This window comes from Myiozetetes cayanensis, unplaced genomic scaffold (genome assembly GCF_022539395.1).
Source record: "Myiozetetes cayanensis isolate MyiCay16 unplaced genomic scaffold, myiCay2020 scf6-25, whole genome shotgun sequence".
NCBI classification, from domain to species: Eukaryota; Metazoa; Chordata; class Aves; order Passeriformes; family Tyrannidae; genus Myiozetetes; species Myiozetetes cayanensis.
In genome coordinates, this window is record NW_026087853.1 from 18,840,791 (window position 1) to 19,129,148 (window position 288,358).

At 37.1% G+C, this 288,358-nt stretch overlaps 2 protein-coding genes and 1 long non-coding RNA gene across 12 annotated transcripts; 2 read left to right on the top strand and 1 right to left on the bottom strand.

Moving 5' to 3' along the window:
* The first annotated feature begins 9,160 nt into the window (after window positions 1–9,160).
* On the top strand, window positions 9,161–204,727 carry CEP128 (centrosomal protein 128). Of its 9 annotated transcripts, none has more exons than XM_050336008.1 (24): window positions 9,161–9,183; window positions 12,757–12,917; window positions 14,290–14,376; window positions 15,589–15,715; window positions 16,663–16,784; window positions 19,548–19,639; window positions 20,324–20,396; window positions 27,363–27,479; window positions 34,571–34,657; window positions 36,039–36,113; window positions 37,238–37,370; window positions 39,090–39,250; window positions 48,145–48,495; window positions 52,535–53,185; window positions 58,999–59,163; window positions 61,401–61,577; window positions 63,130–63,189; window positions 64,880–65,072; window positions 83,744–83,793; window positions 88,486–88,509; window positions 101,429–101,506; window positions 103,243–103,356; window positions 107,027–107,135; window positions 203,065–204,727. In XM_050336008.1, coding segments are annotated over exons 2-24 (3,195 nt in total). In that variant the 5' UTR covers window positions 9,161–9,183; window positions 12,757–12,770; the 3' UTR covers window positions 203,067–204,727. The 9 variants fall into 9 exon arrangements, with proteins under 9 accessions (XP_050191965.1, XP_050191964.1, XP_050191960.1 ...); XM_050336007.1 differs by lacking the exon at window positions 203,065–204,727 and adding an exon at window positions 201,016–201,858; XM_050336003.1 differs by lacking the exon at window positions 203,065–204,727 and adding an exon at window positions 111,401–120,406.
* LOC126650798 (uncharacterized) lies at window positions 191,232–192,408 on the bottom strand. Its single transcript, XR_007631502.1, has 3 exons — window positions 192,186–192,408; window positions 191,934–192,042; window positions 191,232–191,847 (listed from the first exon to the last, which is right to left on the bottom strand). It is a non-coding gene; the product is annotated as an uncharacterized LOC126650798 (long non-coding RNA).
* Window positions 204,728–222,360: 17,633 nt separating the features above from the next.
* On the top strand, window positions 222,361–239,536 carry DIO2 (iodothyronine deiodinase 2). 2 transcript variants are annotated; one of them, XM_050336026.1, is made up of 2 exons: window positions 222,361–223,079; window positions 234,258–239,536. In XM_050336026.1, exons 1-2 carry the CDS (start codon window positions 222,858–222,860, stop codon window positions 234,873–234,875), a joined length of 840 nt encoding a protein of 279 aa, XP_050191983.1. In that variant the 5' UTR covers window positions 222,361–222,857; the 3' UTR covers window positions 234,876–239,536. The 2 variants fall into 2 exon arrangements, with proteins under 2 accessions (XP_050191983.1, XP_050191984.1); XM_050336027.1 differs by having other exon boundaries at window positions 234,258–234,830.
* The last annotated feature ends 48,822 nt before the right edge of the window (window positions 239,537–288,358 follow it).

Below are 288,358 nucleotides of genomic sequence, written 5' to 3' on the forward strand. Positions count from 1 at the left end.
CTGGTACAGTGTAAGACAGACCAAGTTGCTGGAAGCTGCAATGTGTTCAGTGTTGCCACGTTTCAGCAATGGGACCATATTCTTTTCCAACCAAGGGCTAATGGCAAATGTCATGAAAAAGAAGGCCACAGAGCAGTACAGTTTTGAAGTGTGGAAGCACACCTGCTTCTGGGCTGCTATTCTATCCTGTCCTGTCCCATCCCATTCTGTCCTCCATGGAAGCTAAACACACTACATGCTGTTTGGCATAGTAATACAGAGTCAGGAAGTGCAACATTACCACAGTTGCTACAAGCCACAAAACAACCTACTCATTAGTCTACTCCCTCATTGTTGTCCAACACACCCAGGGTAATATCACCTGGCATTTATGAGGTATGGCCTGTCTTCTTGTTTTGGGGACCAAAGACAAGATACACATTCTTACTGATGTCTGAGGGCTAGGGGGCTGTGGTGCAAACTCAGGGTTCCTTACTGTGTGATCCATTCAATCCCACTGATCCTTCCCAGATCTGGAAACAACACCTCAATGTCCACCCATGCTGCAGGGAGGCCTTTGCCAGGATCTGCAGAATTTGCCTTCTTTTTTATTCTCGTGCTGTTGTGGTTTCCATGATTTATACCGCTGTAGTCACAAGGCCATACTTTTTAAAAACTCAAAGCAGCAGCATTAAAATTCTCTTCCAGTTTAATCTCTCTCTTCTCACAATCAATCTTGATGACCTAGCATGACTAGGAGCACAATAGAGGAGTCTTTACTTCTCATTACATGACCTAGTTTGCAGGAAGAGAGTAGGGATGTGTATCCCCTCTCTAATGACAGTATTGCTGGGGTGATTTGTTGTGATGTCTTGTAAGTACTCTCTTGAAACCCCTCTCTCCCCCATTTTTATTTCAGCTTCAGTGTAACTTTTTTATGTATCACTGTATATGGACAAAAAACCCCAGGTTTTTTTGGTGGGTAGATAAGTAATCCCAAGATTGGAGTAACTTCAGTAGGTTTTCACAAACCAAATCATATTAATTTAAAATAATTCATAATAATTCATCCTTGTGCTACTTACCTTTACTAACAGGGTATCCTGCATTAGTTACTTGATCATAATTGTGTTTTAGACTCTTAAACTAGAAGAAGGGTAATTTGTTTTATCACTCTTTCACTGGGAGATATTGTACATAGATATTAGCATTAGAAGTTTTGGCACGGCAACTGCTCTGTAGCAGTGCTGATAGTACAGAAAGTGTTAATGGAAGCACAGCTATTTCTAAGGGATCAAAAATGGAAACTATAAAGGACTGCATATCAAAGAAGTGGCAAGGCTGATGGAAGGTGTTCTGAGCAGGTTCTAAAATAAATAAGGACGGTTTAATATATGGTTTCTGGATTTGGATCATAAATGAGAGAAGCAAGGGACTCTTCTCATTCAAGGCCCAATAGCCTGAAGGAAACAGGACAGAACTTTAGCCTGGGAAGAGCTGCACGTCTGGATGCACCTCCTCCTGGGGTCCAAGACTTGGCTTGCACATTCTGAGCCAGGAACATGAACAGAGTTTGAGGAGAAAAAAGGACTGTTGCTAGCCACATGGTGTTTCTATGGGCATTGGCTTCGCTCTGAAAAGTTATAAACAAGAGGATGTTTACATTATGGTTTCTAGCACGTTTAAGCAATTTGCTGGATAGAAGTCTGCAATCACACTAAAATTCCCTCTATCAGGGCTCTGTCCTGGCCAACCTGCCCACCCCAGCAGTATGCACTCTTTGTGACAGCTCTGGGGCTTTGGGTCAGCTCAGGCCTGGGCACCCAAACCTGACCCAAGCTATTTAAAAGCTGAACCAATTCCCAGCCTCTTTCCTGTAGCCTTGTCTTGCTGCCTGGTTTTCCTGTGTATAATGTGGATCCAGGTGGAAGACAGCATTGTCCCTGGTCTTCTCTCCAGTCCTGTCTTATTGATAGACCTTAGACCTAGATTGGATTCTTGTCTCCAGGTGTCTCTTACTCTTCCTGTCTGGATCCTGGACATGTTTTCATTCCCTGCCTTGCTGTGACTGTCAATATCACTGTCCCAGTCCTGCTAAGATGCTGCAGGACTGTGTCCTGTTGGCAAGGTCACTGTGCTGTGGCCACGCTTGGCTCCCAGCCTGCAGTCCCCTCCTAGAGCAGCCTGGCAGGGCTGAGGACACCGATGGATCTGACTGTCCCTGCCTGGCCTCCTCTAGGACCTTCCCTCACCTTGCCCAAGCCCAGGACCACATTAGCCTCCGGGGCCATCAGTCCCTGCACCAGTGCCACCACACTGGGGCTGGTCTCCATCTGTCCTGCCTGGCCATGGGCCCTGCTATGCCAGTCCTGACACCAAGGCTGACACCCTGGCCCAGACTTGGCCTGGTGACCAGTGCCTGGGGTTGTGGCTGCCCCAGAAGCCATCACCAGCCTGGCCCATGGCTGGGTTGGTGGGATGGAATGGAATGAGCTACCAGGACCTGCCTCCTGCTCCAGGGGGATCCCCTGTGGTTCCTAGTGCCTGGCCCTGAGGGAGCCACTGGCCTTGCAGTGCCACGCTCTGGCTTCTCCTAGACAGCTTCTGGCCATTCTGTTCACCTTTTTCAAGAACAGGTCTGCAGATGGGGGAACTAAGAGTGCATTTATAAATCTACAGATAGCCCCAGGCTAGGGAGGTCTGTGAACTCTAGATCAGAATTTAAATTCAGAAGAAAAAAACACAGGTAGCTACATGCAAGAAGACACACCCTGCGTGGCAGAAAAATGGGAATATTGTGCAATTATTCAACTTTGCATTTATATAGTTGTCTGGAATACTTTATCTGTCAAGAAAAAAGTAGACAAACACAAATTATTTACAGGATAGTAAGGAAAATGTGAGGTTTAGAAACATGACCTGTATTGAAAGAATGATGGAACACAGTTGCTTATCTTAGTTAAGACCACAAGTGGTTTAAGATTTAAAAAAAGAACAATAATCAATAGTTCTGACCACATCACTATTGAAAAGCGATGGCATCTAGCAGCTTAGAGTGACTGGCAACTTTTCGCCCCTGGAGATAATTAATCAATGTTCCTTTTTTCTCATACTAAAACCAGTTAATGTATTAAAAGTATAATCAATATGTGTACATCCACAATTATAAACACAAGCCTAAGAACAGACATTCAAAATCCTGTATGCCCTGAGGCTAGAGAAATTGAGCAGTTTTAATCCATTAAAATGTCTTATGCTCTGATTCTAATAAACAAATAGGAAAGAAAAATCACTCTTACATCTGCAGTACATTGCAGATTTATTTTTCCTGGTGCTTTTTTCAAAGACCCCTGCAGGTTCCTAGTAATTTAAACATGGCAAAAATTGACAAGCATCTTTTTCCACTGTTACAGACACTCCCTCTAGTGACAGCCATGGTTGCTTATTTAAGACCTATCATCTCAAGCACTGCAAGGCTCAGAATTCCATTGTTTTTGTTGTGCTTTCTGAAAAAGTAACATTATTATCATCTGCCAGATTTGATAAGGTATCTTGGTTATCTTTGCACTGTTTATATGGTTTATACACAAATCAGATAAAACGCAACAGGTTCTAACAAAGAAGCAATTAGCTCTAATTGGTGTTTCACTTAGATTACCAGATATCAACAGCTACATCTTGTAATTTCTGCATGAAAAACTGTTCAGAGTAGGAAAATAAATCAGGAAGAGTAGAATAAAAGACTTGGTGGTTTGTTGTGGTTTTTTTCTGATTAATCAACATGTTTTACCATTCTAGATACTTGCAAGATATGCCTGTGCCTACCTTTTTCTATTTCAGTATCTCAAATAATTTCTGGACTGTCAGAAAAAAACACATTAGACACACTGCTTTGATACAGCATCATTCATCAGACCAAGTGTTTGAATAGATATAGGCAAGAATTTTATTCTAGGTTCTTGAAGATTCATGTCTGTATAAAAAAATTGTCTTCAGTGTCAAAACCAGGTAGTTATGGAGTTTTATGGTTATGGGATATTGAGGAACTCTTGTGCTTTTCCTTTTGCTTTATTTCATAAAAAAACCATGAAAAACTTCAAAAAATTGGAATACTCAGTTGGCTGAAGGCTAAAGAGGAGGTACTGCAATGTAAAGCCTTATAAAGCCTGCAGTTGTCAATTGTAAGAGTGCCCAGAGAGAAGGGCAAGATGAAACTATCTTAAGCCATTAGTTAAGGTAAGAACTGATGATAGCTGTTTTCAGGAAGGTGTATTTGTCTACAGAATCACAAAGTCACAGTGTCACAGAATCACTGAGTTTGGAAGAGCCCCTGGAGGTCAGCTGGCCCAAGACCCTGCTCTAGCAGGGTCATCTAGAGCTGATTGCCCAGAACTGTGTCCAGACAACTTTTGACTATTTCCAAGCATGTAGATTTCACAATTTCTTTGTGCCAGTATTTGGTCACCCTCACAACTGAAAAGTGTTTCCTGATGTTCAGATAGAAATTCTGGTTCCATTTGTGCTCATTGCTGCTTTCTTTGTCACTGGAGATCATTTTATTTACACCCTGCCTTCAGGTATTTATACACATTGATGCGATCCTCCAAGCCTTCTCTTCTCCAGGCTATATGCCCCCAGCTGTCTCAGCTTTTTCTCATGGGAGATGAAGCTCTTAATTATCTTAGTGGCCCTCAGCATATTAGTAGCTACCTCAGGATCCATGGGTGCAAAAGCACCAGAGCCTATGTACTTATCTCTCTTTTTTTTTTCCTTCAGGTTTACATTGCCTGTGCTTCTTCAGCTAAAGTCAGGTTTCTAGTCATCTTTTACTTCATTCTGCTCTGCCTGCATCTCTTGCATAGGCATCCATGCTCAGAAATTACTTCTTCCAGCAAAAATTTATTTGCCCTCATAATTCAGACTTCAGATTGATCTTGCACTTTTTTTGACTTGGGTCATGGCACATACCTGCTTTGATATGGAGGACAGGACGTTTAATAGAAGAGTTTGACTGTTTATTACAACAATCATAAATCAAAACTGGATTTTAAGCTCACTGACCTAGGTGACAATTCATCTATCAGAGTGCTTCTCTTTTGTGCATCTATGATACCTGTTCATAAAAGAACTCATTTTCTGAGACCACTAAATGATGAATCTGTAAGCCTTGTGAAAGAAAGAGCTAAACAATCTCCTGAAAGCTACATGAATAATGACTTGTCCTGGATAACAAGTAGCGTAGCATGAGAAGATACTACTAGTAACAAACACAAGAATTAAAAAATTTAAATTTAAGCCTAGAAAAATGAAATTGTTTTAGAAAAAGTTATAGTACTTCTGAATTTTTCACCCTTAAGGCCTATGTTCTCAGACTCACTACACATTTATTTAAATATATGCAGTAATGTAATGGCTCATAATGATCTTTCTTTTTTTAAAAAAATAAAAGGTCTTAGTCAAGATCTAGACTTGCATAAGTCAAGGGGTCCAACAGCATTAATCAAGAAGTACTAACCTTAAATAGTAAAACCATGCTGGTCTCTCTAAATGCAAGCACTGTCAAGTTACTGTCTCAACACAGCACTTCAGATAACAGAATGCTGGCATTTACATGTTTTTGACTTCAGATAATGAGAATCTTCTGTTCCTGTAAAATTAAACAACCTCTTTATAAGCCTGTCTAGTATAGTAGTTTGCTATGCACAGTTAAATAATTTCTCAAGCATACTCATTTCAAACTGGAGAGATGTTCTGTAGCAATGCTACAGAACGTACAGAATGTTCTTTATGCACTTATACTTAACATCCTTATGACAGAAATAAACAAACAAAAAATAGTTGTGGTACTGTTCAGCTTCAAAAAAGAGAATTAGAGAAATATGAAGATACTTGTTAAAATGCAAAAAGGGGCAGACAAGGAAGCTACTTTGTTTGTCCCATGGTTAAGGTCATGCCCCATCTTTAAGGTCACCAAACTTCAAGTGCATATTTACTAAATAATGCTTTAGGAAGGGCATAAGAAAGCCAGTGTTGTTAATACAGAGATAAGGTCAGTTAGCAAAAATCAAGAAATTATACTTCAAAAAGTTAATGTCATGTTTTAGAGGAGAATACAAAGTTTTCTTCCAAATGCTAGCAGGTTAAACGTAAAATACAGTAAAAAAAGCTCAAAAGCAGTAGAGGAACAACTTGTGTAAAACAGAAACTAACAATCCCATTTCAAATGCAACAAAACAAGGAATGCTACCAGAGTCTGTAAGGCTAGTAGATAAATCAGCATATACAAGGAGCATGTAGAGAAGATAAAGCCATAACCCCAGACTGAATGATGTTCTGTTTCTATGCTCTATTGCAGAAGAGCTTGGAGAGGTTCTCAGGTTTATATTCTTCATGGACAGATAAATCCAACTTGAGAAAAATAACCAGTCAAAATCTTACTTGCTTGTTGATTGCTATAGCAGAACTGATAATTATTGTGTACTTCTCAATTAACACTCTTTTGTATCAGAGGAGTAATTAATATTATGCTAATATTTAACAGATATTCTAGGGGGGAAAAAATAAGGAATTTTGGATAATACAGATTACAGAATCCAAAATAAAAGACTGCAGTTTCAGCTCTGATAACTGTAGCAGGTACATTAGTAGAAACTACTATAAAGAATAAAATTAATGAATGCATTCTCTTTGGAGGAAGAATCAAAACTGCTTTTTTGAAAGACAGATGTTCCTTATATGTTTTTGAAGTCTTCTGATGCTGTCAACAGAATTTAAATATAGTTTACTTGGGTTTTCAAACCAGCCTTTAGCACAGCCTTATTATGCAAAATCATAAAGTAGAAAGAGAGCAGGTTTTCACATATCCAGAAGGAAACTTCCAAAAATCATTGCCAGGAGGCTGGGGAGGCACACAGGATTATACTGATTTAGGGGCCAAATGCCTGTAAACATATATCAAAGGAAACAGTCCTCTTACAGATGTCCTCTGACATGACAAATGTGGGTGCCAGAGGAAACTACTGAGAGGGTTAGATCATAGAAGGTAGTAAGGTTCATGTGCTCTCTCTAAGTATCATCTTGTGCTCTCACTGATGAACACAGTATGCTGGGCCAAATGGACCATCAGGGTGGTTTTTTATGTTCCTATTTGGACATGGTGGCACATATGTGCATACGAATCTTAGGGTTCTCCCTACTCTAAATCAAGTTGTAGCAAAAACCCTAATGCACCGATCTAGTCTGGAAATCAAAATGCACAGGGAACAGATTTTACTGAGCTGACAGTTCATTGCACTGGTAAATTAGCAACCTTCTCGGTTGGGAGTGGTGGGATTTTGATGGTTTGGATCTTTTTCAGCAAAGACATACACTATACAGGAATCTTGGCACACATGCCTGCTTACATGTTCTCTGTAATAGTCTTTAGTATCTCACTTTTTATACCAAGCAAGTCTCAGCTTGATGAGGATGAGAAAGCTGCGTATTAATCATTGGCATAATCCTTTTTTTCATATGCATATGTGAAAGAGTTACAATATTTGTATAATGCTGCAGCTGACAATATAGCTGTGTGCAGACAGCTGCCTGAAGCACTGGAAGCATCTGCTTCCTTCTGTTACAACATTAAACCAATACAGACACAGACAGCATGTGCTGTTTGCTGGCTAGCTACTTTCTCAGTTGGTGTATACATGGTAAGCATGGTCTTTAGAACCAGGGGATGTGCCCAGTACATCCATATCAGGTGTTGGCATCAGTTTCCACTGGAACATTGTGTTAGTAGCAAGCCAGATGTGCTCATAGTCAGCACAGATGCAAATACACTTCTCATATACATACCAGTCACATCCAGGACCCATTCTTTACCCCCTCATCCACTCTGTGATGACCTTAGAGAGGCTACTAGGGCAGGAAAAGAAATTTCCTCATGGATCAATTCTGTTGAGTCTGTGGAGCACCAAGCCCACTGCCAGGGGCAAAACTGAGAGAAAATCCCTCAGAGAGCTCAGGAAAATTCAGAGCCTGTCTCCCAGAGACCACCATAAGCAGGAGACTTAAGCATAAGACTGAATAGAAGTCCTGACTCTCACCCTGTCAATATAAACTGACCATGCTGCAGAGGAAAGGCCAGGACAATGGCCAGGCATTGGAAGCCAGAGAAGACTTAATTCTTTGCCTCTTAAGCATGACCAGAAAGACACATAGGCCAGCAGCCTGGGCTGCTGACAGATGCTGCCAATGTAGAGGGCCTGGCTTACTCCTGAAGTGTGTTGTAATCATATGTCATTCAAGCATGCCTGATTATCTGTGAGTAAATGAAACAGTCCTGCAAGACAGGAGTGAAGGTGGACAGCATGGATTGTCATCCATGCCTTATTACTGTGCTCAAAGGCCAATGGTCACTGCCTGGAATGGATCCCAGATGCAATATGCACATACATGTATTAAAAAAACAACGCACTGCATTTACTTTCGGCTTGAGTGCGCACCTACAGGTGAATTGCAGTCAAATATTCCAGTGATTCTTGGACTACTGCAAGTTCTGCCCAAGTTTCAGAAGCCCGGGTGACATTTCCTGTGATCACTGACAGAACTCTATCCCTTTTCTCTCTTCAAGGTCAGCACTCCAATATTTGGTCGTTTTTACTGCACACAAGGGTAATGGATACAACATTTGGGAACAGGCAGATGCGTGGCCTAAGGAAACAAGAAAAACTCAAGAGGCAGGAACGGAGATGCCTCCCAAGTAAGAACAGGCTCACACGCCTCTTCCCAGCCAGTAAGCCAGGTGCCGTCTCCTCGGAAGAGGAAACAGCCTCGCTGCTTTGCCAGGGCAACAACTTTTGTTTCTGCTCTCCGCGATCGTTTATCTGACGTGTTTGTAAACACCAGTGCGTCTTTGGTAAAGGTTTAGAGTTTACCAACTTTAATAAACGCCACACCAGGTCCGCTACCACAGCCACCCATCGCCCGCCCAGGCCCTCCGGTCTACCCGCACGGCGGGGTCCGCCCTTCCCTCTCCGCTGCCGGGGCCGCCGCCGCAAAGCCTCTCGGGCGCTGGAGTCCAGTACCCCGCCTGTCCCACGGTGGGGCCGCGCCTTGTGGACTCCCTGTCCCACAGAGCCTTGCGGGGCACCCGGCGCCCGCACGGTGGCTGCGGCGGCGGGCGGCAGGGCGGCTAGTTCAAGTTGCCATAGCGGCGAGGTGAGGCGGGCGGGCGGTGCCCGGGGAACGGGGCGGCATCGCCCTGGGGTGCTGTGCGGTGAGGGCGGTGGGTGCGGGACGGGCAGAGTCGGGGCTGCGGCCGGGGCGGCTGTGCGGGACGCGGCTGTGCGGGACGCGGCTGTGCGGGACGCGGCTGTGCGGGACGCGGCTGTGCGGGTGCGGAGCGCCGCGGGAGTGCGGGCGCGGCTGGAGCGGCGCCGCGGCGAGAGGCACGGGGAGCGGGGCCGCGGGGCGCTCCTCGGGACAGCCCGGGACAGCCTGCGGGCCTGGCGGGGTCCCGGCTGCCGGCGTGCCCGGAGCCGTGCTGGGCTGCCCCGCGGCCCCAAGGCTTCCACGGTCCTGTCTGGGCAAAAGAACCATGAGGCACTCAGGTGTGAGCGAGGTTCCCGACGTGGCCGGCGGGAGGAGAATTTGCAGAGGGCATTAGTCGAGCTTGCTCATGAACAGTGTGAAGGAACAGTTTTCTGTGTCGTGGTGCTGAGGAGTGGAGTGTGGTGTCAAAATTTGATAATAAAATATGGTAGAGATGCCTAAAAGCAGGATGGCAAACTGTCACCATGGGGGATCACCTTCCCGGCTTTTTGAAAACTTCCCCTGGCTCAAATATAAGCATTGAAGGAAAGGGCCTTTCAGGTGTTATGTTGTCCCTCAATCTTAGCTATAAGGCTTCAAACATACCTTTAACAGTAAGTTAGTTACCTAGTGATATATTAGTGTGTGTAGAGGTGGACGAATAAAAACACTTGAGGAGTAATCAGTTGAGACTGTCAGGTCTGCTTCATGCTTGTTCTACCCTGCAGATCTCTTAACAAGAGAGTCCTCAGTGAAAATGACACAGGAAAGGAAAGTATCAAGTATTGATGCTTTTCATCAATTCAAGAAAAGTTATGATCTGTTTGTGTAGAACTAAAACACAGTAGGTTGTACGATTATGTGCTAAAATTAGTCAAGGTTTTTGGAAAAAGTGCTAAGTTGGTTTTGTTTTTTGTTTTGTTTGTTTAAATTAATAGGCAAATTTGCATATGGAACATTTGTACAAACTTCTATTTCTTTATGATTTTTTTTAAAAGTCTAAACCGAAACTTCTGTATTTCCTTTAAAAATGAGGATGTTTCTTTACATGAAACAGAACTTCGTCAATTTAGAAGTACTTGTAGTTCCTTTTAGATTGCTCATGAGAATAAAAAGGAATGCTACTTAATCACAAATAGTAAGTTTTCTTCAGACAAAATGTCCTCCCTGTTTAGTGCTTTCTTTTATGTTTACCTTGCCTACTGGCCTTTCTTCAGTGCTTTACCTAGTAAGTATCTTAATGAACCTATTTTTGGACAGCTGAAAATGAACCAAATAATCTTTCCTGTTGTAAATCTTAATTTCCCTTTCTTTTTTTCTCTAGTGTCTTTGCTTTTCAGTAGTTGCGGCTCTTATCATTGAGTCAACTTGTTTGTTTGTTTTTGTAATTTTTTTTTAACCAAATCATGGTAAAAATCAATAATACTCCAGGTTGTTATTTCTGTCAGTGTTTTATTTATTTTAGTTTTTTTTGTCTTTGAAAATATCCCATATTTCCTGTTTCCCTGTGTTTAGTGTTTATGCTTACTCAGCAGCATTAAGATTTCATTGCAGCTGACTAGAGTGAGAGGCACTGGAATAGTGAATTCTGATACTGTCAGTAAAAATGTGCTTTAGTGGCATAAGAAGATGGAAGATGAGATAAATTCACCACTTCAGAAAATGTAAGGAATACTGGTGTACTTGAGCATAGACTGAGCACATTGATTTACTCTTCTTTCATGTTTGAAAGGTTTCTATCCAAGTCCAGGGGGACAGAAATAAACAAACTTTTAAAAACTAAATATAAGGAGCTGGAAAAAGTTACCTCCATATAAAATACAACATAAAATTTGAATCCATCCATGGTTTCTTTTGGAAATTTCAGCTCTAATGGCTAGAAGAATGACTCCTTTACTTTCTTTTTGGTGATGTTGTTGAACAGTGGGACTAAAGACATTTCAGGAGTATGCCGGTCTGTTTCCTCTTCCCTCAAGTAACCCCAGACTGTCTCCCAACAGATGATATTAATGCAGATTTTGTGAATATGATTCCATGACCTTTAGACAAACTACTGCAGTGTGTAGTAGTCTAAGAAAATATTTCTATCTAACCTGCCTTTTGAGGTTTGTTATTTTAATCTGTTACTATGTGACTTTATTATACTAGGCATATGCTGTTTGCATTTCCCTCCTCTATCTTGCCATACTTGAGACTTATCCATCCCCATTCTTTCCTTACAAGTTGTGTTTCTATTGCCTCAAGTAATTTTTGAATTCTAGTCAAGTGAAGTGCCTCAGCATCAAGATAGTAATCTGCGTTATGTCAAATTAATATTGGAGAATAGAAATAATATTTCACAATTTACATTACCCTAATTTTTACAATTTGTGTGGTGTTAGCTTTTTCTTTCTAGAAGATGATGCTGTTGATGCGTATTCATTTAGAAGCCCTCCCCACCTCTATCTTTTACCAACTTCAGTTATTCTAGCTGTATTTGTCCAGTGCAGCTTTATTTGTGTCAGCTGCAGACATAATCAACTTATTAAGTGAGCTGATAATGTAATAATAAGTAAGTAAGTAAATAATGAAAAGATATAGTGGATTCACTCTAGGTTCTTGCTTGATACCTCTGCGATTTGACACTTAATTTTTGTTAATTGCTCTATGAGTTCTGATAATTATCCAGTTTTAGGAAGGCTTACTTTAGTTCATTTTTCTTTAGTTTACTTTTGTGATTGTCATATGTGTTCAAGACTTAAAAAAACAAACAAATGAAAACACAGCCTCTACTGCTTCTTCCTTGTTTAACAAACTTAGTTACTCATTATCAGACTGATTTATTTAATGTCAACACATACACTGTTGTTGTGGTTTTTTTGAGAACAGATCTTTTGTTGGAAACTTAAAGTAGCCCATTTTAATTTTTTCCACATATTTAAATTGATTAATCTGTAACTTCCTGGCCACAGTTTCCTTTCCCTTCTATTTAAAAACACTCTCTTCTCCCATAATATCTCCAGTTCTCCTTGAGTTATTAGGAAACTGATTCCTAGACTTGCTTAAGACAATTACTTGGGGTTATTTGTCTTAGCTAGCCCTGGGCAATCTGAATAGAGCTTAGCAATAGTGTGAGGTAATGGTTCTGCAGACTAGAACAATTGATAAAGCATTGATATCTCCACTGTACGTTCTGGGGGCAGAATTTGCTTGGGGCCACGATCTTGTCATGGGTACTGAACACTTGGAAGTGTTGAGAGTGCATCTTTTGATTTAATTTTCTCCTAAGAGGTTTTGCCTTTTGCTTCGTGATGTGAACGAAGATAATAACTAAGGAGCTGTTGGAAGATCTGCTTCAAAAATACATCCTGCTGACCCAGACTAGAAAGGGTAATGGAAGTGTAGTCTGAGTCTCTGAAGTTGCTTTGGAATTATTGTGCAAGACTGTTCAGTTACAATCAGGATTTAACATACATTACTTTTTCTGGTCTTCCTATCTAGATTGCAAGATACTAATGGCAAATTCATCCAGTGATTCAGACAACTTTCTTACGGGTCGAGCAGGAAGGCGACTGCCTTTGAGAGCATCCTACAAGAGAGCTCAGAACTATGGTGCTGAAGCAGTTACAGAGAAGATCCATACTTTAGCAAGCACTTTACAGGTTGTTTACAAAATACAGTTTTAAAGTATTTATAGAGTCTGCATTTCTATAACATAGGGTCAAAGTTTCATTTCTAAAGTTGTGGAGTATACCGTATGGATGAGAAACATTGCTTTCCGTGCAAACAAAAAAGGTTTTGGAACATTGATTGTATTGCTTTTGAGCTGAAAGTGTGTAGCTTGTTACACTTTTATACAGCTGTTATTTCAGACAGTAATAGTAATAACAATAATAATTGTTAGAAACAATTACATGTTGGATAATACCTTTATAAAGTTAGCAAACAGGATAAGCTTTTCAGATTCTCACAAAAGGCATTAAATTTTTAGCAGAAAGCTCCAGTCCTGTCTTAGTTGCTTTGTACTGTGTAAAATTTCCAAATTTCTGATAAAGTAAATATGTAGGCAGTCAATTCCTTCATCATAGAGCTTACATTTCAAATATTTTCCAGATGTGGAACAGCACAATTAGAAACATTATTTCTAAACTTGTAAGAGATACGTACTTGAACAAGAAAGAGTGTTCATCTAATTCGTTCTTCTTCAGTGCAGGCAGTGGAGGGAATATCTGAATCTGTTTTGCAGGTGGGAGGAGACACTTTCATTATTGCATTATTGCTTGAGAAGTCAATCCCATTCTTTTCTAGCTGACAGTTCTGAATACCCAGAGTGGGTGGGCATATGTTTTATCTCTTACTGCTTGGCCAGGAATATTTTTTTTCCCTTTAATATGTGGGAAGAGAAAAATCAACTAACTTCAAAACTTCTTAGTTGGAAAATAAACATCAATCTAGAAAAAAAGATGAGGTAATAAGAATGTAATCTGACTATTTTTAAAAGGGAGTCTTTGGTATTCTCCTGATTCTGTCTGACTTCTTTCTAGGTGCTTTTCTGAAATTCTGATTTTAAGCTAATTGTTTTTTGTTGACTGCTTTTCAGCAGATCTGCCATCTGATCCAGCAGTTCATCTGGTCAGAAAGTGCTCTTGCAAGCACCTTACCTAGTGTGTTCATCTTCAAAAACTTGTTATTTCTTAACTAATTTTGTTCTATAGGCAGGTAAAAGTAAGATATTTGGCTTAAAAAGGTTTTTCTACAAAGTGGCTGAAACTTGAAAAAGTTTTTATTTGAAGCTGAGGCCTTACTGTTGTACTGAAATTATAGTGTGGGTGGTTTTTTTTTTCTTCTTCCCTTTAGCCATGCTGTAGCACTTCAGATTGGGGTTACTTGAATAGGATTTTGAATGCATAGACCATTTAAAAAGCCCTCATGTTATCAATTTAATCTTAGAAACCAAGAATAATAAAGGCATCAGTAATGTTTGATTAGAGGTGGTTTCTGTTTTGACTTTTTTCTAAAACTTTTTTATTTAAGGATACCAACAGAAATCTGAGACATGTTGACCATTTGCTAGGACAGTACAGAGAATACAACAAGGAACAAACCGAAGCAATAACAACTGTGAGAAACTCAATTTATCTTAACTTCTTCAGTCTTTTTCATTAATAAAATTCATAGCTTAAAACTTGGCAGTAATGGGCAGAATATATAAGGAGTTAAGTAGCTGTAAACAGAACCTTTTCATCTTTATTTGATCAATCTAAATCAAAATATAGTAATGTGTTATATAATTGAAACTTGCTGACAGGTTTTGTAGCTTCAGTATTTTTCTGGTTTATAAGCACCCAATAGATTGTTATGTTATGGTACTATACCAAGTACAAGATGAGTAGCTAAAATAGAGTGTTGGTGGAGCAAGAGAAGTTTAAACCTTGTTTACAAACAAACCGTAGCAGGTTTGTATAGCAGTGCTTCCTTGAAACAGACACATATGAAATGTAGGAATATTTTACATATGAAGGTAGAGAGAGTGAAGAAGGAAATGTGTAGAAAAGAAGGCTTGTTTTCCTCAGAGAAAGAGATCCAACATGGTGTGTATAATTCTACAAGAGTAAAGCATCAATTTAACCATTGTATATAAGCTTCTCTTAGAAAGAGAACCTTCAGAAATTGATATATTTTGGATTGTCAAATAAAGGTGTGACAAAGCAAGTGGCTGAGAACCAAAGTTAGCAAATACAATTGTAGAAAATGAGATGCAAGTCTGAAAAATGAAGAATTCATTTACAACTGCAGTTGTAAATAAGTTTATTTACAACTTCTGTATTCTTAAGTTGGGAATGGCTGCCTTTTCCTGGAAGTGAAACTACTGAAAGTAGGGATTGCTGTAAAGCTGCTTAGGGAAATTTAATAGCCATATGTAAAATTGATTCCTGGTTTAGGACTGGTAAAAAATTCCAGTTAAAATTAATTTCTTTGAAGCTATTTTCTGGATTTTGCAGTGCTGTTATTGAGCATTGCTGGCAAATAGGTCTTATTTTGGTTACAGGAGACAGACTTTTGAGTTTTCATCATGGTTCAGTATGTGGTGCACCACAGGTTTAGGAAACCTGATATTTGAAGCTACTAATGTTGGAAACGTGTTTTGCTATAATTATGATATGGGAATATGATATATGAGATGTTGGAGAAAAGTTATTATTAGTTCATAGCTGTACTTGGCTTAAAAATAATTTTGATTCTCTTAATGACTTTTAAAATAAATACTATTTTCCAGTTTTTGTAAGAAATGAGTCTGTGTTCATATTTCAATAAATTATAACTTTTCTGCAGTTAAAAGAAACACTGGAACAATCTATAGGTCAATTAAGGAGTCAGCGACTAACACGAAACTCTGGAATGAGAAGTGCATCTCTCTCAAGCTTATATCCTAGTGATCTGGATGGAGAAGGACCATCAGGTAAAATACTTAAACTACTTGAATATATTTAAATTTTATGTCATATAGCTGTGGTATAGAAAGAAGAAATTAAGAAGAAAAATGTGTAAGAGATAGGGGCATGAAAAAGTCATCATTGATTACTTTAAAGAAATTAAGTTTAGAAATTTGGGAGACCTACATTAAGTTACAGAGTTGTTTATATGGTAAATTCTTCTAGCTTTCTGTTACTTAGTATTTTCTGATTACATCCCAAGATATCTAAATGAAACCTTAATTCTTTCAGCTGAGAAAATCCGTTGTCTGCTGCATGAGTTGTAGGTACATACAAGTTAAAGCTAAGTCCGAAAGATGTGGCAGCTTCCAAAGCTTGCTTCACAGCAAAAATGAGAATTTAGATTTTAAATGCATGAGATTATGGATGTATAGATGAAATTATGTAATACTCAGTGAAAAAGGAAAAAACAGAACCAATTTATCACCTACAGAAAAGTAGGTTTTTTTCTTGTTTGCCTCTGAAAATTCATTATATTTTAAGAATAGATGTGTCTGGGAGGAGTATTCCTCCCAGAACGAGTGTTTAATGTATTTTTATAGAAAGTTCTATCTTTCATTCCTGTGTAAAAGCTGTGAAGTACAATAGTTTGAAGCTGTAATAGATTCACATGGAGTTGCTAGAGCAAATAAAATTCGAGGAAAACTACTTACTCCTTGGAGAAATAAAGGAAACCTCTTCTGGAATACATGTATGTCATAGGCAAGAAATGTTTAAATTGAAGAAGAATCTTGGGAAGAGCTAAGAGTTGTATGCCTGTGCATATTATTTAATTTAATAGTTTTTTTTCTGTAATGTGGCCTATAAAGATATTTGCAAGATGAAACTCGCATTTTTCTTGAAGCAAAATGAAAAATTTCCAGTACAAAGTTTTGTCTTCCTACTTATGTTTTTTATCTCTTATCTCATAAAGGGAACCGCCACTTCCTGCCTACTTCTCCTCTCAGGGATTACGGAGACTCACAGGGCAATAAACATCGAAGGTCTAGATCTGCAAGTGTGCGATTTGTCAGTGAGGCAGATAACTGGGACCAGGTACAGAGCATGAATGGGAATTGCTTCCCCAAACAGGCAATCTGTGGTCACCAGGTTCTTTGGTTTTACATCAAATGAGATGATTCTGATGATGCAACTAAGAATGTTTCAGCTATGAAGTGTGCTTTCAATGTTACATGCCACTTTTCATTAGGCAGTCACCTCTTGTATCTGTCGGTGTCATGAAGTGTCATGGAAATTATTATAGAGAAAAAGATGCAGATGGTGGTAGTATCAAAAGTAGAATATGACAATCTGTGTATATTTTAGGCCATCTATAAGAAAGAATAATAATCTCTGAATAGCCTGTTTGGTCTGGAGAAGAAAAGACTGAGAAGGGATCTCGTTAATGCTTACAAATATCATAAAGGCCAGTGCCAAGAGGGTGGTGCCAGACTATTTTCAGTGGTGTCTAGTGACAGCACAAGGAACAATGGCCATAAACTCAAACACAAGATATTTCACCCAAACATGAGGAAGAACTTTACACCGAGGGTTGCAGAGCACTGGAACAGGCTGCCCATGGAGGCTATGGAGATTTCCTCTCTACGGACATTCAAAACCCACCTGGATGAGTTCCTGTGTAACCTGTTCCAGGTGATCCTGCCTTTGCAGGGGTGTTGGACTGGATGATCTCCAGAGGTCCCTTCCAACCCTGATGATTCTGTGGTTAACATTCACCTACCTACATGCTGGAGTTTCATGTGGCTGTAAAGCAGATTGTTCTGCTTTAGTTAATGGCACGGGGTCTTAGTGCTCTTGCTGTATACTTCAGTGTAGCTTGGATTGATTTTGAACCAGGTAGTTCTTCATCTTAGCTCTAGGTCTGATCTGTGAGTGGGATAATTTGACACTGTCCTTCAGGCAGATGGTGGAGGAGAGGATGTGTACACACACTGGTAATTTTCATATTTCATACATACTTCAACATGTGTCTGCTTGCAGACTTCAGAAAAAATAAATCAATTACTTTAATGGCTAAGATCACAGTATTTCTATATCCTACAGGTAGAGAGGATATCTCACTACCTGTTTTTACTCTTTCAGACACGGTGGATAGACTTTCTTGAGTGAATTTTCTCTGTATTGACTGATTTGTCCAGGAGAAATTGATTATGACTAATACTAAAGAAACTGATTGTAAGGTTGACTTTATTAAATCAGTATCAACTTCCAAATAATTTTAACTTGACTACAACACATTTTCTCAATTGACTTTTTTTTGGGATGGGAAGCTACAGTAATTCCTACACTTTTTTTTCCTGTTTCATGCTCCTCTCAGTCTAGTTTTCCTCTGATTCCTTCTTCCTCCAAGGTTGGTGTGTAACCTAATCTAATCTTTGGAAGGAAATAATGTTATATGGAAATCTTTCCTCCTAAGCTTCTAAAAACCTTAGTACTATTTTAGGTTATTTCTATATATTCTATAAATATCTTAGAAATTTTATTAAGGGAGTTCTTGCAATGCATGCAAACTCCCTCATTTCTATGAAGTAACTATGTAAGCAAGTAGGTTTTTTTCCCCATTTTGATAACTGCTGGTTTATTCCTTACTCTTTTCAGTGAGTGAATATGGCTTTACACTGTCATTAACTGTTTTGTAAAAGCGTATAGTATTGTGAGGAATCATGAACTAGAGGTAGTCATTGATCATAGGTAGAAATTAGGGAATAGATAAAGTAGTACTGCTTAACTGAAGTTGTGGCTTCTTTTTTTTTCTGTAACCATGGTCCCCCTTTATTTCCATTCTGACTCCTTCTAGCTAAGGTAATTTTGAAAATGTACTGTGTTTTTTCAAAGTCTCCTAGGTCAGGTTGAAATTTTTGGTTTATCACACAGGGGAGGTGGTAGAGCCTATGTCTGAATGTTCATGGTGGGCAGCTGGATTGTGGAAGATCCAGTTTTAAATCTTAGGCATAGAACAAATGGATATTATAAATCAGGGTTTTACATAACAGTGATCCTGGCCATGGAACTGTTGATGGCAATAGGTTGATTTATGATGGATTAACTGTCACTTTTTATCCTATGAAGAATGGATGACCTATTACTTTTTTTATTTGCTCCCTTAAAACTTTGACTATAAATTGGGAGCCTGCTGAATGAGGGAAATGGGAGGTTTTACAGAGGAAAATAGGCGTGTGTTTTGGGGTGTTTTATTTTTTTTTTCCAAGCTCTGAAAAAAAGGGTATGTAAAGTCTTGGGCAAGGTAAAGTACCTATTCTTGGTGTTTTGATAGTTTCTGAACATCATAGTGTTCTGCTTTTTCACTTCCAATTTCTTATGTCATCTATTTATAGTAACATATATAGCTGGGCAGAAGTTTGTTTCACCTATACTAGCATTTATTAGCATGAAATGTGTTTCTCCTACTTCTTTCTATTTGCTTTTCACTAGGTTTAAAAGTAGATGCATTGTCCAAGATCTGAACCACAGAAAAAACCCAAAGTTGTGAAACTTGGTTTAGCAAATAAGTTACTGAAAGTTAAACTTCACTGAGCATGTGTTGTGAAGGGTTGAAAATGAAGTATGCAAAGCTCATCCAGGCTAAGCTACAATTAATGGAATTTTATTATCTTGTGGTTTATTTTTATCTGTCTTATTTTAAAAAATGTGTGTGTATATATATATATACATACATATATATATGCATATATATGTATATATATGCATATATATGTATATATATGCAGATATTTTGGAATATCACAGGAAAAGAGGATTCCTAAGCCATTGGATTAATTTGTGTATTTTAATTTACAGCTGCATTCTTTCCACCAGTCTCTTCGAGATCTCAGCAGTGAACAAGTTCGCTTAGGAGATGACATCAGTCGGGAGCTTTCAAGGAGAAATCGGTATAAAGAGAATATAACTCCATGTGGAAAATAATTCTTAAACTCTTCTTTATTTCAAAGAATCATTTTGCGGAGAGTGAGGGATTGCACAATGTGTAGATGAAAGCAGTATTATCAACTGCTTAATTTATGTCACTTTTGCAGTATTTAGAAGTGTAAATATCACCTGTCAATTCCAGTTTGTAGAGTATATGTTGCTTTTCTCACCTTTTTTAATATATGGAAAGGTCAACTGGGACTTGGGAATTTATTTTATTACAACTTTGCTCCTTATTTGTTCTTGCTACTGGAGTCCCTTGAGGGCAAGCTCTCATGCAGCCCATAAAGTACATACTTTCTCAACATATGGTGCTTTATTGAATAGGAATAACAGGAATTAGACTGATAATTCCTAGTAGGAAACTACTGTTCAGAAGGACTGTGTAGATGTGCTCATAATTTTGTACTTGTTGACCTGATACCTAGCTAATACCTAGATGCGCTGTTGTTTCCCTTGAGGAATGGAAATGCTTTTTATCATGAATTTTCCACTTGAGGCTTGTTTCTAATTTTACTAAGAATTTAGAGGCTGTAGAACAAACTGAAGTAGCATAAAATTCCAGGAGGTTGTTGTTGCTTAAAATTATAATGGTTATTTAGTTTTTGTGATGTAGAATATTGTTTTACTTATACTTTTCTCCGAAGGACTGATGCTGAATTAAGAAAGACTCTAGAAGAATTGTCTGAAAAGCTCACTGAGTCCCAAAGACAAGAAACGGTGAGTGTGACTGACGTGAAAAGATTATTTTTATTTAGTATTCTAAGCAGGATGTGGACTTCTAGTTTAATGTGTGTGTTGGTAATTGGTATCACATATTGATATGTATATCTGAACATGATCTTATTTAGTCTACTATAGGTTGTTGCAATATTACCTTTCCATAATGAAATCAGCAAGACAACTTTTATATTTCAGGTACTTGTTTCAGTTAAAAGTGAGTGTATGTTGTGGATTTTTCTGTTTCAGAATTCACAGCCTTGGAGAGAGCTGCTTTTTAACTTTAAACTTTGGTTTGAATGCTATTATACTTGTTGAAGCTACCTTTGGAAAGATACAAGTTTTCCCATGTTATGATGGGAATTGTTTCTTCTTCCTCCCTACCTCCCTCCCTGTCCTTTTCAATCCTTACCATCTGTGTAGCAAAATGGAAGGAGTCTGTTTGGGCTGCATTCTTCTCTGAAGGCTTTGTGACAAAATGTAACAATGGAGGCAGGATGGCCATGACAGTCTTTTTGGTTTTTGTCTCCTGTATCTGCTGGAAGCAGACTAACTGCAGGTTATATTACTGCTGTTGAGATGGAAGTCAAACAGCATATTGCTCTAGGAACAAGAGAGGTTGAGAATCTCCCCAGTAATTAGTAGGTGAGAATCCTGTAGGTAGTTCTTCGTACATAAGACTTGAGTGTGTGCTTTATGTAAGTATTCAATGTGGTATCAATACCAATGCAGACTTTTCAGAAAAAAGTGTTGTGTGTCCTTATTTTCCCACTGGTGATTCGTCTTGCCCTAAAACAGCATGAGTTGGTACTAAATGCTCAGTCAAGGGCTTTAGTGATATGTTTGTCACTGATAACAATATTGTTGCCACTAACCACTTATTGATACCAGGAGACTTAATAAATGTACTTGTATAAATTCCTACCTCTAGATTAAGTTGGACAGTGATTCAAGAGACCCTGTCTGTACCAGTTATATTCTTGATGTGATAGAGTCCATCAGGGAATGAAGACTTACCTTGTCAACCTTTGTAGAAAAATATAATGGGTTGTCTTTGTTAAAATGTTAGTTTTGTTTTCTCCTAATAGTCTGGTAGGATAAAGTAAGTTTAGCTGATAAAGAACTCTTGGTACTTGTAAAATTCTTTTTCTTTTTTCTTGTTGCATCCTAATTATTTTTTTTTCTCTTTAATGTACCAGGAAATTAGCAAACTCAGTAAGCTTTAACTAAGGTGGTTCTCAAGAAAATAACTGCTACAACTTGCTACGCTGCAGCTGTTCAGTGCCTTTGAATGAGAGGAACAAACATTCCTCAATACTCTGGAATGCAGGAATCAACTGTCTTTTTATTAATAAAAGAAATAACTAGCTCTTTGACCTCCTATAGTAGGATTTCAAGATGTGAAACTGAATATTGCAGTTTTTGACGTAAGAGAAGCAAAAAATGAGTGATGTGAAATATAACAAGGAAGTCTTCTGTAGTTTGTCAATGGTAAGGGGAATACCGGAAGACAAAGTCTCTTAGGTGGGAGGGAACAATATCCTTCAATAAAGCTACAAAAATTGAAATGTTTACTGATACTCTTAGTGAAGACAAATGCTGCAGTAAGCTGCAGTGATATGGTTTGCATGTGTAGGACTAGTAAGAATTCAGCTGGAATATTCTGCTCATTGATGCTTATTAACTTTATGAAGAACATTGGCCAAATGGAAAGAGGAGAAGGAAATTAAAAATGGGAAAAATAAAAAAGGCCACTCATTCAGAGACTTCCTTGAAAAGATAAAACAATTTCTGGGGTTCAATTTGCAGGAGAAATATGTAGTTAGGAAAGATCTAGCCACGTATGTTGAATAGTCAAAAAGCAGAAGTTTTGTGAACAATATTAAAATAGAAGGGCCTCTAACAATAATTCTGCACAGTACTAGCCTAATCATCTGTGAAGTAGGAGCTTCTTGGTCTGGAATTAATCTCTGTACTTTCTGTACTGAGTAATCCCTCTGTGGATTTCTTTTTTGGATCTTGTCTTTGTTATAACTTGCTTATCTTTATCATCTTGTCCTATAGCAAAGAGTTCTCCAAATAGATTATGTATTTTGAGAAGATCTGCCACTTCTGTGGTGGTTTGGTTTTTTGGTTATTTTGGGTGTGTGTGTTTTGATTTTTATTTTGGGTTTTTGTTTGTTTGTTTGTGTTTTTGGTGGGTTTTTGTTTGTTTGTTGTTGTTGTTGTTGTAGGTTGTTTCTTGTTGGGTGTGTTTCGTTTTCCTTCCTAATTTTTATTGAAGGAGGTTGTTCAGTTTCTTTGGAGTCACTAGTTCAGAATTTATTTTTATTAGAGTTTATGATTCTTAGAGCCTTTTTAATGCTGAATTTGAATACTTTAAGACCCACAACACAATGAATGCATATTACCTTTAAAGAAAGCTTTTCCACCCAACATAAAAACCAGAGGGCATCTAGAGTGGTGACACAGGTATAGCTGGATACCTGTTTCATGTCAAGCACTCTCCATGGCCTTGTACTTGAGAATCTATGTGCAGCTTTAGTTTAAAGACTTGCAGGTTCTATAACTCTCTCTATATTAAAATCTCTTTCTTAACAAGACGTTTTGTTTGATTTCTTTTTTCTTGAAAAGGGTTTGAAAGTTTGCTAGAGGAACACCCATAAGCAATGAGACAAATACTTACTTAATTTATGGTTATATAAGATAACCCTCTTGGATATTTTGTCGTAAGCTCTAGTCATCATTATCATTCAGATGGTCTGTGTTGCTAAAATGCATGCTTGAAATCACATTCTAGTATATCTGAATGCAGTAATTTACTGCTAGTATTTCATGTCATTGTATAGAGCCTCCATATTCTTTGTACTGTTCTTCAGCGAATCACTTGTCTACACTAAGCTTTTTTATACGATTCAGAGGTCAAGATACATACTTTTGTGGTAGGAATCTTGTCCTGAGTCAGGGTCATCTGGGACAAAGGAAGACAAGCGAGTTTTAGAGTTTGCTCTGTATGTACTAATTAATGAGTTAACACTTAACTGTTTCTAATTTTTCTCATTTTAATCCCTCTTGTTGTATGTTACAGGCTCTGTGACAAACTGAGGAAGGTCAGAGAGGCTACAAAAACAGGGAACATAATTTTTGTGGGATGTAACGCCTTGCTAAAGTGCCCATATACCCAATCATGGTGTGGGAAACAGATTTAGAAATTTGTGTGCAGTCACAAGTCTTGAATGTCTTCGAAGTTACAGAGCTGCATGATTGGAATGTTGTCAGGAATAGCTAAGTGCTTTTGGGAAAGATGGACCAGAAAGGCAAGGTGATGGAGTAGCCCATTATGTAACAGAACATATGCAATTTGTGGAGCTGTGCCTCAGGGAGGATGATGAACAAGTTGAGGGTGTATGGGTTATTATAAAAGGGCAGACTAACAAGGAATGATACTGTTGTGGGTGTTTGTTACAGAGTGCCTGATCAAGAGGAGGTAGTAGATTGGTTCTTTTAGAGAGAGCTGGAAGTAGCCTCAGAATCACAGGCCCTGATTCTCATAGGAGACCTCAACCACACTGACATATGCTAGAGGAACAGCACAGCAAGGCACAAACAATCCAGTATGTTTTTGGAAAACATTGATGATAACTTTCTGATGCAGATGATGGAGGAACCAGCATGGAAAGGTGCGCTGTTGGACATTATGCTAACTAACAAAGAAGGTCTGGTTGGAGATGTGAAGGTTGGGGGCAGCCTCGGCTACCATGAGATTGTGGAGTTCAGTCCTCACTGCCAAGGCCAGCCCTCGGGAATCCTTGACCCAGGAGATGAGGGTGAAGGTCCAGAGAAAAGAAGTCTTTCCCTTGGTCAATGAGAAACAGTCAAACTTGACCTCAGCAAATCTGTGGACCCTGATGGGATGCATGTCCATGCACTCCCATGCGCACTCTTGCACTCCTATGAGAGCAGAGGGAACTGGCTGACATCATTGCTGGGCTACTCTCAGTCATCTCTGGGAGGTCACGGCTATCAAGAGTGTATGATACCTGAGGACTGGACGAAAGTCACTGACACTTCAGTCTTCACAAAGGGCTGAAAGGAGGACCTAGGGAACTACAGCTTCACCTCAATCCCTGGAAAGGTCATGGAACAGCTCTTCCTGGAGACTGACTCTAAGCATGTGGAAGATGCGAAGGGGTTCAGTGTAGTGAACATGGATTCCACCAAAAGGAAATCTGCTTAACAAACGCGTTTGCCTTCTACAGTGGGATGATCCAATGGGACAATCCCCAATGGATGAGGTGAGAGCAGTGGATATAGTCTACCCTGGACTTCAGCAAGGCTTTTGACACTGTCTCCTATGATATTTCTCAGGGAGACCAAAGCAATTTATCTGATCCCTTCAGAAGAGGGAAAAACTACTGACACAGTGTTCCAAGAAAGTTTGTTTAACACCTTTTTAACAATGATATTTACCAGCAAGTTAAACTGCCAGCAATGGGGATGTAAGATTTTTGTTGTATTTGCAGATGAACTTCAGGTATGTTGGGAAACAGAACTGAAATCCAGAATTCAGTCTTGGATGTGGCTTACAGGATAAAGCTTAATAGCTGTAAAATTCAACAAGGAAGACTAAAATTGTACTTTAAGAAGAACAGGTAATTTTAGAGGCAAGGGAATCAAAGTTGTTAAGATTTCTGTGAATGTTTTTGAGCAGGTTATATAGACTTGTAGAAGAATGGTATAGATATAAAAAGTCATGTGTTTAACCAGGCAGCAAGTTTGCTAACCTTTGAAGACCCTCCCAGCCTCTTCTTTCTGTGCTCTCTGCACAGAGAATATAAGCTAACAATATACTAGGTATACTAACTATAGTTTCTTAATAGAAGGGTTTTTTTCCCAATAAGTGGCATCAAGATGTTTGGTGGTTTGTTTTGGTTGTGTATTTTTGTGTGTGTAGTTTTTGTTTTGTTTGTTTGTTTGTTTTTGGGTTTTGTTGGTTTGTTTGTTTTGTTTTGTTTGTTTTTTTTGTTAAAGAGGATTATAGCTGTAATGCTGAAATTTCCATGCATCTGACAAATATGATATATAATACATATATTTCAGTATCGTGTTAGAAATAATACAACAATTTTAATCTGGAATTAAGTGAAGGAAGTCAAAAGCAAGACAAATCACTTGATAAAGTTGCTTTCTTGCTGTGATTTACTGAGAATTTGCAATGAAATCTGAAGTTTGCAGGAATCTAAAGCTTGTCTAGTGCTACCTCGTGTCATGTCATCTGTGCGTGCTGTGAACTAGACCCATGACAGTGAGGAAGGTACTGAACTCTCCTTTTGAGTGTCATCTTTGGGGGTGATGTTACTTTTGAATTTTTTGTCAAGTCAAAATTATACATTTTCTTCCTTGATATCTTTATTGTTTGCTTGCTTAACTTCACTTGAAAAAGATGCATGAGAGAACTGAGAAAGCTCCTGCCTTCAGAAACACATAGGCAAAATTTAAAAAAAGATGTAGAAACGTTACTGTTTCATTTCTTTATTTTAGGTGTACATGGGGAAAAGGATGACAGCTTATTTCCTGGTTTTCAACAAAGATACAAGTTTACTGACAGTGTTGTTTTCTGTTGCTACTACATACTGATATTGTTTCTGATAGCTGGAGTATTTTGTGACTTATTAAAAGTAACCCTAAGCAGTACTTGTCAAAACAAGTATCATGATGTGGTCTTTAGTTTTTATACGTTAGTATTTATTCTGGATTATGGCTGCAGAGCTTTCATAATGTACATGAAGGAGCGTGGTTTGATGCAGTACATTTCTAATGCATCTCCTGATGGTTTTAGGAAAAATACAACATTCCAAACTGTAAGCTGACTATTTATCTGACTGTGCAAACAAAAAATATTTTCCAAAGGATGTATTCTGTTGTAAAGAAAAATATTGTTTCCTTCTTTAAACCTCGTGAAGCCCAGAATATGTGTAACCTTACTTATGTTTCTGTTGCTGCACATGCGTGTTGCTCATGTTAAAATTTTTCTATGTACACATATGCCTAGTTCTAGTAGAAGTGTCCTTAATAGAGCAGGATGAGAACTTGTTCCCCTCCATGTACATCAGAAAATAGTAGTTTTATGCCTTTCTCTTTTTATCTAAATACCATTTGATAATAGATATATTGCTTTCTAGCAGTTGTTTAAAATAATGAGTTTTAGAGTAGGAGGGAAACGATACACAAATATTTTTCTTGCTAATTTTTAACAAAATAAATTTAATATGCTGCCTCAAGAGGGTGCTGTCTGCTAGCAACTTGAATTGCAAAAATTAAGTAATTCTGGTTATTGCAGTTTAAGACTGAGCTATTATGTTCATAATCCCAATTTCTTTAATAAATATCTACTGTTATTTGTATTAATTTCTACATGGATTCATAAAACATTGGGAAAAAGGCTTAAAGTGATGTAATTATTTTGTATTGTTATAGTCATTCTCTTGTACTTTGCTCTTGTTTACTACTTTTCACTCACAGATTTCAGAGCAGGAAAGAGGCAAACATTGGTGTGTTTTGCAAACTGGAGATGTGAAAGAAATATCCCTTGAGAGGTTAATCAGGCTTGTGACAGAGAAGCTAAGATTTTTATATTGCAGCTTCATGTTAGGCTGCACTAAACCTGATATTGAGATATTTAACACTGGAATAGAACAATCACTGTAGAGGAAAATATGCTTATACCTAAAGAAGGATATTGCTGACAAGATAATTGTTTGGTTCCCTGCTTGAGTGCTTCTGGAGTACTCACTGCTGTAACTAGTTATTTTCTCTATCATTCTAAATCTTTCTTAATAAAATAAAAATTCTTTTCTTTTTTCTTTCTGCCCCATACTCTATTTACCTTTTTGCCATTGTTACTTTCAGATGTAGTAAAAGGCACACTAATTGCCTACAGTGTGTTTTTTTTTTTTCCTTTTGAAGGTGTCGGAACGCGTAGAGAGAAGACTTCAGGAGATAGAACAAGAGATGCGTGCTGAAAGACAGCTTGTAGAAAGGCGCCAGGACCAATTGGGACATATGTCTCTTCAATTACAAGAGGTATGCAAATGAAAACTTCCCATGTATTTAGAATTTAATTGGGAATGTGTTGCATTCGCCAACCTGTACCTGTCAAACTGGCAAAAGTGCTCGTATCTGTGGCACATTTTTTTACTCTATCAGTCCAACTCAGCTTGTTTTGATGACTAGATGATACCAAGTACAGTCTCAGTTCTTAATTACACTGTCCTGGCTATGTTTCGACCTTTTTGGTAACTTTCACAGATGTTCTAAGAACCTACCCCCTATGCCCTTCCTGAAATCCCAAGCAAACAAAAGCAAGTCATTAGCTGGGTTTTCTCAATTAAAACATTTTGTTTTCTAAAATATGAACACTACTTGCAGTGAACAGTTTATTTTAAATTTATTTCAACAAGCAATCAAATGCACTGCAGTGGCCATGCAGCTTTTCATTGCTTTTCAGTTTCATTCAACAGTATCTGATGAAATATAAAATATCATTTAGGAGACAGAAATGTTTATAAAATAAATTAAAATTTGAGTCAGCTGCTGACTCTTTTTTCTGCTTGTTTTAGGAAATGTATGAAAAATCATTTCTCTGATTTTACTCCTATTTTGAAAAATCTGTCTTAACATGGTGTAACTTTTTATTTTACTTTGCCTAAGATATTTTTTGTGATGTTATCTCTAACTATGCAATAGAATATTATTGTTGAGAAGAAATGTACAATTCCTTGTTTTTCACTTTCAGTATTAGCAACAGTATACATGCTTTTTGGAAGGTGTTATACTGTGCAGTGATACTGAGGAACTTTATTTAGAATGATGCCATGTATTTCATGTAAAGCTAGACACTGTTCAAAGAGGTCATATTTTAGAAGGTAAGATTCTTTGTTAATATAGATAAAAAGTAATCAAAAAATTATCAAAAGGCTTGTAGTCCTTCTGCTACTATTTCAGAAAGACTTACTGTTTCATTTTTCCCCCAGTTGGTGTCTTAGTGGGTGAAAAAAACTGGAGTGCTGAATTTCAGTTTTCATTTCTCTTTAATATGCCCACGTCCATTTCTAGATTCTTTGGTTGTGCCTTCAGTCTGGTAAAGGAATGCTCACTGAAATGAACTGGTGTGATTTCATAGTGTTATCTACAGATTGGAGCAACCTTTTTTTATCATTTTAAAGGGATGATGACTTGTATGTCTAAAAATACACTGCCATGATTTCCTTAGAAGGAAAATTTGACTTCAAATGAATGAGTTCAAATGTAGTTCAAAGAATTTTCATATGGTCTTTCATAGATCATATGAATGATCATGGTCTATGTGATCATGAGCCTTCAGGCTAGGTACTTTTTCTTTAATTACTCATCTTTTGAATTTTATGCAAAATGAATATGAAATACTAAGCATATTCCAGACCTTCCATTCCCCTAAGCTGTCCAACTGTGAATTAAGATGGTTTAATCCTTTCTCCTGCAAATTCTATTTTATTCTGTACATATTTTTGGGAGTTATTTTTCCTGAGGAACCCTGTTAAAGTTGCTGTATTTTAGGAAGAATGTACTTGAATTGCTTTGTGTACTTTTGCCTAGCCTAGTTACAATAAAGTAAATATTTTGCTACAATTGTTATTTGAATGAAATATGTTTCTGCATGATTTTAAGAGTTTATTACTTTGTTGTTCTGTTTCTTGTCCTTTGTAGTTTGCATTGTGAGTTAGATGGACTCTCAGCTCTGTCAGTGGCCTCAGTCTTGTGGTGATCATTGGATGGGTGTGATGTTCTACTGAAGTCTATTTCTGTTTTATTTCTTCAAGATGCTTCCCAAGTAATATTAATGAAAAGGAGGGTAGTGTTTGGACTGAGTTTTGAAATCTTGTCATTTAATATAGCCTGGATGATTTGCAGATAAATGCTATTTAAAGCAGTTGTGGCTATTTAATGATACAATTTTTTCATTAGTTTGCCTGTTACACATTTCAAATCAGATAAAATCAAATTTAACTTCTGGATGTGACCAGTAGTTGCCTTAATTAAGAAACCTCGTGAAGTTTGTGTGAGGTTTAAGTGTTACTTTTTTAAGGAAAGTGCAGTGCCCATAACTGACCACTATTTGTCAGTGTTTTACCATCTTAAGAGAATCATCTTTCTAAATTGCAGTTATTATTGCAGGGTCTAACTGAACATAACACTACATTTGTTTTGGTCTTTCCCTTGTCTGTTTTTTCTTTCTGTCAGTGTTTTGTATAATGTGCAAACTTCTTGTTTGTATTGTAGTATTATTATAATTATAGACTGATTATTAACAAAGATGGTATCTAGTGATATCATCTATACTGATGGTAGCTCTATACTGACCATAAAGAAAGCTTTACATATAACATTTTACATCTTTCATTTCTAAATTTGCATTTTTATTTTTAATTTGTAGTCTGTCTGTGCTGTGTGTAGGTGGATAAAAATTATTTTCTCCATGTTTTTATGTATCTTTTAACTTTGTGTGTATTGATGCATTTAAACAGCAATTACTGCAAATTAGAAAATAGCAATTAGCAAAAAAATTCATGCAAATCTTACATCTTCAATTATTTCTAAATTCCTGATACAAACATGTGTCTGATTAGAAAAGAAAATGAACAAATATGCTCATCTTGCCAGTGCTATAACATGTATACATGGGTTGCTTTAACAATCTTATTTGTTGTGTAAACTAGAACTATTTTGAGACTCCTCAGTGCTTTTTTTTTTTTTAACATAAAGTCACCATCACCTCTTATTGTTTGTTTGCATTTATGCATCTATGTTCTAAAAGGAGATCAAGTATCATTCTGAAAAATGGGGTTTAAAGAGCTTTCATATACATTGGGTATCCTGGATAGCTTTACAAAATCCTGTACTTGGCTTCCTGGATTTTGGTGAAATGTGTCCATGTGTTCATGCTTTGCAAGCTTCAGATGAACAGAATAATCAGGACAGTTTGAAGCCACTGACTGTGGTGAGGCAATGACTATAGCAACTGGATAGGCCAGGAAGCATTTTATAACTTTTTCTTTGTGCAGCTATATGCTTAGATTCTGTTTGCCTCCCACTGCAAATACCGTGAAGGACAAGAACCTGGTGGACAGAGTGGGGTAAACTGATGGTCAAAAGTGTTATTGAAAATTCTTTCTTGCGTATGTTTTTCTCAGATCTTTTTAGACAAACATAAACTTGATCCGTTAAACTCTGAGCCATCTGGATGTTTTAGTGCATCGTTGATACTTGCTCTTTGGCTAATGTGGATAATGGTTTCTGTTTTGATTGTAGTTTGAATCTGACTCTTTCTTGGAACACGAGCAAGTCGCATACCTATCTGTCACTGAAATAGCTAGGTAGTCTGGAGATGCCTGGCTGATACATCTAGGTAGCATACTTGGACCCATGCTAGTCACTAATGTAGCAGGTTAGGGAAAGGATTTTCATTCAGATTAGGATGTGGTACGTTTTTGTCTTATTTTAAAATATAGTGTGAGATTAGTCTACTTGTGTATTTCTGATAGTATGAATAACTCACTGATCTGTTGCACTTTGAAAGAGCAAATTGCAGTTTGTGGTCTGTGCATTGCTTTCAAATAATCTGGTTTTATTTTAAAAAAAATAGGCAACACAGCAAAACCAAACTAAGACCAAACCCCAAACCCTTAGAAAAGTTAGCAGTCTTGAATTGCAGTGAAAGTTATGATTTGCTCTTGAAAGATTTTCCTAAGTTGGAAAGATTGAGAATTGTTGTTATAGAATCCTCCACATAATTTTCCTCAAATATAGGAAAAATTCATCTGTCTAGCAGGAACTAAATTATTTTATCTTATTGAAATTTTGGGGTTTGATATATTCTGTATTCATATGGATGAGGTATACCAAGTTGAGGTATACCAGTTAGGTTTGTATTCTAATACTGTCTTATGCTAGTGAGCTCTTCATAAAGACCTGTAAGAAATTTTCTCTTTGGTCAAATCAAAAATTCATTTTACCTGACCACCCAGGCAGGCAGTGGAATATCTAACTGGTTCATCCCAAAACCATACTATGAAAACCTTTTTACATTGAAGTTCTGTTTTCTTGTTTTCTCCTCTATACCTTCCCCCTCCAAGGCCTTGTCAACCTCCTCCTGACCAACCTGAATACTAATGCTTTCAAAAGAAGGATCTTGGTGGGCAAATCCTATTGACTGTGGACCTGTTGGCATTCCTTGGTACTTCAGCTCTTCTGTGCAATGTCTGCCTGTTTCTTGGGAGCCATCAGGGAGGAATGTGTGCTGGGACTGTTGTCCTTAGCATCCCCTTCCTAGTTTCCATTTTTGGCATTTGACTTCCCCAAACCCTTCTTTGGAGACAACAAAAGAAATCAAAGAATCAGTGGGGTCTTTACATGTTTTGTTTGTTTCTTTCTTTTTTCCGAAGAGAAAGCTTACATAGAGATATCTTTAGTGGATAAAAATAAGAATGGCGCAAATCAGAAAGAGAGAATTATTTAGAAAGGAGTACTGGAAGGAGGCAAAACATAGAATTAACTGTTACCTATGCAATTCCTAAATTGTCAGTAACAGCTGATGTTTGTCGGGTGCGGATGACCAGATTTTGACTGATTAATTGATTACCTAACACCTACCTAACACCTACCGGAACAATGCGTGTTCCTCAGCTGAAGCAGTGCATATGTAGTATGTTTAACTCCTTGTAACATCACATTTTTTTCGTAGTATTTTAACTCTGGTATATACATATGGGCTTAAAATGAAATAGCTGTGGGCTCATTTTACAATATACAGAAAACAAACTTGAATGTTATGTAGTATCAGTTACAGGAAAGACTGCCTTTTTATTTGAAATTATTGCTATTTAATAGCCTAAATATCAGTCAGGGATCCTGATAAGTTGAAACAGTATATTTATTTCTGTGGTTTCTTCTTGGAATTAGGAGGTACTACTGATGCAGAGACATACTTTTTGCCTTCAGCAGGAAAACCTTCAGAAATTTTAATAGTATTTCTAGTTTCAGCCCAGTGTTAATGTTTCCTTATCATACTCACATCTCCAGGCAAATCTGCACACAAAAACGTGCATTTTTAATACTATGTTAATTTAGTGCCAAAATATGTTTGGCATAAAGTTGACTGTATATAACAGCTTCCAATTTTGCTAGTAAAAATGGAGCTTAATTGGAGGTAGTACACATCATATATTCAAAGTAGGCTTTTCTGTGCTGGTGCTTCTGGTCATTAAAATAAACAATCCAAACCAAACCACTCAAAGAAACAAAAAGAAACCTAAAGAAAAATCCCAAACCAAAACCTAACCAACTTGTGCAATAATGGCATTGGTTGAAGTGATGCTCTGACTTTTTTTCATGTAGCTTTTTGGGACTTCTGCCAAGAGTATTTTTGAGTAAAATATTTGTGCAGTTTTGAGTTTTATAGTTTACTGGAATGATTGATTTAAATCTCTACTGAATACTTAGGGAAATACCTTAAATATGTGACAGTCTTCCAGTATCTGATTAGGGATCATATGAGTAGAACTGTAACTTTATGTAGCATAATATTTGCAGTGACATAGTTATGAGTATTATCTTCCACAGTCTCAATTTTTAATGTAAGCTGTTCAAGCAGCAGAGTAATCCAAACTATACTGAAACCCTTCTGTTTCCTGAGGTGAGGATATAAGAGTGAGATAAATATATAAATCCATTTATTTTCTCTAAAAAGCTACTTATAAACCCAAAACTTCTAAAGCTGAAAGTCCAGCTTCATTGAAGTTGATTAATATCTTGCACTGTTTTCATGCTGTGAAATCATTCTCCAGTATACAGTGGAGAGAAAATGTTCAAAAACTGAATGAAATTGCACTATCTATAGAGGCAAATTTCAGGGATATTTGTTAAAGGAGATATTCCTTTAAAATGTAAAATGAAAATGCTGCTTGGGAAGAGCAGACTGGGAAGAAGACATTTCTTTCTTGACGGGCTATGTTTTTTTTTTGTTCTGTTGTAGTTTTAGCAAGGAATTGTGAAAGGAATTGATGTACTTATGCTTCAGGATACAAGATGAAAGTAAAAGATTTGTGCTAAGGTCTCCAATTAATTGATTTGTGACTACTGTGAAAGACGGTTGGTCACGTTGTGCAGATAAAGAACATTATTTATTAACAGTTGGTCAAATTCATGGCAAACTATCAGTATATGGCTATTGATCTTTCTCAGCTGATATTTAAAATGAGCCAATGACATTGTTATGACTTGAGACATCCAGACTTGGGTTGTGTATGTTGCAAATTGTACATGTCATTAATGTCTGTCTTGTCTAATGCTTCCTTTGCCAGTGATTGTCCATGTTCTGCAACTAATGTTGGTTTGCAGAGGGAAAAGATTTTCAAATTGATATCCAAGGCATTATTATTTTTGTAAGATACTTTAGAAAATGTACATATGTGGTTTTAGATACCTCAGTCTGAGAGGGAACAGGAAAAATCCCCATGGATTTGTTTTGTTTGTTTTTTTGTTGTTGTTATTGTCAAAGTAGGGCACATCAATGTCAATAACTTTTGATCAGGAACATTTCAGCTGATTCAGTTGTAATACTGTGATTCTAAGCATCTGTCCAGATTCAGATAAAAATTACCTTTTCCTTTTTTTTTTTGAGTTCCAACACAACTTGTGGTAGAGTTTTCTTTACTACAGTGCACTGTATCATTGTATTTCATAACATGCACACTTTATATTAGAGAATATATCTATCTTCTCTGATATGTGCACAACTAATCTGTAGAGGATCTGCCTTTTAGACCTTCATTTCAAGGTGGTTGGGGTCAAGCTTAAGCGTCTGGAGCTCTATACGTCGGAAGGATGTTAGTGCTAGTTTAGACTTTGTATTTGTCCCTGTTCTCTGCATGGGTGTGTTTATATATGCATGGACTTATATTTATTTTTTCATAACAATATACATCGGCTCTACATGGAAATACTAGATGCAGACGTGCATAGAAAGCATTTGTCTAGATCTTAAATGTAGCAGCAGATTCTTTAATTTTAACAGCCTTAGAAAGACAGCTTCTGTAACCTTTGTAATGAAGTTTACAATGTGTCTTTCTCCTCTAAAGGCTTTAAGGAAGCAAGATGCTAAAGCAGATGAAACAGAAGAACTTATGAAAAGCAAACTTGTGAAATACGAAAGTGAAAAAAACCAAGTAAGACTTAATTTTTTCCTTTTGTTTGGTTTTAAATGAGTGTGTAGTGTCATATGTTACAGTATATGCTTCCTTTTCAGAAAAACCATCAGGACAAAACTTTCTTTACTCTTTAGGAATACAAGGTTTGGGTTTTTCTCTGCATCAGAGGCACTGTGCATATAGCTATGCTAAACTTGTGTCTCTCTTTCAAAGCTGTTTAGTTATAGTGTTTTACTTCTAGTGACTCTTCTATCCTGCTAGGCAGACAGATTTATATTTCTTTCTCTGATTTTTCTCTAAATTAATGTATAGTCTCCTGTTGCTTATTTGCAGCAGTTCAAAGTGCATCTTTCCTTCATCTCTGCAACTAACTGATGCTGGTTATTTTGTACCATAGTTATTATTAATTGCTCTTACTGAATTATGTTGCCATATTGCTCTCTTCCTGTTCATAGAAAACAAGATTTCTTGTATTTCTGTTCTAGCAGGATGGTAGGGCTGTTGTTATACTCCTTTATGCTAAACCTTTATGTAGTATTTTATATTACGTTGCTCTCTTCATACCCTTAATGCTGGTCTTGTTTACTTTGCCCATTTGCCAGCCTCTCAACATCCTCTTTGAGATTGCTATCTCAACAATAACAATTTCTGCTGTCAAAATCTATATTTATTTCCGTGTGGATCTTTGAACTATTTATGGTAGAACTCAGAAAATATTTTGTAGATTTTGCTTTCTGGTTTTTTTTCTAAATGGTCTTAAGTTTGATGACTATATCTGATTATCACAGTTTTAATATTATGTTTATAGGAAAACTGCTAATTTTATGCAATTTTTCAGTCATCTTGTTTCCAGAATAATTCAAATACATCATGTTGTACAACACAGAAAAAACAGATTTTACTAATTACCAGTTCTACCAATGCATATCATCTTTAACACTTCTATGAATAAACTATGTAACAAAGGTGACTTCAAATACTAAATGTTCATTTTGAGTTTAAAAGTATGTTTCAAGTCCAGAGACAATGTTTTTGAAACTTTGTTAAAATTTACCTTTCATTATTTTACTTTTAACTCAGTAAAAATTTGCTTTTGTACTTTTTTTGTTCTGGATAATACAAATGACTTTGTATCTTCATGTGATACAGAATATTGTGCAAAAATTATCGACTACAAGTTAAATTCTCTTAATGTAATTTAAATAAATATAGCAGGGATTTTGTAGAAATGAAAGTTTGCTTTAAGATTTTGGACAAATAAAAATATTGTGTATATTATACCTTGTTTAAAAAGATACTTATATAGATTAATTTGCATCAGAATTAAATAGTTAAAATACCTTTTTATGCTGTGATGCATATATTACTTTTCTATCTTCATCATCCTCTGAAATGAAAGCTTGAGCAGGAATTGGAGCAGTCACGGAAAAAGTTGAATGAATCTGAAGGCAGTAGAGAAGTTCTTTTGCATCAGGTAACTGCTTTGGTGTGGTAAAAATATTAAAGTTTTTGTATTAGGTTGTATCAGAGTCTTTTTGATTAATCTTCTTATTTTATACTCTGCTAACATTGTTTTGTGATGGGAAAAAAGGAGAGACAGGTTTAAGCGTCTAAAACATGTGGACTGAGCTCTTGTTATACTTCTGCTTTCCAAACTTTTATATATATATGTTCATATATAGTAATTATAGTAGTGGTAGCAATGGTACGATTCAGTACATAAACACATTATTTATAACTTCTTTTCATAGTGTGCTTTAGAAATACTTCTGTATTAGTAATTATTGTTATGCAAAGTGCATGCTATAATTGGTGAATTCGGATAAATCAATGACTTAGAAGTATTTGCTGTACTGCTGTATTTATAACACGTGATAAAAATATATAAGCAAATATCTGGAAAACTATCTAAAGCATCCTCTAAACAGTAGCTATTGATGCACATATGATAAAACTTAGAATAGGAAGGGGGCAATTGGTATACTTATCTTTTAGCATTAGTTGTTTGACTTGTGTATCTCGCAGAAGTTTGAGTTGATTGTATTGCTGTTTTCAATTTAACTCAGTGTGCGTGGAATACAGGGTAATATGAATTAGAGGTATTATTCTTCAATTCAATTTTAGCATATCATATTTTCTTTATTTTCCTGTACATGATGTCTTCTTTGTAAGTGCTATCCTGTATATGATAGAAAGAAAAATGTAAAAAGCCTCACTGCATCTTAAGACTAAATACATTCTATTTTTAAGGAGCACAATTTAAATAAAATATATTGTTTATTAAATTTGTGTAGCTATGTAAAAAGACAATTGTAACATACGCTATGGTAGCATTTTGTTTGTTTTAGAGAAATTAATGTGCAACTGTGATAAACATAACAAATTAAAATGTTTCCTTTAATTTTGAAAAATCACTTTGTGGCCTGTAATTAGGAAGTAGTTTGTCTTTTTTGTTTATGATCTACAGTACTCTCAAGATTTATTTATAAATATTATTTGTGTCTAGTATTATTTCTTTTAGTGCTTAATAAAAATATGGTGTTTGCTCTTTCATTCTGTTTTTTATTAAACCTTTGATACTTGTACCTACATTTTTAGATTGAGGATCTTCGTTCCCAACTTCTGAGAGCAGAAGAAGACCGTGTGGAATTACAACATCAAATTTCACAAGCTGCTATGCATCGCCAAAGCTACCAGGATGTACAAGATGATGACAGGAGAGTTAGAGCAGGTACAACTCATGTTTTGCACTAGAAGTCTACAAATTAGTTAGTAAGACTGGACATGAACTTTGTCTTAGAACTGCAGTCTAATTCTTCTGTTGTTTCAGCAAAAGCAGCCACTTAATTCCTCAGATTTAAATTAATAAGTATTGGCACCTGAATATTAACAGACAAATAGCAATCATGGTTAATTTAGGATAAAATATCTTGTTTTGCATGGTTAAAACAGATGAGACAATTTCAGCAAACTGGATAATGTTTTTACAGAAGATAAGCATTTGTATTATTTTTAAGTAATAATTTTTCAAAAACCTTGCATTTCAGTCCTTTTGTAGTTTGAATTCTGCCATCTTGAAAATCATAGCACGAGTCATTTACTAAGTAGTTAATAAGGCTGAGGACTTTCTGGTAGAATTTCTAAGGAACAACATGTTCCTGAGTGGTTAAGAAAATTTTCCTGCGTGGTGTAGTCAGGGCTTCTGTTTGTAGTATGTTGGAGTTTTAGAGCTGGAATAATTTTATTTAGAAGAAAAATACTTTAAACAATTTCAAGATATAATTGCATCTTAAATTACCACTTTAGCAATTTCTTAATTGATACTTCTCTATGTATATGTAAATTTTTGAAACATAATCAAAAAGGCATTAGAGAAAGTCTTTATCTTTCTCCTTATTAGCATGGAAATGTATTACTCATATACATACAGGAATAGTGACTCCAAGTCCAGTGTTTATGTGAATGTTTAATTGGTTTGGCTAATGACTTATTTTTTTATTTTTATACTTCAGCTACTGAATTATCTTGGTTTTTAAAATAGGACTCTGACTCCCTGTTTTACAAATGTTATAGAGAGCACTGGAAATTGGCTAGATCATGTATGTGGCTGAGCTTCAAAAATGTAACACAAAATAATAATTTCAATCATTTTTCTCCAGTCAAGTTAATGTTCTACTGAAAAGTCAATTTACTTGAAACAATACACCTTTCATGTTAATGAAAGCATGTTTTAATTTTTCCATTAATAATATAATAATAAATCAAGGTGGTTGTAAAAATACGAAGAAAATAAAAATGTTCTGGAGCTATTAAGATGTATGCATATATTTATATAATTTTTGCAATGATGTTTTACCTTGTTGTGTTATTTTTGTTTCTTCAAAGATACATGGGAAGAAGACAAATGGAGATACCTTTTTTTTATGCCTCTAGTAGTTGTCTATGAATAAAGACCTTTAAATTTCTGGTTGAAGGAATTTATAGCTTAGTCTTATCAAAAACTTTGGTTTTACTTGTAGGATTCAGACATAAAATTCACAGCTAATGTGACTTCCAAATCAAGAGGTATTACTCTGATGGAATAAAATCTTGGCCTTGAAGCTTATGGCCAGATTTCATTTACATCAGAACTTCCCCATTGTTTTTTGCATCCTATTTTATTTTTTTCAATTTTGTTGGGGTTTTGGGTGGGTTTGTTTTTTGCAGGGGGAAAAGTGTGTGTGTGTGTAAGAGTGGAATACCCCTGTAAAATGACTGAAAAATACTGACTCATTCAGTAAAAGGTTATGATACAGGTATAGCCATTTTTCAGATATTTTGGTCAAAATCAGTAGTTATAGAATAGTCTCAAGTAGAGAAGAAAATTGCCAAAAGAGAAATGAGATAAAATTAGTTTACCACAAATCGATGTTTCTACTGAGTCTTTTGTTCTGTTCTTGCTGTTTTACAGTAGCTGAAAGATACGAGAGAGAAAAGCAAGATCTGGAGAAACATATTTTGGAACTTAAAGCAAAGCTGAATCATAATGCTGTAATGTCAGAGGTAGAAGAACTGAAGAGATGCATAGAGCGTAAGGACAAGGAGAAAGCACAGCTTGTAATGCACATACAGGTAAGTTTGGTTTTGTTGCTTTTCATTTGGTGGTGGTTTGGTTTTTTTGAAATAGTTTTTCATCTGTTTAACATTAGATGATAGATTAGGGATTAATCTTTCAAAGTAGAAGTTATTGCCATGGTCTTCTTTATTATGTAAATAACTTTGAAAAGTCATTTGAGTTTGCAGGGTTTTTTTTCTCTTCCATCTTAATACCAAAAAAGGTATTTGCTATTGCCCATGATTTCGTGGTTTGGATTACTTTTTCCCATGTGCAAAGAAAAGGTGATCTGATTCTGTCAGCAGTTATCGTTAATAATGGGTTTTGGAATTACTTTTATAAGACTTACTTCCTTATTCCCCGTTCCATCATGCTTCAGAACTAAAGTTTAACTTCAAAAACTGAGATACCTTGTTGTACAAGATAGTGTAGTAGAGTAACAAAAGGAGGTCAGTGTTCTTATTTATGGTAAGCAATACTATTTAACATGATTCTCTGTGAAAAGAATAAAAGCAGCCTTTGGTACTGGAATTTTAGTTAGAAGACTTTTACCACAAAATTAGATCTAAGTAGGCAGTAGCCTTTTTTTTTAAGATGGGAGATTTCTGTATTTTTTGATCTTGTCTAGATTTGTCACTGGTAGTAAGGTGCCCGAACAGTAACTTCTCTCTCATGACTGTCAGAGAAATGAGATTGTTTTCATAAATGTGTGTATTATTTCAGTATTCAAGGACTTAACATTTTATTGTGCTTGTATTGGGCATTCTATAAGCAAGGGAGTTTGTAATTTGTATTTATTTTTCTAGTGAGGATACTTTGAACTGATGTCATATCACTTTGGAAATTCAAATGTAGGAATTTATTCTTTGGTGTTTTCATAGATTTACAGGACTATACTGTTCAGCTCACTTCTACTGCTCTTTTACCTTGTCAAGTCCTGAGGTGATCTGAATGAAACTAGTATATCAAATTATATTTGGAAAAAGTTACAATCTCAAAATAAGTTCCTACATGCTTTATGAAGTTTGGTCATTAAATAGGTTTAAAAAGACCTCAAGTGCTTCTATAGAGGGTAAAACAAGAAGAACTCATTTCCTGATGCCCATCAGCATTGGTATTATAGCTGGCCTATAAACTCCAGACTAATCCAAAACATTCTAGTTTTTTGTTTTGTGGGCCCTGAGAAATTCCAGTTGTTTTGGAGGCAGGAATTAACAGGATAAAAATCCACAGAAAACCAATAACTTTAAAATTCTGCTTGTAGAACATGCTTTCTTGAGAGTCAGAATGATTTTCTAATACTAATTTCCTGCTCTGAAAATACCCATGTGAGAGTGCTCAGTCGGGGTCGTTGTCATTGCTCTGAGTTAGAAATCTTTGACTTCCCTCATTTTCTCAGCAGAAAATACTTTGTTCTTCTTATCTGCTTCCCACTGCCTTTCTCCTACAGAGGCAGTAACAGGAAAATAGCTAGTGTGTTTTTCTTTTAATGAGACATCAAGGAGTGCAAGGATGTGAATTTCTAAACTTATGTTCTAACAAAGCATTTTGTCAAGCCTGTTCTAACAGCTGCTCCTCTTAGATAGTCTGATTCCCAGTTGGAAGTGATCAGTCATGTTTGACTTGAGTGTAAATTATCTTTGTTTAGTGGGGAGGATCTAACTGCTCTTGCCTCTGATGTACATGTGATACTAGAAATTTCTTTTGATTTATTTAAATGTCATTGTTTTCAACAATTCGAGTTGTGTGTTGTTCATTTAGTTCCCAATAGCTGCCATAAAATCACAGTGTGATGTAAAAGGAGAGGATGAAAAGGTTAAAACACATTCTTAAACTCATGTTTAGAAGTGAGTTCAATCTTAAATAATTTTTAAATTTAATAGAGAAACGTTTTATTTCAGTTGTTGTTTATATGAGCATGCTGCTATGAGATCTTGCAAATCATACTACTATCTTAAATACACTTTTCTCCATGAAACTATATAGATATGGGGCTGTTATGGTTGACTGTTATGATCATAATTTTTATGACTAAGAAATAAATGAAGTGCACAAATTATAAAGATGGAATACCCTACTTTCTCCATGAGTGGTTTTAGACTCTTATGCCTGGGAAATTGTTTGATTTACTGCCTCTTTGTTCTAGTAAGGTCTTAGTAGTCTTATAGTATTGTCCAGTACAGCATAACATCAGACAGTCAGTTTGTTAAAATATTTCAAATTTCTGAGGGAAAATTATTGATGTGTTTAGATAATATTAGAATTATTCAGTAATATAAGTCTTTCAGTCTTATGAATATTGATTTGTATTCTATTAAAATTAATTTTGTGACTTTTCTTCTACAGATGAAACTGTTAGCCAATTATTGTCATTATTTGAACCAGTTAAGATTTCTGAAAATCAATGAGTAACACTTTTCTAAGTTTAAAGAGATTCTTACAAAATAGGAGAAATCAGTAGTTCTGCAGACCAGCCTGTATTGCCATGTCAATGTTCAAATACTGAAATTGTGCTCCAGATAGATCTAAAATGTACAGATGCTATTTGCTTTGATAAACTTTCTCTCTAAAATCACATATCAACCTGGAGGGTGGGAAGATAGTTTTGTTGTATCTTGTATTTATATACAGTGTTATCTGTCAGAAAGATTAGCAGTTCAAGCTTTGGAAAAATATAGAGAAGGCATCACTTAAAGAAATTGATTTTGTGCAACATACTTTTTACTGAATTAGTATGCTTTTTGACTAATTGAATGTATCTCTTTGATTATTCAATTCACAGAATTTATGCTTGCATGAAAAATCTAAGTCCTCTGGATTAGTGGTTCCTAGTGGTTAGGTACATTATTTTTGGCAGGAGATGCAGATCAGATTGTGATAATAAAGTAGTATCTGGGGTCTGTATTTGGGAAAAATTAGTTAGAGAATAATTAGGTTCAATAATTAATTGTTGAAAACATTCCCAATGACAGTAGTATGATTCCATAGCATTAGAATCTGGTGGCTGTGCTGGTGAGGAACAAGGCATTAAAAAGGAATGAGGGAGAAAAAGACGTATGGATCCACTTTAGGTGACTGATCCAATTAGTGTGGTGGGTTGATATGTGACTTTCTGTATTCCTACCAGTATAGAATGTTTGCACATAGCTGTGATATGAGGCACTAGTTCTGTAAACTGTAGCAAATGAGTAGTCCTCACTTGCATTTTAAATGTTCACATGAGTTTTAAGGAATTTTATGCTGAACACTCTATATGTTGAGTTTTCTATACCTAGGATGAATTTTATTTTGTAGCTTGTAATGATTTTAATTTTAAATTGAGTGTCAAAAATAACAGGGCAATAGTATGATATGAGCACTCAAACTAGGGACTAGAAGTCCAAACTGCAGGAGTTTCTGGAATGGTAGTAGTCACATGTTTAGTGCCTGGTAGTGATTAGTTTACACTTCAGATAAATAACTAGTCTATAACTGGAAAAAGTTGTCCTCTTTCTCTGCCTCCAGTTTCTTATACAAGTTGAAAACTAGATTACATACAGGGATGTTGGATCTGTAGAAAATGAGATGCACATCTTTTTACTTGGGGCAAATGTTTCATCTGTTTCTGAGTTTGTTAATCACTTCTGTGTCAACCCTACCCAGAGCCTCTCAATTGAATTATTGTCTATGGTGGTGGTGTAGTCTCAGGGCTCATACAAACTTTGTAATCGGTTTTGAAAATAATACTTACATTTAGATCTCTGGAGCATTAATATGCTGTACCCCCAGGATTTATTAGCTAATCTTAATGACATTTTTAACTATTCCACAAAAATAATTATCTCTTATAAAAATCTTCAGATATTAAAGCCAGGAGGAGAGTATTTGGTGTTATATTGGGGGTGAATGAGTTGGCATGAATATTCTAATACCTTCCCTTGGTTCTGTTAGGAGTGGAACTATGAAAATAATATTAATCAGGTTAGAAAAACTGAGACCCAGAATCGTCTTGTGTAAAGATTGAATAGAGATAATATACCAAAATCAGATTTTTTCTGCAGCAATCGCAATGCAAAGTATGCTAACAATTGCTGTATATATACACAATATATTTTACCAGCGAAATGTCCAGAGTATCCTGGGTTGCTTCTGTCAGGAGAACCTCCATCCATACTGTTGTAATGGATGTCACATAATATTGTTATACTTCTGTTGCATTTAGAGAAGCTCACTGAGTTCTCTCTGTGACTAACCTTGAGCCACAGGAGACACTGGATACTCCTTGAAGTGTTCAATCTATAAGGGCAGCATTTGTCATCTGTATAGAATTTTTTTGGAATCACAGCTGCTTAGTAATTTGCCACATGGAAGAGAAACTCAAGTGTCCGAGGAATGTAGTTTTTCTCTTTTTTTCTGATGAGTGCAATCTGCTGAAATTGCTTGTCCTTTCTCTTAGGTTATCTCAGTCTTGTTAACTATAGTAACAAATGAGAAAGAGAAAATTGGATCAATATTAAAACAAACAAACAAAAGGCTCCAGCAAACAACTCCAAAACACCCTATATCTCTGTATTCTTGTCTTGTAGAAATCCTTAAAATATTTACATTCTGAATTGCCTAGAAGGGTAATTCCAAGATAGGACTGTGAAAATTAAGTTATATTCTGCAGGGTCTAAAGTAAGCATCACTCTGCCAAATTCTCCTGCCATAGTAAAAGAGCAGCCTGCAGGGCTAAGGGCACCACCGTCAATATGTGCACAGATCCAACTGTGACACTGAGCTCATTGTCCAAGCTTCAGTAATACAGAACTGAAAGGGATATCTTCAGACTCATTCTGCTGGACATAGGCCTGCTCACAACTTTAAGCACAAAGTTTAAAAATGTTCTCAAAACAAAGATGGAGACTGAGATCTTTGATAATTCCAATTTCTTTAGCACTAACACAGCTCTAGGCACTGTAAATCTAATGAGACCTGAGAGCTGAATTAAGGTGTAGTCTGTGGTAAGGACTGATGTTTCTCTTTGACCAGTTCCTTCAAATCCCACAACTCTGGAGGCTGAGAGCAAAATTATGTTTGTTGTGTTAGGTTTTTAATTTATATGTCATTTAGTGCTATGTACTTTCTCTTCTCCTTGCTATGACATCCTAATGAAGGGCAGCTCCTTTCTGACAGGTAACACAGTATTTCACCCTTAATGCAACCTCCCAAACAACCCAGCAAAGAAAAAAAAGAAAACCCTGGGGGCAACATTTGATTTTAATACCACAGTGAGTTCCTCACAGTCCCTGACCCAGCGTCTATCTGAGTTTCAGCCTGAGCTGAACTTGTATTCAGTGCTGCTCTGGCCATGGCTGCAATGGAATGTACATACAAACAACTTGGCAAAAGAAGCAGTCAAGCTATGTGTCTTACATTAATGATAACATTTTATGATGTATTGTCTGCATGCATTTTTAATTCACTTTACAACTGAGAGTCTGAGTTCTTGAAAGGAAAATGAGGACTAAAAGGTTGAAGGGAAACTGAAAATTGGAACTCTGGCAGATGTCTGTATACAAATGATATAATACATGATGGGGAAACAGAGTTGCCTACTTACTCCAGGTGTTATTCCAATATTCAAGACTGACCATATGTGCATCCATAGTAGGATGCAGATATAAACATTTTGTGCAAGATACTTTGTTATTTTAAGAGAAAATGGGTACCTTTCAAGACTGAAGGTCTTAACAAACTTAAAAGAGTAGGCACATAGCATTTACTTGATTAAAATTTTATATATTAAATCTAATTTTTTTTAAAATACACTAAAACTGAAAATGATGCTATGCATTAGCTTAATTTAATTTAAAAAAACAGGTTTTTTTAGTTGTAAAGATTGTTTAGAAAGAAAGTAAAAGCTGAAGTTTATAAGGTCATCATTATGAAATGAAACTTTCACAGCACACCACTGCCAAGTATAATGTTGTCCCAATCACAACAGCAATTTCCTTAACTATTTCTTCCTAACAAATCAATCTTAATTCTCATAAGGTCAAAATTAGGGACTAAAAATATGTAGTATGCTTAATGGAGTTTTATATGTTGTATTAACTACTTACTGATTGCTGATAATACAATTCCACAAAATCCAGTAATCAGTCATTTTCTGAGTAGTGTTTGTCTGAAAGGGATATCATATTTAGCAAGGTATGGTCTACTGACCCAATTGTTAAATGAAAACAATGTGCTTTAAAATGATTCTAATGATTTTCATTGTTGTAAAGGGTTGCTTCAAATCAACCACAACAAGGTTGATTTGCAGGCAGGTAATGACAAATAGTGAGATGATCACTTGTCTATAACTGTTCTGTTAGAAATGTTACTTTGAAAACTGTAAACAATCAGTCATCCTGCCTTTTTTTTTTTTTTTTTTTTTCTCACAACACGCCTAGAAACTGGGATTGTGTGTTGAGGCATGACCATAATCTCTGGGTTTTGTAGACACCTAAACTCTGTACATAGACAGTGAAGTTTGATGTATACTCATAAAGATAAGAATGTGGAGGCCCTCTGTTTCTCTATCCTCTGGCTTTGCAGAGAAGGCTGCATGAAATTTTGACTTGCTATGCTGCTGATTTCATCTGTTGGGTCTGTGCTGGCTTGACTTTTCTAAGGAAAGTGCAAACTATTTGCTAAGATCAATCGTATTTACACATACTATAAAAATAAAACAGTAAAACATTTATATTGGTACATCTGTGTCAAAGTTAATTTTTCCTCCTTATGCAAGTAGCTCATATTGATAAATTAGTTGTGCTTCACAGTAAATAACTAAAACAAATGTTCCTTTTTTTATTATACTGTAAATCAATAAATTGGAGATTGATGTGCTTCTACACAATGACATGAATGTTTACAGTTAATTGAACATTGTTTTCTGTGTTTAAGCTTAGACTCATTTCAGTAAACAGTCTACAGGGGCTGTACTTCTACTAATGAACTGTATTCTCTGAGGAAATTATATATAAATAACTAATTTTTAATGATGCAGAGCTGAGCAGTACATCAGTTTAGACTGATATCCTCTATGGTGCCTCCAGAAAGACATGAAATGGGAAGTGATAATGTTATTTATAATCACAATTGAAGAAATGATATCCCATTTTAGAAAATCTGTGGAAGGGTAAATGTAATATCTGACTGTATTTTATCAGGCTTTTTCTAACTTCTGCTACACTCAATTTACATCTTTATCTTTAAAGAAGTATTATAATCTCTATTTTCATTGGAAATTAAGGGTTCTTTTTTGGTTAGTTGTTTTGTCTTATGAATCAAGATTTTTTACAAGGTTAGACCTGGTAATTTTGCCTGACAAGCTCAAAAATGCAGTTTAAATAACAGTGAAGCAGAATACATGTGGTTTTTTCTAATGTATAGAACCATAAATCTAAAGAGACTTTCCTGTTTTATTTTACCACCTGTGTAACATTTACTCCCAACTATTCCATAAAATGTTTACCTATTGTTTTGTTTACCTATCTGTATCTAAGTTGTGTCTTAGAGTAGGAATGTTCATCCTTCAGATAAGCAAGTGATTGTGCAGTGGATAATCCTACTCCTGCTTTGCATCATGGGTACAGGTAGCAAGATGGATGAATTGTTCTTGGTTGTAGCATCAGTCCCTTCCTGTCTGTATTTTCTGACCACAATCTGTCACATGCAAGAGTGCACATGCAGTTGTCTTTTCAGCATAGCAAATACCATCCTGAAAAGATTGGTACAATTTGCTGCCTCTCAGGAGGTGATGGCCTGCCTTGGAAATATATACAAACCCAAGTACCCAACCAAGAGGGAGCCCCAACCAACAAACCCAAGTTGTCCTCCCTTCCCCAACCTTGTGGAAAGATCTTTGTCTAGATAGTTATTCTCTATGCATCTGTAAAGTTGCTTATTCTTTTCTTGGCAAAATACTTCTCCCTTGTCCCTTCTGAGTTGCAACCTGTTTATTTTAGTCTACATCTGCAATTTTATTCAGTCATTCTGAAATCTAATCCTTTTCTCTAAAGTATTCAGTCTCTTGAAGCTTGATAATATTTTCCACAACAGATCAGGTCCATCAAATTCATCTGTGTCATTAATGAAAATACTGAATGGTATGAAAGCAGTCTAAATAAACTCAAAATACAGAATACCAGTATGAATTTATACATGATGATCTTAGTAAAATACAGTTTTGCTAGTGTAGCTTCAATAGCTGATTTCTGAAAATGTCCTTGCAGAAGGTTTATGAAGAATATTTTCCTGAGTTAATTATGAGTCTTGAGAAATGCGATTTGAGAAAGGCTTCACTTGTTATTTTTAAAATGAATAGTTCAAACATTTTTGCACCTTGTTCTAGAAACACCTACCAAGCATCTTGATTCCCTTTGTATTCAGTGCTTTCGAGTACACCCTTATTCAGCACGTTGCTTTCATAAAAGCAGCCAGCATAAAACTGGGTAACAACTAGCTCATATACCATAGGTTACTTTGAGTGTGATGAATCCTATTGTTTCCTTGCCAATTTTCTTTTATCCTCTTGTCTGTTTACATTCATCTCCTTACATTTTAATCTTTGGTTTATTTCTTATTTGTGTATTGTGTAACATATGGCCAATGACTCCATCTAAAACCTATAATACAGAAAAATAACAAAAACAACCAGAAGAAGAACAAATGCAGGAAGGATAGAGTAATTATATATTTTACCTTGTCTTGAAATTCTTCACCGTTGCAGAGGGGGAGACTCTCTGGGCTAATAGGGCTTTCCTTGATAGTCAAGCAGATCTTTTATGCTATTCATATTTTAGATAGAAATGTGATTTAACATTGCTGTATGTTGTTTGATAAGATTGCATACTGCATATCTTTGGAGTCAGAATGTTTGTATTTTTTATGATGATTCCAGGTGTTAACATCAGACCTGGAAAACAGGGAGAAGCAGCAGGAAAAAATGCTGGAACAACTAAAGGAGATACAGAATTGCTACAAGGCTTGTGAAAATAGATGTAGGCAAACTGAACTCCAGTCTTCTGAGTTAGCTCAACAGGTTGAAGAAAGTACTAAAGAAGCAGAACGGTATCTCACTGAATTCAAGCATTCAGAGGCACTCAGGCTGGAGACTGAGAAAAAAAGAGAAGATTTGAAGGTTAGAGCACAGGAAGCCATCCGCCAATGGAAGCTGAAATGTAAGAAACTGAGTCGTGAGATGGAAAAACAAAATGAAACTATCAATGACCTGATGGAAAAGAATAGTCAGGTAAGATTGGTTGATTTTTGTGGGTTTTTTTGTACCCTTTCCATTTGTTTTAGAAATGAAGTTAAGGAGTTTATTTTTGCAAACTGTGACTTAAACTGCTTTCTACCTGGAGTTCTGGACCAAATTTTCTGGTAAACTGGAAGACAACTAATAGGTGGCAATATTTTTTAGCTATTATAGAGTTCCACATTCTCTTATTTTCCAGTATTTATTCCAGTCTTCTTGTAAAGAAGAAAATTTCTCTATGAATGCTACTCTTACTTTTTCTTTTTGGGTATTGATTAACATAGGTTAGCTTATTTTTTAGTTAATTTTTGAGGAAATAATGTGATGTTATTTTTTTAAAAAGCTTGGAATCCTACTATGTAATAACCCTCATTCAGTTTATGCTTTATCTTATGTTATGAACAGTGGTAAGATCTTTGAAAGAAGGTGTTTACTTTCACCATGTGTGTCAGATTGCTAACAGACCTTAATGCTGTGTGACCTTTGGCACAACTAGAGTACTTTCAGTTCATTTCTGTACTTAAGCTCTTCTCAGACTCTAGGCTTAGTAATGACATCTTTTATTGCCAGTAAAGACTACAGGTTGTGAAATATTATAAGGACTGAAACTCAGTTTGAATTTGATGTTTGGAGACAGAAAAGTAGATTTTTTTGTTTGAGAAAGTGCAGAGATTTTGTAGCAAAATGGAGATTTTAGCCAAAAAAGGCACCTAACCTGCATTTGGGATGAGCATGCTGCTGACACCTACCGTGCAGTTCCAAGGTTTTTCCGTTGATCTGGTTAGAGACTCTGTTCCTTATATTTTTGTAACTTCTTTTTTTTTTTTTTTTTTAATTGTTCTTCATGTGTATTAGATTTCAGCCTCTTTATTTTTCAGAACTTGTTATTTGAAAAGTCATTTTGTTAAAATTGATCACGTCACATTTCTGGGCCTTTAATTTACCTTTGTTCAGTATGGTAAACCACTTATTCATCTCTTTTTCGTCCTATAAAGTTTCTCAGGAAAAAAATATGTGTAGGGTTTTTTTTGTTTGTTTTTGACTTAGAGGAATTCCTTGATTTGTTCAGCTCCTGACACTGCTTTAAAGACAAGGACTCACATCAGTGCTAATGGTGATCATTCTGTCTTGGAATAGTAGTAGAAAGCATCATTCTGCTGGCAATGAGTCTATGGGTCTTGTATTTTCCAGTGGCTGGGTCAAAAGTTTTGCTCCTATAGTGGCTAGTACAGTGCTAAACTCCATGATGTGAGCTTTTACCTTAACTGACATGCTCTGCTGGTGCAGTTTATCATATTGTATGGCTTTTGTTTTTATAGCACTTCCCTCACCTCTTTTCATGTATTTTCTCATGGCATTCAGGCAATTTATTTTACTAAATCTGATGGGCTCGAGATGTCTTCATCCTCTGCTTTGTCCTGCTCCAAGATTGATGTTTTCAAGGGGTATATGGGGTGCAGTATTGGATATCTGTATTATTCCTCTGTTGTTTCTGATCCAGTAACCTATTTGGAGGCTTGTACATGAATGTACAAGCATGGTCAAAGCACAGGAGAAGCCACAATGGGGCTAGTACTGAGTTGAAATTAATAAACTCTAGCAGATCTAAACTGTGATTCCTGGGATTGCTGTTACTGTCCTGGATTGCCTATCATATTCCTTACTTTTTATTATTATTTACTCTGTCGATGCTTCAACAATTCATTCCATAGTAATCTTGTTGCATTTGTTAGCCTGAATGCTTGTTTGGGGAAATAAGGTTTGCAAACATTGAAGAAGCTGGTCATCTCTTGCCTAGGAAAATGGAGTTTTTAAGGAAAGGAAGAAAACATGAATCATTTAGAAATCTTATGTGTCTATCAAATGGAAAAATAAGAGGCAAAAAGTAGAAGCAAGTTATGAATAAGTAGCAGTAGATCTCCAAAAGTTCTGAAATCACTGTTCATGTAAATGCATAGACAGGTCTTTGTGGTGGCGCTTAATAGTGCTGTCCACATTGAAATTTCCTTTGTTACGTAAGACTCCTTGACATGGATTTTACCACTTCTTATATAACAAATACATTCAAATGCTAAATGCAGTCACTTTGTTTTAAGCTCCATTTAAGAAATGCTGTCTATATTAGTTCTTATTTTTAAAGTCATCACCATTTTGCCAACAAATTTGAGGTAACTGTCAGTGGTGAAGAAAGTTTCTTTATTTGAGGATATGTAATATAAAATGAACTGTGTGCCATTGTGGAGGTTACAAACAATATTTCATGTTCTCATTACAAAGCTGTAAACAGTTTCCATATGAGGATATAATCAATCTAGGTGCAGCATTTATTATAAGCCTCAGGGAACTAGATGAACATAATTTAGGGAGCTTTGAAATATACAGACAACTAGCAGCCGAGGCAAAATTCTGTAAAAATAAGTAATAAAGAAAAAGAAGAAATGGCAGTCTGTTGTCTTTGATTTCTGTAAGAGGACTCCAAAGGGTTGATGGCAAATTTTCAAAGTTGAGTTGCAATCATAGCTTGCAATTTTATGAGATATTCAAAATATTTGCAGGCAACGGGTGGGCTATAGAAAGATGGGTTAGGTTTCATTCTTTTGGGGTTACTGGGATAATTTGGATAAAGTTTTGCCCATGTGATTGGCCTTGATATTGGTTGACAGTGGAATTTCTAACATCTTGTGTCTTTTGGGTTGTGCTTTTAAGTATGGAATGTAGAAAACATACTTACACTCAAAGCAAGTTACTTACAGGTTTTATTTTGAAATGTTACTGGGTTTTGTTTTTGTTTGTTTTTATTGTGGTTTTTTTAGCCAAATCTTTCAATTAGAATTACAGTTTTAGGACAGTCTTTTTGTTTGGTTGGGTTTTTTTCAGAAAAATAGCATGATGGTCATGATCCCATGTCCTCAATTTATTATTTTTGAATTTTGGTGTGCATTTCTTATTTTTGATGTGATTGTGAATTGTTTTATTATTTTTAACCTGCACACTTTCAACCTGAATTGCCTTTTTATTCTTCATTATTTCAAGTAATTTTGCTATATCCATAAGAAATGGGCACTGATTGTAGATTTAGTGGAAACACTTAGTAAAATTCAGTATAAAATTTATTAGACCAGTTTAAATAATCCAGTATTTTGTGATATATCAGAACAGATTGCCCAAACAGGTTGCAGAGTTTCCCTCACTGGAGAAATTCAAGAACTGTCTGGACTCAATCCTGTACAATGTGCTCTAGGACGACCCTGCTTGAGCAGGGAGGTTGGACCAGATGACCCACTGTGGTCCCTTCCAACCTTACCCATTCTGTGATCCTGTGGTATTAGTAACATAAAATATATCAGTGTTGGAAAGAGCACCCAAACCCTTAAGCTCCTTAGGAAAACAGTAGGATTTTTATTACATTTGGCTGATTTTTATTTTGGAGATGACAACTTCATTTCTTGACTTTGATGCATGAGTGAACCAATCTTTAACTGCTATTAATTAATCTACTGATTAATTAATCGACTGTAGTTTAAAAAATAAGTTAAATTTGGTATACTTCATATGTAATATTTTAGAAAGTAAACAAAATAAATCAGCATATGGAATGGACCTATAAGTAAGATGTATGTGACCATTAGTTCTCCCTGTATTCTGCTGTGTTACTGTAATACCTCATTTCCTCCATCCTGATAATTAGAGGAATCAGTAAAGAAATTCTTTTTAGTCTGCAAAGAGAGAGTGTGAGAAGCAGGGAATTAACAAAAACTATCCCTGCTTACGAGGCTAGATAATTTAAAGCCAATTACAAGTTTGAGATCATACATGTTCTGTGTCTAAATTTAAAGAAACAGTGAATACAGTTGAACGGAGTTCATAGCAAGCAAAATTTTTGTATTTTCACAGAACAAAGTATGTTAATTGTTCTTTAGACATTCCTGATGTCTAATTGTTCCTTAGACATTCCTAATGTCTAAGGGCTTGTGTCCAGCAATTATATTTAAGGACTTTAGTTCACAATGGTTTTCTTTTTCTTATTTCCTAGGCCCTCAAAGAAAAGGATGATCTCAGAAGTCAGCTTCTCTCAGCTATACACCAAATAGAAAACCTCCGGAAAGAGCTTAATGATGTGCTTACAAAGAGAGCCCAGCAGGAAGAACTCCTCCACTGTAAAGAGGTAAAGCTGAATGAAATGAAGTCACATGAAGTATCTCTTGAAGAAGAGATCAAAGAAGTTCAAGGTACTGTAAAAAAACTGGAGAATGAGTTGAAAAAGCAAGTCTTTCTACAAAATCAAATGCAAGCTGAGAAGGAACACTTGAAGACAGAACTTGCAGCTATTAACTTGATCCATAAAGAAGACCAAGAACGACTCTTAGAAATGCAAGCAGATGTAAAAAAATTAAGCTCTGTACGTGTGGAACTAACAAACAAAATAGCAGAAGAGGAGAAAGTAAAAAAGGAATTACTTAAGAGCCTCTCAGATCTCCAGAAACAGCAGGAATCTAAGCATGAAGAGATGACTTCAGCTAACAGGCAGCTGAAGATGGAAAGAGAAGTTCACCAACAGGAGTTGGCAGATCTTAGATCAGAGTTACAAAATGTCAAAATCAAACATGAACAAAGTATTCAAGAACTCATGAAACTCCTTAAACAAGAAAAGGAGGATGCAGAGGCTCAAATTAGAATGCTAAAGGTACTTATTGTGAAGAATTCCAGTGTCAGACTTCCCCCCACCTTCATATACACCCACATGCCCCCTACCAATGAATGATGAAGATAATAAAATATGGGCTTTAAAGCACTTAACACACATTTTATTTCAGGCCATCATAAAAGCTTAAAGTTCAGGATAAAAAACATTACAGTATCAGTTTTAGGTCAAAATTTTAGGTCAACAGTAGTGAAATACTCTGTGATCACAATAAAAGGAAATACATGAGGCTGTGATGTTTTAATATGGTGGTCAGGTGAAGTGTCAGGTGACTGAGAAAAAAGGGAAACATACCCATTTTTAGAAAGGATAGAAAGGAGAACCCTGGGAACTACTGACCTGTCACTCTCACCTCTGTGTCTGGAAAAATCATGGAACAGGTCCTTCTAGAATCAATGCTAAGGCACATGGAAGATAGGATGATGATTTGGGACAGCCAGCATGGTTCCACCAAGGGCAGTTCCTACCTGACCAACCCAGTGGCCTTCTATGACTGAGTGACTTCATCAGTGCACAAGGGAAGGGCTGCAGATGTCATTTATCTGGACTTTTGTAAAGCCTTTGACATGGCCCCCCAACTGTAAGGCTTGATATGCACACAGGTAACCCCAGGCACCAGTTTTACAGAAAATTTATTTTTGCAGTTGAACACTGCAGTACAGCTGGCTGACAAGGCAAAGGTGGAAACCCATTTCGGTGCTTTTATAACAACACCTTTTGCATGCACAATAAAAACCCAGGCTGAATTCTTCTCCTGGGCTTTATGGCCCGCCTGGCAACCGTGCAGAGGCCTCCAGGCATGTCTGTGAGAATTTTATCACTTGTAGCAAGGGAGTTACCTCTCAGCAGACAGATAACGAGAACATCATAGCACCCGCCTGAGGATGAATTCCTTCCCGAGTAAAAGCTTTTCTCTGGGAGCAGAAGTTTCCTTGAATGAGTGCTAAGCATTCCCTTCTTGATTTTTCTTCCTAAGGTCTTCTGCTCCTACAGCCACATCCTTCTCTCTAAATTGGAGAGAGATGGATTCAGTGGGTGGACTGTTAGGTGGATGAGGAATTGGCTGAATGGTTGCATTCAGAGAGCAGTGGTCAGTGGCTTAGAGTCCCAATGGACATCAGTGACAAGTGGTGTCTTGTCTGTATTTGGACCACTGCTATTAAATATCTTCATTAATGACATAGGCGAAGGGACCAAATGCATCCTCAACAAATTTATATGTGTCACCAAGCTGAGTGGTGAAGGATGGGATACAATCCAGAGGGACCTGAATAAGCTCAAAATATGGACCCATGGGAACCTCCTGAGGTTTAATAAGACCAAGTGCAAGGTGCAGCACCTGGGTCAGGGCAGCCCCCGGTATCAGTACAGGCTGGGGAATGAACAGATGAAGAGCAGCCCTGCTGAGAAGGACGTCGGGGTGTTAGTGGGTGAGAGGCTGGACATGACCCAGCAATGTGCACTTGCAGCCCAGAAAGCCAACTGTGTCCTGTGCTGCATCAAAAGTAGTGTAGCCAGCAGGCCAAGGGGGTGACTCTGCACCTCTACTGTGTTCTTGTAACACCCCACTTGGAGTGCTGCATACATCTGTGGGTCCCCAGCACAGGAAGAGCAAGGACCTATTGGCACAAGTCCAGAGGAGGGTCTCCAAGTTGATTAGAGGGGTGGAGCACCTCTTTTGTAATGAAGTCTGATACAATTGGACCTAGGAAAGAGAAAGCTTTGGGGTGCCCTAATTGCAGCCTTCCAGTACCTGAAATGAGCCTACAAGAAAGATGGAGAGACACTTTTTACAAGGGTGTGTAGTGAAAGGACAAGGGGAAATGGTTTCAAACTGAGGGTAGGTTTAGATTAAATATTAGGAAAAAATTCTTTAGTGGGACTCTGCAGAGGCACTGGAACAGGTAACCCAGAGAAGTTGTGGATGCCCTATCCCTGCAAGTGTTCAAGGCCAGGTTGGATGGTACTCTGAGCAACATGGTCTAGTGGAAGATGTCCCTGCCCATGGTAGGGCAGTTGGAAGTAGATGATTGTTAATGTCCCTTCCAAACCCATTCTATGATTCTATGGTGTTTAAATTGCATGATGCAGAAATACTGTCATTATATCTGGAAATACTTTCAGAATGTGAATAGTAATGACATGTAACACTTGTTAACTTTAATTTTAATAGTTCTTTCTATTTCAAAAAGTTTTACAATTACCCATATCTGTACAATTTCTCAGAGAAGTATTTGTATAGTAAATGATGAAATATAGCATTTTATTAATGAAGGAGCAAACTAATGTCTTTAGTTTGTATCATTTGCTTCTGATATAAAGCTATTGCTTTGGAAAGAAAACAAGCATTTTAGTGGCTTTAAGTGCTCTGAATAAAATTGAAAAGTTAAGTTGAAGTGTTCTAAACTGTGCAGTTTAGTGTCAACAGCTGTGTAAGTTATACATTGCAATTCTATTGAAGCAGTTTTGATTACATAGTTAAATATATATGTAGATATTTATAATAATAATATTAAATTTTATAGTTATTTTAATGGAGGTGTTAGTTTTCCAGGTAAGTTGTAAATTACCAGCATATTACGAGTACACTTCTAAAGAACTGTAAATATAGTTTTCACCTTAGTCCCATTAAATTACAAATGTCAAAATTCTATCAATTTAATGATAAAAAAACTATAAAATCCTTAATCAAAGCTTAAGTAATTCACGATCTACTTCATCATAAGTAATGCAAGCATATTTTTTCCTTTATATTCTCACAAATATACTTGTTAAAAATGCAACTTTTCTACATATTTTGCAGTTCTGAATTGACATAACTTAGAGAGGATATTTAGTTATTTAATATAACATTCATGATGTAAGAATTGACAATGATTTTTAAGCAGTTGGTAACAAAGAAACCATTTAATGAAGATAGCAATAAAAAGAAAACTAGATGATTGTTAGTGGAAAGGTCATTAAAACCAAATATTTTGATAATAGTGTTTAACACAGAGGACTTAATTTTTCATGTGTAGAGTGTTGAAATATGTGTTTTGTCTTTGACAATGACTCTGAAATTAAGAGGGTACGTTTGACAGGGGAGAGAAGGAAAGTGTATTTTGGGTGCTAGAAAAAAAATTGGGTTGATTGTGACTGTGTTCTTCTATGAAATGGCAAATCTTACAGTAAGGACCTTGATATTTTACTGATTGTTAAACCTAAACAGAATATGAAAAAAATTAACTTCCTTATTTCATTTACAGTGCCATGACTTTCCCAGAATCCTAAATCTGCATTTATTTTTTTAAGAGCAGAGGGTTTGAGGGAGGTGAATTTTCTAAGATGTTAGGGTAGGCAACTTTTTTTGAAGTATACAAAATGATAATGCACAAGATTCTCTTGATTGAGAGAATCAAGATCGTTAAGTAAAACAACAAAAAAAATTGTATCCATCTGTAGGAAGATCTAATGAGAACGTATCCTGCAGGTGATTTGGTTACTTTTTGTCTGAACTCATCATTACATGACAATTGTATTTCAGTTTTATGGACACACTTTTCTTCCAAATTAAGGTACACTTAAGTGCATTTTATCTTTCTTTTTTCTTTGTATTTAAATGTTGTGGGGTTAGGGTAGAGTTTACGGAAATCCAGCAGAAAAGGTTGGGTTTTTTTTAACCTATTATCCTGGGGGGTTTTAAGGCTAGTGTGAGTTTTTGTGCCTAGCAGCCAATTGTCTTTTACAGTAATAATCTTGTTCTTATGCCTCAGCCTCATCCAACTTTTGTAACTGTTTTTGGAAAGGAATATACATTACCCTATACAAAGATAGTTAAAGCTTTAGAAAAAAAAGGTCAGGTGGGAGAGACTTGAGGAGTAAATGGAAATGTAAAATATTTATAGGACCCAAAGCCTTAAACTTAAAAGAGGATGCATTTATGAGTTACTTTCAGGAAATCAAAGTATAGAGCCCTATGTTTAGAGGACTAACTGCTGCATAGGTTGTAAAAAGAGGTGACTTCTGATCCTTACTGTTCTTCCCTCTCTTGCCTCCTCTAGTTTCTGCCTCACTTTTACTTGATTTTCTGTAGTGCTGCACTGGATTGAAAAAATATTAGGTAGTTAAGTATTTTTTGGGGTAGTAGGAAAGGTACCATAAGAATAATATGTGATGCAATAGAAGTGGAGAAGAACATAGAATTTTGTATGAGATGTCAGTGTTAAGAAGGATCTTACTGTTTCTTTACTGAGGTTCTGGTACTTTAGCTTTTAATTCTGTTTCTACTAGAACATCCTAAACGATTTTCAATCAGTGCCTCTATGATGTCTTATTTATTATTTAAAATGATAGGTACACTAGGCAAAGGGAAGTGGTTTGCTTAGTGGTCCCCATTTGGCTACGTGCTCAGAAGCTCTGAATCTATCCCCTAATTTTACAACATATGCTTTAAAAATACCCTTGTTTTCTTAGAATGATGACATGTAAAATGTCCTCATGCCTGACAGTATTAAGTATCTGAAATATTAATTTTTAAGGTTATATAGAGATGTGTATCTATACTTAATAAAATTCTGTATATGTATTTCTTTTTGAATTGTTTTCTATACATTTTCTAAGTGTGTAGTTTTTATTTTCCTGAAGATTGTCAGATGTGGAAATTGGATTCAATAAAGATCAATTAAATTATGGTCATATCCACCTTGTCCATACTGAAAATTAATAAAATTTAACTTTGTCCATTGTGTCTCAGAGATAATACAAGTGAGGAATTTTGTTCTTGGATTGTCTCCCTCTGCATTGAAAAGTTGATTTTGTAAGCATATTCACAGAAAATGTTTGGGGCACTGCAGGCTTGTCTTTGTGGTCATAAGTCTTTGTAGACCTTGAATGCCAAAGTTCTTTCTTGAATTTTCCTTCGGAAGAGTTTTTGTACTCTGTTAGCTTCAGCGTCTAAATTAACTCATAAAGCCTCTCTCCTTACCCTTCTTCCTCAGAGGAGTTCTATTTATAGTGTAATTGGGAAATAGAATTTTTACTTTTCCTCAGAAAGGAAATTATTTCAAAAGTTTATTTGTGTGTGTAACTGCATCCCACAACTCATCTAATATGAAATTAGTTTTGTGTAATATGCATGGTAATTTGCTTCTTTGTTTTGTGGTGGGGGATTTTTTTGTAGTTTTTTTTTTTACTTTAATTTATTTTCTAGATATTCTAGACAATTTCTCAAACCTGTCATTTTCAGTCAGTTATCTGTTGTACTGGAAACAAATATACTTTATTCACTCACTCTTAGGGCTTTCAAGGGCCTTAAATGTTTTCTTCATTTTTCTCTGCAGTTTTTTCATGAACAGCATTAAACCTGCACAACAATAGCATTAAACCAACACAATTTTAGAAATTAAAAATAGTAAATCTTTGCAGTTGTTTCCTTGCAGATATAAATTTAGTATTAGTTCCTGAAATAAAATTATAGGTTTAGACTTTCTGACTCCAAAGTATTTCAGTAATGGAAAAGTTGCATAAATATGAGGCTTGTCAAGGTGATGTAAGCTGATGAGTGTAGCAGAGTTGAAATGCAGAATCTGAGACTTCTGTTTACTACTTTTAAGACACTATATGGTTTTACAACTCTATGGTACGTATTTTCCATATTCAGATAAGTGATTGCACTTAATGTAACTTAAATGTAAAAAATTAAATAGAGTTATCATTCAGTAATAGTCTTCCACTGATTTAAAACTTTAGAATGTGGGTGTGTTTTCACATAACCCATAGAGTGTCTTTGTAATCTGTTTTCCCTTTACCATCAGATGGAACTTTTAGAAGAGAAAAACATAGTCAAGACTCAGTGTCGACAACTGGAGAAGATAAAAGTTGAGTGTGATAAATTGACAGAAGAATTAACCCAAAATGAAGAAGAAAATATAAAACTAAAACGGAAATGTGAATTTGTAAAGCAAGAACTGGAGAAAAAGGTAAAGTTAACTTTGGTTAAAAAAAGACCAAAACCTTTGGTCTCTCTACTGATAAATACCTAAACTAAGTGATGGATTATAGAAATAGGTGGTAAATTTAAATTTTAAAAAATACATGTATGTATTTAAGAATATACCTAGTCATAGTGTAGTACACAATTTCAATATAAGTGAAAGAAGACAAAACTGCTTTTCCTGGGTTATGAACTAAATCCTCCAAAGATTCACTAATACTATTTAGGACTTGAAATATAAATCCTGTTCCTGCCTGATCTCTGATATAGGTAACTAACAGATGTTTAACCAACCACTTCTTGTTTTCTTCACTTTTTCTTAAAGATGCAGTGCAGTTATGATTAATTTAGACCTAATTTGAAGTAAGTAAGCAATGTAAGCACAGTAAAAGAAATTCTAACTAATGTTGGAGTGGAGGATTTTTTGATTTTTGAAGTATGGAGATAGGAAAATCTTAAACCTGGCATTTCTTTAGCTTATTAAACTAATCGGAAGTGGTTTAAAAGCTCAACTTGTCAGACTAATTAAAAAAGTACCTCAAATGAAAGTTCAAAATATGTTTTTTCTAGGTTGGCATTCCAGTGCTAGAATATCTATTCAGGAAATAAGTTTGTAGGAGCGTACATAGACTTCTGTAGTCAGTTGTGAACTAGCTCCAACCTTACCTAATGTTGGGAAGATATAGTTTTTAGACCAAGTTTTTATCTCTGAATGGAAAAACTGAAAAAGAATGGAGAAGCTTTTGAGCACACAATCCTATTATGTCATCCTTTGAAGGTAAATGCAGATGGAGAGTTCTACTTGATTACATTAATTGGTTAACTTAAGAAAATATTTACTGTTGTGCTTTTCTTTCTGGTATTTTTGTATTAACTAAATGAAAAAATCGATCTGCTTATCAGGTATGTGTTTTTCACATTTGTAGGTCACCTATATTAAAAACACCTATTTTGCCGGTAGAAGTAACACCTGCACATAAATATGTATATACAACCTCCTGAAAGGAGGTAGAAAGGAGGGTATTGGTCTCTTCTCCCAAGTAGCAAGTGATAGGACAAGAGGAAATAGTCTCAAGATGTGCCAGAGGAGGTTTAGATTGGATATTAGGAAAAATTTATTCACACATTGGAGGAGGATTCCCAGGGAAGTGGTTGCGTCACCATCCCTGGAGGTATTTAAAAGATGCAGATGTACTCAGGGGTGGTTGACTTGGCAGTGCAGGGTTTACAGTGGACTAAATGGTCTTAGAGTTCTTTTCCAACCTAAATGATTCCATGATCCCAGATGCATCCCATTCACAGAACCTGTATGTTAGACATACCTAGCTCCATGCTGGTGTCTCTTAAGAGCAGAGTGTGAAGATTTCCAAAAAATACACTTTAAACAGTTGTGCTTTGTCATTGTGAAGGTACACAATTAATAAATTTTCATAATTAATTATTCTTGCTCTTCTCACCATTCTCCATGCACTTACATACACTGAAATATTCCTGTTAAAGTGTTTGCCCTTCACTACATTACATCCTCCTGATCTCTGCAGCAGACAGGTGTGTTTCAATTTCACTTTCTGTCACAAGATGAGTTTTTTTAATATTAATTACAATGCATAATTCAATGTTTTTTATAATATGCCAGAAGTTTTGTTCAGTTTTACATTGTGGCTCTATCACAGATATAAATGAAGTGAATCTGAATTTTAAAAACATATTTAATGAACTTTCTTACATCAGATAACTTAAAATGCTTTCCTTAGTGCTACTTACTGTCCTATGAGATATTCTTTGAGTAGTTTTCCTTTGAGAACACAATTACTGCCAATAAAATTTACCTTCAGGGATCTCTTTTTTCTGATGATAGAGATTAGATGCTTGTAACTGGTTCATGGCAAAAGATAAGAAGTATTTGTTATGGGCTCTCTTTCTACTTGTGAGAAGTAGATTTGTAATAGAATGTCTATTTTTGACTTTGAAAATAAGCTTTTTGATTGTTGAGTTTGGATTTGGTAGCAGTTTCTTCATAACTGGTTTACAAGAGAATAGGGAGAATCAAGAGAGGAAATTATGACTGCTGTTAGAAGGCATTGTTTTTCCATGGCAAGCAATTGACCTTTGCATGAGTGAGTATGTTGTGATTATAAGATTGAAAGATATATTACTAATTATGTATGTTATATTAGTAATGTGGTAATTTCTCTTTGTTTTGTTTTTCCTTTTTCACTCCAGGAAAAACAGATCAGCAATGAGGAAGATCATTTGAGAAAGATGAGTGAGGCCAGACTGCAGTTTAAGGATCAGCTGCGCCACTTAGAAATGGAACAGCAATCCATCCTCTCCATGATAGGAAGTGAAATTGATTCTGCTTGTGAAGTTTTTTCTCGGGACTCCGTGGAAAAATTCAAAGTAATATTAAGTTTTAAGTATGCTCCAGACTTTATTATTTTCTTAATGAAATTTGTAGTGGAACTTGTATTCATGGTTGTTACTTACCACTTCACTGTATGGATAATTTATGGACAATGGAATTATGGATATGTAGCTGGTTTGGAGTGACATTGCTAGGTATTAGAATGGGATTCTAGGAGGATCTGTTTATGTATTACTAGGCCTGCTTTCTTTTGCAATTTTTTTAAAAATAATTCTGCCTTTGCTTTTGTGAAAGGACCTTATATCAGCCGGAGTTTGGAGGCAGGTTTTCCAAGGCCATGTTCCTAGAGTTGGGAAGTCCCCAAGGAAAACCTAAAATACTTTTTAAATTGGGGGTAAATGAGAGAAAAGTTTTGTTAAAATTGATTTAGATGCTTCGTTTTTTAAGTAGAGAAGTAAATGGTGGAAATGAAAGAATTTATAATCTCCTCTTTTGGGGAGCAGGTCCTTGTATCCAGAAAACTGACTCAAATTTTCAGGAAACTGGTAGCTTGCTGTAACTTTTTCTTCACTATTTTATTACTTCTTCTGCAACCCCTGTCTCCCTCTAGCTTTTCTCCCGACCATTCTGGTTTGCTCCCCAGGTACAGAAACCGCTCTTCCTCCCTCTATATGATTCTACATGGCTAATCCTCTTAAATCAACATTGTACATTGCTGAGAATAAAGAAAACAGAGTGTGACTCAGACTGTCACCATACTCAGTAGCGCTTTGGACATTCACAAGCGCTTGACCTGGGGGCTTTTTCCAGAGTACTTGCTCAGATTACATCTTTTTCTGTCTTACTGTTTAAAGAGAGGATACTTTGTAGTTGCTGGTCACTTGACTGGGCTGGGCTGCTTTTCAAATAGGAATTTTTCACCATTGACACCATTTCTCCACTTACCTATGGAACTGGGATATTGCACCACAAAAAGAGATGAGAATTCTAAGAAAATGTATTTGATAAACAAGCTTTCTCTTCTGTATCCTTACAGATAAGCCTTTTTTTTATTAAATCTTTGTCATCTGCTTTACTTGCAAGATTCTTGATCATTGAACCGTGCCTTCTTGGACTTACTTCCCACCTCCTGCAGAGTCTTTGGCTTCTGGATAAAGTCTTGATACCATTCCCTTTAACTTTTGACCACTGGCAAACATAAGCTGGTTTTGAATCTGAATTTTTTACTAGACAGCTAATGTGAAAACAAATGTTAAACAGTTTTGAGGTTCCTGGTATGATTTTTTTTTTTAAGAAGGTAAGAAGCTTCCTTTGCTGTATTTTCCTCTGCCCAATACATTAGATATTGGCAAGGTTTCTAAAAGGTTTCACACAAGTTCTTTACTTCAAGAAATTGCCCCTGCAACTGAGGTAAGCAGTGAGGAATTTGATGGCTAAATACTTGTATTCAAAGAAGTTGAACACTAGCCTTAATCTTCCTTGACAAAAAATTATTTGTTTGGTTAATTTCAAGTAAGCAGAAAACACTCCTTTCTGTGTCTAATACTCATTTTTATGTCTATTTCTTTCTCTCATTCTTTTCCATAGGCAATATCACTTACACCAACAGTTCTGAATGATCCTCATCGCTGGTTAGCGGAAACAAAGGTAATAGTCAAACCTCCTGAAATTTTACCAAATAAGCTAATACCCAACAGTTGTGCAGCCTGAAGCAGTGGGAGATGTACCTGCACACGTCAGGGGGTTGGAACTAGATGATCTTTAAGGTTCTTTTCAACCATAACAACTGAGTGAGTGGATGAGTCTGTGAATGGATGGATCTGATTCAGTTGAAAGTGTGTTTGAAAAGGCACTTAAAGGGTAACAGGGAAAATACAAAATGTTTTGGCAATAATTCTGATGTTTCCAGACTGATATTTCAACTGATGGAATAATTTTCCAAATTTTTCTGTCAACAAGAAATAGCTGTCTCTATAGCAAAATAAATAACAATGTTGTTTTCACAAAAAAATGCATTGAAGTAACTGTAGTGATAGCCTTTAGATCTGGTTCAATTATTTTCAGACAAAGAAAACATGAGAGTGTATTCAGCAAGTTAAGTTTCTCTTGCAGTATTATCACAAGGCCAGAAATTTTTTTAAATAAGGCTGTTATTAATTAAACCTAAAAGATATTAGGTTGAATTCTTGGGAAATGAACTATTTTCCTTTCCTCTCTGTTTGAATCTTCTGAATCCTATAAGGTGTGCGCACATGCTTGAAAAGATCTTCAAGGTGATGACTGGTAACTCATAAATCTTGCCTTTCATTTTGCAGCTTTCCTCCAATTCCCCAACTCCCACATAAACATATTTCTTATCCAATGTCTTTTAAAAGAAATAGTGTTTCAAGATCAAAGTAGATCACAAGAAGCTGTGGAAGACAGCTTCAACTTGTTTTTTATTGCTTCATATAAGAAGGTCAAAGCCACAGGAGAATTGACCTAAGGAAAAAAATTGTAAATGTTTGCATGTAAGAGAATTTAAGGTTATTGTGTAAGACTTGTAGACCAAGAAAGATTACCACTAGATAGTAGACATAAGATTAGATTTGAAGGAGAAAGGTTATGCAAGAAGTATTTTCTTCATTTGAAAAAGTGACACTGACATATTATTAAAAAGAACTTTCAAAGAGTATCTAAAATCATTTGCATATGTTTCTCACCTAAGTTTCTTTAGCTGCTAGAGGGAAGTCTAGAATGAATGACTACTTAAAATTCTACTTTTATTTTCTTTTGGTTTTAAATAGGCGGTGTAAATGTATTCCATTTCATCACTTCTAGATTTACTATATATTGATCACAACCTTATCGATGAGCTCTTATTTTTCTCCTCTGTGTGAACCTCAAATATTAACTTTTGCTGACCAGAAAGGATTGATGTCACTTTTTTAGAATGGATGAATGCTTTAAATTCTGTCAACATGGAATAGAGAGAGAAAGGTATTCTGAAAGGAAGGAGTATCTGTCGGTGTCTATTTGTGCACTAGTTCAATCGGAATTTCCGTACCTACACTAGGACATTCATGCTTCTGATTTAAAAGAAATAAAATCATATAAAAGAAAATTGGTGTGTTGCTTTTTCACATACAATTATCAACCAAAATATGTCATTTAATACTATTGAAGGTCAGCGTATGTTCTCGCAATATATCTGAATGTCCCCTTCTGTTGTTGTTATTCAGTAACAGGTACAGATTACTATTCTTTGATTCTAAAGATAATTTGATCAGTGAACAGTTATGTCCTCTTATTTTCATTAGAATTCTTTAATTTTTATTGTCCCATTTTTTTAATGTAGACTAAGCTTCAGTGGCTGTGTGAGGAGGTAAAGGAGAGAGAAAGTAAGGAAAAAAAGCTGCGGTGCTACTTACTGCAAAGCCGAGAACAGCTCAAGCACTTTACACAGATGAAGGAGACTGAGCATCAGTCTCTCTTTAAACAGATAAAAAACCAAGAAAAACTTCTGGAAGAAGTTCACAGAGAAAAAAGAGGTATGTTGCTAGTTCCATTTTTGTTAATAAAAGGGAGAAAGAATTTAAAAATTGTAATTCCTATGGCACATTTAGATATATTTTATCAGTTAGTTATTACAAACTGTAATTTGATAATCTGCTAGTGGTAACCAAGAAAAAAGTTATGTTTTTTTTGTTTTCCCTTACTGACAAAAACCCAAATACAATCAACTCTGTTTCAACCCAGTACAATGGCTGAATAACGCAAGAGTTTGCATCATGTGCAGTGGATATAAAAAATGTTTTTCAACTATACCATCTGAGACATTTCACGGCCTGGGCAAAGAGGAGTTATACAGGAGTCTGGGGCAGTCTGAATTAGACTGCTATTTACATAACTCCCTGTGTCATGGCACAATCTTTGATTGTATTCTTTTACCTCAGTTTCCAAAGGAAGGTGTTACCTGTCAGGTTTTCTTCTTGTGTCTTCTTTAAAGGGCTTGCTCTGGCCTTTATTCAGGGCTCCATACTGATATGATGGGACAGAATAAGTACTCTTTTAATAATTTTGTTAGTTGTCATTTTATGTTGACTCTCAGATGAGAGTAAACTTTTAGTAAGTGTAGTTATAGCTTCTAGTAGCTGACTTATTATTGAAAATGTTTTATGAAATGTTGTAACAAAAATAAAACAACTACCTGGTTTTGAGTGGAACAGAGTTAATTCTCTTCCTAGGAACTGGAGCATGCAGTTTTTTGGATTTAGTATGAGAATAATGTTGTTAACACACTGATAGTTTAGTTGTTGCACCGTAAATCAAGGACTTTTCAGTTTCCCGTGCTCTGCCAGCGAGCAGGTTCACAAGCACTTGGGAGAGAGCATGGCCAGGACAGCTGACCCAAAACTGGCCAAAGGGATATTCCAAACCACAGAACACCATTCCTAGTATATAAACTCAGGAGAGTTGTCCAGGAGGAGCCAATCATTGCTGAGGAATGGGCTGGGCATCACTCAATGTTGAGCAGTGGTATAACGCATCGCTTGGATTATTTTTGTTTCTATTTCTAGCTTTGTTATTGTCTCCCTTTTCATTACAATTGTATTAATTTTATTTTATTTTTATTGTTTTAATTTATTTTATTATTTTATTTTATTGCAATTCTGTAACTTTTCTTATCTCATCCCAGGGCTTTTAGCTTCTTTCTTATCCTCTTCCCTATCCCACCAAGTATGTGTGTGTGTGACCAGTTGGCTGCATGGTACTTAGTTGCCATCTGGGGTTAAACCAACACCACAACAGCAATAACAAATGAAAACATTCTTGTAAGTGTTTTATAGAACAGTGCACGTTATTTGTTTTAAAAGACTAATAGTATTATTTCAAGATTTTCTTCCTCCAATTACAAAGAACTTAGAAAGAAAATGTTTTGATCTTTCAAGCTTGAATGTTTCTATTATTATCCTTCATTTGTTAAAAAAGATGGCACCCAAACCCTGATATGACATTAATGGTGCATTAGTGTTCTTATACTGGAATAATTATCTGCTAAGATGATATCCCTGAGGCCTTAATTGCCTTTTTTAATAAATAAAGCAAGCCTTATTTAGTTCTCAATTCTATTGAACCTTAATTAGTTTAGGCTTTGTGGAACAATTGACAGCCTGCATTTAAATTTCAAGCTATATGTAAAGTTATCATGGGAAGTTATTAAACTGAAAAGAGTGGTAAGAAGTAATACTATTCACTGAGCACAATAAATAGTATGTAGTGTCATACCTTCTATTTATAGGGGCCATGCCTTTTCTCCCTACAAGTATGCTCAGTTTGTTATTTCACGCACTACAGCTTCTGCAATTTGAAGTTCTGCTCTGTCTACTTCTAGATGTGGATGCTGGTTAAAAGTAGATAATAAAAAGGAAATAAGTTACATAGTTCAAGGGTTTTTTTATGTACCAGAAACCAGTAAACATTCTTTAAAATTCTACCCAATACAGGATGAGAAATAGGACTTAAAAAAGGAGAGCAGATGGCCAACAATACAGGCCAGTGTTAGGTTTAAAGCCTGGGGTCAGGGTACATGCACATGCTAAGGATCCAGAGCCCCATGGGTACAAAGACAGCAACAGAGGAAGATAGGTAACTGTGATTGCTGTTGGTGGATTTTCCCAAAATATCCATAAAAAATTCATAAAAGATTAATTTTTGTTTTGAATTTTATTTCTAATTTAAATAATGGTAATGCCATTTACTGTTTTATAGGAAAATGGAATCAGGAGTGTTCATAAGTAACTGTCAAGCACCTTATTTTCTCTTTACACACCATGGTTTTTTAATGAGATAATTTGAAACTTGGTCATGAAAGGTGGTAATTGGTTGGTTGTTTTTTGGTAGGTTATTTTGTTCTGTTTGGTTTTTCTTTTGGACACTACTATGAACATACTGTTGGAGGAGAGAAGCAAGTACTTCCAATTACAAAGCCAATTAATTATGTACATAATTAAGAACAGTCTTCATGTGTGCAAATTTATGATTCACTTTTTCACATTCTAGTTTGATTAGACCTGATAGTTAGCAGGTTTTGTGCATACAGATGAAGTTATGATTTGGCCCAATGCCAACGTATTTATTTAACTGTAGGCCTGGAGTGTCACAGGCCTTCCAGCAGTGGGTCCTCTACTCTTAGTAGTATCCAAGATTTTAGAATGCACGTGCACTGAATTAAATGACAGCATTATGTAACACTGTATGCAAGAATAATGGAGTTACAATCTCCACATGAATTTAATTGGTTTGTTTCACAGTCATGTTAACATAGATTGTTCTTTTTTATTTGAAAATTATGGCCTTCATTGAACCAAATCATGTTTTTTTTGTAAGTTATACAGGATAGAAGAAGACTAGAACATACATCTGTTAGTGTGAGTTCTGAGCACTATTGTTCATTAAGTGATACATTTAAATGCTTATAAAGGGGTTTTTATTTTACAAAAAAGAAGTTACAAGACAAAATGTGGCTGCTTTTTTTTCTTGAACAAATACTCTTACATACTGAATGAAAAGCTCAAGCTTAATTATGATGCAACTGTTAGAATGTAAACATATAAATCGTTTAATGGATAAATTACTTGGACATGAAAATTGGAAAAGCTACTTTCCCAGAGGGAAAAAAGAAAGCACAACTAATAACATAAAAAAGGTGTTAAGCCGAAAGGAGAAAGCCATTCATCAAAATGATAAAAAACTTAAATTAAGGATACAGAATGCTGGTTGGCTATTGTTACCTAAACATAAAAAATGGAAGAAGTACCTACACAATACTAAGGCACTCAGTAATGAAATTATGGGCAAATCCTAGGTGCAGGAGTAAAACAAATGAAGGCAGAATGTATTTAGTCTAATTGATAAAAAAAACCCTCACTTTTTTTTTTTTACATCAAAGTATACTTTACAATATTGCTCAATAAAATGGATATTCAGTCAAATTTGATCCAATGGATGAACATATTTTCTGATACACTTGGAATAATGCAGATTTTAGATGGAACATTTTATCAGATTCAATGAATATCCGTGAATATCCATGGATGTGGTTGACTGTCACCACTGACACAAACCACTTATCTGAGTACCTGAAAATACTCAACTAATTAAAGTTTGCATAAATCAAAACTTACAAAAATGAGTCAGAGAAATTGTATTCTTAAAAAATTAATTTCCTTTCAGTTATGATTCTGATAGTATAGTTTATTCATGCTTTTTAGGGAGAAAGAAATAAAAGTAGAGATTTTTGGCGGACATACCCAAAGTAAGTAGAATGAATATTTAAATTACTTGATTTATGAACACATTTAAGGAAGTTTTATAAGCTCAAATAGATCTACTAAAACTTAGCTGTGTAGGTTTTTGTCTTTTCACCAAAGCATTTGTAAACATCTAGGATATTGTAGACTTTTGCATCTTCCTTATGAGTTTCTGTAGAAGTGTTAACATTATCACAGTCCTACCTATGATGGTATAAACTGGCTGTCCATGTGGTATAATCCTTACAAATACAAGTAAGCTAGCATAAAGATTCATGAGTGAGGGAAAATAAAGTCCTGTAGCATAGAATTTCAAGATTGTTTATGGAGTAGCAGAAGTTTCGTAGTTATCTGGTGATGGTACAAGGTCAGCTACAGTTGTCTTCCTTCTTGATAAGCATACCATGCTGGAGAGTGTAGAAAATCGGAAGTCTAGCGATATTTATAGATTGAGAAGAACTGAAGAGGATGTGAGTTCTAATTTCTGGTTTGCAGATTTGTACTTGGGATATAGTTCACTATTTCACAAGATGCTTGTCTAACATGCTACACAGTAGGATGTTTCACTAAGTAACAACTTGGATAAAAATAGAAACTTATTAATTTTTCCTCCTAAAGTGATTTTGTTCTTACAATCAAAATTATTTCAGTAACATTGCACTACATATTCAATATTTTAACAAAATGGACAGAAGTCTGAATAAAAGGTATAAATTCCAGTTTCTTAACTAAGTTTCATTTGCATTCTGGAATCACTGAGCATGCCGAAGTGTTCTTACAGATCTGTTTAAAAATTAATTTTGGTAACAAGGATTTTATTTTTCTTATCTTTTTAATACCATACTCACAATTTTCACCCAAGAACTGCCCCAAATTTCTTTGATTTATTGCCTTTTATATGGTCTAGCCAGACTGGGTAGTCTGAAAAGCTTATCATTCAAATCAGTGAAAGTCCATATTTGATCTTGGGAGCGCCCATTGGTCATAGAGATTTAGATTTAATTTAGTTGCTTTTCCAAGAAAATCTTCTTGTTATATATTGACAAATATAGAAGGTGGACAGAATGTGTTATATAGTGGTGAGACATGGAGTGTGCACAGTTGTTTTGTTTCAGGATAATATACTGCTACTTCAGAATAGCAGTACTATCATGAATAGTCAGCAAAGAAATATTTTGCAAAATAAGACCTGATGTATTTGGCAAGGCCGTATCTATTCTTTTTTTTATAAAGCAATGTTAATAAGGCTGTAGTGATGTTAGAAGAGTGGGTGCATTGCTCTGACATACAGACCTTACACTGATTTAATTTAATTTGAAGATACAATATTCTGCAAATACTGTTTTACATGAAGTCCCAGGTGATGCAAGACGTATTCTGTACCAATTCTCAGTGTCTACTAAGGTAATACTCCATAATGACACTTAAATTATTACATATTTAGGATTTCTGTGGTGTAGATTATACTGCTAAGTAAGGCTTAAGAAGATAACATTTCTAGTCCTGAGATATGATAGACTAATGTTAGATGTTGTTGTTACAAGCACAAATCTGTATAAAGCAAGTCTATGATGTTTTATTTATGCATGAAGTTTATCATTCATGCATTCATCATTGTGTATTCCCTTAGATTTGAGGATACATAAGTCAAATATTAGAAGACTTACATTTTAACCAGTTTTACTGATGGTGTCATCTCTGTGAATCATGCAGGTACCTGCTAGTTTCATCATTTTTGAGGAAAACAAGTACAAAGGTATAGATAAGTGCTCTCTGAAGCAAGACATCAATTTATTTTAATTTTCTTCTTCTGTTATGCTCCGTAAGGATTATTTGTTATATAACTGCAGTGGAAAATGTAGACTCAAAAGAACCTGTTATATTAAAGTAGATTCAAAATGTAGGTAAAACTTTGACAAAACCTAGTCTATCAAATTATATTCCCTTTTTTCTATTTTATAGTCAGTAAGTCCAGTTTTTGTTTGAACCAGGAACACTAAAGCAGAAAGTGTAAAAATTTAAAACACAAAACCAGTGTAGTACACAGAGTGCAAATACACTGACAATGAGCAGTTTCTGTTGGTTACACTGGGGAAAAGTATGAAAATGGAAACCAGTGAAAATCAAAACATTATAAAATCTTTCTATTATGATGTATTATGTTTAATTTAGTAGTAAAGTACATATACTGTTTTGAAGATACCTTTAAACCTGCTTCTGCCCTTTCAGCTTTGTTTGTTTCTTTCCCATTCGTTTTCTTTTTCCCATATATTGCATCATATTACCCCTGTATGACAACACGGTCCTTTCTGTGGCAACAAGAAACATCACAAGGTATTTTCAGGCCATCTCTTATTGAACAGTGAATGGGAGCATCAAGTAGAGAAAACTCTTTTAGGCATGCATACATACAGGAAGGAATCTGAAGGATTTCAGAGAAACTCTCCATAATACCTGGTTTTCATGGTGAACTTCAAAATGCATAAAGTTGAAATATTTTTACTATTAAAATTATTAATTTCTTCTTAATAGTGCTCTTGCCCTTTAAGTAATGTTTGGTTTTTTTAATGTGATGGGGGAAGGAGGAGGGAGGACTTCTAAGTTATTTTAAACTTTGCCAAAATGAACCTGCGTTCAGAGTCTTAGAAGAATGGAAATAAGCCCAAATAATTTGGAAATCTTACCCTGTGGAGGTCTTTTTTTTGTACTGGGAAACTGGAAAAAGCATGGATTGCTGTAATTATCTAGTATTTTTCTGCAGCAGTTTTCATTTGCCATTATCTTTTTATGCACTCATAAAAACATGGCTGCCATTGTGAAAAAGAGAAGGTAAGAGATGGGATCAAACTGCAACTAAGATGTTTTTAAGACTTCCTTTGATTTCTTTTTTCTTTCTGAACCACATACTCTGGATGCTTATCTGAAACTTATGTATGATTTATAGTTTGGAAAGCAAGATGTGTCCTTTAAACATTAAATTGCTGAGTTTGTGGTGCTCAGTAACACTAAGAGACTAAATTTATTAGTTTTACCTCTTGGTTTACCTATAAATATTGGAAACTAAATCAAAATTAACAAAAGTAATTTGGGAGATAGGGATTTTGTGTATATTAAATAGTTAGAATTTATTATTTAATGTTTTCTTCCTTTTGTGAATTAATGACTTTCTTCTTTAAACCAAGCCAGAAGAGCTGGTGTTCTATGAACTACTGGGGTTTTGGGTTTTTTTACAGGTGTTGAAATGATGGCATAGGACTGTTTATAGTAACAGTTATAACTTAACAATGGTTTAACACTACATAATAAAGAAAATCTTGGAATCAACTGTACAACTTTATCAAGATTCCTTGAAATTAGTATGAAAAGTATTGTCATGATTTCAGGTTATGTCGTGTTTCTATATCAAATTGATATCACTGATTTACAGGTATTAAAGAAAAAAACCAACCAAACAGAAACCATCCCAACACAGGCACTTTCACTTGTCTTGAATTTAATATTTTCTTGAGAAGTATATAACAGAAACATACTCTTTGTCACTCAGTCTTCTTTAGGTAGAAATAACATCCCCAAGGAACTCTTTAGTGTCTGATAAGATGCCTGTTTAATTAAATAATATGCTGTTTTATAGGAAATGAAACTGAACCAAGGGCTCTGTGGTCCTCTCATCTACTGCCATAGTCAAAGTCATTTTAGTCAAAAATACAGATGAATCAAGTTGGAAATTTGAACAGGAATTTAAAAAAATTACTATCTCAGATTTTAATATAGTAAAACTCTTGAAATCACAAAAGTATTTTTAATATTGTATATTGCTATATTATAGATTAAATATCTTTCAAAATTAGAGCTTGTGTAATGGTTTTGCCAGGATTTGTCAGACTCTTCTAGAATATGTTTTTCGGTGTAGTTTATTGCTGTGTTAACAGCTTTTATATCCTTTCAGCTGACATGCTATTTAAAACCCTTTTTTTCCTAAGGTGAGTGCTAATGATAGTGCCCATTTGGAGAATAGAAGTTTGTCCTATGCCACTATTAAAAAAATCTCATTTTAAGAAGAGCTTCAGTCTTAAAGTTTGCTGTACACAAGAAAATAATTTTAATTACAGAATATACTTTATAAGTGAATCCTTTAAAAAAAGAAAACTAGTTGGTTTTGGATCTACTATATAAAGATTAAATTAAATAAGTGATATTTAATCTCTTAGCATATTTTTCCTTCTAGTGGTTTAAATATGACAGTTTTCTAGTTGAATATTTACTCTGATCAGCATGTTCAAGGTAACAGCTGTCTATAACTGAAATTATCTTTTATTTCCTTCTTGGTTTTGGTTTAACAAAATGGGAACTGTGATTGGTACCTTTAAATGCTTTACATATTTTGTAATTAAAAGGCAAAATCCTTAAAAATGTTTTAAAGTCACACAAGACAATCAAATTAACTGTATAGTTAATACAGTACCAGTGATTAGAACCATAAGCTACAGAGTGTTTTTATGAACTAACAAATCCTTCTCTATAACTTATTAAAAATCTACTTGTAATAATGGGCACATATATTTGAATCTTTTTCTTGTGGGCAGAGAGAGTCACAGTATTTTTCTTGTCTGCCAATATTATAATAGTCTTTAGGATAAGGTCATGCATGATTTGCATTTTTCTGCGTATTTTAAAGGTCTCCTGTTGCAGGTTGTCAGGTTTCTAAACACTGTTACTAAACATTGTTGCTGTAAAGTATTATTTTCTTGCTGAAACAGACACAGTATCTGAGTCATAGAGATAACATGCTTGCTCCTGGTTATGTAAAAAAATAAAAAGGAGAACTAAGGATAAAGCTTGGTCCCCTATTCTTCAGTCTAATTTCTTAATTCTACTCGGAGAACTATTTTTTAAAATAAGAATGTTCATATTGCAGTACTTATTTTCCAGTATTTGATCAGCACCTTTGTGCAACATGGTATAGTGCCACTGTGTAAATCTCTGTTTAATATTTAAACATAATAATAATCTCTGAAAATATTTAAACATAAAATTTATCACTTTAATTCTTGTTTCAAAATTCTAACACTTTCAAGTATGATTTTGTTGTGGATTTTTTATTTGTTTTAGTATATCTGGTAAATTGAGATACCTACCACTAGAGAAAGAAACCAACTGCAAAACCAAGAAAACATTCACTGAAATATATATGTACTTCATACACGTGTACATACCGCATCAATAAATGTTGTACATACTTCAACTGCCAGGATAGACATTTTGTCTTCCTGATATTGATTACAGTTGATGACTTGGCCATTACTTTCTTGATTAGTTTGAAGCTCCAGGAGCAGCATTTTCTGCAAAGAATGTTTGAATGTTGTCTCTATGGAAAAATGCTTCCATTTGCAAAGTCAAATGACCAGACAGGATGCCATTTCTTGCAAGTACAATAGCAGGATTGTCCCACCAAGGCATAAGCTCAAAACCTAATGACAGCTGAGAAAATTAGAAATAAGCATTCCTATTATGGCTTTCTTCATAATTACCAGCTTAGTTTCTTGCATCTTCCTCTAAAGTGGGTGTGGTGGATGGGGTGTTTTATAACTGCTAGTTGCATTATGTTTGGTTTCCATGAGCCATACTGGCCTCTGTGTGTATGTGCTTTGTTGCAGTAAATGTTTTCTTGGAAGCTGTTTGAGTCTTAGTGACACATAGGACCGTGTAGTAGAATTGAGCTTTCTTACACCGTTTATCAAGGAGAGAATCTGTGGAGCTATAACTTTTTTGTGTGCTTTACTCTTCTGATAGTTTATTAAAATGTCCAAGCTGCTAAAAGATCCCTTTTTTTCTGAGATTGGAAGGGAAACTTAATTTCAAGACCGGTATCTTTCAGCTTCCTATGTTATCTGCTCTCCTATGTTGCAGACATTGCAAATGGATTGTTTAGCTCTGATCTTCAAACAGCCCAATTAAGAAATGCACTTCTAAACTCCAAAGAATTACTCCTCTCAAGTAACAAGTGACCTTGGCTAGAAAAGCCTTCTGTCTTGCCTCCTTCAGTTTGCCCGGTTACTTCAATTCAAATGAGTTGTAGCTGCTTCAAAAACCTTGATACTCTTAGTCTGTTCCTTAGCTAATAGGTCCAAGATCAGTTCTCTCTATATTTGCATTAAGATATGCAGCTGCCTTTCAGATGTAGCCAAAAGGAAATTTGCTGATATGCATAAATATGGTTGGGATGATAAACATCAAAAAAAGAAAAGCCAAGGATATTAAGAGAGAGAACTCACTGAAGAAAGTGACATTCAATTTCCTGTTTTGTCATTTATATATGCCATAACATAATTTTTATGTAGCTGCTATACCCATAAACATATCGACATAATTTTCTAAAACAAGAAATGACAAATTAGCTTTTCAAGCTTGCTCTTGGTAAGTGAAAACAAATTAAGTTTCAATTTCTTTCTGTGTACTCCTGGAAAATTTTATTCATTATCAGAAAGGAAATGTTTCTCTATTCAGGAGAGAATTGTAACAATTATATATTATATGCGGTGACAGAACAGAATGTTCAACTGTATTTTCTTTTTAAAATGTCAACTATTCTGAGGACTTCACTTTGAGAGAATTTTCACTATATTTTTCTCTATATAGTAATGATTTTTTTGCTGTTGTTTTTCTTTCCAGGTTATTCAGTAGGGTTTCTAATCAAAACTGTGGGAGAAAAAACCATTGTTCAGTTATCTTGCATAGGTCTACTACAGACAGAGGTGTGATGACAGCTCACACATACAAACATAAAATAATCACGAGTTAGTGGGTCAAACTGCAGTTTCCCATTCACAGAGACACTGAATATCACTACAGACAAAAGGCTGAATTCATGCTTCTGTCGCACTACCCTCTGTTGTACTTTCTCCTTCCCTTGTTCCATGTCTCCTTCTCTTTGGACCCCTCTATAATCATATTTTACTCAATATTAGCCACATAGGACAGTTTGGGTTTTGCCATTATGGTCTGATCTTGTTGTAATGAACTAAGACCCTTGTGGAGGTCCAGGTTTGTCCGTTTTGCCAAACCAGGACAAAGTAAGCAAGAGCAATGCACAACCAGAGTCAAGGAGCAAAGAGACCTCCGTGCTTGTTGGAAAATGCAATCTGCAGATGCCATATCTGATGTGATCTGGCCACATCTGCTGGAACTGGAACACTTAGTGGTAGCACTGTGTCAGTGGCTTCTGTGGGACATGAAGGAGGAGTAATTACAGTCATTAGTACCCAAATTAGCTTATTTGAAGCTCTCTCCTTTAAGTAAAGAATTTCACTGTAGTATAAATGTGCTATTAGACTGTTAGGCTTAAAGTTTGCTGGCTCCTCAGCAAATTTGTTAAGTAAAATTTGAAGTGTTTATTCACTAGCATTGTTCGTTAGATTTTGTAAAAAAAGTCTGTTCTCAAGATTTATTTCTAATAGGAACATTTTTGCCTCCTTTCCAGCACTGGTTGGCAATGTTACTGCTGCACGAGTAATCAACACTTGATAACTATTTCATCTTGAAGTAGAATCAAGTAATTATCGAAACATTGTCATTTAAGGCCTTCTAAGCATTAGTAATCATCACACAATGCTTAGTGGCAGAAATTCAGCATGTCACTGTGACTTGTGTTTTGTTTGAGTTTCTACACTATCAAACTAGTTTCTAAATTCAGTAGATCTCAACCTTTATTTTTAGGTTTTTAAGTCTTATTTTTTTCCTCGTAAGAAACTGCATAGTTATAACTGAAAAGAGACTTCCGTGATTGAAGTTGGCTAATGATAGTCTGAAAGAAGAGTTGGAACCTTTTTATAGATATTTCAGTAAATAGTAGCCAAAAGTTCACTGCAGCATACTCCAAGTGTTTCTGTTCAAATACTATATGTATGTGTGTTAATGAATTCTCTTTGGCTTATGTATGTTTGATAATAAGCAAGATGGACTTTGAAACTGCTTTCCCTGGTACTGAAATTAAAATAATATTTTTTTTTACTATATTTAATGGTACTAAAAATGAGGAAAATTTGTATTTCACTTAAAAAAAATTCATTTTTTTTGCCTGCAAGTAGAAGGCATAACCCAGAAGCTGTAATGACTAGAAGGATTTCACTGTTGTTATTGTTTGAGGTTTGGATTTTGTGTTGAACATGTTAACGTGCATTTACAGGGCATTGTTCCCTAGCTCATGTAAGAGGAGGGCATAGACAGTAGAAATGGTGGGGCTTCCTGCTGTATTCTATCAGGTTTTTTATCCCTAAAGTGATACTTGCACTTGAACCTTCTGGTTTGTTTGATCACTGGCATCTTTGTTAAGATGGCTGTGATGATTGTTGATACAACTTTACACAGAACACAAAGAGATTTACACGGAACAAGTGAGATTGTTCCAAGGCTCTAAATATGGAACACTAGTCTCCAAACTTTATTGATTGTATGCCTTATCAGTAAAAAATTTTTGAGGACACCCCCCTAATATATGTATATTTACTAAAAATATATACACAGAAATATAAAACTTGATAATACCTATATATATACACACCTTTATAAGTGCAACCCTACTGAGCTACAAAAACATTATTCTGTGCCTTGATCACATTTTCATAATGGAACCATCTTTGATTCAGAATGAGATGTTTTTGTTTTATCACTGCAAGGTTAGTCTTCTGATTTGTCTGTGTCACTGACTGTTCATTAATGAAACTTACTAAAGCATCTAGGAAGTGGTGCTTGCTTGGGAAGCTGTTCTTCAGTGATTTTTTTTTTTTAACTAGACACCCTAAGGTCCCTCAGGAGTTTTTGGAATCCTCTACAGCGTGTTTGCTGGTACATAAGAGTCATTCAAAGGAAAACGACAGAATGCTTATAGCTGTTCTTCAAGATATGTTAAATACGTATATATTCACAACCCTTCCTCTTACTTGTCCTACAGTAGCTTTCAATTCAGAATCAATATGGTCCAACCAAACCAATATGGTTCTCCCAGGTAGTAAGTTAGGCAGTTGTTAAGACATAAAGAAATTTTGTGCTCTCATCACCTTTTGTATTCATAAGAATGTTCATAGGAATATTTCACATGGATTTCAGTACACTTTACTTAAACTTCATGTCAGCTCTGTGAAGATAGGGAAATATTTTCTTAAGCCATATTTAAATGAAGCGCACAAAAATCCCCAGGAAGAGTGGAGAGCCAGAAATAGAACTCAAAAGTCTCACGTAAGAATCAGGAAAAAAAATTCTCTCTTTTGACAAACGCCTCTTAAAAATATATAAGCAGCACATTAGAATAGAAAAATAGAAAATATTTTTTTGTTTGGTAACCTTGTAGTATAGTTTTTTGAGTAAATTTAATCTCATATTCAGACAAACTGTTCCAGTGCAGTCATATTTGGACTGTAGAAGAGGTTACAGCAATTCCACCTAATATCTTGTGTACTTAAACTGCGTATGTGAATATATCAATGCTTGAATTTTGAATTCACTATAAGGCAGACACTGTAATAGTTCAGGTAATGACAGGTACAGAGGAGTTATAGAACTGATGAGAATTTAGGACAGCTTCTTGGGACAAGAGAAATGTTGAGAGTCATTTTTTAAATGAAGTGTGGGAGATGGATCACTTATGAATGTTTATATTAAATACCAATCAAAGTGAAAAGAAAATAATAAAGAAAAATAGCAGGATGAAACATAAGGAAGAATTATCAAAGGAATTAAATTAGAAGCAAGATTTATACATGTAAAGAAGTTGTTGACAATCCAGACATCATGCCAGAAACAAAAGGAAACGTTTTTTTTCCTCATTGTCCCAAAATTTCTAGCATCCAAACAACAAATAGGTTAATATCCTGAGTTGTCAGGGACCCCCAAGGATCACTGAAGTCCTTATCATGCACAGGACAACCCTGAGAATTGCACCATGTGCCTGAGAGTATTCTCCAAATCCTTCTTGAACTCTGTCAGGCTTGGTGCTGTGACCACTTCCCTGGTGTCTTGGGTTTATTGATTGCAGTGATGGAAACTGAATAATTAAAATCTTTAAAGACTATGGAATATGCTCAATGTGAATATCACTATACTAATTTGCTAATGGACTAGAAAGCTCTAATCAGTATTGAAATCCCCTGAGACATATAGGTTTGGGTTCTTTTTTAAAATCTTGCTTGGGATTACATAAATGCATTCTGAAATGCTCATAACTTATTGAGCCTTGTTCTACACTAACAAAAATTAAGGTTCTAAAAAATACCTATCTCTCTGGAGCTCTTTAAAATAATAATACGATTATGTAGAAATTCCCTCAATGGCTTGCATGCATGACAAGTACTATTTTAATTAAAGTAGTTTGAAACACATGCCAGTACTGTTTTACATCTCAGTTATTTTAGTCCCAGGGTGATTTCTGGTGTCTGGCCTGACAGTACGGGGGTCCAGTCTCATTGAAACATCTTTTAGTATTGAATATTTTGGAACTGTGACAGTTGCCGTTCTTCACAACCTAACACAGGTACAAGGCAAAATTGCAGTTGTTCTGCCTCTACTAGTCATGAATATATGCATTCTGAAACACTTTATTTAAACTGGTTCAGTTAGAAACATCTTGATTCGCCCACCAAAACGGGACCTTCATGTCAGATTCAGTGTGTGAAGGGACAAACTTGTAAGTGGTATAATATGTCATTAAACTTGACTATGTACATGTGTGCAAGATAAGTAATTTCTAGCTGAGAGAAACTGGTTTATTTAGCTACTTGAAAATTCCTTCATACTTGATGGAAACCTACCTGGCTGCCTTGTGGATCTACAGGAATGCTGCAGTGTCTGTTCAGCAGTTTTGTGGGAAACATCCAAATGATGACTGAAACCCATGGGATGTGTATTGGAAGTGGAAATGATAGGAAATACTTGAAATAAGAAACCCTATGATTTTGAATCAAAGTAAATTTAAAGATAATATGATCAGGGTGTCTAATAAAGTGATTTCTCAGTGGTTTGTTATACACTTATGTAACTTAAAACCTCAATATCTAAGGTTACAAACTTTGGGAAATCCAAAATAGTTTTAATGTATAACTAAAAACCCTGACTTGTGTTTTGGAGAGGAGCTGTTCTTAGCTTGATGATGCAAAAAGGATGTTGACAATTTTCTCCCAACTGCAACTTTTTTTCTGATAATAACCTGGATTTCTTGCTTTAATGCTACATAGTAGCAGTATTTTCTGTGCTATATGAGTTTTATATTTTCCTGTATGATCTGCAACTACTTCACGGGGTGAGTCTTGTATCAGATCTACATGCAGCCTGCAGATATTGGGGTAGTTTACAGCATATTACCTGTGTATGCGAAACTGAACTGAAGGGTGAATGTCAACTTCAGAGTACTCTGAATCATGTTGTAGCATTTTTCACTAATTGAGTAGATATCTGTGACTATAAAAACTGTTTCTGTGTACAGTTCTGTATTTGTGCATTCCCCTTTGCTAGAACAATGTGAACATTAAAATGTCATACTGATCCAATTTGTAGACTATTCTCTGGCACGTTAGTGTTCTCTGAGAATGTGAAGCAGAACGTTGTCTATCATTATCTTCAGTTTCTTAAAATGGGAGGTCATGCAGTGTTTGAAATCAAGAAGTTGCTGCTCCAGGTAAAATAAAGTCCATATCCTGTTTTCCACCCTTGTTACACCCAGCAAAGAGGTAAAGAAGTCGAACATTCTAGTTCATGAGGGAATTTAACCATTCTAGTTAGTTATTGGCACATTAATGGATTACCTAGAATAAATAAGATAGTACTGTTGTATTTTACTCATTCCAATCAACAGATATCTGCTCCTAAATCTATTTTCTGATACTTTTCACCAGCAGTAAAAATTACAACTGGGGTATGTGCATGTGGAAAAAAAATCTGTCTGAATAACTGCATACCTTTTTTCCCTCACTTATCTGAATGTTATGATGGAATATAAAATCTTTATGTCCAGCTTAATATTTGCAGTATTTTGCAACATACTGTGTTGGCCCAGTGTCAGGCAAACTGCAAAAGATAATGACTCTTACAGACTGTTTTAAATCATAACGTATATTTTCCCTGGAAGTTTGATCAGGTAAATCTAAGCCACTGTAGTATAACTTGAAAGACACTTGGTGTTCACTGATACATAGCTCAAAGAGATATAATCCTTACATCTGGAATGTAACCACTGTAAATAAATTGTTTTTGTAAAACTACACAAAAGTATAGTCCCTAATTTTGCAGGCAATATTCTGAACTTTCTGGTGATTTTGAGTAGCATTAAACATGTAAAACATTTGATTTTTTAATAGTTTTAGCTTATAGTTCATTATACAGTTGCAAGCTTTGTATTTAGCTAGAAATAAAAAAGGGAATATGCTATGGATAATATCTTTATTTCAGTGTCTCATTTTTCTTGTTGTCTTTTTCCATGTATTATTCATCTTTTGGGAAGAGCCATCAATGCCTAAAGGTGCCTTTGTAATGCTTTTTCATTAATGCTGATTCTTCTAGACAATTTATAAATTGATGTGTTCTGCCCCTCATGAGAATAAGGATATATTGCTTAGAAACAAATCAACAAGAATCCTGTGGTTACATTAGGCCTTGAAAGATGACAGTAGCAGGATTGTTTTAGGAACCCATGCCACTGTGCAATCTCCTTTAGGAAAAAAGTTAGAATTAGGGAACCTCAGAGGCTGTTCACAGATGGATGAAAGGAGCCTCCACTAGGGTTAGTGACCATCTTTGCTCTGTTGCAGACACAATGCATTCTCTGTCTCAAATTTATTGCAACATTATTTTCTGGCACTGATGGCATAAAACATACTTGGAGAAGAAATTAAATATGGGAAGTGTTTTACAAATTATAAAACAAATAACAGAGCTTTTCAGATCAAGTAAGCAAAGTTGTTCTGTCATTATAAATAACAATGTCCAAAAGAATGGTGTAATATGCTGTATTTTTATGGGGCTTTTTTGTATGACTGTTTAATATATATTTCTTTAATATTTATTTTCTTGCTTTAGGTTTGGAGAAATCATGCTATTATTTTAGATAGAGTACTAAATGGAATCATCAGTTTAAATGCAGAACTTGATTATTAAACATATGTTCATAAATGATGACTGTATAGTAGGTGTATTTTGTCATTAAATATTTTTATTTAAATTACATTAAATACATTAAGTATTTTGTCATTAAATAACACTACTTCAATACCTACCTGCCCTTCTGGGGACAGAGTTTTTTTGAAGCATCCTGCAGGACAACTGATTTAGGCAGTGGTACAATTAAGTAAATGGATTCCAGATAACCCTAATTTCAGATGCAGAACTTTCAAATCTAGGGACTGTTTTCAACCCCAAATTCTCACACTAACTAATATTGATGGCAGCACATTTGGCTATGGTAATTTATAGGGCAGTTGAATCACCAGACTGAAATGCATACCAAAGATTAGTCCAGAAAAATATAAATTTACCAAAGGGAAGTGAAAATCAGTAATTTTATTAATTTTAAGAAAGGATATGAAAAAAAAATACGTGGAAACTAGGAAAAAAGAACAGCAAGTCAATCTCTGCTTGTGAAAGAATTAACTAAATTTTTTAAAGGACTGGTGTCTGGAAACAAGTATCAAAGAACCTTCATGCAGTCAGAAATGAATAATGAACTATGAGAAAAGAGATAACAGGTTGGGGTGCTTGCAGTGAGGCTTCATAATGAGAGAAGCAGAAAGAAAAGTAGACGATAAGAGACATAAAGGAAACGAGACAAATTAATGTCAGTGGAATATTTTGTCATTTCTATTGTAAATCATTGAAGTTTCTTTATGACTGAATTATTCAAGTATCAGTAATCTTTATTTCTTAAGGAACTAAGCACAGGTACTTTCAGTTAGCTGTTCTGTACTTGGGTGCTGAGGGACTTGACAGTCAGAATTCAGCCCTGTGAGGTTGTCAAGGCAGTTTCATAATCTCATAACTCTCCTAACTGCTAACAAACTGGAGCTTATCTGAATTCAGAGTCAGTCTCTGGGTTAGATAAAGCAGTGCTCTTCTCATGCAAACCTCATGAGCGAATTTCTGATACTTGAAATAGTAATAAGCCTGCAGCGTGTTTTTTTGTTTTTCTGCTCTTCATAAAGTTATAACTTCAAGGTTTCCCAGAATTCTAAACATGTTGCAATTTATCAAAAACATGATTTTAATCATAAAAATATGTGAATAAAATAAAGTAGAAAAGCAATTCGTGACATATCCCACAGAACTCAAACAAAATTAATTTATAATGTGAAGTGTTACATGTGTGCATGTATGTGCCAGTATCCATAATTCTCACACAAGTGACAATACAAAATATTAGGATTTTATGGTTTAAAGACTATAAAAGGCTTTTCTACTATTTTGTCACAGTGAACTATTTCCCTTATCAAAACTGTTCTGTTTTAGTGAGAAAAGGTTATTATTGTCATAACAGTCAAAATTGTCTGCAGTAACATACAGTAACTTTTCATATATAATTGCATAGCTTTGATGATCTGTTTTGGTCAATTTTCAGAGTGAGTCTCTGATTTTTTTCATTCAATTCTAAAAATACACCAGGATATTGATTTAAGCATAGAAAAGTTTCTCTGTGAATTTGAATGGTTTTTTCCCCCAGTCAGACTGTCATCTTTGTGTCCTTGTGGCTGTTTTTCAGCCACTTCAACATCCCATGTCTGGAAACAGTGATATCACTGCTACATTTAATCTTATAGTTTATTCCACTGAAAAGGAGTGTTGTGGAGGGTGTAAATTAAAAACCTCAGTGACTATTTTACTTTTCTATCAGGCCATGAGACAGGAAGTTGAATTGACAAGTTTTTTTCATTTTGCAGAGCTACTAGAGAAGACACACAGAAGAGAGGAAGAAATGGGAGCTCTCCAGGTATATTTTCTGCTCAATTAACTAGCTACATCTTTGTTCACCCTAAAAATTACCAAATTGTATTACAACATTGCGATTTTCTGAACTCCCTTGTAGCTTAAATTCGGATTTGGAAATATACGTAGACAAATAGAGACATAACAGCTAGTTATACTCACTGCTGAGTTTCTGCCCTCCAATTAAGTTGCATGTTGGCAAAGATTGAAGTAGTCAGCGTTCTCTTATGAGTCTATCAATGTAGTCCATCAGTGAATATAACGCTACTTTTAAGTCACACTATATACTGAAGTTGTTATGTTATACTGCTGGCTTCATTGAAATTCTGTTTGAATAGGGGCAGGCAGTGCTAATCTGCATTGCAACTGCAAAAATGCTGCATATTCCACTTCACTGCTTGAGTTAAATTCTCTGGGCTGTGTTACTTTCTTTTGTATCTCTGAATAAAACTGAAAGTAAAATATTTTAAGTAAGTATCTAAAGACTCTGAAACACTGTATGTCCATAATTACCCTCCTGAGGAAGAAGGGACCAGTCAATATATGCTAGGACTTAATACAGTATAATAAATTCTCATTGTATGTCATCTAGCAGTAAAGCTGTTTGTGCTAAGCACTTTAAATTTGTGCTTAGAAAGTCAGATTTACCCTAAGCTCGGCTTTGGAATAGTATTTAAGCATTACAGTCAAAGAAAACTTACTCCTTTCAAATTGAAGTGGCTAAGAAAGCAAAACCAGGCTGGAATGTCTGAATTGCTCAGAAGACTATTAGGGAGAGTAGTGTGTGTATTCTTCAGAATACAGAAGGAAAAAAAGAAATTTTTGACAACAAATTACTGCAAACAGTACCCAACACGGATCTAAAAAGAAGTTTATATACAATTTGAAGAGTGTGTCAATGAGGCAGCATTCTGTAAGTGTACTGAAAGGAGGACATTTGTGAGGGAATTGATGAAGGTAAGGCTCATAAGGAAAATGAACTTATGTATTGACCTGAGTTTTGATCATAGGAATTTGTTTGAAGATAACCCTTCTCATATAATAAATAGAAGGCATTTTGAGGGCTAAAGGTACAAAGAGTGAACATATAGTTTGATCCAGTAAGAGACAAGTTTCAAGGCCCAGAAGTTACACAACACACCAATCCAGCTGTTTCCTGTTCAAACAAAAATCTTGGCCTGGCTTTCTGGCAGCTCAAGTTCAACAAGGCTGAGAGCTTGTCTGCGCAAGCAGTTTACACAGGTGCACATCTAGTTACATCAATGTAAAAAGATCTACTTTCATGTGAAGCAATTTTGCATCTGCTTTCGTGTGAACCTTTATGGTTGACAAATTGTTCTAATGATAGTTCTGATTGAATGAGGAGTAATTTTATACTGCAGGAAGTTGCATCATAATAGCGTCTTGTATGGATATATGTGCCTGCCTGTATTTCTGATGGTCTGTAAAACTAAATTACCTTATGCCCTTCCCTAACTGGAAGTTCTGGTTAAGAGTGTGAACTGTAGTGCTCTGCCTGCTATTTTTGTATTCAAATGCTTCCTAGCAGTTTTTTCTTCCTTCAGATATCCATGCATTCACAAAGTACTCAGCAAAAACATTTATTATTCTTCTAGATAATATTACAGCCAGCTTAGTCAATATGTGTCAAAATATTTCCAGTCTGAGATCGTCTCTTCTTGTAATGATGTATTCTAAACTTGCAGTGGTCAAATATATACAACTTTGCTAGCAAATGGTTGTAAAAAACAACTTGTGTCATCAAGACTGAAACTCTCCAAACTATTGCATCTTCACATATAAAGGACAGGAACAAAGAGGAAAGTGAGAGGTTTTTTTAAATATGGCATTTCCAGGAGCTGAAACTGATTTTCTTATCCTTTTGTTAATCCAGATGACATGGAATATTTTTATTCTCTGAGCCCCACTTAAGCAAAGCATGTGTATAGTTGGTTAATGTATGAATGCTTTCATTGAAGTAGGTTGCTAGGAGGTACTTGTTTGTTAGATGAAGAGCTACTAGCAAATGAAATAGTACTCCTTCCCCCAAAGCCTCCAGTCCATGGATAGAATTCCCTTAATATGAGGTCCTACTCAGTTAGAGTCCTTGATTCAGTAGACAATTGGTCATGTTGATTGTTGTTGGGCTTTTTTCATCTGCAATTCCTAATTTGATAATTATCTTATAAATACATAGAAGTATATGAAGTAAGTCAGTCCTTGCTGTGTTCTGTTTGCAGTCCAAATAGACCATATGTGTAAAGCATGTTTGGGAAACAGACGGAAAGAGAGATTGTACATTTGAGACATTGTGGACAGACAATTCAAAGCATTCAAAGCAGGCTATCGTGGCTTAGGGAGTTTTTTCTTGTTACTTGACCCGTGAGCGTTGACCACAGAAAAGCTAGGGACATGAGGAAATCAGTCAGAAATCAATCAAGCTAGAGACATGAGGAAATCAGTCAGAAATCAGTCAGAAATCAATGTATTGCTGTGGGCAAATTATGACTGGGGATATCATGATGTTCTCTGCCATGTCTCAGCATCATATTCCCTAGAACTAAGGTTGTATGTTTTATTATTCTTTCAGTTTGCTTATTTTTGGAGAGGAGACAAAAAGCAGCTTTTGTTAAAAATAATTGGAATTCAGTACAATTAGTGCTACAATGCCATCAGCTGAAATCTGCAAAGGACTGAAAGAAAAAAGCACTTTTATGAGTCTTGTTCCTGGAAATATTTGGCTAGTAGCTTTTTCAGTTCTTTTGTACAGAGTATTTTGGATGTAGGAAGCTGACTCTTTTTGTGACTTTACTGTATTCTTGGATTTCAATTTTGAACTTACTGCATACTTTTGGCTAGAATTTCTACGTTATACACAAATTTATATTTGTATATGAGTTTACATAGTTGTATATGTCCAGCTAACGTCCATGTTCTCATTACACTTGTGTTTGCTCTCTGTGTTAGGAGAGCATGCACACTCATCATAATACACTTTTTAGTTTCTGAGAAATCACTTCTCACATTCTCAATCACTGCTTGCATTCTCTCTGATAACCACTCTAAGAATATAACCTATATAACTTATTTTCTTATTTTGTTGGAAGAAAAAGCACTTAAGGTTTTCACCTTCCTTTTTATCTAAGCTGTTCCATGGTACAAAAGATTGGATTCATGAAGATAATATACTATGCAGGACATGGTAATTGTGATATTCAACTGAATTGTACTCTCTGGGAAAATATTTACAAGCTATTTTCATTTGCTTTCAAATTAGTGACATGCTAATAGGAATTAAAAAAAATAGAGTCTTAATTGGAAAATATATTGATAGTGTATAAATGATCCGTGGTAAATTCCCTAATACATTAGATTAGATTGGTCTTCATAAAATTGTTTGCTGAGGTTGTAAGAGTTTATTATATTTTTAGAATTTGACAACTAGATCATGCACTTTATTTAATGTATGAGTCATTTTGAAAACACTATTTATTCTACCATTGTAATCATCCTACTGATACACTCACTCACCTAAGACTTTATTTTCAAAGTAGTCCTCTTTAGCTGAAGAAAGTTATATCTGAATTGCTGTTCATTATCACCACAAATTTATGAGATCTGTAAATAACATCTTTTTATAGTAATGAGTTTGGGTTTTGTTGCAGAATGTTTAAATAAATATGAGTGTCTGCAACAGCCACTGCAATTTTGTGGAAGAACAAACATCTCAAAATAAATATTTTTGAGTTTTTCGCATAAAATTTTTTGTTATAAGTTTGTTCTGATGTACAGAAATACTCAGTCTGTTTCTCAGATCTGCTTCTATGAAAGAGTAAAGACTCCAACATTTCATACACTACCTTTCATGAGAAAAATTTGAGTAATATTTGAGCAAGGTAAGAGTTCCTGTAATGGTTATACACTCTAAATGTGGAGTCACCTAAACACTTGAATGTGTGTTTTGTCAGATTGCTTAAAATACCATACCTAGTCAGTATATAGTGCCAGAATACACCATCTTGATTTTGTTAGCTTAATATTTTTCCTAAAGATACTTTTAAATGGAAAAAGAATATTAAAATATATACAGTAAATTTGCAACTTCTGGTTTCTCTGTATCCTGTGCTGGATTAAAATTGACACAAGCTTATTTTATTTGCAGTTTATTTTTGTCTGACATGAGACTATGACTAACGTCATCCTGTTATTAATAAAACATTATTCAGAGCTATTTCTGGATAAAAGAATAACAATATGGAATTTACTTTTTAGTTTTCTAAGGAAATGCCTAAAAGAAAACTAAACCAGATGCTAACGTGACATGAACTCCAAAACATGCTAGATTTACAGTCCAAGATGATAAAAAAAAGAATTCTTTCATATACATAAGAGTAAAATCAACAATATTGAAAACCTAATGTACTAGTTGAAGAAAATATATTTTGAAGTAATTTTTTTCAAATCCTTTCCTTGTTTCTAAGGAGTTCCTTTTTGTTGGAACAAATTTCTAAGTAAGATAGTATGATAAATAGATTAGTCATTCAGTTAAGTACAAAAGTTCCTATTCAATGAGATTATTACAAAAAACTATATATATGACCACTGAAAACCCAAAATTAATCCTATTCATCATTGTTTGACTTACATTGTGTTTATATTCTTTGCTTTCTAATGGCATTTTGTACTTTATTTTTAGGAACGTATTATGACCTTAGAAATGGTAAGTTTCTGAAATTAATTTCCAAACCTATCACAATGACATTGCTGATAATTTGTCTAAATTGTGAAAAATATTGGTTTTATATATTTTAAAAAAGAAAAGGTTGCAGTTCTGGGTTTTCAACTGTCATTTTACTTTTAAGAGAAGATGTGATAATTTTATACTGCAGCTTTCTCTGTAGGTTTTTACTAGAGTATTTTTGCATTCATTATATGAAATACAGTGTATTTCAGTGTTGTCATTTTTCTGTGCAGTTCGGTCCTCATCCCATTGCTGGGAAGAGAAATGTAGATTTGATCCATACAAAAGATGTTATTTTCCTAACACTTCTAATGGTTGAGGTGCCTATGATAGATCTAATTATTTCAGTGACTGTTACATGTACTTATTTCTTTACTTACTTCTTACCTGGAGTACTGTGTTCAGTTCTGAACTCCTCAGTTCAGGAAGGATATTGAGGTGCTGGTGCAGGTCCAGAGAAGAGCAACGAGGCTGGTGAAGGGACTTGAGCACAAGTCCTGTGAGGAGAGGCTGAGGGTGATGGGGTTGTTCAGTCTGGAGAAGAGGAGGCTCAGTGGTGACCTCATCACTCTACAGCTCCCTGAAAGGAGGTTGTAGCCAAGTGGGGGTTGGTCTCTTCTTCCAGGCAACTATCAGTAAGACAAGAGGGCATGATCTCAAGCTGTGCCAGGGGAGGTTTAGGCTGGATGTTAGGAAGAAATTCTTTACAGGGAGGGTAATCAGACATTGAAATGGGCTGCCCAGGGAAGTGGTGGATCCTCCGTCCCTGGGGGTTTTTAAGATGAGGCTGGATGTGGCACTTAGTGCCATGGCCTAGTAACCATGGTGGTAGTGGATCAAGGATTGGAATTGATGATCTCAGAGGTCCTTTCCAACCCAGCTGATTCTATGATTCTATGATTCTTTGGACTAGGAGGTACAGACAGAATCAGTTCATCTGCCCGTATCAACATTGCAACTCAAACTATAAAGGAATATAATTTTAATCATTAATTAATATAATTTAATAAGATCTTAAGTTTGAAGGACAAAACGTCATGCCTGTACATGCCATGAATGCAGCTGGATTATCGAGATGTCCCAAACTAGCAAGTCCATCAGGTGGACTAGCTGGAGTTGCCCTATAATTTCTGAACAAGGCTTTCCTCTTATGTAAGAATGCCCAGTAATACATCACAAATTGTATATATCAGGCCCATAGTTTCTTTTCATGAGAAATCCAGAAAATTTCATCTAAAGAAACCACTACTGAGACAATATCAATGCTGAAAATATAAACTTTTAAAATTTACCAGTGCAAATTATTATTTATTCTCTCTGATGGTTTGTGCATCTCTGAAAACAGTTTCCGATTTCAAAAATATATTTAAAATATATTCAATATCTTAAAAATATGCTTTCATTAACTCATAAAAGGCCCTTCGGAATTCAAAGTGCCATGCTGGTACTCCTGCCTTATGGAAGTAGGAAGCTGATGCTCGCATTCAATGTGCTGGCACTTCACATAGTGCTGTGTGAGTGTAAAGAGTGTCAACAGGACATTAATTCTGTTCAGGGTCATCTCTTATTCATGGTTTACTTACATGACAACCAGTCAGGCATGTATCCACTGTCAGGCATTTCTCACAAACTGTGAGTTAAACTGCCTGCAAATTCCTTGTCCTTTCTGCTCCCACAGCCATTTTGACACAGACAGAGGATACTTGCTTGCAAATAGCACAAGTCATACAAATTCAGTCCATATTTTGTGACAATGTTTGTTCCTATTTTTTATGGAGCTTTTCTCCTTTTTATACTTCCAGTTTCTCCAATTTTTAAAAGGAAGATTTATAAGTTACTTTTCAGATAGAAGAAAAGGATTATTATCAGTAAAATACAATTTTCTTTCTTAATGCAAGTTGGTAGGTAACACCTGAATACAAATTTGTGATACTAAATCCTGGAGCTTTTGTTATTGCTGACTTAAGAAGATATGTAGTGTTAAGCCCCGAGTTTGCTAACATGACAAATATGGTCATCACTGAGGCTGTTGAATACTCCCAAGACACTCATTTTACTTTTACCGTAAAGTTCCTCTATGATGTCAAGCAAATAACTTTAACTGAATTTTTCAAATATGTTTAATTACTTTGTGTTTCTCATTTTTTGGGTGTCTGATTTTGTGATTTTTGAGGCCTGATTTACAGAAATGCAATTCACTAAAAGCTAAATTCAGTGGGAGCTTTGGCTATCTGTAGTCGCTAAGTGTATTTAAAAGTCAGGTGTTAGATTGCTGATGTGAATACTTTGAAATAATAAGTGGGTTTAACCTTTATATCTCTGTTTCAGTTCTGAGGATGGCAGCATTCTCTCTCTCCCCCTTTCAGTGATCTAGAAAAGAGGAGTAATGCTTACGCAGTCTGAATGTGTCAGGATGAGCTATGATAGAAAAGCCCTTGAGCAAAAGAATGAATAAGGCTTGCTGTTTAAGGGATCCTTAAGAATCTTTAAATTTCTAGTGTGTATGTCTACATAGCTGTAAATCTGTGTAGCATTTATGAGTACATAATAGTTACGGTAATTATATATTTGTATAATTTTTATATCAGCTGTTATTTGAATGCTCAGAGCATGACATCAGAAAAAGTATCAGTTATTTTGTGATTCGATTCAGGTTACAGAAAGTGAAAATGGAATAGAGACGTAAGGTATTAAATTCAAATTCAAACAGAATCCTTAGTGAAAAATAATTTTTAAATTATGTAAAAAAGCGTTTTCTTAGAGCTTTGACAGCGATGGTTCCTGAGATTCACAAGATGCAAGATATAAAGAGGTGAAAAAGAAGGGAAGAGACACATACACACACATGCATACACTGTACAAGATGCATAGGAAAGCATCAGCACTCCAGAACTATTCTCCTACTCTTCTTCCTTTCTCTATAATCTGCTTGTTTCTAACTCCTGCACTTGGCAGTAAAATTGTTGTAGTAGCCATATGATGAACTTGCCAGCTTCGCTAATAAAAAAAATTGGGAAACAAATGTAACATGAACCTTTCAGATTCTTTTTAGAGCTCTGGGTGAATAAGCCTTGCTGGCCTAGCTTAATCAGTGATTTTGTGAGTTGCTGCAAACTATGAGGTCTCTTGCCTCATCTCTGAGCCCTGTCAGCTCCTTCTCCTCTCAGCAGTGTTTTTGATCTGGAAGCTCAATCTCTTGTCTACTGTGCCAGACAGTTTCTTGGGTCTTCTGTTTCCTTAGCCAACTCCTGATTCCCAAGGAAAGTGCTGTATTAGAACCCTCTTTTAAGATATGGCACATGATCTAAACACTCCCTTAAGGAACCTGAGAACAAATAGTACCCATTAAAGAAGCTTTTGGATTTTTTGGCTCTTTTTCTTCAATCAAATCAATTCTGCAATATGATTTAATCAATACACAGCTTCTTGCTTCAGCAGGTGGTGCAGGGCAGGAGCAGAAGCTGGAAGGTAAGAAGGAAGAACAGGGTTAATTAGACAGACTCACTAGTCTGTCTAATTATACTATCACTAGTGGATGTAAAAGGAGCTGAAGGATCAAGGTGTTTTCTGGAATAATCCTTCAACCCTTGAGAAGTGCCAGGGTAACAAGTACAGGCAAAACTGAGGTTTTGAGTACCTGGAGGTTATGTGTTTGGCTCTTTTTTTAGTTTAATGCTGTTTAATAAAGTGAATTTAATTATTTCATAGCAATTAAGTTTCTTTATTACTTTAGGAATCAATTATGTAGTCTGAGATTTTAAGAGAATGAGTATGACTTTGTCTTTAAATAAGGTGATTTACTTTATTCTTGAGTGTAGCTTAGTTCTGACATACAGGATTTGGATCTATGTTATTTATAGAAAAAGGTGTATGACTTTTTTTGGGAAAATCTGTTTTGTATTCTGAGATGTGGCTACAGTAGGAAGTGTATGTATTTCTCATAAAGAGGTCAGGATGCATTTTGTAGGTGTACACTGCTACTATGCCATGCTTGTGACTTCAGTGGGTTTCTGACATAAAAGACTGCAAAATTTAATTTGAAATCAACCACATACTGAAGTTATTCAGTGAATATATGCGTTCTATATCCTTTGATCAATAAAACAGCTTGCTGCTTTCTGTAGAGAACCCAGAAGTGAGGTTACAACTTTCTTAGAATACTTGGATCAGACTTTTCTGGACACAATTCAAATTTTTGTTACAATGTCCATAAATCTAGGTTAACTCCAGTAATGCTGTAAGTATCTGGCAAAATTGTTATTAAGTATGAGTTTCCTTTTAGAAGGAACATTTATGTATTTTGTTGTAACTCATTTTTATGTTGAAGAAAGGAAGGTTTTGAATACCAGTAAAACAAATTTCTGTCTGCATACACTCAGCTATTAGATTATTCTCTGTAGTAGCAGGCTCAAATTTGCATCAGTTTTCTGGTTTATCATCCAATTTAAAAGAAGAATTAGAAGGATGACAATACCCAGTGCATTTCACAGAGAGATTATGCAACTACCTGACACCATCCATTTTAAGGTGCTCACTCTCTCTGTATCTCTCAATGTGCCTTTCATCAATAAGCAAATCTTGCTGTTAGCTCTTGAGATTAATTCATTGTTTTCATACTTTGTATGTATGAATGTTTAGGAAATCTTGAATCTAAGGGCTAATACTTTCTTTTCCCCTTGTTTTGCTTCTGTAGTGTCTTGCCAAAACTAGCATTACATCAAAGGCCTTCTGGTCCTCCCAGAATGCAGCCATTCTTTGATCTTATAAAAATGACCAGGAGAGGAGTAGCAGTTTGAGATCCTCTGTCCTGCCTGCCTCGCCTTTTCCTTTCCTTTCATCAGCGAGCCAGTGTGCCACTTCCCTTCCTGGGGCTTCACTGAGTCCTTCCTCTGCTGACTCCCACCAAGTAAATTCTGCCTCCTGATGGTGCTGGCAGCCAGGTGTTTCTTTTCTTGTGATGCTCACCTTTCTCTTTCCTTCTTTCTAGATATTGTCTTCTTACTCTACAAATCTATGGCTCTTATTTAATACCCAACTACTTGTCCATCCTCTGCCATCTACTATTTGGTGCTTAACTTGTTCTTTCAGTTTTTTGCTTATACAGCACTTCTAGTTTTCTTCTGCTGATAGCTTGACTTTTTTTTCTGTAAAAGAATTTCTTTTGCTGCTAATGGTATACACTTTTCAGCAATTGCCTCTCTCTCTCATTCGTTCTTACTTCTTACTTTCTGCCTAATTCAGGGATTCAGGTTGGGAACCAAAAATGCAGAATAAATAGATTTATAAGGTTTTCTGATTTATGGATTTCATTTCAGGCTCCATACTTGCACAAAGTCCATAAGCTAAACATATATGTATATTTCTAAAATTGCCTTTCTAATCCTCCTTTCCTCAAAAAACTGATATATAACATGATTTTTAAATTATACTCTATTAAAAATGCTCTTCACTATTTTGTGAAAAATAATTACTAAATAATGCAAGAAATAAAATTTTTGAAAGTATTTATATAGTTGCATTGAGACTTTGACTACTAAATTTACAGTTAAGCATAATCAAGAATATCTGTCTGTGTATTGTTAAAGAATATTTAAAATTTTGACCTAGAAATTGAGTGCTAAATTGCTTGTAAGAGGCAGGTTACAAAATGTAGGTAACTAAATTTTATTAAACTACTCTTTGTTTGATGGTCAGGATGACAGTTTTATATTTATTTATTGACAAAAAAAATCACTGTGCATATCTAACAACTTGGTCTAATAACTTCATAGTTTCTCTAACAGTGATATCAGAAATGTAGTATATTATAGAATCACAAAATGATTGAGGTTGGAAGAGACTTCTACCAGTCATCTGGTCCAATCTCCCTGCTCAAATAGGGCCACCCTGAACCAGTTGCCCAGGACTATGTTCAGATGACTTTTGTGTATCTCCATATAAGGATGGAGATTTCACAGCTTCCCTGGACAACCTGTGCCAGTGCTGTGTTACCCTCGCGGTGAAAAACTGTTTCCTGTGTTCATATGGAATGTCATGTGCTTCAGTTTGTGCCCACTGCCTGTCACTGGGCAACACTGAAAGGAGCCTGGCTCCTTTTTTACACCCTCCTTCAGATACTTAAACTCATTGATGAGATCTCCCAGAGCCTTCTCTTCTTCACACTAAACAATCCCAGCTCTCTCACCCTTTCCTCACAGGAGAGACGCCCAGTCCCTCAAAAAATTAGTTGCCCTTTGCTGGACTGTCTCCAATATGTCTCTCTTGTACTGGAGAACTCAGAACTGGACCCAGCACTCCAAATGTGTCTCACCGGGGCTGACTGGAGAAGGATCACTTTGCTTGGCCTACTGGCAACACTTCTGCTAGTGCAACCCCTACATTCTCTATCTATGATCCTTTCAAAATTATGAAAATGTGTTCCACATGTTTTAAATATCAAACATTTTTTCCAGAGTTTAGTAAAGCAAAATCCTTCAGTTTTTAATTAGGGGAAGTCAAAATCTCAAGATAAATCTTCACTACAAAAGACATTATCTAAAGTTATTTTTATTAGTTGAACTAGGTGTAGCAGTATACAGTGTTCTTCACTTTTTAAAAATTTTTTTAGCAGCATATATATGTGTTTGTAAATGTAATTTTAAAGAGAGATCCTATCAGTTCCATCCACGGGTTTCTCTTTAGAAATCATAGAATTAATAAAGTTGGAAAAGGCCTCCAAGATTATTGAGTCCAACCTTTGACCGAACACCACCATGTCAACTAAACCATAGCACTAAGTTCCACATCCCATAGTTTCTTAAACGCTTCCAGGGATGGTGACTCTACCAACCTCCCTGGGCAACCCATTCCAAAGCCTGATAATCCTTTCAGCGAAGAAGTTCTTAATGACCAATTGAACCTTCACTGGAGCAGCTTGAGGCCATTTCCTCTTGTCCTGTCTCTAGTTGCCTGGGAGAAGAGGAGAATCCCAACCTCACTACAAGCTTCTTTCAGGTAGCTGTAGTGAGCGATAAGGTCTCCCCTGAGCCTCTTTTTCTTCAGATTAAACAACCCCAACTCCTTCAGCTGCTCCTCATATGAATTATGTTGCCCTTTCATCTGGGGAATATGTATCTATGAGTTCTTCCACATAATAGGAGGTTTATAACTTGCTAAGACATAGATATATGTGGTATAGCATGTTTGCTTTATTTTTCTTGTTTTGGTTTATATATCACAAAATAAGTTAAATTTTGTTTGATAACAGACTATTGACTGAATGTTTCTATGTCCTTAATTTTAGATTTAAATGTTTTATATTTGATCTAATTATAACCTTAGGAACACAGACATCAGAATTCTCTTTGTATTTCAGTTTTTTTCACCTGCAAAGTTGAACAATATTTCTTCTTTCCCCTGAAGTCTGTGTTAATTGAATTTTTTTAGTGCTTTTTGGAAGGCTTGATGAAATACTGTTAGCAGATAAAACTTTAACATAAATTACATGTAAAGATTTTTATCCTGAAGTGCTCCATAATGCTGAAGATGGCATTCATGAATAAGCAACAGGGAAGTCATACCTTTTAAGAATGTGTTCCCCATAACATTGCTTTGCTTTACACACTCTACCTCTTGTGTTATATTTCTCTAATTTCCAGGAATTATGTCTGGATGTCTCTGATCAAAATCTTAGTAAACAATAAAGAATAGATTCTCAAAAACTAGTCTTATGGATGCCCAGTAGTACTCGGAACACTAGCTGATGATTCACAGAAACCTGTCTTACCAAAAGACCACACTGTTTCCTCCATGTTTTCATCTGCTAGTATGCATCAAACAACTGAACATTCATAAACCCCTTTCCTAATATTTTCCCCAAGTGAACAGTTGTCCTAGTTAGCACAGGGAAGTCATGCGCTAATGAACAAGAGAAAAGGCAGTGGATACCATTGCAAACAGGAAACGAAACATCCACGAAGCTCCCTTAATTAAAATGTGGTCCAACCCATTCAAAAACATCTGGAGTCTAAATTAAATGTTCAATTAGTCTGACATTTGCAATGCTTTGTTAGCCAAGGTCATTTGTTTTTCATTAGCTGAAGTGTAGTTTTTGCTTAAAAAAAAATCTTACTTGTTAAAACTTTCATTAAGCAATGTATAGTATAGAAAAAAAGCTAATTGAACATGCCTGTTTTGTAACTTGATAAAGTTATATGTGTTGCCTATCTTTGTATGGGTAAATTGATTCTTGATGTGCTGAAATCATCAACACAATGGTACAATTGGAGTAATGGTATGCCTGGAATATAAAGATACAAAAGGTACAATTGGAGTAATGGTATGCCTGGAATATAAAGATACAAAAAATTTTTTGTTTTCTATGTTCCCTCTCTATATATGGTGTACTATGCACAGAATGTCCCAGCTATCATGGAGTTTGCCTGGCATTTGAAAGTCAGCAGAGCACCTCAGGCTTCCTAAGCAGACCCACACTGTGTAGAAGAAGAGCATATGATGTCTCAGTCTACAGCTGGAGACCAAAGATGACAGTTTTGCAGATCTTAACAGGGAAAGGAAAGGAAACCTTTATGCATGCTGGGTGCATCCTATTCTTGCTGTTTAAGTATCCAGTATGCTAAGGTCATTTAAAAATAAGTCATTGTAGGTCACCTCTAACATTATATCTTTCATCTGCTTTGTGAGTAACTGCCTGCTGACATGCATTGCAGTCAGTTAAAATTACATCTCATTTAATCTTTTTATGGCTAATCTTTGGGGATTAGGTAACTGGTACTTTAGTCAACTCTAATTTTAAAAAAATATCTGTGCAATACAGATAGCCATTTGTTTTTACCTACCTCAGAAAAGAAAGGAACACTGTACTTGAAAGTAAATGAAGTTTAGTTTATATTTATGTGTTTTCAATATATCGACTATAAAGGCAAACTTCAAGAGTACTATATACAAACATGCTTTGATTTATTTGCATTTAGCGTTGCAGCTTTGAGACTAAAAATAAAATGTGTCTGATTTTGATTTGGATCTGTCCCTTGAGACAGTGTGAAACCGTCTATCACCAAGAACACATCAATATAGGAGGATTAACTGTTCACATGCAGTTTAAACATCAAAGTGTTTGTATGAAGTCATGGAAAATAAGTAATTTGTTTTGTCATTCTCTGTGAAAACATAGAACGCCCCTTTTCAAAGTAAATAGTCTTTATTTTAAAAACAGAAAGATTAATAGCACTCAGTCTATGGAAGAGACTGCTGTTAAGTAAAATACCATTTATACTGCCTCAGTCAATACAACTGGCGTTTTTTCCTCTTATCAGTACCATCGGTGCATTGGGTCAGTCAGTATCTGCTGTTCCCTGTTAAACATAAGCAGACAGATGTGATTGCTGTCTTTAGGATTATTTGTATGCATTATGGCATAGGGCTTTCCAATTTCTGGGAAAAAATTTAACAGTACTTAATTGCCCTCTAAGTCAGGTGCTTCTAACATCCTTTTTCACATTTTATCTTTGTGGCTAAATCCATCTCTTTTAATAGAATAGAGTGCAGTCGTTAATGATGCAAGTATGGCATTTGAACCATGTTGAGGAGGTTGCTGTGCATTTCATTAATTACCAGAAAAACCATTAATTCTGTAGGCCAGCTAGAAGCTCTTTCATCGCTTTTCCTTCCCATTCATCAGTGTATTTTATTCCCTCCTTCTTTGTTGCATTTCACCTAACAAACTTGGCTTTTTTTCTTTTTCTGTTTTTATTTGCACATCACTACTTTTCTTTTCATCAGTTTTATGGAAAAGGCACACATTTCTGTCCCTGAAAATCTTAGCATATGACTTATTCAAGTCACTCCACAAACTCAGAAGACTGTGAGAATTTTAGAATATAGAAGGAACCATTTTGCTTAAGAGCAAAGGTCAGTCTAACCCAGCTATAGACTTTGCAACAATGGTCAAAATAAAATACTTAGGGAAGATTGTTATGATCAGGACTGATATATATTTTGTTTCCCACTCATTCATTCTGATTCCAGCTGTTCAAAGCTCAAAGACATGCAGGCTGAAATGAAGTTTCTATGAATTTGGAACTGCTCCATGGTCTTCCTCATTCATTAACTTGCCCAGTTTTCTTCTTAAAGCCATAATATCTTTATGTGACTTCTGATTTTGTGCAAATTCCCCTCATTCATCTGTCTTCCTGGCTGAAGAGTGCTGTTCTTTAGAGTAAGTGCATTTAATAATTTCTCACTTGGAAACAGCACTCCATGGCTTTGATCATTCTTGTTCTACTTCTCTGACCTTTCCCTGTTTCTCTTCTGAGATAAAAGTCCACCTCTGCACTCAGTAGTTAAGATGCAAGTGGACTCATACTCAGTAATAGTTAGTTTCTCTGTCTTTTTTTTTCCCTTCCTGATTAAATTGAGTGTTGATTTTGCTGTTCTGATTGATACAGAGCACTGAGTTAGCAGCTTCTTGGTAATATGTATCATTTCCCCATGGTCTACTTCCTGAGTAGTAATGGTTAGTTTAGAGCCCATCATTTTGAGTGTGAAGTTAGGTTTAAATTTTAGGAATCTAAAACACATTTCAGAAATCCATCCTTTATTCACATGATTCTCAACAAAACCAAAAACCAAGGACTGAGTATGCATATAACCCAAATTCTGATCTGCTTCCAAGATTACATTTAATAATGTAACTAATGATGACTAGTGGAGATTTAGCTAATTTATTTTTTTCTTCTACAACAAGTGCATGAAATAGAGGGGATATATTTAAGAGAGACTTTGGAAGAACAGATGATTAACATCTTCCTTAAATTTATTTCCAGGCAGTGTTGACATGATATCTTGGCATTGGAATTTAGGGAAAAAATTGAAAAACAGGATTGCTTAAGGCATGGGCTTATACCTAGGGCCTAAGTTCCTTTTTTGCCCAGAACAGATCACAGATCATCTTTATTAAAATAGGGTGTGGTGGTAGGAAAAGGAAAAATCTTTGTACTTGAAAAAAAATGCTATAAATTGAATATACAGTATATCATGATGAGAAACCACTCCATAAAGTATGTCCTCTTTCCCAGAAAACTTTATTTCAACTATGTGACATCTCAAATTTATATTTTTCTGCAGTTCATAATTAAAAGAGTTTAGCAAAATGTGTTAGGTAATACATACCATAAGTTTAAAATATTTATAGTTTAATTTGGTACTGGACTAAGGAGAGAGATTGCAGGGTATCGCAATTTTGGGTTATTTCCTTTGAGGAAGCATTGTATTTCTGACAGGGTAGGGAGTTGCTAGTGTTCAACGTAAAAAACTTTGTTGACATGTCTGCATCAGATCTGTGTGATACTAGGATCACTGCTGAACTAAAGGATTCAGTATTTTGTTTCACATATAGTTAAGTTCAGATTCCTTAGGGTCTGTTGTCTCAGCTTAGAAACCCACATACAGACCAGTACCAGGGGCTACTTTGGGAAGAAGCAGCAAACATTGCATCTCATCATAAGTTAATGGTGTGGAAAATCTCTGCTTTGATGAACATATGGCCACTGTAAAAGAAGAGCAGAATATGAATGAATACTGATTTGCTGTGGTAAAAGTGAAATGGTTGATTCTTATAAGAGGGAAACATTAAAGATTGATAGATACCTCTAGGCAATTTTATTTTCAAGTGGGGATGTTTAGAGGCATTTGAAAAATTAAAAGAAAAAAGAAGCTATTTTATAGCTATAAAAAGATTTCTACACGATAGTCTGTGAAAACCACTTCAAATGTGATGTGTAGGCCTCCTACCTGATTGTATCCAGAAATATGAAGAATACATTTTATGTATTCATTATTACTATATAACTGCAGATGATGTAATTATTTTCTGGTGAAGAACCATACATGTTACAGGAAAATTAATTTTTTTATCTTTTGTTTTTATAAAATCTTAAGTGAATTTTGCAAATAAAAAAATCTTATTACAAATTAAGTTACACATTAAAATAAAAGACTTCTTATGAAGATAATAAGTGATAGTTTTGGTCCAAACATAGCTAGATAAGTGTGAAATTCACTGAACTTCCTTTCACATGCAGCAGATGAGAAAACAAAAGGCACTGTTTTCTTGCTGGAAGAAATAACCTTTACTAATTCTAACTTTGAGTTTTGCAAAATTGATTTGCTCTACTTTATTTGCTGCAAGTCAGCACAAGTATGCACCTTTCTGTCCTTTCAGGCATTTTACATTTGTCATGGGCAGTATTCAATGTTGCCATTAGGGACTTTTTCATACTGTGCATCCTCAGTGCTGCCCATTTCAGGAAGTGACTTACCTGTCTTTCAGGCATAACTTCATATCTGTATTCTTCTGTTCTTTGCAGCTTGCAATAGACTAGATTTTTTGTGGTTTGTGTGTGGATGTGAAATCTTGTTGAGTCCAACCCTAACTCTCCCTAGAGTAGTAATTCATTTTTCAGCAGTACATACCATATATCTAAACCAAAAATAGAAAATTTGATTGTTCTATATCTAGCTAAGTGGTCTTTGCATATTTTTGTATTTGGGGGAGAAAAAAAAAAAAGGATGTTTTTACTATTTTAAATGTACTTTACTCCTTGAAGTACAATAAAAGAAAATTTCATTCTGAAGGCTACATAAACTCCAAAATTGTAGATAAGTAGTGTTCTACTCAATAAACTGGTAACCAATCATGGAGATTCAAATTAAGGAAACTGTGCTATGTGTTTTAATGTGACTGTTTTCCTTAACAACCTGTTTACTGTTGACCTGTTCAATTTACAGGCACATACATACCTATAAACCTGTTTTCATAGATTCAATAGGGCTTTAATGTTTGATATGGAGGAAAGAATTGATTATTTTTTAATGTTTTAACTTGTGTTCTGTTCTCTAGAGCACTCGAGCAGCTTTAGACCATCTGGAATCTGTTCCTGAGAAACTGAGCCTGTTAGAAGATTTGAAAGATACTGGAGTGAGAAGGACTTTTTTGACTCTTTCAGTAGTTCTAAAATATTTTAATTAATTAAGGTTCTCTCTAAATGTGTAGATCAATTGTTTAATAAGATATTTACAATTGTTTATGTACATATTATATAGACAAAAACATACAGAAATTTATTTTCATGTTCATACAGATTTATTTGAGGCTATAAATTTAGTTTTAAATAGTAACATTGCTGAGGTGATCCAAAATGTAAGCAAACATTGATAACAGGGCATAATGGGTCATGTGCTAGTTACTGGTTCAGAATATTTATGCTGAGTGGTAAATTCTGATATTACATGTTAAAAAATGAAATTTTTGTGATTGCATATATTATGCCAGTTATTTCAATATTTAACATGATGAGTGAAGATAGATGAACTTTATAGCTTTTTGGTTTGTTTTGACATAATGACAATAATTATAATTTATTTTCTCAGTTCCACTATCAAATCAAGGTGTGTTTGGACACAGTGGGACATATTGACAGTAGTGGTGACACACTGTCAAGAGTGATAAGCCTCAGATTAGATCTTCAGTAACTAAGTGGCTAACCTCTATACCATAATTACTTTCCATATATGAAGTTGGTTTGGAACCTCCTTGAAAAATATAAATTTTAAATCAGAGTTAAACCACGGATCAGCAAATGCACAATGATTTGCATTTGATTTACTCTATAGAATTTTTCATCCTGAGGTAGTAATAAAAATTTCAAAAGATAATTGCTTGGAGCATTACTGATTCTAAGTGTTCTTGCCTGAGGTCATCAACTAATAATTTTATTGCTGTCATCATTAGCAGAGTTAGGAATGGAAATGCAGGTTAAAATGCTTGGGTTATCTACAAAAAATATCATTGAGATGTATAGTTTTAATTTCACGTTGCAGATATCCCCAGAAGAGCTTTTTTGCTCTGACAGAGCTTTTTTGCTCTGTCTTCTGTTTCTGCTAAAGGAAAAATTCTGCTCTCAGCAGGCAAAACAAAGGCTTGAATGTGGGGTATCAACAATCTCCTTTACACTTGCCCTTTCTTGCTTAACATTGCTGTGAGAAGGATTGCTGTGACTGGAGTTTCATTACTGTTTCAATTCAAAAATAATACACTGGATTTTTTTGTCCAATAGCATGTTTCACTCTCAAATGGTATACATGAATGAAGTATTTCAAAGCCAGTCCTTGTCTTCCACTTCTAGCAAGTTCTTCCCTTAATGTTTTCATAGGAAGGGAGAAGGAAAGATAAAGGAAATCTTTGATAAACCTCACAGGTTGTCTCGGAGTTCTATTAAATCAAGTGAATAATTATCTTATTCAGTGAGAAACATTATGTTTTCTTATTGAAAATACTGTTTAGTCCATATCCTTAGAACCTTTTTGCCTTCAAGTGCTTGTTTCTACAGTACTGTAATTAATTTTTTGCCATTACAGAATTTCTTTGCTAAAAGGTATGATAATGCTGAGTTTTGGAAAGAGTTACAAGTAGTCATTCATGACTTAAGGATGAGACCATTGCCAATATATCTTATTTTTATTTTACCATTATTTTTCTGTACAGAATATTATGCTTTCATATGGCCCCTGTATTTCAGCCTCTGAAAGTTAATATTTAATTAATTCTTACTGTATTGAAAATCCTTGACAATACTTGTGTTTACAACAGCCAGACAACATTTACTAACTACTTTTCACATTGTGAAATCATCTAGATTTTTCAATCACTTCTAGGAGTCCCATTGCCGAATGGAGATGATTGAGGAAAGGTATATGAAGTATAAAGAGATAGTGAGTTCTTTACAACAACAGCTGGAAGATTCAAAGCAAAGAGACCAGCAAGTCAAGGTATGTGTTTGTGTGGCGCTTTTGTGTCCCAATTACTTTCAACCAGCAAGATAACCTTATTTGATATATAGTAACTCCTCATACAAACACAGAGTAAAATCACACATAAATGTTTTATTTAATATATTATTTAATATAATATAATTCCATCCGTGGCTGATGGAGTGGCAGCTATATTGGCATGGCATGAAATGTGATGACAGAAGTGTTGCCTTCATTGCAAAGTGTCATGGATACTTTGCAAAAATCTTTCAAATTTCACAGAAAAGTGTCTTACTGTGCCTTGATACTCTGAAGTGTTTACCTGCTTCATCAAATTTCTGTCTACAGCAATTTTTTAAATTGTTTTGTTCAATTTTCTCTTGTCCTTTCAAGTAAAAGATAGATATAGAAACCTGTTTCCTCCATGAAAAGGATGATTAATTTGTAGGTCACATATGGTAATTTTTCAGTAGTTGATCTTTACATTCTTTACAATGTAAAGATATTATGCCTCTTCATATACAAATGAAATCCAGGTAAATGGTAGAGAAGTGATTTGCTAAAGGTCACTTAGTGGACTGATAGCAGAGCTAAACATGAATAACTACCTCCCTGCATTGTAAATCCAGTGCTCTTGTTTAGAAACATCGCCTGTAATGAGTTCACTTTTCAAATTTTTAATGCACTTTCTTTCTCATCTTATTAGCTTGTTCACTGTCATATCACTCTTTGCTGCATGTCATTGTGATAGCAGCTTGCTTCAGCAGAACTACAATTTCTTACGGATGTGATTGAAATAAGTGATCAGAACTAGAAAATCTTACTAATATTTCTGCTACTTATCTCAATCAAATCAGATTCTTTGGCAATAACTCATACCTCTGTCTCTAAGCAGTTGAGCTCAAATCTAGGATCACACATTCTATCAAAACTTTAGTATGTTTGTGTTCCCCACCTCATCCGTAGCCATCTTCCTTCTGTAAAATGAGGACATTCTTACAAGTATGTCTTTGTAAAAGTGGAAAAGGTAAGATAAATACAGAATATTTTAGCTTAGTAAGTTGCTGTTGTAAGAAGGTGTTGATGGCTTGAAAAAAACATCTTGCTCCTCTGTAAGAAAGAATTGAAAGGAAGAAACAGGGCACGTTCACTTTCAGTCTGTTGCTGATGATAATCTTCAGTTTCTTGAATTTCTCTTGCCTCCACACAAGAGTTGCTAAATCAATAGCCACTGCAATTTGGAAAACATTGAAAAGCTAAGTGGAATGCAATTGGCTGATGGTAGAACATACTGTTGCAGTAAGCTGACTGAACTTACTGACCCTGTGTGATTTGAACTCTATATTCAGAATCCAGTATAAAGCTGATTCCAAAACAATATTTCTTCTTTCTTTGGACAACGGAAAGCATTTAATGGCTTCCATTAAGTCAGGCCTAATTGGGTTTTTGCATGACATAGAGTACTCTTTGCTGTCATGGCTGTTACAAATAGAACAGAATGTTCAAAACCAAGTAACAGACGGATGCTAATCTGATTTCAGTGATCAGGCTAGCTTAGACTAAAAAAACTCTTTCTAATGCTTGCCTTTCTTACCCTCCTTTGGAACTAACTCAAATGCATTGTTTAATTTTTTTTTTATTTTACTATTGGGTGTCAGTTGGGAGTCTCTAAAATTAATTGCTGGAAAGAGCATAGGTTTGAGGGCATCAAAGTTCATTCTTTCTGATATTTTTGATTCATGCTCTGTACACAGCACAGTGCTTCTGCATAACAAAGCAGACAGATATTTGGTAGGTGATAAGATAATGCATGTTCCTTGTAAAATTTTTACACTTACCATTTTAGATAAAATTACTTGTGGGATTAATCTTTTTCCTCTATTATGGTCTTTTTTCTAGCCTTTCTTATAATGCACTACTTTCAGCTTGCTTGCCAACGTCAATCTTAGACAGGCATTATCTAATCCTGTGTCTCAGCCTTTTTTCATTTCAGGGAGCAAGAGTTAAACCACAGTTGAATGTTTCTCTAAAGGCTTTTTTTTTTTCTTCTTTTCCTATGGTTTCATTTGTCCCCCACAATCTTTCTACTCTTCTGTAGTCTTGTCAGATGGCTATAAAATACCTGTTGCTTAGAAGCCCAGAAAAATCATAATTACTATTTGTATGTCTTGAAATGGAAGATTGCCAGTAATTAAAAGAGGCCGGAGGCTGGCAGAATACCATCAGGTATAACAATCTTGATTTTTCAATGAAGAAAAGGCCAGGTGATAGTAGATAAAGAAATTAGGAAAAAGAAAATGATAAAAATAACATATTAAAATAAAACAACTAAAACCAACAGACGCAAAATGAAAACAGAAAGCTAGAGGAAAACTAAAGATAAATATTATGATGGAGAGATACAAATATTTTAGGACAGTTTCCCAGCCACCATCTAGTCAAACACAGCATAAAGATGTAATTGTCCATGAAGCACATGAGAAAAGACACATTCTGTAAGCTAAAATTTCTGTAAAGATAAAGTCATTTTGTACACAGGTACTGGTAGAAGCACCTTGCTTGTTTAAAAGCTCTGTTCTAAGATAGCATTTCTGGAAGAGAGTGGAAGGACAAAAACTTTTTTGTATTCTTTAAAAGTTGTTATTGTGCTATGAACACCTTAGGTATTAAGTCTCTCATCAGCACATAAGGGGATTAATATGTGTAATTCCCATTAGTCTTAATAGGAGTAAATCTTTCTTCAGTGATGGGACAAAAGTTCATTGTATCTCTAAATTAATGTTGAATTTTATTTTGTTTTCTCTTTAGTTTTCAAATCTTAGTATCAGCATGAGTGATAAATTGCAAATGTTTTAACAAAATTCACTGAGACTGTTTATGATAATTCGGTAGCAAAATTGAGTGTTTTATGAACTGATGCATTTGTGCATTATTACCTCTTCTTATTTCAAGAAACTGAGTGATTTGAATACCAAGCCAAACTTTTAATCTTATTTTGGATGGTGTGTAACTGGAGACTACTTGCTGCTGAGCTAATAGAGATTTTTCAGGGATTTTGTTTAAATGACCTTTTTAAAATTATCTTTTCTTTTTAGGTTATAGACCAAGTGAGTTTCTTTTTCCTTTCCTATGCTGTATAGGTTTAGTCATAAACAGTAGCATTGTACTTCAGACTTTATTTAATGGTTTAACAAAAAAAATTAAAAAGCACCCTCAGGTATTTTTATATGAGAAATCAATGAAGTTTGAGTTTCCTCAGTGGCAGGGAAAATGCATTTAATATTTATTACCACTTGTGGAACTTCAGTGAACTGATGAAGTATTCATCATTCACTGATGTCTGCCCTGCTACTGTGATTTACCCTTAACTGTGGATGTGATGGGAACAGAAAAGAGAGCATTTTTAGAACTTACTGTAGTGGCAAAGACTTGCAATGCCACCAATGCTTTTCTCGAGGCAAAGCATTTTTTTGCAGACATTTTATAGTTATGAAATGAGAATGAAATTTGGATGCAAACTAGTTTGAACCTAACTCCAATACTGAGAATTCTGAGAATTCAAATCAGTATTTTCCAGCATGTGTGAAATCACAGCATGTGCCTGTATGTGTGTTACTGTGGTGGTTTTTTTTAAGTTTACAGCTGCTTGATAGTAACAGATAAAATTATTTTTATTTGGCTCCCATAGGATGTGAAAATGGATGCTGAGATTTCTGATATAGAAGTGGTTCCTCACTCTTCTATTTGGCAAACTCAAAACAACTTTTTGTCCAGCTCACTGCTCTCAGATTCAGGTTGTAAGTATTGTATCACAGAAAAGAATCGACAAGTAACATATTCTCCTCTTGTAAAAACTTTTATTTGAAAGAGTAAGGCACTCTACTTTTCAAAAAAGAAGTGCTAGAACCATCTTAAGCATCCTTCTGTGTTTTACCTTTAGATACTGGATGGATGCCTTCGTCTAGGAAGTACTTCATTATATCCTGCTGATAGTTGTTTGGGGTTTTTTTAACTGGGACCTACAATATATTCTGCTCATCACCTAAACTTGTGCCAAAGAATAGGGCTGCACTTGGATTCTGAATCTCTGCATGATGAATCTTACCTCTGTAAGCTGTGTATCTTTTCAGGCACCAGAAACATCCTAAAGCATGAATTCTTTCCCAGATCGTTCATAGGTACCAGTTAGGCTCATGCTTGTGTAGCATTTTCACAGTAAAAGCTGAATTCACTCTTTCCACTTCAATAGTGTTTGTTAACTGTTCTTTCTATCCCGTCGTGCATATACAACTTGTTGTCGTGTAAAGTTAAGGGATCTCTGATATCGTAGGAACTTGCTCAATAAAAGATAGGACATGGTAAGTCTTGATCTGGTACAGGCACATTTTTGCCTGTAGTGTCAAAAGTAACTTAGGTTTTTAAGTTGTTTTTTTTTTTGTTTTGAGCGTAACAGTACATTAGTATCAGAATACTTTTCTTCAAAAGAGTATCACCTTCCATTTCATTTCAATATAGCCAGTTTCTGTACTGGCCACCTATTCAGTAAAGTAGTATTCTATGTAATTACAGGCTTCATTGCCCTTTGAAACTGTTGCATCTTAGAATGAGTGCTGCAGTGCATTACTGCTCCCTAGTTAGTCCTGAGTTGATCTGATGAGGTTAAAGGTAATTGATTTCTTTTCCTTTCACAATCTGTGGGTTGTGGTTATGTATGCAGAGCATACTGAATAATGTTAGTGAGAATAAAGCATAAGAGCAAATGGCTCCATCCCATCTGTATTTCACGAATACCTTATGCTGTCTCAGAGTTGATTTTCCTTTTTCCCTAACCTCATCCCTGTCAAAGTCGTGCAAATCAAAGTGCAGTTCAGCCTGTTTTTGGTATAGAAAATAAGTAACCCATGCCTTGCAGGCATGATGGACTAGATGACCTCCAGCAGTCCCTTCCAGTCTCAACAATTGCAAAAGTGATTCCACTACAAAAACTTATTGACATTTAAAAATGCAGCATAAACGTTTCTAAAATATTACAATGTCTTTTTATTGCTTAACATGAATGGAACTTGCTAGAACTTTGTTCCTTTAATGCCTTTTAATAAATTTTAGGCAATTGTAAGAGAAATAGGATCCATGTGATCTGAATACCAATCTGATTAAATAGTTCTGTGTATTTATTCTCTTATTCGACTGTTTTTATCAGCACTAAGCACTAAGCTTTCTGGATCTAAAAAAAAGTGATGAATGAAAGACAAGTAGTGATTCAATTCACTGCTTAGTGGTTATGGCAGTAAGGTATGTGGATTACTTCACAGACTTTGATTAGTGACTGGTTATCACTTTATGCTGAACCTGATCTTCACCAGTAAAATGTGTATTTTGAAGTTTTTGCTATAGTTCTTGAGAACAGTGAAAATTCTTCAGTGGTATTAACACTAAGGGGATTTTCCAGTGAGTGGCAAATGATAAAGGCAGCTACTTCAGTCATGGTAGTTACATAAACACTGTGAACTTTCAATTTCAGTAGTGATCTTAATTAGTTTTGAGACTTTGACAGTGAAGTATAATTTGAGATCTTTGCTCCCAAGTCTCCTGTAGCTTTTAATAAATCTACCTATAAATGTCATCATCTATTTTCTGTGATTAATTATCTCCTTACTTCTTCAGAGAATGGACTGGGGTTTTTTTTCATTTATCTTTTGGTACTGTTTGCAAGCATTTGTGATTTATGTTTCCTCATTCCATCTCTTTTAAATTCATGAAACCTTACAAACTATATAGTCAATAAGTAGTACTAGAAACTTCCTTCCCGAAGTGGGTCTCCTTGTAGAGAGCACTAAGAAGGAGAGAAGACACGTTTAATATAATTTAAGTATCTGTGAGGGGGATCCTGGGATTGAAGCTTAGAATTGATTGAAGAAAGGATGAATAGTATGAGAAAATAAATAAGGGAACAACAATCTGCTTCCATATATATCTTTACTAAAACCTTGTCAATGCAGAAAGCAGTTAAAAGGAAAAGTAATTAACATTAACATTCTGTTTTGTTTCTGGTATAACTTCTGCAACTATAACAGCTTTTCTGTTACAAAGTATTTCAAAAGATTCTGTGGGAATGTACTTTTATTTCTATACCTATTTTCTTAGAAAAGAAGAAGTTTAACTGAGAAAATAATTTATTCAAGGAAACATTCATTAGACATAGTTTGTAGTCTGTATTATTATCAGACCAAAACGGTTGGTCCAAAAAGTCACTACTAGTTGTTATCCAAAGAATAACCCTCAGAAACTGTTTTTAATGGCTACTGTATTTTCCTGAAATTTTTATTACAAGGGTCTCTAAAGTTACATATGCTTTGCATTAGCTTTGTGAATTGAGTCCTGCCTTTCCGTTTGTACGTTTCATCACTTCGAGGTTTTAACCTGGATGGTTTCCCAGAAACTGTATGTGTCTTACAAGCTTTCTATTGTTGTTGGGAATTTATGTTCCAGGGCATCATAAGCTGTGACTTTACAGAGAAGAAAATAGCCACCAGTTTTCCAACTTCTGTAGCTGGGGTCACAGTGTTCTCTGACCTTTAGGCTCTGGTGATAGACAACACTCTTGTGTCAACATGTATATATAGCTAAGCTTAATATCACAGATATTTCACTTGATAATATATCAGGAATAAAATAAATTTAGTCTAGCGGTATTGGGAGAAACAAATACAAGAGAATAGAAAAATCCCAGAAAGCCTTGAATGATGATATCATGGTTGAATGAAAACAAGTTGTCCTGAATGTAGATTTTATTGTCATAACAATTAACTCTTGCAGTGTATTGCAGATGCCTGTCTTTATCCTTTATCCTTTAATGTACAGTTTTTCATAAGTTCTTAAGACTATTTCTTTTGGCATTTATAAATAAATAACATAATTAAAAGTAAAAAGACACTGCAACATCGTTATGCCATGGGACACCATTCTAGAACAAAACCTTCTAAGGCTGCTTAAGCATAAGACTCTGTAATGATTGGAAACCTGACATCATCACTTAGAAAAATGCAAATTGATTTAGTTTAGGAACAAACTTTATTGGTTTTCCCCTTACTTTGAATACTGTCTGCAGGAGGTACCACTGAAATAGCATACAGTAGCATAGTTTTGGACCAATACTGAAAACTTTATGCTGCAAACTCATAACTCATTGTTATACTAATGTCCCGAACAGAGTGATTTCATTCTCCTTCTGAAAGTGAAAACATATCACTCCTTCTAATCAAACTGAAGTCTTACTCCCTATTAAATAACTTTTGGTTATATACTGCTGCAACTTTACTGGATCATTAAAAATTGCACTCTGCAATTTATTACAAACAATCAGGAGGACCACTTTTCTTACTTGCTTATGGTGTAAGGAAGGCCATAAGAAGAAGGGTATGTTGTATAAGCTGATATCGACTTTCCTATGCTTAATTTCTACCTTTTGCCAAGTTTGGATTTTTTTCTGTTAGCATATCATGTTTTGTCAATTTAAATTGTCTAGATTTCGATGCAACATAATGTATCTAGAAATAAGCATTATACATGCAACCTGCTGTGAAGGTGTATACACAGTATGACAGCGTATGAACACCTATTCAGTGTCACTTGTTGACTTTAGTCCATGCTATTGGTAAAGATATTCCTTCTGAAATTTTTTGACTGGTTTGTTTTGTCTTATTTAAACAAAAATTCTGGATAACTAAATGGAAAATGTCTTAGTGAGATTAGAAAATGTTTTTAAAATGCAGTCTATGTTTCTTCTTGACCATGCCTGTATTTTAAAGTATTAAAATCTGTTTCTCCTGAAAAATAAGTCACTTTCTCAATTCATAGCCTTGTGAATATCAGATATGTATTAATACCATATTACTTGCTGAATAAATTATAATATTAAAAAATGAAATTGATATTTTAAATAAACATCAATGGTCAGTCAACAAAAATGGAGAATCATAGATTCAAAAATGCCTCTAAGGTCATTGACTGCATGTGTTTCTTTGAAGATGCTTAATCACTTTTTTGTGTGACTTATTTCTAGCACTTATGAAACGAATGGTTCCTTTTGACACAAGTACCACCAAGGAAGATTCTACCAATGTTGCCGGCAGTGAAATGAAGCTGCAAGCAGAAGGAGGAAAGCAGTAGAACATTTTACAAAACCACACCAGTTTTCTCTGTGGTAAATGCCATCCCACTCTTTTTTTGATTTTGAAAAGTAGTCATTCCGTCTGCAATAGGAGTGATACACCCTTAATGATTCATCAGTTGCCAAACACTGAAATGAAAGAGCACCAAGAGTGATCCTGATGAAGTCTTGTGAAAATTTACGTGACTCGTACACCAAAGGCTTTCTGGGATTTTTCTATTGTCTTGTATTTGTTTCTCCAATACTGCTAGACTAAATTTATTTTATTCCTGATATATTATCAAGTGAAATTAAGCTTAGTTATGAGCTTATTTACTCCTATACAGGAATATTTTTGACAGTTGTTTTTTATTGCATTTAATAACATTACTAATAATGAAAAAATATCCAGAAATTATCTATTATTATGGGAGTCCTTATACAGTGTTGTAAAGACACATTTGTGATTGTAGGTTCTTCAGTTTGCAAAAATCATTTAAGAAAGAAGTGATAAACGAAGCGAAATCTTCTCAAAGTTATTGAAAATTCATATCTTGGTTTCAGGTTTAGCATATATCTGTTATAAGCTGTCTAGAATTATTCTTCTGGCCAGAACAGTTTTATCAGATGGCCTCTGGTAAGGCACTTTAAAGCATCTGAATCTCACCCTTCTGTGTTAGGAGTGTGGAATGGCACTGCTATGTGGCTGTGAAAATTTTAATATCAGGGTTTAATGATAATTTATTTATTCTGTTTTGTTCTCTATTAGAGAAGATGTGGCATATTGATTGTAAAATGATATGGAAATACGATATTGCACATTTGTATTTGTTCAGATATCTATATTCTAAACAAATTGGATACAATTTTGCATTACATTGGTCTCAAATAGCATATCACAGAGGAATTTTCTGCTGTCAAAAGAAATGCAAGTGTTTCTGATGGTCCTTGTTTTATTCTCCTCTTGAGTGCTTCTGGCTCAATCACTACTAATGTGCTTTAAAAGATTTACCAAATCTGTCCACCATTGAAACCACTTTGTTTTGTAGACTTCTTTCTATTTAGGAAACCTATTTTTTCTCTGAAACACTGTCATTTATTAGCACTGTAGGTGTCTCAGGCATAATTCATAGGTCACCTCTAAACAGGGCCTTATTTTTAGTTTGTTTTTACTTGTTTTTAGTTTGTTTGTTTGTTTGTTTGTTTTTAATTTTCTAAGAAGTGTTTTGCAGTCCCAGTGGGTTCTCTGGACAGTGCACTTACTTGACAATCACCTTGTATTCATCCTGTTTCAAACAGAACATGCTGGTAAAATCAGAACCAGACAGGGAAATGAGAAAAAAATTGAGTTAATTCTCTTTTCATTTTCTCTGCATTTAAGTTGCTTAAAATTAAAAAAAAAAATGTTTTGATTAAAAAAAGCTTTCTTACCTTTTGTATGTGTATAATACTGTGCACAGCAGTGCTGGCATTGGCTTTTTGCAAACTTTGGCACATCTGTTTATTCAGAAGGTGAAGAAAGCAAAACAGGCACATCCATCTCTTCTGATCTCAATAGCAATGACAGGGACAAGAAGAAAAGACAACAAATAAACTTCTATTCTCTACAAAGACCGTGGATGTTATGAAGCAGTGTTTAGCTCAAGCCACAGTTACCATAAACTAAACTTACTTTTAGTGGGTCCAACATTTGTAATTTATTTTTTTAATTAGATCAGAGTAGAGCTGGAAATAGAGTATTCAAAATATTTTAGCTTATTTTTCTGCTAAAACATTAAAAAATTGCAAAATGAAATGTCACCAGCTTGCAGACTTTATGGTACCTACAAATTATGGCCAAAATATAGGAAGGACACTTTAAAATATATTATGAAACAGTAAATCGTGCTCTCAAAACACATTATGTTGTAATAGGGTCTGGTACATGGATTGCTGATGGATAGATGTATACTCAACCCATTTTACTGAAATTTAAATGATTTTTGAAGTATAAGTGCTTGTTGTTAAATGAATGGACCTTTAAGAATGGAGCTTCTCAGATGAGAAGTAATACACAGAAAAATATTGTCCTCTCTTTTTCCTAGGGAATTTGTAAAAATCTTCCAGTTTTATGTTTTTATACATTTTTTCCTCAACTGTAACCTAGAAATCTGAAGTATGTTTTCTTAAAACAGGATCACTTCTGCTTTAGAGTGTTAGAAAACTAAGGATAAGCAATCTGATCTCCCTTACTATTACATCAAGTATTGAATTGATTTTTGTCCTACACAGGACAGAAATTACTACTAGCTGAATAATTTTAGCTTTAAGACTTTAAATATACTCAGTGCTTAGTATATTTGCCTTTGGCTGTGTGACTGGGTTTTCTGCAGAGTTTTATATCCTTTTATGAAATTTTCTAAAAGGGCTGGAATAACAGAATTCAAACCACATTATAAAAAAAAAAAAAAAAAAAAAGAGGAGTTTTTACTGAGTAGGCTTATGGACTCCAAAGCCAGGAAATTCTTTCTTAAATTTACCCTCTTGGCATGGCAGTCTAGATAGCATGTAATATTTGTCTCTCTTCCACCTTTGATAGAGGTTCGTATTACAAAGTGAATTTTGTTTCCTCTTTACTGAAGGCTAAAATTCGCTCATGACATTATGTGAAATTGTCCCTTTGTGGTTTAAGAAATAATATTTTTTCCATATTGGCCTGAAATAGTACTCTACTGACCAGTTTCAGTTTTTAAAGTAAAAAAACCATAATTTTTAAATAAAACCAATGTATATTTCAGATCTTAAAAATTGCTGTCCCTTGTGGTACCTAGTTATTTTTTATACTTTAACCCTTTAATTACCTGTTCCTCAATTCTTGCCCAAAGCAACCATTTTCAATAATCAACAAATGTGGTATCATACAAAAAAAAATGGTGATTTGTGTCTTGGTTCTGTTTAGCATTTGATAAATCAGGAACCTTTTTATATATGTACTAAGTACATACAAATCTGACAAGCTAATAACAGACATTCTTTTTTCTTTTTTAAATGCTGTCCTGCAATACAGTTGTTCATTATTGTGCTTTTAGAAATGCACTGGCCTTCTATTTCAACATCAAATAGTTGTCATTTGAATAAGCTATAAATTTTATACCCTTTAATTTCTTAATATTTTACAGCAAACTTGAGAGTACTTCATTACTTTTGAGGTTATATTTAGTCAATAGCCAAAATAATTTATTTTTTATTATATAATTATGTCATCCTAACAAGAAATATCAAAAATAAAGCTTAGTCCAGGATTAAAAAATAAAATTTTACAGTGTTTTCTTACATTTACTTCTCAAATTTTTTATGGAAGCCAGTCTTCAGTGATGGTGAAAGTACTCCTTGGATATTCAAAACTCAGCTGCGTTTTTACTAGCTACTCTGACAAAGTAAATAAAGAAGATACATGAAAATCTCATACAACAAAGAAACTACTGTTCTAAAATCAATTTTTGAGCTAAGAAATCTGCATATCAGTTAATCTCCTGCTTACAAGGCATAGTCTCTGCACTGCTTAGCACTGAATGCTTTTTCTTGAATGAAAATACCAGCATTACCCTGGTATAATTTTTGTCGTTAAAATGTATGCAACCTGAAGACATTATCATATCAACAACACTCAGAAAAATTTATTCATTAATTTATGTGGGACTGCTTGTTTCAGTCAAATTTTACTATGACTATGTTAAACTCATGTTTGTAGTGTTAGTACCATATTCATTTCTCTCTAAGCCTTGTCTTCACCCCACAGAAGCAATTAATAGTGAAGTTAATGTGAGCTGCAGCCCAATATCTGGGGATACAGCCTTGTCAAAAATGGGTGTGCAGGAGGACAGCACGCAAATTCCTATGGTTTTGATCTAATTGCAGAATTTAGAATCAGATGTAGAGAAAAAGTAGTAGCAGAAGGAGTGAAAAGCAGTTCGTGACTAAATGAAAGTTTCAGAACACTTTTATTCTTGGTGCCTTAATTTAAAAACTACTTTAGAGGTAGTATTTACACCTGAATGAAAGTGATCCCTAAATAAGATTCCATCTTGGATATTTTCTTTACATGCTAAAATGCTTTCTACTCTACCACAACTCATTTCAGCTCTTAACTGTAAGCTTGTCTAGGCTGTTGGGAGTATGAACTTATTTGCCTTTCTATGTAAAGAACTAAATTGGAATTTAAATCTGAAGAAAATTTTAGTGTTGTATACAAGAGTTCAGCAAAACTGAATCCGATAAGCTAAGTCTTTCAAAAATCTCTAAACTAATGCCTCTGGGAATGTTGACAGCAAACTTGAAAGAGATTGCTGTGGTTAAAATCCAGCAACATCCAACATTTATCATTTATGCTAACAGCAATAGCTCTCATGTTTCTAAAGCTGAAATTCCACATCTGTCATTTCTCAGTCTGAAATAATGAGATTTTGTTTTCTCTTGCCTTAATAATGTCAAAATCTATAATGTGAAAATATGCAGTAATATTTTTAAATTTCTAGTCATTTTATTTAGGAATCTAATAGGTGCTCTTTGGATCTAAATATTTTTGGAACATGGTTGTTAACATATTTTTGTTAAAGTATTACATTTAAATACAAGAACTGCATAAAGATATCTCTTTTAGCTTAGTTTTGCTATCTTTCTTTTAGGGACATGGCTCCTTAATAGGTGTTTTGTTTGAAAAAGTACAACAGTTGTTCTGGAGTTGTCTCTTATTTTCGTCTTTCTTCAGACCAGAGCTGTTTTGATCTTAGACTGCTTTTCTCATCTACCATCTGCAGTGCACTACTATGCCAAAAGACATTCCACATTGACTTACCCCACATCAGTAATTTTGGTAGTTGATATTCCCACGGAATTACATCAGTTTTGAAGGCAGTTGTTTCTTATAATGTAATCTCTTTTCATATGAATTCTCTCACTCTTACTTCTTTACTAAAATAAAAGCTACTTAGTAAATGGACTAACATCAGGTCGCATGCTGTCTAATGTTAAAGATTATCCCACAGGCCAAAGTAAATGTGTGCTACTACATTTGTGTAGATTTTCTAAATACTACCATTTGATTCTACTATGACTTTGTAGAAGGAAATGGTAAAGGATAGACTTTGCTGCAATAGCTCTGAAATATTATTCATTCCAGGCAAAAAATGAGACTAAAACTAACTTAGGATATCTGACCAAGTGCTTCGTCTAGAACCTAAAATACTTGTATTACAAAGTATATTTCTTCAGTGTGTAAATATCAAATTGCCTTAATTATAAACAGTTGCTGACATCTAAACTATTTCTGAAAATTGATCCTGAAATTTGCTAAAAATGATCACAAAGTATCATTCAGCAAACATGGATCTCTGTGCCACTCACACTGTTAAACAAGCGTGGAACTGGGAAGCCAGCCTGATTTATGTTCTGGCATTAGGCTCTTCACAGCAACCTCCAGTGACACAGTTTTGTACTTAGTGCGGAAAACAATGAGGATGACTGTGTTTTACTGCTGGCCTAGAGAACCTAGAGAGCAGTTTGCATCTGTGGCATAAGCTATATTCTGTATGGAGCTCAGTGAGTGCACCATTTTTATTGAGGCTTTCACTGCCAGGTACAGCATTAACAGCACAGTTTCATTCAAACAGCTGCAACCATGAAGACATCATGTAGCTGGCAGAACTTTTGTTACATGTCTTGATTAACAGAATGTCAACAAGTCCATCAGAAACCTTGGAGTTGTTTGTTTTGTCTTCACTGGAGCAGTCTCCAGCACAGTCACAAAGCTTTAAAATGCAGAAACCTTCGTCAGTGTGGGCTACATCAGCAGGGAGGCTCACTAGCCATCAAACGTGAATCCATTAGAATGTTGTTCGTTGATTGGAGATCTATACATTAACAGAAAACTAAGACAAAGTTTAAAAAAGTGAGACAAATTATTCTTATATTTGATAGACAAGAATACTCTGTGAAAATGGAAAAATGAAGTATCAAAGTCAAGAAACACTTTGTTTTTTCCAGAATGGGAGTAATTTCTTAAACTTCACTAGAGTGGCAGCCTTTTATAGGCTGAAGTGAAGCTCCTGAATATTTTAATCAACAGACATCAATCCCACTTCATGTCATCTCTTAATGTGTGAGACTTGCTCGCTTTGATTTAGACTTAACTATGTTCCATACTTAGGGAAATTCTGTTAAGTGTACTGTGCACTGAATAGCAGAGTTGAAATAATTCTACTGGAGACAACTGGTGTGCTACAGAAGGAATACTGTCTGGTACTGTGTATTTTAACATACAGACCAAATGTTCAAATTTCAGCAGTGGCATTACATTACCAGAAGAAGGAGACAAATAGAAAAATATTTAGACTGTAGGTAGGAGTATAAATTCAGTGTATTGCTGTGGTTTTGAAGGCTGAAATTTCTATTTGTGCTTATTAGCAAATGGTGATATTCTTTTTTTCCTTGGAGAGTGCATGAACAAAACATGTTATTCACTTTTGAGTTCTGGAACATGTTTTGCCATTTCATGCTGCCAGTTTCTATTTAATATGGGGTAAGCTAAAAAAACAACTAATTGTGATATTTCATTACAATCACTGCTGATTAAGTTAGTTGATACTTGAGTCATTTTCCTCCAGATCTTTTGTTTTCATTTCATTTGAATAAAATACAGTGGGGTTTGCATTTAGTATTCTAAAACTGAAGCAAAATTAGTCTTGTGAACTAGAATTTAGGTTGGGAAATTCTAAAACCAAGATTTCCTGAGTGTCTCATACATGTGACACTGAACATACTGCATTATATTTCCCAGTCAACTATTGCTACTGCAGTACACTATAAAGTGACCATAAAGAATCTGCAGAATTTCAACAAATGGTATGTATACAAAATGTCTGTGTGCTGGTGTGAAGTCAGAAAGGTCGGTTTAATACTTCTAAACCTTATTGTATTGGTTAGTGTAATAGTTATAGGCATAGTGGAATAAAATTCCTCAAAATTGAATTATTTCTTGACACAAAGTCCTTGAAAGTTAAGCAAGGAGTCCAGCATCCTCATGCATGTTGAAGCTCACATTGCTGTAGTAACCAGAACTATTGCATTTTCCTTCAAACTTGATTTCTGAAACGTAAAGGTTTGTTCAGACTTTTAATATCTATGTAGGCATCATGTATAGTCCTGTTTGCATAACTATGTTGCTTTCCTAATGGACGTAGACACATATAAACATGTTCATACTCTGTAAAATTTTACTGGTCAAAAAGAAAATTAATCCTTCTGTGCTTGGAAATCTTGACTGCAGTAAAGCTAGCAAAAGCTCTGTCAAATATCAGTGGAGTTCCAATTTCATGCTGAGTTTTAGAAAAGGGGAGAGAAATATTTTCTCAGACTACTTTTTCATTGCATTTTTGAAGGTCTGCAAGTCTACAATATGTATTGGTCTGATGAGCAGCAAATGCTTGCTGAAAAATCCATGATCTTATAAAAATCATTTGATAGCAAACTGTAAGCACTTGAAATAATTTGGCATTATCTCATCTCATTTTTCTTTTTTAGATTTTTTTCTGAAGTCTGAGAAATGGGATTTTGAGTTCATTTACTTTCTTGTATAAATACTTCTAAATTACATCAATACAAGCTTACGAAATTTGCAAAATTCTGAAATATTACAGCTATTTGTTCCACTCTAGTGTGGGCTACTACAACTTTTTCAAAATAATGAAACTAACTCCAAGGAGAGTTAAGGTGTATCAATTGTATTTCACACTCACAACTAAATGTTTTGTTTCGTATAAGTTTTTCAACTGATCTAGTAATTCATTGAGAACCCAAAATGTGTTTTTATATGTGTAGGGAGAAGCTAATTATAGCTTACATCTAAATACCAATGCTATTGGTAGACTTTTTTTTCAACAAAAGACTCACAAAATAAAACCACTTCTGACTTTTTTATCCTAGGATATTTTAGTTCCAAGATAGATTCACAAGGTGTTTGCAGTCTATTTTTTCCATTATCTGACATCTTCAAAAAGAAAAAAAAAAAACAACAACTTGACTGCCTTGAGAATTATGTAGTGAATCAAAAAAATGTAGAATCATGGAATCATTTAAGTTGAAAAAGACCCTTTAGATCAAGTCCAACTGCTCAAACTACTGCTTGACTATTACTTCCTAAAATCACATGGATGCATGTAAAACTAAGCCTGCAATTTGTATTTTCAGAGCACCTCTTGCAGGTTTAGGAACAATGCGTTGTAGAAATGTAGAAGGAGGAGCATGTTGCCATGTTGTTCCAACACACGAGTCCTTACCAGCCTGTGTAGTTTGAGGTACTCGGTTACGCACAAAGCGTGACTCATGTAGTATCAGAACACCAATTTTATTGTTGAGTTACTGCATTGACTGCAGAATGCATATGCCTGCTTAGTTTATACCAATATGAAGCCAGAATCAAATCTCATGTATTAAGCCTAAGTACCAATCAGACTACTAAGTGCTGAGATCTTGTCAAGTGGTTATAGTATAAAATATATGAAAGTTGTCTTTTGTGCTGTGAGTATGTTGCTGCAAACAGAGTGCTTGGCACAGTGTCTGCAGGTATGTTAAAGTTTAGTTAAGGCTCTACCGGGAAAATTCATGTTAATTTAATGTCAACATTTGTACCTACTTTCTGCAATCAGACTATAAAATGTTAGCCATTGAGGCAGTAACAAAAATATCAAACTACATTACTCTTTTGCTGACTTGGGACTTACTCCAAACTATTCCTGAAGGCAGAGTCACAAGTCTTTATTGCATCTCAGGAGATAGTTAGTACCTTTGCAGGTTCAAAGTTGCTAACTGTACTTGTAATTTAAATTGTAACTTGAAAACTTGTAATTTTTGTAAGCTAACAAAATAAATTATTTTTCCAAGCAATGCATAGCATCTCTATTCATTTACGAAAGACTGCCAAACTTTTGTAAAGATCTGTTTTATGTAATTGATCTTTTCTTATTTTGTGAAATACAGATGTGTGATGTGGATTTGTGTTGCCCAATTTTCTTTTTAACTTGCCTCTAGGAACAATAATATGATCTTTTTGTTTTATTTTCTTTCTTTTACTATATTTGTTTAAAAACTAAGATGTTAGTTTTATTATGAGAATCAGTAGTTTTCTTCAAAAGTGCATGTTTAAAACACTTATTTAGGTTAATTATTTGTTTACCATTGAGGATCAAAAAATCTGGCAGCATATTATAGTGTTACAATAGCAATAGGTCTTTACATTGGCCATGAATGACAGAGTTTTTCCAGAGGTGTCCTTAATTAGGGCAAGCAGTCGTGCCTATAGCCTCTTACAGAGCGTGAACAAGATTCGTCTGGCTGAATGTGTGTTTGGATAGAACACATGCCTCCATATAAATGAACCTGCCTTTTTAGTCAACAGGATCTATGGCATCCTTCATCTCACCCCAACGTAAACATCCAGGCTTCAATCAAATTGCGATAGCAGAGTTATTTCTTTCACATATGCTCAGTCCTCTCTTTCAGCTGTGTTGCACAACACTTTTTCCCCCTTCTTAAATCTGCTGTTCCAGAGGCTCTACCACCATTGCTGATGGTCTTGGCCTTGGCCAGCAGTGTGTCTGTCATGGAGCCAGCTGGTGTTAGCCCCCCTGGACATGAGGAAAGCTTCTCTCAGCTTCTCACAGAAGCCACACCTGTAGCCCCACTACAAAAACCTTGCCATGCAAATCTAGTATAAGTCAGTATGTTAGTTCTAGTTTTACCTGGAAAACTAAGGTCAGTAAGGGTGAAAATACAGCTGATACTGGACACTGTTCTGTAGCTCTGTCAACAGAAACTGCAACGCACAAGCAGTACATGAATAGGAGTAGTCACTGATGCGACAAAAGTGGCCTCAGGACAAGTTTTACTGTGAATGTTTTATATTTTATTGGAGTAGATATTTTACAGAAATATATTTTGAAAGCATTCTTGCATCCATGGCCTTTAACATAGTATTGTGGCCTAGTACACTGTCACGAGGTAATGAAGCAGCCTACAGCTGCTGATGGAGACTTTATTTGAGATGCATCCCCTGACAACAGAGCTGTTGTGATGGCAGACAAATAGGTTCCTTTACAAGGGAAAACAAGTAGTTTATACCAGTCTCCTTTTGGATACCTTAAGAATGTGATCCTTAGGTAGAATTTAAAAAGCAGCACATACTAATGTCTGGAAAAGGCTGCCTGAAAACTTCTGCTGGAAGCATCAATGATTCTACAGGAGGCAGGATGACTATGAGGGCAGTCAATCAACATCTCTGATGTGCTTGGCTGTGCACCCGACTACTCAAACAACATTTCTCAATGGGTAAGGAAAGTAGGTTGATATAAAGAATGGGCAAATTGGTTTCATAGGAAGTTTAGTTGTAGTCTCAGGAAAATGCATTTGTTGTTTCCTCAGATAGAAGCCCCAGCAGGCCCTAAGTCTGTAGTGGGGACCTTACCTCGTGCTTGTTTTATAAGCCAGGAATCCATTGAACTATAAAATGGTAGTTCTTCCTGGCCTGACCCTGTGTACCTCCTGGTGCCTCAAATTCAGAAAGGAACTAAACCAAGAGTATAAGGTTGGGTCTACAAAAGATTCCTGAAATCTGTGGAATAGATAATGTTGAAAATTACAATTTAGATTTTATCTCAGGAGCTAAGAATTCTAAAACAGTCTGTCTACAGCAGTGTGCAGGTCACAGCCAATTTTGTCAGGTTTATATAGTAATTTTCAATAGTCAGTATTGTGATAACTTCCAGTCAGGCAATCGTGTATCTAACTCTGAATCTAAACCAGTGATAGGGTGCTGCTTCTGATTTCCTTACAGTTCCTTGGAACAAACTATACTATGGCTTTGCTAAGATATGGTTCCAAAAATTCTCTCCACGTATACCTTGCCTAGAAAAGTAGTGTTATTTCTCTTAGTTTATTGTAAACTCCATTTTGTGGTAGAAATAGAATAAATTCAACTTTTAAGACGTCTACCTAATACATGCATAACAAAATTTACCAGCATAAATCAAGTTAGAAGAATATGGGTTTAGATTTTATAACCAGGTTTTTGGTAATTTTTTCAGAGTTCCTGAGAGTCGCTCTCTTGGCATCCCTTCTGTTGATTTTACCCTTACCCTCAGGGTACATACAATTTTCCATTTTCCAAATCCTTTTGTCTTGTAATCCCCATGAAACGGGTCACATTTGCTTTATTTGTTTGAGACTGATGGGGTCAGGAACCTTTGGAAAAAGGCAGGAAGATGACTTCTCCCCAAGGAGGAACTGAATGTGCTTAGGCAGAGAAGTTTTCAGTATAAGGCATGGGGTGCTTGGAGAGGGAGAGCTCAGCTTTAGGTGAAAATAGGACATTGCAGAGAGAAGGAAAGAATGGATATACAGCTATGTCTGTGAGGTAATGGAAGTAATAATTCCTGGGGACCTGGGGGATACTGTGCATTGTTTGCTGCATCTCAGAAAACTGTCATGTTGTTGATCTGAGACCAAGCCTGAAAGAAAAGACTCATTTGTGAGTAGGAAGAAATTTGTTTTGAGATGCTCTTAATATTCCTCTGTTTTACTTAAACATTTGCTATGACCTGTTCCTGAGGCAGGGTAACTAAGGTTCTTATTAGTAGATCCCTTGGTGCACATTAGAGCAAAACAGCACAGGATGATCAGTGCATATGTATAGATATGGCAGGTTTATTTTGGAACAATTTTGGTTGCAATGGAAAGGAGATATGTAGCCATTTTGGTTATTATCTATAGTCATAAACAATATAAAGTATAAATATATCACTTGAGAAAAAATATAAAGAAAGAAAAAGAAAAAAAGGATAAGAGTAGGTAGTGGAAAGATATCACCACCTGTGGATCCACCAGCGAGAATTGATTGTTGCAATTTAGATGTCCATTGGTTGAAGTGATAGTCACAGTCTTGATCTGTCAGGGGCAGGGGGAGACTATGAAACAAAAAATTCAGTGGGTTCAAATGTTCAGTATATTCAGGTTCAAGTGGGAATGCCCAGGTACCTCTCCTGGTGGGGATTTTTACATTGTCTGATGAAACACTGGATCATGTGCAGTCCTCTGGTGGAAGGCCCCCGAAATGAGTCTGGGGGCACTTCAAGGGGTCTTTGATGGTTTGTGACCCCTTCTAAGACATGACCATGGTTTTTCAGGTCTGTGGAGCCAGTTGTGCCTTATCAGGAGAGATTAATAGTTTGTGGTGTACATGTGCATGTCCCAATATTTCCCCTGGGGAAGTCGGGCAGGGGGGAGGGGGGTTGGGGGTGGTGGTAGTGAAGATTTACACCTGAGTCTTACTGTGGGGGAGGACATTGGCATGATAAAAAGCATTATCTCACCTCACAGGATCTGCTTCTCATTGGCCTTTTCCCTTATCTGGCTCAAAACCTAGCTTCTTGCTAAACAAAGGTGGGATCATTGTCATTTTCCAGTGGTGGGCGTGCACTCTCTCTGCACCTGAGCTGTTCTTATGCAGATCAGAGGTTTGTTTTACCACCACACATCCAAAAACTCTCCTCTTCCCCTTCGGTTAAGGGTGCAAACCTGACCTCAGCAAAGCACTTGTTGCTTCTGCAAATGGCCAATTGAGTCATTAACCTTGAACATTTCAGTATCTCACAACATTTTAAGATTTCCCCCTCTTTTTTTTTTTTTTTAAAGAAGGGATAATTATTTTAACCTGTGTTCTGACAGAGCCTCTTTTTTCCTGCTTAAAATCTTTGTAGCTTTGGCGGGGAATTTGCTCTAGGTTTATTGTTTACAGTAATCCACCTTCCACCCTGGTTGACTCAAGGCCCCTTCATGCTGTGTCTTCAAGCTTTTTCTTTTCAAGAATTCTCTCTCTTTTCAGAGCAGATCAAATCCTGGAGCTGTACTACTCATTACCCTTTACCTCAGAGTCTCCATAGAGCAGCCTCCTGCTCAGTAGGATTATTTACATGCACCTGTCTATTCATTTGCTTGTTCCTGTTCCTTTTCTGCCAGCTATTCTAGTCTGTCCCCTAATTCTCCTTCCTGCTTCCTGTTTCATGGAATTCCTGAATATATGGTGATAGTCGTGTATTTAAGATGGCCTTGAGGTTTCTTTTTGCTTCCATGAATTTGTTCTGATACTTTTTGAACTTATATGAACTTCTGGCATCCTGTAAGATTCTTTAGCAGAGTTCTGTGACTTAACCATGCAGTGTGGGCATAGTCAGCTTTCTAAATATGCCTCCTGCAAGTTTCTAACTCAAGTGACCTAATCCTTACTACAGTATAAGATAATTCTATCTCCTGAAGACCTTACTTTTATAATAAAAAGGTACACTTCTAAAAATAATGTAGAAAATACAAGATTCAGATTATTTCTTTCCTGGTCAGTTTCTGCTAGGGCTACCTGATATGTTGCAAGTGCTTCAGCAGCAAGGATCCCACCTGCATGGGATTTTTATTAATAAGCAAGAAAGATTTGTCGGAGTTGTTAGCTACTGGAAAGAAGTTGGAGGTTTCTGTCTTTATCCTGTGGCACTTTGAAGACAACATGTAAAACAGATCATGTGACCTCTGATGGAGGCTCTGTCCCTTAGACATGGGCCTCATCTCAAGGGAACACCTTTTTTTCTGAGGAACCAGGGCTGTTCTGCCGAACAGATAAGATCGACTAATCAAGTAAGTGAAACTAGCTCATTTGGATGCTCAAAGGGAAGGAATGGACAGAAGACACCTGGGGCCTAGCAAAACTGCTTTCTTCAAAGTGGAGTTTCTGAATGAAGTTGAAAAAAATAGATGTTCCCTGTTCCCTCACTTAGCCTTAACTAAGCAGGTACACAACTGCAACGGTGTCTCTTTTTTTCACAGTAGAAAATTGCTGTTACATATTGGGTTGTTGTTTTATATTGGAATTCAAAACTCATGTAATCTTTTGTTGGATCTCAACAGACTAACGTAGGATCATTAGGAATCATAGAATCATTAAAGTTGGAACAGATCTCCAAGATCTTCAAGTCCAACCTTGTTAAATCCTGTTAAGAATGTGCCATGTTCCAAGATGTTTCTGCAGCCTCCTAGATAGTAAATATCATATTTAGTGTAATTTAAGACAGTTTTTGTCTCCCTGCTACCTTCAAAGCTGGGAACAAATGCGTTTTACTGTATTGTCCAATAGCAAAGGCCCATCTATCTCAGTACCCTATCTCCAACATGGGTGAAGAATAAATTTCTAGACAAGAGTTCAGGCAAGCATTTGGCCCTGCCTTCACAAACTATTCTCCCAGCTTCTGGTAAACTGTGTCTCAGAAACCTCCTAAACCAGAACTTGTGTTTTTGTGTTCTGTTTCTCTGTTTAGACATGTATGGGGAAGGAGTTGTTTTTGCAGCTAGGGAAGAGACTTTTTCCCTATCAGATGTGTGAAAGGAATTACCCTTTGTGAGATACTACAGAGTGCAGGCAAACTTAGAATATATCCACAGGTTTTTTTGAAGTATACGCGAAATTTAATCTGCAGGATAGCAGCTACTGCTGCACACAACGTGGCTCCCATCTTTGCCTATCTGGAAGTGTTTTCATCCTTGTCTGATCCTGAAGGATCCTTGTTTTTTCAAACTTAGCATTTCTGGAGAAGTCCATTGTTTTGTGGAATATAGGAGTGTTTTTCCCTAACAATTCCTCTGACCACTGGAGTCTTGACCTACTGCTAGCCGTGCCTGTGCTACAGGCAGTAAAGAGATTATTGCAGGGAGGGGCTGCTCTTCACCAAAGTCAGTGCTGACAGCGGTATCCTCCGTGGTGCCAGAAGGACTGATGTGGGTAACTCAACAGGGGTTGTTCTTTCATTTGTTTCAGTACCAAAACAATGTCACAGCAGGATGCTGGAAGCTATATGGGGGATGAGATGTAAAAGCCCTCTTTTCAATGCTCCATTACTCAGCTTAGTGTTTGCTTGCCTTCTCTATTGTGTATTTGATGAAGTTTTAATTATTATTTATTATATTGTTAATGCTAAATGCCAAATACCGTGGATGCAAGGAAGATGGTTGATAAATAAAATAATCATCGTTATGCAAAAGAATAATGGCCCCTTGCACAGTGAGTGGCATTAGTGAGCTGGTACTTCTGCAAAATGTTTTACTAATCATACTCTTGCTGTATCTTTTCTTCCTATATGCCAAGCCTGTAATTAAATCTGCCCTCTTGTTTCTTGTGGTAGATAAAGAGTAATATCTACTTTGAATTTTCATCTAAGTTTCCAGGTATGTAAAGTGCCTTGGCCCAAGTAAAGCTGCAGACTTGTGGCTAAACTGGAAAGAATCCTGGTCCCAAGTCTCCTTGCTTTATCTGAAAGACTCTGCAGTAATATATTTAAGGTATTTATGGGTGAAGATCTTTATCTGCACTAAAAATGACACTAAAGAATCTAACAAATTGCCTTTGTTAGTAGGCTAAGCATTAAAAAAAAAGAGTACAGTGGCACTTTTTTTCATCAGAAAATATAAGATACCATTCAACTCTCAAATTTTGAATTTTTAAAGGAAATTAACAAGAGCCTTGGATTACCTCTATAGATTTTGCTTTGCTGAGTCTGTGTAAGTGAGCAGTTGAGCCATACCAAGCACAGAGGAGAATTAGATATCAGTTAGGGGAATTGGGAGTAAATCAGCTCAGGAAGACCTTGAAAAAAAATGCACAAGTCACAGAAGGAAAAAAACACTTCAAAAGGCAGAAGTCTGTGACTGGTTACAGCTGTCAAGAAACATCAGTCCTGCTCCCATTCTTCTTTGCTGTTTAAGGAAAGAAAAGGAATCTGAAGAATTTAATTTTAATTATATAAAATAACATGCTAGGGAAGATGACCATGCCAGGGCCTACTGTGTATCTATTATTTCACCTAATTTGCCCGCTGCCCTGGCTGAGAACTCCTATACATGCCTGTCATGTGATCTGCAGTTCCCCAAGGCTTTGGGATTATTCAGTGTTGTGCCATAACACTCTGTTAATGTTGATTAATGTTGCTTACTCTGTTACCTGATTAATGAATTGGAAGTTGAGTTGATTTAGTACTTCAGGTACTAGCATAAAATTAATGGTTGCAATAACTTATTCAGATTTTTTTCTCAGTAAATATTGCCTTATTCTCCCTATTGTCTTTGAAGAAGGACTGAGAAGAACAGTAGGTTAAATTTCAATATAACTATGTTTCATTAAGCTCTGCAAACTCAGATACAAGTGAGTGGGACAGAAACTGGGTAAGTTATCCCTCCCAAGGAAGTCTCCAGGCAGTGTTAGAACAGGTACATGAGCTGCAAAGACATGCAAAATTGCTTCTGAGTCTTGTTCACCTTCTGGCTAGGAAAATGTTCTCTCCTCCGTTAACAACAGCAGCAAAAAAACCCCACAAACAAACAAACAAAAAAATCAAGGGAACGATCAAGGTCTGCCCAAGTAAGAGCAAATACCTTTCTTATCCTCCTTGGTGCTGCCTGGCATGACAGTAGTGAATGTCCCGCTGCCCTGGAGGGAGTTCAGAGCATAATCCGTAGTACAGCCTGGGAACAGGAAGGGGACCTGGGGAGGCAGCTTGCCCCTGCTGCTATGCCAAAGTGCCACAGAGCACTACTGTGTTTGCTGTGCCCCCAGCTCAGAGAGGAAGTTTTGTTTCATCTGTTCTGGCAACTTCACAATTTCCCTTCTAAGCCCCTGAAACTGAGCCGTGGTTGTGTCACATGAGATACAAAGGGCAGGAAAAACTGGGTTGGGATCAACGGCACAGAAATCACAAGTGAAGCTAAAGCACTACTGAGCGTTTAAATTACAAAATCACAAAGTTTGGGGGGAAAGCTACCCTTTGCATATATGGAGAAAATAAAGTCAGAAATCAGGAAAGAAAAGCTACTCTGAGAGCACCAAAACTGTGCCATTGGGATAGATTACCAATAAACCCATCTGCATCTTCTTGGCTAAATCTACTTTACAATGATGAACGCAAGGACAAGAGGGTACCAAACTACTGCCTCTGGAAAACAAACACACTTTTCTAACCCTTTCCATCCTTGCCTCTCTCTGTTGATAAAAGGAAAAGACAACAGAGTGTAAAGTTCACTGTGGTGCAAACCGATAAACTGGCTACATATATAGATATAGATACATATATATATATTTATTAATGGTTCAGACTCTATTTTGAGTTTTCAAACAATATGGATTTTAGAGCCTCGGGTTACTGACAGCACAATATTAATATGCTCTAAATCCTAGGTTTGTCATACAGATTTAGTGCATCTAGTGAATGGAAATCACACTAACTAAACAAACCCAAACAATCCCAGGAGTTTATGTAGGAGGACATCTCATCTTCAGATATTTTGAACTTTGGGTGATCATTTTCTTTTATACTAGTCTCCAAAGGTCTGCAGTTCATAGGCAAAAAAACCTCTGAGCATATGTGCTTAAATAACACTGTGTACTGTTTATTCTATTAGTCACAGTGATCCAGGCACTTGTATCATTCTTTGTATCAGACTTCGACACTTGGATGTCTATTGTTGGATTGGCTGATAGTTACAAAAGGCTATTGCTTCAGTCATTGCTTTAAACACTGGAATGAAGCCTGGGCCTCTTGGACATTTTAAGTAGTTGGTTTATTTGTCTTTCCAAAGCAATTTATCTAAATAGGCCAACACAATCAAATTACATGGGATTCTAGATACATTCCACTGCCCGGTCTGACATCTTAATTAGAACTTTTAAAACATAATGATTACTGCTTGGCTCCCAAAATTTCACTAACCTTTCTTAAGAACTGGCCAGTGAATATCACTCACAGCCCTACAAAGCTATTTGTTTTTTAAAGTTGATCAGACTTTCCATTGGCACATTATCCTGGAAAAAAAAAAAAAGAAGAAGCTTCAAGGAGAAATACAATTTCTTCTGGTTCAAAAAACACAAAAGCAGAGAATAACTGATAGTTCCGGCTGAGGTCTTTATCTTACGTTAAAGCTTTTTTTTCACCTTTATCTAAAATACTGCCTTATAAAAACATTTATTTTCTAATGCAGTGTAACGTAGTTGTGTTGCACAATATTGTGAGTAATTTAAAATACCATAGTGATTGCATTGGCTTTTCTGTGCTGCTTCCAAATTTTTTTGCTGCAGGGACTGTGTAAGCAGAGCTATTGCTGTTAAGCGTGACTTTGACTTTTTCTGTGTTCATTTATAAATTGCTTCATGTGCCTCAACATCGGCAGTCATCTGTGAATGGAGGATATTTATCTATTTATCTAGTCAGATAGAGAAGACTTTAGGGTGTATGGAAGACAAACAGCTTCAGAGCTCAGAGATGAGAATTTAATAAGATGTTAACTAGCATTACTACCTCCCTTAGTTGTCTATGGATTGTTAAAGTGAAATATGTTTACAAACCTCTTAGATGCACAGACAACTCATTTACGCTGCTCCTTTAAAACTGAAACAAACAAACCAGAATTTCAGTTGTCAGAATTGCAAGTGGTTCTTTTAGTATTTTGCTCCAAATGTGTTTCTTTCAGTCTGGATACTGAATTAAAGATTGACAGTTTCTCTTAGGATTGTTATACCTAACCATAACTTATATCAAAACTCCACTACTCAAAGTAAAGTGAGTACAATTTTCTAGAGATTAAAATTTGCTAAATAGTAGTTCAGTTATCAGCTTTGATGCATAAGAACAAGGCTCCATTCAGTGGAAATTAGATGAGAAGTTTCACTCTAGCATTCCGAATGCACAGCAGTCCCTGAGACACCAGCAGCAAGAACTGGGCCTTGAGGCAGCTTCAAACCATGTCCATGGCTGCTTTCACTCTAGGTGACCAAAATGAAAGTCTGACATCAAATCCTATAAAAAGCAGACAGGTGAGATATGGGAGTTTCAGAACCAACTGCTTTGATTTACAGATCCTCTTGTATTGTTTGCTAATGTAGATGTAACCTTTGTGACTTTAGGAAGTTTGGTAGTTTCTTCATTTATAGTAGTTGGCAATATTTACTGTTTTCTTGAATATCACTTTCACCTTCACAGATATGTGGTACTGTTCAATTGCAAACTACCTGAATGAAAATAGCTGGATAAATACATCATGCAGTGAGTGAGCAACTGGCTCATGGGTCAAGCACAGAAGGTAACAGTCAATGGAGTAATGTCAGACTGTCACCCCTGTCACTAGTGGGGTTCTGCAGGGCTCCATCTTAGGCCCAGTGCTCTTCAACATCTTCATAAATAACTTGGATGCAGGACTACGGGATACTAAGCAAGTTAGCAGACAATACAAAAGTGCAACAGCCTGTCAACTCCCTCAAAGGCAAAGAGGCCATGAAGAGAGACCTCAACAAATTAGAGGGCTGGGCAGCCACCAGCTGTCTAAAGTTTAACAAGGGAAAGTGCTGGATTCTGCACATGGGATGGGGCAACCCTGGATGTTCATACAGACTGGGGAATGGGATGCTGGAAAGCAGTGCCATGGAAAGGGGTCTTGCTTGAGGGTAAGTGGAATATGAGTCAGCAGTGCCCTGGCAGCCAGGAGGGCCAACCGTGTCCTGGGGGGCATCAGGCGAAGAATCACCAGCCAGTCAAGGGAGGAGATTGTCCTGCTCTGCTCTGCACTGGGGCTGCGTCACCTTGAATATTGTGTGCAGTTTTGGGTACCACAATATAAGAAAGACATTCAGCTACTGGAGAGTGTCCAAAGGAGGGTAACAAAGATGGTAAAGGATCTTAAGTGGAAGCCGTATGAGGAGCAGGTGAGGTCACTTGGTCTGTTCAGCCTGGAGGAGACTGAGGAGAGACTTTATTGCACTCTGCAACTTCCTTATGAGGGGAAGAGGAGGGGCAGGCACTGATCTCTTCTCTGTGGTGAACTGGGAGAGGACCTGAGAGAATGGCCTGAAATTGTGTCAGGGGTGGTTTAAGCTGGATTTTAGGAAAAGAATTTTCACCCAGAGGGTGTTTGGCCACTGGGACAGGTTTCCCAGGGAAGTGGTCACAGCACCAAGCCTGCCAGAGTTCAAGAAGCATTGAACAATGTTCTTGGGCACATGGTGTGTCTCTTGGGGGTGTCCTGTGCAAGGTCAAGAGTTGGACTTGATGATCCTTGTGCATCCTTTCCAACTCAGAATATTCTGTGATTCTTTTATGCTGTGAAAATAATGAGCATCAGAAGTCTAATGCTGAGTGTATAGAGACTATAATACAAATCAGTTACTATATTCCATATCTCCTTGTTGTAATTCTGTGGTCATACTTCTTTTATTGCACTGAAGACTTATATTGTGTTTCCATTATCACAACTAGAGATATATTCAGTATTTTCCATTAAATTTTCAGATTATTTTACAGCCTCTCTGGTTTGGGCTGGAACAGGTTCTTATCCTGCTGTATTCAATACAATCAGTCTTATCTGCTTTTCTGTGTCTATATGGAGAGAGTTGAGGGATGGAGTCAAATCCAAGGGAATCTGCCATCCTGAAGCCATTGCTGTTAAAGCATGAGCAAAAATTGCCAATTGGAAGGAAGGAAGGAAGGAAGGAAGGAAGGATGGATGGATGGATGGATGGATGGATGGATGGATGGATGGATGGATGGATGGATGGATGGATGGATGGAAGTCCAACAAACACAATACAGCTATCAAACAGTGAAGAATGCATATGGAAACCTTCATGAAACAAAACAGAAAGAATTAGCAGAGTCAGAGACTTGTGAGCTGCAGTAATGTTGGAGAGATGGCTGCAAAACACTGGTTGAGGAGACAATGAAATAAAAATTCATTAGATGCGGAGTGAGAAAATGATGCTAAATGATTCAAGACAGAGAATGTGTGGGGACAGAAATTCAGCTTGATCACCTAAGAATGTCTGTTCTGCATACGTGCATCAGCTTGTATTTGTGCAGTAGATCTAGTAGCTGTGCTGCTTGCTAAGGAAATTATAGCCAGTTGGCAGTTCCAGGAGATAAATTTAGAGATTAAAAAAATGATATCAAAGTGAGAAGCCCTTGCTTATGCCAAGAAAAGTATGTGAGACAACAGGTAAAAAAAGCTTCACATTATCAGTGATGGAAGAAGGGAGTATGAGTAACAGAGCTAAAAAAAAATACCAGGGAAAATTGAAATTGAATAAGATGCAGAAAAAAGATAAGGGAGAGGTTTAAGATCTAATATAATATATGATCCAATGCCACATTATCACCGTCAAAAACCAAACAGAGCATACTGAAATCACTGAGATGACTTAAGAAAGAAATATTGATTTTATTAGGAAGAGGAAAAAGAAAAATTACATTCTTATTTATCTTTCTAAAAGGGTGAAAGGACATGAGATATAAAGAAACAATGCAAACATAATTTTGTTTATTGGCAAACAGGTAAGTGATAATGCAAGATTATGACTAATAGGTCAAAAGAGTTTGCAAGCTGTTTATGGAAAGCTTTGTGAGAAACAGCAACTAGAGTTGTCCTGGAAATGAAAACTTAACTGTTATGTACACTAAAATACCTTCCTTCATGCTCCTGAAACAAGCCAACCTTCTTCAGATATACTCTAAATAAAAGAAAAAGACAATAATGCTTTGCTAGCCTGTATGACATGATTTTCAATATATCCAGGATATATATAATCAGTACTTCTGTAGCAAGACTGCCTCCAAAGCAGGGTAACTCAAAGCTTCTCTTAGTTTCCTTTATGAGTAGACTAGCCTTGTCCACAGCTATTGAGTTGCTGGTAAAAGAAGAGTAACTTTTATTAATTGAATTTTTCATCTTTGATGGCACATGTTAGAGAAATGAGACTGTGTCAAAAGTTACTAACAATAGAAGTGAACCGATTTCCACAGCAGAGAATGTGAAAGAGAAGAAAACTGGATCCTTCCAAGCATTAAAGATTTATTTTTTAAAAACCATTTTCTTTGAGAATTCCAAATACCTTTTGAATTTTGTCAGCTTATTCTAACCAAGTAATGGATGCTTGCACAGGTACTGAACAAACACCATGCTGGAGATAACTGTACATTTCTTTACAACAGTAAACACAAATAGTTAGCAAGCTGAGCAAATGTTTATTTTCCAGTTGAATGAACAAAATCTGATGTGCTTAATCCAAACTGATTAGGCAGTGCTTGATCTTGTGCTTTCATGTAACTTCTTCATTAAAGTGTTTCTATTGGCAAACCCACTACTTTGTTTCTGAGATGCTGGATGATAATTGACCTTTGAAAAGAAGGGAGAGAAGTCTAAGAAATCTAGGTAGGAAGCAGAACTTCTGCTCTTCAACACAACTAGTTAGAAATGAGATGTCACCTAACTTAACCCTCTGCAATCAAAAGGCAGATAAGACAGCAAGGCATCAAAGTTCAGTTTCTGGATGTCATATATAGACCATGGGTGAAGTCTTATCCTAGTAAAGTACGTTCTGAAATTAGGATCAGTTTCAGGAAGGACAATCAACTAGGATTCTCTTTGCCTTGACTATATCCTCTTCTCTTATGCTTTTGAGGAGCATTTCAATTTCCAGTCTTTTGATTCTTGTAAGTCAGTAATAGTGGAACCCTGACAGTTCTCACTATCAGGATCTAGTGCACAGGGTTCCATCTTTGATCATACGGGCTGGATTTTGGAACTCCCACCATAATAACATGAAATTAAATATTTCCTGCTGCAACCTAGAAGCTATTGTCAAATTACAGGACTTTCGGCTCTTGAAGTTTTGGCTAGCTTAAAAATGTCAGAATTCTTGACCATGACATCTTCTTCAGTTTAGATATATCACAGTTTCATTTCTTGCAAATCACTCTATAATATTAATATACATATTGAGTTTATGTTTTTGTAATTAAAGCCCTGTAAAAGAATTCACAGCTCCAAGTAATTAATACCTATAATGGAGCAGATAATTCATTAGGCTGACTCAGTTTACAGAATTGGCATAGTTGACTCTAGAAGTCTTCACATAGAAATAACAAAACTTTGTTATTTATGACTTGAGATATTCTGATTATTGTTGTAAGTTCTGCTTTACATTTGTACTATAGTATAAATAAATAGCAGGGTTTTTTTGCATGATGGAGTAGTTTTGAGAAGGACCCTGAAGGTGGTTGAAAAAATGGCTACATATGGTTTAAATCAGAAGCAGCCTTCTGAAGGGAGAAGTAATAGGCAAATCAGCGAGCCAGCTAAACAACAGAATACAATTCCTGCTAAGTCTTTGGCATGGAAGTGCCCTCCCAGTGCCCCAAGGCATCTGGGAAATGAGTATGACATTCAAAGCCTGACAGATGGTGACACCATCCTGCATGTACTCAGACCATGCCAACTGAGGATACCTGGTCTTTAATGGTCAGAATTCACTTGAATGCAAAAAACTTTACAGTCATCTTAAAACTGAGACCATATAGATGAATGCAAGGTCTGGTAAATTTAGTTTTGCTGTTTTTGATGAGAAACAGAACAATGAATTTGATATTGGAACAGAACACTGGAGTCTTCAGAGTGAAAATTGAAAGTCTCTCTCTGTGAAGCTGAATTGTTTCTTGATCCATATTCTTCCTTAAATGATCTCAGGTTAGAAACCATGTGTTACTGAGATATTAACTCTTTCCCAGACAGATTTTTAATGACGTTCTCTACTGGTCCCATTCCGTGTGGAGAGCTCCCTTGGGGCAGGAAACAAATTTAAGTGGTGTTCTAAGAAGTTTGGCTCCCCAGAACACAGTCAAATAGAATAAACAATACATGTCTGCACTACATGCCAAATAACCTTTCAGATGACTGGCACTTCCGCAAGGTGGGTAATCTAAAAGGCTTGTATCATCCTAGGGCTTGATCTGTGACAAGCAGGATACCAATACTGTTAGTTCAACTTAGGCCCACTCTTCGCTAGAAGTTGGAAGAAAAATTAAGTTACTAGCTTTCTAAAATATGCTTGACAAAGTTTTTATTTTGTATGAATGTTTTCTGAATTATACAGAGCACTCATACGGCTCTCCACCTACTTCTACAAATAAAATACATTGCATCTACAAATGCTTGCTGGGGGGAAAGGATTAGAAAGCTGAGGAATTGAGGTGGATGGGGTTATGACAACTGGCTAGAGGATGGACAAACTGAAATGATTTTCAGTACTGAAAGCATGGCAAGAGAATATGCCCATCTGACCTTCTGACTTGTAAGTAGCAGGAGCTGTGAAGTCCTACCTCTCTGAGAGGTACATTTGATATGCTCTACTGTCATTCCATGTGTCATCTGAAAGGGAGGAATCCTGGGACTTCTGAATGTACCTACCCTTTAGCATGTGATTCAGAAATAGAAGTTTTGCATTTATTGCCATGGAAATATATTAGATGTTCTGTTTGTCTTTGTGAGCCAAGATCTGGCAAAGAGAACAGAACCTAACCCCAAAACCGAATGTCTATAAATGATAAAATACAGGCCTGAAGTATGGCAACTGGGAAACTGTCTCAAGGAATTTCTTCTAATAGAGGCTGGAGAGTGGTCTGAATGGCCGAGGGAAAGCAGGAACAGCAGCAAGATGTGGCCAGATTGTCTAGGCTGAATATGTCAAACAAAGCTGACCTACTCTATACTGATGATTCAGGGCTTGGTCCAGTGTAAAACCACAATGGAGAAATCCCATTGTTTGTATCTATGTGTACCTAGAATTTCAATAAACAATCAGTCTCTCTCCAAACTGTTTCTAATGCCAGTGATTTGAAAAATTGTTCATATCCTTCTTCCTCCACCATCCCAATTGTAATTTTCTGAACTCAAGAGTCAAGAACACCCTACTTGTATTGATGCTTTGTGGATCACTCCTGTTGTCTTTCTCTGAAAACATTACTTGTATATCTTTTAGTGTTAGGGAAACCACAACCACATCATCAATTCATATAATAGTGTAAAGACACTTTCTGTTTTGTTCTTTATTTTTTTTCTAATGATTGCTAATAAATATTAACTACTCTTTAGCTACTACTGTATTTTAAGAAGACATTCTCTCAGAAGTATTGGCAGATTACAGGATCTTTTCTGGTCAGCAATAGCTAGTTCAGGTCATATTATTTTAAAAGTGATGTTGTAATCAATCTTTTATTCCACCTGTGACACTTTACATTTACATAGATGACATATCGTTTTCTGTTCTCCAAGACATGACATTTTTGCTGTCCTTATGCAAGTACTTGACTTATATTAATCAACTTTATAAAATAACTATTTTGTTTTTCTGGGCAATTTATTACTATATTGACCAGTACAGCTTTCTTGTGTATCTTGGCAAGTGATCTTCATTTGTAACGAAAACTTTGAATTTATTCATACCTCTACTCTCTACTGTGCAAACTTGTTACTTCCCAAAAAAGCATCTTCTTGTGTGATGACTACTTATTTTCCTTAAGAGTCTTTAGTGTAGAACATTACTGAAAGTCTTTTGGAAATCCAAATAGACTCCAGTCAGATCTCTTCCACACACTGATTTTCTCAAAGAACTCTAGCATGGCTTTCCTCACCGGTCATCCTAATGTTTGCTCAGGATATCAGATTTATCCGTGTGTTTATCAGTTCTATTCTCCATTACAGACACTATCAACTTGTCTTTTACTCACCTCTAGTTTGCTGGAATACTATTTAAGAATTGTTATAAAAGATGTCATCTTCCCATTCTTCAGTACTAAAATCATATTAAGCAAGAGGCTGTGCTACAGTATGTAGCTATTTTGCTCCAAGTGTTTTTATTTTTTTAAAAGTTGTTTCCGAAGTTGATGTCTTCAGCATGGTGGTTTTAATGGTATTTTTGAGCTTTTAACTCATATGAGTTAATGATTTCCCTTGTTTGGTTGGGGTTTTTTTATAACATTTTACTCTTCTGAATTTACTAATTACGTGTATCAGCTTCCTACCTGACTTTGTTGATATAATTTTGCTTCCTCATAAGACTTCCTAATAGTCAGTATGCAATCACCATGTGCCTCTCTAGAAACCTTTAGATTGACACCATAATGCTTGAAAGGATTTAATTCTCTTAGATGCTCCTTTTGGCTGTTTTTAAAAGAAACATTCTTGGTCTTATCTGTTTCTCATTTTTAAAAGTGAATGCAACTGTGTAAATTTTTTTTATTTAGTTTTGAGTTTTTTTCTGTTACGTGGATACTGAATCTAAGCATGTTAAGGGTGACGCTACAATTCTTTAATTGTAAAGATTTTGGTTCTGAGCACTACTCAGCAACAACTCGAGGGCAGCTTCTGTTTTGGGATCCCTAATCACCTACCCCAATAACCATTTGTCGCTTTTATGTCAAAACATAGGACCAGTCTCAGAAGCCAGCGTGATATCAATTCTATATACATGGAGAATGTTGAAGTCCACATTTGGCTCTTGCAAAAAGTGATCCCTTGTTAGTGTTGAGGCAGTGGCTGATGATTCTTTCAAAGAGCTGAACTGTCATTTGCAGTTCATAAGAATGATGCAACTTCACGTTTATAGAAAAGAAAGAACTTTACTTTGTGCTATAGATACAGAAGAGAAAGACTTCAAATATTTCATTAACCTTGAACGAGTCTTTGGTGAACACTTTTATTTTCTATTCCCTGCCTGCCTTTGGAAGCTTGAGTACTCTACCAGCTTTGCCATCAAAATCATTGCTATGGATTGCTGTTGAAATCAGGCCACCTTCTGAACATTATGAAGTCAACACGGAATGTGAAAAGGTATAAGTTAAGAAGCAAGGCTTCCTTTTCCATGAGTATAATTTCTTATTGGTTATAATATGAAAATAAGGTACGTTTCCCTTCTAGTATATGTATCTTTTTTCTTAATTGCATTTTTTTCTTTACCAGATAGTTTATGGAACTGTTACAGCTTCTAACTAGCTATGATTAAAGGCACATTTCCTCTGTACCCATGTACTTTTCAGCACAAATTTGGGAACTAGATCTGTCTTCATGGCTAATGGCCATACCTAAGCAAGTTAAAGATACCAGGTTCACATCAGTAAAGCTACTAACAAATTTGAGATTTGGCTGACTATACCACAGTCAAGACTGAGGCTGAGTAGGACAATGAAATAGAATGAAAAATCATAGCTAACACCTCTCAATTAAAATGAAGAGGTATTGGTAGGATACAAAGATATTTGTTGTTTTATATCCCATGCAGAGCATGTCCTAAGTTAGTAGACTACAGCAGTACAATCTACTTCAGGATAAGAAAATAATTATTTCAGTAACTTTGTAACAGCAAAGATAAACATTCAGAGTTAAGGAGACTAATATCAGTATGGCAGAATCTGAATACATTTGTTTACTTTCTACAGAAGAATTGATATTACAGCTTTTGGTCTCCAGGTATATTATTTCTGATCAGTAAGTGTCTGGAGACCAGTCTTTCCTAATTTTCTTTGTGTGGAGAAGCTTTAAATGAAATTACAGCCTGGTTTCTGTCACTTATAGGACAACCTCCATTACCTGATATACTACCTAAGCTCAAGGCTGAAATAATAGTTGAAATGAAACTCTGAAGCTGAAAATAATTTTTACTGTGTAGCTGGTAGAACACATCCTGCTTATGAGCATTGTGCTTAATTCACATTGTTTCATGCCCTTTAATGGAAAGGAGTCCATAAGATTCTGGAATCTGGACCACAGTGTCTGCTTCCATTGTTGTAGAACTCAGTCCTGCTGAGACAAATGCAGTTGTCGTCTTTGCTTTAGTATTAACCAGTGCTCCATAACGACATTTTAGAGCTACAGGCACAGTTTTGAGCTGTGACTGCAAATTGCTACTTGGCTGGTAAAAATCACTAGGGAGGTGTTAGAGCCATTGTCTGAAGTTTATTTTTGAATGCCTTTCCATCTAAAAGGCAAGGCGCCAGTTTCCTTCTGGGTTCTTTTTTTCTGGGTTTCCTTTGGTTTCCCTAATGGATAAATGTCTTCTGATGCTGACAAAAATCTTCAGCATGTCTCTGTTTTGAAGTTTTCACTCTCATTTAAGACATAGTATAGTGTCTCCAGTGACACGAGTTTCACATATACAATTATATATTCTGTGGGGAGTGATCTGATTATGATCACTGATTAATTCCTGTTGAGGGAAGAAGAACCTGTGCTCAGTGTCCCAGATTTCAGCACATGCCTTTAATACCACATGCCTTAAGGTGCTATTGATGTTTATCCAGACCTTGACGTGACTGATCACAGTCCATTTTTGAATGTCATTATTCATTTCTTCCTGAATATTCACAGGGAGCAATAGTGCACAGTTGCCGCTGTGGGAGTAATGGACTGTTTAAATATGAAGTTCACAAAAATATTTTGTCTGGCTGCTTCTCTGTCTTCTCATCTTCTGTACAGTACGTGCCTTCCTAGGCTGAAACCTTTGTAGTGCAATAATGTACTATCAGAGATCTGTGCAATGTTGTGGATACAGTCAGTCCTGGTACTGGCAGAGACCTCAATAGGGTATTATAGTTCATATGCTACATATTCATATAACAGTACAGTAATAGCTAGGAATTATTTCCCATGATATTTAGCTGAAGGAACAAAAAGTTTAGTGTGTTTTTTCCACATTAGGATAAAAACGTATAGATAATATGTTAATATTTTGAACCTTTAGATATTTTAACTGTGAAACACCTTTTCTCACTAATGCCATCAGATTAGTTGCTAAAGTGATCTTAACTTCCTTGCTTCACCTTTGCTTTCACTTTCACCTTGCAAATATTGTTAGCTTCAATATGAATCTGTCAGCACAAATGCTCTGTGTGCTAGCAGTGCTCAGTCCAAAAAACATTAATGACTGACATTTATAATATCATTGAAGAATTTCAAGTTGTCTTCTGCCAAAGGCTACTTTACTAGTCAATCCATCCTTCATCTCCTTTCCCCATTGACAAGGAGTTAAAGACATCAATCAATTACAGAAATGCTAGTGTAAGAATATATGAACAGCCATTCCTTGTCTGATCAGTGACCCATGTAGCTTACCAGCCTGTCTGTGACACTGTCCAGGAGAAGAGGCTTAAAGAAGAATGTATCGAGTGAACTCTGTATTAAGTTTCCCTTAAAAAGTGGTTTAGAAACTGAGAGCACTTTCATCCATGATAATACTTTCAATTATTGTAATTACTGAACCTTATTTATTTATTTATTTTTCAATTCCTGTAGAAATTAATTTATTTTACATATTAAATATATACAGTATGTTTTAATGTATATATTATATATATAAATATTATATATTTTAATATAATATTATTTTTATGTTTTATATATAATATAAATATATTTCAATAATTTTCTGAGTTAAAAGTTCTTCCTTGTTTTTTTTGCCTTAAACCTGCTGCCAGATCACCCCTTTTACTTCCACAGCCTGGAAAGCTATAAAGCAGAACAGGATCTGAAGGATCCTACCCAGATCCCATTAAAGGGATTAAAGATCCCATTAAAGGAAGGACAGAAGGTCAAGGCATCAAGAATGACCATGACTACCAGACTTCATGTATTGCAACACCCATTAAAGGAAGGACAGAAGGTCAAGGCATCAAGAATGACCATGACTACCAGACTTCTTGTATTGCAACACCACTTGCAAGTGTCAAGGCTCCTTTGTGTTAGCAGTGTTACATATTTCTGATAGAGAGTATGATGCAATGAATTGATAGTCTAAACAGAAGAAGATGTCTAAATAGAATAATTAAAAACCAGGAGTCTCACTCTGTTTGGAATGAGATAGAAAGTCACAATTACTGCTGCTGCTTCTCAGACAGTAAGCTGGGAAATATCTGAAGCATCCTTGTGCACCATCCTACCACTTTTTCTCAACTTTCTTCAGCTAGTTTAGGCCATTCCTGCTTGCAGAGGCACTGGAAATTAGAGTGTGGCAAGTACAGCAGCAGCTCTAGGAGGCAGTGAGAAGTAGAGCATAGGAGAAGAAGGTGAGCAGGAGAGACTGGAGTTAGGAAGGTAGATAGTGATGGTTGTAAGAAAAGTCACACCAGGTCAGATCAGAGATCCACCTAACCTACTGTTGTAACTCTAGCAGGACTCTTATCAGGAAAAGAAGCAGAAGTTATGTACTGGAGTCATAAGATGAATGGTCAGCAATAGTGAATAGTTCCCTCACATGGCCCAAACCTTATTGCACCAGGACCTCTGAGACAGGGATTAAACCAGCTATTGTTCCCAGCACAGGACCACAATGGTGAAGAACACCGACTATAAGGTAACACGTATTGATTGCTCTCATGGAAGCAAGCAACTGCAATGGGCAGGAGAAGGTAGAGAAAGTTTCAGATCAAGTGTTCTACTAAGTAGTAACTACAACTACCTTATGCCCAACACCATTCTGTTGATGGTCCCTTGTGTAAAACTGCTGTCAGTAAGGGTACCTTCAGAAACTGAATACTAATATGTGAAGCCAAGTATGAAGCTGATGTAAAATTTGAGGAAAGAGTCAAGACTGTAAGAATAAGCAGTTCTCCCAAAATCTGAAGTTCTAAATGTGTTGCACAACTGCATCAATGGATGTCTCAGAAACAAATCAGAAGTAGCAGCCTGTAGAAGGTGACTAGAGAAGGTAAGTACAGGAAAGTGAATACTGATATTTCCCTAAATATTACCAGCAACAAGAATCTATGTATCTCTCTAAGATTTTGATGAATTTTTCTTCTGTGGGTTGTTCATTCCCTTTTTGAACCTGCATAACCTTTGGCACCTACAAACTTTTATGACCATAGCTTAAACAACAAAGTGATCAAGAAGTATTTCCTTCTGTTAGTTTTGAGTCTAGCCCTGATCATCTTGCTTCCTGTTCTCTAGTTATTATATTGAAAATTATACTGAACAATATTTCACATTTTACTCCTTATCTTTTAAACCACTAGTATATTTCAGATTAAATGGTCTCAGTTCCAGATTGAGGAACTTTAGTTAGTTAGCATTTTTCTGGTTTGGGCTCCCTGCAGTGATACTACATGTCCTTTTTTTGATATCTCTTCCGATTCAACTTTATTTCTTTTGGGAAAGAGAGGTCAGACCCACTCACAGTTTTCCCAGCACCAATGAGTCATGGAGTTATACAGTAGAATAATCTTGTCCTTATGATTCCTGGTGTTTGAGAGTCTCTTTTATTATTATTATTATTATTATTATTATTATTATTATAAGATATTGAGATTGTGTTTTCATCAAATTGTTTACTAAACCCTCAAAATTTTCATCCTGCCTTGTAAGAGTCAGGATCAAGTAACAGTTTTTATGTGAATTTCAGGTTGTTTTACCCCATATGCATTTATCTAAGCTAAATTTCTACTTCCATTTCTTTGCCAAGTCACTCATTATCATGAGGCTTTTCTGAAACTGCCTCTCTTCTTTATTGCCTTGAATAGTTTACTGTCAGCACCATTCTTTGTCACCTCAGTATTCTTCCCCCTTTAATTCATTTCTGAATACACTGAGGGCCTCAGGTCTCAGCACAAAACCCTATGGGACTACATTGGCTTTTTGTTCTTAGGCTCTGTTTCTGATCTCTTAAACTGGGCTTTATCCATCCAAAGACATTCCCATGTTGTTTAGATTATTTGAGAGTGTTTGGGTGAGGAACATTACTGAATGCAATTTGAAAATACAAGCAGACCATATCAAAGGGAGACTCCTTGTCCCCATTCTTAATTACTTCTTCAGAGAAATTAAATAAATTTGTAAGAACACAATTTTTTGTTAAAAGAATGCCACAAGAAACAAATCTTGTTCACTCTTCCCTATTTATATTTCTCCATATGTCCATTCAATGTCATATGTAGGATAAATTCCAATAACATTTCAGAGGTAGTTACGTATTCCTTGCGTCTCTCTGGAACTTCTGAAAAAAACTGGCATCATATTCGTCATCTATTGGAACCAAAACAATTTTAGGCAAGATGTAATGTTCCACAATTAGTGCTTCCGTACTTCATCTTGAATTCCTTTAGAACTTTGGTGTGAACAGAAGTTGCTGATGGCTTATAATTAACTTCTTATGTCTTTTGCGAGTTTCTTCCCATGCTTTTTTTTTGCCCCCCTTCTTTTTGACTTATCTTACTGTGCTTTTTTTTATCCCTTAATGTGCCAGCAATGGAATTTTCTGACGGGGTACTTTCTCACCTTAAAGGCTGATTTTGTCCTGCCTTTTAGGCATGCAGGCTTTCTTATGCTGCATAAAGCCTTTCTTTATGTGCAGTACTAGTTTGCCCTGAGAATCCAATAGATGATGGCCATTCCAAGCTGTGGGAGGAAGCTGCTGATGGGGAGAGTGTAGAACAGAACAAAGTAAAAAGAAAGAAGTGGTGAAGAGGAGGGGAGTGTATTTCTAGTGACCAAGCCTCTTGATGTGGCTGCATAGGAGAGCAAGAGAATGTTACCTATACTTCACCAATGCAGTTTGGATGCACTCATGATATTTTGCTAAAAGGCATGCAGGATGCTTACTGTCGAGGAGAAAAGTGAATTCAAATCTTTAGAGTTCAGGACTGTCACACAGCCAAAGCACCAGATGGATTCTCTTGCTCTTATAATAAGTGCCATTGCTAGGATGATCTTAGTCCTATTAGCAAGTCAGCATTTTCACTGGCAGAGTGGCTTAAATAATATTACAAATGAACTATAAAGAAAGGAAAATAAAAACAGAGAGATCAGTGCCAATGACTTTCAGGGAGCGTGCTTCCTTCTTAAACAGTTAACTGGTTGGTTCAAGAGGCAGTTGTGGGAAAAGAGGATTAAATGGGAAATACAAGAGGTGCAACTGGGATGTGTACAGCTTCTCTTAAGAAAAAAAAAAAACAACAAAAATGTGTGGAAGTATATGGGGAAGAAAAAGTACTTTATTCTGCTAGCTTACTATATCAAAGAAAAAAAGACCCCATGTCAATATTTCTGTTTATTCTGAGGATTTGATTTTGCTAGATGCAAATAATAAAAAGACAGACATAGGGTGAAGGGAAGAAAATATGAACATGCTCACCTAAAGAATTATTTTTACATTTTTTTATGGTATTGAAGAACACTACTTCTATATGTTAAATTATGTTGCATTATAAAAAGTCAGCCAATGAAAAATGTTTACCAAGATATGTATTTGTATGGACCTGATTCTTACCTATGGTTTTGCTATCTACTGATTAAAAAGCAGAGTGCAGACTTGAATACTTTTCTTCTGCTCTTAGCTCAGGCACTGATTAATTTGTGACCTCTGGCATGTTACTTTGCATGTCCCAGCTGTAGAAATAATTGGACATTATAATACAACATGAAATATTTTTACAATTAGTGCTTATAACAATCTGACCTTTAGATGATTAGTGTCATAAGTCCCTAGCATGTTCAGATTTCAGTATATGTTGTTTATTTTTAGTTTTCTCCTTTCCTGTAGTAATTCTTTGTATGAGGATAAACTATCTGGACTGATTTTGACTTCCATGGTCTATTTCCCCAGGAACTGGAAACCACCAATTACTGTTTTGTATTCAAAGCAGTTTCTTATCTACATTTCTGTTCATTCTGGCTTAAATATTATGGGTTGTATGTTTACTTTTAAAAGTATTTCATTAAAAATAAATAAAGGACTTTATAAGAGTATACTATTATAAATGTTCTGAAGTTAAATATATTAAACATTTAGTTTTAATATAAAAAATTTTAAAATGCCTCAGATCCATTGTACAGTCTTGGATCTACCATGCCTTGAGCCCCACTGAAATACAATGTAGGAATTAATAAAAATTGTAGGTACAACCTTCTGATATACAGAATTATCTTTAAACCCTCCCTGCTTGTAGCATCTATGCCTCTGCACAAGACTCTTGAGAGGAGAAAGGAATATGGCAGAGAAAAAAAGAAGGTTACTTCAGGTAATAAAATATAAACACTTTTGTACTACACTTCTGAATACCAATTTTTAATTGATACAGTAATTGAAAATGATTATTCAGTTGTGAAATAACATTTATTTTGTGATGAAGACAGCTGAGCTAGATCGTCTTCTGTGTGCAACTCAGATCTCAGAAGCACTTCCTTGTCTTTTTATGAGTTTATTTCTGGTTTGTGGACTTATTGTGCCATTTTACGTACTACCAGTTTTCGTGTTGTGAATTTGCCCATCCTCAGGCCATCAGAAGCATAGAAAATAATTTTACAGTACCTGGCAATATAACATTACAGTTTAGCTTCCATAATTTTCTTGCCCTGAAACTGGCAAGTATCTTTCTTTCTTGCTCGTTCTATGATGATTTCATACCAGGCCCCACATTTGTTAAGTATGGCCCTGGCCTCATGAAAGCGATAAGTGAATACTGTGAAATGTTGGGATCTTCCAGTTTTTCCCAGATAAAATAGCAGACCTTCACCTCTTTCACTGTTCAGAATAGGACTCTCTTGAATCTATTCCAGTAACGTGAAAATAAATAAAAAATCAATACTTCCTAGAATATAGTACAAAGTTTGGAAAAGCAGCAGAGATAAGATAAGATTTCCATGTGTGAAATCCTTTCACTTTTGTAAAGGCTTTCCTGTGTCCTGAATTTCCAGTGAAAATATTCTCAGGAACTGATATAATGTCCTGAATTAAATGCAGTAGATGTGTTTTTTCATTCAGATTTCACATGCAACACTCATGGACTGTGCTATTCTGCGTACTGAATATTGACAATATGGGCACTGGAAGCAGAAGGACAGTTATGCAGCCTTAAAACTCTAGGAGGGTGCCTACTGCTTCTGACAGGCAGAACACACAAGGATATTATTTTTTCTTCAAAACTTCTGACACAAGTCACTTGGAATGGATAGACATTGGATCTATTATAACATAGAAAGTCTTAAATGGAATAAAAGTGGTGCTGTTGAGACAAATTAAGGCATAGAATAAAATACATAACACAATGGCCATAAGTTGAAAGATATTTTCCTGCTTGCTTTTTGGATGACCCCCCAACAGAAAAGAAAAAACAACCTAATATTTAGTCTTGCCTATAGCTATCTAACAGGCAAATGTGTTGCATCATTGGTCTGCTGCTTCCAGGTGCTTAAAAAAGCTCAGTGGTTGCTCTCTACTGGAACTTGAGTGCTGTCCAAATGTTAAAATCAGCTTCTAAAAAGCTTGGTTCATTCTAGAAGGCCATGCCCTATGGGACAAAACCCAAAAGACCCATTGCCCTGCTTTGCCACTATTATTGGCACTTCCCTCTCAGTTTTGTTGGCACAAATCTTTGTGAGATCATGTAGCAAACTGATCAAGGGCTGAAAAAAATACCCTTCTTTTATGCTAGGTTATTTTGAAGCAGGAACATTTCCCTTGTTCAGTTTAAAATGTAATACTGCAAATAGTTGTGCCATCAGTGGTGAAGGGATACTGCATCTCTGTCTAACAATGAGTGGGGAGATAGGAACATCTCAAACTTCATTGTTTCTGGATGGAAATCTTTATCTGATCTAGTCCACCTGATCATTAGTTAGATAAAGCTGTTATACCACTGCAAGACCACAGGGGGCATATAGGCAACAATATCCCACATGCACTAAAGTTTATAGTCTAGAAAATTTCTACAGGGAAAGGACATGCTATGACATATTTAGAAAAGCTGTTTATGTTTCTGAATAATTTGTGGCATTTTTACTCCATTCCTTTCCATTTTTATTCTTTTCCCTCACAAAAAAACCCCAAGCAAACAAAAAACTCCCCCTCCCCAAAAAACCCTAAACCTGAAAAGTCATGTAAAAAGTGGTCCCTCCTCTAGAGACTTTAAGATACCAGTTGGAAGATGGCAAAATGAATACAATAATTAGAAAGAAGAGCATCAAGAAAATATAGCTTTGAGATCAGATTCTTGTAAATTATATCACATTGTTGTATTAATAATCAGTCCAGAGAAGGCTGTCACGGTTTAGGAATGGGACTCTCCAACTTAGTGCTCCCACAAAGACTCTCCAAACTATGCTGCTGCTTGCCCACTCCTCCTCCTCCTCCTCCTCATCTCCTCCTGTGCTGAGGATGGAGTATTATACTCCATCTCATATACTCCATAATTGATGATGGAGAGGAGAACTGGAGGCACAAAAGGTGGAGATCATGGGTTGAGCTAAAAACAATTTACTGGAAATGAAAATGAGATAAGAAAACAAACAGTAACAGCAACAATACTAATAACAAAGGTACAAGACAGGCAAACGATTCATACATGACTGCTCAGAACCAGCATTACCCAATCACTCCCTCTGGCTCAGAACTGGCACTACCTGTGTCTGGCCCAGTTTTGAGAGGTAGTGGTGAAGATACAACCTGAAAGTCTATATATGTCTCATATTTCTAATTGTGTTCGTTCTTATGTCCCAAAATATCCAGCATTATTCCAGGGCAGGGAGCAGGCCCATGGACAAGCGGCTGTGGAGTAAGCTTTCATTTCAGCTTCTTGCACTGTAACAAGTGCTGTGAATAAATAAATCTTCACCAGCTTTAGGCTGGTAACTTTCAGTGAGTGAATTTATTTGAGACTGCTCCTAGTGTTTGGGTTTGGGGATTTTTTTTAAGATCTCTAGAGCAGATCTTAAGTTGAAGGGAAGTGCTATGGACTCATCTTGTGAGACGTGGTCTTTCCCACCTGATCCTCAGTTCAATTAGCATAGATAGGGTGTGGCACTAAGCAGATAAACCCCTCTCCGGCAGTACAGCTGAATGCTGTTAATTTTTCAAATTGCCTTTAACACTCTCATTCTTCAACTTTGCGTATGCTTTGTTTGAAATAGAGCACATCACTAGTGAAAACAAAAAATAGTTTTCTTTTCTCAGCTGAGAGAATTAATCCTGGAGAAAAAGGAGAAGTTGTGATGACACTGATTCATGTATCACCTGAGGTATGAAATTGCAAGATACTTGTTGGAATTTTTTTTCATCTTTTTTCATCTTTTAAAAAACATTAGTGTTTAAATGACTGGTGGCTTAAGAATACTGAATGTGGTAAATTTTTTATCTATCTAGGCCTCATTTATGGTTTAGCTATTGCTGCATGTGTAGCAGCAGGAGGGGCCAGTCTGGTGTACTCACATGTACCAGAAAAATCCCTCTTGCTTGTAGGCACATGTGCATCTTAAAATGGCTCTGAACAATCAGTGTAGAGTAGCTGTAGTTAAGTACAAACTGCTTCCCAGTGTTTGTTCCTTCTCATTCACCTTTGTCCTTTTCTTCTTTTCCCTTTTCATGTACAGTGTATTATTTGAGCCAAATTTCAAGTTTGGTACGTACTCTGATGTATCTCAGTGTTGATAATATGTTAAAAATTATGTCTGCAAAAGCATCCTGCTTGAATATATAAGCCAGTGGTCTTAAGTTCTGACAGGTTTCTGGATGTACTATAAGAACTAGTTATTTGAAGAACAGTTCATTACATTCTGATTTTCCTCTGGGTTTTTTGTTTGCTTTCTTTATTGTATTGAAGCTCCTCTATGTTGAGGTTGTCTCAAAGAGGCAGACTTGTACAGTGTTTAAAAGCAGACTTTTAAGATGAAAGGTTCTTACTCACAAATTTCCCAGATCTGAGGTCTTTACTGCAGCTGTTCTGCAAAACCTGGGTCTGATTTCCTTGTACAATAAAGCATTTTTTATTCCTTTAGCTTTTTTAAAATACTCTACATATGAACAAATAGAATTCCTCTCCGTGGTCTCTTACTTGCTTGAGTGGCATCATTAGCCTTAGACTCAATGATAGCTTAAACCCTTTATTTATTTTATAGTTTTGACTATGAGACTAGGAGTATATTAAAATTTTCACCAAAAATGGAAGCAAGAACAGAAAATAATACAGATGCAAATGTAGCTAACCTTTCCATTGGAATTTCCTGATTTTGAAAGTGGTTTACCAGACTTGGATCAGATTTTGAAAAAATTATGACTCTTTATAACTTTGTATATACACGGATAACATTAGTCATTAGATAAATGTCTGCAGAAACATAACAGAATATTCACCTAATTTTTTCATTCAATTTTCTAGATTTTTCTTAAGAAAAAAAGAAATGCTTGAAACTTCTTATAAAAATATTTCATGTAGTATTGCCAAGGCTAGGGGATGTCAGTAGGTGGGAACTTCCCTGAGACCCACTAGTCATTAGGAGGAAAAAAAACATGAGCAGATGGTACCTGACTGTCCCTTGCCCCTCGTTCAGTATTTATTGCCAAACACTGAGTAGTGGGATATGAGAGACTAAGAGTTTGTGGGAGGAATGCTATGGGGGGAGAAAAGAACTCGGGACATTGAGAGTGTTAAGTGAAAATGTGTTTGTCCACAGGTTGGTGGTTGAATAGAATGAGCAGATGGAAAGCTCATTCTAATGTAATTGAGAGACCTGTATTGCTTTGGAAAAGGACAAATTTTTGTCCTCTTGTGAGGACAAAAATAAATTACGTATCTTCTCTCAAATGGGCTTATCAATTTTCATCTATTTTGCTAAGAATAAATTTTGGGGAAAAGTCTCTCTCCTGTCTACCCAAAGGACTCTCTGACAAAACCTGGATCATTTGAAAAAGCTGACTGAAATGGAAAGGTTTTAAAATTATTTTCATTATGTGCAGAAAAATATATCACAGACATGACTTTTTCAGTACTGCAAAACATATTTTGTAACTTACCCTTGTCTCAAGACCTCCTTTGACCAAGTTGGACCATGTGTTGGAAGATCCCTCTACTCTCACAGCAAGAATGGTGCAGTAATGTTTAGTGCTCTTTCCTTTGCAGCTGCTGAGTCAAGAAAAGCAGCCTTGTTCTTTGCTCTGGGATCCTGAGATCTCAGAATGACCTTTTGGGACCAATAGTAGCAGGTGTTAATTCGAACAATCTTTTGGCTGCTTTGATGCACTCTAGGGACAAGACAGGATTTTAAAGCCATTTGTATACACTCCAGATCTGAATAATTAAACAGAAATTTGGATGTTTCACATTTCAGACTTTGTCATGCTTTCTGCTTGTACTGATTTTTAAATGTACAAATGGAATTTGTATTACAGGAATCTTGTCCAGCAGCCACAGCATTCACTTGCTTCAGGATATTGCAGATAATTATTTTTCTCCTTTATTAAAGCTAATAATAAAAAAAAAAGGTCATCCTTATGCATTTAGAATCTGTCTGCATTTGTTTCTTTTCAGCATAGTTTGGATAAAATGGAATTCCCTTGGGCAGTTACTTTTTCAAAGATGTGACCTATTCTTCACTCATTTTGGTTGCATCAGTAGTTAGTACACAGCTATTTGGAAAAAAAATCAACCAAATTTCAGTATATTTCATCATACTATCAATACCTTCCTACTTGATTCCACTTTCTGTCCTTGAATAATGAGAACTTGGTACCTGAGTTTGGCCATCAGGCATTTTTTGCCTTTCTCATAGACGTACAAAGGGATGTGTCGTGTATTCCCTCCTATAAAGACTGTGTTTTGACTCTGGCCATAGGTATTCTGATAGAATGAATAGGGTTTAAATATGAAAGTCTGGGCTTACCTCTTCTACCCCTAAGCAGAGCTTTTAGACTAAATGTTACTGTGGAGCTTAACCTTTGAGGGAGAACATGAGATGACCAGTGCTGGAGACTCTTACCCCCATAGGATTTCAATCAGCCAAGGTATCTGATAAATATCTGTTATTACTCTAAGGAACAGCTGTACACAAAGAACAGTAGTAAATGTATTCCCTGTGTGACCAAATCCAGAAAATATCTTAAAATAGTTGCTCAGTGACAATGCCTTACCTTTCTAATCTTAAAAGTCAAAGCCATGTCAGGAGTTTTAAAGTTACCTGCAAGTTTTTTGAGTGTTTAAGGAAATCTGAGTAGTAGTTTTTCAGCTACTGTCTCACATAGTATCTTGGGTGTAGTGGAACTTAAAGTGCTTCTGTGCAATTTGAAAGCACCTGGCAGAGAATCTGCAGACATCATTCCAGGAATGTTGCTGCACCTTGTAGGCAAGGCACTGGGAAAAAAATACCACTGACAAGTATTTAGGTGAGGTTACGTTGCTGATCCTCCAGTAGCAATAGGATTAAAGGGTGGGCTCAGTTCCGCGCACACTGTGTCTCACCTAAAAAATCCAATGCGCAGGCTGGAAGGTGTAAAGACCTTCCCCGGATCTTCGCTCGCGAAGACTGGCCATTATTATTATTAGTCCCTTCCCCATGCACCACCCTAAGTAAGAAGGGATGATGTGGGAAACAACACTGGACATAGGACTTCTCATTCTAATTTTGCTGTAAATTTAACATGTGGCAATGCTTTACATTTTTAAATTTCCCTCTGTTTCCATTTCTCATTCTGTAAAGGAAGGGGTAATGGGGAGACTATTTGCACTTAGGGGAGTTTATAAATGGAGAAATTTCATAATAATAATTTTAGAAGATGTTAGTTTTTTCATTTTCTATTAAAAAGGTTTACAAGCTAAACTAAATAAATTGAAAATGTAAAGCTTAAATTTTAAAAACATTTTCTCAAGCTTGTAAGGATTTAATAATTTTTCATCTGGGAGCTCCATGAAGATTTTTATATTTGCATATTTTGGTGTTTTGGTTGGGATTTTATTTTGTTTTGTTTTTTAGTGAAATACAGAAAATGCTGATACAAAAGTCTCCTTTAAAGAAAATTTAGTTTCAGTGGCAAAAATATTTTTTTCATGTTGCCATTTTTCTTCAATTTGCATTCACTGTAAGCATAAAATCACTAGTTTGGACTAGTTTGTTTTGGTTTGGTTTTGTTGTGTAGGGTTTTTTCCCCCCCTCAGATATAAATGATCAAATAAGAGCAAAAACTGTTTTATTCTAGCATATACTGTTTGGGAATTTCCTGCTTTTTTATTTCTTTTTTATTTCTTTTCTGTCCATTTACCATGTACGCCAACTTTTCTGATGGAGTTTATATGGCTGAATACTCTAAAGAAGATCTCACAATGAACCATAAGTCTTTTTCTAAGCCCTTTAAATGTCCACAACTTTTGATCATGTCAAGAGGAAGCAGTTGTGACCTTTTGATGATAAATCATTTACTGGCATACAAGGGTCCACTGGGCTTTGCTCCCACTCATGTTGTCTTTTGTCTTCAGAAACTACTTGTGCAGAAATATTTCCTTCTGACTAGAAGTTCAGCAAGTTCAGTGCCTTTGGTGGCATTTTCCTCTCTTTTTTTCTTCTCTCCCCACTCCCCACCTCCAAAACAAGTATGTTGCTCTGTTGATGTTGTAGATTGCAGGGACAGGGAGATAAAAATGCTTAATGCTATGTGGACTTGCAAGCTCTGATCTGTAAGCAGGCAGCAGTGACTTTACTGTCACTGGACTTACAAAATCTTGGCATCAGAAAGACTTTGACCATCCCTCCCTGTTTCATACTTCCAATGTGAACTTTGGTTTGCAGAATTGGAGTATTTCATAGTTGCAGTACAAAACCAGATTTTCAGCCGTTCAACCGTTTACATTTGTTAAGTTGTGCCAAGTTGGTACACAGACTTTAAACATTTTAGTGCATACTGTGAATTCCTGATTCTTTTAGACCTTGAGATGTTCAGCAAATAAAATTGTCAGAAGACAGTGGTGGCCTAAGATTTGTGATAACTTTTAATGGGACATATTCTTGTAAACCCTGAGGAGGTAATTTCTGCAGACTTCTGAGAAAGACCAGTGTGAGCTGGGGCCATGAAAAGAATAAATAGATCTGGTAGGCAGAGAAGCTAGAGCCTGGTCTCACTTCTATTCCCTTTTCACTGCTGCCATGTTAAAAGGTGTGTGGAAAGCAATCAGGTTTCCTTGGCATAGTGATTCTTTCTGTGCATAGATCCCTGTTAGGTGTAATTTTCCTATGTCATACACTGTACAAACCTTACACATGGAGATTACAGCAGGGGAGAGAGAGAAGGGAACCTGACTGGGGTGTGTATTGCAGCAAATCCTGACACCCATGGGGCTTTAGTGATGCAGCTGGTATTGATTAGAAGAGCTCTTGGATTGCCTTCATCTATGGAAGGGCTGGGTTGGTAAAAAACTGCCCCCAGGATAAGAGAAATGCATTGGCTTTTTATGCATCTCAGCCTCCTCCTTAGTTACATCTAATGAACAATGGCACAGCTGAGAATGTGACCACACACAGTCTGGAGAGTTTCTTTTTGTAACTAGATCTTGGGAAAGATTTCTCTTCAACACAGAATTTCATGGATTTCCTTTGAGATTTGTGAAAATAAACAAATAAACCTCATCCTGCACTTGGAATCTTTCTGACACGATGAAATGAATTTGATTTCCCTGTGTGATGGTGTGCCACTGTTGCTTTTAGAGGGTCTTGAAACAGATACTCTAATGGTATCTGAGCACATTTAGATGCGGTTTTTCCAGTCAAGTGTCAGGTATCTGAAATGAAGGTATACACTGAATATGAGATTTTATTTTTTTATATATTTGTTAGATTAGTAGGAGTTTGGCCACCGGAGCTAATGTAGTACTTCTCGTCATCTGTCTTTAGGAGATTAACAGCTGTGTACCATCTACTGCCCACAATAACTGCAATTCCTCAGGCTTCACCATGTTTCCCACAGCTTTCCTGAACTGGCTGAGCCAGTTCTACAATATTGAGGTGGTGCTGACAAGTGTTATTAATTGATTATTACACCTTGTTCAGGCATAACAGGTTTTCATATTTATATTTCTTTTACAGCATTAACAAGAATTTATTTATGATAATTTCACTTGGTGTTCTGTTCTATATTTAGAATTATGTTGCCAGCTGGTCTGGTAATACAAATGTAGTATTTTCTTTAGCATATATAGTATAGAATTACATGTCACCATTCCTAGGTGTGTAAAATACTTATCTCAAAAGAAGATGCACAAAGAACGAATACAGTGTTTTAAATATTTACGAAATGTGAATAGTGCCAAACCTAACTCCATCTTTTGTAGTCATGAAGGTTTATTCTAGTCCAATAAAATGTCCTTAGTAAATAAGAGGGGGGAAAAAAAGACAGAGATTTGAGTATGTGTAGGAGCTTAAGCATAACAACCCATGGGGTTAACTTTCAGCATTGTCCCAAGACCCTTCAGTTTTTTATGTTACATTTTTCCCTCTGTTGAACTGGCACCAAGGAGTTTTATGCAACCTGTCTATAACCAGCAGTATAGGGCTGTGGAGCAGAAAGTGTTACAGAAAATCACAGGATGGATGTATTTGAAAAGAGGAAGGACACAAAGAGGTGAGATTTCCTGAAGAGGACCACAAGGAAAAAAAAAAAGGGGGTACAGTGAACACACATGCTGGTTTTGGAAGTCCACTGAACAGAACATCTCCTCAAAGAGAAGCTTCAGAGACAAGGGAGTAGGTGGCACCGTGCAGGTGACAGCAGGGAGGAAAATGTAGGATCACTTCATTCAGCATCAGTGCTCCATTGCATCAGCTTAAATTTCTAGTGTAATCTCAAGTAAGATCATGTGAGTGCATCACAGATGGCTGAATGCCAGCACAGAGATATATTACCTTTTCCTGTCCATATATATCCAGGTCTGGTCACATCTCTTCCCAGAGTGAAAAAAACAGCCAGAAACCACAACATTTAGTCATGTAATACATTTGCAGGATGTCTGAAAGAATTTCCAGCTATGATAGTTATGATTTGACCTTCATCTGTTTCCCGTGGCTTGGTGTAAATCATGATTTTCCAATACTTTCTCATTTTTATTTGTGGTCAGGCCAGAAAAAAAGATTGCACCTTCAATTTCCTGCTTTAAAATTATTATTTTTAAATGTTTGGAAGGCGATGTAATGTGAAGAACTGAAGTAAAGAAATTTTCTCAGGAACTTGTAAACCATACTGGATTCCAAGAACACAATGTGTAAATGAAATACTGGTTTCAGAGGCCACTAGGGAGTACCAGAAAATAAAAAAGGATTAGCTTGTTCATTTGCAAACATGTGCATATACACTAGCACAAAGCAGGAACTTCAGTGAAACAAGTAATTTTAGACCCTAATTTACCTCTACTCCAGGATGCTTTTGTCTAGGCTGAGAGCCGTTGCTGGGAAAATTCAATAACCAATGTGGTTTGAAATTCTTATACACGTGGTAAAAACTGATCCCATATCTACACATAGCCACAAATAAATCATATGTGCTGTAATTCATTCTCTTGCTGACACGCTAGTTTTTTGACTGGTTTTGAATGGCTGAGGAGTCCCTTTCTCATATTTTTAGGTTACATGATAGAAATGGCAGCCTCTCTCTGACAATTTCACTGTTGTCTATGACTATGTTAGAGCTGTTTTAAAGTTGCTAGTCTCCAAAGAGATGTACTGATGCCCAGACTGAGGCCTTAATAAAGACTAAGTGTGACTGCACTGCTGTTTTAGAAGTTAATGACACACCTCAATGAGAAGCTGAAAGGGGAAGACCCTCTCGAAGGGTGTCTTCTCTCCTGTTCTTAACACTCATCAGTGTATCCCTTTGAGCAGCATAAACACATCACTGGTATAGATAGATCCTTTCAACAGCTCTGTGAAGTAGCCAGTACTGCTGCCTCCATCTTTCTGGTGGAAACTGAACCACCAACTCTTCTGTTTTCTTCTGTGATTTAACCTTGTGGACTGCACCCAGTTCTCCAGTGTGAGAGCTGTTGAAAGTTTGAGGCAAATCCTGTTAAAGTCAGTGTGAGTCCTCCTTCTGGCCCTTATCAGGCTCTTTATTCTTTGGTGTTATAGTAACAGCATGACCTTCAGTTGACTTATAATTATACACTTGAGGAACAAAGAGAGTGATAGAACAAAGTTGATGTTCCATTCCAGTAATAAGCTGACTGAATAGGGGAGAATTTACTGCAGCTGGCCAGGGCTATGGCTGTGAGTATTGTAGTGACTGAGAGTTCCCTCTCTCTCATCTGAGGGGAAGTTCTGAGGAAAAACTGACTCCACCAAGACCAAAACATACTTACTAGTGGGAATTAAAGGGACCACGTGATACAAGGATGTCTGCCTCTGGGCTGGGAAGCCTTCCAGATAGGAGATGAGAAGCCAGCATTGGAAGTTTGGTGAGGACACACAAGCTGCTGCTGAAAGGGCCTGTCTGCAGTCGTCTTCTGCACATCTGAACAGGGGATCTCCTTCCTCTAAGGGAGAACAGGGTTTTTTTCCCCCATTGTGTTTTCCCATTTCTGGTCTTCCAATTCTTTGATTAAGTGAGCAAAATAGGGACCTACTTACATGCAATGATCCGTCTAATCCTTTTCAGGTGGTGAGAATTCCCACCGAAAGTTCCCTACAGTGTGGGTGCCATGTCCTTCCTTTCCTGGCATGCTATGATGCAGCCTGGCTTGCTGGCATATGCACCACTGGCACTTAGCACAGGGAAAAAAGGCACATTCAAAGAATTTTAACAGAAGTCCTGATGTGGATGAATCTCTCCTCAGTGTAAAAAATACCCTTACCTAAATGCTAGGTGAAGTTTCTTTTTTAGTATAGAAGGCTGTAATAACTTAAAAGCTACTGTGAAACTTAATAAAACAACATTAAATGTATAAGCCTCTGGTCTCCATCTTCATCCCTCCCTACATCCTCTATAATCAGTAGTTATTATACAGCAGTGTCTGGACTTCTAGCACTGTTTTTTCCCTACAGGTGAAAATGTTTACTGTGTAAACTGTCCTTGTAGATTTTGAGGTAAGTTACTGTGTTTGACAAGTTGGTTCACATATATTTATGTTGCAGTATTCACCTAGTAGTGGCCAATCTTGTTCTCTGAGATACAGTACCAACACAAAAGAGAAAGTCTGTGTGCTTACACATTTACAAGCCCTGCAATTATTTATGTGTTTATTGTAGATTTGTTCTGTTTCAGCTCAAAAAACGGCATATTTAAACAGAAGCATCACCCTATCAGTTTGTTTTGTGAGGTGTGGAGGCACAAGAGACAAAAAAAGCATGTGTGCACATAAACATATAGGAATGAATATCCATGTACTTTGGTAGAAAACTACTCATTGACTATTCATCTTTTTTCTACCCAAGCGATATTTCCTTGTTTTTATATCTAATACTAATACTTTAATTGCCAATAGCTTAATGACAAATAGCTACTACAGTCCGAGTATTCCCACTAGGATTTCTCTTCTGTTAATTTTTAACCTGAAAGAAAGAAAACCAAAATACTGTAAAGAAGTAGCACACTTCTTTCTTGGATTCCAGCAAGGTAATTCCTTTCTTTTCAGAGAAAATCTTCTGATTGATAGACCTACTAAAGGAGAAACTAATGCCTCTATGCCTCTGTCAAAGTCACCCTTAAGATGCCTTCCTTTCCTCAGTTGTTACCATCTGTTATGAGGAAAAGTAGTTTAAACAGCACTCATTTTATCAGGGCAGGATTTTTTTTTTTTTTTTTTTTTTTGGTAATTTGGGACAAGGACCCTCTGTTAGATGAATAATTAGAGTAAATGTTTTCTCATCCCAGTAGACTGTCTTTTACATTGTCTGGCAGAATGGTGTTACTTCAGTTTTTCATAAAATATACTTGGAAATTCCAATTATTCTCTTTCCCATTTTGCTCCTGATGGCTGCAGGATTCACAGGCACTGTACTCACAGAACTATTTACTTTTCTCTTGTTGCTGACCTGATCTAAAAAAAAAATATTATTTTTCACACTGAGAGTGAATGGAAAGTTTAGCAGCTTGGGAAAAACAGCATCATGTTTTCTGTTTGACACTTCTTGCTTAGTCAAGTCTTTGTAATTTCCATTCCTCACATCCTCAGCAAATACACAGCACATCTTCCACAAGAGATTTTCCTTGAGACTTGTCTTGCACATATTTTTTGCTTCCTTTTGGTTTTGTCCCCACTTAGCAGGGACATGTATGTCACAGAGGTACCTTGTACAGGAGGGCAAAGTTTGCCTCAAGATATCAGTAAGCTGGGAATAACATGGTCTAAGTATGTATTTATGGCTTCAACCTTTCTCTAAAGATAGAACACTTTCTCTAATCAATTGGAGAGACTGAATAGCTGCATCTGCTCCTAATATGCAGATGGTAATGGCCCTGCAGTTGCATAGTAGTTTCTCCTTTGGTTTCCATTCATTTTTCAATTCTGCTTGCCACTGCTTGAAACAAAAGATATTTAATGATGTGATGCAACTTGAGGTATGAAAGGGACACCTGTCTTTATTTTTATGTCCTTGCAGTACTTCATAACAGAAGTTATGGATAGTTCCTTACAAAATATAAATGAACAGTTTATGGAGAAACATGCTAGGAGGATGTATGAAGCTAAACAAGTAGACAGCTCAGCCTGTTGATGTTCCTGGGCATGGAGGTGCTTTGTTACTGTGTCACTGAACTCAATCTCTACTCAGGGCTTTGTTTGGTTTGGAATTGCTAGGTCAGAAATGTGCATCTATTTAAGGGATGTATGTACTTGTTCTAGATATATTGAGGAGAATAAAGAGAAAAGCATACCTCAATTTACATCTCCCTAGAATCAACAGGAAAGGCTTCTGAAACTCAGCTGTGGCACTAAATATGTGAACACAAATTCATACTCTGTGCAACCACACTGAGTTAAGTAGGAAGATGGGTTGTTATAACCGAAGAATGTTCTGAGAGTGGATCTGTGTCACTTATCTACCATGCTCAACAGTAGCAGTAAAGAGTAAATTATTTTAATGCTGAAATATCATAATTTTTTACATTATATTCACTGAATCTTGCTCATTGTGTTGTCACCTAGTATGTTTTTACAATGTAATAAAGTAAAACTTGTCTTAAAGTGTTTCCAGTAAATCAAAAGATGAAAATAAACAACAAAGATGGTAGTCTTATAGTTCTTTAAACTTAGTATTTTTTCAGACTAGCATAAGCATTGGAATTCACACTCAGTGGCTGTTTAATGCAGTCTGACATCTTTAAATTCAGTATATGTCTAAGGTCACACTGCAGAATTGTTGCACAATTTCACTTTTTCATAATTAAACTAAATTGATTCTGAAACCTTTTACCATCAAGTCTAATTCTGCAGTTTATCTTTCCCTTCAAAACACATACATCATGGTCCTCCCTTCCTCCCTTACTTACATACTAGAGAAGATGTGAGCACCAGTGCTAAAAGGCATCCTATAGCAAATAGAGTTGCTGTTATCTTCTTGAGCTACACCTAAGGAGGTGGATAAGTTTGGAGCAGAAAGGGTTATGTGGCAAGAAGGTTTGTCTAAAACAACCTGTGAAAATCTCCAGAGTAAGTAAAAGCTGGGAAACTCTTACTTAAAGCAGTGCCTCAGTTGTTACAGCACTTAGTCTACCCTGGCTTTCTGTGTACCTTCAGGGAGCAAACAGGGGAAAGGTTTAGCATAAAAACAAAACATCTGAAAGAGCTATTTTCTTCTTTTTAGTCTCCACAAAAAAAAAAAAAAGACATGGGTTTGAGTAGGTCCCACCCTTAAACAAGATTGAGAGCCAAGCCTCATTTTAAAGATGTTTTGGCAAAAGGCACACAGACAGGAAAGTTTCCTGCATCTAGTTTGTTTAAATGGTGACCTTTATCTTCCTCCAAATGAAAATGAAAACTGCTCCTATGCTGCATGACCTCCAATGAGATTTAATCAATTGCATCATGATGAGATGATGTTATATATCAACATCTGCTTCTATTGTGTCCCATGTGTGTTTTTTGTGTTACAAAATTTTCCTCTTTATTTTTCTCTCTCCTACTTTTGCTCCTTCTTAAAACATTTTTTTTTTAAATTATACCTCATCTATTCTTCTCTTGCCCAGTAGTGTGACAGTGAGAAGGAAGCTATATGCATGAGAGAGGGATGAAGACATTTACTTTTCGGATTTTTTTCTCAGTTTTATCATCTTTATCACTAGTTTAACTAGTTACCTCTACTGGAATGAATCTCTGTCATGACTTTGCCAGACTACAAACGTTATAGTGGACTCCAAATTAAATGAATTTCAACATTGGCTCAGAAAGCATAGCTTTACCTGTGTTCCTCCTAATAATGGGTCAGGGAAGGACTTTATAGATGCAGTTGGTAAGACTGTTGGCTAGGAAAACATTAACTCTTCATTAAGAATGAATAAACTTTTAGTACAAAGTAGCATGCAAAATTCAAGTCTTAAATGTGATCTTTTTCATGCATTCCCTCTTTTAATCTAGTTTTTTAGTTAATTCTTCTTTCCAGTAGCTGTTTCCCTTGGAAAACATTGTGTTGCAAAAGTCTTCTTTGTGTGAAGAGCTCAGATTTCAGCTATTGTTTCTCTGATAGCCCACTAGGATATAAAATTCTCAAAGTTAAACATACCATGCAGAATACAAGCATAGCATATATAATTTGAAACCAAATCTGACAAGATACAATTTATAAGAAATATTGGAACTGATACTTAATAGTAATATCATTTCAATTAACCCTTTGTGATGTTCTTTGTAATCCCTCTCTGAGGAACCTTAAGAGTATAAAGATTTACTGCACACTGGCTCTTCTTTACCTACAAAAGTTTTCTGTGCAGGTGATTTTTCTCTTTGTTGTCCTTTTGATACCTTTTTCTTGCAGATCAGCTCCTTTTCTACTTGTCATGTGGAGGCCTATACATCCTCTGTCTTTGCAACAACTGCTGTTTTTCTAGAATTTTCCCTCTCTTCATGACAAATTTCTGAATTTGGTTCTGGGAAGGCAGGGGAGAGAGATTTCTTATCTGAATCAGCAATGCTTTTCACTAGTATTGACAGGAGAAAGACAAGGACAGTATCTGAGTACATTGATTGTTGCTTTGTGACCCTTCCCGGACTAGGGCTGTCCATCTGCTTGCATAGTGCACAGCAAAATAAAGCCCTAATTCCAAGAGAGACTTTTTGGCACTAAGGTGAGTGGTTAATAGTAAATCTGCAACAGAGCATGACTCAGCCTTGGTAGTAAGGTAAACAAATGGAAAAAAATAGCTCTCTTCAGTCTCAGGTTTATATATGCTGCAGATTTAAGCTGCATTCAGCCCTGAAGCATGACATCCAAGCAAGAACATTTCACCAGAGCAAAAGATTGGTGAGTCACAAGAAAGCCATGAAACTGAAATTATATACAGAAAACTGACTTCCTAGGGATCAGAAAGAATCCTGTGAAGCACTGAGGTATATGGACAGATGTAACTTTATAATAGATAAGGTAGCATTAAAAAAAAACAAAACAAAACAAAAAACCAACCAAACAAAAAACCCCACAAAAACAAACAAACAAAACACTTTCATGATGCCTTGAGTTAAGAAATTTGTGTGTGGTAAGGTCCCTTGATATGTTGATGACAGACAAGAACATAGGCAGTACTACACATCAGGATGAGATTTACAGGAAGCAAGCATGTGGGAAAATGGGATCCTGGTGCTGTTACCAGCTTGAAAAACCTAAAGAGCTCTGCAGAACTGCCACTGCAAGTACCTTTAAAATTCAAGGTGAACCCATTAACTAGTGGCTTCTGACAGCCTTCTTACAGCCTGGTGCTGTAAGAATTGGTTATAGTAATTTTAGAAAGGAAGGTGTGTAAAAGCAGCTTCGCCTGTGGAAATATTTGGTTACTTCCGAGGCTATGCTGTAGAAACAAATGGGTGGAACGGGTGAACCCTCTCATTTTGCAGTAGTCTGTGGACAGAAGAGGAAAATTTCACACAGACTTGTTTTATCCTTTTCTATCTTTCTTGTCCCTCAGGGATATGTTCACGTGCAGCAAGAAGAATGCAGAGCTCTAATAAGACAGGTTAGTCTCAAGAGATACCTAATCATCAGGTAGCCTAAATAAGGGGATACGTTATCTACATACCTACTTCCAAGATTGAATCTACCCAGATGAACAGTGGAGTTAATGTTTCTTATGCTACTTTGTTATTTTTCCAGGAGATGCTCTTACCCACAGTGTGAGTACTTGTGGTTGAGCAGCTGCAAAGAGGTAGCACATTCTGCGTGACACAGCTTTTTTTCTCACAAAGGCAGAAATGCTGAGTCTTTCTATTCAAAAGGCTGTAAAATGAAAACTGCTTAATGTAGAAATAGCAGTGCAAGCAACCTTAGCTGTGCTTTTATTAATATATGTGCACCTTATTTTGCAGAGACTTCACTGCATTTAAAAACTGCTTGCGGATGCTTTTGGGGGGGATCTAAACCTGTCCATGTGGGTGGTGGCTTTTTTTTAAACAGTAAAAGGGAGATTTCAATCATGCTGCAAAATGTCACACTTGAAAGAATTCACAAAATGTCCCATCCTCAGTCTGCTGAAAAGCTAAAAAAGTTAGGCTTAGCTGGTCAAACATAGGGGAATATACAGAAGGATTTCCATCTAGCAAGCAAACAAAGGTACATGAGAACGACAAGAAAATTCATGTCTAAGGAAGAACTGGAAAAAAAATTTTAGTTTTCGTATCTTTAAATGAGCCCTTGGATGAAAACCTAAAAATTGAGTTACTAGAAGGAATAGGAAGTAAATGCCTTCACTTTTCAGTCTCTCTATTACAAGAGGGTATTACCAGTGTTCATGATGAGTTGCAAGGGTGATGAAATACCCAAAGTTCAAGGCACCAAACTTCTGCTGTTGGCTGTATTTGGTAGCTGTTAATATAGCTTCTTATATCAGATTTAGAAAAATTAATTGTTCTGACTTAATCTTCTCTCCTTGGAATCAGCAGTAGTTCTGAGATTTACCTTTCTCAATAGCTCAGTATTGTCTTTCCATTTTTTTCCCTCATATGTCCATTTTCCTGTGACTAAGGTATAAATAAAGAATTAATGCTGTCTCTCTTCTCCCACCCCACTCAGTATAGTTTTGCATCTTACTCAGTACCAACAATTGTGAAATTTCAAGCAATGATCCATCAAATTCATTCTGAATGCCTGAGGCTTCACAGAAAGGAAGCAGCCATGTCACATCTCTGTGCATTTAGTCCACAGTTCAGTATTGTGGCTTCTTTGGAATGCAGAACTGGATTTCATCCCTGGTCATTGGAGATCTGCTGAAACAACAATGCATGAGACATTGTTAAACCTTTCTCTTAATGTGTAGAATTATAGATGCTGAATGCATGAGTGTTCTCTTCACAGACTTCACAGTAATCCATCTCACATACTTTCCAATATGATCCTGAAAAAAACATATTGAACAATTGGATGTTTTTAGCTATTGGGAAAAGTTTCTCCTTCACACCTCATCAGTATTTCATACACATTTTCCAGTAAGGAAGTTTATAAATTAACAGTTTAACAGAAAGAAAGGACTAAGAGATGCAGCAAGATGAGAGTCATTTTCAGATTTCTTAACAGACAACTCACAAAACTCACATTCCTCATGCAATACTGCTGGTCCTATCTAATTCATCTCCATGTGCCTCATATTTTGGGTAGGAGGAGGCAAAGATGGGCTATAACAAGGTTTTGTAAACATCAGTGGTTGCAGTGCCTGGGCAGAAGTGTAGGTGGGAGACACAATGACCTTCAGTTCTCTGTCTGAACACTCACTGTCATGACTTGTTCCATCAGGGACCAAATCTGAGCACCAACCTCGTGACCTGCTCAGACTATCTAAGGAGGTCAAGTAGACTTCTTGACCGTCTTTCACATGAGGGCTACTCCAGTTTTATGCCCCTTCTCTAAAATTTTTGTTTCTATTTTATGCAAATCAGGATGTCTTCCCTAGTCATAGGTGCTCTTCATCAGGTTTTAAATCCTACAAATCTCATGATATGTTATAGTTCTAAGCTCCATAGATGCTATTTTAGTTGAGAAAATTCATAACAAAATTCTTTTCCGTCTCTTGGCAAGACATGGAATTGCATGCTCAGGGACAAGCTGACAAGTCATAGAATCATAGAATATCCTGAGATGGAAGGGATCAACAAGGATCACCAAAGTCCGACTCCTGTCCTTGCACAAGACAGCCCCAAGAATCTCACCATGTGCCTGAGAACATTGCCCAAATGCTTCTTGAACTCTGTCAGACTTGGTGCTGTGACCTGGTCACCAGAGAGAAATTAATGTCCTCCCCTCTGCTTTCCCTCTTAAGGAAGTTGTAGACTGCTATGAGATTTCCCTTCAGTCTCCTCTTCTCCAGGCTGAATGAGAAAATATAAGGGAAGTATCTCCTCATGATATGAAATTTCTTGAATTCTATTCCCTTAATGCAATTTTTTTAAATGCAAAGCAGTGCAGGAATGCGAATAATATAATTTACCTTTATTCTTAGTGATGTTAAGGGTACTAGAGTTACATTTTTGGAAGATTTCCTGGAAATGTCTGTCCCTCAGATATTTTCTCTTTCTACCAGTTTGCCAAATCCAGCCACAACATGAGAAAAATGATTGGAGACAACACAGTTTTCTTCTGGCTTTTTATTTGGCCATATGACTCAGCAACAGTTGTTAACTTGAACTCCAGATAAATGGTGTTAATACACATCTAAAAATATGCAGGGGTAACCCAAACTGAATCAGCATTTTTAGCACTTTCTGTGGCTCTCCTGATTTTCTGTTGTTTACAGGAAAGCGCTATGGGAGAATACAAAGCTGGTGAGAGGGTGGTAATAAAAGAACTGTGATACCTGTTTCATGGTAGAAGCAATGGCAAAAGCATGTTTTATGAAACTGCTTCATCTTCGTCATCTTTTGCTTTGGCACAATTATTCTTTTCTTTACATTGTCCTGTCCCATAAGAACACACTTCTTTTATAAAGAAGAAACTTTGCCTTGTTTCTCTCTTCCAATTCTTTCATTAAATATATTTAGGTAAGTTGTTTATATCAGATAGTCTCTGTTGGCTTCTCTGTTATGTGTCCAGCCAAATGTTAGATAGGATTAGCCTTCACTGGTTGGGTTATGACCTGCCCCGAAGGGCAGGGTAACAGAGTATTGTTAATAATAGATCTCTTGGGATGGATTGCAGTGAAATTACACTAAATGACTGGTATTTATAAATATATATATGGCAGGTTTATTTCAAAACAATTTAGTTGCAATGGAAAGGAAAAGAAAGAAAGTGTAAGAGTAGGAAGATATCACCACCCCTGGATCCAACCATGAGACTTGATAGTTACAATTTTGATGTTCATTGGTGTGATGGTCCCAGTCGTGATCCATTGGTGGTGGGAGAAGCCCCCAAACACAAAGTTCAGTGGACTAATATGTGCTGAGATTCAGGTGGGAACGCCCAGCTACCTCTGCTGGAGAGAAGGGTTTTACAGTCTGATACAACACTGTGGATCGTATGCAGTCCTTTGATTTAAGCCCCAAAAGTGAGTGTGGGGGCACTCTGGGGGTCTTTGAGTTATGACCCCTTCTAAGACATGACATCTACCTCTGTCTCAGAGTAGCTGAGCCAATTATTTCCCATCAGAAGGAATGAATACCTTCAGGCCTACACGTGAATGTTCCTGGTACTTGCCTGGGAGGGTGGGGAGTTTTCACACCTAAGAGAGTTGTGTAAGGGAAGACACGGTAAAACCCAGTATTCCACCTTGAAGGATATGCTTCTTATCAGCCTCTTCCTTTACCTGATTCAAAAGCCAGCTTGTAGCCTCTGGTGGTGGGTGTGCACCCCCTCTGCACCTGGTCTGTTACCTTGCAGGTAGTCAGCAGAGCACCCTACTGCTTTTGCAAATGGCTGATTGTTTGAGTCATTAACCATTAACAGTTCAGTCTCTCAGAGATTGTAAAGCACTTTTGGAGCTGAAGCTGAGGATGGGAATGAGTGTGCTATTTATGCAAAGCAAACAAGCAATAGAAGTCAGCACGGCAGAAAGGATGATTGGGAAGTTGAACATAGATGTCTAAACTGGCAGCCTAGGAGAGCATTTACCAGCTCCAAAATCCAGTCGCATTTAGGGGAAGAGCGAAGTATGCAATAGCTGCTGATGGTCACAAAGGAGGCTTGGATATATAGAATTTATAGCCCCTGTGAGGGGTAAACTCAAAAACTTACTTGGATCTAGCCAGAGACAAAAACCTAGCATGAAAAGAAGTATAGTTACGTTGTCATTAGAGTTTTATCATGAGGTCTGTCCTCTGATGCAAGGTCAATTTCTATTAGATCAGGCCACCTGATCTACCTATACCTCAGGCTACTTTTCTAAGAAAGAGGTGGTGGTTTATATTCTTAACACTTAAAAAATGCTGTGAAATTAACAGTAGCAAGGCAAAAAGTGCTAGTGATATTTTCAGTAGAGATTTATTGAACTGTGGTAAAGACGAAAATATTTTCAGAGTATATGAAGAAATGGAGCATTATATTTTCACAAGGTGTGAACTGGAAAGGTTCCAACTGATGTCAGTGGATCTGTCCTAATCTATGCATCAGCTGAGAGTCAGGGCCACTATTTATGAAGACCATTTCATAAATGGGTGGAAACATAGCACACGAGACCTCTGCCTCATCACAAGCCCTTGCTACTGGACACACACAGTGCTCCAAGTGTCAAATGGGATACTGAAATAATGAAAACAGTGGCACAATCAGAACTCTGACATCTGAGAAGCTGTACTTTTGCAGAATTTGGAGCCAGTTTGTAATAGTGTTTCAGGACTGGCACACTAACAGGTTTAAATGTGCTTTAATCCGCTTATGTAATTTAAGCACCTCTGGGAATGTGAGCATTCATTAAAATACTTGTTATGGTGGGAGTTCTATCATACTGAGCCAGATGTTGCTTTCCATGAGATATGCTATTGTGTCTGGCCCAAACCAAGCTGAATAACTCCATCAAATTTGATTAGGCAATAAAATAGGTCTCTGCTATTTATTAAAATGCATCAGAGCACATCCTTGGCTCTTCTAAGCACATGAAAAGGTTTCCTGAAAGTAACTTTATCAGCCATGCTACAGTTGACAGTTTTTCCCCTTCCTTTGATGTTACTTTTAACTCTTTCTGCATCATTACTCATCCTACAGGTAAATGTTCATAATGGCTGATTTAGTTAAAAAGGAGAAATACAGTAGTGTGAAATGGCTCAGAGGTCTTTACTGCTGTATATTGCAGAAAACTATCCAAATTAGAACAAACTTGATTTTGAAGGGAACAAATAAAAATTACTCAAGTTCATGTTCTGCATTATTTACTCTTTCTCCATTTGGTGAATTAATACTCTTGAGAACAACATAGCCGTGTATAATTTGCAAATATAGATCCAGTCCTGTGTTTATCCCATGCCCAGATTGCCATTGATCTGGGCAGGAGCTTGGAATTTGCTTGGAATGTGAGACCAAAACATCATATGTGGCATGTGCTCTCCTGGCATGGGTTACAACTGAGATGAGACCAGACGAGAAACCTCATACATGCAAATAATATACAGAAATGGGTTTTTTTTAGTTCCTTTCTGAAACATTTTTTCTAAGAGCTCTACTTCACATATTTATTCTTGAATTATCATCAGTCTACTGGATAGGCCTGAACTATGTTTTCTGTCCTAATTTCTCTGCTGCCTCCCAAGGAAGGATAATTGTGTCCATTTGCAGAACACCAAACACTATTCTTTTGTGGCTTTGTGCTCTGTAATCTGTGCTTCAACCAGTTCAGTTTGATTCTCTTGAACTGACTGTTTAGACTGAGGCCAGTTTCCAAAGTCTCTATTATGACTAATTCTTCAATGTAGCCTTTTCTTTTAACTTTTCCTTCTCCATCTTCCAGGACCAGTTTGATATTCTGCTTGCTACCATTCTGCCTGAGGTCTGTATCACCTCTTACAGTCTGTGGGCAGGTGGGACACCATCTGTCACGCTCTGCCTACCCAGTCTGGGACACTGATGTATTTGTCTTCCAGTTCTTGAAAGTTCTGGATCCTATTCACGTCTCTAGTGCTGCTTCCCATACTCCCTACCTACTCGTTAATTTAATCAGTAAAATATACAAAAGATAGCATGCCAAGACAAAAATCATAAAACAGAATATTACTAAATAATGTGTCCTACAAGATCTATGTCTAGGTTTCTGTAGGTGTCAGCAACTGCAAAAAGTGTCGGGTTTGAGTCTTATAAATCCTTTCTTCAGAGAAACATTTATTGCTTAAGCACAAGGCAAATCTATGTATTTTTTTCTTAGTCAAATAAATGAAAATATAAGTTCTTATGTCACATTTTGAAGATTATTCTTCTCAACTTGCAAACGTTCAGGCATCTTTTGGAATAAATATAAAACATTTTTATGGAGTGTAAAGGAAAACAAAAACCCACAAGAAACATGTTAACTATGTATATCATCTGTGTATGATAAACTGAAAACTAACAAGTAGTTTTACAAGAAATTTGGCCAATTTCAGAGTCCCCAGCTGCAACTATCTGAAATGAAGCTGAAAACTATCACAGAGCAACCCTGAGTCTCTTAAAATCCACCTGTAAGTCCAAATAGGTTTAAAAGTGAAGGCTACTGGGATGTGTTTGTGTTTGTCTGCACCACTCTTCCTAAGCCAGGACTCATTTGATGAGGAATGCCATGGTCCAACACTGACACAGGCATTGTGTCAGTGGGTCCCACTGACCAAGAAGTTTAGCTCTGTGCTGTCATCTGTTTGTCGTTCTGGTAGGTTCAATGTTTAATTAATTTGGTAGTATCTGCTCAGCAGTGCTTTGCTAGTCTAGTCTGGACCACTTCTGAGTAATCTCCAAGTGGAGAACATGGTGGGGAACCCACCCCTGGAAGGAACCAAAGCTACCTGGCACAGTGTCAGACAGACACAGAGAGAGAAAAAGAGAGGGAGGGAGGGAGGGAGGGAGGGATAGAAAACATAAATGTGAGCTCTGCTTTCCCTCTTGGACCTGTTTTCTAATTTCAGACTGTAGAATATAAAAACAGGAACATGTGCCTAGTTCACTGCCTGCCTTGTGCAGCCCCTGTGCCTTTTCCTTGACTGTAGGCACAGCAGCACTCTCCTGTCATTTATATTCCTGGAACACCAACAAAGTAGGCAGTGCTCATCTAAGGTAACTACTATGTTGAATACAGTCTCCTGCAGCCAACCTTTTAAAAGTCATAGAAGTTAAATAAAAATGTTTTTATGCACATGGAGTTTTATCACATGCATCCGGAGCCAATCAAACACTTCCCTAATGAAATGTAAAATGGCAATCCAAGGACAAGTTTTAAAATTACAAACAAATTTTAGGAAATGTCTTTGATGGAAAGCCAGTTTTTCAACTGGTAGGAAACAACAAATTTTACCTTTGAGGAAAGGTGACACATGTTTTAGTAAACAATTTTAAATGGGGTTCATCAGCTCTGAATAAATATTATCAACAGTGCTACCAGATATAACGAAGTTGAAAAGAAGGGACGTTTCTGAAATACCCAAGTCATTTAGGACTAAGAACATTTAATGAGCTCCTGAAATGGGAGGTCTTGTTCCAATTAATTTCTCAGAATACCTGGAGTATATTATCCCTGGTCTTTTCTACTGGTCTGGAAGGAAAAGCCGCCACTACCCTGTATGCGAGCAAGGCTGACCCATTATTTACTACCTTATGGTAGCCAAAGATAACATAGCATCTTGAGTTTCTTGTCCTAATTTTGAGATTCCAGATGGAAAGTTATGGGGTTTGTTTCTATTTTGCTGTTGTTCCTTATGTTTTTACTAAAATACAAACATGGGCAAAATGTAACAATCAGGATTTTGTTTTCTTAAATCTGAACACAGATAACTGATCACAGATTCTTTTGGCTTACCTGAATGGAGAAAAAATGTTGTTTTGGCTTTTCTTAACTGCTTTGATGCTGAAAACCAACCTGATTCATAAAAAAAGTTTTATTATTAATAGATTAATTGAATGGAAGATATTCCATTGCAATGTCAGAAAAGTAGTTATATATTACCAGCTGAAGTATTTTTTTGGCCCCATGTATAAGGTTCCTTAGATAACCTTGAAGAAATGTGATTATATTGATATAAAAGGAAGCAACAACAGGACTGTGAAGAGAATTTAATAAATCTCAGAGTAAATCTTGTTTTCTTGAAAGGTGTTTTCTTCTAATAGTCCTTCTCACAGTGAATTTCATGGTAGTCACTGTCCCCAATTTGATTTCTCCTGAACAAAAATTCTCTGCAGCTAAAAAGCAATTGCATTGTAGCAGTAGAGGCAGATTTGTCTTTCTTTGCCAGAGCTTCATTGATCACCTCCGTGTGTTCAGATATTGAATGAAGCAGCAGTTTTGAAAATTATTTCAGTGTTTATCATGTTTCTGGAGTTCCTATCTTGAGACATCTTGAAGGATACATTTTTTGGGAAAAATTAAATTGCCACCACCTGATAACTTAAGACAATGTAAATATACCTTCTGAGAAACACCCAAATACTGTCACTCACATCTGCAGATCAGTTCATCCCCAGAGGTTAGGTGGCTCACACTGATAGAACAGGTAATAGAAAATATCAGAAGAAAGCAATTATAAATTGGTCCCTCTGCTTCTCAGTAGGGAAAATTTTTTTTAAACATAGTTTTGTGAGTTTGTGTTGCTACAAAACTGCCCATATGAAAACCGAAATTACATGGTTACATAAAATGATACAGAGTAGAATTATAGCATAATAGCCCTAATGCAAATTCTGGTGTGTGGCTGAGTAGCAGAACAGGTAACTAGATGCTGAGCAAATGGTATATGCCATTACAGAGCCTGAAAGGAAAAGTGCTAATTCCTTGCTAAAACATGTACCTGATAGGAAAATATTTTATGAAGAAAACATCAGAACTATTTACAGAGTTCATAATTCAAGAAAAGGACAGTTTTAATGACAGAGCAGAAGAGTACAAATTAACTGAGACAACACAGTTCTAGTGTAGAACACAAATGGTGTCATTTAGGAGTGGTCTTAACCTCAAAACTACTCCCAACATAAGAAGAATGGCTCAAAAGGACCAAAACAGTCATGAATGATGAGGTCTGAATGGCAGACATGCCTGCTGACATTTTTCTATCTGCTAATTTTTTATACCTTTATAAACAATCAGCAGGTAGGGCAAACACCACAATTTCTACTTTTACCAGCCACAGAAAAAAAATTGCTCTGAGACTCAAGAATTTCTGAGATTCTGGTAAGCTTGGAATGAAATACAAAATTAGAGCATTGACTCCTTGTGGTTACTGATGCTTTTATGGCACTTCTTGTGTGAGCAGGAGTCTTGGCACAGTGGGGGTCAGCACATTCTGCTGACCTGAAAAGACTCAGTAGTGTTTCACTTCTGTGCAGTATGCTCATGGATCAGAAACACTTAGCTTGTGCTGGGTGCAAACCAAACAGCTGTGAAGTCCCACCTTCATATTGTGAGTGAAGAGAGGACTGATGTGATTTAAATTTATTAGGTGCAGGTGCTTACCAAGGAGATACACATCAATGAGATATATAGATAAAACCCAATGTGGATATGAAGAACCTCAGAACTATATCATACCTACAATGTACACTGTCTGCATAGCTCTCTGGATCCCTTTCAATATGAAAAGGTCCATTAGACCTTCAGATTCTGGTCTGAATGCTTATTTTAAGAGGATGGAAGAGGAAAAATGAAATGAAAAATTGGACTGGCATCCCAGCCCCAATCATGCTAATGGAAAAGAGCCCTTTGATTGAAATAATTTAAGATATTGCCTTTAATTGCTTCTGGTTACAATCTTCTGTTAATGTCTTTCTTCCCACAGTTTCTCTGAAGGAATGTGGTCTAATGAGAAAATGTTCTGTCCATTTTATTAAGGATGGAGTGCTAGCCATAAGGAGCATTCCCATAAAAATCATCACACAGCAGCGAATTAAATGACAAACACCAGGGCTAAGGGCCCCAGCAGCTGAAATCATGCCATTATCAGAGAGTTTAAGCTTCTGTACTTTGTTAGCCAAAAAAAAAAAAAAAAAAAAAAAAGAGTTTAAAAACACGACTGTGTAGCTGTGGAAGAAGCATTTGAAAAGACAAACATGCCTGAGAGGTATGAACTGTATGTTAATGCAACAACCCTTTAAAACTCAAAAAGTTCTTTAAAGTGCTTTGCAAACACATATTACCCTCCCTCATACCCCCAGAAAAGAAATCTCATAACTTAACTGAGGTGCTTCAGCTCAGGCCACCTATGGGTATTGGCACAGAGGTCAGGACCAAAGTCCTCTAGTTCCATTCTGTTCTGTGGACACAAGAAGCAGCCAAAATTTTACTCCTGACCAAGTGTGCTTCCTGGTCATGTTTTGTACACCTGAAAGTCAGGCAGGCACATGCCATTGTTCCTACTTGGTCCAGGCATTTTAGGCTACCTGCAGAAATCACTTGCAGGGAGCTGTCCTTCCAAACCCCAGTTTTAGAACTTTGCCTCCACATGGACTGTGAGTGAAAGTAATTACAGCCAGCAGTTTTGCAACAACTGTGTTCCAGGGGCTTACTTTTTTTTGGTGGGGGGGGGGCTTGCTACTTTAGGATATTTTGTCTTTAGTTAACCTCTTCTTACAAAAGGAAGTCTTGTCAGCAATTCACTATAAAGAGAGATAGGACACTCAGCTAGGTGGTTACATTGGGTTGTCACTGGGGGCCCATATGGACTTAAGACAATAAAACAGAAGAATTAACTAAAAGTATTTGTTGCTTCCTGTCAGAACCTTGTAACATCACTTAAGGGCTCATCTATGGGAAGAGACTGACTGGTAAGAAAGGGGAAATGACAGTAAGTAATTTTGGGATAAGGGAAATAATAAGAACATCTCATTGTCATTCTTGGGAGGATGGGGGACTGGGAAACTGGCCTATGTCATTACAGCTCACTAGGAAAAGAGACCATGCTGGTCTGAGAGGGACTTTGCCAGTATGATTGCAGAAGATGAGAACAGAGCCTTCTTCTGTGGCTGTCAAGGATAGAGGCTGCTCCTTCCAGCTGTGCTGGGCATTCATGATGAACAGTTCTCTTTTCCTCCTGTCATGACTTAGGAATGGCATTCTCCACTTTAGTCTTCCCACTGAAACCACTCTAAGCCATGCACCATTTGCTCCCCCTTTGCCTCCCTCTCCCCTGTGGCAGGATGGAGAGGAGAATTGGAGACACAAAACGTAAAGATCAGGGTTGAGATAAAAACAACTTATTGGAAAAACAGCAATGAGATAAGAAAAGGAGCAGTAGCAATACTGACAGAGAGTGCAAGAAAAGAAACGTTATTGCCCACCATGGAAACCCCTGGCAAGAGACAATAAGCAGCTGCTCCCTCCGCCAGACCACATCCACTGCTTCCTCCTGATCAGACCCAGTGTTGTCACATCACTCCTCTTCACCAGGCTTACTCCACCAGAAGGAACTCCCTCTCCTCTGAAGAGTCTCCCTTCCCCCCACTCCCAGCAATGACAGGCTATGGTATAGAATAACCTCCGGGTCACAGCTGTGCCCATCCTGACAACTGCAAAAATTAACCCTGTCCTGGATGGAACCAGGACACCTCCCCACAGCAGTGGGTTAAAACACAAGCATTCTGATTTTCCCAATAAGAGAGTGAATCAGCTTACCTGCTTTTTGGATGGGAAGTTTGTTTGTGGGCTTACGTCTGTGTACATGTGGTTTTGTGACTATATAGTGTGGTTGACATTTTGCTGAGGAACTTGAAGAGTTACATACCTGTAGAGAAATTCATGGCACCTATTTTTATCCAGACACCTCTGCCTTTTCTGCAAACACTGCACATAGTAGATTACTGTTAGGTGAACTTTCAGCATGAATAATAATTTCAGCAGCTTTCATCAGCAAGCTGTAGACACTGAATCTGCTTAATGGCTTGTTTATTATAAGGGTCCTCAAGATTTTTCTGCAACTTCTCCCTGGTGCATTTTGGGATATGTCCTTCACAATCCTTACTGTTAGCCTATTGGCAAACACACTCTTGTCATGTTATATATGTAAACAGATATGCTTTTAAGTCACTCATCTGCATTTCCTCATGTACGTATAACCCTGCCAAGGCCTATAAAGGCTCAGGTGATTTAGTGTTGTTTCATCTTCAGAACAGCAGGTTTAATCTTTTGAACATTTCATCATGTGAACATTGTTCTCTAACACTGTTTCTTGAAAATTGGATGTCATATCAAACATCTAAATGTGAAACTTGGAAATCTTAGCTGACATCCAGGTTCATGAAAACATGCCTTGCAATTTTGCTTGGCTTAAAAATTTGTATCCACTTAGTTTCCAGTGAAGTGTGATCCTGATTTAAGTTTTCTAACTTTCTGGTATATATTTCAGGAGGGCTCTTAATTTTAGATATACCCTCATGAGTAGACAGAATGAATTCTGTTCCCCAGCATTACCTGTGGTTAGAGATCAGTGTGTCAGCAGCACTGCAGTGATTTTTATTTGGAATGGCTTTGTTGGAAGTGACCACATAAAATGAGTCGTGGTGCTGCTCACACACCGAAGAGGTGCCACATAAGATCCTTTGCCAGGGATAAGCGAATGCTTTCCTCTCACTCAGACTTTCTGTGGTAGAAATTTTTGTGCAAATATAGTGAAAGAACGAATGTTCAGTGGCACAGGAATACAACCTCGATATTGATTGGTGGTACTGTTGCATAACATTTAGGGACTCTGTAAGAAGCAGGGTCAAATGTGTTTAAATACTCAGAAAAAAAGCAGGGGAAAAATTTTAGGAAAAACCAATCAGGTCTTACCAAACATGATGTTTATTAAACACTGAGCCAGACGAAACTCTCCTTGTCTTCAACAAAGCCATGATTTTAACAGCTGTTTTAATTCTGAAGCAGTAACAACAGATAATGAGTATTGAAATTAGTGGGAAGTCAAGGCACTGTACATATCAAAATACACTTTGCAGATTTCGATCCTTATGTACCAAAATGAATAATGGGAACCAGTAAAAGCCCTCATGCTCCTGGCTTCTTAATGTAAAAATATGTGTAATCTCAGCATATATATCTTATATAAATGTGGAAGGTCTCAGATTTTTAGAAATAAATACATTTATATCATGTTGAATAAACACATGGAAATATGAGGCACAGAGACCATAAATGCTATGCCTACATCATTTAGAAAATTAACAAGCAAAGTAAGATACAATCAACCTATCTTTTTTCTCCATCCCAGGAAACTAAGAACAGCCACTGTGGGCAGTAGGCACACAGCATGACATGAGGCCCTCCCACTCTGTCATTGTATAAGACTTCTTTTGCTACATAACTGTCCTTTCCACTTTGAAAGCTGTGGTCCCTTTATTTTATCTAAAAATACTCTCAGTCACTCTGAAAGATGACCTCCTTCATACATACTTTGCTTTTAAAGCTAGTTTTGCACATGAAAGTGTAGATTCCCCTGAGACTATTCTGGTGTGACAGCAACTAAAGCTTATACATGTCCTGGCAATATATGTTACAGACAGCTAGATCATTATATTAACTGGAGGGTAGGGACAATTTTAAAGATTGGTTTAGACTCACACTGCAAATAAGACCCCAACATAGGTTCTATTTCTGTATTTAAATGTTCTCAATGTTGAGCTAGTCTCAGATGTACTATTGTCACCTCAGAGCTGTCTCCACAAATTTTTGTACCTGATTTTTGTATATTTTCTTCATCGCTTTTTCAATTAGATGGTTTTTAATCATCCTTACTGACACATGAAAAAATAAGTTTTTTGAGAGAAAGAATGTGTTTCTTAAATAACTGAAGTCACGTTCTTTTAAAATCATCTTTGAGTCTGGAAAAAACTGTTTTGTGAGGTTTCCAGAGGTTCCTGCCAAAATACCATGAGACCATTACTTCACATTTACTTCCAGATTTATCTGGAACCCAGAAGTGCAGACACAACACAGAAGAGCTGGAAGAAACAAGAGTTCATCAACTATTTCTGAACTTCCAAAATTAATTTTTTCTGGTTCAGTCTGAGAAAAACAGAAAACTTTGGGCAGGGAGGAGGCTGACTTTATTTCCCAACACTTTTCTATTCTAAAGCAAATCCTCTTCAGATTAAAGATCACTTTGATTAATTAGAAGATAATTATTCATTTGCTGACTAAACAATAGTTTCTTCAGTTGAAACTAAACAACAGTTTCTTCTTGCTCATCATCTTTCATGTATTGGCAGCAAATCTTATGTATCTACTAAGAAAAAGGTTTGGTCCCTGTAGGAATGCACGCACGTGGATGAAAAAAACACACTTATTTGAGAAGGTTGATTATAATGTTGCACACATTACTTCAGGTATGTGCAAGTCAAATACCTACTGACCTGAAGCAGTCACGGTTCAGACAGCCCAGCATGGTTTCCTGCCTGCTGTGACCTGGCGCAGCCTAGGACAGCGCGAGATTTCTTGATGCATGTCTGGCAGCCGCTGCTTCCCTAGGAGTGCAAACCTGAAGGCTGGTGATAGAAGGGAAGAAAATCTGGTATTCAGAGTTAGCTTTCTGAAATCATGAAAGAGGTAAGTTCATGATTTCAAGTTAGTTCTTTCGGGTAGTGGGCATCCTTCCCTCCCTTCCACAGATGAGTGGGGAACACTTTCCTAAGTTGAAGTCCAGAACACAATGCTTTTCTAAATGCTGGGCAAAACCACCCCCACTGAGATGTCAATGCAATGCAGATATCAGGGTACCACAGAAGAGATGTCTGTTTCTGCCTGCCTCTTTTGAACCTTCTCTGAACTTTATTCAGGGAGATCTATTAAAAGAAAATTGATTTGTCTAAGATAAAATGCTTTCTAGTTTCTGGAAGGGAAGCCAGTTTAGACATACCTTCATTTTTTTCCCCATGTAAATTAACTTTTTGTTTGTAGCGCAGAAGTAGACAGACCTCAAGGAAATTCAAGCTCATTTTTGGTGAAGCAGAACACAGTAGCTTGCCTGCTTTTCCAAACAGCCTTATGCTCCTAAAATTAAGTTTTCGATGTGTGCCCAAATATACTACAAAGAAAACATTTTCCTAGTATTTTTGGCCTCCTGTTAGGCTCCAACTGGAACCAAGAAATGTAGAAGCCATTTCAGACATGAAGGACAATTGTAATAGTTTGAATTTGTAAAGTGATCCAGATACTAACAATAATGGACTGTGGTTGGAGTGTGAGCACGGTAAAATGCCTCTTTTGCAAGAATGGTGCTTCAAATGAAGTCGTGAATAGGAGATAATTATATTAATTAATTACATTAATTATATTAGGCCTGCTATACTTTGACCAGAGGTGTAGCTGCCTATGAAACTGAAAAGGCTGTTAATTCAATCACTGAAATAATTTTGCACAAAATAATGAAAGTGTGGCAATTTTAAAATAAAGCTAAAATATTTTAATTACCTAGAACTTAGACTTGCTTGGAACTGTAGAAAAGAGTCATGGGTAGTACGTCATGTCTTATCCTTTCACATTGTATTTTACACACTAAGATAGAGACAAAGACAAATGATTCAGACAGGTTCCTTTAAGTCATGTAGCGACTGCTACTTAACAGTTTAACTATTCCTGCTGTTCTTAGACAAATTTCACCCTCAACTACAAAATGGTCTAAATTTTCTTAAGTTAGAAAACTTCACCACTTTTGTCACTTTATGAATAGAAAGGAAGCAGAGGAGGTTTAGAGATGGCTGGCATGATTTACTCTGTTTGGAAAATGAATTTAGGCTTAAATGCTAGGAACAGATGCTTTCCCTTTAGTTGAGAATCCTTGACAGGACTTAGAGTATCCTGGTCCATACATGTACTTGTGCTATAAACTTAGTTGGTTACAATACATAGTTTGCTGTGTGAAACTCCCAAACAGTGGTCACTACCTGGTAATTAGACCTGGTAATAAGACAATTACTCAAGTTAACAATTGGTAGTATCAAAAATAAACACATAGTTCTATAAAAGCAAGTGGGAACTTTATTTCCAGTAAAGTCTATTGCATAAGCACCTAAATAAGACAACCAGGATTGAATGCTACTGTATTTGATGCTCAAGAATACACACAGATACATTTTGTGCTTTAAGAATTCTTTCAGGATCATAAAGAAAGTATAAGTTATTGTTGGCCTTTTAAATGGTAATATTAGCCTTGCATCCCAGGAAAATCAAATAACAAAACATATTCATGCAGAACTCATAAATCAGGAAAACACAAAGCTGAGCTGAACAACATTTACATGACATCAATCACAAACTGTAAAATACCCAATAAAATTTCACAACGTACCTGTGGAACAAGTTTTGCAATGTGCAAATAACACAGATTCTCCATTACCAGGAAGAAGAAAAAACAAGTCTTTCAGCACACACAATACAAATTCTACAAGGTACATGAAAAACAAGTTCCACCATATGTTTGAAGAATAAATATAGTATCTTAATATTCACTAAACCTGAAGTGACCCATTGTCTCATGTTGAATCAGTATTTGGTTTTTGTGCTCTTTCGTTGCCTCAGAGTTTCATTATGAAGGTGAATTAATGTGAGAACTGGTCTCTTAAATGAATTGTTACATTTCTGAGCTGAAATGCCATGATCAATCTACTACTACCTGACTTTTACTGGCCCCATAAATTGGCCCCTAACAGATTCATGAAAGCTTCTGAAAAGCAGAAATGCAAACAGAAAGGAATGTAGCCACCTGAAACATAGATACAAATACCCTGTGCTATGTATGTGAATAGCTAGCTTCCAACAACAGAAAGAGTCAAAATGCACCCTAATGTTTACCAAGAAAATGATGCAATGAATACCACATATGGGTTTACCCTGTGTAGTGTTAGGCACTCAAATGAGACTTGTCAGAGTATCTTTAACCTTTGTTCTTTACAGGCAGGATAGTGGATTATTGCACCATCTATGTTCACATAATAGTGCCAAGATGGTGCACCATGTGGATTAGTGCACCATCCTGGAATATCAAACAGAACTGGTAGCTATGATACACAGAATGTAACATTTCCTTCAGATAGCCCTGAACTTCTGTCTTCCACCTCTCTAGATACTGGATTTTCAGAAAATACATGGAGATCTGCTTCAGAGAGCTGTAATCAGTGCTTGGTTTTGGCTGTAAAAAGTAAATAGATTACAGAAATTATGGGAGCGGGGGTGTGGGTGGGGAGGGAAGGACAGACAGGCAGGCATAGTATTGGAAGGTGTTTCTTCAAGGAGACCAGATAAAATAGCACTAGAGCAATGGACAGGAGATAAAGTTTGAGGTGACTATGCCTAAATATAGAGAACTAGACCAAACTAAAAAAAAAAAAAAAAAAAAATTAATCATAGCTATATATAATAGAAGTATCCACAATTTTCTAACACTGTCTAAAGAACAGGGGGTACATAAAGGAATTGACACTGCTAGTATCCGTCGGATTGGAAAGATACCTCTCTTCTTTGTTAGTCTCCTGGTTCTGTCCAGGACAGGGTTAATTTTTGTAGTAGCCAGAAGGGACATGACTAAGATTCTGAGGTTATTCTACACCACCTCGTCATGTGCAGGGGGCGGTGCGGAAAGCGTCCCTTCTGGTCAGGTAGGGTGGCAGAGGAGTTGGGGTATTCTCGGTTTCCACATGGTAAGCACTTGTGGTAATTGTTCGCCTTTCTTGTACACTCTGTTATTAATATTGTTGCTGTTACTGTTTGTTTTCTATCTCATTGCTGTTCCCAGTAAGTTGTTCTTATCTCAACTTGTGATTTTAACCTTAGTGCCTCTAATTCTGCTCTCCAGCCTGCCACAGAGGAAGGGAGAAAGGGAAGGGGAAAGTGGGCAAGTAACACACGGTTTGAAGTGTTTCAGTGGGAATATTAAATCAGGGAATACTGTTTCTAAACCATAACAGTTAGTCATTCCTTTTCAAATTTTTTTGAAGTATTTGACCTTGCAGCTGTGGAGGCACATGGAGGTTGCTGTAGCCGTAGGAACCTCTGATCACAAGGAAATGTGCAAAAACTCAACCTTGAGAAAGAAAATGTGTATTTCTTTGCTCTTAACTGAAGCAAAAAGCAGTGATGGAAAAGAAGAGTAGAAAGAGAAGGAAAGGCTAGTCATAGAGAGATAAACAGAAAAGAAAATGATGGGAATAAAGATGTGGAGAAAGCAGAAACATGTAAGATTTATCACTGCTAGTCAGTTACTCAGGGGAGTGTCACAACATGAAGAACTAGATTTTTGTTTAGGAAGAAGGGTACAAGTAGAGAAATATCCAGTTTGCAGCTGTGAGAAGGGGCATCTAGATTTTTCCATCTCAAGCAGTTTCCCTTGGCCACATATTGTGTAATAGTGGAGTTCACAAGCCCATGTGGTATCCAGGTGAGCAGGCCTGTACTTTAGGCTGTAACAGCTCTGTACCCCAACAATATTGCCACTGAACTGATGTGCTGCTGTTAGTTACAATGATGACAATACTCCAGTGCCTACTGGAAATCCTCAAGATTAGGCCAGAGAAAATAAATCCCTATTATCTATACAATCCCATATTATCTATACAATCCCTATTATCTATACAACTTCGCACTGGAAAATATTGATAATTTATGAAAGAATTACAGGCTTTGTTCTTTTAAGATTTCTGTGAAATCTTGTCTGAGTAAGTCCAAGAGCCAATGGAAAGTTATTGTGTATATATTATCTTTTCAGTGATGCTTATTGGTGAAGTAATTTGAGAACCTTGTAGTGAATGAATACTTCTGACATGCAATTAGGAATCAGAATCTTATACCTTATTCCTGCCACATCTTTCAGTTTTCCTTTGTGGCCTTGAAGTATACTCTCATATTTATTTCTTTGTTCCATTCAACAAAAGAGACTCATGTTTAAAGTAGGGCACCTACTTAAGTGTTTAGTTAGATTATGGTTTTTCAGAGAATTTCCTAATCTCTGGAAAAAACTGATTAGTTGTTGAAGCATTAGGCCTTCAAGGTCCAGTCTTCCAAGAAATTCAGCCCTGAAAGCTGGACTGGGCTGACTGAATCCTTTTATGATGGCCAGACCTAGGACTGGACAGGGTATTGGTTTTGAGTGCAGATGAAAACAGGAGGAGGTGAGTGCTGAGTGAGTAAAATGAGATTTAGAAACAAACAAAAAAACCCAAAACAAAACCCAACAACAAAGAAACTGTTGAAGACAAAGCATACTACAGTTGCACCTTAAAACTTTCTTGGGACAGGCATGGAAGAGAAGATATTGTCTGCTTCTATCTTCTTATTCAACTCTGTCAGACCAACTTTCAAGATAAGAAAAATCAAAGCTGTGTGATGACAATCCATTTTGAGGTGCTGCAGTTGACCATGAAGCCTTGACTACGTTTGTGATTGTAATAGTTTCCCAAAAGTGCTGTGCCATGTGAAGTAAAACAGAAAGTTAACTTCAGTTGAATAATGTTTGGAGGAAGAGTCAATGATATGGTTAATTGGCAAACGCTCATTTCTTTTTCATCCATCTGAAAAGCATCCATGTTTAATGTGATGAAATTTTTTTAAATCTGATTAGAAGACTTGAAAATTCAAGTGTTCCCATACTTGCCCTATGTCCTTGAAGACCTTTATGCATTACTTATACATTGCATAAAAACTAAAATTACTTTCCTGCTGGCTTGCACATACTTTGGTTAATTTTAGCCAGTGGTTGCATTTCTCATAACCTAGTCCCTCGAAATATCTTCTTTTCAGAGTTTGCCAAATGGCTTACTAGAAATGTTAGCTCTTACAAATCTCACCTCACTTTGTTCTGACTAAGCCCTCCTGACATGCCATCTGTTCCACAGAGCATTCCTGCTGCAGCCATCACATGCCACTGTGCTTGCTCTGTACTGACTGAACTGCACTGTACTCACATATGACTCTTTACAAGGCAGAGTTTCTATTCTGTCCTGTATATTTTTTCCTTGGCTGCTAATAATTTATGGTACTCCAAAAATGACAGAAAAGCTCACAATCATCTTGAGTAGAAGAGGAGATCAGCAAAGGAAAAAGTGAATTATATAGCATTTCTCTGAATGTTGATATAAACTGAAATGATGGTATGAAATAAGTCAATAAATTGTCTTGTAGTGCATTTCAAACACTTTTGTTTGCCACTGTGAGTAAGCATGCTTGCTGACATGGGTCAGACCTGGGATAACATGGAATTTTCCTAAGAACTGATATGTACAAGTGCTTTGTAAGCTTAACCTACTATATCCTCCTTCACCTCTAACACCCTTTTCCCCCAAGTCACCACCTTTTAATTCCCTCCTAGCATTGTGTTCATGGAAATACTGGAACAAAGATTATAGAGCGCTGAAATTTCAGCCAAGGAGAAACTTTGCCAGTATTTTTTACCTGGAAAAAATAATTTTGAAAAAGATAAGAAATAGTCTTTGTTTTAATCTACATTGCGCAAATTAATTGGCCAGTCTGGGGCGTAGTTATTTGGCATAACATGCTGGTTTGGGAGCTGTTTCCAGGTACAGCATGGAGCAAATCAAGCCCTTTCTTGTTTCTGGGAGTTCCCTGTCCTTGCCATGGAATTGCATTAAGCAGTCAGAATGCTGTGGTCAGTGGCATAATTGGGTTTGGTCCCGGAAATGATTGGAATTCAGCCAAAGCCTCTGAGGGAAAGAGAAAAGGCTCTGTAAACAGTTGTAATCGGGTCTGACTGAAAAAAAAAAAAAATCATTAAGGGTGCTGTGACTTTTAAATTGCTAAAGGTGTTCTTATATTCTAATTCTCCCCCAAATGTCTGCATTTTTTTCCCTCTTGTTACCCCTATGTCTATATGGAAGATAAAGTTCCTTTCAGTTCCATATTGAAGAGACATATATATATGTATCTTTCTTCCTATACTTTTTCATCTCCTCCCTTTAGTATGAGAGGCAGCAATGCTGCCAGAAGGCAGAAGTTTTAAATATTTCTACTACCCTGTGGGGCAGGTCACCCCTATACAACAGGAGAACCATTGCAACTCCTCACTTCTACCATCACCCATCATCATAGTGGTTGTATGTAACTCCGCTGATAACCAGGTTATATATCAGATATGCTACCTGGACATTCTGAAAATACCTGAATTGTTCTCTGTGGAACATATATGACAAACACAGCTGCAGAGGAAGGCAAGATATCCAAAGAAATCAATCATGTCAGATACCTCTGTTGAGAAAGAAATAATTGGGAGACAGGAAGAACAGCTGGGTAGATGGGAAAACATCTAACAGGGAATAAAACTGCAGCATTTTGGTAGAGAAGTAAAAAATGTTTTGTGTATATCTGTATGCCTTAAAGAAATTCTTGATGTATGAGGAAACAGAATGAGCAGAACTCATAATTTTTCACTCTCTTGCTCAAGAGAGTAAAAATAAGTGCTTAGAGCCAGGATGGTGCTAGGCTGTCCTACTGCTGAGCCTGTGCACCATTAGGCAGGGTGGCCCATTTGCATCTCTGTTTTTCTCCAGTTGTTACGTAGGGTAGTGATGTTTGCCATATTTTCATCTTTTTATCCCAATGAATGACAGCTGCAGCAACAGGAAATGACTTGCTTGAAATGTCTTTTTTTGTCAGATGAGGCCTACAATGGGAGAGAGTGAAAAAAGAGGCATGAAGAATGACCTGTGTGCCTGAAAACTTGGCTGCTAGTTAATCTGATAAAATATATTGACTTTGTCTACAGACTTTGTTCTAGATAGAAATAAACAAGAGTCATGGTCTAAAATCTAAGGTGAAGACAGAGTTTTCTTCATATGAAATACTGGCAAAACTGAAGTGCAAGAACCAGAGTACAGCCCTACCCTATCTGAGCTGACTTACACCCAGTAGCAAAGGCACTCCAGAAAGGGGCTCTACTGATATGATTTAACTAAAAAAACCTTATGTTAGACTTGGTGTGTAATATGTCTAATGATCTGTATGTTGGATATTCTCCCCATGGGCAGGGACCTAGACACAGAAGACAGCTGTATTTTTCAGGAGTCAGGATTATTGCTCAGCTTTCACACAATCTGTATGAATTAAAACTGACCCTGTTTTTTAACTATTGAAGAAATACAAAAATCACTGGAGCTGGGGGATTACTGAAGTAATGTAATACTTTTGAAACCAGACCCATCCATATTTAGGAGGAAAAATGCACTGGAAGCAATGCAACCTGAGAATTATTTTCTCTGTAGCTTCAACTTGAGTTCTCACTCCAAATTTTGTGAAAGACTTGTCTAAGTTTCCAGGTATCTCCTTGGCCTCATCACACAGCATCTGAATGTGTAAGAATGCTTGGGAATCTTCATGATGTCTGTGAGGCAGGAAAAGTATTCTTGTTTTACTTTTGTTTTAAGAAGGAAAAGAAAGATATGTGAAGAGAATTACCAAAGGGCATGCAAATATCCATTCTAGAGCCAGGAAACAGGTACAAGTGTACCAGCCCAATGCCTGAACCAGCAGATTTTTTTCAGTCCTATCTATTTATGCATTACATAAATAGGTAGATGAGTACTGTAAAGATTTCCTACTATGTATTTGCTCAAAGCATGGGTGTTTTACATAATTGCTGTGACATTACTGGAACAGTCCTTAGTCAAACACACATCAACTTCATCTCCTAGAAGGCTGTTTCAGTGCTACAAGATGTACAGAGAAGTGGCTCTAATATCATCTGTCTTCTTGGCCCTGATTCAGGGTCAAGAGGATATTTCCAACGGTTGCTTTTTCAACAAAGAATGTTCTGAAACCCCAGGCTGTGTGAACTGAGCAAATGCTCAGTGCACACACTTCTATAAGAAGCTTGTTTGCCTACTAAGCAATTCCCAGCAATGTCTTTGGCTGCAAGCTATTGTTATTTGTTTGTACTAGGCAATGCCTAGAGGCTCCAGTCATGAATCAGGGCCCCATTGTGCTAGGTATTGTAGAGACACAACAAAAAGGTCTTTGTCATACTCTTAAGTCAAATCTGAGGTGAGTCTGGGAAAAGAACTTTTCCAAATCCAAAGTTCTAGGGCCAACTTCTAATCAGTTTACTGCTCTCTCCAGACTTTGGGTTTATTCTTGGTTTTCTCATCTGTATTGTTTATTCAACACAGATAATAAATGAACTCTGAAAACAGAGTGGGAAATGGGGAAAATTGATATAGTTACTTATATTTGCCACTGACCTTTTAAACAAATAGCCAGCCAGTGATTGACAGAGGTGCCTTGGGAACTTTGTTACCATCCTTGGGTTGCTTCATCTCTCTCAGTGCTTTGTTGTGGTGACTAAAGTGTATCCTGAGGCAGAAATGACTCTTGCCAGAAAATCACATTTTTCTGTCCGTATTTCAGATGTATTTCATTTGCTTCATGCATATGCCATTGCTGGGGGTATCCACACGACAACAGGATTCTTGCTCCTCAGGCATTCACCAGCTGCTGGCACTTGAAGTCACATTCCTTTCTGTATCACATCACATTTAGTTGCTGTGGATACTCTTGTGATGCCAAAAACAAAGGATTAGGCTTTGTCCTAGTCCTTCCTCTTCTAGAACAAAAGGTTCTGCTTCTGAATGTCCTGTCTGCAGTACAGGCAAGTGGAGCAATGAGGGTCACTGAGGAGGGATAGTACTGAAGCTCCACAAAACCTGCCACCCTACACATGTGGCAACTAAATTCTTACCTCCCCAGAGGACTTTGGGTGAATGGAATAGGGAAACAAACTTGTAGTGAAACTACTAAAGTGCAAATACCTACAAAGTCATGTCAGATCCCACTCACCACATGCTGCCTTCCCCCCATTTCTGCATCTTATTAGTAAATACTCCACCATTGCTTCAGCATTTTGGCTTTTCACCTTTTCTGGATATCCTCTTTACCTCTACTCTCAAACTTAGAACAAGAATAAACTTTTCTAGGGTTTGGAGATATTGCTGATGCCACATGGGATAATTGAAGCCACAATTACAGAAAACAGGTCTGGAAAGTCCCTCTTCATCTGCTGGGAAATCTCTATGTAATGCAAGAAGAAGATGGTCTGAGCTGTAGTTTAGATCTTTCTGACCCTCCAAAGCAGCTCTGTAGGAAGTGATTCTATTTCAAAACCCACATTCAGCTAACAAAAAGAAAAAACAGTAATATTTCTGACAAAATAATAATATTAAAGATCATGTTTATTTTCAGAATAATTCAGCATTTAATACTTATAAATGTTAGCTATTTTGATCTATATGCCAATTAATTAAGCATCTTTATAACTAATTTTTTAATTTTAAAAAAATATTCTTAAAATAAAAATGAAGTTAATAGATTTAGCCACTGTTGGTGGGCTTGTTTCATTATCCTTTTCTGCCATGGATTTTAAACTTGAAGGAACAAACATTTATCAGCTAAAACAAAGCCTTTTTTTCAGTTTCCTTTTCTGTCTTCTGAGATGCATTCCAGAATTTCAAAGAAGCCACAATAAAGCTTTAATTTTCTATTTATATGCTCCTAAGTTATTTTCATTCATATATCTATAACCAGACAAGTATTCTGAAAATTCACATAGAAGTATAATCACTTTGTTCTTCTTTTGGGATACTGACTCATAATTAAATAGATGCAGCTGAAAGACAAAAATGTGGCATTGAGACTGTACTGCTGCAGTAAGGGGAAAAAAAGATGGAAACAGAAGTTCTAAGGTCAGCAAAGCAGATTGGAATAGGAACTCCAAAAATCAGGTTAATGTCCTGGTGCATCCACGGATATCCTGTACCAACCATGTCAGTTACAGCTAGTGTTCTATATTTTGGCTTTAAAATAGTAATAAGTATTTTCCTGTGTCAGAGGCTTTTGTGGGGAATAATACTTATTAGTGACTGTATCAAGAGAAACAAGAAGCTTAATTAGCCTCTCACTAGAGAACTGATACCTTCCTTAAAGCTAGAGAAGAGAGGTACTGAAGGCAGCCAAAATTCAACCCTTTGCTGTTTATTTAATGAGTTAGCTCACAGTTGGTATTTGTTATGAATTGCACAGTTAAAGAATTTACTTTAAAAATGCCTTTTTGTTGAGTCTTGAATGTCTTGTCCAAAATGTCTCAGTTTTAACAAACTTTCAGAGAATTTGAGCCTGACCTGGATTCTGAACCTAGCCAGATGTAACGCTGCCAGGCAGCGTCTGCAGCTCTGGGTTAGGTAGCTGCAGGAACATTTCCAGAGTAGGGCTGTGCACTCCAGGTCTGCAGCCTGGCTAAGCTTCACCACCCTCTTGGAAGGGGTCTCGGGCTCCTACTGTGGAGCCAAGACTTACAGACTTGGAAGTTTGGAAAAGGTTTTTTGAATCTACAGGACAGGCCTGTGCCACCACTCAAGCACAAGCTGTCGGTGGGGACTCCCTGTTCCAGGATACAGTCCTTTCATGGCTTCTTGTTTTGGAGCCAGGGAAGCAGAAAGGAAATCAAAGTGTTAGACTTATTGTTTTATAAGTCCCTGCCTTAAAGTAAACAATTTTCTTCTTGGGCACAAAACGTCCCTTAGATAAAAATGTTGTATTTCTTATAAAAACTGTTAATGCTGCTGAAATGTTAGAGATAATTATTGTAATATTGCTTTTAAGGTGTCAGAAATGTGTCATATTAAACCAAAATATAGTCTAATTCAAACAGGTCACATGTAGCAAGTAACAATTATGTCTAAAACATTGTAACCATACAACATTTTTGGAAACGTCTTTGTTTAAAAAACAAGATTTACCCATGCATTTTTAAACAATTTAAAACAATAACTAATTGGAGCATAAGAAATACATTTATATTATTTTATTTTTAGTCTCTTGTATTCAGGAAGAGGATAGGCAATTTCCCTGAGTTCTCTGAAATATTTCTATTAAGCTCCAAGCTCTCATTTGTTCAAGTGATAATTTTCCATGTCTAACCTCAATTTTATTAGAAAGGAAAATTTCTATAACTTGACTCAGTCAGTCTCTGTTTCATGCTGCACTGCAAAGGAAAAACAGCTGTTTTTATAGACATATCTCAAGCAAGGTGATCTGCCTTTCCATGTAACTCTTGCAAACACAGTGCTGCCACTTTTACAAAAAAATGGTAATGTGAAATACTTACTTTCTTGACATATATTGTAGGGGGCTAGGAAATTAAAGTCTTAACCAAACTGAAGATAAATTCTTAAAATAACTTGTAGAATTCATGTCTTCTGTAACATTTTTGATGTGGAAGATCTGCTAAGAGGATAGAATCAGGGAGTGCTTTGAGTTGGAAGGGACCTTTAAAGGTCACCTAGTATAACTGCCTCTGCAGTGAACTCCATCCAAGCTGACCTTGAATGTTTCCAGGAATGGGACATCCACAGTTTTCTGGGCAACCTGTTAGTCTCTTAAAAAAATTCTTCCTTATATCTTGTCTGAATTTACCATCTTTTAATCTAAAACCTACTGCAACAAGCCCTGCTTAATAAACCCCCTTTAATTACCGAAAGACTGAAGTAAAGTCTTCCTGAAGCCTTCTCTTTTCCATTTCGAACAGCCCCAACTCTCTCAGCCTATCCTCACAGCAGCAGTGCACCAGTCTTCCAATCATTTTTTTGGCCCTCCTCTGGACTTGTGCCAACAGGTCCATGTCTTCCTGTGCTGAGGATCCAGAGCTGGATGCAGCACTCCAGGTGGAGTCTCATGAGAGCAGAGTAGAGAGGCAGAATCACCCTGCTTGGCCTGCTGGTCAGATTCTTTTAATGCAGCCCAGGGTGGCTTTCTGGGCTGCAAGTGCACATTAATTGCTCATGCCCAGTTTCTCATCCACCAGCACCCCAAGTCCTTCTTTGAAGTATAGTAAATGATCTATCAAGGACAAAATATATTTGTTCTGAAATTTAAATTCACATATTTTTCCAAGCATGTTCCATTCCTCAACCTCAAAATTTGCCTGTACTACAGGGAATTTTCATTAAAATTGACCATAATAAGTCTGATAGTCCTTGAGTTCGGATAGCCAGAGGACATTAGGAGAAGGCTGAAGTACTTAACACCTACTTTGCCTCAGTATTCACCAGTAGGACAGGTGACCCTCAGGACAACTAGCCTCTGGAGCTGGTAGACAGGGACAGGAAACTGAATAGCCCCCCTTGTTCCAGGAGGAAATAGTCAGTGACTTACTGAGCCACCTGGATCCACACAAGTCCATGGCACCAGATGGGATCCATCCTAGAGTGATGAGGGAGCTGGCAGAAGAGCTTGCCAAGCTGCTCTCCATCATTTACCAACAGTCCTGGCTCTCTGGGGGGGTCCCAGATGATTGGAAGTTGGTGAATGTCACACTGATCCACAAAAAGGGCTGCAAGGAGGACCTGGGAAACTACAGGCCTGTCAGCCTGACCTCAGTGCCTGGCAAGGTTATGGAGCAGATCATCCTGAGTGCAATCACATGGCACCTACAGGATGGATAAAGGATCAGACCCAGCCAGCAAGGGTTTAGGAGGGGCAGGTCCTGTCTGACCAACCTGATCTCCTTATATGATTAGGTGACCCGCCTGGTGGATGAGGGAAAGGCTGTGGATGTGTCTATTTGGACTTCAGCAAAGCCTTTGACACTGTCTCCCATAATATGCTCCTGGAAAAGGTGGCAGCCCATGGCTTGGACAGGGGCACTCTGTGCTGGGTTAAGAACTGGCTGGAGGGCTGGGCCCAGAGAGTGCTGGTGAACGGGGCTGCATCCAGCTGGCGGCCGGTCACCAGTGGTGTCACCCAGGGATCAGTGCTGGGCCCAGTCCTGTTTAATATCTTTATTTATGATTTAGATGAGGGGATTGAGTCCATCATCAGCAAATTTGCAGACAACACCAAGTTAGGAGGGCGTGTCAACCTGCTGGAAGGCAGGAGGGCTCTGCAGAGGGACCTGGATAGGCTGGAGAGTTGGGCCGATTCCAACAGGATGAAGTTCAACAAGGCCAAGTGCCGGGTCCTGCACTTTGGCCACAACAACCCCTGCAGCACTACAGGCTGGGCACAGAATGGTTGGAGAGCAGGGAAAGGGATCTGGGAGTGCTGATTGACAGGAAGCTGAACATGAGCCAGCAGTGTGCCCAGGTGGCCAAGAAAGCCAATGGCATCCTGGCCTGCATCAAGAACAGTGTGGCCAGCAGGAGCAGGGAAGTGATCCTTCCCCTGTACTCAGTGCTGGTGAGGCCACACCTTGAGTATTGTGTTCAGTTCTGGGCCCCTCAGTTCAGGAAAGATATTGAAGTGCTGGAGCAGGTCCAGAGAAGAGCAACCAGGCTGGTGAAGGGACTTGAGCACAAGTCCTATGAGGAGAGGCTGAGGGAGCTGGGGTTGTTAAGTCTGGAGAAGAGGAGGCTCAGGGGTGACCTCATCACTCTCCTCTGAAAGGAGGTTGTAGCCAGGTGGGGGTCGGTCTCTTCTCCCAGGCAATCAGCAGCAGGACAAGAGGGCATGGTCTTAAGCTCTGTCAGGGGAGGTTTAGATTGGATATTAGAAAGAAGTTCTTTACAGAGAGAGTGATCAGGCATTGGAATGGCCTGCCCAGAGAGGTGGTGGATTCACCGTCCCTGGAGGTTTTTAAGATGAGGCTGGATGTGGCACTGAGTGCCATGATCTAGTAATCACAGTGGGGTTGGATCAAGGTTTGAACTTGATGATCTCTTCCAACCCAGTTAATTCTATGATTCTATAATTCTATGATAAGACTACTGTCTCTAGTAGGTTTCCCATGACTTCCAGATTCCTTCTCATAGGGCATCCCTGAACGTTTTCCGACTTTTAGATTTCAGAGCAACCCATCTATCTAGGTTGGCCCAGGCCAGCTGATGGCACTGCAAGTACCAATTTTATTCAGCATCCGCAAACTCAGAGAAGATGCTTTTAAAGGGAGGACAGAAAACGTGTTTTCCAAAGACATTTATTTGTACTCTTGAGCTTGTGAGAAACTTGAGATATTGGTTTTAGTGTGACTCAGGCAAATATTATATTTGAAAAATACGAGATTTTCACTAATCCAAAGTCCTTCCATCTTTGTAAGTTTGCACACATCATTACACAAGTCATTGTTATAGCATAGTATGTTATCTTTAGATAAAACAGTAAAACTAAAAAAAAAATAAAACAGGTTGCTATTTGGGTAGATAGGATGGAGATCTGAAACTAGTAAATCCACTAATGATTGACCTCCTGCTGTACTTTCAGCTGGTAAACTGTCATTTTTGTGCGTCATTTTGGCTGCTGCTCTGTGTATCTTCAATGAATGAGGAAAAGACCCATAGCTTCTGCCTTTGGCTTGCCTTGCAGGCTGACTGTGGAGGACAGGTGGTGCATGGGGTGCTGCAGGCAGACATTGGGCTCCCAGGCTGCGTGCACAGAGGGGACCATGTACTCTCACTGCTTACAGCAAGAAGACCATGGTCTGCACTGGAGAACACAAGGGCTGCAATAAACAAATAGAGATAAAATGCTTATCTTCTTATTTCCCAAACTTCTACAAAATTAAGAGACCATTTTTGAGAAACTTACACTGGTAAACTGTTCTCTGTTGTGAGCAGCATCTTGCTGTCTTCGCTCAAGGAGGAGTTTCATATTCTAGAGGCCCTAGTTTGCACAGTTTAAGAAAGCTGGACATTTCCTAGAAGCCTGAAGATTTTTGGTTACTAGAAATGCTAGAGATTTCCTCATGGTAAGAAAAACCACAGACTTCTCCAATTACAAATATAATTGTAATTCACAATTAGAGGTTACAAGAAATAACATTTCCTGAAGAACACTTACCAAAACCAGTTTAAACCTGTAGTCATTGTTTGCAGGGCAGGAAGGATGCATTTTGTCTAGTACCTCTTATGTGGATTACATATTGCCATTACTGAAAGAAACGTTCTTGAAACACCCTTGAAAGGCAAAGTGAAACATTTGGAATGAGAAATGCATTTCTAAAATGGCTTTTTCATCTTCTCCATCATTCTGTCCCAAAGTATTCAAGACATATTGTCATCTGTCAGACTAAACAGAGAAAGGAAAACATTAGTCAATTCTTGAAATATTTCAGTGCCCACACATCCTCAGTTCTCATGACTTTTTTTCTTCAGCCATTTGTGTCAATGATATTATCTATTCAGAGAACTATGAAGCAATAGTATAGAATGTTAATTTCTATAATGTCTTTCATTCCATGTACTGCCCCAAACAAACACTTTACCAAGTTAAATAACATACCTATGGAATTCAAATATTGCAGAAGAAGAGGCAAGGATAGGCCAGTGTTTTCTGCTGAAGATAGAATAGTAACGGCAGCTTCTAGGGGTTGTTACAGGATGTAAATGAGGGTTTTCTTATAACTTCAGTTTCTGTATTTCAGGGACTTTGTTAGGGGCAGGATGCTCAAGCAGAATTTGGAAGAGGGCAATTCCAAGACAGGAAAACGGGACAGAATGGCATTTCAGTTCTATTTAACCAGTTCAACTCTATCCTGCTTTCTTGTTTGTTTCTGATTGAATACAAAACTTAAAGGGATACAGTTTTCCAGAGCAGCATACATTGAAGTAACTCTTAAATTTACAGTGTGATAGTGGTTTATATGAATTCGAGGTGTGATAAACCAAGAAAGTGGAATATTAGGAGTTTGTGAGTTTTTTGTAGTTGTGAGCTGACACTTTACTAAGCCTATGAGATTTTTGGCACACTTAGGTAAGATACTACAATCTATTCAGAGCTTACCTTCCAGCACAGATCTGAACTTCATTTCAGTTTGAAGTTTTATGTTAATCCAAGTCTGAATTCTACTCTTTGGTGCATTTGTCTCACTTTTATCCTGCCCATACTGTATGGATACAATATACAAATATTGTCTCACCACTTAATCTGTTAATGAATCACTGACTTTATAGAAATATATACAAAAGTAAATACAAAACCAGAATAGAGCACAATTACATCACAGTGAAATCTTTGGCAACTGTCTCATTAAAACAGTCATGAAGATAATTTTTAAGTCTGCATAAATATTAGTAGTAGATGCCATAGCATTGTGCTTTCCAAAGAAAGTTATACATAACCAAATATTGGATTAGTCACATTCAGTGATTTATGAAAGTAGTCATGCTCATGGGAGCCAGCAGCTAGGCTTTTTCTCTTTGACATTTCATAGTCATTAAAAAGGTACCTCAAAATATGTATGCTTGACTTTGATACTAGCTTAAGATTACACTGGGAAATGCCCTGAAGACTATGTGCCTACAGAAAGAAAGATCAATTTTTATAGTTATCTGGACACTGCAAAGGAGCACTGATGACACAAATAGGGTGTAAATTCTTGTATAGTTGAATGTGTTTTCAGTTTTATACTACTAGTGTAATTCTGTGAGTGAAAAATATAAATGTTATATGTAAAATATAACAGTTCCTCTTGCAAGAGGTAGTCTTTTTATATTTAAAAAAAAATTAAAAAATGAAGAGTCACTATAGATTAATATATTTGTATTATTTAGGCATGAAATAAATCCTCACATAATCTGGTAACAGACATTACACTCCTTAACAGTGTCTTCCAGTAATTTAACAAGTATGGAACAGCAGTGGTATTGAAAAGTTGTTAGTTGCTTGGTGTTTGAAGTTTTGCAATTCTGCCTCTGAATTTAGGAATATAATTGTCAAATAATTCTACACTTTAATAAAAATTGAGGATTTTTGAATAAACAGTCTTGCTTTGGAAGAAGAATTGCAATGACAGTAAAAAAGTAATGACAGCAGCAGCTGGCGTGGGTCTAAATGATACCTTTGAAAAGAAACTTGATGTGAGAATGCTAACTGGTCAGCAGATTGCATAACATCAGTTCAGCTTCAGCTAGAGGAATATGCAACAGTGTAAGACCCCAAGTCTTGAGCTATGAGATTACCAAAGGATTTTACGTTAAAAATATACAGGGCTCCAAAAACTTTGCCTGCCGAATTATTAGAAGCACCTTTGCTTCTTTTGACACTTTAAGAGAGAGTGTATAGGAGAAAAGCTGCACACATTTTCTCAGGGGGTACTTTTACTGGTAAACTTTTAGAAATAAGAGATCTTGGCAAAAGTTTAAAGGGTAACATTCAACCGAAACAAAGCATTCCACAAAGCACTGACTTGGCACGTGCTAACCCATACAACTTAGCAAAATCCAACCCATTTAGTCCCATGTTACCCAAACTATTAAGAAAGGAGATTAAGAGAAGAAATAAAGAATGAGAGAAAAGCAAGAGGAAAAATCATAACTACTACTAGACAGTCCTGTGAGAGTCCAGCTTCCGTATGTACAGGTGTTAGGGATCAAACAAACATAGAGAGCACATGTTGCTGCTGTTACGTGCTTTGGTCCCACTGTGGTCACACCCCTTGCTCCCTGGTGGCACTTCTGGTGTGCTGCAATCTGGGGCTGGGTTAAGGGCTCCAGGGTGTGGTATAGGCTGTGCGCCTGATGCCCAGTGACTAACAGCTGCTCCAGGGCTGCCCTAGGAGTCTCACAGGGGCTGGAATGTGGCACAGGGTATCACCTCATCTCTGTGAGATTTGATCTGTTCCTCCCACCTCCCTACACACACTTGAGTTGGTCTGAAACAATAATTAATATAATAATCCAGTGTCTCACAAACAGGAGGGTGAAACAAGTATTTCCTACTGCTTTACCTGGTACTGTTTGCCACCAGTACCATTATCACAAGCCTTTTTTGTGTGCCATTTTTTTTCATCCCTGCAAATACTCTTCAAAGAAAAGTCAGGGACCTATAGAGCTAAGCTTAATACAGTTTTTGAAATATACTATAAAGGGCTGCAGACCAGAATCCAACATGTGAGATGGTCCAATCATTCCCACTTATAGAAACAGAAATGATCACAATAACTAGTGACTCAAACTAGGTCCAGCTGGACAGCTGGAATCCTTAGGTGAATTAATAATTTTCTAAGGTACTGAACAGAAAGCTATTTCTCTGTCTTCTGAAATAAGTTGTGAATGTCCCAAGGAACTGGAAATAACTGATAGTCCTCTTCATGTAAAACCTCATCTATTTTCCTTTTAACATTCTCAGAAAATCAAAGTCTGACATGGCTATAACCAGTCTCAAAATCTGAGCTAAATACTCTGTGCTATACTGCTCAAGTGGAGAAGCAAAAAGGAAGTCATTCACTCTCCTACATATTATGGTGTATAGTTACACAGTTACAGCATTCTTCCATTAAAAAAAGAATTTGAATTCAGTAGATCCAAATCTTTCTGGTATTTTTTTCTGCTGGTGTATCCACGTACAAGCAGTGATACTTTTGCTCTGAGAACATCTCCTGTAAGGACTGGATGTGTTTCAATGCTCACCATATGACTTAATTTTTCCAAAGAAATTATGAAAATATTTTGTAAAATCAAGGTCCAGCTAGCTTAGGTCCAGCTAGCTTAGTGTCATGCCTCTAACCATGGCTAAATATGGTTGCCAAAAGAATTTCAGAATAGGGCAAATGTACAGATATTTCTACATCATACTTTCCCAACATTTTGGGATTTCCTAATGCAACAATAACATTTCTTCATTAGAAATATAAATTATGTACCCATTACTTAGTTCTGGGGACGTGTTTTATGGAAAATAAATATATTCCTATAAGCATGTACACACACACATATGGTTGTTGTTGGAGGCTTAATATGTATGTCGATAAATTCCCATTTTAATGCCAAAGTGCGTTCTTGGTCTTCTTGGGCTATGGCAGAAAGGAGGCTTGCTACACATCAGTGCATGTGTAAAATTTTTGCTGATTATCTGTTGAGTATCTGTGCTGGCTCAAAACACCCAGCCTCCATCTGTCCTCAAAAACCATGGACACTTGAAAAATCACAGAATCATTGAGAATCACAAAATCACAGAATCTTTAAGGTTGGAAGACACCTCTAAGATCATCTAGTCCAAGCATCAACTTAGCGCCAGAATTACCCCTAAACCACATCACTAAGTGCCATATCCAGATGCCTCTTGAACACTTCCAAAGACTGTTACTCTACCACCTCCCTGGGCAACTTATTCTTTCTAATACCCAATCAGAACCTCTCCTGGCATGACTTAAGGCCACGTGATTTCATTATACAAAATCGTAAAAAAAAAAAAGTTGGGAGATTTTCATTGTTTTCTGAGTCTTAGATGTTCATTTGGAGAATGTTTTTTGACCTTTTCCCTCCCCAAAGATTTAAAATAAAACTAGTTTCCAGTTCCTGAGGTGTCATGTAGCCACAACTTCAAATACCTTAAAGCCATAAAGAAAGCAGCAAATACTGCTAGCATTGACACAGCAAGTAATTTTTAGGTAAAAAGCTTCAGTCAGGCTTTCACAGCCACTGCTACATTCCTTCTTTATGATGCTTTAGAAGTTCCAGACGAAGAGGAAGTGCTGAAATACTCAGAAAAAGGCTCTTCTCTGCCCCAGGATGGAGTCCTGTCTGGAACTCGGTATGAACCACTGTACCACGGAAAGGAGACTGTTCTTGGGCGAAACTGATTCTGGCTTCTACAAACCTATGGCATCCGAAGACTTGGGCTAAGATGCAGGGCTATAGACTGTGACCTTTTGTGTGCATTCTTCCCATAATTATACAACAAAAATGCAGACTGTTGTTTCTATCTTGCTAAATATCAGCTGTGAGTTTGAAACTGTCCAAGATCCAAACCAACACATTTTAACTTAAAAGCAAAAAGCTTAAAAAGTAGGCAAAAGCCACAAGTTGGAGATCAGAGATAGCAGTATGTCCTACAGAAAGAGGCATAAGACAATACTGATGGAAATTTGTGTTTGTTTGTTTGTTGGGCAGAAACTGGAAATATTCTAAGACTTTCTAGGAAAAAGCAGTGTGGAGTGGTTTTGGGATGTCAGAAAACTTCGACAGTGCTCAGGTGGGGAGAGCTTTTAGGAAGGTCAGAGAATGGGTTGAGGAAAGGATTTGAAGAAGTCGTCATTGTAAACTTTGCAGAAACTGTGAGGTAAGAGGTTAAGAAATAATAGCAGAGAAACAAAAGTTATTTTATTATTGAAATTATATCTGCTAGTGAAACTCTCTTATTTAATGAGAACAGGTGATAACAATTCCTAAGAAAATATCATGATTCTCATAACCATTTAATCCTTGCTCACCTGTGTACATAGAAAATCACAGTGGGAAGAGAGCTCTGGGGTCAGTTCAGCAATTCTCTTTTTGGCATGAACCTGTGTTTGTCTTCCAGATGATTGGAGAAATTTATTGGGCAGTGTCTTCTATTCAGTGATAGCAGAGACGATATCATAATTATTTCTGATATTTGGTTGGCTCTGTGCCTTCACTAAGCCATGGCTGCTGAGGTAGATAAGCAAAGCTTCACATCACGCTGACTGAGCTTTTCCTAGATAATAAGAAACACTTGCACAACATTAATCCAGAGCAGATTATCTACCTTGCAGGTATCTGGAGCTTTAGAAGGCCTGGAGCACTTCAATAGCTAATTGGTTTGTGGTCACCATGGATGTTATAAGCCCCTTCTGAGCATCTTCTGAAACACTTTTGTATCATGTCCCTTTCATGCCACTTTATTAATTTCCTCCAGTTCTCAAAGTATCTTGTACTTTTGTAAAAAAGGCTGAAGAGTGAACTTAGTCTCATGATAAGAATTAACAGGCACAGCAGACTTCAATGAATTAGATTGAAGTCAAGTCTGTTGGCACAGCCCACTGGCGTGCCAAAAAGATGAAGATGTGAGTTATGATGTATCTCCTGGGTGTTGTGATTTTTTCTATGTGGAATACTCAAGGAGAAATATTAATGGTGCTTTAATGTATTTCAGTCTGATGTATTATCTAGAAATCACATATTTTTGAACAGGTAAGAAATGGAGATATTTTGCTCCCTGATAAAAGAAATACCTTGACATACTAATTTGTTGTAATCAACACCTTTTCCAGACTTTTGTTACTTTCAACTATAATTTTGTTAGGAAGGTGTTGTAGATCCAGGATGGGTCTCCTAATGAAGATGAAATGCAGTTGCAGAGCAGATATAGCCATGTGCAGGGCCATCTGCCTGATTCCAATGAGCAACCTAAACTTAAATCTCCAACATCCCAGAAACTGTTAGTGCTCTCTCTTCCCCCACCTCCTTTTAGAACCAAACATCAGAGGTTTCTTTGAGGATTTATGTTTTGTATAGAATCTGGTAATATTTAAATGAATTATGGCCTAAAATAAATGTGCACAGAAAGAAAGATATATGATTTTTCAAGTATTTTTAAAGCCAATAGAACTTAAACCCATAAATTTGGGGAGTCACAGCTGTACATTGTGCCAGGAACAACAAAATTAAGTGAAAGAGTTTTCTTATTTTTGTTCTTGGTCATCCATCTTAAATGCTAATGTTTTTATTTGTGCAAATGTTGACACTGAAAATAGGATAATCAGGGTTTTAGTAGGATTTTACTGTGGTGAGAATGAAATCCAGTATTATCCAATGACTTTGTGAAGGAAATTATTAACTCTGCAGAGAGTCCTGAAGTGACTACAGGCAAACTGGGAGAGAGCCAACAGAACTATAAGCAGAATTTATGTCTATCCATAATGTTTATTTTGGCACAAAGGGAAATGACTGAGCAAGTGCAAGAATAGGAAAAAACTGAACTTTGTCAGAAATTTTTTAGTGTTCTGAAGTGGCCTGTGAATAAATCAACAAGACAGAGAAAACTTCCAGGTATGTCCACAAAATTATCTCTCATTAGACAAAGGACTGTGAACAGTGGCTCTTCAGGTGAGTGAAGGCTACAGCTGAAGCGTGCCATGCTTTAGGCAGGAACAGACTGCATTTTGGAAGTCAGTCTGAGTGTGGGAAATAGGGAGACAGTAGGGAGTGGGGTTAGTAACAGTGAAATAGGAAACAGTATTAGTAACACATTGAATACATTACTCTCCTACGATAAATGAACAAGGGCACGTGTTGTGAGACTAGGAATTGCTTGCTTTCCAGGCTAGAGATAGATCTGATGTAATTACATGTTGTCCTTGGGTTTGGCAATACTACATCTCACCAAGAAAGGGTCATCTTTTTGTTGCTTCTGTCACCTCCGGTGACAGGCTGAAAGGGCTGATGCAGTAAAGCAAAAGTATATCCTTATGTGCTTGTTTTGATTTCAAAGCTTTAAGTTTGCTCCTCCTTTGCACTCTATGGAAAGTAGACCAATGTAGAAGTACATAATCAGCTTCTGGATTGCCAAATGATAGAATTCCCTCATAAATTAATGAGAGGATGGGCACTCAGGTGAGATAAGCTGTGGATCTGTAATTGTTTTTTTCCATGTATGTCCAGGTTTTTTGTTAGTTTGTTGTTTGTTTTTTAATACCTCAAAATGCAGAGATTTTTACTTGTTTCTTACATTCACTATTCTAACATTCTTATTTTCTTATAAGCAAGGATCCATTATACTTTAGAAATTTTAATTTTAGAGCAAGTATTTCAACACTTGTTTATTTTCTGCTAAACACAGGCCTGAAAAAGCATGTGTTTACAAAGTATTTTTGGGGTTGGGTTGAGAGTTGTGGCAACAAGAAAATCTAGAGTGGTTTGGGGGTTTTTGGGGGAGGGAGAGGTTTAAGACAAGAAAAGACATTAGTACTTTTTGTGAAAATCACATCTTCGAGAAGAGAAACAATCTCAAATGTTTTCCAGTTTACTGCAGGTATAAGATGGAATAATAGTTTTATTCCACAAAATAGCTATGCTTCCTTTCATAATAAAGGGGATAGAAGAGCTTTGATTTTGGCCGGATTAAAAAGGGAACACTGGTACTTGCTGTGAAGTGTGTAGCCTATAATGCAGCAGTAGAAGAGCTGCAAACAGACCCTTTTTCTCTACCCTGTGATACTCAGTTGGTCTCAGCACTTGGAAACACGATTCTGCATGTGTTTAACTTTTGATGCACGAATAATTCAGCTGAAGTCAAGCTCACATGTGATTCCACACATCCTTCTTGGGAAAGTGGTCATTACTGTTGGGAATATTCCATGGAGCTACGTGTATAAGGGCCACCTATATCGAGAACAAACATAGACAGTGTTGCCAGGGAACCCCAGGAGCTTTGAGAGTGCACGACAGCAAAAACAGACTGAAAGGGTCTGTCCTGTACTGCTTACACTGCAGAAGTACACACTGTGGATTATAATCAGCCCCTTGAGGGCTGCCAGTTTATCCTGCCTGCATTTCACTGCAAATCATTCCTCTCTGCTGGGTGTATAGCCACCGTGACACTGCTGAGGTCATTTTACTTGAGCCAAGGTGGCAGTCACTACAACAAACGACTTCTTTGGCAAAACATTGACAGCTTTATGGTGAAAGTAATTTCTGAGTACCTGGAGTCCAGCACGTCCTTATGTATTTTTGTCTCAGATGTTTTAAAATATTTGGTTACACCATTAAAACTAGTCGATCAGGTAGATCATGTCAACCGGTTATCTTTCTTCTCTCTGTCACTTACTCACAAACCCATTCTTGCATTAGGGTCAGAATATTGCTATTTTTAACTTTCTCTCTGATTGCTTTTGGGCCACGTCAATGACTTGTTTTCTTTTTTTTCACAGCTTCTTAAAAATCAAGACTCTTGTCTTCATCCTCAGGGCATTTCTTAATTTAACACATCTACAGAGGAGGACAGCTGAAGCTGCTGTTTAGGAAGATGGCCACAGACATCAAAGACTAGCTCTGCAAACTGTCTACTCTTTGCACCTTATTTTATTGTCATGGAGTTACCTCTACCTGACTTATCTGTGCATTTGTTTCACCATTTTTCACCTGCTTCTATGCTAAAATGTGGGATGTTCTTTTTAAATGAACCAAAACACCACAATACTGACTCTTAGAACTGTAGAATATCCTGAGTTAGAACAGACCAACAAGGATCATCAAAGTCCAACTCCTGTCCCTGCACAGGACAGCCCCAAGAATCCCACCATGTGCCTGCTTTTCCAGACATCCCCCACAGTCATATCATGTACCTGAGAGCATTATCCAAATGCTTCTTGAACTCTGGCAGGCTTGGTGCTGTGACCACTTCCCTGGGGAGTCTGTTCCAGTGCCCAACCACCCCCTGGGTGAAGAACCTTTTCCTAATATCGAGCCTAAACCTCCCCTGCTACAGCATTAGGCCATTCCCTCGGGTCCTGTCACTGGTCACTACAGAGAAGAGATCAGTACCTGCCTCTACTCTTCCCCTCATGAGGAATCTGTAGACTGCAATGAGGTCTCCCCTCAGTCTTCTCCAGGCTGAACAGACCAAGTGACCTCAGTTGATCCTTACATGGCTTCCCCTCTAGAGCCTTCACCATCTTCATGTCCCCAGGTCCCTTTCCATGGCACTGGTTTCCAGCATCTCATTCCCCAGTCTGTACGTATATCTGGGGTTGCCCCATCCCAGATGCAGAATCCGGCACTTTCCCTCATTGAACTTCATATGGTTGGTGATTGCCCAGCCCTCTCATTGGTTCAGGTGTCTCTGCAGGGTCTTTCTGCCTTTGAGTGAATCAACAGCTTCTCCCAATTTAGTATTGGCAGACTTACTTTCAAAGCACTCTTGTGTGTTTTGCTTTTGCTGTGTACAAGGCTTTAGCCAGTGGATACAGTAAAAGGTAATTGTATACAGAAGGATTCGTGAGCCCAGTATAAGTGTATGCTGACAACTCTATTGCTTAGCTTTTGACTGTTGTGTGGTTAGCTCTCTGGGGTTTGTATGTGGATTCTTGAGATAATACAATGCAAATTACAAAAAAAGGAGGCAGGACATTGAATTCACACAGCTTTGTCTTTTGCCTCTGAAAATTATAGGTAGAGTCTTCTTAACAGCAAAGACAAAATGAAAGAAGTGGTGTTGGTGGTGAAAACAGACCATCTCCTGTTTCAGATAATAATTTAAGGAAAGGAGGTAGAAATGTGGGGTAATTAGGAGTGCCTTAATGGATTCCTGCCCTACCATCAGAGCTTTGAGCTTCAATACATTTGTTCCAACCTTCACAGCTTCACAGCAGTGTTACAGAGAGTAATTACTTGGCCATTGTTCATGGAATTAGTTTCTAACTGCAAATGAAGAACAATACAATTTTCTCAAATATGGTTGAGTTTTACATAGTGTTTTGATTCCATTTCTATGAGTGTAATAATTTTCTATATTGATCTGGCTGCTTGGTGAAAGACAAATAGGGGTGCAAAGGAATTTTTGCAAAGGAAAATACTTGGAAATGCTTGTTAGGGAATTCATGGAAAACACTGGTATGAAAACTAGCCAGATGTTATAAAGTCTAGAATAAAATCAGGTCTGGTCAGTGGAAATAGAGACCACCTTTAATAGACATGACCTGCCCTTAGGTAGCAGACCTGTGATGTTTAGAAGGAAGAAGTAAAGACAATGAGACATGTTTTAATTTCTTTCTTCCATCAAGATTGCTACTTAAGCCTTTTCTCATAAAGTAGCAACAGTTTTATTTTACTTAAATTGATCTCTTAATTAAATGAAGAAAAGAACTGCCTTTCAAAGCTTTTTTTTTTTTTTCCTTTCTCTAAGATACCAGAGTAAAGTTATATATACAGAAGAACATAGATGTTCAGCAAATATGTGGTATATCTCAAATTTGTTTCAGAAACTTCAACAGTGGACTCCCTCAATAGGCAGTAATCTCCAATACCAGATATGCTGAATATCCTGAAGAGTTCATGTAAGTGTAATAATATATTTAAATTGTTCTGGATATAGGAGATCACATCTTACTGTTTTTGTTAGAGGTTCATTCTTTCACATACTGGTACAGAACTGAGTTTTGAATGAGTTCTTATGAACCTTGAAATTTTACTCAACCATGCAGTAATGTTCCAACTTTAAATACCACAGGAGGCTTTCACTGTTTGAAGGGCTGACAACTGAAGAGTATGTTTGCACAGTAAGTTACAGAGATCTTGGGGAGTGAGGAGAACAAGGAGGGTGCATGCGTGTGTTGGTTGTTTTTCAGTATGTTCCCTGTATGCTCATTGTGTTTGCTTGTGTGGTCTGCTTTCTGAACTACTGTTTTATTTTCTGTATGTAGAACTTTAAATTTGGAAAAATACTACCACTGGAGAGCTTCTCTAGGTGCTAGTATTGTCCCAGTTTTCTTAGCAACTGTGTGCATCGAAAAGGTATAGATTTCCAGTACTTCAGTGACACAGAGAAGTATTGTAATTCCCATTTTAAGACAGAACACGTGCAACTTTTCAACATGACATAGTCTCTCTGTGTCAGGATGAAAATGAAATACACAGTTTCTGGATTTAAGCTCAGTTTTGGCATGATATTCCCCTGCATTGGAAAGGAAGAAACTGTACTTTTTCTAATACAGAATTAGAATTCTTCTTTAGCCTGTAAGTGCTCATTAACTTTTAACATACAAGTGACAAATACGTGAGCACAGTGCAGGATAGATCTTTGGCTGATGTACGTTGATCTGACTCCACCAGAGTCATATGAAACTATGAAAATTAGCAGCATCTGCTCAAATTTATTGCAAGAAATCATTCTCCTTAGTGCTATGAATGATGAATCAGCTCTTAGGAAAAAATTAATTCTAAAATCTGAATCCTTGGACTCTTAAATTTCTTCAAGTATTGAGCTGTGACATTAACTTAAGCTCTCTGAGTTCACATAGCATCATACCTTAACCTGTTCTTTCCTATTTGACTTTATTCTTTCTCTTCAATAGTGTCATCTTCAGAGCATTTGATGGGCCTTGGGCCTCCAGAAATCTGAGCTTAGTTCCTGGTCTTGCCACAGGCCTCCTTCAGGCAATACTTTATATTCCCTGCTTTCAGTGAGGTATGGATTTAGGACTGAATATGGGAGAAGAGACTTTGATTTACCTGTAACTCCAGTACTATTATGATGCAACTATGAATAATCATATTAATACTGTGTTTGTGTACATATACACACATGGAATCTCACTCATGCCTGTGTCATAATTTGAGCATATGGAAGGAAAAATAAATAATGCAAAAGTGTAATAATTTAGGACTTGTCAGGCTGATGGATGTTATCTCTTTGCACAATCTCTCAAAACCATGATGAAGTGCCTAGGCAGGGAAGGCACAAGGCCCTGGAGCTTGTTTCCTATGTGTGTTGAGTTGTTTTCTTCTCTCCCACTCCCTATTTTCTGTTCTACTTTCTACCACTTCAAAAATTCTCAACTATTCTGCTATTAATCAATGCATATGCAAGTAACTAAATTAAAATAACTTCACTTATGCTGAATACAAGAAATTATTAATATCCATTGATACAATCACTGTTGTCCACATCAAAAAGATTTTAGTGTTAGACAGGATGCATAAATGAGAACCACATAGATAGCAGAACCTTTTAAATTTACAATTTAATTACCCTGTCATTCAAATAATTGCTTAAGCATTTTTTAATTGAATCTGAAGGAAGAAATTCAGTGAAAATTACAAAAATTCTACACAAGTGATTGCTAAGTTCACTTCTGGATACACTGTTGTTGCTATTGTGGTAGTAACTGCTGTGATGGCGGTGACTGCTCTACTAGATGAGGGCTCCTTTTGTGTTAGGTGCTACACAAACACTGGGTTCAGCGGTGAAGAGACATTAGGCTCTAGGATCTACACTATGAAACAAAGGTAGAAGAGAAAGGAAATGGGAATTCCTTCCTGTACCTCCAGAGCTGAGGACAGAGTTGAGGCAAAAACCCTAACAATGATTTAAAAAAGAAATAAAACCCAGTCATTAATGAAAACTAATCTTGCATGTCTACATATAGAAAAACTTGGGTAAATGAATAGACAGGCCACAAAAAAGAAACCAGTAAGACATATAAACTAAAGTCTGTCAAGGCTAGGATTAGATCTTGTTACTTGACTCACAATTCTTTGCAGTTAGTAGATCATAGTGCATGACACCAGTCATTGTGTGTTTTCATCATCCATTCTCTGACTGATTAGTTATTTTGAGTCAGTACAAACAATATACTTAGTCTACAGGTTTTCCATTCCCCTAAAAGTCTGCTTTTCCTTATTCCCAGATAAACTGGAACACCTCCTGTAAGCATGATCATTGTATGCTTTTCCATATTTAAAAGATAGAAGGAAATCTCTTAGGCTATAATAACAATGTCTGGTTTGCCTGCCTTTTGTAGAAGCCTGAGTATTCAAAGTCAGTGTTTCTGCACTATGCAGGAAAACAGAGATTGTCTATGGTCAAATACCTCAAATATTTTTATGGAGTTTAGTGACCCTGCTCCTTTAGAGCAGATGGTGTCAGCTGCAGGTTTTTTCACCATGGCTTTTTTTTTTTTCCTCCAAAATCTATTTATTTTATTCTTAGTGACTCAGCCACTTTTGCCAAAAATCTTCTTAGTTTTTTATTCCTCACAATGGGACATAGGATGGTGTTGAAAGGTATTGTGGCTGGCATAGCCTGCAGGCTCTGGGAAACTGGGTAGAATACTTCATCTCTTTCTCACTGTTTAATATTGGCTTACAGTCATACAGACTTATTAAAACAAAATGGAAAAAACCCAACCCACCCAAATATTCCAGCTTGATTTTTATCTGAAAGGGTTTCTGTGCCAAGAAGACACCTGGTTGGTTTCAAAGTGTTGTTTTCCAACATAGCCAGATTTTAATTATTTTTCTTTTCAAGAGCCATGTCAGAATTTTGAACTCTGAACATCATGTACCTCTCCACAAACAAGGCAGATATATAGGATGGCTTTTATTAATTGTCCCATCCTGAGATTGCAAGGTACTGACAAGAGGGCATAGTTGTATTAACCAGCTGAAGATCTGAAATCTCCCTGAGTTGTTATGCCTTTACCTTCTCATCAACACACCCTAGGATCTCTACTTTCTCCATATTTCCAGTGTAGTTTCGGACTTCTGCCTAGTCTTTATCAGTTCTCTCTTAGTTTATGACCTTGACCATTTGGAGATGAACTCCTGAACTTGCCAGTTCCAAGCCCTGTGATTATAGCAATGATGCAAGAAGTCGGGAGCCAACTGGAAATTCAGTTTCAAAAGTGAAATTCAGAACTACGGGCATATAATGAGCCCAAGGAGACATTTCCAGAAAAAAAGCTTCGAAGTTGCTATCCTAGAAATGAAATTGTGGCTGTCAGTTGCTGTTATTACTGGCTAAATAATGTTAGCAGGCTGAATGCTGGAAAGCATGCTACACACATGAGGACCTCTGTGATCTTGCAACAAGATGTTTTTGCTGCAACCCTCTGGAGTAAAAAAAGGGGTACCAAAACTGTACTGAGTGTTATCTACGGCAGAATGAGACTGAAATAACTGCTCTCCAGTGTTATGGTCCTACAAGAATGACACTGAGGCTGACTGCAAGCTTCTCTCCTGGTATTCCCAGTGAACTTTGGATTTACATCGTATTTAACTCAGCCTTAGGGACAACCTACTTGCCCAGGCAGCCTCTAGCTCTCCAGTCATCTCTTTTGATAGCTTTGGTCCAAAAAGAAAGCCTGAGAGTTTCTCCTACTATGATTCTGATGTTGCTTCCCATAGGTGTATATGGGATTTGTAGTCTGATCTGAAAGTGAGAGCAGGCTTTTGTATATCTGTCTGGGTCATGGGATTATCCTGGAATACAGAAGGTTTCTCAAGTGCTCTTTGAGATATGGTGGTTGTAACCTCTGAGAGCAAGGAGTATGTATAATATACCTTGTAAATGAGGACCTCAGAGTATAAGATTCTTTGTAGCCTTTTGTTACTTGTTCTTTCTATACCATGCAAATCTTTTCCTTAGTTCACCATGACATTCATCCTGACTAGAATCTGGAATAGATTGTCGGAGTCATTTCATCCTATCATTATAATGTATTTTTTCATTATGACATCCTAGTTAATCTGTCATTTGATTTCAAAATCTTAGCAAAGTTGAGTCTGGGTGGTATGTGGATGAATGTCTTCCAAGAAAGCATCAGTATTGCACAGGAAATAGCACTAGTGATTCATGACAAAATTATGATTCTTTGATTTGAAGTACTTTAGAAATAATAAATCTTCTGTATTTTGAAGAGGTAAAAAAGCTGAGTCATTCAATTCAGTGACAAGAGAAGAGGCAATAGACACAGACTGAAACACAGGAAAGACCACTTTAGCAGAGAAAAAACCCTTTTCATTGTGAAGGTGATCAAATACTGGAATACTGGAACCATGAGAGGTTATGGAGTCTTTCATGGAGATATTCAAAACTTGACTGGATAAGGCTCTGAGCAACCTGCTCTAGCTGACCCTGCTTTGAGTAAGGAAGATGGTCTAAATGATCTTTGACTGTTCCTTTAAAGATCCATCACTCTGCGATTCTATGTGATTATCTAGATAACTGAACCATAGAAATATTGAGGAAAACTAGCTGCTATATTTTGTATTCCTCAGCAAAACTAAGGTCAATGGAGTTATCTTTTGAGAATAAAATATAGGTGTTAAAAGCCTTTTGACCTCTAGAAATTGTAGGTTTGTCAAACCCCCTGCAAGAGAAGTGGCAGAAATTGCATGCCTTGAAATTTTTACCAGTTGAGACAATCATTTCAGAATAATTGTAGAGAACAAGCTATTTTGGCATAGGAGTGGACTGCACGAGTCTCTGCCTGTTCAGGCATATTTCTATGATTCAGATATTTCAACACAAAGGGACACATGTTACTAAAGAATTACTTTATTTGTGTTATGTAGATGTACTTGTACATGTCAGGGACTTAAAATGTACTAGTTAAAAAAAAATGTCATCAGCAAGGGGAGTGACTGGGTAACTATTGTTACTTGGAACAGTTTGAGCTAGATCTCTTCTATTCTAGATTGCGTGAAGGATTTATCTGGGTAATGCAAGTGGGACACAGAAAAGCAAAATGTGTGAGGCCAGGTTTGCTAGTCCAGCTGTGTCCTTCCTGGTGCCTGGAAAGCTTATCCATTCTTTACATCTTTTGCTTATCTGTGGGACCTGAAATTAGAGGTTTTACTGGTTTTGTTGCTGTTCATACCTTCAAATATGACTGAAACATTTAGAGAAAGCTGGGCAGCAATGTCTTCCCAGCATAGTGTCCAAGTTCATAAGCTATTGCAGGAGGAAAGGGAAAAGGTCTCTGATTTAGGCAGCAAAGAAGTACTTCTGCTTACCTGATACACATAAAGGATTACTTTTTACTGCATGGTCCCTCATTAATTTTTATTTGTTGCTAGTCCACTCCTTAACTCAACTCACTCTAATTAATTAAAGTGATAAGATACAGTACCCCAATACACCTATTAATACAAATGAGTGGAATCAACCTTGCCGCACACCTGTTCTCAGTAATCTGCACAAATACTAGGGAATTATCATTGCCTCTTAGAAATAACATCCACAATGACATCTTGTTATTCTTTGTTGCTGGCTGATAGAGGCTCATGTTATCACATTGCACAGGATGCTTTGGAAAATACAATCACTGTGACTGTGAACTATGGCTGAACTTCATGCATCTTGAACAGACAGCTCTAATTTGCTTGCAAACCCACCAGATCTGTCTGAATTTATGGCTTGAAGTGTTATAAAACAAAAGAATCTGAGAAATATCAAAAGAGATTCATGTTTCCAATTTGGGACCATAAAGTACAAGAAAATCTCCCATTTTGCCCCTTTCTCACCCTCAATATCTGTTTAAAAATCTTTGTCTTGTTCAAGAGTTGTGTTTCAGAGCTTAAGCTTTGGTCCTCTAAAATGATGCTCAAGCCCAGAGTCCTGGTATTTTGTATTTACTGGAAAAGACAAAACTGAAATCCTGACCAGTAGTTTCTTCTTCAGGCAGTGATCTCATGAAAGGTACTCTTAAATGTATGTAGACAAGCCAGTCCACCAAACACTTTCACCCAATCTGCCCAACCTTACAAACAGCATATCTTGGCACACAAAAGTAATCCAGAATTGCAGGGGGTTTGGTACCTATTCTTCCAGTTTTCTATGTGCTACCACCTCAAATTTATAGTCTGCTGTCTTCTTGATATGATATTTGAAAAGTCACGGCAGGCAGGTGAAGCCCCACATCACTGGAAAAAGGGTAACACTGTACCCATCTTTAAAAAAAGGTAGAATGGAGTACCCTGGGAAGTACTGACCTGTCAGCCTCACCTTTGTGCTGGGAAGATCATGGAACAAATCCTCCTAGAAGTTATGCTAAGGCACATGGAGGACAGGGAACAGATTTGGGGTAGCCAGCACGGCTTTACCAAGGGCAAGTCCTGCCTCACCCACCTAGTGGCCTTCTATGATGGAGTGACTTCATCAGTGAACAAGGGAAGGGCTGCAGATATCATTTATCTGGACTTCTGTAAAGCCTTTGATGTGGTCCCCCACAACATCCTTCTCTCTAAATTAGAGAGAGATGGATTCAATGGGTAGACTGTTAGGTTGATAAGAAATTGGTTGGATGGCTGCATCCAGAGGGTCAAGGGCTCAAAGTCCCGGTGAAGACCAGTGACAAGTGATGTCCCTCAGGGGTCTGTATTTGGGCTGGTGTTATTTAATATCTCCATTAATGACACAGATGAAGGGACTGAGTGCACCCTCAGTAGGTTTAGATTAGAAAATAGGAAGAAACTCTTTGCTGTGAGGGTGGTGAGGCACTGGAATAGGTTACCCAGAGTAGTTGTGGATGTGCCATCTCTGGAAGTGTTCAAGGCCAGGTTGGATGGGGCTCTGAGCAATGTGGTCTAGTGGAAGGTGTCCCTGCCCATGGCAGGGGGGTTGGAACTGGATGATCTTTAAGGTCTCTTCCAACTCAAACCGTTCTATGATTCTATGATGCCTCTGTACCACCTCCTACAAAGGAGAACATAACATCTCTAAGTGATATACTTTCCTACCTTTTCCATAGACAATTTTATAAGGTATTAGATGCAAGCAGCAATTTCTTGTTCATTTTAATAAAATCTGCTATCCAGAAATCAAGATTTCATTGCTCTTGCACACTTACAGAATGCCTGGTAAAGACATGGTGTGCTCTCTGATATCTATGTGTCACCAGTGACATCTGGAGAACATTAAGAAGAGACAAATATACCTCTGAAAAACAGAAAGGATGTTTTGTATATATTTAGTTAAAATATCTTTGAACAGGTTGCTGGAAATGGTTAGGAAAACTGATGGAGTTCACTAGCCAGAGGGATCTTTTCCTACTTCTCAGTAAAGATAACCATGATTGGCTGGGTTTATGGTAGCACTACATGGATCAGTTAGGCACAGACTTGTTTTTGCATTAGAAAAATAGCCTTTGAGAATTTCATGCTGTATGAGTTAAAATTTAGTGTTCTTGAAGATGAAAAGCAGGGTTGAGAGATACATCCCAAGTGCACGTAGATTTGTTATGAAAGGAAAAAGAGGGAAGGCCGAATAGTCAAATGGGGAAAGGGACTGAAAATTTTTACATGAGGTGGTGTGGCCTTTAGTTGTGAGAAGAAACTGAAGTGTAGCCTTGATTGGTTACTGCATGCAGTCTGACATTTTGGCCAGTATGATGGGGAGAATGGCAACCAGTATGCTACTGTCACCATAGAGGATTAGCTCCTGCCAAAGTGTGAAAAAGCAAAGTAAAATGAAGCTGTGAAATTCAGTTGGTGCAGCATACTGCTCTTTTACTGACAACCTCCTTCTTAGGAGAAACAAAAGGAAGGTGTCTGATAGGAATTGCAGCATTTTTCTTGAGGGCAGGTGGCAGGAGTGCCGAGAGCAAACCCCATTCTTAGAAATAGAAAGGTGTGGTTTTGCACAAAAAAGAAAAGCTTCTTTGTTTTATAGCTATGAGTACCACTGCTGACATGAAACCAAACAATTCAGGAGAGGCAAGCACCTTCTTAGAAGGCACATAAAAATTGCTAAGAGACTTCTTCTAGTAAAGTCAGTGGGACTTTTTACCTGATACATTGAAAAGCTGATATCTCTGAAATAATGAAAAAGAGGAAAAAAGGAAAAAGCTGTGACATATAATTTAGGGCTTGATCTTACAGCTTTTACTTGTGCAAGTAGTTTCACTGTTTTCCAAAGGTTTATTCCATGTGGTTAAGCATTATTTTTTCTGAAGCTTAGGTTGCAGTGTTAGTTTCTAAATAATTTTCAAACATAAAGGTGTTTGGGGACAGATCTTTCTCTTATTGAGGTCATGACCAACACTTTTCACTTATTTCAAGTGTCCTTTAATCTTTTCAAGGTATTTTTAATTAAAATGAAATATTTACTATGTGTACAGCACTTTGAAAGTACACATAGCTACGTAAGCGCTGTGTTATTATTGTTCAGTTCATTATTATTATCTTTTACATTTCCCATAAAACTCGCTGTGACTTAGCTACTGTTAAGCTCCTTAGTTCTCAAGGAAAATTACCATTAGAAAATATTTTGACTTCTCTTTTTTTTTTTTTTTTTTTAAACCATAGCAAATTACTACTACTGCTGATTACAACAGTGATGATACTGTCTGAGCACTAGGTGAAACAATGTATAGATGGATTGTAGCTACACTTCTTTAATAAACTAGTCTTACGAACTGCTATGCTGAACTTGATCATGATGGTCCTATTTGGAAGCATGGACACATGAAAATGATTTGTCATCGCTCCATTCTTTTTATAGCCACCAACACTGATGCACATTATGCATGCAAACTGATGCACCCTTAGAAAATGATAACTATACAGCTGACTTGTACTGATGTCAGTGGTCACAAGATGTGCAGGGCAGTGGAAAGTCAAAAGCAGAAGGTATTTGCATAATGGCTGTCCATATGTGTTACAAGAATGGGACACTTAATCTAATGATGCCATAAGGAATTTGTTTCAGTATGAGTACAAGATGCTAGTTGCATTTGCAAATCCCTGCTTTTGAAGTTTCTAAATACATCTTACTTAAATTAGCTGTGTGTATGCTTTCATGTTTTGGAAGACATTTTCAGGTAGGTTTAGGAAAATTATCTCAATTTTTTGGTAAGAGATACAACTTTAACTTTTTTCATTTTAAATTAGAACCTTGCTAGCATCCTAAAACAGATACTTTGAATAATTATATTAATAAATATAAAAGTATACCACTAAACATGTCAATAAAGTAACAAGTTTTTCAGAGTGCATATATATCTTATATATATCTTATATATATATTCTCAATGTTTTGATGTAAAAATTGAATTTTACTACAGGCAAATATTGTGAATTAATAGGAGTGGAATCGGGTGATTTTTGGATACCTCTAAGGCAAATACTGCACAGTATTATTTAGGCTATGAAAATATTGGTCTTGCACTTAGTTGTCTTTTGGTTTATTTGTAACAGAAGGACCAGAAAGATACTTGGAATTTTTAAAAGAAATATATAGCAACATATAGGATATAGTAGATCTTTTTTATTTCCTAAATGAATAATGTTAGTCCTACCTGTGCACAGTGAAGATGAGGACCCTTTATTCACTCACAATGAGACTTCATGAAGAAAATCACATAAAACCTTGATAAGATTCTTGATACTTTGACTATAAGGGAATAATAGGTTACTGTGTAGATAACTCAAGATATAATGAAACTTTACAGATGAATGACATTAATTTGTGTCTCTGCTGTATTATTCTGATGACTTCTGTTAGTAATATATGACACTTACGCATCTTTCCTCTGAGGATGTAAAAAGCACTTAAAAGCTCACTTAAGTTTCATTAAAACCTGTGTTTGATATAACTCTTTAGGTAAAAATAGATACATAGGAGAAACTGTGGCAGAGGTTTTCAGTGGCTTATTTAAATGCACTCAGTGAATTGCTTGCTGACTGAGGACAGGTTTTTGATTCTTAATCTGCCATTCCATCTAAAACGCTTATTTCCACCACCACCACCAGGATTCTTCTGATGTAAAGGGAATTATATTTAAGTTTCTGAATCACTACATTTTCTTTCACATGCCTGTTCAAATATTGTTAGGAGGAAATGAAAACTAATGTTCCCGGGTATATACTCACAGCATTTATTGAAATGGTCTCTCATGATGAACCTCAGAACAAGCAGCTTTCATTGTCTAAAAAAACTTTACCTTTCCCAAGAGAAGGCTAGCTGCTTGGAAGGTTTTTTTCTTTTTCAGGTTAGGAAGGTGACATAATAGACCCTACAACAAGTATTTAGGCAACTGTAAAGAACAAAATGCACTTGGAACAAGGGACGCGGAGGTGGGGGAGATAAAAAGCAAAAGTCCTGGACCCTGTACCTGTGTTAGATTTAGCTATAAGACAAAGATTTTATTTTATTTTTTTTTTAAAGGAATTGCCCCATTTTATAAACTTGCCTTTTTGGGGTACTCTAACATTAGATCATCAAGATCTTTGCTTGACCCACTGTCATTGACCAACTTACTGTGGGATCATCAAGTGAATAAAGACCTAAGAATCAAACCTTTTTTTTTTGTTTATTTCTGGATGTAATGATTCTTTGCTGTGATAAAAAGAGTAGAGAGATTTACTGAAATAAAAGAATTACAGGACCCTAAAATTCAAGTCCTGGCTTGTGGCTGCAAATTGCTGAATTTTTCAGAGACTCTTCCCTTTTCTCCACTTCTTTCTTTCAAATATGCTATTTAAATTGAAGACCTTCAAGGAAGGGATTTTCTATAATATATACTTATATAACATTTATCATAGTTGATTATTTAACCTAAACATCTTATTTATGAGTGAAATGAACAAACCATAAAGAAATGAGCGTGAATCATGACCCCAACATGGGGAACTGTGGTAGGAGATGGATGGAAGAAGGCATGGGATTGTCCAAGTGTCACAAAATTCTAACCGCTGAAACCGGAGACTGAAAGAACACACTTTTGCAAGGCATCCTAGGCCTAAATAATTTCTAAATAAAAGAGGGTAATGGGATTAAAATGACTTAAAAAAACAAAAAACAAAACCAAAACCAAACAAAAAAAGCAAAACAACTAAAGGACCCAAAGTGGGAATGGAAAAGTTAAATTTCTTCAGAATCAAAGCAGAAGTTTCAATAAAGCTGCTCTCTGAATGAGTCTCAAGTCAGTGTCAGCAGAAGACAGAAAACATTCTTATTTTTTACAGTACACAATTCTTGAGTACTTTCTACTGCTCACATTATTGAGTTAGTATCCTGTCTAGCATCCCTATTATCTGTGGAAATACAGCTCATAATATGAGGAGTGCTGTTTTTCATGTGAGAAATGAAACATTATTGAAAAGAGTGATTTTTTTTTTTTTTGGAGAAGTGACTGACTTGAAATATTTTCCTCAATTTCTTTTCTTGCCAAAGTGCTGTAAAATACCCTCATGGGGAAAAAAAAGAGGAAAAGCACATAAATTTATACATATGTAACGTCCCTCTATAGGAAGCAAAAAACTAGTTCTTGCATTATCATTTAGATTTTTTTAGGATGATAGAATTAACTTTTTCTAGTGTAGCAAAGAAAATGTTCTATATGAACTGTATTTCAAACTGAAGAAAATATTATAAGAAAAAACCCCAAACCCAGAAACAAAAGCCCAGAATGAGCAGATGTTCTGAGTAGTTTAGGAAAAGGTAATGCTCTGGGGCTAAACCAGACTTTAAGCAATATTGTGCATATGTCCCATGTACATTTAACAGTTTTTAATAAAGAACCTGTGAAACTGAAGTAGTTAATTACAGAAATGCCAGTCTTCAAATGGCCTGAAAGTAAATGTATAAAACCAAGTTGTTACAAGGAGTTTTGGACAGTTACAATACGGTTTCATTCAAAGATTTGTAGTTTCTGTCATGAATATTGAAAATACTGAAATGAAAAAGAAACCTTGGCTTTCAGTCTTTGATGTAAGAAGTTCCTTGTCCTCACTTACGGAAAGAAATTGCCCATGAATGTCTTACTGCCTCATCCAAGAAGACCTAGATATTTCCCTTGTTCCCAAGGATGAAGAACTGGATACTCATGGATATCCCAAGAAGCTGCAAACTTCTAGGGTATTTTGGCTGCAAAGTTATGATTTCTAAAAGACAAACAAATGACGATAATAAAGTATTGACAAAACTATGAGAGGAAAGGTTAGGCTGGAAATTTGAATTCTACTGAAGAAAACCTCAAAATTGTCTGACTTGACACTGAACATGAATGGTATTTAGATGAGCTTCCACTGAAAACAAAACCCTGGTGAAACTGCTCGTAGCTGTGAGCTGGGATGGTCATTCCACTACATTCTTGCTTGGCAGGATGGAAGAAGGTTGAACTAAACAGTGTGTGTACGGACATTAAGATGGCCATTTGTAATATGTGAAATGTATAACAGAATTAAAGGATCTGATTTATAGATTAAGAAATGTAGGAAAGTCATCGTTGATTCTGACTTCAGGTTGGCAATGGCATTAGGGACTATAGTGTAGACCAGGTCAATCTGAGATTAAGACAGCTTGTTTATATGTTTTCAAAACACAGGTCTTTTGTTACATTTTTGTACAATTTTGTACATTAAGCTGAAAAAGAAAATGGGGAGTTCAGTACTACTTTAATATCAAATGTAAGCAGGAAGATGATAAAATAATAGATTTCTAATGGCTTCTACTTCAGTACCCACCACTTCCTAGACTTTGATTGATAATTAGAGCATATAGTTACTAATCTCATGCATTCAAGAGGCTACTCTTGAGAAGAAACCTCCCCTCAGAAAGGTAAACTTCTGCATTACTTACTGTAAGATATTTAATTTCTTTGTGTTCCAGTGCTCCAGATAGGAGGAGTATTCAATATGTGGGACAAAACACATCAATTTATATATTAGACCTACAAGGAAGTACTGTGGCTACATTTTTTTCTTCTAGCTGGATATCTTTTGATAAAGACTGGAAAAATCAGTTCTCAATCCACAGAAGATACGAACTACGCCATTGTCTTGGTTTGGGAAGAAATGGTCAGAGAATAGGATTCAAGTTCAAGGAAATAGGATTCTTAGCAATTTCTGGTTTTGACTTAACTACAAATACAGTAATAAGAACTTTTATTATGGCATTTCAGCATTTCTGCCTCCACTCCTACACAAAAATTACCTACTGAAGGTGAAACTTTAAAATATATGAGGATGGACAGAGGGAGATTGAAAGTTTGGGTCAGGTATAGCTTTCATCAACAACTGAAATTAATGTACAAACATGTAGCAAGAATGACAAGGGCACACAACTCATTTAATTCAACTTTAACACACTGTATAAGAAGCTCTCCAGAGGGATGCAATGAAGCAAAAGGTCAGTGGTTTCCTGGGAAAAAGGAAATGGCCCCTTCTCAGCTGAAAAAGCTGGGGCTGGAGGGCTTTTCTAAAACTTTGAGCCAAATTACTTAGAAACCACTACAGAGATAATAATAAAAGTTACGCCCCTTGCACCTCCTCCTCGCCCCCCCCACCCCCGCATCTGTCTAGTGTTTTAGATGAGTAGGAATACATTACCATCATAACTTATTGACAGATATGCATATAGCTGACAGTATACTTCTAGTCATGAGAGAGGAAGACTTTAAATTCTAGTCCCAGCTTCTCTTGGGAGTTTGGGAGGTAATTTACAGAATCTACAAGTAGATGAAATTGTTATATTCTCATATTCAATACATAAAAGTCTTTTTTCCTCTTCTTGTGTAATATTCAGAACATTTGGGCTGACTAATTTTAATTCTGACAAGGTTTTCTGATAGTCCTTATTTATAAATCCTGTTTTTCTTAAAACAAACTGCCCCATCTTTTAGAGTGGATAGGGTGTTTTGTTTTGTTCCAAAACTGTCTGACTCAGACAGGTGTGTTTTAGCGTCAAGTTTGTTTGCTGTAGCTTATTGAAACAGGGAGATTATTTTTGTTTTGCATAGAAATTTGGGGTCATTAACGAAGGGATGTGGGGAATTCTTCTAGCCTCAAATTTGTCACTATTATACAACCACACCCATGAGTCAATTTTTTCATTTTACTGTCATACAATGAATGCAGGCTCTTAGGAGGTGCCAGACTGACAGTTTTGAAGCCAACAAAACAGGTTTTGCAGAGACATCAGCAGACCCAGTTCTCCTTGTGCACTTCAATCTTTCTGAACCATGGTGGCTTGATTACAAGACAACCTCAGTTACAGACTGGTATATCTAAGTATAACTTCCCAACTCTTAAGATATTTTGTTCTTTCCCTATCCAGAAGTGACCTAATTATATGGCCTTTTTCTTCCTTAGTTCAAATGAATACTGTCCCAATATGGCATCTACTGGATGAAATGTCCTCTAATGGTAGTGCTGCCTTATGGACTGAGTGGGCAGTGAGGCTGACTTCCTTTTTCTGCTCCAGGAACTTCACTCTAAATTGCCATGGGGAGCTGTTCCTGTGGGCAATTTGCATTCTCCTTACCTGTGCTCAGCCTCACTGCAGATAAACTTAAGGAATCAGGTCTTCTGGGCTATTAAATCATCACCTCTCACAGCTGCCAGTTTCTCAGAATAATGAGCTCTCAATTATGCAGCATAATGGCAAGGTAGAATAATCCAAATAAAACAAAACCAAGGCTTATACAAAAGTCAAATAAATTAGGCAGTAAGGATAGATTTAGTGTGTTCACCTTTGAAAGGCTGGTGAACAGATTCTGTAGAGAACAGAGGCAGCTTTAAGTAGGCAGAGGGGCTGGGTACCTGCAGGATGAACATTCAGATGTGGTGCTGTGGTCAGGAATGACAGAGGAAGGTAAGGCCTAATGAATCCATACCATGGGTAATCTATTCAGGTAATATTGCAACTTCTCAGAATAATTTTATTTTTCATTGAACATATCATTTCTTTAAGAAAACATGCTGCTGATCCCAATCAAAAAGTGGAAATAGACACTCAGTTAATGACTGCTTATCAGCATTATAAGTGAAGGAATTGTTGCTGAGAGAAGGGGTTGATTTTCCTCTCTTGGCAAAGAGAAAAAATGAAGTTTTATGAGAGCTACAAATTCTTGTTTGGCTGTAATAAACAAATTTTGCCCAGGGCCAGGGAGGCAAAGCTAAGCTAAACTTTTCTCCTCCCCATCTCTAGCCATATCAATCTGCAGCTGCACAATTCTCCAGGGATAAGCTCATGGACACACTAACTAGCTCTGAAACAAAAAGCTTCATTCTTTGTTTTTGGCAGTGAAAGCAGTGAGAAGTGGCAAGGCAGGCACACAGGTTGTGCTGAATCCCTTGGTATGATCTCTCCCATGAACCTCCTGGGGCTAGGACCAGAGCAGCAGCCTTGCTTTCCTGTCACTGTGAGGTACTCTTTTGCAGCTGTGCTGCAAAGGGTAACTGCATTCAAAATAGTCTTGCTTAGTCTGAGAAAATAAGTCTGAGTAATGAAAATATCAATCAATCTACTTGTTTTGCACTCTGGCGTCTTGAACTTAGGTTCCTAGATACAGTTTGATGGAGTGCCACCACAACTTACACAGGTAGTTCAGCCACAGGCAAATAAAGACCTACACAACCAAGTGCAGATTGTAAAATCCACTATCTGACATGTAAAAAAGCTGGTATGGATCTACTATAAAATGATGGCCTGAGCAGTAGTAACTCCACCTCACATTTCCTATGTCCACGTACAGTTATCAAGAGAGTTGCAGTAAACAAACTTACTAGCTCCTCATGTCCTAGTCTTCATGCTACTGTGGTTGAAACTGGAAAGAAACATGATGCTATGCATGGATTCGGTTTTGATGGCACTGAATTTTGTAAACATTAGAGAATATGAACATCTATACCGATACTGTTAACTTTAGCCACATACAAGGTCTAGTAACAGTGAATGCTTTAATGTTGTTGGCTTTGCTCATTCCACCTTGACAAATTATGGATGATATGTTTAATTTCCCATTACTGAACCTGACTGCTCCTTAGATTACGAGAGGACTTTTATTTTCTTTTGCTGATGAAGAACTGAGGTACATTGTAGGGCTGTGCCCAAATTATATAGGAAGTTATGGCAGAGCAGGTAACTGAAATGAGCTTTAGCTGAACCCTATCTCAGTTCTTTCATGTATAACTTCAACTACGCCTAATTCTTCTGCATGTATCAAATCTATCAAGTTTTCCTTCAAGAAAGTAAATGTCTCCAGGTCTGAAATATCTACCCTTTCTTCCTTTCTTCATGACCATCTGCAATAGCAACAGACTGTTGGCTTCAAATGTGAGATTATGCTCTAGATACCCAACTTTCACAAAAGATGCAAATAGTGATTTCCCTTGTATTTTTAATATCTGAGATAAATAAACTCAAGGATCAATTGTTTCAGTCAATAAGGAGAGAAACAGTATCAATAAGAAGCAGGGTTAAGCTTTCCTTCTCTGTTGAGGGCTGCTGGACTCTACCGTCAAGCTCATTAGTAGTGCCTTGTGCTCTGCAGGGACAGACTGCTTATGAAGGCAGCAATGGCAAAATCAGTCTTTTTAAATTTATTTAGAAAAAGATTTATGTCTTTAAAGTTGGATTAGGAGTTATCACCTATCTCTTGACTGAAGCTCCCAAACACACAGTCTTTTGTAGTTCTGTTTAACTCGGTACAGACAGTCTGCCTTGTAGGCAAGGAAGGTGACGTGGTAAATATGAACTACCATCTCACACCAGTGCTCCATGGGCTTCCTCCCCAGCTTCCGACACTTCAAAGCTCCATAGCTGTCTGGTCTCCAGCTGTCTTACAAACAACCTCTTCACCCATGAAGCATGCTGTGGGTAGGGGCAGTTGTTTCACAGGAACCCAGAATACATTATGTTCCCAGGGTAAGTTCTTGCCTGACTTTACCTCCAGGGAACAGGAAGAGCCTGAGCTGGACTGTCCTCAGAGCTGTTTGCAAACTGTTCTCAGAAACAATGGCTGATGATTCATCTGGCACTGTCATCAACAGTCTCTAGGCCTGCCGTTTAACAGACCTACGCAAAATAAAGAAAGGAGACCTTCCCAGACAGAATCATACATTTTTTAGTGGTGGATCTACAGAAGAGTAACCTAGGCTTAAGAGTGCTTGTAATCAAGTGATTACATATGCTTGCCTGAGGTTAGACAGTAAGCTAGTTTAGCAGCTCTGGGGACCCTTGTTCCTGTCTTGTGCTCACATGACATGAGCACACTGACTCATCCATGTGTGGAGATACATAAATGCCTACTTATAACGTGTTTTTGCAAGTTTTAGTAATAAAGCCAGATTTGTGAGGTTGCAATCCTCCTATGGCAACAGAGCACTGTCATCACTAACATTTGACTTAAAAAACCCTTTGAAAAAGCAACTCAGTTCCTTTTTTTTTGTTTATGCTAGTAATGCAGAAGGTCACTGGTTTAATGTGTGCAACATTTTAATGTTATTTCTATTAATAAACATTTGCTGGAAGATATCCTGCCTGGGTAATATCTTTTGAAAATGCCTGTAATTATGCTACCTAAACAAACTTTTCTGTGGTGAGAACAAGACAAAGCATGGGGTGGACATCCTAGTAATAATGACAGGCCAAGTGATATTGCAACATCTGAAAATGAAAGACCCCAGAGCAGGGAAGATGGATGCTGTCTACCCTCTGCAATTGATAGCAGTGAAAGGATAGTGATGACTGATGAAGACCAAGATATATTAATGAAGTAAGCTTGTACTACTCATTAAGGATGTGAGTTGACAGAGGTTAAATATCATGCTGGCATCTCTGGGAATGAAATGTATCCACATAGAGCCTACATAAGCACATAGGGAAGCCATCCACTGAAAAACAAAATTATGGATGTCTGCAATATGAAATACATGAAATATTTACCTGAGGGATTTAAAACCATGCTAAAAAAAACCTAAACAAAACATGTCTACTGTATCCTCCCCAAAAAAACGTGAAAAAAGGACTAAATATTGGACTAAAAAGGTGAAACAAAGAAAAGTGCAACTTAACAAAACAAACCTTCAGCATGGGGCTGCAGGGAATACCTGCAGCTGCTGAAACACACATGGCTCTACCAGAGGAAATTTCTTTTTTTTTCTTTACAAGATTTTAATCAAAAGTTAGTTATCCTTATTAGACTGGTGGATGTAAAAAAGTTGTCTTAGGGGTATATTAAAATCCTTGAACCTCAGTTGGTTAATAGCATTAAAGGCTGAAGGATATTTTTCTTTAAGCAGGGAATTGTAGCTTAAAACCCCAAATAGATCAAAACCTTTTTTTCTTTCTTTCTCCTCTTCTCTCACACACTGGTAGATGAAGTCAGAGCAGGGTGTTCACTCATGTTACCAAGAAAACAACAAAAGATATTTAGACACTGTACATGTACTTCATGCAGGTGGGAGGAAAATGTACAGAAGTGTACCCTTTTTAGGGATGCATCAACTCACACATCTTCTTGGAAAAGACAAAAGGACAAAGAAAAAACCCCAGCCATGAGAAAAAAAAAAAAAAAGATAAAAAATTCTGTGTTGTTCTGTCACCTTCCATGTCATATGAAAATACTTCTTCCAAAATTTGGAAGCATTTTGTAAGAACATTCAGAAGCATATTGTTTTTTTCTCTCTTTCCTTTTCAAAGCAAAGCAAAGTTCCACCCTTGCTCTCTGTCTCTCTTTTTTCTCCTCTCTCTTAAGGAAAAAAAAAAAAAAGTTTTGAGAATTTCATTTTTTTCTATTCACTGCAGTCCTGGCCAAAGTAAAGCCCTCTTTTACATTGACGTCAAGATCTTTACTAAGATTAGGGTTTCATTTCTCTATTGCAGCAATTAGCTAGGGAATGTATAAAAGGCTTCAGGGAAGCAAGCTAGGACTCCAGAGGGGAGAGCACTTTGCACCATAGGCAGATAGCAAGAGAGAGTGCGAGAGGAGGAAGGCAGGAATACAGAAACGCGGAGTGGGGGGGGGTGGGGTGGGCGGGGGAGGCAGAGAGGGAAAGAGAGGGAGGGAGGCAAGGAGGAAGGAACAGAAAGTTTATGTACATAAACCTTTTTTAAAAAAGTATTGTTGCACCTGGTAGCTAGCTTTAGTGACACAGAAATGAGAGGTCTGCTTAGTGCTTAAATAGCTGAGAAACAATGGGATAGTGCAGGAAAGTTAACAATTAACAGTCTCAGCTTAAATTTTGTAACTACAGGGAACTGGAAACACAGCTGCCTCTCTCTTCAACAAAAGCGGGTCTCCTGGTTAAGAGAAAAATTTTAACATCTTAAATTCTGAAAAATAAGCAGCTCAGAGTTGAATGACTATCGTTCAGTTATGGTTTTAACCAGCCTGCTCATACTTAACTATCTCTGCTCATTTTAAAAGAGCAGCTGAGAGAGGAATAGGGAGGCTTTTGAAATGCCTTTTACTTTACTCTCTTAAATGAGGGTACAGAGCAATAAAGAGAGTTGAAGGCACCCAGCTGAAAAGAAGCAGCAAGGAAGATGGGTCTGCTAAGTGTGGATTTGCTGATCACGCTTCAGATCTTGCCGGTCTTTTTCTCCAATTGCCTCTTCCTTGCGCTGTATGACTCTGTGATTCTCCTGAAGCACATGGTGCTGTTTCTGAGCCGCTCTAAGTCTGGGCGCGGTGAGTGGAGGAGGATGCTGACCTCGGAGGGGCTGCGCTGCGTCTGGAACAGCTTCCTCCTGGACGCCTACAAGCAGGTGAGTGCACGGGGATGGGGACTGTCAGCTTGGGGTGGGTGAGCTGGGATGAGCATCCCGCTTGTCAGCGGAGAAGGAAAGGGAATGACTCTATGCAGTGCAGACTATCTCCTATCTGATGTTAAGTTTGATGGGAGAGGTATAAGCTGAAGGGATCAATACTTCTAAGTCGGGGCTAAGCATTCACGGGATTCTGGAGCTGCTGACTCTCTGCTCTGCCACTAACTGTGCAGCTGTGGCCATGTCACTCAGGTTAGGTGTGCCTCAGTTTCCTCACCAGCACGAATAATAATCTTCATATTTTTAAAGTATTTCAAGTCTTCATATAAGAATAATTGTAAAATGCTCTAGATGTTTTCACAGCTGTTATTTGTTTGCCGTGTGAGATTCTCGGATATTATAAAACGTCTGCATCTTCAGATAGAGCTCCACAGAGATAGATGTCAGCTATGGTAACACAGAGAATTGTTTTGCTTAGAGTAAAACACAGAAATGAACCATTGTCATGACACTGGCATTTTCTATTGCTCATGTTAACTTTTATATTGGACAAAGCATCCAAGTAATAAAACTAGGCACGGAGTGAAATAGTGACCTTTTTTCCTTCATGAAAACAGTGACAGAGGGACATGTCAAGAGGTTAAAAAGAACTTGATTAGCTGTCGGACAGCTGCCTGGTGATTTAAGATAATAAAGCCAATAGCAGTTATGCAACATGTACTTTTATCTTCCTCTTAAGTTTTCTTCAAACATTACCCAGTAGTGCTGCCCAGGTCTGATGAGGTAGCTATAGTTCCCTTTTATAGATTAAAAAGGTGGACCCAAACCCATGAAATTTGTTGCACAGACCACCCAGTTAGTAAGTAGAAGAACTGAATTCAGAGCTCTGTGGCTTTCAAAACAGTGCTTAGTCTGTTGATGTGTTGTCTTATTTAGACCATCTAATTTTAATATACCCCATGTGATATCATCCAAATGACAGGTCTCTTTTCTGAAACATTTCTTTTTGTATAATCTTCCCCCCAATTCACTTTTTCACCTCTACAATGGCATTTGTATTTCCTCTTATCTAAAGATGTGAAGAGCTGATGGTGTTGGTGTTTTCTGGCTTTGTGGTATGGAATACAATCTGCTTAACCTGAAACCCAAGACATGGGGACATTAATTTTCGGTGTAAGACAAATATAGATAACACTATCTTTTGCCAAATGGGTCAACCTCTTACTGCCACCTTAGGAATCATCCAGCTGGCTACCCAAATAAAATAATGCTGAATGAAGCCCAGTATTCTCCTAGTCTGTTTAGTCTTTGTTTTTATTCCCTTCATAGACATTAACTACATTTTACAGTGGCCTTTGTAAATGGGTCGGTGAACACAATCATTCCCATTTTACAAACAAGGGAAGGCAGGACAGTTAACACATGACTTGGTCAAGGCTCCAGTGGAAGTTTGTAGCATGACTCTGTGACAGTCACATTTCCAGTTCCCACATTTGCAACCTGTGTGCAGTCTGGGGTCTGGAGAAGTTGTGAAGCTGTAAGGAACCTTATATTGATGAGATATTTTCAATCTCAATTTACTTAAATTACACAAAATTATTTAAAATTAAGATATTGCCTACCTTTCTGTAGTTTCCAAACTAAGTCATGCTTTGCCTTTCCTTCAGTACTGTTGATGTCAACCATGGATGCTACAGGTATGATGACTCTGTGCTATTTTTGGAGTTGGTAATGAAACTCACCCCTTGAACTTTGGCAATTTTGTTCTCTCTCTTATCACCATTAAATGACCCAGGTCATTCAGGCCAATCAGGCTTTAAGGTCCCTAGAATGAAATCTGGGCCTCAATGAACTCGGCAGAAAAATACGTATAAATATAACCAAATTTTATCACCTTGTTCCAAAAAGGGGAAAAAGTCCATTCATGGCAGCTATCCTTAAGACAAAAGGAATTGACCATGAGTTAATTCATGGAAAGACTCTGTTAACAGAATTATGGGCCATAAGCACAGAAGATAATTGGAAAACCTTGATTGTCACAGAAAGGTACTTAAGTGTAGAAATCAAATTATAAAGGGGACACAATAAACTGAGGAACAATATTGGAAGAAGAGTCATCACCTCCACAATAGAGGAGAATCTCCTTTTGTTTCTGTAAGGAAGAAAAAGGAAAAAAGTTTCAGCTGATGGGTTGTACTGGTAGAATTGAAAATGATTGAAACATATTCTGCTTTGTGACATGTTTAAAAAGCATGAAAAATAGTGAAATATATCAAAGAATGTCCCACAAAGCATATTTTTCATTACATTACCCTTTTTCAAATCCTGACTAGGACTACCCAGTTATGGTATCTTAATCTGAAACAATTAGGAAGGGCAAGAAATGAAAATATCATGGAATCTGGATATTATACAGCATACCAAAATGCAGTCAATACCATAACCACTAGTGCTTATTGCTCAAATTTACCAGCTGAAGTCAGAAATTAACCAGGTACTTAAACAGGTACTTAAGCTCATTCCATTGAGGAGTATTTATGAAATAATCAGGATTTTTCATCTTGAATAATAGAATTGCAGATGTCTGAGATAACCAAAGGTAGACAGCCACTTAGCAGAAGATTGGATCAAAAAAGTAACTATGCTTGGTTTTACTGTGTTTTGTGTCACTTACATAAAACTCTTCCTGTGTACATTTCATAACATTTTTCACAGAAGTACCTGATGTGAAATTTCTATTTACAGAAAAAATTATTGGAAGCCATTCCAGAACAACACTGTGGGTAGATGCTATATTCTAAATTAGAGTCAATTTATTACAAGAAAGGACCTCTGCCTTGAAAACACACAGACTGTCCCAGAATGATTTCTTTTTTTTTCCCCAAGACTAATGCCTACAAGATATGACCTTGAAATGGTTCGAGTATATTTGAAAACAGCTATTCTGATGTATTTTCCCTTTTTCTAGAAAAACTTTTTAATATCTTATTCAAACTTCAACTTTTTTTTTCCTGCTTTTTTTTTTTTCTTATTAAGTATTATTGCACATGACTTTCTTGAGGGTAATCATTTCATGGATAAGATTACCTAGCAATAGTTGAAGATTTTAACATCCTCAGTGGGGAAACAATGCAAAATTTGTTGTATTGTATGTAGAGTATATTCAGTATTTTTTTAATTGGAACATTCTATATGACTGGTTTTTTCCACATTTGAGAGTTCTATTGGAATCAAAATAGTTGCTCTTTTGTTTATTTAGATTTTTAATGTAAATTTTGTCAATGATTAATATATTTTTTGATTTTACTTCCTTAGTTCTCAGTTCAGTATTTGTCACACTCACTGTTGATATTGTCTACACTACACCAGGTTTGTGATTTATAGACCATCCTCCTATTATTTCCCAAGAGGCAAATGTGTCTTATATTACAAGGGATTCTTCAGGACCAGATTAACTGTCATAACAGAGATAAGTAGAGCTAGCAGTCAAATTAACTTTATATAATTGAAAGTGTGTAACAGTTTCATTTTAATATTCTTTTCCATATATGTATGTGTGTGTGTAAGAATTTACACTTCTGTATGTGTTTGCATGTATAAAGATATATATATATACCTGTGTGCATCTGTCTCTATACATGTACATACACATATGCATATAAAAGCAAAAGTGCACATACATAAACATACATAATCTAGTCTTCCAGGAGTCAGTCCTCTCTCATTTCTCTGTATATGTATACACTTACATATGTGTGTATGTATGCATATATCATATACATATGTATATATTCATATGGATATGAATGCAGACACACCTACTGATGAGAGAGAAATAATAAGACTTTTGGGGAGGGTGTTAGTGTGACTTCTGCATGATTTACATAGACTATTTCTACAACTGCCAGTGAAGCATTTGTTTTACCCTACAGTATGTATATGGAAGGTATCACACATCTGCAGAAATCCAGAAAAAAAGCTAGAGAAGTTTTGGGGAAAAAAAATTCCTTTTAAAAGCTTTTTTTACCTTCTTAATTCTGATGATTTATTTAGTACTGGGATTTATTTAGTACAACTTTCTAAGATTTCAGGGGTGAGAAATCGTTATCTTACAATGCTTTTAAAAAGGGTTCAAAAGAGGTTGTGCCCATTAGCAAGTGCCCAGTGTTGAGGCCTCATACTGGGATCATTTCCAGTGCCAGATATGACTCTGTGTTTCAGCAAGGCAGAGTTACCATTCCTGGTCTCCAGTAGAGAGCTCTAACATCATCCTTGAGGAGATCATCCCTCTTCTCCACCTCAGTGCAGGGTAGATAGGAGGAAGACCTTAATGGCATCTCCCTGGAGCAGCCAAATCCTTAGGAATGCAGTGGTGCATCTATGGGGGCAACACACACGTGTGCACATAACACACTTGTGTGTAAACATGCGTCACAGGCCTTAGAGGGATGTTGGTATCTCAGGTGATGGATGGTGATAGGTGTGGTGTGTACTTGTACAGCTTTTTACTGCCTTTAGAGTGGGCCAGCAGCAAGCTCTGGCATGACAACCCCAACACAGGGGAATGGCTGGCACAGGATCCCAGATTAACAGCGTAGGCCCAGCTTTGGATGTAGCAGCAAGTCAACTGGTTCAGTAAACACCCCGTGGGATTTTCCTGAGATTTCAGGGAGGAACAGTTAAATTACTTTGGCTACTTTTACCTGCCTGATAAGTACAACTTCCAAAATAAATCCTTATGCAAAACAAAACTGTCCAAAAACTGACATGTTAAGCACATCCTGCACAGCATCATCACAAAAATATCTGTGAAAGTAATATAAAAGCATGATCCTCTACCTATCTTTGGCTGTTCAGTAACTTTGTGCTTTTTGGGGAAATCTTTTAAAGGTTGGAACAAAGAGATAGCCTCCATACTTATTATTTGTATTTGTTTTGCCTGGCAAGGTAAGGAAGTGTCTCTCTCTGCATTTTATAGTGATAAGGGGAATTTGTGAAATAAAACCTGTTGTATAATTTCAGGGTTTAGAACTAGACATTGTGTGGTATTAAAATATTTTATTGGTTTTACAAAGTTCAGCTTTAGCAGAATTGCTTTCATTGACATTTGCAAATGAAAACAATCTTGAAAGAACTGAGAAAAACAAAACAAAACAAAACCACAATTAAAACCTCTCCTGCAGGGTTATGAACAAAAATTCAACAGGATTTGGGTCTTCGTCATTATTATTAAAGCATTGTCATTATTATTAATACATTATATATGAATAATCATGTTTGTTATAGTAATGTCTGAGGACCAACTTAGACTAGGGACCCATTGTACTCTAGGCAGTGCCCTAATAAAAGGAGCAGACAGTTGGTCCAATGGAACTTAGAGTTCAATTACTCAAGACAAACAAAAGATAGGAAAAAGAATATGTCTCATCATACTTATTTCATTTTGTGGGTCTAACTTCACTTCTTCCACACCACCTCTTTGCAGTCCTCCATTTTCACCCTCATGTGCGAAAAACTGATGGAAAAAATACTTGCTTTGTTGTCAAAGCCTTGTGAAAAACCCCTTTGGCTGTGATAGACACAAAAAATTAGCTAAAAGGCACAGTTCAGGAAAAGGATCGTACATGTTTCTTGTGCCCTGGCTCTACCTCTCTGACAAAACCACTACTGTGTATTCATAGGGTCCTAAAGCTGAGTTTAAAGAAAAAAAAAAACCAACATCATCCAAATTAGACTCAAATGCCCTCCAGGTGCTGAAGCAAAGGCCTCTGTCACCTGTAGGTAGAGCTCACCAGGGCAGCCAGTGGCCCAGTGGCCATAGTGTAGTAGACCATGCTCCCATCTTGAGGGAAACATAAAGCCCCTAAAAGGCTTTCTCTAGGTTTCTCGATCAGAGGGACTAATATTATCCATAAGAGTGCAAGGCAAAAGGCTCCTTTGTGCTTTCCCTATACCATACATACTCATTTGTGGGACTGGCAGCTTTTAAATTGAGAGAGCATCATTTGACTAGTTATTTTTATCTTGACTGTACCCTGTTGTCTCCTACTTCCCTCCTTTAGCTCTACACACTTGATCCTGAATAAAAGACTCTGGGAGAGCTCAAGTAATTTCCAGTCCCTGCTCTCCAACTCCAGTAGTTGAGTCTCCTGAAGTAAGCTACCATCTCACCAAGACAAATGAAGAGATTCTGCACCCCTACGCTACTCCAGACCAGGGTCTCCTGTGATTTTTATCAATTGTACAACTCTGGGTCATATAAATAAAGACTAAATTAATAGTTTGTATAAATTTTCCACCCAGAGTCTGATTATGATTTGGATGAATATATCTAGCTAACTGGGATTAAATCAAAGCAGAGAATTTGAAAAAGTGCAAAAGGCTCAGGGGGTTTAGTTCACTTAGCTGCTCTGCAGTCCCAAACATAGCATGTCCATACTTAAATGACTAATATCACTGTTAATTGTCTGGCAACACCTATTTTCTTTAGGTGCAAATTGACCCAGACTGTTAAGTCTGCCAAATTGCTTGAAAATCCCTGATGCAGGGAATGAAAACTGTGTTCCAGTGCACAGGATATAAGGAAGGTTATGCTGAAGTTGGTGAAAGTAAAACAAGAAAAAAGGAAAGGTATATGAGCAGACGATGTTTTGTCCATGGGGCTTTACCCAGTCCTTATGAAGAATGTACCACAAAGTTAGCAGTATGTGCTATTTCTAGCCTGCAGTTTATGAATAGGGCTTTCTCTCCTGCTCCTACATCTTCATTTTGCAGACTGCGTGCTAAAGCATCAGCAAGCTTGTTCCCTTTTCACTCTGCATGCAGACTCAGAACAAGCCGTCCAGCAAACGCAAAATTCTCACAAATGATGAGAGTTACTACTTTTGGTGATTGCTTTTGCTGATGGCTGGGCTGGCTCTCAGATTTGGTTGGCCTACCTTGCGTGTCCCATGCAGGCTGTGTGGGAGGGGATGCCTGCGTGCTGCCTGGTTTCTACCTCATTCAGAAGGCTGGCACCGAATGCCCAAATGTTCACGCACAAAAGTACGTGACTATGGAAATGCTGGATTGCGTGTGAGGGGAATTCTGCTAGTTTGTTTCTCAGAATTTATATTTTGCCTGCTTTTGTGTAAGATTTCAAAAGCGTTTTGGCTGAATACATGGGGGTTTTTGTTTGTTTTCTCATTGCATTGATTTTCTTTTCCAAGAGCTATTTTTTCTTTCAATAAATAACAACAAAGAAGACGGCCAAGGCCTACAATGCAGATGATCAGCAAGGATGATATTGTCATCCTGTGTCAATCGGTTCAGAGCCTGGTGAAATAAACAGTCTCTTGGGAACGTCAGTGCTTCATCAAGACCAATTAGTGGAGATGCCGCTGCTGCTTATGTTTAAGCATTAACGACTGGGCAGGGCTGCTTTTTGGAGTGCCTGACACTGGCATGGAACAAGGCACCGACCTAATTACTTCTCTACAAGAGCAGAAAATGCCTCGTGAATGCCTGCTTGGCAAGGATGTCTCATTAAGGGGAAAAAATCCATCACAAGCACTCCTAGAAACAAAAATTAAAATGATAGGTAACCTGCGGCCATGGGACTTACTTCATGACTGTGGGAAATGAAGAGAAACTGACACTAGGTGATGTATAGTTGTATAGATGTATAAGGGTTTCTTTGTACTTTGTTTCCTCAATCTCTATTTTTTTAGTCAATAAGGAGTATGAGAGAATGCAAACTTGCATTGTTGAAGAACAGTGAAATATGTTGCCACCTTTGGTATCAATGTTAAATAGGATTTGAAGGGCATTCCCAAGTTGATGTCTTATGGAAGTTGTTTTATTAGTCTATTCCTTCAGGGTTTGCAAACTTGCCTAGGAAATCAAGCATTCGGTAGACCTGAGTGAGGAGTTGACAATGAGGAACTTAAAATATATAGCTTCTCTTTCTGCTTAAAGATGACCAAGGAGCAAATTGTGGTTTCCCAGTTCAAGAGTGTTGGCCAGATATTTTCAGTCACAATAGTTTTCTTAAAATAAAACCAGAAGAGTAAGCAGAAATAGCTGCTCAGGTGCTTCTTTTGTCCTGAGCAACTCTGTTCACTGCTGAGTTTTATGTGCTTCTTTTTGCCTTTATTTTTCTTTTCCTCTGAAGAGTGGCAGCAAATATCAGAAATTCAAAGTGTGCTTCTTAATTGTGATTTGTGAGATGAATAACATGCCATTACTTCTTTTCTTTGACTGGATGAGCGCACACTTCTAAATACTGAGGTCCATTATTCATCCAGGGAGTGGGTGCAGCACAAATACTTACATGTCAGGCTTTGCCCAAAAGGCACATTTTGGGCAAGCTAGCTCTGAAAAACTATTTACGTGGAAGTGCAGGAACAGTTAAGCTTTCTAGGTAAAGATAGATCTAGAGTTTGTGCAGATATGCACATGGTTTTTCTTGGGATGTGCCTTTTTTTCATAGTCACCAAATTATCACAAAATGCTGAGTTGTTTAGATGGGTTCTGGATTGAATGCATTCCTGAGGATGGTTATGTGGATGCCACATGATCTTGAACTGTGTATTTCTTTGTTCAAGTGTGGCCCTTTACCTTACTCATTCCTGATTTGCCTATCTTACTTCACAGAATGGCACAGAGAAATGAAGTGATCAACAGCTGAACAGAAGAATACCTGCTACCTGCTAAGGTGTAGGTGGCCTTAAACACTGTAAGATGCTTAATGCTGCTTCTTAAATGCAAGAGCCTGAGTCTCTGAGTCTGCCTCTTTCCAGATAGGTCATTTCTTCTTGAAAACTGGGATAGAGATCTTTTCTTTCTTTGAGTTCAGTGGACAGCACACTCACACAGCAGGTCCTAAACTCAGTTGTTCGAAGCCTCTTGCTTTCAAAGGCAAAGAAGCACAAGGCTTTTTTTAAGCTGTTACCAGGCTCTAGCAGAGAGCAATGCTGCAGGCACAGGTTTTCAGGGACAGGGGCACAACTGGCTGTGCTTTCCTGGGCCATCACTTGCTTCTCTTGCCTGTGGTGAAGCAGCACATCCTCTGCTTCCAGTGGCATGATGATCACATAGTTGACATGGCAAGGTCTGTGGGTCTCAGGCTGTCTTTCTTTCTATGACTCACATGCTGATCTCTGAGTGAGAATGTCAGCATGGTTGTTTCAATTTGCCTCACAGAAAATAGTAAAAATAATGCTTATATTGTGTGACAACATTCCCTGAGACCTCATATAGCTGTGAAGTCTGGCAGCTTTAAGGACTGTGTCTTTCAAACTTTGCTTTGGTTAGACTCTTGCTTCTGTTGCTATTCTGATGAAATAGTTCAGAGTCACGAATAACTGTAGATTTGTTCGAAGTAGTCAGGTTCTCAGCGAGAAATGGAGGATTCAGTGTGAACAATCTACTTACCTTTGGATCTATGTGCAGCAGCAACTGCATGAGTTCAGTATTCAGCTGTTATCTCAGTTTCTTACTGTATCCGACTCACTAGGATACCCTATAATGTAGTGTAAAATAGAAGTGCACCAAAAATCACTTATTTATTCAGTTTTTACACAGTTCTCATTTAACATTAACTTCTATAGACTGTAATTGTTGTAGTTTCAGAAAGAAATTCATAAAATGTGAAAGACTTCTGAATTTGGCCCTGTGTGTTTCCTTCCAAGCAAGACTTCTGAACATAATCAAATAGTGTATAGAGAGCGAAAGAGTTAGGGAAATACAAAGGATAATTGCATTGTTGTACTAGAGCTTGATGTTAAAGGCAGATACATAGGAATTGCTGTAGCAGAGCTCATTAAAAACTAATTGTGTTATGTAATAATGTGTTGCGGTTCTACAGTAGTTATCAGCTAAGGATCTTGGAGCCCTCTGCAGGCCCCACCTTATTCTGGCACTCCCTTCTGTGAGATGCTTAAATTCTGCCTTTTTTTTTCTTTAGATATGCAAGTAGAAATGGTCAAGCAAAATTTTTCCACAACTGCCTGTTGTGTCCAAGGTACATCTGGAGCTGGAGCTGATAGAGCAGTTTATTTTCAACTCATCATACTTCAACCATCACATAAACTTTTGCCTTTTTGTACTGGTTTTTTTTCCCCCAGTCATATTGTAAAGAATCACTGCACTATAAGGAAATGTGTCTCTCAGTCACTGATGAAATTACTGCAAATTGGTTAGAAGAAATTTTAGACAGTGAAATCCTGGATGGTCCACTGGCAAAACAGAATGTACAATGAGTGGACATCTGCAAAAATCTCAGAGATCTCTCGTTTGGTACTCTGAGTATTTTCATTCTTGGACTGCAGGATGGAAGATGAAATTTTCAAACCTCTGAAAATTGAGAGGTACTGCATGTGTTGTGAAGATCAGGAATACAATGCAGAATGATTTTTGAGAATTGGAAAAATGGCTTAAAATGTAGAATTCAGTTCAATGAGGCTGAGTGCAAAGGATAAAATTCAGACTGATGAAGTACACAAATCCATGATGGGAAGCAACTAGAAAGGTAGAAAAAGAACCTAGGCTTTTCACTAGCTTTTAGCTTTTAGCTAGGCATTTCACTAGTTAATCCCCAATCAACAGTCTACTCTTTTTGCAAAACAACCATGATGTCTCATAAAAAGTAAACATCTAGAATGTATAAACAGGTGTAGCCTGTGAGCTACTCCATTACGTGTATGATTGTTCTGAGAACTGGTAAATACACTGCTGAAGTTTTGAACACTGCACTTCAAGAAAGATGTGAACTAAGTGGAGACAACTCATTGAAAATGTCAGTGAAAAAAAATCCTGTCTTGAAAATTTGTCTCACAAAGGAAAATTAGAAGAAATTTGAGGTAATCTGTCTGAAAGTCTCCAAATACATCAGGGTGGACAGGGCTTTGTGTGTAGTGGACAAGACAAGACAATTTGATCACATTTTCTAATATATTTAACATTTCTCTGATCAAGATTTTTAACATTAATGCCTGTCAGGAATGCTACATTTCCCTAAACTGTGAGTGGAGGAGGGCTAGATGAACTTTTTTAAATTGCTGCTTTTGGTGATTTGTTATATCCCCACGCTACTGTCCATGCAGCTAGTTAAGTGTGCTTTTGGAAGACAGTAGTCATGAGGATACTGCACAGGCAAGTCACACTAACTTGCTATGTTTTAATTTGTTCTGCCATCAGGTCAAACTGGGAGGAGAAGCCCCTAACTCCAGTGTAATCCACATAGCCAAGGGCAGTGATGGTAGCAGTAGCAGCTGGAAGAATGTTGGTGGCAAGTGTGGAACCAAATGCCACCTTCTGGACTTTGCCAACTCTGAGCGGCCACTGGTGGTCAACTTCGGCTCAGCTACCTGACCACCGTTTACAAGCCAGCTGTCAGCCTTCAGCAAGCTGGTGGAGGAGTTCTCTGGTGTGGCTGACTTTCTGTTGGTCTACATCGATGAAGCTCACCCATCAGATGGCTGGGCTGCTCCTGGAATCTCTCCCTCTTCATTCGAAGTTAAGAAACACAGGAACCAGGAAGAGAGATGTGCAGCTGCTCACCAGCTTCTGGAACACTTTTCCTTGCCACCTCAGTGCCAAGTGGTGGCTGACTGCATGGACAACAATGCCAACGTGGCCTACGGGGTTTCGTTTGAGCGAGTATGCATTGTGCAGAGACAAAAAATCGCCTACCTGGGAGGCAAAGGCCCCTTTTTCTACAACCTGCAGGAAGTTCGGCTTTGGCTGGAACAAAACTTCAGCAAAAGATGAAATCCATTCTCTACAGAAGTTATGTTAACAGATATGTCCCTTTAAGGAGATGCAAAAGGGAAAAAAAAGAGAATGTGTTGGTTTGAATAAAAGCTTTGAGAACACAAGCTTTTTGATAACAATTTCAAGTGACTGTTAATGAGGAAAAGAAAATTTAAAAAAATCTAGCTCCACAGAAACATTGTCTGAAAAAAAATCCCACTCCTGTGCTTGCTATAGAACAGAAGAGATGAACAGGCTTCTGTGAAAAGGTGCTGCTGGCAAGCAGGAAGGGTGGTGAGATAAGACCTGTCTCCCAGGAACCCCTCTCATGATGTGTCAGCTCTGGGGTGAGCCAGAGGAAGCATTTCTGCTTGGAAGGCATTCCATGGAAAGACAGTGCTGTGCATTATTTCAGAAATGCTTCTTTAGCCCTCTGTGGCCAATGTAGAGAACATGGGAGGAGCAAGAAGTTTGCAGTTACTTGCATAGAAACGCAGTGGAGTGTAGTGATTGTCCTCTCTTGGTAGAGAAGTTATTGTTTAGGGGCTACAGGAACCACCATGCAATGCATAGCTCAGGCAGACTGGCTGCTCAGATCAAGATGAACCATTGTCTGCTGGTATTTGTACTCTCTGTGGACACCTCTGCACAGCATATTAACTGTGTAATGCTACCTATATGTTTGTATCTGGTATGCAGGCCTGTGCATGCTGAGAAAGATGTTAAAATTTGTGGAGTTGGACCAAAAAGACAAAGGACATCCAATAATCCCATTACCATTTGAAAACTAAAATAGTTAGACTATTTATAAGAAAACATTGAGAACCATCTAGAGTATGCATCATGAGACAAAACTCAGCTGACGTCAACCAAACCTGTAGTTCTCAGAGCTCACAACACACATTTAACAATATTCTCTGGTTCTCATCTCTGTTTCTTTACCCCACCTCTATCTGTTTCTCTCTAACAATAGGCTTAAAGGTAATTTTTAGCTTCTAAAAAAATAACTTATTTCTCTCCTTTATTTTTATTTGAGATAATGACCTTGCAGGTGTATTTTGGGGATGGGGGAACTTATGCACAGCGTTACCTCATTGAAATGGAAACCTATCCTGTCATTTACCCTGTTAAATGTAGTCATGCTGATTTTTGATATCTTAGATACCTGAAACTAGTTTAAAGCTAGTTTATCTGAATATGATTACATGTTAGTTTATCTGCAGGTTAAGTTGTTTGTTGCCTTAGAATTGATTAGCTGCAATTCTGCTAACAGATGAGCTGATAGTCTGTTTCACTCATGTTCTCAAAAACCTTCCCAGAAGAGAAACAGGGAGGACAAATAGTGTGAATTAATGTGAATGAGTGTAAAAGGTGGTAGAATTGTCCTTCGAATGGGTTTGAGGAATTAATCTTATATTTAAAGAGATACTGTGAACTTAGAGTATACATTAAGTTTAAGTATTTCTAAAACTAAATTATTTGATCAAGCCTAATGAAAAGGCAGATCTACAATGAACTAACCCATTAGATCTGAAAAATGAAAACCCATATGGAAATGGACTATCCAAGCTTTCTCTCAACTTTGGCAGAAACATGAAACATATAAACAAAGTAAGTGGGGAATATCAAGTTAGTTCTTTTAATTTCTCATCCTGCCCATTGTCAGGAATATGATGTGTTGACATACATAAATATTTCCATTTTCACAATGCCCATTAATATGCTGTATTTCTTCTTGCTAGGTTGTTGGTCAACATAGCCAATGTACAAGGAATTTGGAAATGTGTTTTCAAGCACAGATCTGAATTAATGACAGCAACATGGGTGATTTCTCCCATACTCAGATTTGTGCTTCCCATTCTCACATTTTCCTTGACACACTGTTAAACATATACACACACACAGTTTGGTAATGTGTGTCACAGAAGGGTGTAAAGAATGATCTTCAGATCTCCTGGTGAGCCCCATTGCTTAGAAGGCATGCATCTCTGTGTGTGTATACATATATATGCAGTTATGTATGCATCTGTATGTATATAATACATTTTTATGTAAGTATATACATATGCATGCACATATAAGTGGTGTCTAAGACCCTTTATAATAATTTTTCTGTTCTCCCTTCATTATTAATACTGTAACTCACTGCTCAGTGTGGAAGATTGTTATAGCTCTTCATGACTAACTGGGATAAATAACTGAAATTTTTAAACCTAATATCCTAAAAACAGTAATATAGCCCAACTTCATGGTTTATTTAATCCAGTGTCCTACCTCTGGCAGTATCAGATGCTTCAGGAGAAGGTGCAATAGTTACTTACAGAACTTTCATTAGCTTCAGCCCTTATTATTTTTGCCTCTTCTGAAGTGATTGTTGATGTCTCATCATCCCTATGAGAGGCTAATCCAGAGTTTTGAAATATAAATATTTTGTGAGGTGGAGGTTACTAAAGTCAAAAAACATCACGTTTAAGAACAAAGAAAACCAAAAGAAAACCGATTTTTTTTTTTCAAATTTAAATTGGCCGCTTTTCAATGTCATTCTCATCTCTTGCTATTATATGCTAAACCACCATAAACAGAAGCGATCCAAATTTTTCTTCTGTATGTTGGTCATTATAAAATATATATAGAAATTTATGTACCTTTTCTTTGTTTCTTAAGCCAAACAATAACTCATATTCTTATACAGGTCCATATTCTTTGCTTGTCCCTGAATCTCTTTTATTTTTGCTACATTGTCCTTTTACTTAGGTCAGTAAAGATGTAGACTTTAATCCAAGTGAAAATATGTATTGATATACCCAGCACATCTTTTCCTTATATCCTATTCTTCAGTCATCTGAAACTTTCTTAATCCATAGCAGCTCCACAGCCTTTGTAAAACTTAAACTGGTCTTTTCTTTTTCTCTTTTCCTCGTTATATGGTTTAAGTCTGAACTGTTTATCTGGGAAATGCTGGACAATAATTTAGCACAGGTGTTGAAACATGCCTTTAGTTCAGAGGAAAGAGCCTGAGTTAGTAATTCAATTTGTTAATACCTATTTGCATATCTAAAGTTACAAATTTTTGTCAAGTCCATTTTCTCCTTTTGAATTTCCATTATTGTGTCCTGTAATTCATAGATGCCTGTTCATCACATAGTATACAGAAATTATAAAATTGGCTCCCATAAATGAGAAGTCCACATTGATTTTCCACAAGAAAAAGTGCACAAAAACTTAATTTCCTTTTTGGTAATATGCATTACTTTCCTACCCAAAACTTAAAGATAATACAACCTCACTGATTATCAAGACAGAAATAAAATTTACAAATCCTTGAATTTCCCCCAAAAATTTCTGTTCAAGAAAGTAAGGCTTTCTTCAAAGAGAAATGAGCTTAGAGGAAAGAAAAAAAATATTTTCTAAATGGTTGATAGAAACATAACCTCCTTTTTTTTTTTTTTTTTTTTGACAATATTTAAACATTTTATGGAAAAAGTTTTAAACTAAACTTCATGAATTGTCCTCAGCTGATGATAAAAGTGGCCATATGTCAGATACAAAAATTTTTGTAACAGTGTGTTGTTTTGAGTCCAGGCAGAAATTTTACTGCTTTGCTAGCTTTGTTCTTCACAGCTGGTCTCGTCTGCTGTGAGACTGGATTTACTTCTGTCTCTTATTCTCACTGTTTCAGGGCACTATACCATATTACTTGAGGTGCTTCAGTGTGACATACATATTGAGCGAAAGCTCACAAAATAGGTGCCTGAAAGTATTCTGGAAGGCTACTGTATATAATAGAGACTCCAATACTGTGTCTCAGCATTAGTATGGGCAACTTCCAGTACTTCTTCATTTTGAGCAAGGTAAAAAGCTATTCTGGGTTATCATTTTACATTGTTCTCTGTTCTTAACATCTGTATTTAGCACTGTATAAAAGGAATGTAAAATGTTTTGTATGGATGACAATGATAGCATTTTGCTCTTTCCTTGTGTAGACAATGACATAATTTTAAGGCAGCAGGAAAACTTGCCCTGTTTATTAAAAAAAAGAAAATGTATTGTGAAGTGTATTGTTGAACAGCTGTCTGAACACTTTGAAAAACAAAATTCAGTGATTTTTAGGAAGGTGATCTTGGTGGTGAAACCCATAAAGCTTCTCAAAAAGGTATCAGTGCTATGCATTCAGGCGTGTGTGGGAAGCTGTGTTTCTGTGTCTGTGAAAGTGGCTTTTCTGTGATGTGGAGTATAGGTTTAAGAGTTTTTAAGACTTTCATTCAGTACTATAACCAAAGCAATAAGAGGTATCAGGTAGGGAATATTGGCCAGTTTTGTTCAAGTCGACACCATGTCTGTGACAAAGCCTTATTCAGTGACCTTTGGGCCCCATTCGGAGTCTTCGGAGAAGAGAGATTGGGGTGACACAAGGGAGGGTGGTGTGCTTATGAAGATCGCTAATAAAAGAGTGATTAACTCAGTTAGCGTTCAGATGCCCTCACACTGGCATTCCTCTGTGCACCTTGGAGTTTCTGTATTTGAAAGAGGGGTCTCTTTGGGTCAGTTAATAAGATCACCATGTTGTAGGTCCTGCGTGTACTGACTATGTGTTTGTCATTGCTTAAATGTTAAAAATATACTTTGCAGGAGAGCCAGCAAAATTTTGTTACAATATGGTGCTCCATGAAATATGCTTTCTAGATTTGTTTTTCTTGTATTATAATAAACGATAAAAGAAAATATATCTTTTCTGTGACTTCTTATTTTAATACTAGTTGCTAATACAAAGTGAAGTTAGATATTAGACCAAGGAAACATAAAATTGTATTTAATACAAAAGCCTATGCCATCCTGACTAGATCTTAAGTAATACAAGCAAACTCCTTTATACCTGGTGGGACTAATTTAATATCTGACTAATTTTCAACCTTTAAGAAAGGTGAAGGGGAGAGAAACTGAGAACTGCAAGGACTGTTGTTGAGTCTGCTCAGAACTGCACGGTTCAAAGAACATCTGCTTGAAGAAAGTATGCCAAGCTGTGTGTAGCATATGAAACCTGGACAAATCTGTTGTGAAGGCATCAGCTTTAAATGCCACTCCCATTTCAATGTACAGACAAAAGATCAAAAATCAAATTAAACCCACAGCTGAATAGCTGTTACAAGAAAAAAAAAATCAAATGGAAAATGAGCAGCAGCTTCCTAAATAAATTCAATTTGTGATTTAATTGTATTTTAGAAATTTCCTCCTCTTTGTTATCTTTTGTTATAAAAAACTTTGTAGTACCCTGCATCTGAAAACTGCTTGTGAATATAGGTAAGAAAGAATATAATAAATCACCAAAGGAAAGGCCATGGAAAACGGCTACATCCAAATGTCCCCAAGAGAAATGTTCATTACAGTACAGTTTTACAGCCCTTGGAACAATCAAATAAAAAACTCTCTCTAGGTTATCTAGTTCACATCACAAAAATAATGCACAAAAGTACTGAAAGGAGACTTTTGAGATGTGAGAATATTCCTGTAGTCTAACTGATAGTGATTATGACCTTTATATCAGTGGTTGCTATAAGGAGCTACTCAATACTCTGGAAGAAATAAAAAGACCTTTCAGGACTTTCTTCTTATTTCACAGCTGCATAAATCAAGTGAAGGGAAATGTGATAAAATAACAGTTTTATTAGAAGATTGAATCATTAATAAATAACTTATTAAAAAAATCAGACCACTCCCAAATATTTCTAAGAGTGGTTTGTTTGATTTGTTTTCCTGGAATTGATTATGTTCATGGTAGAAGTAAAAAAAAAAAGAGTAAAATTAGAAAATTTATTTTTTATAGGGCAATATTCTCAAGATGATTATACCGCTCAAGATCTTACTTTTTGACAGAGAATTCCCGAGACATAATAAACCTTTCCAAAATATAAACTTCAAGCAAAGGACCTAAATGTTGGTTGAAAACTTTGATCACAGACAAATCAACTCACTGTATATGTGTGTATGCTTCCAATGTTCATGTTAGTAAATCCACCAGCTTAAGTGTGTCTTACAGAGCTAATGTGAAATGGAAACACATAGAGTGAGTATCCTGTTTAAATCCTTAAGGTCTGAAGATTTGTAAGCCTTGCTATGTGGCTTGACTAGAGAAGGAGAATCCTTTTAAGTCATATATATGAAACATATAAATACATCAAGTGTTTTAGTTCTTTCTAAGATAGTCCCTATCATATAAAATTAAAGAAGTAGTAAGTAGGAAAAAATGGTCTCTGTAAGTCAGTATTTCCCATATTTTCAATATGTGGATTTGTGTTATCCACAGAAAAGCTACTGTGACTTAGCTATTGGTTAGGTGTGCAGGTAATAAGAGGGGAAGTTTTCTTCAAAAAGTTAGCTTCTTTAGGAATTAATCAATCTTTGATGTACTTTAACCCTATTCATTTTCTCTTATACCTTTCCTGTACCTGATTTCCCATGTCTCTTTCCAACCTGTCATACCATTGGTGATGTTTCCCCCAGTTCAGCCTTTGGTTTTGTGGAGTTTACTTAAGGCTACAGAATAGCTGAGGTCTTCATTTCAAGTATAAGTATTTTAAAAAGGATGTCAGTTGTCTGAAGGTCAAGTGAGATAAGGAGAATACAGTTGTACTGTTTATCTGTATATTCTCAGTGCACATCATCTGCACGTATGTTTGTTCTCAAACATGATTTTTCACATGCCACCCTGGAGAGCTAAAACTTGTTTTCTGAGTGGTTTGTAACATCACAGATATTTAGCTTCCTGCAGACTGGAGGGAGTGAACATACAGATTTTAATATCAGCCCTAGCTACCAGAGTTTGTATTTCCCTGTGTCTGCCAATATTTTGTGAAAACTCATAAACTAACACTCCAGCCTCACACAGGTGAAGGTCTGAAGTACCACACATTAGACGTGACCAGAATTCTTATGAGACAAATCTTTCTGAGGTTTTCTCAGAGGTTCACAAGAAATTAGATCAATCCTTAGAAACCAAAAATTGGTAGCCTATGCTTGTAAATGAAAAGCACTTGCTTTATGAGGGAGGAAGGAAGTCTTGTAGCAGATGTTGATATGGAAGGAACAGCACATTTTTGCTAGCTGCAGAAGCTCTTCCTTAAGTGATCCTTGCAGAACTTCACAGATGGACTGAATGGCAGTACTAAAACTGTCCACAGCAGTTCACCCAAAGACTGAACACATCTAACAGAAAATAGCACAGCTTTGTCACCTGTGCTTCCAGGGCATTGCAAAACATTTGAAAACCAGGAGTGCAATTACTACAGAGTAATTTGATAACAACTAGGCTGGATGCCTTGACTGAAAGTGCATGTGTAATATCACAGCTATTTTCTCAGGATATTTCTCTTGCCTGTCACCACCATCAGTATAATGCTGCGTGTCTGTAGTTTAATACTATGGCAAACTGTCTAGCATCACACCCAACTCCTCTTGAATAGATTGCTGGTGACCTCTTACTTTATACTGTGTGACACTGGTGCTGAGCTGATCTGAAGTTCAGGTCATTCTATTTGTTATTGAGATGGATATTTCTGAGTCAACAGATCAAAAAGCTTCCCACCACTGTTTTCAGCAGTGGAAGATTGCAGTAGGTGAGGTTGGAAGAAAAAGTTCAACAGACCCTTTTTATTCCAATAGAACTTACTATATAATGTTAATTGCAAGAGTTTTTTCATTATATGTTTACTAACATATGAAAATCTGCATGAGGCTTCCATTTGTATTTACTTAGGTTTCAGAAACTGTAAGTGTGACAAAGTCGGGGTACTCCTTCCAGTTTATGACAGCTATTTGGAATTGCTTCTGTGAATTGTTGAGGGAAGGAGAAAAATAGTCATTGTCCTATATCATGATCCGTGTCAACGTGAGGCAAAAGGAAGATTTTTAGGGCACACAACAGTCATTTGTGACTTCTAAAGCCTTCCTTGTTACTGCCTCTGTTCTGGAGTAAGATCACCACACCTTGAGAAGCATGCTGGAGTAACCCAGTGATGCTACTGTTCTATGAGATGCTTTTCCTTTAAACGACAGAATATCCACTGAACTCACAACTTCATAGCAACAACAGAACCACTCCCATGCCCCCTCAAAAAAATCCCCAACACACAAAAGAAACCCCCAACTACAAAAACCAAAAATGGACCATGAGAACTAGGTAAGTTTCCATTCCCAAACTGAGTGCGGAGGAGGCTCTTCCTGTTGCAGTTATGCTGTTTTAATCAATTTCATGTTTTCTCCCACTGCAGAAGTGAATGAGCTGCTTCAGTGATTTAAACATTTATAGAGCTGGAGTAACCTAGGCTAGCTGAATCTTTTTGCTGCCCCCTCCCCCTTTGTTTGGGGCCAGGTAAATAGATATAATAAGTCCTTATTAAGATTATTGCAGTCTGGATAATTACCTAGAATAACTTCTGCCAGTATTTTGTCAAGCTTTCTTCTATTAAAAACCATTAGATTATATCTGACATTCATTTATGTACTGCAGATAAATCAGTTCACTTGACAGCTAAATAGGAACCCAAGTAACTATTTTTTAATTGTGTCTACTACCACATGTTGTCACTCATGATATATTTAATAGTTTCTAATGCTTTAATTAAATATATCTTAAATCTGTTTGTGTTGTCAATAGAAGAAAAGAACAGACGGTAATATTTTGATGGGGCTTTGAGTTTACTGTAGGCTTACATTTTCATCGACATGCCATAAAGAATTTGAAAAAACATATATATTATTAAAATGCAGTGTGCATTACTTCTGATATTTAGAGAACAAGAACTGTTGTGTAAAGTTGTTGATACTTGAATTTTGAAGTAAAATTCAGAAGTAATAGTAGTATCTTTATTAAGGAAAAGGGCTTTCACATAATGTCTCAAAGATTTTTGTGTGCATTTTTGCAATAACTATTTTGCATGGAGTGGACAACTAAAATATAGGATATTCCTGTTAAGTGTGTATATATGTTTAGACTATATAACTTTTATTTTTCACAGAATGAAAGAAAACAGTGCTAAGTTTCAAATTTGAAGACTGCTTATATCACCCTCTTTTTAGTTTTCATATCTCAGTATGTTAAAAAAATGCTGTGGAGTGTCCTGAGGATAACTCTACTGGAAATGTAATCACAGTTCATACAAGATCATACCACTTAGTTTGCTTTCTGACTCCTGGCAGCCTGAACCGGAGATGCACATGAGTCACCACGGAATACAACAATCAGTGTCTCCTTCAGGGCAGTATGTAAGTTTACAAATAGGTCCATCATGTGATTAAAATTTCTTAAGGATTTATGGGCTTTAAAAAATTAAATGAGGTTAACCTAAATACAACTGATATAATAGAACTTCACAGTTCATACTTTCCATTATTCATCACCCTCTTTTGAAATATAATCTTCTGTGAATTTTTTTCCCCCCAGAAACATTCCAGCCATGAATTCATTCCAAAGTTGTTGGGTTTTTCTGTTACTGCTTTTTTTTTCTTTTGTGGAAAATGTCAAGACACTTTGCTATTTCAGAATGTGGTAAAGAATAGATCAACATCCACACAGAGACACACAGACGCATATTTTTACCATGGTAAAAAAAAGACACAATCACACTTAAACAAAAGGAGATGGCTGTACTAAGCATGACTGACATTTTTTACCTGATGTATTGCACTTAAAAACTCTTAAGTAGAAATCTTCAGGAAAAATAATACTTGTGTAAGCTGTTGAAAACCTGTAGACGAGCATTTCATTCTGAGAAAGAAACCACACAATACAAACTTTAATAGTACTTTCTACAGGCTAGGACTTTATTAGATTTTTTAATCATAATTACGAAGGCCTGGAATAACATGGAAGATGACTTCTTTAAAAGAAGTATTCCAAAAGAAGCCAGAGCATGCTAAAGGAATACCACTAGAAAATATGTACCATCCATGTATCTCTATTTTCAGGAAAATTTTCTTGCCATGGGTAAAATAGCTCCTTGACCAGCCAAACTTTCATTATGACTATCCAGATATTTCTGTAGAATCTTGCTAAAACTAACTTTTTTTTTTAATTATTCTGTGTTCTCCCTGCATCTCTAAATAGGCAAGTGTAATTTGCACCTTCTTCCATGAGCCTTTGGAGACATGTACTCTTTCTTCCCATCCACCTTACTCTGCAAGGCTGTCTTACAGGTAACCTGTTTAGTGCAACAGCCTGTGCCAGTGTTTCTGGGGACATGCCAGCATACACAGTGTACACAGGGTCTGTATGCTCTGAACAGCGTGTTCTGGCTCTGCCTGCAGTTGTGCTTGTTGGGGCACATGCAGAAAGTAGACAGATTTTTGTTGCAGTGTGGATATGGTCTTTTCTGTCCAGAATACCAAATGGAAATATTTTTTTTGCAGAAATACGTGAATCATTAAGAATAAACAAATATCTTATTTCACATAAAAATCTTCTCCTTCATCCAATGGACTGGATGGGAAAAAAGAGAGGTCTCGAACACCAGGAGTTTACAGGGCTGTTGAACAAAGGGACAGATGAGTTTGCAGGAGGACCACTCCCCCCACACCAATCATGCACAGTACATCAGGACATGAGCTGCTCAACTCATCTGTTGACATATTTTGTGCATTAGAAAATTACAACTTATGACTTTATAAAACAATTTTAGAGAAATCAAAATGTTGCCAGAATATGAGGGAATTAGAAAAAGAAAGGAAAATCCCACAACTGAAGGTCTTCTTTAGGAACTGAGAAGAATTAAGGATGAGAATCCATAAGCACTGTCTGCAGTGCTATGCAGTAATTCTACAGCCTCACAATACTGTTACCCAAACTGGACATACTTTGAGAAGTGTGGTTTTCCACTTTACACACTCAAAGTGTAATATTTAGAAGGACATTGGCCACTGACATTTTAGTCAAGGAAAAATTTAGATTACTATGACAGAAAGTTAAGACAGGTAAGCTGTAAAAGACAAAATTTTCAGAAGAAACTTGTTATCATAAGGTTAGTTATATTACAAAAGAAAGTTTCAAGAAAATTTAATTTTAGTGATTAATCAACAATGCTAACAAACCTGATTAAGCTGACATTAAATAGTTGAATTTCAGAGTGATATAAACAACTTGGTTATTTTTAGTGTTCCTGAGAAAAAGTTTGACTGAACTTTTAGACTTTTAAATTTAATTTAAGGGCCTGAATTCACCATGTGAAAATACCTGGAGCTTAGACACTAGGCGAATCAGATCTAAGTTAAGCACCTGGTACCAGGTTGACTACAGAGCTAGCGCTCTCACCTTGAAGATGAAGTCATACTAATAGAGCCTGCACCATGAGGGATTCAAAATGAAAGGCTGTTTGGCAAATTATTTTCTCAGTGCTCCAATGCCAGTATAATTTTTGCAGATGTCAATTAGACCCAATATTTCACTACATTTTCCATGTAGTGGTGTGACTGACCTTCGTAGTTCTCAGCGTTTGTGATATAAAATTATGATCATTGACTAAAACTAAAAGTTTCTCAGGAAAGAAGCAATAAATTCTTGTTGTCCTCATTCCCAAAGTTGCAAATAAATCTGGATAAGCATCTGGTAATCCAGTCTCAAGGAAAATAAGAAGTATAGCTGAAGACTGGCCCACTTATATGTGTTTAATTAAGCAAACAGACAAACTGTCATTTTAATATACTTTTTAACTGAGAAGTTATTAAAAAAATGTGAGCACAGAGAAAAAAAAAGGTAAGGAAAGGTAAGGAAAAAAGCAGAAAATAGCTGTACTCTACTGGCAGCATTCATCATAAGGTCATAACTCTATTTGCCTTGTTCTTGCCTTCAGCCTCTTGGAGCTTGTGTTCGTCTGCAGTTTAGGAGGAGGGTAAGCATCAGAGAAGACCAAAGAAGATAGACATCCTTGGAATCCGTAGTGGAACAGTAGAATATTTACCAAATTAACTCTTTCTTCGTCTTAAGTAATTGGATAGCATATTCCTGCAGACTTATTCACAAGTCTTTGGAATGTCTCACCCTCAGCAAGGTCACTGACACCAAGGTGTTTGGTGCAGTCAGTACGCTGAAGGGAAGGGATGTCATGCAGAGGGACCTTGACACTTTTGAGATGTGGGCAGAAGCAAATCTCATGAAGTTCAACAAAGCAAAATACAAGGTCCTACATCTGGGTCACAGCAATCCCAGGTACACTTACAAATTGGGTAGAGAAGTGATTGAGAGCAGCACTGCAGAGAAAGACCTGGGGGTGATGGTTGCTGAAAAATTCAACATTAATCAATCCAGCAGTGTGTGCTCTCTCCCTAGAAAGTCAACCATGTCCTGGGCTGCAACAAAAGCAGCGTGGTCAGAATGTTGAAGAAGGTGGTTCTCCCCCTCTACTCTGTTCTTGTGAGACACCACCTGGAGTGCTGCATACAGTTCTGGTGCCCCCAATATAAGAAAGATATGGAACGATTGGAGCAAATCCAGAGGAGGGTCATGAAGTTGATTAGAGGGCTGGAGCAGCTTCCATATGAAGATAAACTGAGAAACTTGGGGCTACTTAACCTGGAGAAGAGAAGGTTGTGTGGAGAAGAGAAGGTTCTGTGGTCCCTCCCCCCAGAGAGGGACTCTGTCAGGAGCTGTAGTGATAGGACAAGGAGGAATGGGTACAAACTGAAAGAGAGGAAATTTAGGCTAGGTATTAGGAATAAATTCTTTACTGTGGGATACTGGAACAGATTACCTAGGGAAATTGTTGATGCCCCAACCCTGGTAGTATTCAAGGCCAGGTTCGACAAGGCCTCAAAGAACCTAGTCCAGTGGGAGGTGTCCCTACCCCTGGTAGTGGGTTTGGGACTAGATGATCTTTAAGGTCCCTTCCAGCCCTTAACATTATTTGATTGTATGATTCTAGGATTGTCCCCTGGAGAACATTATCCAGAGCTTTCTCTATTTCAGTTTTAAATAAGACACATAACTACCTTCCATTAGTACTTAAAAGTTCAGTTACCTTCATGTGAAGGTTGTGGGTTTTTTTGGGTTTTGTTTGTTTGTTTTAGTTTAGAGTTTTTGTAGGTTTTGTTTGTTTGTTTGTTTTTGGTGGTTTTTTTTTTTCCTGTCAGGTTAAAACTTTATTTCCCTTTTTTGGATTTTCTGAGACACTCAATCTCCCTTGTTATTAACTAAAAATCATGCAAAAAACCCATGTGCCTTTATCCAGGCTTTAATCCAACCATATTCTCCCATGTTTTCTGTTTCTCAGCCTTTTGCTTTAAACCTTAGTCCACATTGACTAATCCAAAATCTATTTTAAAAATCACTTACATATAAATAAGGTTTAGAGTGTAGGATTTTGAAGATCCAAGGTATAAAAATCAATAGCCAACATTCTGTTTTGGTCTTTTCTAAATCCTGGAGCCATTCACAAATATAATCAAGGTTTTGCTCAACCAAATTTTGCTTGGGATGCATATAAGCAAACACTTTGTGGTAGCCTGTCCTCTATTTATAAGAAAAAACGAGATGTGTTAAAGTGGCCACTGTAGGTCTTTAATGGAAACTGGTAATTAAGACAGAATATTCTATAGTAAATACTCACTGAATAACTTATTATGTTTTGGAAGTTACTTGTAGGGTGTTAATTGATATTGATAACATTTACAACAAGAATTCAGGTTTTCTGACTTATTTCCATAAAAGATAATAATCTTTTCTTTCCACCACCACTTCAATATTACTCAGGGGAGCAAGAAAAACATAGCTGTCCCTTTGGATGACTTTGTTACTTAAAAATAAATCTTTATTTCTCGCAACACTACATAGTTTCTGTTTCAGTTCTAGTTCTTCCAGATCTGACATTATTTATGGACAATTCTTTATGCATTTATGTCATCATAGATATCTACCTTTCGTACAATAAGTACATGTAGGCCTTGTTGCTTAAGTAGCATTTTGATCTATGAGCATTTTTCTAAGAGTTTGGGTTTGTTTTTTTTCTGAGTAACTGGGCAGCTGCAGGATGTCAGATGATCAGTGGCCTAGCAGTTGGAACTGTTGATCTCTGAATTGGTATTGCACTAGAGATTCTCTAACACATGTGTGGAGACTGCTGCCAGGCAGGCCTCAGTGACCCTGGGCACTGCTGAATTTCTGTTAAGCTTGCACAAGAGGAGTGGTATTTCCCCACTCTCTTTCAAAATATTAATTTGCGCAAATCCCTTTTTCTTCCTTGCATCTGACCAGCTCTTGCCAGGTAGGGACTCGGTCCTGCTTATTTCAAGTGCAGCCCTGGCACTCTGGGCTTTCATGTGAAGCTCAGGCACGGACTAGCTCTTGCTGGCTTTCTGTAGCAGGTGGTCAGAGGACAACTGCTGACAAGCTGGTTCTCAGTGCTGGTTTGGTAACACAGTGTTGAGTGCTGCCTGCATGGCATGTGCGCTGCTGAGCTGTGTGTGGAGGATGAGTCAGATCAAGTGGAACTGGCATAACCCTAACCCAAACTTGGGTAAACAGTGCATCAAAAAGCTTTGTGATTGTACAGAAGACCTTCCAAATATATAGTCTATGGCATAGAAATGAATGATACTATCAGGACCTGTGTTCACACATAGGGACCAAAGTACTGCTTTTTGTTTTGTTGGCCCTTAATTTATAAGGCCTACAGATTTTTGTAGGTTTTTTTAACTAACTTTTGTGAAACTGCTGGAAATGTTTTTGTGTGGGTTTGTTTTGTTTGGTTGTTTTTTTGTTTTGGTTTTGGTTTTTTGGGGGGGGGTGTGTTTGGTTTTTTTTTAATTCTAAATACAATATTTTGCAATGTTACAACCCTTTACTCCTTACCCTAAAACACGTGTGCATGCCCATACAGCAAAAGGCATCTCATGCCCTTCGTATATTAAGGGATTGAATTTCTAATGAGTTCAGCTCACATACAGACAGCTCCATAAACTGCCAGATTCCCAGAAGAGGATCACTTACCAGTTTTATGAACTGGAATAAATGGGACTAAGATTCTGCCATTAGAGTTTTGGGAACTCTTCGAGTATGCAAAATATGAGAGCTTTGCTTTATTGTTACATCAAACAGACACCAAAAATATTTGGAAATGATATAAGAAGAACCTTTATTTCAGGTGTCAGACATTAAGGAAAAGTCCTTAGACTTATTCTTGTCTTCCTTAATACAGGCTAATGCTACTTGCTTGTCTTTGAATGGCAGCAGTCTCTGGATCTGTCTCTTTTCTTGTTTACAGAGTAGGCCAGGCCTACTTTGAGTTTCTCCTAATCTGCAGCCCAGAAAAAGTGGAAATCTCATCAGACATACTAAATCTTTGCCTTCCCCTGGGGTTGCTACTGAATGAATGCCCTCCCTTTGAGCTTGCCTCATAACAATAAAAACGGCTTATTCAGGACAGAAAAGTTATAGGTTGGTGTTTGTTTTTTTTTTTACTGAAGAGATAAGGTGAGGCTTACACCTAGCCAACAAAAAGTATTTGCTTGTATTAACCTGGACCTGATCTGACTGTCTTGTAATGGTTTTGGTAAGTAAAAATATGTGTATGCATTGGCCGGAACAAATGAGACAGACTCAGATATTAGTAATACAGGGTTATTTTTGTTAGACAAAATAGAACTGTGCAGTTCACTACAGAGGAACCCATACTTCTTGATCAGCTTTGGAAAAAGTCTTGATCTTCGACTATTGTGATGGTTGGGCCAATTATGATTTTTCAAACAGAATAAAATTTTTGAAAGAATGTGAATTTGCACCAAAAAAATGTCAACCACAGAATTAGCAAAGTTGAGAATGGAAAACACTAAGACATCTTTGCATATTAACCCCCTAAAATTCTGCAAATCTACCCTAGTCTGTTTGGCACTCTGTGAGGACAGAAAAGTAATAGGCTCAGTTCATCCAGTACTCAGTTTTTCTCTTGTTTAATAACAGCCTTATTTGAGAGGAAACTCTCCCACCTTCCTTAATTTACCAAATAATAACTAATTGCTAAATCAATCTTGAGGCAGGTGTAAATTTACACTGCCCTTGATGCAGCAGGCACAAAAGGACTCTGATTTCTAAGCTAGTACTTCCAGCTGAGGGCTTGGCTGTGGAGCTGCCTCTGTAGAGGCATACAAGAAGAGGTTTTATTTTCCAGTATCTTCTTACATAAAAGTCTGGACACAGTACAAGGCGTGTGCTCTTGGTAAAGGCTTGGGCTATTCTTTAGGGAGAGGGGGGCAATAGCGACTATGCTTTAGGATTATGGCTTCTTCCAAAATCTGAAAGAGCATATTGCTTATACTAGATCACTAGATCAATTCCAGATGTGCCAATATGCTGGCAGGGACCAAGAAATTTTAAGAGGATAGGAGCTTTTACCTCTCTTTATATACATTGTCCCCTAGCAAACTTCCATTGCATTCTATAAGAGAATATTTTCTTTAAACTCAAGTATGTTGGTACTTACAGTGCTAATGATCCATTCTACACTGTTGAGGGAGCTAAAAAGCAGTCTTTAAAACAGTATTTGGTATTCAAGTAAATAACCCACAACAAAGATAATAGTCACTGATCATCCCTGTGCTTCAGGCTGACTGCCCTCAAATTTTTTCAGCTTAAAGCTGTGATGGTCATGGCCTGGGGTGTATCACAGACTTCCTGCCTTTGTCCTCAGAATTATTACAACAACTGTGCTGTGCAGGAACAATGAGTTGGTGGGAAAGGGCTCTCTGATCTGAGGGGAATGACTTCTTTGCAACTGGTACTTAAGTTTGGAATATGTCATGCCAGGAGACTTAGTAACGTGACTACAGTTAAATGACTGCTTTAACTCCTACATAGTAAGTGGGGTATTCTCAGACATAGTCTGGTAGTTGGCTTTGAGAGTTCCTTGCTTTGAGTTAGCTAATATTCTGAATACGTGCACAGGAAAATCTGAGCACAGAATCAATCACTAGGGACTTTGTCAAGGTTAAACAGTGAATTAGTTGTAGTGATTAATTACATCTCACCTCCTAATTCCTGAGCAATTAGAGAATCATACTGCCTTGCAAAACAATTCCCATGCCTTCCTTTTATTCCTCCACACTATTTTCCCACAGACCTCCTTGAAAGCTCAAGTGTGGACATGCTGTTTTCCAGCCTGGAGTCAAGACTTGCAAAGAGTCATCTGTGCATTTCATTTCTCTGGCTGTTCTGAGACAGTTAGTGGTTGTTTAGCCTGGAGAGCCAAATAGCTCTGGGGCAAAGTAATCTGTCTCCATGCATGGTTTGCAACTAACAATATTGTAATACAGAAGAAATCTGAAACACTGGATTTGTCCTTCTGATACTGTAACACTCAAGCAAGTAGGATATGTTTGAGACATGCCAGCTTCTTAATCCAAAGAGTCTACATGACAAATATGATAGAGTAGGTTAGAACATGCAAAGACATCTCTTGCCTTCCCCTTATGACATAGCATTTTCACACTTGCAGAGCAGCAAATTTGTATAGTATGTATCTATATTAGAGAGGGTTTTTTTTTCCCTCTGTTGTCAAAAAGCAGTAAAAGAAATCAAAGGGTTAAAACAATTTCAGATTTCTGTGTTCAGATTGAGGCTTTTGCCTTTTCTTTAGCTGGCTAAACTCTGTGATTTGGAGGTTCTCAGCATCATTTTATTAATGTAGGTTTTCATGAGGAAAAAAAGACAGGAAAAAAAACAGCTGAAATTACAGTTCTTTGACCCATTGTGAAGTCCTAGGATGTGAGTTTGTCAGCCTTTCAAGTCCAGCTCTGTGAGAGGAACCTTTAAGAGATCTGTTAGTTTTGTCATGTTAGGTTTGATTTATGAGAGAAGATTCTAAATCTGGTTTAATTTTGAGATGCTGAAATAGAAAGATCTAGCAGTCTGAAAAAAACTGTGTAATCTGAATACCAAGAAAAGAGAACTCAGGGGAAAGGAAATATTTAGGATGGTAGGACAGGATAAATATAAGCAAGGGAAAACCGAGATGGAACATAATAAGAAAAATCCTGAAATTAAAATATATTCAGAAGAGTTGCAAGTATAGTTGCATAATCCTAGTTCTTTAGAACATTCAACATTAGATTAGAAATACACCACAAATATAGCTATATATTTATACGTTCTATTTGTAGACTCTATCCAAAATATCTGCCTACACTTTTTTTTAGAGGACTTCTCACTGCACTACCAGAAAGGGGCTTGGGGGGCAACCTTCTGGGGCAGGGAAGTAGTCTACATGGCCTATGTACCTGTTTTGAAACCAAGTTCTGGAGCCCAGTCCTCTTGCTTTATCATATCACTGTGAACATAATCCCTCGTAAATAGGTGGGATTTCCTGGGAACACACCCTGATAAAAACTTTATTTCACTCCCTCAAATCCAAAAATGTTTCCATGTAACCTTACAGCTATCCAAACTTAAACTAGATTTTCAGATCCCCAAACCTAGTTTAACCTGAATGAAAGTGGCACCACTTCTCCCTCTGCCACGTAGGATGCACTTATAGGTCATTATATTACAAAGCTCAACTTCCCACTTGGTTTTCCTGTGTAAACCTTTTGTATGTCCTAAACCTGATATATTCATTGGTGAAAATTTGACTTTTCTGCATTGTATGAAGTGGAGGCAATAGAATTCTCTCCAGTACTAGTATGCTGTCTAATTATTTTTTATATTATTATTATTTCAGTTGTCTTCAAACTGTGGTTTTAAACACAAAGCAGAAGGTAAATTTGGGTCTGTTCCAAGTTTGGAGCATCAGCAGATTTACTAGACCTGAGTAATTATTTTTTTTTTTTTTAAGTTATTAAAGCTGGCAGGCAGAATTTAGCCATTACCAGGATTTTGTATTATATTTCTATTCCCTTACACACTGCCAACTGCTAACAGCACATGGAGCTAATTCTAGGTGGCCCAGCTTCTGGAATCTGCAGGCTGAATTAGTTGAAAAGGACTTAAGACACAGTGCCCAAATGTGTGGCTTTTTTTAGATGGTAAGTCATCCTGCAGTTTAAGGCTAGAAATGGATCCAGACAAACATCCCCGAACTGGTGAAGAAATATGGATACAAATTTTGAAACTAATATTTTTCTCTACTGGAAAAGAACCCCCTAATTTGCTGTTTATCCTGTTCCTCCTTTCCTAACAAAGCAGCATTTTTCTGATCATGTGAATGTTATTTACTGACTACCAACTAATTGCATGGTGAATAATTGGATGGCTTTGCAGGACTGGAAATGGAATACTGACTCCTTAACCTGTAGGTGAGTATTTCAGCCCTGTGCTGCCCCAGCAGATTGCTCTGAAATGCCTGCTGCACGCCATGTGGTGGGATTCAGCCCAGTGGAGCCAAGCATGTGCATCGTAAGGAACCACTTAGCTCTGCTGGCAGCCTTGGGAAAGGAGCAAGGACAAAATGGGTCTTAGGAAGAATGTCCCTCTTACTAACTACTTATTGTCTGGATGGACTGTATGTACAGCTATCTGAAAACATAGGAGTACTTGTAGTAATCGAAGTCTCAATTTGTTCATGCTGAGTACCTGCCGAGCTCTGTTATCTTTCACTGACACTAGATGAAAATTAAATATTTGATTTAGCTGCAGGACTTTAGGTAACTGCCTAAATCACTGCTGGAAAAGTAAATATGATTTTAAAAGAAAAACTTGTAGCACAGAAAATACCAGAAGGAAACAGTACTCGGCACTGCTTTAGTTGAGAGAGAGGAACAATTCCTGACATTTCTCAGCAGCGGATCTTTTCTTTCTGACACAGCAGCAGTTGATTAGTTACCCTGAGCTGTTATAATCTGCACCGGGTCCCACTACAATCCCGGGTTTTTTTACTGAAGAAGGAATGGTGAAAAAATGCAGCCCAGCTGTTACAATATAGAAACTTACAACACGAGCTAAGCTTGTAAAAAGAAGCCCAGCACAGAGAGAGCTTTTATTCATGTGGATAAAGGTTTTCTTCATATTCTTTTTCCTTTTTTGTTTTTTTTTTAAATCGCATGGAACTTTTTACTCCTATGTTTTTTTGCAAATCTTCTTCCCCTTGTTGCTGGGAGATTTAAAACAAACAGCCAAACAACGAAGAGTATTTAATGAACTCTGAATTACCCTGCTATTAACTGAGAGAATTTCTAGGTTTCCCACTTCCCCATTTGGCCTAAAATCACAAAAATAACCTCATCTTATTATAATTCTGTTTCACAACTTGGTTTTCACTGCTTAATTCCACTCTAGACTGGATTTTTTCTTTCTTATTAGTTCTCGTTTTCTCCCTACAACACATGTATCCACTCTTCCTGTGTCACAAACAAGCTTGCTCACACACCCCCACACATCCATGCTCACATACATCAGGAGTGGTTTACAGCTCAAATTGAAAGATGCCTCTTAACAAAAAATCCCCCCAAAACAGCAAAACCTTTCATTGTTTCTGATGTGGAACACAACTAACAAAACAAAGGAAGCCAGAGTGGGCAGTAAAACTCTTGCGGTCTGCAAGCTCAGCTGTGGGAAATGTGGTGTTAATTTGTCTTATTTTAAAACCACTAATGCCTCTCATAGAACTTAAAAGAACATTTTGTTTACTTAAAAAAATAAATAAAAAAAAAATCTGATGACTTCATTATATGGGATCTATTTGGGTTCTTTCTTTTTCTTAACTAGGAAAGTTTGTAGGAAAACAGGATATTTGTCACTGAAGAGGTTGTCTGCTACTTATTTCCCACATAAACTTCCTGCTGCTGATGCTTCAGAAACTACTGTCTAATCTACTTGTGTCTCAGGCCTTTAACTCTACACCTGGTGCCCAAACCATGGACTTTCAAAATGAGTTTGCCCTACTGTATCACCCCTGCCCTTAATTTCTTTAGAATCCACTGGCTGGGTCACCTGTCAAGTTTGTCCTCATCCTTTCCTTGAACAACCATTTTGTTCACCTCTATCTCTCAAATTTCTCTGTTTCCTCTCATGTTATTCTTCATAGTACCTAAACTTGAATCATCACCATCTTCTGCTGTAGCCTGTGGGAAGGAGGTCCTTGCTTTTGTGGATGCTTCAGCACTGTCTCGATGCACACAGAAAACATCTACAGCCTTGCAAATCTCCCTGGAAATTTGATTTCCTGTTTTCTTTGACTTCATAACTGCTCCTTTCATTCTTGCATTAGTACACTTTTATGACCTTCCTTCCTAGTTTAGTGTCTATGTAGCATGGTAATGACACGCCATTTTTTTTTTTTTTTAAATGTGATAAAATGCTATTTTTCTCAATCAGGGCAGATTACACAGTCAGCTGTGTATTAATAGGTCAATGTACAAATACCTTATACAGGTATTGATCAGTCTGGAAGCTGGTGATATTTTTGTAATGCCCTGGTGACACAATGATCAAACTGATTAGGCCATAAATGATGAGGACATGCACTTCTGTCAGTTCAGCTCCTGGAATAGCCCTCCAACCCCCAGCCTCGCAGTGTTCTGGATAAATGTGCTTTGAGTTCGTTGTAAAACTCCAGGTCAATGGACTGCCGAGTACTCAAACAAAGCAAAACGTCCTGACCATGTGCAAAGCCAGCCCTCCTGCCTGTGTTGCAGGTGAAATCAAGGCAGGGAAATGTGAGCAGTTGGCAGACCTACAGCAAATTTCATCTCAGGTTGTCTGTGATGAAGGTGAGCTGTTCCTTCTCATTGGTGACATGCTTTCCACTCCTGCCTGGCAATTTGACTGTCTGCTCTTCACTGCTTATTACTATCCAGATAGTCTCAGGTCTGATATATTTTGATTTGGAAAAGGTTTTTATCTAATTCTGTGTAGAACATAATCATAGTAAAACATCTTCAAAGAGAAAGCCTGAATGTGTCCAGTACCAGCTACTGGGGCTATTCTAATGGCTAGAACAAATGAAGCTAAACCTTGAGACCATTTGCAGAGTGTGACAAGTGTGGGTCATGGTGTAACAGCTTGCTTATTATGCATGTCACACCAGGAGCACTACACACCAACTTTCTTCCACCTGAGTGGTGTGCCAGAACTCGGGGCCAAAATTTAGTCCTAACTGTTTCAGGCTCTGATTACCTGGGAGATGCTCCTTTTTTGCAGTGTCGTATACCCAGAGCTGGTGACGAGGGAGCTGAAGTGGGAATGCGTCAAGACGACGTCTGTGGCAGCGCACTCTGTATCACAGCCTGCGTTGGCTCATTTGCTAGGCAACCTCTGAATGCTGGCTTTCTCAAGTGTTTGTGAGGAGGTGAACTGATCTCCTTTTGAGCATGGCTAGAACAGAGCAGCTCTGATCCTGAATCATTATTCTGCCGATTAATTAACAATGGGAACAGTTTATTCATTAACTGAACTTGTCTCTCTTCTCTGCTTTAATTTGGCAAAAGCAATTAAGTACTAAGGTTGATGCACCAGAGTGTAAATACACAAACATCTAGTCCCAAAGCCCTGTGCCTTTCTTTATGTAAGGATGGCATTAACACACCTGTAACGTGAACTTCTGCAACTCTCCTGCAAGAGCTTATAGGGATGAGCCTGTGGAGAGTGAACAGTGCAGATGCAGTGTTGGCACCCACACATCACAGAAGCTGGGCATGGACCAAGATCAGCATGCAGACACAGCTGGTGCATCAGGCCCTGCATGGATTTAGCAGTTGCTGTGCATCTGTGGAACTAGTAACGGAGCACAACAACTTTGCATGGAAGGAATTTCATTCTCATTTGCTATCTTTCTAAAAGTCCTCTTTGTAAGTGCAGCTACTCGTATGTGCTGCAGTAGCAGAAGGAGGTTTTGCTATGTCTGTAAGAATTGCTAGATCTATTACTGACATGCACCTGCCTTCTGGATGGAAGACACTTTCTAGCATTGTGGTCCCTTGGCCCTCTCAAAATGGATGAGAAAAACACTACCAGATGAATGAGCAACTGGTTTTAGACTGCTGAGAAGGGTTTCAAGTGTTTCACTTTCAAGTTGCACGTGATTGAAATTTGTAATGATTTCCAGCCTTCTGGGGAACCAACTGGACAGCTATAGGCAAAAAGGGATTCTAGGTTTGAGATATCTTGGCAGCTGGAGGGATAAGCTGTTGAATGGTCATTAACTGATGTAGACAGACAGAATCTCTAAAGCAAAAGGAAAAGCAACTCAGGGGGAGTGAGATGTGTGCTTTTCTCTGAATTTATTTTTCGCTGCTGTTTCTTATCATGACCCACTGATTCTGTAGTAAGATATTTTTTTGTAGCATAGATTTTCTAGTTTCTATGCAAACTCAGGTTTCATTTTTCCAGGAGTGAGTTCAAACATACAGTCTTGGTCTCGGACTCTCATGTGACAGATTAGGCACCTGCATTATAATTATGACCAGACATTTTCTGTTCCTGAGGAATTTTCTTGGCTCTTTCTCATTGATGCCAGGAAGGTTTTAGTAACAGCCAAGGGAGTTAACAGCTTAGCTACTTTCTTCTTCGGTCCTTGGTGAGATGAGCTTGTGAAACTGCAGACTTGTTTCACTGTTACGTATTTAATGGTCAAGAGTGTGGTAGCACCTAGAAGATAAGCCAAGAATACAAGCTAGGACTCCATCTGTCAAATTATGTGTGACAAAAAAAAAGGAAGGTAGAAAGAGATGGAGGTACAGAGAGAGACAGCAGCAAAGATGGGGGAGATATTGAATAACCAGGTCTTCCAGTCTCTTCTGTGAGGAGTATTTCTCTTCAGCCCTTTTAGAGAGGATCTTTCTAGCAATCAAATTAGAAATGGAGGCCAAAGCCTGAGCACACAGTGAGAGAAAACACCAGCTTGAAACCTCAAGACACTTCTTTTCTGTCCTGTGCAGAGGAATTGTCACTGGACTGATAACAGAAGAATGGACATGGATTTGCCTCAGAGAGCCTGTGCAGCAGATAGCAGATAATGAAGGATCTGAATCTCAGTGACATTTCTGCCCCTGACACAGCTCAGAGAAAAATGAAGCATTTAATTACAGAGAGTTTCAATTACATGAATTGCTGATGCAACATGTAGTCAAAAGTCTGTATGGAATAGGTCCTTCAGATTGCTGAGCACGTTTTCAAGACAAAATGTTAAGGATAGATAAAACATGAATCAAAATTGACTTTGGTGAAGATGCACTATGGTCATCTCACCACAAGGTAGATGAAGTTTGTAAATGGGCAAGGGGTGCATTACCTCTGTTCTGAGACCTCCACCACAAATTATTTTGACTTACGCCAACCACAAACTGAAGGAATAAAATAAACATAAACCTGCATGAAGCCTGTGAACACCTGTCCTGCTGGAAAAAATGCTTCAGATTTCTCTCCTGAAGCAATTGATTATTGAACAGCCTTAAAAAAAAAAAAAAAAGCTGGTGACACACCCTTTGCATAGGTAAGATATTCCTCTTCACTTGGGTTTTATGACTTCTCTTCCCATCCTCTCTGGTGTTTGTGCAGCAGATATCAGCAGTGCTGCATACTCCCTCCTACCCTGGAAACCCACTGTGTGAAATAGCAGAGGGAATGAGAAAAGGGAAACTTGAGATGTAACTGGACAGTTGGACTTGGGGAAAATAAAGAAGAAATGTTTGTCATGGATCGTGTATGTTAATGACTAGCCAGAGTTGAGAAAATATCAGGCTCAAGAGTCTGATCAAGTCTGACAAACTCCTCTTTAAGAAAGGAATACGAAGCCTTACATTATTAGGATCAGTTCCAGACCAGAATTTAGGCATCATGACATTAAGTAGAGGAATTCCTCTCCCCCTCTCCCTCACTCAGTTCAAAAGCTTGGTTACAGCACACGATTGCACAGGGCTGACTTCCGATCATTACATAATGAATTTAGGTGTCTAAGAATAGCAGTCACACTGAATGGAGGGGATGAGAGAAAGTCTGATCCAGCCAATTGGCAATGCTGATGAGACCGCTCTCTATGTTGCCTGGATTTAGAGAGTGATCTCAGAGGTGGTGTTTTGAAATGGAGTTTCAGCTTCTGAAACTGCTTCTGGCAGATAAATGCCTGGCGTATATGCTTTGGGTAAAATTCACTATGTTTTCATAAAACTTGTTTGAAGGAGGAGCCTTCAACAGCCCTTGTTTCATAACTAGATTTCTCATTCAGGAAGTGTTAAAGATCAGTATCTATGCACAATGTGCACAATGTGCGCAGATTCACTGGAAAGCAAGCAGAAATACAAAGTGATTGAATAGTACAGTGCTTGCACTTTGAAACACTAGATTGGTCTTGTTTTGCAGTTATTTAATTATTCCACTCATTTTGAAGACAAGTGCTATACATGCATAAAACTTCATGAAAAAATATGGCTGGAAAGCTGTCAGGTGCTGGCTTAGCAACAGCTGGCAAGTTCAAGATTACTTTATTAATGACACGGTTGTACTTTGAGTGGTCTAGTGGTTAAGGGCGCGGCGCTGTCACCACCGAGGCCTGGGTTCGATTCCCGGTCAGGGTCACTCCCGGGCTGATGGAGCTCGTTAGCCCTTAAAGGCAACCCACCTACGTCCTAAGGACCTCGCTGCCACCGTCCAAGCTCGCTTGGCCCCGGCAGATGAACCTTAGGATTAAAGGGTGGGCTCAGTTCCGCGCACACTGTGTCTCACCTAAAAAATCCAATGCGCAGGCTGGAAGGTGTAAAGACCTTCCCCGGATCTTCGCTCACAAGACTGGCCGTTACTTTGAGTGGTAGAGTGAAGGATGAGAATGCTGGTTTCTCAATCTATGTAGCAGTAATGGGACCTAAATAAGGCCTAAAGTAAGACCAGTTAAGGAACAGAGTACATAAGACATAAAATGGTGTAATCATGTCTGTTCTTCTGAGTAGGCAATACAACAAAGGAGAATTCAACAGAAGAGCAGTAGACTGGCATGCAACTAGATTGTCACAGTCAAACAGACTTAAAACCATCACACCCACAAGAGGTGTAATTTTGTTCTAAGTGTATTGCAGACATTTTTCTGTGCCCATAAGAAGGGTCTGCAAAGGCATATTAGATTTCTTTTCCATGCCCTCTCCTCTTTTCACTTTTACCTGAGGGGTGATACTGACACTTGATCATTATGATTTCCTGTGACTCATGCTCAACAACACAAAGCTAAATTGATTACTAATCCATCCTCCAGGAAATACTGGTGGGTATCCTCAGGAATTTAGGTTAGGTTCAGGTAAACATCTCTCACACTGGTTCTTCTGATGACCAGAGCAATTTGGTCCTTCCTGCTTTCTGTTTCTAACAACAGAAGTCCTGTTCTCAGTTTAATAAAAAAACCTATATACTTGTAGTTGAAAAAACCCTAAACAACAAAAAAACCAACAAAATCTTCCATCAGAAAATATAGTGATATACCAGAAGAACCATTTATGCATTAAAATCTCTCTCAATTTTCCAAAAGGCATCCGAAGCTCATTAAAAGAGGCTTTATTTTAGTGTGGTTGTGGTTTTCATTTTCTCTCTTCTTAAAACAGCTTCTGTCACAGACAAATCACTTTCTCTGGCATTTTCAAGCACATATTTTCTAGAAGTCATGCTAATACCATCACAGCAGGGAAGCATTTAACTATTGCTGTTTCACCTCTGTCTCAACAGTGAAAAATTCTGTCTTGCAGTTGCCATTGATTACAATTTTTGATGTAGGAAAATGCAGCCACAATAGAGCACTTCCCTTAAATAATAAAACCATTGAACTTATCCAGTGACTAATTTCTGCACTATGCAAACCTATTCTTTTGCATGGTTGAATTGATGGAATACAAAGAGATCTCCAAGTCAAGTAATCATGAAGTACCCAGGAGGTAGTACACAAACTTGAGATTTTGTTGCAAGCTATCTTGAGGATTAGAGAAGAATAAGGGGCAGAATTACTCAGTAATGGTGTGTTTGGGCCAAGATGATTGATTTTACCTGAAATCTGCCTCAAGTGTCTGGTTACCAAACTGTGGTGGTCTTATCCACAATGTTTGCTACGTAACAGACTTATCCAAAATGTTGTCTAATCAATGCAAAACTTCTCATTGCTTTTAACAGGTTTAGTGTAAAGCTTTGATTTGAGCACACATGTAAAGCCTCAATTGCAGCCTTCATCTCCCTGCTTTGAAAATGTGGTCTTGGCCACCCAACATGAAGACGGCTTCCTTGGTGCCAACAGCTGGGTTCATTTACTGTTGTCTTCCTCACAGGCAACGTAACTCAGGGAAGTCTGATTTAGCAAGGTACTTAAAAACATATACTTAATTTTAAGTCAGTTTATGGGCCTGTGTAAATCAGGCAGGTTCTCACCCAAGTCCTTAAAATACATAATCAGAGCAGTCATATGCACAACTAGCAATCCTGCTTGATACTAACACTGTAGTACTGGGGAATGAAGATGTGACCCTTTTGTCCCTGAGGCATTCTGTTGAAGGATCTGAAACAAAGCACTGAGTTGGTAGAGGAATGAAAGAAAGAGATGGCCTTGAAGTAGAAAATAGTGGACAGGAATGGTGTGGAGTTAGTCACTGGCAAAAATAAGCACACTAATGGAGGAGAAGTAGTTAAAGAGTACCAGCAGTCCCAGGACTAAAAACTAGAACAGAAACCTCTGCCTGAGATTGCTATAGATGCAGAAAGCTTGTAGGAGACTGGAGCTGAATTGCCTCCTCGAGTTATAGCATGTCTGACCAGTTGTCTGCAGTTGTATTACACTTATTGTATTACGCGTAGTGCTTTCTTCATGGTTCTCCTGAGCAGAGAAGGTATAGCAGCATTCTCAATAGTCTACCTAGTTACTTGACCTTGCTGTGCTTTCTAGGCACTCTAGGGTGAGGTTTCGTAGGACACCAAAGCTGGCCTGCTATCTCATCATTTTTACAAGAGGTGAGGTGGTACTTTGTTGGTGTTATTATTAGCTGGTTTTGCAAGCTGAGCCAGCTCTCAAGTTAAATAAGCATTGGGATGGGTACAGAGGAAAGGGCACTGTGGACAGCTGTGGCAGGGGGATGGACTTTCTTGGCATTAGAAATTAAATCAGTATAGCCATTTCTTGCAACATCAACATTTTTCATGCTGTTTTATACCCAGTATTTTTTTTATACCTGTATTTCCAGAGCTTAATGACCTACCCTGATTCATACCATCCTTCTGTGTGTAGGGTAGTGTAGGAAAAGGACTGAGACACTGATGATTATTGTGCAGATGAAGGAAGGTGGTTACAGAGCACTTGTGATGGATCCTGAATAGAAGCTGAGTAACAAGAAACTCCTCATTTACTCTGTCTTCTTATAGACCCCATGTCTAATCACTTTGCCTTCATGAGACCCTGATTTCCTCTCTAGAGGAAAAGAATAGTCTTCTGCCTTCTAAAACTATTGCAAGGCTAAGGTATTTATTTTCCAGAAAAAGTAGTTGGTTTCAGCTTCAGAGCTATCAGACATTCTCATGGTTCTTGTTCATATCTTTTTCTTTTTTTTAAATGTATGGGAGATGAGAAGACTGAAGGTTAGAGGTCCAAAAAAAATGTTAGTGGTTATTACTGTAGCAAATAGCTGGATTTGGTAAACATACGAACAAGGCTTTTTTCTTCTCAGCACTTTTTTTTTTCCCACAGAAGAATGTGGGCCACTCTTTATTAGGTGTAAATTGTGTATTACTGCATCAAGAGAATGATGTGAATTTACATGGGATGGTGGCTTGGCTAAGTCAAGCTCTGCTCCCCTTTGCTGGACTGCTTTGAGACTGCAATGAGGCATCATACTAATTTCTCCTGCAACCCTATTCCTCACATCTCCCAGGCCATGGTGTTTGTGTTTCCTGATTTTAAAGCACAGTGTCTTAATTATGGTCAGAAAAAAGACATAAGGGAAGGGAATGTCCTGATTTGTCTTTTCATTGCAGTTTTACTGGTATTTATTTCAAAGTAATTATAGGAATGGAAATTACTATGAAAAAATGGCCTTTTCCTACTAACAATCTCTACCACTTGTGTATATTTGAGTCAAATCTGCAGACCTCTGTTGACACAAGTTTTATTGAAAACCATATTTATTTTCCAGCCACTACTGCAAAATAGCTGTGCAGCAAGGAGAGGAGAAGGGTAAGGAACCAAAGGGACCAGCAGTGCAAAAGTCATTTTTGCCTTTTACTCTCGTCACAGGCAGCTTTTGCTGCCGAAACAGTGAGCCTCTCCTGCCCCCTCGTGCAGGCATGCGAGCACTGCCGGTAATTTTTTTTTTTCAAAAATCCTCCCAGAGAAATACCAAAATAGAATAAACAAGCAAAAGAACTTTGAGATATAGCAGTTATGTTGAACAGTTTTATAAAGGATAGCTATGCGAAGACAGCTATCTAATCCTGCACTGGAGAACCTCCCAAGACATCAGCAAAGAGAAGTTGCTTCTTGAAAACTTGGTTTTCCAGGCTGTAAAACACAGAAGCTTCTGAAGAGGGTAGATCTGGTGAAAGTCTGTTTATGTGTCACATTCATATTTGACAATAGCTATATCCGAAAGTTTATTCTGAAGAATGATATCTTCGTGAATTAAGTGTGGAAAGATCAGTCACTCTTTCTGCTCTACTGCTTTTCTTTTCAGGACAGGTCTCCCATCCGTGTTCAACCTCTGTTTGCTGACATGTTGCTGAGTCCTGCTGCCACCTGGTGCTCCTTATCCCCTAATCTTGTATTCAAATGTCTCAGGCTAGACATCTGTTCTTCTGGCCTATATCTCTCACTACACTGAGTTTTAAAATATTTTTTGAGTGCAGTTAAGTGAAAAAAATTATCAGGACAAATATCAAACAATTCATTAGAAACAGCATGGTAATCAAAGGGTGAGAGGCACTGCAATATCTTTTGCATTCATATTTCCATGCACAGTTTTATGTATCTGCACCAATACTGGACCATATTTAGAAGACTATTTGTTTTGTTTTTCTCAGTGCTAACTTAGACAAAATTTCACTAAGGTTAATGGGAGTTCAGCTGAGCAGAGAATGAATACAACTGAAATCAAGACTGTGGTATTTGGCTGGTTTTTTGTTTTTGTTTTTGTTTTTTTTTTTTTTTATCCTAGTACAATCAGGGTAAGAATGGATTGGTCTGTGTTCCAAAAACATCACAGCAGAAGATATTGAATTGCAGCAACAGTTTCCTCACCTTATTTTTGAGGACCAAACAGTTCTAAGATGCAAACCAGGTTATACAACTAATGTTATTGAGCAAACACATACCAACATTGTCTGTGGTCTTAGATATCCTTATATTTTGGGTGCAGATTAACTGCTTTGGAACAAAGAACAATCAGTAATACAGGACTGATCAAGAGCAGAGAGGATAAGTGGAATGGTCAGGAATACAAGCACTCTAATTCTTTTTCTAGGGTACCAGATTGTAGGGTTTGGGTCCTTTTCATTATCTTTCTTTGCACAAATGAAATCTTAAGAACCTCCCACTCTCAATTCACATACCAAAAAAAAAAAAAAAAAATGAAAACCCACAACAAAAAAAACACCAAACAACAAAGAGAGGAAATTGCTGCTGTGATTACTGTGAACAGAATCTTAAGAGCAGATTTATAAGGTCTCCTATTCTCTAAACTAGCTTTGCTTACTGGAAAACATTCCTGCAAGCAGCAGGGCACCATCATGTTGTACAATATGGGGTAGCACTTGAAAAAGCAAAGTCACAGAAGTAAAAACCACTAACAGTTGTTAAATACAAGGATACAACCTTTGTGTCAAAAAGTTCCTAAACTATGGATTGTTTAGTCCATGGCTTTCCCAAAGGAAGTATAACAGTAAGCTTGTTTTGCTGCTTCCCCACCTTACTTACAACCACTGCCAAAACAAGAGACAATCAGGTAGCCGGATGCTTAATCTGATCCTACCTTTCCGTTCTTATGGATTCTCTTAATCTGAAATGCAGTGAGAGCAAATAAGTTGTGATTTACAAGGAAAGAAATTAGAGTAGAGAGTAATTTGCACACTCTTCCCAATACCAGGCAGACCTGGCTGCAAATGTAAAAGTAGCTATGAAAACTGAGAATTAAAAAAAAAAAAAAAAAAAAAAAAAAAAAAGAGCAACGAATGGATCCATCAGATCCAAATTTTAAATAATTCAACCTAGAATGATTAAGTGGTGGTGACGGTGTTATTGCAACTTTTTTGAGGCCTCAATTAAGTCTTGAGAAAGAGAGCCAATGCACCTTTAAAACTTTCTGCTTAATCAAGTATAGCGAATGCTCATTTAATGATTGTCTTTTTGTACCAACAAGAAGTAACAACGCTTTTAGCAAAAGAAATGGAATGAGAGAGAAATTGCCTAATCAGCCCTACTCATGAAGTGCTTTGTGAGAGAGATTATTGAATTTTCAGCCTCTGCAGAATTTTAATGAAGCTCTGTCTTGCTGGAAAATCCAGCCCTTTGTCAATAAAGTTCAATAACTCGACCACCCATGTAATAAGATGTACTGCCTGCAATCTTTCACTTGCCAAAGCCAGAGCCCTGCTGGAGTCTCCCTGAAAGTTGGAAGTACTAATCTGTGTTGTGTATTTTCCTACAGCCTGTGTGCAGTGCAATTTGTATTTACTGTAGTGAAAGTGTTTACAGTGAGGTAGAGAAAAAATTCGAATTTGTCTCAGCATGCTAGTTGCTATTCTGATAGAAATGTTGCCCTGCTGAAAGGGAATACAATCAACCTGTGTTTAGGACTGCATCTGTCACAAAAAGAGAACAGCAAAACTCTCATTAAGTTGAGAAACAAGTAACAAGATACCGAGGAAGATAAAACTATAAGCAAGGGAGGAGAAAGGTGTTTCAGTAAGGTGTGAACTGAGGTGAAAAATGAATGGGCAGAGAAATTCAGAAGGCCACTAAACAGCAGAATACCCTTGCACTACTGCTGATGGTTGCTATCAGAAGAAAAATGAGACCACTAATCTGCCAAATTGGATAGAGCAAATTTAAAGGGATATTCACCAAAAAAACACCCAAAACCAGACACCCCCCTCCCAAACCACCAAAACCAAACCAAACCAAACCAAACCAACCAAACAAAACCCCCAACCAACAACAAAACCCAACAAAACAACAACAACCCCCTCAAAACAAACAAAAAACAACAAAAACCCAAACAACAACAACAACAAAAAACCCCAAAACGAAACCAAACCAAAAAAACCCCAAAACAACAAAAAACACAACTCCCAAACCTAAAAACAAAAGAGAAAAAGAAACATATAATTTGACTGGATAGGTATGGACTTGCTCCTATATATACACCAAAACTTACGGTTTAAAAAAAAAAATCAAAAATTGAAGGCATTTGAACCTTTTTTATTACGGAATAACTGGACACACTGAAGTGCTCTGTGCTGATAGTTTCAAACAGAAAATTTGTACTGGATTCACAGGACATTGTCTTGATGGAATTTCATTGTGGTAGTAATTTATTCCAGTGAGAAATTGGTTTTTATTAATTAGATTCTTGTAATGGGAAAAAAACTTTTGCTGAAATAATTTCTAAACTGAATGCTCTCCAACTCTGTACTGGAATACAAGATGAGCAAGAATGGAATTAAAACTTCTGAAGAGGAATTTCTGTAAGGAAAATCCATAGGCAGCAGTGGGTATGTAGGATTTGATGAAACCAGGAGAGAAAGGCTGAGTAGGTCAGATGAAAGGACACAAAGTTATTGAAGAAAATGTTACCAGAAATCAGTGGGGTGATATAGAGAATAGCACAGAGGCAGATTAGCCTCAGCAGGAGAAGACTTCAGAGTCAACTCCGGCATCACAGTTGTGATGGAAGTTAAGAGAAGAAACCAGTAGAATATATGTCATGGAGAGCAGCTGAAAGTGTGAAGATCATCTTGTCCAGCTGCCCATAAATGTCTTTCAGACAACTGTTTAAATTAAATGAAGCTAGGACCACAAAGTTAGATGGACAGAATAGATGGGGAAATAATTAGAGATACCCAAAGGATGAAGAACAGACAGTCAAAGAATAGTAATGCAATAGATAATGTCTGCTTTTTATAGATAGTAGAAGATCAGAAAGGTTTAATGAAGATTCTTATAAGCTCTGGAAGTCTGTCAATTAAAACAGTGTGAGTAGCTGGAAAAGTTGCAGGCTGCTTTGGAGAAAAATGTTTGTCTGCTGGTTAATGAAAAGCTTTGTGGAAGGATGCCAAAAATGCATTAAAAGTTTCACAGTGATTGCACTAGAGAAAAAAAGACTCAAGACTGGTGAACCCTGACTTTGGGTAGCTTTTAAGCTGGGTAGGTGTCTGATGTTCTTGCTACCCTGACCAATATCACTTACTAAGTCATTTAAATAAAAAGATATGTGGGTAACAAAGGACTCCTTTTCCAAAACTGGTCATAGGTACCATTATGATTCTCTGTGAATTTTATGACACTCACGGGTAAAAATGGAAAGAAACGAGAAAGGGAACAGGTAAATAACTTGATAATAAATATTAGGAAACATTGCTAAAGCTACAGTCATTTTAGTCACTGAAAAAATTAGTGTAGAAATAGAAGAAAGAAGACAGAGGGAGGGACAGAGAATGGGAAAGAGTAAGGGAAAGAGAAATTGTTCTGGAAGGAAATGGAGATGATGGCACTGCTGAATAGCGATTTAATAGAATGGAACTGTCCATCATGTTGAAAACTAATCTAAGTAGAAAGACAGATTATTAAATACTTGCAGAAGAATTGTTTTCATGTCCAGCCAGAGCTAAACCCAGGGAGGGATAAGAAGAACATGATCTGAATTTTTAAAAGCAAGGCAACTTTTTTCTTGAGTACTAGCTGGAAAATAGGTTGGAGTTGGAGTAGCAGATAATGTATTGGAGAAAAGGAAATTTATAAATAAGATGTTGAAGAGAGCAGACTTTTGAGCCCTCAAGAATAGAAAGTTAAAGAAGCGTGAATGAAGCACCTATTTGAGGGGAAAGATCTAGGTGCCTGGAAGGGGAAAAAGAGAAAAAGAGAGAAAAAACCAGAGGAAGAAACTCATGAAAGTTAATGCTTGAGGCATAAGATGTGTCCTAATAGCAATGAAGAGAGAAGAAAGTATTGCCAGCAAGACTAGAAATGGGACAGTGTGTTGAGAACAATGAACTTGCATATACCAGTGTTTGTTTGCTGGAGTCAGATAATTGCCAGAGCATTTGTGGTTTATGTCTTAGAACAAATGTCTGGGAAGAGTCCAGGCTTTGTCTTACTGAGTGTACAAACCAACAAAGATTAATTGATTATTGACGAACAGAAGGTAAGAACCTCTTCCTCTGTACTTGCCAAATGGGGCTCTCTCAAAGGTGGGTGTAGGTTAGACAAACCTTTTAAAAGTAATTTATCTTCCATCTCATAAGTTTTTCAGATGAGAGAATATGCTGTTGAATGAGACATCCCAGGTCAGTCATGAGACACTTTGCTTCATGCAGGAGCTAGAGGGTAAAATTCTGACTTTCATGTGTAAGAGAGTCTGAAAAGTCTATCTTAGTGGTCCCCTTTAGTTTTACACTTCATTAACACAAAGTATTACATTTCATTTTCTTCATATGGAGACAGCATGCTTTATAGAATGATGTGTTCTTTATGTTCAGAGTATGTAGTATTTTCTTAAAAGAAAGGAATCTTACTCATCTCTTTCCATTAGTGTGAATCCATAATGAAAAAGTGTTACATTAAGCAGGTGCATGATTAAACTCTCAGTGGTACAAAGTGATGGCACCTCAGCAAAATGCTTTAAGGGAGGATGTATTCTGGTGTCCAGAGGTCCCTGCAGACCCACTTCATTCATTCCTGTATGCACTGCAATTCCATACCATAACGAGTAGCAATAAGGAGACAGCTGAGGAAAGTGGAAGCCAGTAACGTGTGAAATGCATGGGTTTCTATGAAGCAGCAACACCTGCTATTGGATGCCAACACTTCCAAGACTGGGATTCAGTTGCAGCTTTGCAGATGTCATCTATGTAGGTCATTGTGTCTAATTACATACCTGAGATTATATTTTGTTTCCTGAAAAGGTGCAAATAAGCTGTGAATAGCTGGATACCTCACTGAGTTGAAATTGCAAAAGATAAGATTTAATTACAGTAAATAAAAGTTATTGTAACCTTGTTAACAGCCTACCTGAAAGGTAAGGAAAATGAGTTTTGTTCCTAGCTTTACTACAGCATTTCAGTCATTGTGAGCAGTTGTTAAATTTACTCTTGCTGACTAGTACTGTGCTTAAGGTACTTTTCACAAAGTGAGGCACTACATATGAGTTAAATGATTGTTCTTTCTTCTCCTGTATGTGTCATTTTACGTCTGTAAGATGTGGCTTATGTCCTTAGTATAAGATACTCAACGAGCACAAAGATTAGTAATACAATTAAAAAATTATGCTAATGAGCATGCAAAAGTCAATCCTGCTCTGAAAATAAGCATATGTGGTAATATATAGCTGACCAAACTATAAAAATATATCTTCAGTATGAAACTGGACAAAGCAGCATCTCTACCAGATATAATACACACCAGGACAGTGTAGCAAATACAATTTCAGCAAAGAAGCATCACTACTGGAAAAATTAATACTTCAGACAAGAATCCAGGAATATCCTTGACTTTTATGAACTGATATTTTTTTGGCTTGAGTTAATTTTGTTTCAGCTCTAAAATAAAACTTTTTTAGTTTAATGCAGCTTAAGGCTTTTAATTAGAAAATGCTGATAATCATGCTACTCTTCTAGTTATTGCCCTTTTAATTTTTGTTATGCATCATGAAAGGCTATTTTGTGTTTTTGTGAAAATAATACTAAGAGATATTTCTGCCCATTTGCTCTTATGATATCTTCATGGTCTCCCTAAAAGCAGACATTTCAACATGCTAACTAGCTCTCTGTCTGCATGCAGTACAAAAGCTGAATGAGTCAGGAAGGCTGAAAGCAAACTCCTTGTTTTTGAAGTTGGTAGGAGTGGTTTCAAGCACCAGCTAAGTGCTTGGATTATATAATAACTGCTGGCATACATCATCACAGGTATTTCACATCTTTCATCTCCCTTGGTTCTGTGAATATCAGAGATTTCAGAGCATACAAAGTGATGTGTGTGAGTTCCATTATGCTGATAAAAGTCCAAATTGCAAACCTCATTCTTTCTCTCTGAATGCCTGTCCCCACCTTCACCACATAATGTAAGGATTTTTGCTTTCAAGACACAAAATAAAAGAGTGCTGAAAAAGTTAGATGCTATGACAATAACAAAAATCCTACTTGTGAATCCACTTCTTTAAATTTTGTTCTCACTTCTCTTCTATGTTGAGCATATACATATCTCCAGTGTTGTTTAATGCCTGCCTATATGTTTACCCTTCTCAAATAAAGTGTGGGAGTGTTGTCTTGTGAAAGCGATGGCTAGGGAAATCAGGGTAGAATTCTGTTATCTTTTTTTTTTTAATTATATCCCAACTTTTCTTGATTAGTCCTCTGCTAAAGCTAGAGGAGGATCTTTTATTTGCTTGGCCTGACTTCCTCATCCTAAAAGGCACTTTGATTTGCATGGAAGGAATTGCATTGGAAAGATTACACAGAAAGGGGCTTATATGAGGGAAAGCTGATTGAGAAAGCTTATTTTAAAAAGTCTGGTCCTTTTAGTTTTGTATTATACATTAAATTAATTCCTTACCCTTTATACTTCTGTGCTTTTGATATGAAAAAGAAGTTAAAAAGTAACATTTTTCATATGCGATAAAACCTCACATTTCCCCCAAGAATATGAAGCTTTAAAACTGAGGATAGATCTGAGGAAGAGTTAGATGTCTCTGGTCCTGTTGAGAGCTGGGGAAAGGTTAGAAAATCTGACCTCATTCCTTCTTCCCTCCTGGGTGTTAGCAAAGGCAGCAATGGGTGGAGTGCACAGAGCAGAGGCTCTCAGCCAGATTGTCGTTGCTTTACAAGGGAGGTCTTGATGGGGGATCCTGAACCATCCCCTGAGGAGCAACATACATTAGTAGAAGTAGATAGACAGAGTTTTTATAAAAAGCAATGATAGACCCTAATGGTAAAATGAGATAAATCACCCTCAGCTGGAAGCATTAAAGGTCATTTGTGATTTAATATTCAGAACAACTTTGAAAAGGTAATCCCATCCTCTTCATTAATCATTAAAAATCCTGTATTGGATAGCTTCTTTGTCTGAAAAAATTGGGAGATGCAGAAGTTTTTATGTTTTCCCTCCTTGATATATTTAATGCTGTATTTTTTATGTGTTAACACCCAAAGGCATAGCTTGCCTTTCTACTAATTCTTTCTCCAAAGTCCCTTATTTCTTATGCTGTTGTAGAATGACATTCCTGCTCCCTCCAACCTTTCATTGTATAGACGGCAAAGAGAAAACAAGAGAAAAGATGAGAAGGAAGCATTTTGTGTCACAGTTTTGCACAGCACTGAAGCTCAGATCTTGTTTTGTGTCTAGCAGCAGGTCTTGCCTAGCTGTTAATGAAAAGCCTCTTTCCACAGAAGATATTTTTGCTACCTCAGTGGGCCAGTGGCCTACCTTTGAATTCATACAGTTGTTGAAGGACCCTCTTCCAGACTGTTCCTAGCTGGATAAAGTATATTTTACTACATGAGTAATGTATGTAACATATATTTATACATTCATGTTTTCTGACTTCTGGGAAAGTGTGAAACTCACATTTGTACCCCTAACATGAATTTCTGCTTAACAACGGGAAAGGTAAAGAAAATTAATTAGCTAATAGATGTGAAATATGAAAAGAGGACATTAATTTCATAGTTACCTGAGACTAAGATGAGCTTTAGGTCTTCTCTGTTAAGTTCATTTGGTAGAAAAAAATAGGTAATTGTCACACCTTGTGAGAATAGGGATTAATTTCTTTCCAAAACTTAACTTTTGTCTCGAGGTCCGTGTTTCCTTGAATAACTCTTTTGTCAGTGGTGATAAATATACTCCCAAAGATTTCCTAAAACTTTTAACTTTGATGAGCAGTTCAATCAAGATACTCAGTTATGGCATGACTTCTAATGAATTAGAGCATTTTTTTCTCATATAATTGGGATGTGTCTCTTCCTATAAACTAGTTAGAGAGAATAAGCATTTCTGAATTGTCATGACAATTTCATCTAAGTCTGTAAGCCGTTATAGCCTACAATTTGAGAACAATTTAATTATATGAACATTGCAATGGTAATAAGAAAGACTGCTTATTGCTAACTCACAGCAGAGATTATACACGATAGGTAATGAGACAAAGCTGGCAGGCAGTAGTAAACTTGGTCCTGGCAATTCCCCAGTCTGCATTTGCAGGATTTGGAGAAGCATGGGCATGTAACTGTTTTCATGGTCCTGTGGGTGCATATGGATGGAAGCCATTCTGAGATGTGCCAAGTGGTGCTGTGAAGTCCATGGATATACAGTATGCTTTGTACCTCTTTGAGGCAAGACCCAAGAGATGTAATCACTTAAACTAGTGTTTTCATAGAGGGATGTTTCACTTAGCCATTATATCTCATTTATACAGTCATTTATACAGTCTCAAAGAAGTTAAGAAAACTCAGTGTTAAATGTTGACACCGGAGAAGCACCCACAGAGGGCATTGGAATTGTATTGGATTTCACAGAATCAGGTTTGCGTCATCACGTGCCTTTCTGCTTATGTTTCATATTTCCTAGGTAGGGCCTTCTAATACTGTGAGAAATAAATGACTCAATATTCCTACTCTCATCCTACCCTCTTCCCCAACCATCGATAGGTGAATAAGGATATTGCTGGGAAGATGAAGGGAGGCTGATCCCAGGCAACATTGTTGTCCTGTGATTTAATCTATTATGCACATCTATGCCACCCAGGATCATAAAGAGACCAACTTTATCTTATGTAAAAAGTGGCTGATGCAGTACACTCATCATAAGGCTCAACAGTGACCCTTCTATTTGCACTACTCTGCCCAGCTGCTGGTTCTGTAAGCCAGGGTGTACTGCCAGGACACAGCCATTTAAATGTATTTCATAGCTGTATTAGCAGTTGTGGCCCTTTTTGACTTTGGTGTTATCAAATATCCTTTGAGCTTTGAACTCCTGGAGTGTGACATTGCCAGGCCCTTCACAAAGTAACAGCTGTGCTCCACTATCTGTTGGCCTCTTGTTCAATTTCTGTATCAGTAGATGGCTCTGCTTCAGTAGTGTGTGTGAGAATTGGGTCTGACTGCCCTTATTTCATTCTGTCATTGCCTATTGCACTTTGGAATGTATACAGGTCATGAGACTGTGGCTAGCATGCCACTGCACCACTAGTTTCCATTTTTTTTCTGCCTAATGTTAGCTCTTCATCAGTTGTTTTGGAGAAAAGTATGTGCAATGAAAGAAGACTTTCTGTTTGCAGTGTGATATTCTTGTTTGGAATCCATTTGAGAACTGTGCCTGTCACACCAGCTTATGTGCTAAATGGGAGATAATTTACTTTTTTCATATCTTCACAGTCTCTATTCTAGTTTTTATTTTTATTTTTTTTCCCTGATGTTTTGATGATTCACAGGTTAGGCATGCTCTAAGTCAGCATAGAAACTCACTGTGCCCTGTGGACCATCATCTAAGAAGGTTAATTTTAGGGCCTGGCACTCTGATTTAGCAGAAGCAGGTGGATACAGCTGCTGTCTACAGAAATGGCAAGCATCTTGAGAAACAGCACACAAAGCCAAGCAAGAAGGCAATACAACATATTATTTCTGCAAATGCCTGAACTCAGCAGAATAGTGGTTGTGAAAGTGTGTAGTGTGCTGATTGAATCTTCCTGAGTGTGGGCAATTGCACCCATTGTACATTGTCATAATGATGAAAACTGGTCCAGTTTTTTCCTTCCTCCATCCCTTTCTCCCCCTTTGCAATGTGTGATTTTTTCTGTACTTTCCTCTTTGTGACCTCTTTGCAAACGGTCTTTGCCAAATGAAAATGCCACCTTTAATGGTTATACTCAGAAATAACGTTGCAAGCTGTAATAGCATTCTATGCAGAAGGAAGCCATTATTTTTGAAAATGTGTGTTCTGTACAAGACTAGGTAGGTAATATGTCAAAGATCTCTGCCTCCTCAAATATGGAACTCTGCTTCTATGTTATCTACATAATGATGAAGCAACAACGTGTTGCTGCTGCTTATCAAATTCCTTATATATCCTGAAAAGTGATATTTTTATATTTTTTTGGTAAAAATGCTTCTTCTTCCTGTTTATGTCAAACAGAAGTGTCCAGAATTGTAAAATGACTCCATATGTGTTGCTAGTGTTGCAGAGGAGTTTGTTTTTGTCTTCTACCCTGCTTCTAGTTCTTCTCAGTGCTCCCTTACTTGCAGGATCTCTGAATTTTAAAGATATATCATTAAAGTTTGCCTAAACAGTTTCTGGTCAGACAGAACCTCCATTAGAAATCTTCAGCTATATTGTTCAAATCTTCTTGCCTCAGAAAGCTCAACTTCGTAACTTAATGTATCAAAGAATTTATTACCCTGAACTATGTAACATTTCACAAAATCTTCCAGACAATGGAAATACCATCCGAATTGAGCCTTTGTATGTACAGTTTATATGAATTATGTCTCTGGGAACCTTTTTCCCACCAAGCCAGCCATTCTTTCTAATTTTTGTGCTGTTCACAGTGTTATTTGCTCTGGTAGGAGTTTTCAACCACTTTTCAAAATGCCAGATGGGATCACAATCCCTTTATTTGATATCTGTCAGGGCTGCCTCAAGGCCCAAGCAAAGCAGATAACTGGACTGGGAAAGTAGTATAGACCCATTGCCTTCTTTCTCTATGCCAGAGCTCTGTAAAGCCAGGTTTCTTGCTGCTTATGCCACTATGGATTGGCTGTGATCTGTGGCATAGCAGATATAAATGCCTGTGAAGAATGCAGTCTTTCCAGGGAGCAAATATTACCCTTCCCAATAATTTTATTACTTGTCGGGAGCAGAAAGTGTGCTTCTTCAACAGTGAAACCAAGCCTCAGGATCCTCTGTCTCTTGCCTGCCCAGGCCTATCGCTTCTCCATGAGACCACAGAGCTCGGTGTCAATCATGCTGCCTGACACCATGAGATGAACACCATGATATTCTGCAGTTCTGTAAATGACTGGCTTTTTGACTGCAGGCTATTCACATTCTCTATGCCTCAGTTTCCTGTAAAGAAAATGTGAAGCATCTTTCCTTTTTGAGGAGGTAGTGAAGGCTGGTTAATATTTGATTAATGTTTTCAGAAACAATGCTAATTATAATCTCTATTCACTCCTTCCTGGGACAGTACAGTGATGTGTAATCAGAAACAATCAATCACCTAGAACTAAATAAAGAAGTCTTTAAATGTAAAATGTAACTATTGCAGATGCTAAAGGCTAAAAACTTTCAGAAGAGGTGGAAGGGCGCTAGTTTTGATAAGTATTTTTTGATGATGCTAATAGAAAAATCATGCAGTACATAAATGTAAATATAAAAAGTAAATGTGTATTTTTCTAGGGCTATCCCTAGGAAAAACAGTTCAGGAAAAAAAGTCCATGAATATCTGTTTCCAGTAGTCCTAAGAAGATGATAGTATGAGAAGGATGATGTAGGAAGGAGACTCTTACTCCAGCATCAAGGCCGCTTCTGGAGGTGCACACAGCACACTGTTAGGGTCTGATGCCATATTTTTAACTTTAAGATAAATCTTGCCCCTGAATGATGATTTATTTTTCATTTTCGTGAAAACCATCTAGACACATAGTCTTAATTTAAGGTCCCACAAAATGAATATCAATTATTGTAAACCTCTCTTACTGTGTACGCACATGTACATGTGTGAATGCAAACACTTTTTCCCTGAAATGAATTTTGTGTCAATAGCATGCATATGGGAACTCAGCAGATATTTGCTTATACAATGAAGTGGGTGACAAGAAAATACTTATGATTTGATGGAAAGAATGTGAAAACCATTTGTCAACTACTCAGTAAGGTGATTGCTGAAGATACTTAACAATTTGCTTTGATGGTGGTGTGCATTTTCTAATTTATTGCATGCTTGCTTCCTTCATAAATTAAATTATGTATCATTAATCTTGCTTGCAGTCTGGTATCTTCAAGTTAATTTAGTGATTATTTTCTTAGATAATCTACCTGCTAGGAAAGTATGATGTGATCAATATAGAGAAGTAATCTAGCTATCAATGATTTATGAATGTACATGTACAATATACACCCACCACACTTGACCTCTCTTCTCAGATGCATTCAAATTTGTTTTGGGGAATGAAATATTTTATTCACATCTTTTGGCACTCGATGTTGATAGCAGTTAAAATTTATAATGGCAAAGGGAGTACATTGATTGATTCCTACACTCATCTACCTAAACATTTCTAAAATGTTGGAAATTAGCACTGATTCTTCCATAACATTCATGAAGCCAAGGCCACGAATCAGTGTGCACTGCAAGGCATGGGCCATAATCAGTATTGGGAGGACAGATTGATTCTTGATTCAAGAAAGCAAATAAGCATATGCTTAACTTCGAGCACACTTTATGCCTATGGTAATCAACTGCCACAAAACCCACGTGCCTTTATAGCAAGCAGAACACTGGAGACCTAAGAGGATAGTCCAGAGCCTGTCCTACTCGCCTGGAAATCACATGAGGTTGCTACAAGAAAGACTAAAATGGTGTAAGAAAGCGGGCTGAGTAAGGAGAGCTGGTGCCCATTTGCCTGCTAGATAACCATGTCCATGTTTGCTCCTGCAGTGCATGGATGCCCTGGAGCTTCATTTGAGACTGGTTTGTTGGATGCTCTGGTGTAACCACCTAGTGAACTTGTTCTTAGCCACAGCCTTGAGTACACTGTTACAAACACTACAAGGCCAGATATTATGGTCTAAGGATGAGGCAAAGATGAGGTTGAGTGCCTTCCTGTAAGTAGAAGCTATTGAATCAGACCCTGTTCAGCTGACTCTCAGCCAGCTGCAGGGGTTAGTAATGTTCTTTCCTTCCAGCTTTGTTGCATTTCTAACATGATATTCCTGTTATAGTAATAAAAGAGGGCGACAGGATCTATTTGCTCTTGGTGGAAAATGTAGCTTAATGAGAAAGGGGTTTGGAGAAAATATGGTTCTGCCTGTGTCTTCTCCCCAGGCACAAGGTTTGAAGAAAGGTCGTTAAATAAATATCTCTCTGATAAAGCCCATTTTCACTTCCTTCTATGAATTTACTGTTTCAAGTTGGAACTGGAAATAAAAGTAGTAATACTTTCCAGTGGCAGATATTTCTACCATGTTTTTAAACCAAAGGGATGTTTTGGTTGAAAGTCAGTTCTCAGTAGATGTTCTGGATAGTATAATGCTGCTGAAATTAAAAGGCTATACCTGTTCTCTGTACCCTCATTTATACCATGTAAATATCAATGGAACATGCTCTGCTTTCTTGTTCCATAGAATAGTATGGTCCAAAAGTTTGGGGAAATAATTGAACTTTGGGTTGTCCATCTGAAGTTGATTTTAAGGTTTACTTATTACTGAAGCTAATGTGTTCCAGAAAAAGCTGCTTCACCTTGTGACCTTCTAATGACTAACTATTCTGCTCTATTCCATTTTTTATTTTACACCTCTCACCTTTTTATTTGGATGCTGTTGAGATGAACACCTTGAAAAGTGATTGAATTCAAAGGACTCCAACTTCTTCCCTAACTTTAGTTTTATAGAAACCTATTTTTTGCTCCAGCTAGCTGGCCTCTTGGAGATTGCTTTCTGACAGTAACCTGGGAACACTGCAGCCTATTATACTACAGGATCAAAGGATATGTTTTTTTGCAGTGGAGCCTTTTCTAATCTTATATCAACCACAGTAGCAGAGAATCTGCACACAAAGAGCTGAACCTATTTGGGCTTTATGATGTAAAGGTTTATTTCATTATTTTTTCATGTTAGATGGTGTATCTGGAAAGATGACTTGGGTCATTTCACTAGACATAAAGGATGATGAGTACATCACTTTGAGATATATAGACAACAAAGAATCTTAGAATTGTTTAGGTTGGAAAGGACCTTTAAGATCATCAAATCCATCCATTAACCTAGCACTGCCAAGTCCATCACAAAAGCATGTCCCTGAGCACTGCATCTACATATCTTTTAAATACCTCCAGGGATAGTGATTCAACCACTTCCCTGGGCAGCCTGTTACAATGCTTAACAACCCATGAAGAAATTTTTCCTAATAACCAATCTAAACCTCTCCTGGCACATTAGGTCATTTGCTCTTTTCCTATTGCTTGCTAGCAACTTGGGAAAAGAGACAAACCTACCTTACTATAACCTTCTTTGAGATAGTCATGGGGAGAAATAAGGTCTCCCCTGAGCCTCCCTTTCTCCTCCCTTTCTCCAGGTTAAACACTCCCAGCTCCCTTGGCCACTCTTCATAAGACTTGTGCTAAAGACCCTTTATCAGCTTTGTTACCACCAGGCAGCTTTCCAGCCTCTCTGTCCTCAGTCTGTAGCACTGTATGGTGTTGTTGTGACCAAAGTGCAGGACCTGGCACTTGGCCTGGCTGAATCTCATACAGTTGGTCTTGAGTATATAGTAGATGTTATCTGTTATTTAAGGGACCTTTTATGGCCACCTGCTATCTATTGTAAAGAGCATGGAGCAAGGTCTTAAATTCAAAAAAATGGCAGATTTTGTTACCTGGATGCTTACAGTATCAGCTGACCTTGGCTTATATCCAAAGCCACATCGATCCTCCCAACTCCTATTCCCTTGATTTAGGTGCTTAAATTTTCCTAATGAAGTTTTCTAGTAAACTACATCTCCTGTTAGTCATGCCTAACAGTACATTGAATGGAGGGTCAATAGTACTGGGATCTAAAATACAGATGATCTTTCACCTATCTGCTCTTTAGTGTCTAATGCAAGACTTTCTTGGAATACAGCAAGTACGGGGATCCCTGCACCAAGATGAATGTTTTACCTTAAATCTTTTTATTCAGTGACTTAGTCATAAGAACTGTCACTTCAGAGATGGGAGTCTGAGATTAATTTTCTCTCTGCCTGAGAAGGTTTGAAGCTGCATCTCCTACACTAATGGTCTGAATAATAGTCAATCAAGTATCATGAAGTGAATAATCTTTTTTTTTCCCTTTAAACTGAACCTCTTCATATAGAAAAAATAAGTGACTGTGAAAATCTGGATGGGGAAAAGACAAGGGCATTACTGCTTCAGAATTAGAAAGCTACAGGGGAAATGGGAAAAATATTTTGCTTCAGTTAACCTTATGTGTATATTCACTGAAATTATATAGGTACTGGAACTCAGGTCTCCCCTTTGCCAGATGGGTGGCACAACCATCTGTGTTTCTGTGGATTTTATAAGACAAAAAAGGTCCTAAAATGTTGATGTTGTGCAACACTTGTTTCTGGTTGCAAGGGCCAACTACCTTTGAGAATCTAACACTGACTTTTTGTAGTAGCTGGGTGTTTTATAGTTAGTAATTGTGGTAATTATCTGTTATAATTTGCATTTTGATATACTTCATTCTCTGAGGTGAATAATGACAGCTTAGGATTTAATTATCACAAAAGCATATCCTTCTTGCCTCTAATTTTAGTGTTCTACTACACCTGTCTCTCATCTGTTCTGTTCATCTCGGTCACAATATGCTTGGAATGTATTTCATGGAATCATAAAATGAATTGGGTTGTAAGGGACCTTAAAAATCATCTAGTTCCAACCCCTCTACCACTATACCAGGCTGCTCAGAGTTCCATCCAAGCTTGCCTTGAATGCCTCCAGGGATGGGTCATCCACTACTTCTCTGGACAACCTGTTCCAGTGCCTCCCCACCATCACAGTAGAGATTTTTTTACCTAACATCTAACCTAAACCTACTCTCTTTTAGTTTGAATCCATTCCGCCTTGTCCTGTCACTACATGGTCTTGTAAAAAGCTCCTCTCTATTGTTTCTGTAATCTCCCTTCCGGTACAGGAAGGTATTTGTCTTCTATACTTTTCCATTACTAAGCTTTCTCTTCTCCGTGACAATAGTTATTTAGTTTTCTGAGCTGTTTCAGTTTGTATACCATTCTGTAAACCTTCTTGGAAGCTACACTTGAGATCCTTATTTTTATAAACCTTTTTAGAATATAAAAAGAAATATAAATATTTTTAGAATATAAAGTAAAAAAGTCACCCTGAAGGAGAAACTGTGAACAATGCAGAACAGAAGTTTTGAACTTGTTTACTTGCAACTAGGCCAAATATGTAGTTGAAAAAAGAGCACCGAAAAATTTTCTGATGACAGGCTATGTCGTAAAACTTCCTGATTACTTAATTTTCTTATCAATGTGGCAGTCCTGCAAAGACAGTGTTTTGATTATCTCCTGTTTGATTTTCTTATGCTTGGCTTAAAAGTGCTGACTGATGAACAATTTATGGAACATTTTTATTATAAGATGAGGCATTTACCTCTCAAAATAGCTAAATATTTCCAACTCTCGAAAATATATATTGAATTTTGCCATGTTGTAGGTCCTTACTGAATGCCAGTAGAATAATTTGCCTCTGGCACTACGTTGTAGTGGTGAAAGTAACATTCTTGAGATATGAAGGTAAACAAAAACTGGTTGCGAGTGATGAGCAATGTCTGCAGCTGTTGGAATATAGCACAAAAGAAGACAGAAGCAACAGTCATATTATTTACTTCTCTTTATATTCCCTTCCCACACCAGAATATACATAGGAAGCTTTTATTTTTTTTTTTCGGTATGTGATGTCCATAGCAGCTGCCAAAGTATAAAATTATGAAGCTAAACCTCTTTGCTGAAATGATGTCCAAGACTAATTCATCTGTCACATGGCATCCTACATCTGGACATGCAAAAACTGTTTACGGGAGATTCCCCCATGGGTAGGATCACTGCAAGTGATTGGTGTATAAGGAAAATTCTGGCATACTAAAGTTAGGAAATACAATCTCTGTGTGGAAGTTATTGCTGGGAGGCATATGTCTCATTCAAACCTGCTAGGCTATATATTGTTAAATCTGGAGAGGAACAGGGGTACAATTATGAAAATGAAGCTAGATACTTAGGAACAAACAAGCAGCGATTTTCTTGGGATGTGACATTGTAAGCACAGAGCATGCAGTGCCGGTCAGGTGGGTAGGGTAGTAGATGTTCAAAATCAACTGGGTTTAATCAGTCAAGCAGTAAATTTTTGGGAAACACGATTTTCTTTTCAAACTAGGTTGGACAGCAGGTTCCTCTTTAATGTATTCCAGAGCATTGCCAGCCTCCAGCCATTAGTGCTGGACTGATGGATTCACCATGCATTACCATGGCAAGTCTGAGGTTCAGATTTCGACCTTCTGTATTTATTGTGAATAATACTCAAATATTTCAGAGTTTGGGAAAATTTGGAACTGCCTTGCACTTGGTGAAGGGACACTGGTAATTTAAGTCACTGTATAAGTCCAAGCTACAGTATGTCTGCATAGAGGACAAGGAATGGAAGGAATGAAAATGTTCTTGGGGTGGTGCTGAATCACTGGGATCTTACTCCACCCATCTGCCTCTGGGAGTTGTTGATGAACAATAATAATATGGGCATCACACTGCTGGTATAGATGCAGCAGCCTATCTCTTCAACAACAGTACTGGGAGCAGTGTGCTGCTACTAGCACAGGTGAATTTCCACTCTACATCAGATTCCCTTAAAATACTTACCATCTTCACAGCACCAGTCTTTGATTTCAAGATGTTTATTGATCTGAGCCTGGTACCCAAAAGTCATCTAAAACTTCAGGATGAGGATAGTCAAAGGCTTTTTTTCTCTGCTGTGGATAATTTATCTCCAGTAGAGAAAAAAAGCCTTTGAAGTAGAACTGTTTCTGAGTCAGACTGTGGTCATGGTGGACCTCAAAACCATGTCAAAAATCACTACAATTTATAACCATGTGCCTCTTAACTGCCTTTGGTAAGGCAGCTGAAATGTAGAAAACACTCAATAACTAACTAAACAGTAAACCAATGTGAAAACCTCATTTTCTCTGAGTAGTAAAGCAAGAAGCAGAGAATCTTCTATAAAAAGTATGTCATATACAAGTACCAGTGTGATGCTTCTAAAACAGGTAGAAGAGAAAATTAAGAATCTGAACAATGTAATGTCTCACATTTCCCATCTATTTCCCTTTTCAGTTTTTAGAATTAAAGTATGTTCTTACTGAAAAGTTTTTGAGCAAGACCACCTAGTCACTTTTCTAAAATATTATTTTCTAGGATAAGTCACTGTAGTTTTATTCCATCTCCAGTACCATTTGGACTAGTGACTATTGTAGCAGATGTTTGCAGCAAGTAACACACTAAGCAGTTCATGACTCCCAGTTCAGAAAATCCTGTTCTCTAGAATAGAAATGGTGCCAGGAAAAAATCCTTTAAGAAAGCAGAATTCCAGAATCTGAGATTCTGAGATATTTGAATTCAAAGGGTGAAGAAGATATCTCTTCTTGCAGCTTCAGACATGGAAACACAGTCAATGTGGTCTTACGCATGACTGTGTACACAGCAAGAGCCTAAGCTGCTGTGTAACAAGAGAATTGCATGTGCAGAGACTAGGAAAGCCTGAGAAAAGTGGTAATATTCATGACTGCATCCGAGGATATAAGACTGAATCCATGTTAGGTTCTTCTCAGCTCCTAATAGAGATATATAATCAAATATTTTCAGCAGATCTCTAGTCTTGTAAAATCAGGACTAGGTTAGACAGGATCCAAACACACAGGACACTGAATTAAAAGGCAATTGAAAGAAGAAAAAAGAAAGAGAAGGAAAGAAGAAAGAAGATGAAGCTAAAGCCAAAGCCTCAGCAGAAAGTTCTTTTGTTCTCATAGCTGAGGGCAGAGTCTGTGACCTTTCCTGATAATAAAAAGTAAACAAAGTAAAATGTAACAAGAAATTCCTCTTGAGAAACGGTTGAAATTTTAATACATCCTAATGCTGTTGCTGCTTTAAAGGGTCCAGAAGATTTTTTTACTGTTTCAGTGAACACATCAATGTGAACTTTTAATCATGTATCTTTTCAATTTCGAGTTTTTCCACCTGTAAGATGGAGACAATTGGACTATATCTTTTTTACACTTTCCAGCAGCTGAAGATAAGTGAAGGTTTCTATGGACCTTGTGAAATGGAGCAAATTGACTGTAAATGCCTTTCATGTTATTGGATGCTTATATTGCTGGTCAATGGAGACACACAACTACTGTGTCACTTTGGTACAAGAACTGAGGAAGTCCATCTTCCAGTCAAGTTTCAAAGTGTCTCCAAATGCTTTGTGACGTGAGAGAGCTCCCCGATAAATGGACTCACATGTTCTGGATCTATGTAATTTTAATGTAATAAAAATTTTTCACCAGTAGTAGAAACCTGTCTGGAGCCATTAACACTGAGCCGAATTTCAAGGCAGGCAAACAGAGAGGAAGGTACAGAAGCAAAATCAATATAGTTTATGTCTAGTTAATCACACAGCTGTAGAAAAGGAAACCATGTCTCTGCAGTCTCCTCTGTGCCCTTCAGGCAGCATAAGGTTCCTCTAACTTTTCTGTCTCCCTCAGTAGAGCTAGTATTGTTCATCTTAGACTGAGCTCACAGACAAGGTTCTAAACTTTCAAAATAATACTTGCAACAACTGCAGAAATGCATTTAGTAGCTGATCTTTCTGTTAAATGTTAAATTTTTGGTGTCCTCCATTAGCTTCAGAATAACAACACCCTGTCAGTCATTCTAGGATATTTTCTTCTTAAATCAACTAACATGTCCTGATAATTACACCACTTCCCTGAAAAATCTTGAAGATCTTTATCTCCATGAAAAATGAGAGATTATGTTCAAGTCATTAGACATGCCGCTTAGCTTTTATGAGTTCTAACACAGCTGATGTCTGACTCAGAAAACATGCTTTGGTTTTACTGTCATCAATTTCCCTCACACATGAAGAATAGGATTTCAGTTCCCTCCTACGCTGCTAAGACAATTTCTGCCAGTTAGGGCAAGTAGTATGATATGAATCTACTTTTCCATATATTTTTCAGAGCTGCATCCATTTGTTTTACTTTGCCAGTAGCAAGTTTCACTTCAGAATTTGTAGTTATTGATTCAGTTTCTATTAGCAGCATATGAGCCCAGCTGACACAAGAGATGCTTAGATCCATTGCTGAGTAAGAGTTGACTCGTGCTGATGTGGCTGCAAAGATAGATAGATTTGAACCTTTTGCACCACAGCAATTCATTCTTCACACCAAAAGCTACTACAACAGTTTCATGCTGGCAGTGTGCATAGTCAGCATGATGCCATGGGGAATATTACTTTTCACTCAGAATCCCAATGTGTGTCTTGTGGTGCATCTTATACACAGCTGCCGCATTTCAGTTTACTTGTCTCCCCAGCACTCTGTTCTTCCCAAACAAAGAAAATCCAGATTCCTTCTAATCTTATAGACAGATGGAGTGTTCAATTTTGTAGTATTATCAAGCATATAATCTCAATGGCAAAATTTCTCATTATTGATTTAAATGCACTTCAATGTGACTAATTCTTCTGGTGGAATGTATTCCTGGTTTTCAGAATTCCAGGTGTCCAGTGGCAGATGGGAAATGTTCCTAAAAATATTTTTGTAACTGTTCATGAAAATTATAAGCTAGGGGAGTAAAGCAGAAAAAAACCCTGAAGTCCCATCGACATTCAGAAGGCACTAGATCTGACTTATTAAAAGCAGACAAGACAGGTATGTCTTTTCATTTCAGTGATTAAATGATATTAATATTTATATTTGAGCTCAGAAATCTCAACTGTGTTAAAAAAAAGGTCTTCAATCATATCTCCATAGTTCCATATCCTCATCTGTAAAGGGCCCATACAGATTTGAAACAGAACTACTAAGATCCTTATGCATGAAGACTGGATGATAATGCATATGTATGAAAGTAGGAGAAGAAACAATACAATTAGAAGAATGGCATGAATTGTGTGACACACTGAGTTATTATATTACTTATTGGCTCAGACCAACTCAGGTGGGGCGGAAGGGACAGGTTGAAGTTTATGAAGGTGAAATAGTGCCTGGTCCCACACCCCAGTCCTTTGGAGCCCCCGGGGCAGCCTCAGGGCAGCCCCAGAGCAGCTGTTGGTCACTGGGAAACCAGGAGCACTGCCCACACAATATTCCCTGGACCCCTAATCCAACCCCAGCTGGGCTTTCACACTGGAAGTCCTATCTGGGGAGAGGGATGACCACAGGGGGCCAGAACAAATAAAACCAACACCATGCAGCTATTGTATGGTCACAGTGCTGCAATTTCCTGGAATCCTGGTAGCTGGAACTGTGCTGGATCTAGGGTAGTAACCATAATTCTCTCATTGTATCTCTCTTTTTTTACTTCTTCTTCTCCTAATCTCCTTCCTTGATATTTGGTTAACTTAAAGCTGGATGTGTTGAATTTTACCAAGTTGTATGGGTTAGCATGTGCTAAGTCAATGCTTTGTGAAATGTTTTATTTTGGTTGAATGTTGCCCTTTAAACTTTTGCCAAGTTCCCTTATTTTCTAAAGTTTACCCAAAAAAAGTGTGCTAATTGACTTCCTGAGAAATGTGTGAGGTGCACTTTCTCAAGGTATATAAAAGAACTAAAGGCCCTCTTAATAGATCCAGTAGGCAGATTTTTGGAGTCTTGTATATATTTAAAGTAGAATCCCTTTGGTGAGCTCATAGCTACAGTCTAGGGTCTTACAAATTGTTAACCTAGAGAGCAAATATTTTTAAATAAAATCTGTAAAGTGTTTGTTTGCATCAAGACAAGAAACCTGTTGCTCTGATAAGGCCTACAGCACAGATGATTTCTCAGCAGAAGGCTTGTGTTCTGATAGCAGGAGAAAGGCAACAAGCTATGGCACACAGTGTATCATTTCTAACAGGAACTTTGTCTCAGATTCATGGAGAATGAAGCAAAAACATGTCTTAAGGTAAAAGATCATGATACTCAGTGTTGCTCCAGTTGAGTCTGAAATTAATCTAGGTGGTGATGCTTCTACACTTATTCCTTGGGGAAAACAACCATTATTTAATAGCCTGTCTTTATCAGGATTTTTCCCTTCTTGCTAGCTTATAGTTCCCTGAAATGAAATATGGTGTCCTCACAACCATATTTAAAAATCAGTAAGACTTCCATTGAGAGAAAAAGGCCCATAGTCACTCTTTGTCTTCAGAATAGTAAAATCAGGCTCAGATCAAAATTAATTCTCTTAGGCAAGCATCTCCCAGTTTTACGTGGGTATGACATGGGCACCTGAATTTTGTAGATCAAATAATTGTTTTGCTGAAGGTTCTTTAGATTTGTTTGCTTTCTCTATTTCCATGGATTGACTGCCAGCATAGTCACCATATTATCAGTGGGTGACCTTCAGGGAAAATCTTTCGTGGGTATTTGGAGGAGAGAGTGTTCAATTTGCTCTTCCAAAAGCGAGGTGATGACTCTGTCTGCAAGACTGGTTGCTCATTTTCACCAGCCATTACTTTAAGAGATAAGTGGCCATTCAGCTGAGTCTCTTTTAATGTTGATAGTCGAGTGTTTGTGCAAAGGAGTCTGACAATAATGGCTAACCCAATTGAAAGCCATCCATTGTTGTCAGGATCTGGCAAAAGGTTACCTCAAACACATTGGTACATACCCTCCAGCCTGACATGTTTTCTGCCCTTAAAGCTCCATTTCTGCACATCTTTCTCACTTGGTTTATTTTGTCATGTCAAGTAATGTCATGGCTGTGACAACCTTTTTTCCAAAGTCTTCAGCCCTCACCCTGACCAGTTTATCTCAGAAAAACTCTGTTTCCTCTTCAATCATTTATTGACTATAGCTAGTGTCTAGAAAAGCCCTTATACCACAGTGTTTGAGTTTTGTAGTGATGCTATTATGCCTAAAAGCTCCAAGACCAAGAATCATGTACTGGGAATGATATTCTGATATGAAAATCAGTTTCCGCATAATTCAAATGTTCTGAAGAAAAAGCTGATTAAAACATTTTGTTCTGTTTTTGCTCATTGCCAAACATATTTACTGTAATGTATAAGTAAATTATGCAATTATTGTAATGTACAATGTATATTTTATAATGAAACATTTTATCTTTATTCAGTGGGTCTAAATGGAATCATTTCAGTAGAACTTACAATTGTACTTTTTATTGCCTTTTGACTATTGTGTCTTGCATTGGACTCATTACTACTGGAAATTATACATGCTGTATAAATGTACAAATGAACCCCCTAAACAAACTTAGTATGTTTATTTTTATACACCTGTTTTCAGTTGAGTAATTGGCACTAAACTCTGCACCTCACACCCTGCTTCTCTGGTCTGGGGATGCAGATGTAATTGTCTAAGAGATGGTGCTGGTCAAGCTGGGACTATGTAACCAGCCTCTAGAGAAAGGGTTTCTGAATCAAGTTTTTAGATGTGTGTATAAAATCTGCCCATGCTTTA

Bases quoted from the DNA above. Each gene is read 5' to 3' on its own strand.
- CEP128 (XM_050336003.1), top strand. From the start codon at position 12,771: ATGGCAAATTCATCCAGTGATTCAGACAACTTTCTTACGGGTCGAGCA. The intron at 37,371-39,089 runs GTACAACTCATG...GCTGTTTTACAG, and splicing joins TGACAGGAGAGTTAGAGCAG to TAGCTGAAAGATACGAGAGA. The intron at 65,073-83,743 runs GTATGTTGCTAG...TTCATTTTGCAG, and splicing joins AGTTCACAGAGAAAAAAGAG to AGCTACTAGAGAAGACACAC.